Below are 288358 nucleotides of genomic sequence, written 5' to 3' on the forward strand. Positions count from 1 at the left end.
GGACTACTAGTCTCATTGTTAGCAATATACCCTGTCAGGTCGACCTCCACGTGGTCTTCCTTGAAAACCATAGTGTTGAATTTCAAGTGTATTTGTCACGATGGGCTAATTGACCTGCCCTTTCATTCTTACCTATCATTCCTTACTGGTGCCTTGCCAGCGTAAAGCGCAGGGTTACTGTTCCATTAAAATCTATTAAAAAAATATATGCTCTCATTACGCAGTTGTTTCTCGGATTTCATTGAAGAGTTGGAACTTTAAATTAACACAATGTTTTTGGTGTCGATTAGATTTCAATTCGTAATTTCAATTTTAGTATTATAATTTGTTTTCGCCTTTGTTTCTTGTAATTTTCTATGCAACACATCGAATTCTTAATACAGTTTCATATCAATGATTAATCGTCAATACCTCCTAATAATACAAATAAAATTTGCCAAGAGACAAAGAAAATATCCTAGTTCTGAAAATATATATTATTTTAAATACGAAAAAAAGTAAAGTATTTGTAAAAAAAAAAGAATATAGAGGAGATATATAAATAACAAAAAACGTTTACAACTATTTTATAAACGTCAGTTATTAAAATATATAAGCGAATACTCGTAATTTAAATTGTAATTAATAAGTAACTAATTCACTCATTATTCGGTGATGGCTTCCTTTTTATCCTCAATAGAATGTTGTTACAGATCTACAGTCGTAAATGTTAGGTGTTACTAATTGTTAATACCAAACGTGCAATACTTTGTGTTGCTATGGAGCTCTGTAATACAGTGGTTTAAATAGTACGATAGGATAAACGAGATTGCTAATACTAGTTCTGTACAGTATGTAAACAGCACAAAACATTAGCTGTTTCTGTGTAAGTATATTTATTTATTTAACATTTTATTCCAGCAAATATATGAGAAATAGCTATATGTAGGTTGAAATTGATAGTGTAAGCATCTTTGTAAGTAGCTCTATCAAATAAACTAAATATTTTCAACAAATGAACATGACTTGAAAAACGTCCATAATTTTGAGCCTCTCATTTGGCGTATCCGGCTGTTAAGTTAGTATGGAAAACTCAAATATTATTAACATAAGGCTAATATATAAGTCTTTAATTCCAGCCTGCAGATGTACTGTACCGTTATGCATTTAGTGACTTACATTTTTGCCTTTTATTATTTGGAAAACACTTGTTTAATTGAAATATAAACTACGTTGTTATCATAAAAATCATATTACAAATGGTGCGTCTTTTACGAGCACATTATGTTATTACCTAGCAATAATAAATTGAAGCGTATTTTATTAAGTTATTTTCATTGATCTTCTTAGAATAAGCTTCCTGATATTTATTTCGTATTAGGTTACAACATCTTTCCGAGTGCCGCCTTCAAATGTTGCCAATAATAACGATCGGCCTCGAACTCAAGAGAATATCTCGATATGGTTTACATCTTTAAGAGAATCGAGCTCTAAAGGTTAGGTAAGTACATTCAACCTGAAAATAAGAAGAATGTTCAGTTTATACTTTTTAATGCTTTCTCTGTAATCATCACAATAAAATTGTCTAGTTTACGAATTCAAGGAAATTTAATACAAACTTGTAAGTGCCTATAAATATAATTTTCCATACTCGTATTTCTATATTTTGTCTGCGTGCAGCTGGATGATAAATTGTGGCGAATTAGTTTGCCTATAATAAGTTATATTATTTTCACTATAATGGCAAAATTAGACAAATACTTCATCGTAAATCAGTCATACTCGTGAATGGATGCTGCTTGTGGGAACTGGTTTGCTTATGTTTGCTTGTTTAATTTCCATTAAATAATACATATAAATATAACTTAATTCTACTTATAGTTTCAATACACATGCAAATGTAAACTTATTTTGTAAATATAATTAGAAAAGATCAACTGTTGAATTTCTTACGGGTTCTTCAAAGCAGATAACAATAACCGAACCCAGTAGTACAATCATGAAAAATTTATGATTAAAAATTAATGATTTCTTTTTGAAAAAAGCTTATTTCTATTCTATTCCAAATCATAAGTAAATTTATTTTATTATTTTATTAATATTTAGATATTTTTTTTATTCAACTATCCTATATCCTTTATATACATGTCTTTTTATTTGATACCGTTATTACTCGTATTTTTCGGGAAATGGGAATTAGTGACTTTAATCCTAAGAACAAGGAATAAAATCTTTTAATCACCCCACTAGTGTCTTTTATAAGTCAAGTATTAAACAAACCTGGTTAAATGCAAGTTGAACGTATATACCGAGAGTTCTGCACATGAAATAATTTAGGCAGTATTAGAAAAAAATATAGGTATGTATGAGAAAAAATGATTGTATGTACAAATTTTATTATCATAGAAATCGAGTCGTAACTGTAAACATTGTTTTTGAAGGTTTTTGGTAATCGCTTGATAACTATAACATAGTTATAAATTCCTTTGAACTTCCTAGTAATGAGATTAACATTTTTTTAGCTGTTATTTCTATTGCAATATATGTGAGTTAACTGTATCTAACGATGTCTCAAAGAATACATACATACATAACATTATCTAGTAAGATGAACTCATAAGGGTTCCTTTATACTATTTTGGTATAGAATCCAAAAATGGACACCATAAAAGGACTAAATATTTAACATCATATAAAACTGATTATAAATACTATATTCTTGCGCCTTCATTGTAATGACGTTGAGGTCCCTGGACACCTTTTTTGTGTCAAATTTAATTTGTTCGCGAAATGGAAAATTAAAAATGTAATCTTTCATCTCGTAACGGATATAACTCTGTAAAGAAAATATTAGTTTTGGAGATACAAAAAAAAAAGAATAAGAAAAAATCTCAAGCCGATGAGTTTGCAACTGGCAATAAAAGAGAGAAGATGTTTAATTCAACTTTAAATCAACAATCTTTATAATTTTTTTTTTGAACTGAATAATAATATTTTTTTAATCAAAACTTTTTACTTTAACAATGGTTGTGTAATTCATTGATTGAAGACAGTTAATATTTGATATATATAGCGATCGTTAAGTACTATCATAAAATTTTTTTTTTACATTTAACATAAATGTATCGGAAAAAATCGGAAAAAAGTTCATTCAGAAAAATAATAATACTTGACTATTGTACTTTAAAAATTAGCAATTAATAAATCAACAATAACCCGGACAGTTGTACTAAATTTACTATTGTTATTTTAAAAGTGTGTTTGATTAGACAATTTGGAATTTGTGTACTTATTTACGCTTGGCTTTGAATGAAATGTAATATATAAAAGGTTTATGTATGTTATTATGTATAGCTAGCTAGCTTATTATATTTAAATATCATATCTTTTACCTGTGTTTATACTGAATTTACAAAAATTGAAGTTGTCGAGTAACATTTAAATTCTCTTCTAAATATTATTTCTATTTTAAAGTCAATTGTATTGTCTTTATTAAATTCGCTGCAATATAATTTACTTGTAAAGAAGCTCATTACTGCTTGCGCAATCTTTATTCTTCTGAAGTATCAAAATGTTCAACTTCATTGAGCAATATTGGATTAATAAAAAATACAATAAAAGCAATATCTACCACAGTATCCCCTTGAACTTTGAACAGTCGCGAAATGAGTTACTCCTTTGTTTCAAATTTCGATGTTAATTCTTAAATAACTTAGAAATACTGTTTAACTTTTCTAATAAATTGAAAAAGTTCGCAATGTTTTAGTTATTGCGGTATTTATAGAACCTATCATCGCATCAATTTTAGGCTCGTTTATTTATAAAATCGTTTACTCTGTTTTTATTAGCTGAATTCGATTTTAATTCGTATTTAAATTTCAAGGTAGAACTCAATTTTAACAGTTACAGGTATATAAATGATTATTATATGTACTCCCGCATCCTAATAGTAGTTCTTTATACTGCGCTAATAGCCTGTAATATAATTATGTACCTTATTAATCCTTGATTTTTATAAGCTATAACAATTTATTATTTTATAGGCTCTAGAGAGGTAATCATTTCATGTCACATGGCTATTACAAACTCTTTCAAAGTGAAAAACGAAGAAATTAGAAATAGCTTGTGAGTGATTTAGAAATTAACTTATGTATATAACACAATCATTTTCATGAACAAAAATAAAAATATATGTGTTATATTCACTAGTTAGTTAGTCTAGTGTTATATTGTTTTTGTAGATATAGGTATAGTCAGTGATTCGTAAAACTTACAATAGATAGAGAATAAACGCTGCGGTCCCAATAATTATGCTAAAGAGTAAAACTTTCTTGTATTTGTGTTTTATCTTTAAAAAATGACATATTCGTTAATGTCATGTCTGAAAACTAGTATTTATAGTATATATTTGATTTTACAAATTTCTCATAATAAGTTTATAAATATATTGTGAAAATGTTAATACCAACGTGTATAATTAAATTATCAGAATTGGTAAGTTTTAGCGTAGAAGTTGGCCATAAGTACCTATTAACATTATGCATAGACAACCACCGTATGGCTTGGCATAGAATAGGCCACCCCATCTATTTCCGTGGGTACCGTAAGAGGCGACTAAAGAAGGGCAAGGGATGGACAGCAGCATTTCTCTTAAAACAAAGCCTAAATGCAGTTGCCAATCTGTCTGCCAACTACCGATACCCCCCCCCCCCCCCCCAGCCCCCCCCCCCCCCCCCCCCCCCCCCCCCCCCCCCCCCAGGGAGAGACTTATGTTCAGCAGTGGACACTTAAAGGCTGATATGACGATGATGATAGACAACCTAGTAGATAAAAAAAAATTGTTCTTATCAGATTGGGAATATTACGACATCTATGTTTATCTGAGGGACAAAGCTTTTTATGCGTGATAATAGAATTGTGACCCAAACTGCGCTAACGGTGTATACTGGCGAAATACCAGAGAAGGACAATACGTAAGGATTAAAAGGCAGGTCGAGTTAGTCAATCGTGTAGAATTCACTTGGAATTCATGTGATGGTTTCCAGGGAACATGTGGAGGTTGATCCGACCTGTATATTTCTAGCAAATAATTGGTACTACCCCATTACTAACAATCTTTCGCTCCACTAAAGGCGATGGTTACCACTTACTATCTGGTGGGCCGTGGACAGTTTGTGTCATATCAATAAAAAGTCTGACTGAATGGCTGTGATTTGGCTATTGTTTAAGGACGATAAATATCTCTTCGTATCGAAATGATTTTCGTTAGAGAGTTTTAACAATCATATTAAAATATAGCCTTCTTACATGCTTAAATCTAAATTCTAATTTAATTTAAAGAGGGTATTTTTTTTTGTTTGTAATAGATAAACTCAAAAATACTTAATCGATTTTAAAAATAATTTACTTCTATATAATGCTACATTATCGGCAAGTGATATCTGTATTTTATCTTTTTAAAAAAACATATGAAGCCGGGAGTGATTGCTAGTATTTTATACATATAAAATGCATTCATTACAGATGCTAACAGTGGCGTGTCTCACGCTTCACCATTACAGTTACGATTTAACAGATGTACCCACAATGATGCTGTGTTCTGGTACTTACATTGGATTCATTGTTGTTCTTTCGGGAGAAATTGTCGGTGAGAATAATAAATGCAAATTTACATCAGTTTTGTTCATCATATTACATGTAATCTTATTATGTAAGTTTTGTAAAGTAAGCAATAATTGATGCGAGGATTTTTTTTTAAATACATAAAAACCTCATCAAATCCTAAGTCCCACACTAAGCAAAGCTTGCACTATAGATACTCCTATATTTATATATAGCAATATATATGACGATATTATTACATATATAGTCTTGGAGGTAATTGCATATTATAAAACTATCATGTTGCCTATTGCCATCGTTATTTTTTCAGTTAATTATTTATTATAAATAAAAAATAAGTTCAAAAATTAAAATCCGACTATTGAAAAATCATTCTCTAAAAGCACATTAAATGAAAACAAACATGAAACAAAAAAATATTATCATTTTATATTGTTATGTATAAACTATTTAACAATTATTGTCTTTAACATAATTTAACATTTATTCTATTTGATGAATAATTTACAAGAACTTTTCTATTTTGCTAAATTACTCATAGTTCTTATTTCGCGGAAATCTATATTAAACAAAATAATTCTAATCAACTAACCAGCGAAATAATTGTAGGAGAAATGATATTTTCACCACTCGACCTCGTTCAAGATATGTATTTTGGTATTCTTGGAACCGGGTTCTTTGCTGCAAGTGGCGGTCTAGTGCTGTCTTCGAGGGCTCGAGGGTCTAGCTACCCCAGAACGGGGGATCATACCGCGGCCCTTCTTTGCGGCTCGTTGGCAGTATTGAACGCAATTATCATGCTATTTGACTTGAGTCTGGCGTATTTAGACTCTGAGGAGTTCGATGAGGAGACCAGCGTATGATCTCCGAGGTAAATTGAATTTTTTGCCTTGAATTAACTAACATATTTTGAGTATAAGGTTATATGTTATATGTTGAATATAAGGTAATTAATATTAAGATTAATATTCTATTTATTGAATGCCATTTAGGGCGTTAATATTTTGTTGATATTTAGTACAGACATAAAAAGGTTACTTGATTAGTATTATTTTGTTTAATTCATCTACTATTTGTATGTATGGGACTATCAAGTTTTGGGGCAGAGTACAGAATACTGCTAATAAAGGCTTCATGACCTCCTCCATTAGGTACTGCCTGATCTCTTATACAAAAACAATTAATTACTCTAAACTTGGAATCCTAAGTGTTGACCAAATTGCATTTAAACTGTAATTATTTTTACGTATCGGTTTAATAATGGCTGAACGTGTGGGTTATAGTCTTTACTACACACGCATACTAATAATTGCGTAATGAGATGTAACTTCCATAACAATCCAATAAAGTTATGTTTAGTAGTAAATTACAACGTATACACACTACGTATATTACAGAATAATTTCACGTCTTCCAGAATACTTAAAAAGCAATTTTTTATAACCTGACATACATCACAAATATCTTATAGGACCATAACTCTCGTCTTGTAAAGTTCTAAACTTATCCTGGTTGAACTCATTCATAGCAATTTAGCTCTTTTGATAAATTGTGTTCTGTGGTTTCTTTTTGCTTAAATTGGGAATTGTATGAGGTCATTCTTATAACTCATATTTATTGTTTAACGACTTCTATATACAGTATATTAATTAACGTAACCCATTCCTTAGAACTGGTATTAGTATCTATTAATAGGACCTCAAAAATTCTCCTTTTCTAAGAAACAAATTTTATATTACCATAAAATAAAAAGATTTAATTTTCGAAAAAAAAAATAAAAGATGAATCTGTATCTACTATACAAGGTATGCACACAACTATTATTATGTAATACCACTGATATGGATACAAGTTGTTCTTTTATAGAGAAATTTGATTTTATTTATTATATGGCAATATAAATCTCCATATGCCAAATAAGTAACAAAAATTTGTGTGTGTTATGGTTGACTGCAAAGTATCCTGGAATGAACACATTAATTGGGGTAACTAAAAAGCTATGTTTTTCGTTTCAACCTTTTAAACAACTCCAATTGTAATAAACAATTAAGGCAAAGATTACTTCGGCTCAAGTCATACTGTTACCTCTTCTTAATTACGCTGATATACGCTATCTTGATACAACTGAAGAACTTTTAAATATATTAGAGAAACTACAAAATTATTTATGATCTAAACAAACACGACAATGTTTCTGCTTATATAACAAAATTAAAATGGCTATTAAGTTTTTTATATACTATCGTTTTATATTCTCTTCCGTACAACCCTTCTTTTTTGTCCTAACGGTGTGCTCTGTCGTTCGAGGAAGTCTCTTATTCTCAAAAGCCTTCCTCACCCGTCTACGCGCTTTATCATCCTCCCTGCTCGATTTTGGAACTCCCTAGCTTATCTGTGAGAGTCAATCCCTAAATATTTTTAAAAGCTGATTTAAAGAGCATCTTCTATCTTTATGAACATAAATATATGCATGCCTAAGTATATATGTATTAATGTGTAAATATATATTAATGTTCATTTGTATACATACAATTAAATATAATAACATACACAACCAATTATATGTATTATATTCAATTATGTATATATAAACTTAAGTTTATCTACCAGATGAAAAATTGACAAAATAAATTGATAAAAAATACTAGAGTACTATGTGGATAGACATAAGTATCGGGAGAGACTTAAACTACCTATTATGATCAGATAGGCCTATTCTATCAGAGGGAAGAGTTAACGGGTTTACACACCCACATTTTTATTAAATTCTATTGCGACAAACTATACACGTATGAGACGATGATGAAGTTGATGAAATGAAAGATGTATGTACGGGCAGTGTCTTTGGTTCTTCATTCGGTTGTCTCTGCTTAATCGACTTGGTATGAAGGTAGATAACTAATAATATTATTTCAATACAGGCGAGACGGTCTCGGCGGCAGCGGACGCGTACATCGACACATGGTGGTCTGCTTCAGGCAGCATATTATTTGGCACATGTGGCGCCTTCATCCTCCATGCATGGCATGACATACCACACTGCATCCGTCGCAATTACGCGCAAACCCTAGCAGTCTGTTCGCTCGCTTGTGCTGCGCTGTTAGCTTTGGACGCTTTATTAGCTGTTTGTTCTGCCCATAAAGATCAAGCTGATTCGTTGGCTAAAAATAAATCTTGTAATTAATAAATATAATTATTAAAAAGTACATTTTTTGCAACGTACAATAGTATAAAATCAGATGGATGAAAAGTGGTAACCGTAGAGATGAATATCACCATGTCAGCTGTTAACTGTCCACTGCTGAATATATAGGCCTATAAGGGAGATTTAGTTAGTCAGTCAGTAGTTGCCATGTTTGGCAGGCAGGTTGGCTCATTTTATGCTGAGACCACAGGCAACATATATGTACATAGATATCACAGAATGTGCTGTAATTGTCATGGTATCTGTAATGCGTTATCATATTAGAGGACTATAATGTTATATACTTAGTAATTTTACTGCCACATCTCACTTTTCATTAAGCATTTCAGCTATTATAGTTTTTTTTTCTTTAGTTCGTCTTCAGCATACGTCTCTCTTTAAAATTAAAATTTCAGTTTGATATTAAGACAAAATGATTATTCTATGAAATTCCTAAAGAGGGTTGACGTCAGGCATGCAGCCTGTCATAAAACTATAAGCCAAATATTTTTGTAATATGAATAAAAAAATATATTACGTTGACCCCAAATAATAATTGGGATAACGAAGATGAGGATGACCTCACCTTTCAACCACAGCTATTCAAACACAACTGCTTTATGGCGGAAACACTAGTAAGACAGTATTAAGTATTTTATTATTTAATTTTTGTCTAAGAATTTTGTTGTCATCCATAACATAGCCAATCAGCCAGTAGTCGGGTATCACGGCTCTGGGGATATATGGGGATATTATAAGGAATTGTTTGTAATGTAGACTACTAGTCCTATTGCTAGCAATATACCCTATCAGGTCGACCTCCACGTGATCCCCCCTAGAAACCATCGTACTTAATTCCAGATGTATTAATTATGGTAGGATAAGTGACCAGCTTCATTTTCATCTATAATTTTTCACTGATGCCCTGCAAGCGTATATTGTAAGCGCAGGCGGGTTTACGATTCCATTATCATTCATTAAAAAAAAACTAGGGAGTACATGCATTGCTTGTTTGATTACTCTAGATGCGTTTTCTTTGTCTGTGATGACCAGTATTATACTTCTAACACCACATGTCATAGTAGTAAACTTCACAAAATGGTATGTAGAAAACTAAATTATTTTTTTTATTAATTCTATTATGCATTATGATATTAAATAGAAGTAAATATCTCAGCGCATTTATCTTTGGCGTGTGAAAATGAATCCTAGATACAGCGCTAAATTAGATACTTTTTTAAAATAAATATTGGTATAGTCGAAGATTAGAATGAAACATTTTAGATAAATGATTTATAATTTTCAATCTGAGAGTACTCGTATAACAAATCTACAATTCGATTGTAAAGTAATTTTTTCACATCCTTTGCAAATAAGAAATCCATGTGATTAAATTTTTTAAAAGGTACCCTGTAAAACTTTACAATATTTGGTAGTTTGCGTACAAGTGTTTCAATATCAGTTCGAGTTGCAATTAAATCATTATCACTATACATGAGGGCAACCTTCGTTGTTATCCGTTCAACTGGATAATCTGGAGGTTGTATTGTGCCATATTTATTTAGATTTATTTTCGGTCCATAATCATATTGGCAAAATTTTCCAGATTGTATTTCTTGTAAGTAATGCAATAACTGTTTTATCGCTGCTCCTGATGGATAATGGGCATAAATTACCGGCAAGTTGGTAACGTTTATTTGAGCGTAGTCATATCCATAAAGAAAAAATAAAATATTGTTGCAAAACATTTTAGCAGTTGCAGGCGTGCCGCATGAAATTTTAATTATAGTATCTAAAAGTAGATTTCTTGGCAAAATTTCATAAAGTCCAAGCGCTTGAGAGAGCTCTTTCAAAATTGAAGTATAAGCTGACAATAATATATAGGAAGGACTTCTGATGTGAGATATCCATGCTGATGGAGCTAATGCTATCATCACTGAGATTTTTTCATTGTATTCAGGCCGCTCTGAGCAGAGAATAAAGACAGTTGTTGTACCTTGTGAATGACCGATATATTGTAAGTTATTTCTGCCAGTAATTTGCAACACGTAGTCTATCATGGCTGACAAATCGTAGCGACCAATTTCGTCAAAGCTGAAGTCCCAAAATTCCTTATTGTGTGGCGACAAGGTGATGTGGCGTTTAGAGTGTTTGTTGCTGCGATCATTACCCAGCCACACGTCGTATCCAGCGTCGGAAAGTAAATATGCCAGTCCACTGTCTGGCCCGGCTGTCAGGAAGTCATCGGAACTGCAGAGTAATCCATGCATAAGAAATACTGGAGGTCCTTTGCTTGGAATCCGAAACATAGTGACTATGTATCCATCACTTGTGATCACTTCGTGTTGTTCAACAGGATAGTTATATTTTATTAACAATTGTGTAATGTTTAAATGTACATCCTCATTAACATTTCTTAGTCCTTGGAAATTTTGTTTCGTAATTGTCTTAAAATTTGGAACAGTATTAGAGTTCAAAATAGGCAATTTATCCATTAGTAACTCAGGTAAGTAAGTTTCATTAATGGTTATAGTGTCACATATTCCTATTAAGTCTATAATAGCAATTAAATTAAAAATATTAGGATTTAACACCAGGTAACGTCTCATATTCGAGTGCTACACAGAAAATCACGCGCTTAATTACTAGGAAAATTGTGTTTACCGGTATACTTATACTATTCGTAAAGTCTGTAAGATGTACAGTAATTATACTCAATTGCAACTATATTTGGCATTAAATTAGCACGCAATTTTTTATAATTGTACAATACTTAAAACTCTATGTATAATATTAAATTACAGTTACAAACTGGTGTTTACTATGACCCATGTACACATGACACATGAGGTATACTCTATTTATATAGAAATAAATAATATACAAACAAATTAGTCATGAGGTAAGTTAGGATTTTTTAAACGGTAAGTAAATGTTTCAAGATTAATTCGTTTCTTGATCATATCGCTTTGGAAATTTTTCAAACAAATATAACGTTTTTATAACTTTGATTAATCTCCAATAGTATTTGTATAAATTTAAATAAAAAATAGAAGATTAGCAGAGGAAGGAGGATATGGAAAAGGTGGCACGAGAAAAAATCGATAAATGATTTTTTGGCACGACATTATACGATATTATTGTCACGGTATGATATGTATGAGACGTAGTGTGGAGGTAAAGTCGTATAATTTTGTACTGTGCTACTGTAACTCTGTTATGTCCATGGTTCTGTTCTTGTCTATAGGCTACGGTTACCATTTTTCATCAGGTGGGCTGTCAGCTTATTTGGTATTCTAAGCTGCATAAAAAATATGAAAAGGAATAATGCAAAAATACAAATATGTCATATAAAAAGATTGGCTAGCCGAACTGTCAGCAATAGAGATGTAGAATAAATACTCATGCAAATAATTGGTTCAGAATTTTATTACGGAGATTGATATAAATAATATTGAGACTTAATAATTACCATTCAGAGAATACTCGTACAACAAATGAATAATTCGACGGTAAAGTAATTTCTTCACGTCTCTTGCATATAAGAAATCCATATGGTTAAATTTTTTAAAAGGAACCCTGTATAATTCTACGACATTTGGTAATTTTTGTATAAGTATATCAATATCAGGTCGAGTTATAACTAAATCATTATCACCGTACATGATGGCAACTTTCGTTGTTATTCTCTCAACTGGGTAATCTGGAGGTTGTATTGTTCCATATTTATTTAGATTTATTTTAGGCCCATAATCATATGGGCAAAATTTTCCAGATTGTATTTCTTGTGCGAAATGTATAAACTGTCTCCATCCTGCTCCTGCTGGAAAATGTCGGAAAATTACCGGCAAGTTTGTAGCGTTTGTTTGAGCGTAATCAAACCCAAAAAGACTAAATAAAAGATTGTTGCAAAATATTTTAGCAGTAATAGGTGTGCCACATGAAACAGCAGTTATTGTATCTAAAAGACCATTTCTTGGCAAAATTTCATAAATATCCATCGTCTGAAGAATTTCTTTTACTACTGTCGTATAATCTGCGATTAGTCTAAAGAAAGGACTTCTCATGTGAGATATCCAGGCGGCTGGAGCCAGTGCTATCATAAATGAAATTTTTTCATTGTATTCAGGCTGCTCAGAACAGAGGATAAAAAAAATCGTTGTACCTTGTGAATGACCGATATATTGTAAGTTACTCCTGCCAGTAATTTGCAATACGTAGTCTATCATGGCTGGCAGATCATAGTGACCAATTTCGTCAAAGCTAAAGTCCCAAAATTCCTTACTGTGTGGCGACAAGGTGACGTGGCGTCTGGAGTGTTTGTTGCTGCGATCATTACCCAGCCACACGTCGTATCCAGCGTCGGAAAGTAAATATGCCAGTCCACTGTCTGGCCCGGCCATCAAGAAGTCATCAGAACTGCAGAGAAATCCATGCATAAGAAATATTGGAGGTCCTTTGCTTGGAATCCGAAACATAGTGACTATGTATCCATCTCTTGTGATTACGTCATGTTGTTCAACTGGATAGCCGTATTTTATTAATAATTGTGTAATATTCAGATGTACATCCTCATTAAAATATCTCATACCTTGGAAATTTTGTTTCAAAACGGTCCTAAAATTTGGAACGGTATTCAAGCTGCTTGTAAGCATTTTATCCATTAGTAATTCAGATAAGTATGTTTCATTAATGGTTACAGTGTCACATATACCTATCAAGATAACAATTAAATTAAAAGTGTTTGAATTGAACACCAGATAACGCCTCATATTCGTGTTCTATTCAGAAAATCACGGGTTTTATTAAATAATTATATTCTAGCTTATATATATACTAATTGTAAGATGTAAGATATCCTCTATTAAAAATGATTATATTTGTCGGTAAAATAGCACGCGACTGTATTATGTACTTACTTATTTATCTTTCCTGAAAATGATTTTTGAAATAAAGTTATTTCTGCAGTAGTATTTACCATAGTAAGGTAGAGGTAATAAATTCTACCTATTCTAAAAGAAACAGTCTATGAAACAGCGGGTCTACCATGAAATGAAATTCCGAATTTTCGGACTCAATTTCGTGTTTTTGTTTATACCAAAATCGGACCAATCAATGACATTTAACATTTCGTTCGTCATACATCCTATCATAAAAGCCCAAAGGAATAATATTTTAACATTTTTAATATTTCCCAACGGCATGTATTATGTAATTTTAACATCAAATTTCTGTTTCGTTTGGTTCCGAAATTTCGGAAAACATTTCATGGTAAGCCCTCAGGTCTCCGTGACAGAATGCGGATATTTTTGATGTATTAGAAGACTCCCTAAAATCTATTGTTAAAATATGGGCTTCACTTTAAATTGTGATTTGAACATAAACCTAAAAAGTGATAATGGTAAGCACAGATAGTTCGTTAGTTTCTATATGTTGTTGACATAAATTATATGATTAGAGAGCCCATTCACTTTGCAAATAAATATTAGTAGAATATGTGTATTTATCTAAGAATCTATCAGCGAAGAATGATTAGGCGAGGACGAAGTTTTTTATAATTAAAAGTTTTTTCGAGGGGAAGAGACTGTTGATGGTGTAACAGCTCCATTGCTGACAAAATCCTATCAGATCGAACTCCACACGGTTCCTACTAGAAATAATCTTGATTAATTCTTGTGGAATTCCTCATGATGGGTCAACGGACCTGTTTTCATTCTCACCTATCATCCCTCACTGGTGCCCCGCCAGCATATACCGATAGCGTAGATGGGGTTATTATTCCTTTATTACTCATTAAAAAAGTCGCAATTATCAAAAATTGATAATTTTTAATACCAATTGAATATTTTTTAATGTTTCTAATTAATTACTTAAGAAGTGCTCTGTTAGGGTATTAAAACATTAATCATGCAATAATATTTTTATTAAGCTGTCACTGAAAGTTTGGATTGTGATGGCGAAAATATATTTCAAAAATTCCGAAGTAAAATATGAAGTAAGTGCAAAGTTTAATGGCAGATTTGTATGCAATGTATTCAACGATTAATGTTTTAGTTCGCTTGCAGAGCACTTTTTAACTAATTAGAGAGATTGAGAAATGTTAAATTTGACAGAGAATTGCGAGGTTGCCATACTTTGGTAAGTAAAAGTTATGAACACTTAATATGAGTGAGATTGTGACAGGAATGTATCTAGATGATTGTACAACACTTTTTGTGACATAAATCAGTATTGATGATAGACTTAGTGTAACGTACTTAATATATTATGACAATACATTTGTTTATTATACAGTATAATGTGAAAGTTTATTTGTTTCCTCTTGACGCCTTAATGGCTCAGCTAATCGTCTCGAACCTTGGTATTAGCGTATCATGAGTATATGGGATAGAGAAGAACATTGTATTGTCATAATGTCACATGTAACATGTTTGTATTGTCATATATTTTTTCATATTAATCATCTGCTCTCGTTTACTTGATGTGTTAGTTTATTGTGGAAATTTCATAAATATGTTATGGCTATGTTTATTATTTATGTGTTTTAGGTATTGTATGTTTCCTTATTAAAGTAAAATAAAAGTAAAACAAAATAAAAATAAACACGCGTTTGTAACGGTTAATCGACAAAATTCGGTGACACGATAGAAGTCGCGTTGAATAGGTAATAAAAATATAAAGGTAGCGATGTAAATACATATATCCAATTACAAGATCTGGGTCGATTTCTACTCGTATTATTTGAATATAAACCGTTGTTATTCTTGTAATTAGGTGCGATTAGCTAAAATAAAATTTGCATTTATGAATATCTTATGCAGGATATAGTAATGATATAACTAACTAGAAGAGTCAGCAATCTGAAATTTAATCGGAGTTCAACTCGCAACGTTACATTATGGCTAATAGAGAGCAGGCAACACGGGTGTTATATTTTATAGTATATTATATTATAGGATAGTATTATATTTTAGCTCATCATTGAAACCCTAGGTTATGCCTAACTGAGAGCAGGCATACCTGTTGCTTGGTACTATTATTGTAGCTTGTCTTTCATTTAAATCAAGTTTCTAGAAAAAGTCTTATATCTGCAGAAGTCAACGGTGGGATTTTAGGCTTTACTGAAGGGTAAGAAACATACATTATGTTCATTGAAACATATGCAAATAATTCAAAAGTAACTAAGTGTCATAGTTAGCCGTGTGGTCTCGGTATAGAATAAGTCACTCCTTCCTTTCCCACGGGCGTCATAAAAGGCGACTGACGGAGGGCAAGGGATGGGTAGCAGCGTCCCTCTTAAAACAGCTCCAAAGACTAACTACGGTTGCCAATCCGTCTGCCAAACGTGGTAACTACTGATAAAACCCCCAAGGGGAAGGTTTATGTTCAGCAGTAGACAGTTAATAAAGGCTGACATGATGATGATGAACTAAGTGTCATATATTTTATTACATGAATTAAAATTAAATATTAGACATAGTTTATGTTTCTATAACATTATTTCTATGATATAGAAACATAAACTATGGTCTATGATATCATATTATTAATAATTATAGTATATTACTCTTTATTATACTATATTACTATTTATACCATTTATTATTGCGGAGTTATATTAACGCCATCTATTGAGTATATTTTGAATTAAGTCGGCTCCAAATTTTATGCTAGAAGAGCGAGAGAAATGAAAACTAGGGGATAGTTAGCACTTTGCATTTAGTAATAATAGTTAAATATTACAGATGGCGCTAATTATTTGAATAATAATAATAATAAAAAAACTATAATCATAAGTTATAAATAGACCGGATTTTTTTTTGATTGGTGAAAATGGTATGGTAACCCCGCCTGCGCTAACGGGATACGCTGGCGGAGCACCAGTGAAGGGTGAAAGATGAGAATGAAAATGAAAACAGACCAGTTAGCACATCATGATGAATTCATCAGGAATTAACCATGATAGTTTCCAGGGAGAACCGCGAGGAGGTCGACCTGGTTGGGTATATTGCTAGCAATAGGATTCTCAGTCTCCATTACTAACAATCCCTTTTCCCCCAATAGACCGGATTTATTATTATACAAAGAACCAATTCATCTAATGTTCATCTCTAAGGAACTGCAATGCCGCAGATAACCATCTTACACGAACTAGCTATGATACATAAGTTTAATTTAATAAATAATCCACTTCAATAATCCATACTATGTTGGCCAGGCGGTTTCGTATAGGATTTTATTTAAAATTTTGTTTCCTTACAATATTTGCATCAATATTATGTATCTTTACAATAAAATCGTTTAACTGGGGGGAATTAATTGTTTGAAATGCGTACTGTTAGTCCCATTGCTAGCAATTTACCCTATCAGGTCAACGTTCATGTGATTCTCCTTGGAAAGCATCATGCTGAGTTCCAAATGTATTCATCACAATGGGCTAACTTACCTACTTTTTCATTCTCACCTATCATCCATCACTGGTGCCCCGCCAGCGTATACAGTTAGCGTAGGCGGGCTCCCATTCCATTATCTTCCATTAAAAAAACCGTTTAATATAAAATTTTGGTTTACTCATTTATTCATTACTAGCTTTTATTCGCGACTTTGTTCGCGTGATCAGGATATGTTTATTGACCGGAATAATAAGTAGCCTATGTCCTACTTCACCTCATAAAGGATGCGTATACTAAATATCATAGTGATTGACTAAGCCATTAAGGTGCTATAATGTAACAAACAAATAAACTTAGTTTTACATTTATTATATTAGTAAAGATTTATTTATTATTATTATTTATTTATGTATTAATGTATTAAGTATGTGAAATACTTTTTATGATTAGGGTATTCAATTCGATTCAATTTATTTATTGCATTCTACAATATTATTATAAAAGATGTTATAAAAGATTTGAATATACAAAGTAAGTGATTTCTAAAAATAACCCAGAGATTATAAATATTCTTTCACTAATGCAAAGAATAATATGCTTGAGTGATAATAACATAGACATGTTTTCGTAGGTGGTCCCTATAGAAATATTAATGGAAATGGGACATATGGAGTTCCGCGTGGGCGAAGCTATGGAATTATCTTCTTCTGATATTTGTATTTCTTATTGTAGAACTTGAAATACTCTTTCTATTATTGTATCAGTCGTTCCGTTATTTTTGTCGACTGCTCAAAAGGGGCGTGTAATATTTAACAAGTTCATATATTAGGTAAGATCTATTTTATTTTTTATTTTCTCATTCATATAAACATCTGGATGAATTTTTATTAAGGAAGACTTCTTTAGTCTGCAAAGCTCAAATTAACTGCTCATGTAGCCGATGGTATTTTTTTAATAGATAATAATGGAATAATAACTCTGTCTGTGCTGTGGGTATGTATTGACGTAGTATCAGTGAGTAATTTCAAGTAATTTCAGGTGCGGATGACGCCACAAATTGTCACGATGAATTCCTTAGAAATTAACCACAATAGTTTCCAAGGGTGACTGAGTGGAGTGAACCTAATGGGGACCTATACGTCACCAATTATATAGTGTTGCAGTGGAGTTGCTACACTCTGTTACTGATAACCCTTGCCCAAGTATGGTCTTGTCGTGAAGTAGAATTATTAGTAAGACTGCTTGTTCTCGTTTCTAATAACTCCCTCACCTTTCCCTGCCCGAGCGTGTTTAGCTAATGAGCGCGGATCCTTGGATGACCTACTTTCTTCCAGCCTGTGATAACATCTAGCTTTCTGGATTTGTTTAACTTTGCTGGATTAACAGCAATCTTATGCACAATAGTTCAATTGCAAGGGTGTAGAAATTTCTGGATATATTAAATAAAATTATTATTATTAGAAATCCCATTTTAGAAAAACAGAATTAACTTTAATATAATAAAAATTACCCTATGACTCATCGTAAGGTGTCATATTGAAAAGACTCATTATAAGGACTTAAGGAAATGTAAGTAGGTGTGTAGTATTATTTATCTATGCTATTTATCTTTGGAAATGTAGCATTCGTTTTATGAATCAATTATATCGATTTGATGAATAATTAAACGGTTCAACAATGTAGACGTTGCTTAGGAATGGAGTCATCACTTAATGTTAATTAAGTGTTACGTGTTTGTTACCTACATGTTACTTGACTGATACTGTTTGTTGATAAGTACATACTTATACGGCGAAGGACAAATTTTTTAGTGAACTACGTAAGCTCTCTGAACTTATAATAGCAATATTTCTTGGACTCCTACGTCTATAATGTTACCGGATTTAGTATGATAACATCAGTTACTTGGATGATTATTTTAGATGACCTCCATAGTGTTGTGACACAGAAAATGTAATTGCTAGTGGTTTTGCCTAAAAAGTTTTATGGGTTAAATTATCGATTAGGCTAATTTAGGAAACAATTGTTAGAATTGGTTTGGCTCTTTTTTATGTAACTTGGAATGGTAATTGAGATGACAGCCCACGTGATTTTTTTTAATGCGTGAAAATGGAATGACCACCCCGCTTGCGCTATCGTTATACGCTGGAGAGATATCAGTGAAGGATGATAGGTGAGGATGAAAGCAGGTCAGTTAGCCTTTCGTAACGAATTCCATAAAATTTAACTACGATGGTTTTCAGGGGAAGGTGAAGGTCGACTAGATAGGGTGTACTGCTAGCAATGGGGCTGTTCGAAGCAACTACTAACAGTCCCTTTTCCCCAGCCCACGTGATAGAAAGTGATAACTGTTGATTACAAATATAAATAGTACCATGTGACACACATGGTACTCCTCATGTGTTGCCATTCCTGACGAAAATTTTATTCATATACAAGTTTGTTTAATTTGGTAATTTTAACAACAACAAGGTTAGAGACTCATCATTTAAGGATAATGCATGCTTATATTTCATAATAATTTTACAAGATTATATCTTCTAAGATTTACATATGCTGTCTTGGAATAAGCAGTTTTAATCGAATATAATGCTTCCATTTTCAAGATTTTTAGAATACCGATTCAAGAATTAGTTGTAAATATTGTATCAAAGCGAAATCCGGTATTAGTTTTTATCATCATACCAGTCGTTAACTGTCCACTGCACATCATAGGTCTCGCCTTGTCAGTAGTTGCCATGCTTGGCAGGTGGGTTGGCAATTGCAGTTAAGCTTTTGATAAGAATTAACTTCTTAGGAAGTTAATTCTTTTTAAAGTAAAAATAATATGTGAGTATTAATAAGGGTTCTCACTGGACACTGCAAACTAAACTAGAATATGGCCCAATTAGTCTTATGCCCAAAAAATGTTTGCAGACTTTGTCACAATGAGGAAGAAACGCCGTAGTACTTAAATTTTGGCTGTAGCCCACTCATACATAAACGATATCTCTTTTGGAAAATATACTTTATATCTTAAGGAGATAAAATACATCGCTAACAAAAATATCTTAAGATTCCTATCATTGATAGGAATTAGCAGCGAAAGTTTTAAACAAGGGCGAGAGCGAAAGGTCGCAGTATCACAGGAATTTCTGCCTGGAAAAAAGCTCGTTTTTCAATAATAATAATAGGCTTTCAATAAATTTTTAAAAGAGACGCTGCTGTCCATCCCTCGAGCATTAAAACCCATTAGTTGCCATTCAAGACACCCACGGGAAGGGAAGGGGTGGCCTATTCTATACCGGGATTACACGACTATACATGTAATAGTTCTTATACATTGTTCAAGCAGTATAGTCAAAATCTCTATTCTCAAAATGTTTTTATTTTTTATACGAATTCAATATTACGTGATTGTATAATAAAAAAGGGTAAAAAATATTTTTTTTTATATATTTTTATGGAACTTGGCCAATAAGCTGACGACTCACCACATAAGAAGTGATGAACATAGCCTGAATAGCACCATGGACATCACAAAATATACTGTAATATTCATGGTATGTTGTGTCTGTAACCTGTAGATTTATTGATGCCTTTTTTGTGTTGATATAGGTAATATCGGTACTGCCCTCATATTTATATAAAAGCTTCGCTGGACATTGATGCAGAAAAAAGATCACCATTTCGATCGAATTCTTCATTACGATATTGTATATTGGATAATCTTCACTTCATATATCCGATATGGATAACTAGACTATACAGATATTTCTTTATGGCTGTGTTTCGGTTTGAAGGGTGGGATATGGCGTGAATTTACTGGGTACAGAAGAATTATACCTGAGTCCTCAGTAATGGTAACGCATGGGGGGTATCACGGGCGAAACAGTATGTGTGTGTACTGTTATGTCCATAGTATTGCTCATGTCTATAGGCGACGGTTACCACGTTCCATCAGGTGGGCCGTCAGCTTGTTCGCCATTCTAAGTCTTATAATAAAAAAAAAATACTCATCTCTATTTTTGAGACAAGTCGCAGTTTCATGAATAATATGAATATTATTACTAAGTATGTTTTTTATATATCTAAACAATAATGTTGACCCTGTTTTTATTTTTTAATGGATGATAATGGAATGGTAGCCCTACCCGCGCTATCGGTATACACCGGTGGGGCACCAGTGAAGGATGATAGGTGAGGATGAAGTAGGTCAGTTAGCCCATTGTGATGAATTCAACAAGAATTGTTCACGATGGTTTCCAGGGGGAACCACGTGGAGGTCGACCTAATAAGGTATATTGCTAGCAATGGGGCTATCAAACTCTATTGCTAACAATCCCTTTCCCCACCATTGACCCTGTATTGAATCATTTGATTAAAGTGTTGTTATATTATGATAAAGTATTATTTGTCAAGCAATATTATAGCCAATAGTCATTACTCATTAATGATGTCATGACATTGGTGAGCGTCCCTTTTCGTCCTACGTATTTTGTATTGATGACGTCATACTATAATTATATAGCGTAATGTGTATAAGGCAGCAGTCAAAGGAAACGGAATGGAACTTAATATCTAAAATGTAAATATTAAACACAACCAATTTCCGCGTGTTTATAAACTGAAATGCTCCACAACCAAACCATACATTGTTGAAATATTAGTTGGTGGGGGCAAGGATTGTTAGTAATGGGGTGTTAGTCCCCATTACTATCAATATACCCTATCAGGTCCACCTCCACGCGGTTTCCCTTGGAAACTATTGTGACTAATTTATCGTTGAATTCGTCACGATGGGCTAACCGATCTGCCTTTTCATCCTCACCTATCACCTCTCACTGGTACCCCGAGAGTGTATACCGATAGCATAGGTGGGGATAACATGCCATTTTCACTCATTAAAAAAATTGTTGGTAGTTACACTGTTTTTTGTTTAGAACTAGTTGTATCTACGATTTAGCATGATCAAGATAAAAAGTAGCCTATATCATTCTCCGTAATAAATATTGCACGCCAAATTTCATGATGATTAGTCGAGTTGCTAAAGAGGTGATAAACAGTCATTCACATCTTCTATATTTATAATAAATCTGTAGAGAGGTAAATTCTGTACATGAAATATATTTCCAAAATAACCATCAGGGGGTGATTAGTGATCGATACTGATGCCAAAAACGCAATCAGTAAAATTTTTGTCTGTCTGTCTGTATGTTCTTTATAGAAACAAAAACTATTCAACATATTTTAACGAAACTTGGTACAATTATTCTTCATAATCCTGGGCAGGTTATAGTATACTTTTCATCACGCTATGATCAAAAGGAGCAGAGCAGTGAAGGCAAACGTGTCTGTTACATCAAAACCACTGAACCGTGAAGAGGGACATAGGCTAATTATTTGACGAAAAACGACGGAAACGCGGACGAAGTCGCGGGGAACAGCTAGTTTGTAATATAAGTAAGGATAAGGTTAATAGTATACGGGAACTTCTAGACAACGATATTACATAGCGTATCATTTTTATAACTGTAATATTTTATAGTAGCGGGATAAATCACAGGCGAGCGTTCAATATACAACACACTTTATTTTGTAACTGCCCTCCAATTATTAATAACAGTGCTACCCACTACAATAACAATTTTTAATTTTTCGACCGGTATGAATACACAACTCGCTGCGTGTGCCCCGGCATAGAATGGGCCGCCCATTCTTTACCCGTGGGTGTCGTAAGAGTCGACTAAGGGAGGGCGAGAGATGGGCAGCAGCATCACTCTTAAAACATCTCCAAAAGCCTAACTGCGGTTGCCAATCCGCCTGCCAAGTGTGGCAACTACTGGCAAAATTCCCTTTATGGGGAAGACGTTCAGCAGTGGACAGTTAACGGCTGAAATAATAATAAATAATAATGAATATACAACATATTAATAAATCTTTAATAACACGTATTGAACCTAATCTAAACTTGGACTGCCTTTCGAACTGACGTTTCCATTCTGAACGAACTGAAAATCAGAGAGAGATTATCGTCAACTGTTCGTATACAAATCTCAAGTATTTCGGCCATATCCGGAATGAAGATTGTATGGAACGTCTAATTGTCCAAGGAGCGGTACAAGGCAAACGTTCTCGGGGTAGATCGCCAACGCGATGGACTGATCTCATCAAAACGGCTACACAGCAGTCTATTGTGGAATTCACTAAGGAATGGAGGAAAAGTAGATGGAGACGTATTGCGAAGACCTCAATCGCGAAGGAGAGCCTCATCGACGATCCACTGTCATTGTGATAACCACGACCACTTTGTCAAGAGTGTACGACTAAAGAGAGATTGAACCTAAAATTAATAATTGAAAACATTGAGAGCGTTTTAGTTTTCTAATGATTGATATCATTAGAATCCTATTAAGAAAATATTTTATCTAGGAAACATCATATTTTCATTGAATGCATTGAAGAAGGACAAGAAATTTTGGACGTCTATAACCGGAGGTAGATAATAATTATCTATGTTTCTATATTAACGACGGGACGCGTCATTGAAGTATCAAATTTTCTGTTTTTGTCAGATTTTTTTCGCAACTTAGAATGACAAACAAACTGACGGCCCACCTGATGGTAAGTGGTAACCGTCGCCTATAGACATGAGCAGTACCAAGGACATAACAGAGTAGACTGTTTCGTCCATGACACCTGAGGACTCAGGTGTTATTCCATTGCACTTTGTAAATTCACTGCTATATCTCATTCTTCAAACTAAAATACAGCCATGCAAACACAACTGCTTCACTGTAGAAACACGAATGGGACAGAAGTGCCCAAGCAAACGACTTTTGTACAAAGTCGTCCTCTAGTAAGTCTCTCAGATACATGTTTCTATGGGAACACTTTTAAATTTTACTGGTAAAATAAGTGTCTTTATTTAATTCTGTTAAACCGTAATATGCCCCATTTAGCTTATGCCCTGAGCTACGTTCGTGTAAAATTTTCCATTACTTGTAACGAAGTATATACTTAATAGGTCTACATTATATTTATTTACTTACAGGTACATCAATTGTATTAATTAATTATAAAGCAAAGAGATTCAGAGCTTTCCTATTTCTACGTATTGCTGTTTATCTTCATTCTCATAGAGTTAACTATGAGAGTCTTGTAGATCACCTTTTTTATGTCTAAAATAGATAAATAATTTATAAGTTTACTGCTAGATCGACAATTGCTGTGGTCTTTTTGATACATTTTCTAATACATTCTTTAAACCTGTAGTTTTTACTATTTACAAGTCTGACACGATATTAGCTGTAGTATTTTACTGCAATAAACATTACAACAAGGTATGATCTCATCCTTCGTCATTTTCGTTTCGGCAGTTTGTTTGTGACTTGACTCGATCGACTATTTGATTCAACTCGGTTATCCACGCGCAGTCTCAGTGTGAACTTGGTGCCAAACGCCCGTTAAACGAGTGTGAACAAAACTTTGAAGAGCGTGTTCAAATTTTAAAATAAAACACAATGTCTATCAGCAGATTGTCTATCGTCAAATTTTTGGAGCTGGTAAGTTCAAATTTTCTTATTATATTAATATCTATAATGTAATATAAAAGCTTGATAGATTGTTTATCATTTCGTTTTCGTCCACGCCTTGTTTAGTTTGCTATTCAATGACAATATTTTGAAATGTAAAAAGATACTTTTTAAATATGAAATATTTTATCAAATATTTTTTTAATTAATAAATTGCTTTAATCTTATAACTTTCATGTAAAAAAAAACTGAAGCGTCGGTACCATGTTGCACGTTACCTGTGGGACGCGTTATAGCGGCAGGTGCGTCCTAACTAAACTTGACCCGACCCACCTTTTTTTTGAATCTTTAGAGGCAAAGAATTTGTAAATTTGAGATAACTTTAGAAAGACGCAATAGAGCTCAGTATTATTTTGAATGTTTTTACCTGCGTATTCTGTGTTTGTGTTAGGGTACTGGTGTGAAAATAAACTTACTTGGTTCAACGGTTGTTGTGGTTTTGCATTTTATATTCGGAAAGTTATTAATAATGAAACTAGTGAAGCGAAAACTAGGAACATGTAATAAGAAGTAGCATTTAAAGGATTGTCGTAATATTTATATCAAGCTGAAACGCAATGATAATGGTTTATGGGCCTGAATTACTTTTGCCAAAGATCTGAAATCTGAATTTTGATTATTTTATTGTGTAAATGAAAGGTTAATAATGATTTTTATATTTCTTCGAGTAAATTACTTAGTTACATGAACACTGCCACTTGATTTCTCTATGAGTAGTCTACATACCTACTATTTTAGAAGTGTGTGAGTGAGTCGCGTTGTTACAAGCGGGCTAGTATAATTTATGGGTTCTATTGTAAACAGAGGGACGAAGAATAAATTTTTTTTTTCCGGTCCGTAGGTATATTTACAATAAATATTTTTTATGTTTCGTCTTTAACTATCGTAAACAAATTATTTATAGGTATTCCAACGTTATAAGACGGACGTGAATGGTTTTGTGGCTGTGAATCCACCATAAAACGCGTGGTAAACGTTGCCTCTATCTATAAATTGCCTCCAAAAATAATTAACCTTTGATTAAGTGCTATGGGGCAGAACACCATCCGGTTGAAGACGAGTTTGTTCTATAAAACTTCACGATTGAATAGCGCAGTTTTCACTTTACTATAAATACATATCTACTTTACTGTACATAGTAGGTACTTATATATATACATGGTACGATTTTGGAGGGAAAATAATCGTACCATTGTTTTATTTAATCTTTACGTTGAATGAATTTTAATGAACGAGTCATAGACTAGATTGTTATGATCATAGATTAGGTATTTTATGTTATAATACTCGCAATTATTATTACGAACTATTTTCAATTAAATGAAATTAAAAGATGTCATCAACAAAAAAGAAGTCCATTATAATCGATGTTTTGCCTAGGAGCGCTATATCTAGTTTGTAGTAGAATTTTATGAAAGTAAACAAACAAATGAATAAGTGATCCGACCATAAGCCAGTTTGCTGATGTTTAATAGAAGTATAGACTAGATATAGATTAAAGTTTTGAATGTGTCAATTTGCTATTATTTTAATATAGAGAATCCGTGATAATTTCAACAAAACTTTATTAACTTCTCAGTTCTATAGAAATTGACTGCAATAAAGCTATGATTCAATTTGACCATCAGTACCATAGCGTCTAATTTGGTGTAGTAGTTTTTGAAGGATGTCGGAACATACAGACAGATGGACAAAATTTCGAAAAACTATTGTTTTGTCATTTATAATTATATTCTTATTGAGTCCATTTAAATTATTCCTAAATATCTTCCATGTACAGGTAAAAGCTACTTACAATTTTATATTAATACGAATACGGTAATACAAATAGTTATTGCATACCTTTCTTATCAGTGATATTGATAAATAAGGAAATTTATATTCATATTACACGTTTACGAAGTTATCTGTATTTACCCAAATTCGACGCGCGGAACGTCTATGATATAATTATAACATAAAATTGAATAAATGAAACTTTATGCCGTTGACAGAAGGTTATTATTTAATTACGTTCGATTGTCACGTTTGATTCAAGTTAAAATTTGCTTGATTCCAGTCGTTTGACCGTTTACGGACCAAAAAGTTGATAATATAAATATAAAGAAGAACACAAATGTTTTTGGTCATCATCGAACTTACTTATTATACAGTCATTAAGAGCTTTAGATTAGAAGCCTTTGCGTTAGAGTCGTGATACTCTGTGGTATGGACACAACCAAATTATATTACCGATCAAAATTTAAAAAAAAACTTAGTTATCTATTTATGTATTTCTAAAATTAATTAAATAATATCAATCATATAGTATAGTATACAGGCTGTTTCCCGCGACTTCGGTTGTATGATATCTCATGTTCTTGTGGGAATTTACGTTCGGAAATATCAAATAAAGAGGTCCTATTTTATAATAAATATAAATAGATACTCATATTAGTAGATAGGGTAATATTATTAATGAAGAAATTTATAGAAATGGTTCCGTATAGTTTCAGAAACTCATACAAACACAAATTTTACTTCTATAACTGTGACTAGGGAGCAATAACACCATGTATCTCAAGTATATATATTTTGGATGTACAAAAAAAGTGTTAAAAAAGTATATCAAATGGAATATCATCATCTTCCTACCCTTATCCTAATTATTATTTAAGGTCGGCGTAATATGCTTTTATCAATATTATAAAAATATTTGGCTTTTAGTTTAACGACCGGTCGCCTGCCTGATGTCAACCCTCTTTGCGGAAGGGGAGAAGGGGTTGTTAGCAGTGGGGATTACCAATCCCATTGCTAGCAATAAACTCCATCAGGTCGACCTCCTCGCGGTTCCCCCTGGAAACCATCTTGATTGGTTTATTGTTGAATTCGTCACGATGTGCTAACCGACCTGCTCACCCATCATTCCTTACTGGTGCCCCGCCGGTGTATACCGATAGCGCGGGCGGGGTCACCATTCCATTATCATCCATTAAAAATAAAGTCTCTTTGGGGAATGTCAAATAGAATATAAAAATACAAATATAATAAAAAGGCCGACTGGCAATAAGTCATTAGTAATAATAATATTAGAACATATAAGAAGAGATAAGGATTATTCCAGTCAGACCCACTCATTCATAATGATTCACTTCCGCGCCTGCATATCGTCATTTAGGTACTTACACTACAATCAGCTGTAGTTTTATACCTTACAGGAAATATTCAATATATAGGTCACTGCAGTTAATTATTGATTATGATTACCATTTAACACGGGGTTACAAATCTCTACTCGAGTGTTATATTCACATTGTTTCATGGTTCTTCAAAAGGGGGGTAAAGAGGTTTCTTCAGGGTCGGCAACGCACGCGTAATACCTCTGGTATTGCAGGTGTTCATAGGCTACGGTAACCACTTACCATCAGGTGGGCCGTATACTTGTTTGCCACCTCAGTGGTATAAAAAAAATTCTATTTTTTATTTTTGTTTATTCCAACTAACTTGCATTTTGTCGTTACTTATTTCTCTCTCTTTTTTTTTGAACTTTCTTTCATTATAAATTTTTTTTTATAAATTATGTTTTTATTTTCCGTGTTAATGTTTCTTATATTTTTCTATATTATTAATAGAAATAATAGAACGTATTATGTTTCCATGTTGTAAATATAATGTATCCTTAATTGCTTTTAGATTTGTTAGTTTGAATAATATTACTTCAACAAGACGGCCCACCTGATGGAAAGTGGTAACCGTCGCCTATAGACATGACCAGTACCAATGTCGCCCATGATACCCCCCATGCGTTGTCATTCCTGAGAACTTAGGTGTTATTCCTCTGTACCCAGTAAATTCACGCCAGTTCTTGTTGAAATAATATTATTCAAACTATGTATTTACAATTTAAATATTAAATCTTATTGTTTTCTTTGTAATAATATCCACTGGGAATAGTAAATAGTTTTGTTGTTGGGTTTTAGCATTTTATATAAAATATATTAATAACGAAATATTCGTTGTATAAAAAAGTTCGATGTGTCAAAAAAGTTGTATAAGATTAATTATTAGATAATAGAAAAAAGTTCTGACAATTGTGTATACATACAAAGGCGGCCGTATCGGGAGCGTAATACGACATCAAAGTGGTATTATTATTGTACTGGATTACATCATTGCCGTTCACGATGTAGGGGGAACTTAAACAGAGTTGGAATGAACTATAAAAATTAACTATTCTTAGAATATGGTCTGAAAATAAGCATTTCACACTATCTCTACTTTCGGGTTGGATAAACTTGAAAAGGATAACGGAAGTAACATAATTTGTATTATAAACTTATCTTTGCTAGTAACTTCTTCCGCGTGGATTTTGGAAATAGTAAAACTAATTATAAATAAAGAAATTGATCACTTGTAGATGGCAATATAAAATATATACCAGCAGGTCTACTCTTAAATCTAATATCAATATGAATCCAATGCCAATGCCAATTTTATACTGCACTCATGAAATAATAGTTAGGAATTAGATTATAATTGGGATCGGTTTACAATAGTTTGCATTGGCAAATTACATATAATATGCATTTATCAGAACAATATGGAACCATTATGTCGCTTGTATTGTTATTCGAGAGTGTGAAACGTCTCAATTTCGATATCCGATTATTGGATTTTATTTCAAGAGTAACCTTACAGATTTTAAATTAAATCTTTGGGGCATAATCGTGAAAACAGTATCCAATTTGGTATAGTAGTTTTTCAGACACAGACAGAGAGACAACTGAAAACAACTTGTTTTGGCTTCTATTGCTCCTGTTAAAGTTCCTCACATCATTTTTTTTTAATATTTGCTATATATAGACATCGTCTAGTTAGAATTTTATTATGTTAGTGAGATAAGGAAGATTATTATATTATATTAGGTAGTCCCAGAGGGAGATTTTGTACAAAAGTCGTTTGCTTGGATACCTCAGTCCGTCTGTGTCGTGTTTCTACTGTGAAGTAGTTTGTGTTAACATGACTGTTTGTACCATTTTCACCCATAAAAAAAAAAAAAAAAAACTATTTGGAGATATAATCCATGTCAGCTATGCCACGTAATTTTTATGTACTCGTATCACAACTTGTTATATTATTATGACAAACAAACGAAAGAAGTATCAACAAGTTAATAGTTTTGTTTCATAGCTAACATTTATATATAGGTACTAACGAGACTTAATGAGTGTAGATGAGATACTAAGTGGATCCACAACATACGCAGTACGCACGGGCATTCTAATAATTGAGACTGTTATACACTATCTATATAGGACAAATACTAAATCATTAGAGTTTTTTAAATGAATGTTTTGTAAGTGGAACTTAATATTTTCTTCAAAGAATTATGGATCGAAGAACAACAGAATATTTTGGAGTCTCCCATGTTTTTTTTTTCAATGAATGAAAATGGTATGGTAACCCCGCCTGCGCTAACGGGATACGCTGGCGGAGTACCAGTGAAGGGTGATCGATGAGAATGAAAACAGGCCAGTTAGCCCATCATGATGAATTCATTAGGAATTAACCATGATAGTTTCCAGGGAGAACCGCGAGGAGGTCGACCTGGTTGGGTATATTGCTAGCAATGGGATTCTCAGTCTCTATTACTAACAATCCCTTCCCCCCCCCCCCCGAGAGTCTCCCATGTTTAATAGTTAAGTTAGCATAATAAGCTCAAACTCAAAAAAATATCCGGATATAATATTCATAGATAAATAATATGTATCAATACTAAAAGAATAAACCATATCTTACTAAAAATGATATAAAGATAACTGGTCATCGCTTAAGTATGTTTAAATAGGCGAGATAATCTATATAAGTGTAGCGATAGTGTGGTATTTTATCTTATGTCCGGTATCAAAAGGGTCACGCCGAAAGTAATAATATAATAAATTATATATATATATATATATATATATATAGTTGAAATCTCAAAATTATGTACAAGCTATACAGTCACGTGATCTATATAGTATGAAATATAGATCACGTGACTGTATAGCTTGTACATAATTTTGAGATTTCAACTATGCCCTTCGATACAGCTGTTTATGTTTATGAATACTATCAGTGAATTTCAGCATAGTAATAAATATATATTGAGTGAAAGTGTCACTAATATGATTTCCTCTATGATTGCTACGATACTAGAATTATTTTTATGGTTTCATTTTGGTGCATTCATTACGAACAACCTTGTAATATGGCAGTATTAAATTATTTGATATCATAATCAATGAGCGCAATGCTATAGTTATCTACATACATAGATGTAAATTAATGACCTGTATTCAAATAAAATCGTAAACAAGTTAATCAATATGAGTCACTCAATAATTCGAATATAGAATATGATACAATGATTTTATATTAAAGTCATTACTTCATTTTTATTACTAACACTGACACAAATAATAACTTATAAAATAATGATCAGTTTATTTCCTTGTATATTATATGTCATAACACATTTTTAAACATAAAATTTTTAATTAATAAATAAATTAAACATTTATATAATAAATAATTGTGTTTAAATAAATAATTAACAACTATTTGGGTGTTGGTATTATTTAACAAAGACTATTGTTTAACTGTATTTCAGTTGTATTTATTATTGTTCAGAGTTGGCGCCAAAACTGTGAATTTAATTCTATATAATTTTTTTTTTAATTTTTGAAATGCAAAATAGAAACGAAATAATTAATAAATTAGACTTGCATATTATCCACTTAGATTCAATATAAATGAAACAATGTTACTAATCTGCATAATGTTCGTACGAGATAACACCTGTAACTACGTATGCGAAAAATATTTGATGATGTCACCCATGTCTGTCCGCATGAAGCTATTTTTGTGCCAATTTTCAATCCAATCGGAAGGTTGTTTAGGTTTACAGACGTAATGTCACAATGGGTACATAATAATTACTTGTCCTTATTTCCTTATTATATCTTTATCCATACCCCCTTATTCTTACTAATATTATAAATATGACAGTTTGTTTGTTTGTTTCTTACTTCTTAAGAGTTCTTAGGACTTAACTAAAAATTGAAACTTAAATACAAAACTTTTACTCGCCACTTCGTCTGCGTGACTGGGATAAAAAGGGATACTGAGATACTAGCCGGGACAAAAAGTTGTTTATATCCTTCTCTTAAGAACCGACAACCGATGCGGAAGAATGGTTCTGGAGTGGCGATCTCGTACGGGCAAATGCAGTGAAGGACGACCCCCCATTAGATGGAGTGACGAGCTCAAATGCATTTTCGGGTGTCAGTGGATACAGGTGGCTCAGGACCATTATGGCGATCTATGTGTGGACGGATAATGTCTGAAATGATGATGATATCCTTCTCTAGCCCATATAGTATATGTATACCAAATTTCATAATGATTAGTTGAGTCATTAAGGCGTTATAAAGTAACAAACAAACAAACTTACTTTCACATTCATAACATTAGTAAGGCTAGTCTTCAGAATAAAATCCAATGGTCCTCCGCAACTCCTCAGAGTTGAAATCAATAGTCTTCAGAGAACAGTCTAATAGAAGTGATGACATAATGCGCGAGGAAATAAAACATCATTACCCACTCGTATATGTCTCTAATGGATGGTGTGATATGAATTTAATTATGAGTGTTAACAACTCCGTGAGTTTAAATGGTTAGCAAAACAAAACAAAGAATATACAGTATTATCATGTTACTGTAAAACCACGCAGGTGACGCACGGTAGGTGAGGATGAAACCAGCGGGTCTACCATGAAATGAAATTCCGAAATTTCGGACTCAATTTCGTGTTTATGTTTATACCAAAATCGGACCAATAAATGGAGTTTAACATTTCGTTCGTCATATATCTTATCATAAAAGTCCAAAGAAATAATATTTTAACATTTTTAATATTTCCAAACGGTATGTATTATGTAATTTTAACATCAAATTTCTGTTTCGTTTGGCTCCGAAATTTCGGAAAACATTTCATGGTAGGCCCTCTGGACAGTAGGCCCATCGTGACAAATTATACAATAATTAACCACGATGCTTTCCAAAAGGAATTGCGTGAAGGTGTCGATCTGACAGGATATATTTTTTATTGAATAAAAATGGAACGGTGACCCCGATTGCGCTAACGGTATACATTGACGGGGCACCGGTAAGGGATGATAGCTGAGAACGAAAAGGCTGGTCAGTTAGCTTATCGCGATGAATATACTTGGAATTCAGCACGATGCTTTCCAGTGGGGTCTACGGGGAGTTAGATCTAATAGCGTATATTGCTAGCAATGGGACTGGTAGTCCGCTTTATCAACAGTCCCTTTTCACAATAGGGTTTATTGTTAGCAATGGGGCTGTTAGATTCCATTATTAACAATCTTTCCTCATTAGCCCACTGTTAACAAGCTGGGAACTTTGGTAAAGGGAATTTTATTTAATTCTTTTTCTTTTTACTGTTCCTTTTATTGTATTCTAATTTGTTTATTTAGTCGACTCTTACAACACTCGGGGATGAAACTTGGTAATGACATTTCGTATTTTTACTTTGTCACAAGTTCACCACAGATATCGAAATCACTTACAGAGCAGAAAGAGAGAATTGGATGGTCTTGTTAAATATTCTCTTGCTCTGCTTTTATAACTCGTTCCATGCATTTTGACAATTTTAAATCTCTTTTCAGATAGAACATTTCAACTAGTATTAATATATTAATGTTTAAAAAAAAAAAGAATATAAAAACGTTTCCATAAAAACACCGACAATTTGATAGTTTATCAGTTAAAGGTCAACCATTAATGAAACATGTATTTGTTGTTATCTGAAAGTTAAAATTAACACATTATGAACTTAAATTATTAAAAAATTCGTAAAATGAAATAGATTGTAGATAAAAAAAACTTTTATTCAAAAGTTTGTAATATAAAATTAGTATAGATTTATATACTTGTACAGAAACAAAATCGTGTGATATTATATAACTTTAATAAAAATTACATAATTACAGTTACATGAATAGACAAGGAAAACCTAATACGGATTACATTTTAGCTATTTATATATAGAAGACTTAACACCATAAGTTTAACTTTTTGTGGTAAGGCAGTAAATATTTTCTCTACTGTATTTAGTATTTTTTTTTGATGACGTTACTTTCAAAGATCTAATCGTCTAGATAAAGTCTCTCGAGGACAAATTCAATGCATAACAGCAGACGTGTGACCTTCTCAGCTGTGGCATACGACACTTCCTCTGGGCTTAGGTACTACTTTTTTAACACAACTTTCAATGCCACATGTTCTATGACGCCATTTAACCTTTAATGGTTATTTACTCGTATTTCTCAGGGTTCTCAGGCGAAAATTGAAAACTGTAAGCTGAAGTGAAACCTTTATAATTTCGTCATTCGTTTGTGTTTGAATATCTGTTTCGATGTTACTCCATTACAGATTTAAAATTTCAATTGTCACTAACAAAAACCCTGTATTTCTAATGTGATGTCGTTAAAAGTTCATTATTCAAAAATATTAATGATTACTTTATTATTTGAATTTGGGCTTCAATTAATCAATTATTTACTATACACATATTAGTGCTTTGTTTTTTAGTCCTTAAGATTTTTCATTATTTGTACCCGTGATTTCAATACGTTTTTTATTATTTAACTGATGAAAAACAATAATCTATGCTTGGGTAATTCACGCAGAAATTGGCAAGACTATGATATAGTTACTCAGCAAAGCGAACACGCTCAAACATGTAATGTCAGTAACATGTTACATTATCTATATAGTTAGCATGTTTCTGCACTGCAATATTGCGTTTTAATGTATTCATAGTTGAACATTTTTCGTGTCAGTGATTTAATTGTTTTTTATCATAACATAAGCATCCACCTAAGGGGATGTTGCCAGTAATTGCCACGTCTGACAGGTGGGTAGGCAACCGCAGTTAGGTATTGGATGCGTTTTAAGAGGGATACTACTGCCCATCACTCGTCCTCCTTTAGTCGTTTCTTACGACACCCATAGAAAAGGAAGGGGTGGCCTATTCTGTGCTAGGACAACACGGCCTTGTCATATACACATTTTTGTTTCATCAATTAAATAATAATATAAAATTGTCTTTTATATTATTATAATATATGGGTACTTGACAGCAAAAATTGGACAGGCTATGATAGGTGCAGGTATTTAGAGAAACGAACATGCTCGCGTAATGCAGGTAACATGTAATGTTACATTACATTACCACGTTCTGCCACTGCAAAGTATTGTATACATCTTAATATATTCATTGATGTAATGCTGATTTCTATTATATTATTATATCACGCGAATACATTTGGTGAATACTCATTCTAAGGTGAAACTGGTATAAATATATTACGAATACAGAAACAGAAGTCACAAACAAATATATATTTGTTTATGATTGTTTAAATCGCACTTAATGCCAATTGCCGTACAAGTAGTAACATTAAATAAACGGATATGTAGGTTTATGGAAATAGAATGTGATATCATACTAAAATTAATATAGTTACAGATCGATGAATGAATAATTAATTTTTTTTTGTATGATAAATATAGTAAGTATAAAAACTATGTATGGAATTTAAACAAAGTAACTACATCAAATGCAAGAAGAATTAGGTACTAAAGTAGTTCAGAATTGGCGAATATAACATGTAACATTTTATATATAAAATACAGGCGAATTATGTATCTCCTTATTTCTGAAATCTCTTAAAAAATACTTTTTCAGGTTCATAAACTTAAAATGATTTTCGGCAATACTTACTTGACACTCGTGGATGTCATATGCCATCGGACAATTGTAACCATTTTTTTTATATTATTTTTATATTTTAATGATAAGTTAGATACCAACGGGCAAATCGTATGCTTGAACATTATCTTTGTTATTTAAATAGTATTTAATAAAGACGAAAGTATAAAGGTTATTGGAATGAAATATAAAAATGTTTAAAAGCAAAAATATATAAATATATACTCGTATGTTGACCTAATTTTCTGCGAATTCATCCTCGTACAAGGTTCATTACTAAACGGCCTCGTGGCCTCGCCACGACTTGCATCTACATTATATTTATACGGTGGGTAGGTAGGCACCGAAAGATGACATCATCGTTCTCAAAACGTTCACAAATAACGTCACCCAACCAAATAAAATTGCTCCAGTGACGTCATTAAACTGATAGGGCTAGGGCTACACCTACTCACGACACATTTACAGAATGTTTTAACTATATTAATTAATAAAATTTCAAGATATTTAGAGCAAGTGATTGTTAACATTACTCTGACTTGGATCTAAGGATATTATCAAAGATCCGAACATGGGTACTTACATATTACTTCACCTTCTGTTTCATACTCGACCCTTACTATACCTTACCCATTCATTTATAGGTTTCCTTTCTTTAAATTGCTTCTCTGGGTTGAATAGATAGATATTCTTTATTATTATCTCCAAAAAATCACAGTATAGTAACTTTATCATAAACAAACATTTCCAAGAAAAGACCACAATGAATCTTTACATTAGACTGTCAACATTATTATAGAAACTTTCGAATTATGTTTAAAAGCAAGTGCACTTATAGGTCTACCAGGTTCGTGAGATATTATTCTTTTAATCTCTTATTCTACCTTGAATCACGAATACATTGATGAATTTGTTTGCCACCTGTTTGGGGTGCCTGTTTTTTTTTTCTGGACATTGGGTTTATAACGTAATATAGTCATAACATATAACATACGTATACATTCAATCTAAAAACATTAGATGCTTACCTTCCGTATGATTAGTAGGTTAAAATTGTAAGAGAATAAATGAATAGGAAAAAATATTGTGATTAAACACACGAGTATTATATAGCTTAAATAAATCTAACAGTCTAAATAGTGATCCATATATCGTCATAATATGAATATAATGGTGAGCTGCGTCACTGTTACATATGTGACGAACGCTATGTGATGAAGCCAAATATGATAAGAGATGCTACGACATTGTATGACCATGTGGATTAATTACGTAATTTTTTATTTAAATGAAGAGATATTCTTTGGCTTCTTAAAGTTCCAATAGTATCATGAATTGATTTATAGAACTTTATGTAATTAGTTCTGTGTAAAGATAAAAATAGATAATTATTAACTGTGCTAAGTGGAAATCATAGTTTTTATGCAATTATGTCAACCTTTCAGCTACATGATTTCGGAGAACACAATAGCACCGTACTTACCTATCTACATACCTCTTACTCGTGTAAGAATGATAGCCTCTGGTATCAAACGGTCTAGGCCGACTTTGTTTACGCATGAAGGTTTCTAACGTGACTTATTTTGATCGGTGATACGTGATGTCCAATGAACAAAGTGACAATGCTACTTAAATGATCCAAGGATGAATTAGAAAAAAATCTGCTGTTGAACAGCAGACTTTTTCTAATTAAATATTCATTAAAAACTATCCATTATTATGTATCGAGCTGGGGCTCGATAATTAATAATAGATAGTTTTTGATTTTTAATTTGACTATATTTTTATCCTAGATGTTATTTGAATGACATATTTATTAAAATATAAGCTGTTCATAAGGCACACATACCACTAAATTTCAGATAGAAAAATGTATAACTTACTTTGTTGTTAAATGGCAAACAAACTAACAGCTGGGCTGGCCAACAGATGGGCTGTTAGCTTGTTTGCCTTGTTTTTGTTTGTTGATGGAAAGTGACAACCGTGGTTAATAGAAATAACAGAGTACCCAGGCATCATAGACTACACTGCTTATGATATCCTTCATTTGTATTTAAATAGTTGTAGAGAAATAAATAGGACTAAGGTGTAAAGTATATATTTTTGTCCGCATCCAGTACTAATTGCAATATCCCACCTTTAAAACCGAAATACAGTCAAGAAAGCACAATATCAAAGATACTTAGTATCAGAATCACCAATGAGATCACAAGATTTCTACAGACAACTTTGTAAAAAGTTTTCCTCTGATTTGTTTGTCCAAAGAGTTAAATCTAAATAAATATACTAAAGGGAGAAAGGATCTATTTCTTTATCTCTAAAATAAATATATCAAAGAGGGGGGAAAGGAATTGTTAGTAATGGAGACTGAGAATCCCATTGCTAGCAATATACCCAACCAGGTCGATTTCCTCGCGGTTCTTCCTGGAAACTATCATGGTTAATTCTTGATGAATTCATCATGATGGGCTAACTGGCCTCTTTTCATTCTCATTTATCACCTTTCACTGGTGCTCCGCCAGCGTATCCCGTTAGCGTAGGCGGGGTTACCATACCATTTTCACCCATCAAAAAAAAATATCAAAGAGATAAATTCATTTATATGGGAGTTAAATCATGTTTTGATAGACATCACACGCCATATAGCAAAAAAAATTTACTGTCTTTTTTACAGCATACAGATTAATCTCTGCTTCAGAAGATACAAACAATAGTATAGTTAAGTAACTACTACAACATCCAGCACTAATAACAAGTATTGTGGTTCCAGGCGCTGACATGTTCGTGCGTGGCTCTTCACTACCACAGCTATAATTGGGAGGCTGACATCGGTATGCTGGTCACTGGCACGTTCGTCGGATACCTCATCATCTTTGCCGGTGCCGCTGCTGGTTAGTACTTTAATATTCACTAGGATATATCCCTGAATTACTTATTAATTTACAATCTGTTGTATAATAAAGTATAACATCAAAATATTTTATTAACATTGGTTGATTTTTTTTTATATTTATAAATATAGGGCACTGAAAATCTGCTAAAATAGAGACAAGTAGCAAACAAATCTATTAAGTAATTATGTATATACGAGATAGAACCAGACAGGAACATCCAGAGTCTTATTCTTTCTCAAGCGTGTGGTAAGGAAAACGTATTTACTAGATTCGTTTTCCTCTAGTCTAGGAGGGTCAAATATCTATGATTTTTCTGGGAAAAAACTCATAAAGCATGCACAGTACTCAATATAGACAATTTTGTTATATTATGTTGTATAATGTATTCGTAAATATTATTTCACAATTTAATGACAACTGGTTCAGCCATCAATAAGCCAAAATGTTCTTTTCCATTTTCCTATAGTAAACATTTTGGTCTTTGATTCTTAGGAAAAAATATTTCGTTTTGTGAATGTTCTTATTGGATTTCATACGACTTGATCATAACATCATCATCATATCAGCCGTTATCTTAGGTCTTACCTCATCCATAGATTCATCATAAAGAATGATTCTGAGTCACCTGACAATTCGATTTGACATAGCTTTTTAATAATTTAATCTTATATCTACATCAACAATTACGAGTTATTGACTATGCAGGCCAAATCCTATTAGCTAATCGCACATGATAAGATTTTTTTATTATCTGAATGATTATCAATGCTATGCAATTACGCTATTCCTTAATTTTATGACAGCTATTGATTATCATGCTAATCACGTTTCAGGCTACGTTATGCAGACACCATCACACAAACGGATCGACATATTCTATTCCTTGGTTGGAGTGGCCCTATTTGTCGCAAGTGGTGCTGTTATTATTGATAAGTAAGTATATAATATATTATACTTAACGTAGATTTTTTTCTATATTACATAAATATACATAACTGACACGGTAAATGTTGTTTTATCATATACCATATTCATATTTCTTATAGGAATACAAAGTATACTATCTCTCAAGTTAGAGCAAAAGATTTATTTATTATTATTGTTATAGAGGGTCAAACTATATATTTCCGCCATCTATCGACGAAGTTGTTACACAAAATACAAAAAAAAAAGCAATTGGGTTGAGAACCTTTTTCTTGAAGCCATACGGATTTGGATTGGTTTAATAAATGAAGTTTATTATTATTACAGATACCAGCATGCGTCGAAGAACGACATAACAAACAAGAATCTCGCCAAGGCGTCCCTCGCTATTATCAATGGGGCCATTTTACTCATTGATGCTGTATTGACACAGCGTGGTGGTTAAACACCTGAAAAATATTTTCTATTTAATAAAACATAGTAGCAAATAAAAAGTCTTTGGCTAATCACAATTCATTTTGAATTATGTGTTTTTAATTCTATGTAATAATTGAAATCATTTCTTATATTAGGAACGTGGCATGATACCGAAATAAGCAGATACAGGTATAAATGATTCCTTAAAATTGGGAAAAGAAAAGATTCTTCTAATGTGATGTCGAAGATTTTTTATTTGGCCTCATTTTTTTTTCTTCGTTTGCTTCTTATTAGACATACGATAATGTGTATAATAAACAAACATCCTTTAAAAATGTCATATTTTCGCTATTCATTTATACACAAATAATGGCTAACACGTTTTGTTCCATGTGGTAATGTTTAGAATGCTAGTTTGTAGTCAATCTCTTGATTTTCAGCATGTAAACGAAAAAGGGAACATAGTGCCTAAAACAAAGTATAAATATAACAATATAATAGTTATGTATATCTACCATGAAATGTCTATTAGATATATTTTTTCACACAGTGTGACTAGACTGAGGTATGATCGACAGAATGTCTCGATATCGTATCGATGTCATACAGACTGTTAAAAGAAATGTAAATGTTATTTGAATAATTAAAATAAATTGGAAAATCACTCAAAAGAATACTGAAAACATATTACTATTAACATGTTACAATAATTATTACGAAATTAAGTATAATGCGCAAATATATGTTTCTAATCTCTGTATTTACATTTACTGGAATTTATTTGAAATAAACTGTGCAGAAATGAATTTCCAACATTTTATTTTTGTTACTTTTATTTACTTACAATACTTATACTTTATCTAAATATTTTTTCTTTTACAACTCGGAAACCTCTAAGAGTACAAAAACTCAAATAAATATTTTTTTTAATGTGTAATTAGTGTAAGTTGAATGATCAAAGTCTTTTTATTTTCACTACTGTCACAGGTATGAATTAAAACCTGTCTTTTAATTGTTATTTTATAGATGTAGACTTTAAAAATAGAATTTTCATTCGAAATTAGATTGTAGTAAGTTGTACTAAATTGGATTATTTCTAATCCATGAGTAATTTGACTATAGACGAATGTTATCGTGTTGAACCATTATATTTTTAGACCAATTCATTGTAACACAATTCTGTTAAATTGGTTTTAAGTATAAATGGAAACTAGTATAACATATTGACAAGTACCTGTTTATAAAAATGTTCGTTCACATTAATATTATAACTTATTATCACGAGAACAGCTATCCCTACAGATTTCAAACTACATATATACGGCTTAATATAGATAAACTTGCAAGCATTCGCGCAACTTTTTATACTGACAAATATGCATCTGCTACGTATTGTCAAGAAAAGTGCCAAAAATCGAAAGAGCTTTGTAACTATTTGTGAGTGAACTGACAGCAGCTGCTTGTATATAGATTGGGCTCTGTAGGAACACTTACTCGTATAGTAATTACCTTGTTATTTTGTATGTCACCTGAAACGCTTTAAACGAATACCTAAGCTACTTAGTTACGTTCCATAAGTTATTACAAGTGTACTATTATATAGATATATACAAAAATGTGCTATTTAAACTAATTTTACCTAAAGATAATAGTTTCTATAACGTTCTTTTTCTATGTAAAACGTTATTAACGGGTTAGATTGTAAAATGTAAATTTTATAAGAACTTTTGCATTTTGTCGTCTGATTTATTCTATATACATGCAGTACAACTATTTAATACGATTAAATATTTAATAATTTCTATAAATTAGTTTTTCATTTTCCATTGTTTTGATTTAACTACGCAATAAGAAGTGTATTCAGTGATGTTCATGTTTAGTGTTCATGGTATTGTTATTAGACGATGGTTGCTCCTTACATTTGAACCATCAAGTGGACCGTCATCTTTGTTTGGCATTCCAAGGTGTATAAAAAGTTGAATAAATGAAAATAATATTATTTTAATTTATTGAATATTTAGAGTTGTTACTAAGTTAAAAAAAATTAAAGTGGGTACATATCTACTCTTCTATCTTATCTTTATGATATGAACATTACTTATTAGCGATTACAATCAAGTGGTGTATGTACTTAAGAATGTAGCTGTTTGTTTGTTTGACCGTCGATCTTCGGTCGGTTCAGATGATATATTGAATTTGCCGCTAGATTATATTACTACTAGCCATATCCCACGGATTTGCCTACGTAAATCAGTAAGTATATAAAGGATTACAAATTATAAAGGATATTAGGTGCACTAAATTTCATTAAAATGTATTCAGTAATTTTTCAATGAAAACGTAACAAACACCTATCCATCTATCATTATATATATATATATATATTTAAAAAGTATTTATTTATTGATAATTGATAATTCTTTATTTAATAACAATTTACACCTAGTTACATCGACTAGCCATCGAACTAGGCTGAGCCTGTATCTATTTGTATTCTAGTATTTATTTATAAATCTACACACGATACCATATTTATATTGCTTCAAAATATTTTTATATTATTATTAACTTTTACTGGTGGCTTAGTCCGCGTCAACAGGATATGTTTATTGACCAACAGGATATGTGACTGATAAAAAATCATTCTGCATCCTATATAGTACGTGTATACCAAATTTCATAGTGAGTACATAAGTCGTTAAGGTACTATAAGGTAACAAACAAGGATTATATATATATATATTTATATAATTTAAAAAACTTATTTCGAAACAAATTTTTTTCAGAATGAATACAGTGTTTACATCATAACGTTAAATTAGGTATCAAACTTAGGTTCATTACATTCCTCTCTTTAAATACCACTATAAAAAATTATATATATAAGTTTTATAAATAATAACTTAGAATCAATTCTAAAGATAGGGTCGTTAACACCACTACCTCATTAAGAGTTATCTGGTCTATATCTAATATCTACTATACTATATATCTACTATCACCAGGTTTCGAGATTGGTATCCACTTTCTGTCTAATATTTATATATATTTATTCTATAACGTCTTTTTTGGTCGATAGTTCACGGTCTGACTTTCTGCATTCACATTATAATTTATAAATAATATGAATATATTTATAAATAGTATCATTTTAAAATGTTTTAGTTTGACAAGTTTTTTTTATATAATAAGTGTAGTTAGGAATCTAATATATATATATGTAGTAATTTTAAATAAATAATATTCGGTATCACCAGAGGGAAACTGTGTACAAAAGTTGTTTGCTTGGGTACCTCTGTCCCATTCGTGTTTCTACCGTGAAGCAGTTGTGTACGGATGGCTGTTTCGGAAGAATTAATTTACAAGTTACAGAGATCCTTAGGAATGTTACGTTTGTTTGAATGTTTGCGGGGTCTTATGTGTGAAATAGTATACTCTGTTATGTTCATGATATTGTTCATGTCTATAGGCGACGGTTCCATCAGGTAGGCCGTCTGCTTGTTTGCTGTTCTAGTTTAATAAAAAAAGGTAAGGGTGGTAAGGGTAGAAAATGTAAGTAACAAGTTACTTATATTGAGGTACCTAGATTTCAGAATTAGGAATCACAGGATGCTAGAAAAAAATAACAATGGAATTTGAATAGATCATTTTAAAAAAGGAATGTTTACAGAAATTCATTCAACCATATTCTTGAGAGACAAGAATATAGTTAAATAATATATAAAATTGTATAATCAAGTAACTATTGACTCATTTAATAATTTAAGACTGCGTTCGACAAAAATGTTTTGATTTGGTAAATCAACTTAATTTGATTTAAAACCTAAACTATTGAGCCGATTTTGATAAAGTTAAGATTAAAATAAAAATAATTTTCAAATTCAGTTTATAATTGACGGAGTTATAAGGTAACAAACATAAAACGCGTAATACCTTCTTCCTTTTTTAAAGTCGGTTGAAAATTACGACATATTTTAACAGAATCAATCGTGGTAATAATAAGATACGGCATGTTGATTACCATTATGTACTACATATTCAATTATACATACATATATCTCACTAATATAATAAAATTGTAACTAGACGATGTCTGTATATAGAAGATATTTGTGATAAATTGATTTTTGGAAATTTTGTACGTTTGTCATTCTATTTGTTTGTCTATTCGTATATTTGTTCCGGCATCACGTAAAAGCTACTGTACCAAATTGGATGAAGTTTTTACTTATATTTCTGAAGGTGTAACTTAAAATCTGGTGTATATTTCATCTTGATACGTCATTTAAAATTAGTCTATTTCAGTGGCTTTTCTTACTTTTGAAATTCATAGATACGAAGTAGTAGGAAAAAAGCTAAACTAATACAAATATACAATTATTTAAATCTATATAATTAATGTATTTTTATGTTTGTTAGAACATCCTCAGAACTTTGTCACTTATAAATCAATTTGGCAAATTATATTTTTATAGGGAAGAATATGCTTTTAAATTGGTCTAATAAAAGGCTAAACGGTTAAATAAGCTAGTCAATAATATAGGTAACAATTCAGTATGTATATTAAAACAATAAATGATTGATTGATAGTAATGAATAATCTGCATTTCGATTCAATACCAACAATCAATTGGAAATTCAGAGGGCAGATATTAGACTTGAGCAAACATCGGGAACTGACTCCATTTGCCAATGAAATACAAACATGCAGGTAACTTATATTTGATTGGACGTTTCCACAGAATTCACGGGAATTAACCGCAACTGTGCATATTTAAAGTACCTACACAGAAGATAACTCACGTCTTTGTTTGCATTTATTTGAATTAGTTGACGGGATGGGTACCTCGTAATTTCATCCACACGAACCCGTTGCCTTCTATTTCTCGATAATCGAATATATAATTCTATTTCTCGATAATAGAATCGATTAATCGAAGATATAATCATCTTCCTATCTTTATCCCAATTATTATTTGGAGTCGGTGTAATATAGTTTTATTCATATCACTAAAGGATTTGGCTTCTAGTTTTACGACCGGCCGCTTGCCTGATTTGGAATGCATTAGTTGGTGGTTTCCGCCACCTACAGTTTGAAGGAAAGGATTGAGGAAAAAAGAAAGGGAACGTTGGAAATGCGTAAAGGAATTTAGTAAATAAGAGGAATAAGGGACTTATATGGGAAAGGAAAGGAAAGGGGGGCACTGCAGCGGCTCAGGAGGTCGCATACCCGTATTATTCTAGAATCGGACAGATTTCTAGAGAAGAACACCTCTGACGCAAGTCGGTTAATCGAAGCAATGCTCTGATTTATTATATGAATAGAGCGAATAGTGCTATCACGTGTTGGGCCACTCCCAGTACTCCCCACGTCTTTTACAGGTCTTTTAATAGATGATGAAGGATTGGTAACCCCGTCTGCGCTATCGGTATACACTAGCGGGGTACAGTGAGGGATGATAGGTGAGGATAAATTAGGTCAGTTAACCCACACGTGACGAATGTAACAATAAATCAGTCATGGTGGTTTCAGGAAATTGCTAGAAATTAATAAATTTTGTTATTAATGTATCTGCAATAATAATAATGTACAAATATTAATAGTCATTAAATTAAATATACACGTACTATTGGGAATAGTAAAAAGACATGGCCTACTATTTATCCTAGTCAATCTACATGTGCTGGTCATGCGATCGAAGTCACGGGTCAACGGTAGTAATATTATAAAATAGATAGATAGATACTCTTTATTGTTTCCTCCAAAAGCTTACAATAGTAAGCTTATTATAGATACTAACAATTATAAGAAATAATCACAATGAGAAAACAATGGGCGATCGCTAAAAGCGATCTCTTCCAGGTAACCTTTGGATGGAGAGGAGTAATTAATTATAAACAGTTTAATCGGAGGCACGATGATAATTCTATTATAAGTTGTCTCTTAACGTCTCGAGAAATCATAATATTTGGTGTACAGGTACTATTTGAAGGGTAAAGGCTACTTCTATTCTGGTTTATTAATGCATCTCGGTAAAACAAACGCAGTGGAAGGTAAAAACTAGTTTAGAATAAGCAATATCGAACAGATCGATTGTTGGAATATAGTCGACAAAGTGCTCATAAATCACTATACGGTGTTTGATTATTGGTACGATGATGAACACAAGATAAACGAACTTTGTTATTAATCTACTATTACCATATTGCTTATAGTGTATGATTTATTTTTGACTAGCTACGTTCTACGGTTTCACCCATGTGAAGCAATATACATGAAATACAATATACAATAAAGCATTCTATTTATTACGTTAGGAATTAGGATATAATCTACCTGTGTATCAAATTTAATTCAAATCCGTTCAGACATTTAAGCACGATTGAATAAGAGACATCTTTACAAACTTTCACATTTTAAATTCTAGCTGTATTCCGTTTCTTTGCTTGCGTGAATCAGTATACAAATTATCTTATGTTCTTACACGTGACATAATTTCATTGAAATCTGTTCAGTAATTTTTTATATGAAAGAGTAACAAATATCCATCCATTCGAATATTCTCTTCTTTTTTTCATTTAAGAGTTTCCTCTTGTCGGTGCAACTAATTCATGCATCTTCTTCCAGCCAGTTCTATCCCAGGTCCTTGACCTCCCTATACGACATGACATCTAGTGTTTCTTTTATCTGTCCCATGTAGTTATTCCTCGGTCTTCCTCTTCTTCTTTTGCCCTCTATTTTTTCTTCTACTATGCTCTTAAAAAAATCGTCATGTTGTATAATATGGCCCAACATTTTACCATTCTCATTAATACAATATTTCGGATTTATAATGGTACCTACTAGGATTACTCTGTCATTAAGTAAAATTATTATTATTAAACGGACAAGCCGTCTATAAAATTAATCGTCACATAATCTACACATCTACAAAATCCTTTTTATTCAGAATGAAATAATAAAATTGATCAACAAATAAAGAAAATTGTGGTACAATATACTGACGTTGACAATGATCTAGGTATGATTATAATGAAAAGTACAAATATTGATTCAGTAAATGCACATACGTCTACGTGGAAATGTATTAGGGTTACGTAGTCATATATTTCGGGGTTAATTCTCATATATTATCTCTAAATCGATACTTATCCAAAATTCTCTACATTCAGAAACAATAATAACAACCTAATAAAGATCTCCCCTCCCACTCCCATACTGTGTGGTCCTGGCATAAAATAGGCCACCCCTTCCTTTCCCGTGGGTGTCGTAGTAGGCGACTAAGGAAGGCTGAGGGATGGGCAGCAGCGTCCCTCTTCGAACACCTGATGCCTGATTGCGGTTGCAAATCCGCCTACTAAGCATGAAAACTACCGGCAAAACCCCCCAAGGAGAGCCTTATTTTCAGCAGTGGATAATTAAAGGCGGGTGTGGTGATGATGATGATGATGATCACAGTGGTAAATAGCTCATTTTCAGTAACAATAATTTTGTTTTGGACTAGTTTCATGGACAAATATGTTGAATGAAATGTAATTTTGTAAATCATTAATAAATGATCTGTATCTGCTCTAAATTACACTTATCTATTGAATCTTTTTTTATTTAACATAGAATAGTAAATGAGCTGGTATCCCGCCTGATGTTAGGTGGTATTCATTCCTTAAAGACATTTACATGATTGTGGCCATCATAGAATATATCTACTGTGTGCCAATAAAATCCCTCGTGGGTGGTCATTTTTGAGAACCATAGTATTATGCCTCTATTCCTTGTAATATCACTGTAATATTGAACAATAAAATATTGAAATCCAACAGAACTATACTAGCAAAGCTTCTTCAATACAGACAAAAGAAAGTTTCCCTCTGATAAAGTAATAGTATATCAAGCCAACTATTAAAATTTTAAAGATATTAGTTTTATGTTATGTCTAAAAAAGATATGTTATTTAGGCGAATAGATAGTACCAAAATTGATTTATATTATTTTGGTGTAAATTTGAAGAGATGATTTTCTCATACACTCTTGCTAATTAAGAAATAAGTAAAGAATTTACTAATAAAAGTATGAAATATTTTATATAGTAATAAAATATTGTATTAACGGATTTTTTTTTTAATATTAGTATCAGATTTTATAAAAGAAATGTTAGTGTCTCGTATAATGACAAGTATAATTCACCGCATAATTTCATTTCAATTACATGTGTAAGTACATATTATTCCATTTCACTACCTTTCGTATCGTCATATATAATATGAAATTCTAATTACTTTGCCTGACGATTTCTGTGGATATAGTCAAACAATAATAACATTCTAACACAACAAATCTTCGTACGAATAAGTTTGTATAATCTCAAAGACTAACATATGTTTTATTTTCGCAACTTAAACTATGGCTATCTTAAAAATATTATTTTTAATGAATTTTACATTACTAAGAGATACAAATGGAACGATTCTAGAAGACATGGCTATTAATGTTGCAAATACAATCTTCTATAATAACAGTGTTACAGCCGTGATGTGGTGCCAGAATTGCAGTGACGACGTAACAATCTTTTTATTAAAATTTCAAGGAGTTACATTTCGTGCATCATTAAAAACTGATGGCAATATACAAGAGATGAAAACGACACTTAATTATAAACAGTCTGTGCTCTTCATATCAAGAGTAGATGAATTTGAAACATACCTTAGATTGATTTATGAAGTCATGATTGAATCTATAAGGATTATATTAGTATTAACTAATGAAGAAACAAAGTTGATAGATATCACTAACACTGCTTGGAAGTATGACATCTCTGATATTTTTATATTGATTAGGAAAGGAAATAAAGGAAGAATATTCACATTTTTTCCTTATAGCAATGGAATTTGCGGAAATACTGCCCCTGTATTATTAAATAAAGTAACAGACATAAAAGAGGCTTTAACAAATAAATTTAAAAATTTTCAAGGTTGTCCTATCAGATTTACTGTAATCTATTACGAACCATATATTATATTTGACTATAACGAAGAAAACGAATCAATTGACTCTGTTTATGGTCTAGAAGCTGATATACCTTATCTTTTAAGTTATGCACTGAATTCTAGTTTGAAGTTTTTACCTACAAACTTACGTTTAACTGTAGGAATTAAATCTAGGCTCCAATTCTTTTCAAATATAATGTACAATAAAAGTGATATTGTTGTGCCTGCTGTTATATTTGACTTAAATGGATATCAAATAGCACAAACATCCTATGCATATAAAACATTAAAATTTTGTTGGATCGGACCACCACGAAGAAAAATTGAAACGTGGACTAAAATTTTACATTCATTCTTCAATAATTCGGTTAGCCAATTTTTTTGCGCAACATTTTTTATGTTTGTAGTCCTAACAAAATTTATCATAAAATGCAGTATTCTTAAGATCGAACGAAAGAAAAATATTCTAATTGACTCGTATTCGATTTTTATAGGACAAGAAGCTAAATTCGAAACTAAATCATCTTTAATTAATAGTCTTTTCATTATGTGGGTTTGGTTCTGTGTAATACTGCGCCTAGTTATACAAGGAGATTTGACGAGTGGCTTACAAAATACATTACTGGAGCCTCCTATGTCATCTATGGAAGATGCGATAAAACAAGTAGATGGTTATGGAGGAGGGGAGATATTTAAGAATATGTTTAAAGGTACTAGATTAGAAAAAGATTACAAAATAGTTAGTCTAGATGACACTTATATCTACCTTAATAATCTTGTGCAAGGACAAAGATTTATTTTACTAACTGACAAGGTAGCAGTTAATTTAGTAAACATAGGTACTGATTTTCAATTCATTGGTCCGACAAGTTTTAGTATAGTTGCTTGCTATTATATAAGACCGGGCTGGCCAGCTGCAAAAAGAATAAATAACCTCATTCAAAGGGTGATTGAAGTAGGATTTATTATAAAAGCCACTAGGGAGAACCAACATACTAACATGTTAAAATTAAATATTAGTAATAATGAAACTAAAGGTCCTCTACCATTAAGTCTAAATGATTTTAAAGGATTCATATATATACTACTAGTTTCAATGTGTTTGTGTACCATAATATTCATAACTGAATTATCATATTATAAAATATATAAAACTTATGTTAATTTGTAAGCTAAGTTGTAAGTTAATTACAGGGTACAGAGGAATAACACCTGAGTCCTCAGGAATGGTATCGGATGGGGGGTATCATTGGCGAAACAGTATACTCTGTCATGTCCATGGTGTTGCTCATATCTATAGGCGACGGTTACCACTTTCCATTAGGTGGGTCGTCAGTTATTTGCCATTCTAAGTTGCATAAAAGAAGAAAAAAATATTTGTATCTATTTTGAGTTTAATCATATTTTGACTCGAGAAAAAGTAAACTGTATGTAATAAAAAAACATAGGATTTATTAATAGTTGTAATTAAAAATAAATAAATCATATATTACATAAGTTATTATCGTACATTATAATTTATTTATATTTATATATAACATATTTATAAGAACAAAAAAATATATGTACTTATTTACGTATTACTCTATATGGTAGCTCTTGAAACTGGAACGCTTCATGATCCTCACATGATTAGTTGTAATAATTATTGATAAATATTTAATTATGATACAAGTAGAGATAAATTATATTTTATGCACAACCTGCAAAATTATTGGAGTAATAATCCTTACTATTAGTATAAATTTTAAAGTGAGTTTCAAAGTTACTTTATAGCGGCTTAACGGCTTAACCAATACAAAATTTGCTATAGATGTTACTATATGGGATGGAGAAGGAGATTGGCTACATTTTATTCCGGTCAGAAAAAATATCCCAATGATGCACACGTAGTTGCAACTAAAAGCTAGTGTGTAATGTAATGAATAAATAAATAAATTATTATTATTATAATGAATAAATTGTGTATGTACTAAAAATATTTTGAAATATTGTTAACTGTAGTAACTGTTGTGTCAAATTCTAAGCTTATATATATAACGTTATAACGTGAATTTTATATACTTAAAATGTTTGTTATTTCCGATAATTATTTCGACTTTAACCGGAAGTCTACTTCAGTAGGGGTATGGCGTTTTGCATCACAACATATCATACTGCAGGCTGTAGTTTGCAACTCGTAGAGCCTGTGAAGACGCTGGTGTTGGTGGGAGTGAGCGGAGATAGTGGTAATAATTGGGTGGATTTTGTTACGGGCCTGGGGAATTTGTTTTTAAACTTTACACAATATGAGAATAAGATTTTACACAAATTTAATCTCTCTCCTATTTTCATCTCTTGTGTTTCTTCCGTCTAGCAATTGTACTTGTATGGCATGTTATTTTATTTTTACTTGTATTTTTTTAATAAATGTTTCAGCAGCAAAAACTAATAAAGAATACTGGTTTAAATTTGATGTTCAATAAATCATGTAGTATAGAAAATTGCTATTTCATTAAAAATAGTTATAGTTCTCTTTAACCTACCTAAATTTTATTACTGATCTGTAAGCTGTGACAAAATAAAATGCAGGTAATGAGAAAGCTTTGCTTTATTTTAAGTTCTATTGTAGTTATAAGTTGCAATGTTTAATTTGTAATATTGTTTTACGTGTGTATAAATACAAGAGCGCGGGGGGGGGGAAGGTATTGTTAGTAATGGAGACTAAAAATCTCGTTGCTAGCAATATACCTAACCAGGTCGACCTCCACGCGGTTTCCCCTGGAAACTATCATGGTTAATTCCTGATGAATTCATCATGATGGGCAAACTGGCCTGTTTTCATTCTCATCGATCACCCTTCACTGGTGCTCCGCCAGCGTATCCCGTTAGCGCAGGCGGAGTTACCAATCCATTTTCATCCAACAAAAAAAAAATACAAGAACAGCTTATACACAAATTTCATTCATCATTATTATCATTTCAGTCGTTAATTTTTCATTGCTGAACATAAGTCAAGGCGGATTCCATTATTATAGTGACATTTTCTATATAATATTGCACAGGAACATATGATTTTGTTTTGAATTTTTTATTCATTTCATCATACAATGTTGTTATAATTATATACGTCGCTAGTGAATAATCGAAATTGAAGTTATATTGGACATTGCACTTCAATTATTTCTAGATATATTACTTGTATTTCCTAACAATTTTGTATATCACATATTACTTTCTTAATAAAGCTTTAGTGTAGTATCTATTGTGTTTATTTTATCAACTCAAAGATAGGATATCACTACTGAGTTCAAAAAAATAATACAAATATGTACATCTTCAAGATATTGATCATATTTGAAGTAATATTTGTGAAGGAAATAAATAGTACAGTTTTGACGGATATAGCTGTGAGTGTTGCACATTCGGTCTTCTACAATGACAGGATAACAGCCGTGATTTGGTGTCATAACAACTGCGATGATGTCACAATATTTTTATCAAAATTTCATGGAGTCACATATTGTGCATCATTTTGGAATATGACTGATGGAAATATACGTGAGATGAAAATTGTTCTTGATTATAGGCAAGTCGTGCTTTTCACATCAAAATCCAATGAATTTGAAGCTTACCTTAAATTAATTTATGAAGTTATGGTTGTGTCCATACGGATAATAGTAGTGGCCAATAAAGACGTAACAAACCTGAGGGAAATTATGAATATTGCTTGGAAGTACGATATCGCTGATATTTTTTTTCTAACTATGAAGGATAACAAAGGAAGAATATTTACATATTTTCCATATAGCAATGGAATTTGTGGAAATACGAATCCCGTATTATTAAACAAAATAACAGATGTAAAAGAGGCACTGACAAATAAATTTAAAAATTTTCAGGGCTGTTCTATCAAATTTACTTTAATATATTATGAACCATATATTCAATATGATGTAGTAAATGGAACAGCCGTGTCTATTACTGGTCTAGAAGCTCAAATACCTTTTTTCCTAGGTTATATACTGAATTCTAGTTTGGAGTTTACACATATGTCTTTAGATGTAAATATAGGATCTGTTACTAATACTAAATTTTTTCTAAATCTCTTACAAAAAAAAAGTGACATAGTAGTACCTCCTACTTTATTGAACCTAGAAAGATATAAAAAAGCACAAATATCCATAGTATACAAATATGTAGAGCTATCTTGGATGAGACCACCGCAAAGAAGAATTAAAACGTGGGTTAAGATTTTACATTCTTTTTTTAATAACTCAGTTATCCTATTTTTCTGTGTAACATTTTTTATATTTGTATCAGTAACAAAACTTATTACGAAATATAATACACTAAGGATTAAGTATAAGAGCGATATTTTGATCAACACTTATTCTATTTTTATAGGGCAAGAAACCAAATTTGAAACAAAAATAATTTTAGTTAATAGTCTATTCATTATGTGGGTTTGGTTCTGTATCATATTGCGCCTGGTCATACAAGGAGATTTAACAAGCGGCTTACAAAATATATATTTAGAACCTCCCTGGACATCGATGCATTATGCGATAAAAAATGTCGACGGTTATGGAGGGGGGCTAATGTTTAAAAATGTATTTGAGGGTACCGAACTAGAAAATGATTATAAGGTGGTTAATGCATACGACGCTGATATCAATGTAAGAAATGTTGCGAAAGGACAAAGGTTTATTTTATTAACAGATAAAACAGCAGTTAATTTGTTCTTGTTAGGAACAAATGTTCAGTACATTGGTCCACCAGTTATTACTATACCTTCCTGCATGTACATAAGGCCGGGTTGGCCAGCTGCTGAAAGAATTATAAATCTCATACAAAAAATGGTGGAAGTAGGATTTATTGCAAAAGCTTCCAAGGATATTTTACATACTAATATGATAAAGTTGAACAACAGTGATATTCTTCACAGCAACAATGATCCTCAGCCACTAAGTTTGGATGACTTTAGAGGATTCATATATATATTACTCTTTCTACTGTGTTTATGCTTCGTAATATTTATTATCGAAGTTTTATATTATAATATTCATGCAAAGCATGTTAATTTGTGAATTAGATTTCACACACGTTTAAAGAATTTGACATAACATGTAGTTAGGCACAAACTAATATCGGAACTCTGTTGATGAATTGTGCAGCAGTATGTGAGAAGGTGAGATGTATTATCGAAAAAAAAATTGTTGATAAGTCGACAGATAATCCCAAATTTTTTTAATCGCGTTAAATCCCGATTATGTATTTACAATATGTGTAAACAACGCGAAAACTTAAAATTAACGATCCCAAAATTGATTTCCACCTTTAAATTTTAATTATAAAATCCAGTTTAAAATATGTCCCAAAAATGAATGAGCTTAAAATATTGTATACAGTATATATGTTGTAAGGTAGTAATATTATGTTGATTGTATAATATAAATAATTTAATATATTTTGAAATATATTAATTGGAGATGATATAAAATATCTCGAAACTAGAGTGTATCTTAGTATTATCATTATATAATTAGTTATAACTATTGGTTTTGTTTTGAGCAGGTATATGTAACAATGAAAAACGATTAAATAATTTTAAAATACTTTGTTTTTATTTCATTACTGCATTTAATTTAGTGAATTATTTTAATATTTAATATAAAAAATTAAACTGTCAAAGATATAGAAATACATAGTATATACTATGCTATCTAGTAATATGTATTCCAAACAAATCTGCCATATAAGTTAACATATTGTTCAACGAAGGAAGGGAATATGGAAACGTTTTTCGTTTTGCTGTTGTAGTCGTATATATTCGATTGTATAATATTTTAGAATTTAGAGCTACTTACATATGAAGCGTATAATGAGTTCGATTCTGTGGCACTATTTCTCTAAACATATCTCTGATTTAAATTTAATATCACCACGAAATTTTTAATCCAAGTATCAATATGGACTAATCTTTTTAGATTTAAATAAAAAAATAATATAAACTTAATTTACAATGATCTACAAAAAGATAAGGATAGGGAAACGATACCTCAGAATCAACCCCAAAGCTGATGCTGTAAATAGAAAAGAAGAAAATTTACGTTATGTCATTGGATAGAACTAATATTTATTATTTTGGTAGGTAGATAGATATGATATTAATTGCTTAAAATGTCTTTTTGTCCGGCGTTTAGAATTGTTTAATGACTTTTAAATATAAGAAAATATGCAAAAAATCAGTGATAATAAAAATAATTGCTATATTTATATTTATAATATAATATAGTGTAATATAATGTATAATAAAGCGTGTTTTACGTATTAGGTTTTAACAAGTTGATGCTTTATTTAATGAAAAGTATTAATTGTCGCCCATAGATACGAACTTCTTCGACTTTGATTATATAGATAGAGTGTCTCCATACAAATGCTTCGAGAAAAGCGGGTCAATTTTTTCATTCAGTTTTGCGTGATAAATAGTTATGAGTGTTTCCTTTATAACTTCTATATTTATTTTGTTATATAATTTTTGCATGTTTTAATGCGTAAAAACTCATTTTATTTATTAAATAATTAAATATAGATTCGTCAAGATACATTATGTGCGTAAATATATAGAACAGTCATAAAAATCGAGTCAGCTAATTTGACAAATAGCTGAAAAACAGTTGACCCATTTTTGAGACATCGAGCCTCTATCTATGTAATTTAAGATAATAGTAAATAATATATATATATTTCCCCTACGCTAAGTATCATTTTTATTAGGTGGGATATAGATTAAGGACAGAGTCGGAACGTCTACTCATTTTCTTTTTTAAATTACATAAAAAAAGCAGAGATTAAAATCTGTCGAACCAGCTTGTGAGCCAGTAAGTACCTAGAAATTAAACACATTCCTATTTGTAATTTCTACCTACATAGTTGATTAAATATTAAGATAGATAGTCTGTACTCATAAATTCAATGAACTAGCAATGCAATTCTTTACCAGATTAGGAACCTACTTAATTTTATTTCACTATTATTATAAATACAGTACAGAAGTATGAAAATAATTATACTGAGGAATTAAATTTGAAGTGAACATAAAAATAATGTATGTGGCCGTTTGCTCCGGGCTCATCCGTTAGCTGCCAAGATATCTGCGACGCGACTTCGATAACCATAAATTGTGGAGTCCGGTAACCGAATGTGGATACTTTTGTCTAGATATTCGTTTCTGGCTTTTTAAACGAAAAGTTTGATTATATTATACCGACCTCTATTGATATATCTATATAATATATATATATATATATATATATATATATATATATATATATATATATATATATATATATATATATATATAATCGAAATTTCTTAAACTGAGAATATTTCAGTTATAATTTTTTTTTTTTAATAAAAATAGATTGAAGCGTTACAATTGTGTTATTGGTATTCGTTAGAGAAGTATCTTTTTTCTTATACAACTTACAATGGCAAACAAGCTGACGGCTCACCCGATGGAAAGTGGTAACCGTCGCCTATAGACATGAGCAGTACCATGGACATAACAGAGTATACTGGTTCGCCCATGATACCCCCCATGCGTTGCCATTCCTGAGGACTCAGATGTTATTCCTCTGTGCCCTGTAAATTTACACCATATCTCACCATTCAAACTGAAATACAACTGCTTCACGGTAGAAACACTAATGGGTCAGAGGTACCCAAGCAATCGACTTTTGTACAGTCTCCCTCTGGTGACATCTGTGAGAAATGATAGTAGAGAGTAAAGTCATAGTTGGCCCATCGTTATGAATTTTTCAGGAATTAACCACAATGATTTCCTGATAAGGGAACTGCATGGAGCTCAACCTAACAGTGTACTTTGCTAGCAGTGGAGTGTTAAATTTTATTACCAACAAATCTCTCCTATATATATTATATTTAAAAAAAAAAATATAAAGAATAAATTCCAGGTAAAATATATACAAGTTAGGCATTAACACAATAACTTAGCCTGTTCTGTTGAAGATCTTGGCTATATGGCGCCAAGGACGCTGACTGCGTTTCCATGCTGGATTACAATGGTATTGACCTAACAGGGTACATTGTGCTAGCAATATACCCAACCAGGTCGACCTCCTCGCGGTTCTCCCTGGAAACTATCATGGTTAATTCCTGATGAATTCATCATGATGGGCTAACTGGCCTGTTTTCATTCTCATCTATCACCTTACACTGGTGCTCCACCAGCGTATCTCGTTAGCGCAGGCGGGGTTACCATTTCATTATCATCCATAAAAAAAAAACAGGGTACATTGCTAGCAATGAGAACATAAGGCCTTTACTAACAAATTTCTCCTCCTCTCTTGTAGATAATATTACTCAATCATATTGAATTGGAACTAAACTAAACGAGATAAATTGATTTGATAACCGTTTGATATATATACCTTTATTCAAGCATGTATTTCGTAATAGACATAATATGATTTCGACGATCAGGGTACGCAAATTTCCATGTAAATGAATTTTGTAGCGGAACGTGGTATCTCGATTCATCTTTAATAACCATAAATCTACAATCGGGTCTACCAATTATTTATGGTGCAAAAGTAAAAAAAAATACCAACGACTGTACTATTTTAGTGGATGATTGAATTTTTCTTTTAAATCATTGTTTCGTAAACTTATTTCAAAATAGGTATATAGTATCTGCCCGTGACTTGGTTTGCGTGAAATTCAATTACATAATGTAAAACATGTCACAGATGTCGATTTACATGTTTACAAAGTATTTTATCTATAATATAATTTAACATTTGGATCATCTATCTACCATGTTTCATATAATTTGTTCAGCCATTTAAGCATCTTTTCATTTCAATTAACTTTCCACTGTTGAATATAACCGTTCCCCGTAAAGGGAGTTTTACCAGTAGTTGCTACCCTTGGCAGGCGGACTGGTAACCGTACTTAGGCTTTTAGAGATATTTTAAGAGCTGAGCTAAGACACTGCTGCCCATGCCGCTACCGAAAAGTTCTCTTAGTCGCCTCTTACGACACCCACGGGATAGGAAGGGGAGGTCTATTTTATGCTGGGACCACACAGCCATCTTTACCTCTTACTTACACTCATAATTTAATAAGAATATTCGATAAATTCTTCATAATATTTGTATGTCATGATACTTGTTATCATAATAAGTAAATTCAGGAGCAAGTTATCTTAATATTTGGTTTTTCAAGAAAAGTGCTTGATTTTTTTTATTATTTTCTATCTAATAGTTATTTTTTATTGTTACGGAAAGATATTTGTGTTTTTATAGAATTCGGATATTATTTTTATTTAAGTAAACCTGTAAAAAAATATTTTTACATGAACATTAAAATGGTATCAAATAATCTATATATAATAATATAAAAGCTTAAAAACCTTGTCTGTCTGTCTGTGTATTCGCGATGATCTCAAAAAATTGCGGTTGTCATTTATCGACAGAGTGATTCTTGAGAAAGGTATGATTCGTTAAGGTAAGTTAAAATATGACGATAATTATTGAATAAGTCTGAAATAATTAAAGATCCCAGTGTCCCAGAAAAAACCGACTTCACTTGTGACAAAACTTGTCGTTTGGTTTTAAAAACTAAACTAATAAACCGATTCTATAAGAATATCCTTTCAGGCAAAATAAAAATTCGAGTCGGTTTACAAATGGCGAAGTTATTAGATAACTAATATAATGCAATCAAATTGGGAACGTTCTTCTTTTTGAAGTCAGTTGAAAATCAAATCGTCTGAGCGAATGGAAAATCTTGTCTAATTTATTGACAAAAAAATTCGCAATGGCATATGTCTATTTTATAAGGATAGATTTGTCATATCAATTATGGTATTTGCAAAAGCTATTTAGAAGGATACAGTATTCATAGGAAGTAAAATACATTAAAAATACTTCAAGTAGTGTGGTATTATATTACATGTAAATCTAATTCACATTCGACGCAACAAGCTGATGCAAAAAATTTAAGTATATATCTTTACTACTCGTACGAAGCCAGGGCGGGTCGCTAGTTAATATATACATACATATAAAGTCAAGGAGTTTTATTCGTTTGTTTAAATGCTGGATTAAAATTATCTGGAACTATAATTCGAAAAATTAATTTTGCATTTGATATGTTAGATTAAGAAAGGTTTTTAATATCACAATACAACTACGGACAAAGTCGTGGGGTATAGCTATGTATATTATAATGTTACATTTATGTTCAATTTGAGGCTTCGTTTAAATTTACGTAGACAAATGTCTAAATTTGTCCCGGACTAGTAGTGGCGGGGTGTGGTCGATCGGCAATTAAAACGGCACGGGCAATCCCACGAGACCCGGGTCCCCGGGAACTAGCCCGGTCGAGATTATCTCACTACATTTGTCTTCTAATTGCTATTTAGTAGTAGCTGTATAAATATTACCTGGTAGGTAATATATATAATTATTCGTAAACCAAGTTTGTTTTCTCTTGCAAATGTCACGTTATGTTTTTTACTTTATTGAGACAGCAATAAATAAATGACCAGCCTCATGGCAAATAATTTCCGTAATCTATGGTCCGTCAATGGTATTACATGCGCGTAACTCTTTCTTTACATCTAAGAGTCTTCTCCTGTCGGTGCTACTAATTAATACATTTTCTTCCAGCCAGTTCTATTTCGAGCCATATCTTTAACTTCCCTATACGATATGACACCTAATGTTACCTAACTAGCGCATAACTAACCTCTAATAAAATGTATTAACGCTTTTTTTTTCAGAACTCCTTATTGTTTTGGGGGAAAATCATGGCAGGAATCTTATTCAGTAAAAATAATATTTTTAGGTTTTATTTATACATGTTAGTTGATTTAAATTTGAATTAATTAAATAGTTGATTTAAATAAATAAATTAACTTAATAAGGATCAACATTAGATGGATAACTACGAAAATTAATCATGGGATTTTGTTTAAAAGGTAGAGGCGAAAATATTATACAACGACCCTTTTTTTATTTGACTGAGAATGAATAGCTTTCAGGTAATCTTCATAATCAATTTAAGCTTTGATGCTATTATTATTGCGTGTCACATATAAATTGGTACATGGTAGTCACTAAGAACAATAGCTTACTGTACTGCCAATACTATGCATTGGACGCGTTGTGTCCAAGTGAATTGTTGTGCCGTCGACTCCTATGCTGTATGGTGATAAATCGTCCAAAAACAATAGCACAGTAGGCGCCCGCCTAACGTCCCACCATTGGATATTCATAAATCAGTCGGTTTACTAAAGCGGCCCATGTTGTATGGACAAGCGATGCCATGTATTCATTTTGCAAAGGCGATACAAAGTATAGTAACTATACAGTTAAATATAAGTAAATTTATATAAGCTAATTAATAAAGCTAAAAAAAAATAAGTGTATAAACAATAATTCTGTATAAGGTATAGGTAATTATATAAATTCCTGTTCTTATCTTATACTAGTATGGCATTTCAATAAAACTCTATAAAAGACATTTGAAAATTTTGTATAATTTTCACATTTATAATATTAGTAGAAACTATGATATTGCTCAGGAAAATCACTGCTGTCCATTAAAGATAGAATTTTAGAATGTGTTCTGTATGTAGTTTTTTCCAGAGTTTCTGACTTAGAGATTATCATACAAGAAATGTGTTCCTCATACAACAGCTAATTATGCAACGGCCACCCTGATCTCTCTATTTCAGCTTTCTGATACTCATATTAAGAATTACTATAATACTATAGAAATTAATATCGATATTCATGTTTGTAGCTTTATGTACAATAGTTTCAGTTCGCATAAGATGAATGTCTACTGTAATTGTAAATATAATTACAATATACAATTGTAAATACATGTGTAAATAGGAGATATTTAAAAAAAAAAAACACTGATAAAGTGAGATCATAATAAGAGCAAAAGAATCCAAAATAACATTTTTTAGAATGTTTACTATTTATATGTCTATTTCGATTTGATGCAAAAAATACTGTGCTAAATTGGATGCCGTTTCCACAGTTACATTCTTAAAGGTATAAATTAGAATCTATTTCCAAAATTCATGCGTACGAAATTACGGACAAAAGCCAGTAAAATATAAATTTTGTATTCAAATTTTGCAATTTTATCTCGGCTAAGAATATTCCCATATAGATTTATATTTAAGGCATATATTGTTGGAGAATCAGTTCCTAACTCTTTCAGTCAATACCAACAGTTTACAGTTCGACAACCTGCACTGCAACTCAGAGGCGTGTATCAGACAGACTGAAAACCATCTTCCCTTTCATTAAAACTTTATCATGCTGACTCGTCGATGTATATTTTTTTATTAACGTTGATTTCTAATAATTACTTTATTGATGCATACGATATTTCATTATTATTATTATTTTGTTATTTATGTTATTTATGTTATTAATATACCAAAGCGAACGTATTCTTGGTCTTTTCCAATTACTTAAATTTTTGTTTAGTTGCTCGGCTGCAGTTGTGAACAATTTTGCATGTTGTTCTTGTACTGTTCTTTTAGTCCTAGTATTCAAGTAGTTTTATATCAAAGTTTCTAAACATTATTTTTCCTTCCGACAATTTTGTCAATATATTATTTTTTTCTAGTGTTCCATCTTAATTTTACTTCATTTGTCACGAATTTAGAACAGCTATGTTTGTAATTATATTTAAATAATCATAATATCAGCCGTTTACTGTCAATTGCTGAACGTAGGCCCCCTCCAAAAGGGGAGTTTTGTCAATAGTTGCCACGCTAACAGGTGGGTTGGCAACCGCAGTTAGGCTTTCGTGATGTTTTAAGAGGGACAATGCTGCTTATCCCTCTCCTGTTAAGTTCCTTTAGTCATCGTACGATACCCACGGGAAAGGAAGGGATTTAAATAATAAGTTTCTCTAATTTTCTCTGAGTCTTCTACTACCACTGAAAGTCTCAACCGCATAATGCCTCTTAAAATACAATTTCTGTTTAATATCTAATTTAGTTCTATATAACTCTTGTTTATTTAGTTTAAGTTCGCTTTTTCATACCAGTAAACAAGGTATTAAGATACTGTATATTTGATTATACTTGTAAGTGTGGTAATAGCTCTTTCTAAATCTACTATAATAATCATATCAAAATTCTATGATGATATTAAAAACCTATTAATTGTACACTTGTACTATACTATTTATATGGGATTTGAATAAAATGAAAATGTAAAACTCTAAAAGTAAAAAGTAATTGACATTTTAAATGTACATAAATTTTTCTTGAACATACTCGTAATCGTCGTCTTTACTACTTATTAGTCACGTTCAAAGATTTGTTTCCATGAACGAATCCTTGCAACATTTCAATTTTATATAAGCTTGAATATTAAGAAGAAAGCATCATAAGTAATTATATCTGTATACCCTATAGAGAAAAGGTTGAGAAAGCCTACACTTGATGTGTAAATAGGTTATACAATATATAAGTACAAAATTATTTATTAAAGGTTTAAATTATATACTTTTAGGTGGAGCATCAAGTGCCAAAAATTTAATAATTTTTATAAAATAAAATTCGAAATTCTTTGGCGTGTGTTACAATATTTCGGTATTCCTATTCAATTTTTTAATACTAGAGGGAGACTTTGAATGAAAGTTTGCTTAGGCACCTCTGTCCCATTCGTGTTTCTAGCGTGATGTAGTTGTTTGCATGGCCGTGTTACGATTTGAAGGGTGGGATATAGTATTTAATTTACAGGGTGCAGAGGAATAATACCTGAATCCTCAGACTGAGACAACGCATGGGGAGTATCATGGGCGTAACAGTATACTCTGTTATGTCCATGGTACTGCTCATGGCTATAGGCGACGGTTACCACTTTCCATCAGGTCGGCGTTAGCTTGTTGTTGTTGTGCCATTCTAAGTTGAATAAATAAAAAGTATATACAATCGAATAGGGTAAATATACATGTAATCAACAAAAAAAAATAAGTTAATAATAAAAAAGCTTAGACTGTTTTGGAGAAGTGAATATAAAGAATACTGTATCTGATTATTGTTTTAGTTATAAGATTAATATGAAATTTGTTGAATTAATACAACGATACATATACTGAGTTGTGCTTCCATATATTTGGTACATATTGTCAGATTTCACAAAGCACAAGCATTCTGTATCTAGACAAGTGGACGACAATTCGATACCAAAGTACCTAAATGCTCTGAGTATGGTAACTTATTCATTTGACCCATGTTCTTTGACGATCGATAAGTCAATATCAGCATTTCAGATTTTGTTTCACGAGAAAAAATTACTCAGATGCAAGTTTTACTCGCACACAGTGGGTTCCGCATATACTTATATATGAGATAAAATGACCATTGTTCCACTCTTATACGAAACAGACAATAGTTATTATAATTGATACTGAAATTAGTAACTTTGCTATTTTCGGTCATAATTATGGTTAAAAACTGGACCGCAAAATTAAATTTGGTTTTGGAAATTATTTGAGAATCAAGTGGTTAATCAAAATCGTTTTATTTTTCTTGTAATATTTATGTAATTATACATTTAAAAACTGTTATGATTTCAGATTTATTCACTTTGTAAATTTTCTTAGCAATGTTTGTTCTGATTTCTTACATTTTCGAACGTAAGTAAAAAACTTCATAAAAATAAATTAGTTCCAAAATATATAAAAGAAGCCCTTTCATACGATACTTCACTTTGACTAGAAGACCCATTTTGAAATTTTCAGTACCTACTCTCTTTTGGATCAACTTGTGGGCAAATATTTTTTAATTATTTTTTTCATTGTGACACACATGTGTGATCTGTGAGCTCTAAATATTGCAAATTTCGAATTGATAGCACTAATAGTCGTCAAGATATTACGCTGTGACATATAAACGGACACACAAAAATGGGTGTACTTTGTGTAGAACACGGGAGTAAACTTCATTGACAACGAAGAGAATTAACAATTGAAAGGCAAAGATAGCGCTTAAAATGAATACTGACGAACTGAAATCTTTACCTTACACGAAAGTTGCATAAAAACATTTAATTAACATCGAAATAAAGATTTATACATCATCATCATCAACATTTCAGTAATAGGCCTCCCCCATAGACTGCCATAAGGAACGGTACTAAGCCACCTGCATCCACTAACTCCCTGCAATGCATGGAGTGACGATCAATGGAGTGACGATCAATGGAGTGATGACAATGGAGTGACGATCTTGAGATCATCACTCCATCTAGTGGGGAGTCGTTCAATACTACGTTAACATATATTTATAAAAAAATATAACGTATGATTTAGGCTTAGTTTGGACAAATGTTTATAATTATTTTATATTTTATTCTCAACGTTCAGAGTTCTTTACAGCACAAAAACCTTTTTTGCGTTAATGAAGTGTTTTATATTTCTTTTAATTTCACTCTGGTATTGTTCTTTCGAGGTAGGTACTTGACGAATTTCGATTAATACATATTTTAATGTAATGGCTATAACAAGGAAATTTAATTAATACGACTTCTCGACAATGGCCTTAGTGCCGTTTTAATTTTGTGTTCTTGGAGAATTTTTCTTTCTTATTATGTAAATTATTGTTGACAATTAATAAAAAATTAAATTAAAGGGCAGTTGTTATATGTTTAGTGGATATTTTCCAAATAATTTCAATTATATTTGTATAAACTAATATTATAAATAGAAAAGATCAGATTTTTTTGTTCGTAATTAGTAAACTCAAACAACACTTAACTGATTTAAAAAATTCTTTCACTTGTATATACAAAAAGCTATATTATCTGTAAATAAATTTATATTTAATATGTACGTCAAAAGTGAGTAGTATTTTATAATAAACTAGCTACTCGCTCCGGATTCGTGCACAAAGCCGGGGCGGGAGCAAATAATATATACAAAGCTACCATAAAAAATATCTAAATGAAAAAGAAACCCTTGTCAAAATCCGTTGCATAGTTTAGAAAAAGTAAGATGACAATCAGAGAGAAGTGGACGGTGATATTTTTTATAGTATTTTATAAATGAAAGAAGAATGAGTATACTTTATTTGCATTAAACAATATAGGAAATAAGCAAGACAATTTACAAACACAACGATACAATTATATAAGTACAGTAAGGCGGTCTTATTGCTAAGAGCAATCTTTTCAAGACAACCTTAAGGTAATGGACTAATTGTTGTACAAGTAGGTATGATAGTACTGTGTAATTACTATATATATATATATATATATATATATATATATATATATATATATATATATATATATATAATCATTAATCATACTACAATATATAATTCTATGCATATATGTTAAATCTGAATATTTGTTTATGGTGTACAAAGTTCTTTTAACATATCTTCTTTTAATAATATTAAAAGTAAACTTAAGATTGAGATTAGGAGTTTACTAATTGTAGGTGTAATTACTACACTGCAGGTACTCTTGCAACAGAGTTGAAATATTGGCGCGCTTAAAACGAATCGTGATAGGAACTCGTAAATTACGTATTACAATATTGGTTCTGGTAATAGAGACTGAGAATCCCATTGCTAGCAATATACCTAACCAGGTCGACCTCCACGAGGTTGTAAATTATCACGGTTAATTCCTGATGAATTTATCATGATGGGCTAACTGGCCTGTTTTCATTTTCATCGATGACCCTTCACTGGTGCCCCGCCAGCGTATATCATTAGCGCAGGCGGGGATACCATTCCATTTTCACCTATCAAAATAATATGGGTTCCTAAATTACAGCACTAAAATACAGAAGTGTGAAAATGCCACTGATTCTGTTGCATCATTCTGTATCTTCAAAACTAAATTGTCATTTTGATATTAAAGAGAAATTATTATTCTTTAAGAAAAGAGTATATTCCTTTCTAAGAGGCCGGCAACACCTGCAATTTCTATAATATTGCGGGTACTTCTGGACGGTGGTAATCACCATCAGATAAGCTGTACATTCGTTTGCCCCATATGTTATAAAAAAAAAATAAGGCCCATTATAAACCAACTCCTTCCTTTCCCGTGGGTGCCGTAAGAGGCGACTAAGGGAGCTTAATAGTCGAGGGATCGGTAGCAGCGTATCTCTTTAAACATCGCCAAAAGTAAATAAGGTTGTCTACCCGACGGACAAGCGTGGCAATTACTGGCAAAACCTCCCTTATGGAAGAGGCTTATGTTCAGCAGTGGATAGATAATGGCTGATAAACTATGATGATGATGATGATGATAAACTAAAATTTATAATAGAATGGAGTTAGAACTACTTTATCTTTTGTTCTCGATGTTTCGTAATACGAGTATAATAAAAAAAAAATCATATCTTTTTGTAATATGGATAAAATCATATTATGCTGACCCCAAATGATTGGGATAAGGGTAGGAAGATGATGTTTCGTAATATAATCTCTCTCTTCAGTCATACACTCTTAACAGTATGGTCATAATTTTCATAACGACTATAGTAAATTGTTTTGCTCTCTTTCGTTAAGGTAACATAATAGATACGTAATGTGATCAAATTGAAAATTGAATTTTTGAGAACATCACCTCAAAATCGACCACACCGTATAATTATATACAGTTCAATAATAACATGCAATTATTTCGTTCTTAGGGAATTGTCGTCTTTAATTAGATTGCAGCGTCACAGTCAAAGTGAAATAATTCCTCGTGATGTTAATGATTATGAATTTTGACAGTGTAATATCTTGAAACAAATTGTACATAACTGTCGACAACTGTCGTCGGGTTTCATGATAATTCCCTCTGGCTTAGTCCTAGCGACGGCTTTCAATAATTAAAATATTCCTTTTAATACAGCTCTTGCGTCTACAGAAATTCTTGGGACGATAATGTTGTTCTTAATTAGAAAATCAGATTTATTAAAAGAGAAAGGGTTTATTAAAACAAGCTCACAAAGAAAATTTGTAAATATAGAAGTATTTTTACTTCGTTCCATTGTTCGATCGATATAACGATGGAATTCACTTGTTACTCTTTTTTCATTACCATTCTGTATTATTTTCTTCTTTATTTTTTTGACCGTGCCGTATCAAAGTTAGAATACAATACCATTCTTTACATCTCCAAAGTATACTACTGAGTATATTACTGTAAGACACATTAGATAAAAGGAAAAAAGTCTCAAAATAAAACCACCTGGTCAATGTGATATTGCTAGGTCAGTATCTTCCTTCATAGAGATCCGTGCCCACTTTACGCAATTTTAAAAAATAAGTTATTAAGGATGTATAAAAATATAACAAAACTAGTTACTGATTAAACCTATTTGTATTTAATCGAAATAAGGTTCTATTCTAAAAGTAAATGGTTTTATTGTTAGTAAGAAATAAAGAAGTACAGTAATTTTTTTGCGTATCCGGATTTCATCTTTTATTATTCAGAGAATGAAGTGTTCATTGCTTGCTAGGGAAAATGTCGCCATGAATATACAATTTAGAAGATTATTACATACGACTTGAGAATGACAATATTATATACAGAATGTGTTATGTAAGACAGACGCGCTTCTAGTCACAAAGTTTTTTAAGGAAAAATCAAATACTCATATAAATATTTACTTCATTAAAAGAAACTAAGTATTTAAGTATTTGTTAGAATAAAAATGGCATGAAAGGGGCTAGGGTTCTAAGATAAATTCAAATAGTTAATGTACATTACTTCTTTGTTTTTGTCAGTCCTACTAAGAAATTATACCTACTATTGACAAAATGGATAGCATGTGAAATAAAATACTGAGGTAAGATCTATTTTTATTGTTTCTTGTGTTTCCATATGATTCTACTACTCAGCGTTATAAAAAAACTGTAAATCTCGCACAAATACTTTTTTCCACACGACAGCCATATTTTTTTTTTTCCGTCCGTCCGTCTCTATCTCCCGCCTTTTTTTGGGCTTTGACACCTTGTTTTTTTTGTTACTTTTTTTTTAATTATAACATATTCTATAAATTAAATTTATTGCTAATCTCTATAGAATTATGTCTACAAACGAATACCTAACACTTTCCATTATATGAGCCGTTAGCTCGTTTGCCAATCCAATGTACATAAAATAGATTAAATTGAAAATTTTTGCACTGCTACATTTCAAATTTTTAATTACTTATTACATAAGCTTTAGCTATTACTATATAGTAAATATTCTTAATTAAACACCTACTCTTTTACTAGTATAGTTACTGAATAAGAAAAATGCATTATAAACTCTAGTCTGCAGTCTTTGAAACAAATTCATAAGTAAACTAGAGTATTTACATATTTTATGACTCTATGTACTTAGTTAATTACTTATCATTTTTAAGATTTTTTTTCTATTTGTACAGACTGCTAAAAAGATATATTTCAATGTAAACTGACCTTATAATTCTGTTCATTTATTTGAAAAAAAAAAAACTGCTTTTATAATAATAATCCAGTGTGACCTTGTCAGAATGTTAAAGAATGTAACTTATTTATGTATATACTTACCTGTAAGTAAACGAAACATAACATGATTTCAAAGACTTTGTTTACAGATTCCTGACAATTTCAAACGTAAAATCAGCCTTAGTGAATTCTATATGGATTCTATTAGGTTTTTCACTAATATTGGTCTCCAAATTACAGTTACAGAATACGTAAAGTAAGGTATCAAACATGGAGCTTTATTCTGAATGCCCTAATTTTGCTGTTTTCTACAAAATTACTTTTACCAGACGATTATTGTGGATAATGTTTTATCTATATATTTTATACGAAGGTGGACAGTGTATGTAATCTGACATGCCCTAAGGACATGTATTATTTTATATTCCATAATTTATCTAATATTCTAAGTAGAAATATTATTAATTATTCTTTCATTATGTGCCCCTTACATTTGGTAATTATTATATTTATGAATGAAAATATTATTAGGTACGTGAAGACATAAAATTTTATTCTATCATCAAGATAATTGTATGGGACATCACACACGCGACACGAGGGATGCTTCTCACTAGAGATGCTCAACGTACAAAAATTACTGTTTGCTCGGTATTTAATAAACAACAAAAAGGCCGTAAAGCTATAAAACGTTATAGCGAATATCCGTACTATTCATATTCCACTTTTTATGGGGGACGGACATATCTTTGTGTTTCGTGGGTTTTATGTGACCTTTATATGTGACGTCGTCAACGAGAACAGTGACCCACGAAATTCGTTCTCTTTTACGTCTCCATAATTCGGTTTGTTTATTTTATATTTGGTTCCGATTTTGACGGCAAATTCTCATAATTTTGATATCCATGAGGTAAAAGTTGATGAAATTATCAAGTGGTTACATTTAGAAATAAGATTATTAATTTAGTTGCATTGCTTATGTTACCTGTAGGTATGTAAACTAGGCTCGGTCAATACTACCTTCAGTTCTATTCAAACTGCGATTGTAGTTGAACTCTGTGATGACCTCAGCCTTAATACTTGTGTCATTGAAAAATGTTTCAGTTGTCCTCCATTGATTTTAGAACTTCCATCCCATCAACTATAACAATATATTTCGAAAAAAAATAGATAATATTCTCCTTGTGAGATATTCATAAAGATATGAATGAATATAAACCTCATCTTTGCCAAAAAAAAATAATGAAAATTATATTATAACTGACAGAGATATCATGTAATATAAAAGTAGAAAATACATAGTATTTTTCTACTTATCAACAGAATATACTGCATGTTAATTAGAACAAAGAAGGCTAAAGTTTAAAGTATAAATTATCGTTCATACATACTGCGTAGTCACTTAATCGATTTGTCTATAAAAAGAAAAAATAGTTCGATCAATTACTAGTGATGTTTTTGCAACTTTGATCAATCAATTTGTCTATTTATAGCTTTAAGACCAGTCTCGAACTATGCACTGTGTGTATAATATATGTAACATTATACATTCCTTTATTTAGCTTATTTCTTTCTGAATGAGGATTTCAATAAAACACAAATAATATCCCTCGAATGTCATAACTTTAATTTTTAAACAATCAACAGAAAGTTTATATTTTGCAACATCACATCATACAACACTTTTTATTTTAAATTTGTAGGTACGTCTTTGGCAAGTCGACATCATACATTCACACTTCTCACATGAGCAATATTATAACTATAGGTATTTAAGTCCGAAAGGAAAGCATGTTTGACACTTTTAATTTTGTATATAAACAAAAAATATTACAAAAATTAACAACACAATATTTTTTCATAATAAAGATAAATAACTCATGCATGTATGTACTTTGATATACATAAAGAACCCAAGGTTCATAATCAGATACTAAAAAGTGGCACTGAAAAAAGAGCATATTCTGTAATATTGTACACTTTTTCAACCAACTAGTAACATCATACTAATTCAATCCAATCGTACCCATTATATAGGTGTATTTAAACATGATATCTTTTGTATGAAGTTTTAATATGTTGTTAATAAGTATGGATATAAACAAATAAACTAGAAGCCTACGACAATATTAATATTCTATAAATTGTATTTTATGTGGAATTACGAAATTTTATTAGGTTAAAAGAGAATTAATCTAAACCTGATAATGAAACTTAAAATAGGGTGAAAGGCCAAACATGCTTTACTGAGAGACACGGTTGAATCCGATCTACACGCACAATTAAATAATTATAAGAAACTAATTAGGTATAACTAGCATACTTTTGGACTCGACGCGGTACGCGGTCGTTTTTTTTTTTATTTTTACTATGAATATAATCAGAATCTTACAATGTTATAAATTTTTAACAAGTTATTAAATATGCCCCAACATATTAGACATATTTTATGAGCAATTAAATTATATGTCAATTATTCCTATTATGTACCACCTATTTTTTATGATTATTCCATATTTTATTATATTCGGTAAAGTTATTTCATACAAAAAAAAAACATAAAAAAGTAAAATTTAGTTATGTTTGGAAAAAAAACTTAAGTTCTTTTACCATTCTTTTTGGGTGGTACGATAATAATTGTTATTAAAACATTTATTTATTATATCGGATATTCGCGAAAATTCATAATATTTTACATTATAAACCACGAGTTTGCGACACTAACTGATTTATATCTCGATTACATTAAATTTACTTAAAATGTGGGATCTCTCTGGTATATAAGAACCTGATGATATTCATAACATCTAAATGTACACAGCTTACTAACCAATTTAAACTAACTAGGAAACCACACGTTACTCTACGTATAAATAACATAGATGTAAATAAAATCTATGCAAAAATATGTTTTTACTTTATTTTTATATTACAGAATTAGGTATACAATTATACGAAATAGTAATAACATAATTCACAAGTTTATTTCATCGAGATCATAATATTATATCATGTTAATAAATATAAAAACAAATAGCAAAAATTTAGAAAATCGTAGCCATTATCATTTGGTTACATGCACAAATATCGTTTTGATATTTCATAAAATATTTTTTAGAAAATAAATAAGTAGATAGATTATAAAATAATGCATGTATATACTTTTAGAATTATAGTTAAGTCTTATATCTCAAGCCTCCAAAAATGTTAAAAGCAAGATAAAACAAATTATAAACTATATCACATACTTACTAATAAACAACGGAATAACGATAAAGGTATCTTATGAGTTTCGAGTTATGGTAAAAGATATTACATGAAGAGATGAGCTCAACAGAAAATGAAAATTGTATAAGTATGCATTGTAATATTAAAATTATAAATGTCTTGAACCTTAAAACTATAGTCAAACTGCATTTCTAATTATGTACATAGATTGCATTAAACTTAATCACATTTCACCTTAACATTATATTTCATAATATACAAAATAATATTTAAAAAACTACCTACCTATATTGTTTTAGCGTTTTATCAATACTGATTCCAATTTATTATTTGCATCCTACATCATTAACAAATTTGAATGTCGAATTGTCTTAATCATTCATTTTTGGCATACAATGGCTCATCCGCGACAGTTTATTGGAATGATTAAATATTATGCTCAGTATCAGATAATCATTTGGACAATCTTTGGCACTATGAACTTATGTCTAAAAGTCTTGAAGACAGAACCAAAGTTGTGTCACACCTTGTATTGGACTAAGCCTTACGAACTAAGTTTTCCTTAGGTTATATGAGACACACGACTCGACTAGCTAGATATCCGCTGATTGCAACAACCCTTTGTGTTTATTCCTCATCTATTACATTTGTATCACTCTGCATGGAGACCTTTAGTCAATGATTGTTTAAAGATACGTTAAACGATCGGAAAACAACTAAAAAAATTTTCTAAATACAGCAACATAGGAAATACTCCACATTGAAAGTAATTTAAAAAGGATGGAGTGACAAAACGATAAGGATAAATACCGGTCAAAAAAGGCCAGTGTTTATCATACATGTGATAGAGTACGTAAATATTATAGTGGTGGTAATTAGCATCATCTCCAGAGTTCGTTTTCGGCGCGCTCATAACGTATCTACCTTTTTTCTTTTATTATATCATTGCCTTTAGTCCGGTTACATTCCGATATTGTCAGCGGTCATACGAAGTCGTTCACTTCATTTTGCAACGGGTTTTCGGATTTCTGTACACACTTTCTGATGGCGTCAAGGATTATGACGATTCTTCTGTCGAGTGCGGCGAGATGGGGCTCCCATAATATGGGAGAGACTGGATCTGACTGCATTGTTTCTCGTAGCACTTTTGAAAGTGGTATTCCGTTATGAAATCTAGAAACACAAAATATTAAAGTATATTATATTATGACAGTGTCTATATTTTATTCATACGTTTTATCTTTTATTTTAATACAGTTTAGCCTCAGTTTAGGGTAGCCCTATTCCTAATTCCTAATTTCCTTAATTCATAAAATATTTCGTAATAAAAAATATATTTTTCACTATTCAAAGACGAGACATACTAAAATTAGATGTATGACGTCTGTTGACCACTGAGCGTTTATTTTTTTATACAACTTAGAATGGCAAACAAGTTGGCGGCCCACCTGATGGAAAGTGGTAACTGTCGCCTATAAATATGAACAGTACCATGGACATAACAGAGATACTGTTTCACCAATATTGCCCCCATGTTTTTTTTATACAACTTAGAATGGCAAACAAGCTGACGGCCCACCTGATGGAAAGTGGCAACCGTCGCCTATAAACATGAGCAGCACCATAGAAATAACAGAGTATACTGTTTCGCCTATGATACCCCCCATGCGTTGCCATTCCTGAGGACTCAGGTGTTATTACTCTGTACCCAGTAAATTCACGCCATATCCCACCCTTCAAACCGAAACACAGCATTGCTTTGCCATTTATGAGGACTCAGGTGTTATTCCTCTGTACCCTGTAAATTCTCTGCTATATTTTACCCTTCAAACCGAAACACAGCCATGCAAACAACTACTTCACGGTAGAAACACGAATGGGACAGAAGTGCCCTAGCAAACGAATTTTGTACAAAATCTTCCTCTGGTAAATGTTCAGATATTTAAAGTATAAATGTTATTTATATTATTGTTATATACATGGTATTTTACTCTTATTGTTGATTATAGTTATAAAGTATATGTTATTGTACTGATGCTGTCCTGGGTGAGCGTATTGGGAAACTGTAAAACTTAGTCAGTTGATCAAATAAACAAATAAACAATATATAGATTATTTACTTGAGCAACACAGAGAGAGTGGTGTGTCGAACTATACAGCATTGAAGCAGTGGAGCCAAGATACTGAGCTCGTCGTGGAACGCTTTACCGAACGCTCGCCCTTGGTCCAAATGAAGGGTGAACGACTCGTTACCAAACATTCTGTAATTAAAAAAGTTATTGCTATATTTTTTTTATTTAATATTAAAATAAAAGTTTAAAATATATTAGACAGCATAAAATCATTAAAAAAGTTTTTGAAAGTTTATGGTCAGCGTGTTGATTTTATATCATCAACTTGATAGTTTAAGATCGGTATGTAAACTTAACTTGCCATGTAGTCCCGGCATAGTATGGACCACCTCTTTCTTTCCCATGGGTGTTGTAAGAGGCGACTAAAGAAATTTAATGGTCGAGAGATTAGCGGTAAAGTCCCTTTTAAAACATCACCAGAAGCCTAACTGTGGTTGCTAACCAACCTGCCAAGCATGCCAACTACTAGCAAACCTCTTATGGGTGAGGCCTATGTTCAGCAGTGGACAGTTAATAAGTGACAGTTAATCTGATGATAATGATGATGGCAACTTGACAATTTATAGCCGCCTTATTTATATTAGGTTATCATCATATAGTGCACAATTAAGACGAATTTATGCTCCCTTTATTTAGAATTTGTCATACACTGTTTAAACTCAACTTAGCACTAATAAGACCCAGATATATTCATGCATAATAAGGTCCTAACAAAAATCTGCATAAGTACATATACGAAAATTGTTTCTGTTCTTATTTTAAAAGTGAGATAAAAACATAATGTCTAATTCAAATTAAGAAGGAAAAGTCTTACTTGAAAGTCTCATAGTGATGCCTGTCCATGTTACCAGTGAGGAAGTCGAAAATGGACATATCCATCAAATCGAGTAACCGCCGTCCTGAGTCATAAGGGGGCGTGGTGCGAACCTACGCAAAATAAATTATACAGGTAAGTATATTCTTTTTTTTTTACCACACAGGGGGCAAATGAACATACAGCTCACCTGATGGTTACATAAACTATGTGGACGCTGGAATGGCAAAATGTATTGATGCGCTTAATTTAAATCTTTCAGTTTTTTTCTGCATCGGGATATAATGAATAAATTTATCAGAGCAGATGGTAGCGATTTAGCAGAGTTACAAAATGGCTAATCATACCTTTTCAGAGTCGTTACATTCCATCCATCAAATGCTTGTTCGTAATAATAAACAGCATTGTACTAAAGATTTGAAGCTTTTAGATAAACATATTTAATATTCAAGCCACGTATGCTTCTACCTTAAACTTTTACAAAAGTGTCTTAATTGTCAACATTGTTTTCACCTATCATTGGAATTATATGTATGTCTAGCTGTTCCTGTGACTTCGTGTTCGTGACCTTTACAAAAAGTAGTAAATTTTATAAGGGTTGGTTGAGTCGTTAAAATGTCAAGAAAATAAAAATAATCTTTCGCATTTGAAATATAAATAAGGATAATTATGTCTGGATATGATTTTTAATGTATAGCGGTAGATCTGGCTCTCTTATAATGAAATAATCGAAGGGTTATATGTTGAAAACTCTCAAATTTTATAAGGACACTTTTTTTTATGAAACAATGCCTAAATATATATATTTACCGTATCACAATAATCTGACTGCAGCTCCCATTGGGCTTTTCGTCTTTTATGGTACGATCTTCTCCACGGATGACGCCAAACCTGTTAAAAAATTATAATATACATTTCTATAAGAAATTGAAAAGTTTTTATTTATTGCTAGTATTGACTTAACATCGTCTTTGTGACCGGGATATGTTGATTTATCAAGATAATCTTTATGTAATTTAACAATGTATATACAATAATGTAATAACAACCGTTGTTTAGGTGGTAAAGAAGGGTTTATAAATATGACATTAGATAAAATGGACAGCATGAAACGCAAAAGTACCTGAATAAATATTAGACAGTTAAATAAAATCTCAAGTCTGACTGAAACTTGTTGATTTGTAGAACATTATGTAAACGGTAACTAGTTGTCCCATTGTTTTATATTTATTTCTCATGAAATCTTAATAGAAAAAAGAAAGTTGTTTGATTTTTCAATTAATTATTCCGATGTATGAAGTACTATGAACTGATATTTATTAGGCTTTACTCTTAGGTTAAACCCATATGCTACAACGATTTCTGAACATTGCACGAAAAAAGCACCGCCTAATAGCAGGCGGTGCTTTTTTTTCATAATTGTTTTCACAGACAATAAGATTTCTTCCAGTTTCCAGTATGGAATCACAATAATTATTTCGCTATATTAATTTCACCATAATAATGCCACCATTAAGGCCGCTATTTTTAGTAAAAATCTTAATTATTTGAAAAAAAAGTGTTTATATATTTATTTAGTACAGACTGTGAGTTACGAGTAATATTAAAAGAGAATAAAATATAAACTATTATAAAGTAATAAATTGAATGAAGTAAATATTAACAGAATACTATATTAATTCAAAATGACAGTATAATGAAATAAACAACTTATTCTGTCAAATCCTAAGTATGATATAGGTATTAAAAAATATAGACTAGATTTTTATTTCATTATGGACTAATTAATATTACATAATAATTTAATGTATTAAACGTCTATACGCTTTAATAAAGTACACAGATAATTTTAGAATTAAAATTTAAATTGTATTTTAATATAGGTAGGTAAGTATACATTATTTACTGTATGTATTTATTGTTACCTTAGAGTTTTCCTGCATCTACATCTTGAGTTTGTTATTTAGATTACTGGTATCTTATGCATAACAAAATTATTCATATGACAAATATAGATTGTGGCTGCATATTTTATATAACGATATCAACTATTGAAGTCGACTTCTATCGATAGATTTAGACCAAGTAAAGTTATTCAAATGGCAAAGGTCTCATGAGGTCCTTTCGATAAGAATGACAAAGTTGCGGTCAAGAATCGGTATTTTATATGTTACTAGCTATTTTTCTATGCAATTTGAGATGACAAATAAGCTGAATAACTGATGGAATGTGGTAACTGTCACCTACAGACATAAATAGCAATATGAATATCTTAAAATACACTGTGACTCCTCCAATTTATCAAGCATTGTTATTCCTGAAGACTGAGTTATGTATAAATAGATTCCGGATCTTGTAATTTCCATATTCTGCTCTTAAAACAGAACCACAGCCATGAAATCAGAGCTATTTAGTGAAATCACATCTATGAATTGTAACATTATCCGCATTAAATGGACTGGGATAAATAGTTATTTACTACTATTGTTTTTTATACAACTTCTAAACAAGCTGATAAAAATTGTTATAAAAAAGAAGAATACTAACCTTCCTTTCAGCTATGTCAGATGACGGGAGAAACGCAGCAAAACTCCCCTCCAACATATCGGGGTTCCCGCAAATAGCATGTCCAGTGTCGCAGTAATACGAACATTTTCCGTGAAAGCAGAAATTGTTCGCGGGCGACACGAAAAAGGTCTTCAGGATGTCTCCTTCGGTGACGTCATAAATCTCTGTGGTCATGTTCAGTACACGGCCCACGACCGGCATGGCGCGGCGGAAGCCCAATATCCTGGTTTTGAATTAGTCATTTCTATTATTCTTAATGGAACTCGATTGAAGGTAAACAAATGTCTATTACAAGTGAGGTGACCACGTAATTCTGCATACCTACACGATGCACTGACAAAGTAGGTAAATTTAAATAAATTACAACGTGCCCATACGAATGTGCTTATTATATTTAAAACAAAAATAAAACACCCGTAATTAAATATTAAAGTATGTAAAGTAGGTACCATAACGACTAGTCTTTTTCAATAGTATTTAATAAAAAGGTAACCAAGTTTTGTTGAAATTATCACGGAAACAGTGTCTAAATTAAATTAGTACAAATAGAAACATTCAATTAATTTATTGATTTTCATTTATACTCGTAGCAACCGACTGCCTTATGGTCGGGTCAATTGTTACATTTTCATTAAATCATATTAATAGAGATTATACGACTGAACCGTTACCGGACGCGGTATTCATAATTATAATTAACTATTTCTTTATTTCCATCAATATGACGTTTTTATTGTTTCAGGGCTAATTCCTTGCTGGGTTTTCATTTAAATAAATTAGAAAGTTTTTAATGGTATATACTATTTTTATTATTATACACAATATAACTATTTTTTTATAAGTGAAAATGGAATGGTGCCACCTGACGGGGCACCAGTGAGGATGAAAGCAGGTCATTCGACCGAGTTGACAGAAACAGAATGGTTGAACTTTTTGTTTTTTTTTTAGATCTATGCTTTTCATTTTAACTGATATAGAACAGTAAAACTGGTAGAAACCTCGTTAAAGGACACTAACGAGTTTAATCCTTATATAATAAACATACCTGTCCAAATGAAATGCCGCTATTTCAGCATTATGCCGTTCGTAATCCGAGAAGTAGAAATGATTCGGCAACGTCTGTACATCTCTGGGGAATCTGTTGACAAATGTATACATTATTAGAATTTTGATAAACTATAAAGGAAATAGCAAAACAAGGTAAACGACCCAATTAGATGGGTTGTCTTAAGTGCTAAATAAGCTACAAAATAAAAACTACTTAATATTAAATTTAATGTATATGGAATTGTTTTATAACTTTTTTTATTCAACTTAGAATGACAAACAAGTTGTTGGTTTACCTGATGGAAAGTGGTAACCATCGTCTATGCCTATACATTAAATTATTATTGAAATGTATTGCTGATATGACAATACAAAAGGTATTTTAAAAAAACAAGGAAATGTTCATATGTGGTATTTTGCCCATTGTAAACTAATTTTGATGTGTTTTTTCTTTTAATTAAAAGAGTTTTGTGGTCTAGTACCTACTGGGGTAGTAAATCGTAATACATCTATTTTAGAGTCATAATGCTTTTGAGTTCTATTTATCAGAAATCTTCATCTTTTTTGTGTCTAAATGGCAGATTAAAAATAATATTTACGTACACAATTAATAAATAATAAGAAAAAGATGTCTCAGTATTATAATTACGTGTATTATGACAGTTACTTAAGCTTACTAATTCTACAAATAATAATTATACTACTGCTTCATTAACTTTATCAAAAAGCACTTTAATCTAGATACTTTAATGTTTAAATTTGCATATTCTGCACGACTCGATATCCATGTAGAATGACAAGACGATTTTAGGAGATAAAACACGTACTTGGACTCGCTGTAGGCGAGTTCCGTTATAATTACCGTAGATTAAGTGGTTGATGGTTAATCGACGATTCTAATTTTAGATTTTGAAAACAGAACGATAATTAAAACTATTTATTTATTATTATTAAACATTTAACTTGGACATTATTATATTACACAATTTAGTATTATTATATTATATATTATATTATATATTAATATAGGAATTGTTATAAAACAACAATTCCTTGATGCTGAAAATAAAGGATTTACTGTTTTATAATTTTAAACTGGGAAAATTTAAGTTATGATAAATGGATTTCAGATACTGATAAAAATTAATGATAAATATATACAGCATGTAAAGGAGTATACTCCTTGTCTTGTTAATACTTGGCCAAATAATCCCACTAAATATCCAAATGTCCAAAGAAATTAACTAAAAAATTACTAAATCTTAGAAGCGTATGAAAAGATTGATGAAAAAAATTAAAGTGAAAGATGTCACAAAATGTACAAGACAGAAAATGACATTGGATTGGACATATGATAAAGAGCTAAAACGAGAAGTGTACTAAAGAAGTGACCGAATGGTGTCCACGCAATGGCAAAAAAACAGAGGGAGAAAAAACTGGATGGGAAGATGACTTGATGGAAGCGGCAGGACTAAAGTTGCGTCAAGCTACACATGACAGAGAGAAGTGTGAATCGTTGGAGAAGATATATATATATATATATATATATATATATATATATCATAAGACAAACCGATAGAAGATAATCAGACAATAAAAGCATGAACAGTTAAAATCTTGTATAATAATTAATTGTTATTGCATGAAAAAAATAATTTAATTTATGTATTTGTTAATAGTTGTAGAATGTATTGTTTATGTGAAATTGTATTATCAGTAATTAAAGAATGGGTTACCTTTTCCCGTGGTTGTAGTAAGAGGTGAAAAAAGGAGCATCCCTCGACCATTAAGGTCGACGGATGCTAATCGTGATAACTAATGCAAAACTCCCCTTATGGGGTAAGCCACAAATTTTTAGCACTGGAGGAATTTTTTTATTATATTAATAATAAAAAAATTATGAATAGATAATTTATTTTATAATTGTTACAGCTGTAAGCTTCTTTCAATACAAATAAAGAAATCATTTATATATATATTGTATATGTATTGCAATTCCTGAGGAGAATGGTCTTGAGATGTCTGTTTTATTGATACCATGCCAAGATATTTATTTACACTGTAAAATATCCATTGATGATAACACAAAATTACCTAAAATCTTCGTAAATGATAGGAAATTGTAATCTTGTTCCTAATTATTTTCTGGCAACTCTAAACGATAATGTAATGTCAAGGTAAACACAAAGTTGACGAAATAAAATTAGTAAAAAGGCATCTCACTCAGTCCACGTCAAGTATTAATGACGAAAATTGATACCAACTGGTATAAATCCATTAAAAAAGAATATCAGATATCAACTTTTGAACTGAAAACTCGTGTACCTTCACCTGAGCCTTGTACATAATTTATTAAAAAAAAAAAAACAAAAAAAAGGTTGAGATATTATAGGTATTGATATTTTATCTACCTTTTAGAGTTTCATTTTTTTAATTATTTTATGAAGATATCTCATCATTATTTCATATTTAAATATTCGAAACTGTAAATGCTCGTACTTGATGTAATTTGGATTTATTTAGTAAATTAGAATATTTGTATTCTTCTATAGGCAAAAAAAGTTGTGAATGTATGATTGTATGATTATATTCAGTCCGTATGCAAAATACTTTTCTATCACAAAGATTTAAAGCGCTTTTTACATAAAACACATTTTCAAACGGATTCAAAAAGGTACAGGTTCTCATTCGGTTGTATTTTTTTTATGTTTGTTACCCTATAACTCCATAAGTTGTAAACCAATTTAGAAAATTCTTAATTCATTTGAAATACTTACAAATTGTTGCCATAAAATGCAGTATTTTTTTTGTGGGTCACAATTTTATATTTTATACAGTTTTATAGGTTTGCGATAAATTAGATTAATTATCAACAGTTAGATTTTTATACTTAGTCTTTATTATTATATATATATATTATATTTATCGTATAATATAATTCTATAATTTGTAACGACCAGATAGAGGTCTACAGATAACAAGCTACTCAGATGAAGCACTTGATTCATGCACATTCAATTTCTTGGTAAGAAAACGATCGGAAAAAGCACTAAATTTCAGTTCTGGTAAGATGGGGAGGGATATTTGGGTAATATACCATACGGGCTCTACGATTTATTGACTGTGCTCACACTGCGCTCGCAAACTTTCATATGTTGTAATCTTTAAAATGTTCTATGTTTCATAGATTTGATAGTCGATATTTTAGACTTAATTTAAATTGATCTTAATATTTTATATATTAGTATTATTAAAGGTCGATGAATTACTATTTAATTGATTTGACCTTTTCTACTATGAAGCAACTACGCATACATTGATGTATTTTAATTTGATGAGTGTTTATACCTAAGTCAGGTGGATTTAATATTAACTTGTATTTTTATTATGTGTTTGTTAATGGTATGTATAATCAGTGACGGGAACTACCAATACCACGCGGGATAAGCCATGACGACTGCTTCTACTTGAATACAAAATCGATTTTTAAACACCATGATTTTAAGAATCATAATGTAAGATTTTGTTATACAAAAAATACAACTAGATAGGTACTTTAATCATGACAAAATTAGTATCGAACTAATACGGGAGGGAAACTGTCTCAATTGCAAGGGAAGTCATTAAATTCGATGAATTATTGGCAAAGCAAAAAAAAAAAATTAGCTTAACACACAAATACAAAAAAAAATGGATCGAATTAGGAACTGAGTTCTCCTTATTAAACTGGTTATTTGATTAGAATTATTCCCAAAGAGGGTTGACGTCAGGCAGGTGGCCGGTCGTAAAACTAAAAACCAAATCTTTTTGTAATATGGATAAAATCATATTACGCCGACCCCAAATGATTGGGATAAAGGTAGGAAGATGATGATTTGATTAGAATTATTTTGTTTAACGTTGGCAGTCGCAAGCATCCAACTGGTAATTAGGATGCTTGCGACTGCCAATACTACATACATATATATTAATGGTAGCGGAATTAAATTAAATAATTCTAATCAAATAAACAGTGATATGGACTTCGGCAAAATCAGTAAAATATCTCCTAATTAAAGTTGTCAATTAAAAAAAATATATTTTTTTACAAAATACTTTTATAATGTTAACTGGTAGACGATAAAACTAACACGTACAAGGTAGAGGGAAGGGTTATCGGCTGTCGCGAAATTTATCGCTCCCGAGCGGATTGTTCAAGATCCACGAGGGCTCTTGATATGTCGTCGGGATAACCCCCTGAGTCTATATTTTTTTAAGAAAAGTTACTTGGTGTACTCCGTGAGTTAGTGATGTGTTTCGATAGGTGGTAATAATTCTAAACGGGAATGTTGGTAGTGGGTACACTTTTTGTAGATAACAACGACCACATTGAAATAACTCGTAACTTGACCACCCATAAACAATTGTTCAGGTCAGTTCCGAAACATGGCGACCCTTCTCAATAAATAGAGTGATTTTATCAAATATATGAATTATCTGTCTGTATTACCACAAGGAACAGTCCCGATTCACCTACATTCTTAAATTCTCTACAATCACCACTGGGGGGGGGGGGGGGGGATATCGTCCTATACTGCGTTTCTCCGTACAGGGTACACTCAAGAACCTTTTTTTCTCGGTTATCAGCCACTTTGGTTTTTCTACGGATGGATATCCTCATTTCGGATTCTAACGCAAAACTATTAATAGAAGAAGTAAATATTATGTGCTCACTCTTCATCATATTAGCCGTTAATTGCCTACTGCTGAACATAGGCCTCCCTCAAATAGGGGTTTTGACAGTAGTTGCCATGGCTGTCAGGCGGGTTGGCAATCGTAATTTTTTTTGAGTGGTGACAATGGAATGGTAAGCCCGCCTGCGCTAACGGGATACACTGGCGGAGCACCAGTGAATGGTGATAGATGAGAATAAAAACAGGCCAGTTAGCCCATCATGATGAATTCATCAGGAATTAACCATGATAGTTTCCAGGGAAAACCACGAGGAGATCGACCTGGTTGGGTATATTGCTAGCAATGGGATTTTTAATCTCCATTACTAGCAATCCTTTTCCCCCCTGGTATAGTAAATAGGTTTTGGTGATATTGCTCACTATTACAACTCCTTGTTGAATAGACAGATATATTTGTCTTCTATTTATTATCGTCATGGAAAACGTGCCCGCTTTCTATCAATCATATTAGAATATAACGTAAAAGGAAGAAGGGATTAATAGTATTAACTCTCGTAACGGTCTCATTGCTAGCAATATACACAGTCAAGTCACCCTCCACATGGTCTCCCCTGGTTAATTCCTGGTGAATTCGTGACAATGAGCCAACTGGCCAGCTTTCATCCTTACATATTATTTCTCATTTACTCTACTAGCCTATATGAATAGTGCAGACGAAGTTGTCATTCTATTATCATCTAATGAAAAAATAGATAACGTAGAGGACGGACCTATTGTCGTTATTCAATCAAAAAAAAAATAAGGATTTCATTATTATTATGTTGTTGATTTATAGTAGTTATATGATTAACGTAAATAATATATTTATACATATTAATATTAAATTAACTATTATATATATAAAAAAAATCTTATATGTACTATTGCATATTATATCACCAGTGCTCGCTTTCTACGGCGAGCAGCCAACGAAAGTGTGAACTAAAATGACATCAAAGTAGCGAAGTGCTAAGACATCTGATATTGTATGCAAAGCTTCGGGGATGTTGCTGATATTCCCCGAGTAGATTTTTAGAACTTATTCTTTTGTCACGTTGAAAATCATATCTTGTCGCATTTGACAGTACTATTGGGTATGTATTGATGTAAATGGAATGAAAAATAAAATGTAATATTAAATAAATAATTTTAGCTAATATAATATTAGAAGCAACACAATAAGCAAAGAATCCTCAAAACCTTTAAAAAATAATGATACTATAACTGTAGAATATATATATATATATATATATATATATATATATATATATATATATATATATATATATATATTTCATATATATATATTTCTCGTATAATAATAAAAGTAACTAGACGATAGACTATGTATGTACATGGGAGATATTTAAGAAACATTGATACGAGGTGTCTAATAAAACCAATAAATGTCAAAACAATTTTTAGAAATCTTTATCTGTCTGTCTGTATATTTGTTCTAACCGTACGTAAAAACCACTAAACCAAATAAGATACGGTTTTTACAAATTTAATTTAAAATGTAGTGTACGAGTATATGTTATTTTGATACGCCATTTAGAAGTGGTCTCTTTCATTGGTTATTCTACCTTTGAAATTCACGCATGCGAAGTAGCGTCCAAAAATAGTAAATAAATAAACTCCTAGCTACGCTCCGAAATATTTTAATTGTTTGAACTAATAATCCACGAACCTAGAATATTGATTTGATTGAAATGAAAGTGTAATTGGAACCTTTAGCCTTGTGCTATTATTTTAAAATTTTAATTTTAGGTATTTATTCGTTATTATACTTAACAAACTAGTGCTTGCAAGTGTCTAGTTTCTAATTTGATAAATATCAACTAGTTCGTGACATTTACATAAATATCAGTGTCAAATAAACCAAAACACATCTATTATTACTAAATATTGCATTCATTTGAGATAAGCAATATAGTCCTATAGTTTTTACTATTTAAATGTTAAAAGCTTAAAAAATTACTTATGATAGATATGCATGCATACTTTACAATGGTGGAAATTGAAAAGAACACAAGCAGGACCCAACAATTGTACGAAAGTAACTGAAGTTAGTACGGCGACTCAATAGTTGTATGGTACTCTTAGTTCGGAACTAGTGGGCAAGCCGTTAAGCCGATCGTGTAAAAGAAACTTACCTAAGTTCTGAATAGGCGTACAACACTACAACACTCGAACAAGGTGACAAACAAGTTGGCAAGTGCTTCTAGCACGCAACTCATTCTACGTCTGAACTTGTTCAATACGAACTAAAAGTATGAGAGCTGTTCCAAGTTATCCTGAGATTTTTCCGTTATTGTACCAGTAACTATTATATTTTATCATGTGCTTATAAACTTTCCGAGAATGATAAATAATTTTGATAGCTAAGGGTGTTAAGTTTACCAAAGCTGATCTCTTAAGGAAAAGATTCGAAAAAAGTTTTTTAATTATTCCAACACTAGTCAACGGCATGAGTACCTACCTACCTAAACTACTTAATAAAATATGGAATATGTTCAAAATAATGCTCACAAATTCATATTAAATTAAGCGTTCAGATTAGTAAACATTGGTTTGAATGAAGTTTACATTAAAATTGGCATTTACTCATAAAATCGAGTAGGTGGAGTACATAATTGTTAGTTTCAATCCAAGTCATGGAATAAATCATAGTACACGTATCCTAGTATCCTAGTAGTCATGAGACTAAAATATAATTCATTTTCTTTTTAGTACAGATATAGTAAATTAATTCGCTTACCTCATAGGCTTGAAAAGCGCTTGAACACCATTTGGGTAATCAATGATTAACTTCAATTGAGTGCCGCCCTCCTTTTGCTCTGTCAAAATAATATAGAAAAATTAAAAAAAAAAACTTACGTTACTTACGTTAATACAATATAAAGATTCCAGACAAATTATCAAATTGAAGACTAGGCATGGTCTCCGACCTTAGCCTGTTTGACAACGGAACAAACGTATTTAAAAAAAAAAAACAATATAAACATAGGTTGGACTTCAAAAATTCTCTTTCGATTTGAAAGGTGATATTGAGGTATAGTAATGAATTTATTGCGTGTGGAATCAAAATATGGTAGACATTAGGAATGGCAACACATGAGGGCTAACATTGGTGGCACAGTGTTTAGAGTATAAGTATAATGTCCATGGTATTGTTTCTGTATATATATATTTCTGCACTTGTAAATTACATTGTTAATGGAGGTCTTATCTCTGACAGAGATTTCTTCTAGTTCTACTATATATATATATATATATATATATATATATATATATATATATATATATATATATATATATATATATATATATATATATATATATATATATATATATATATATGTAGTTAAATGACGATTTGTATAACCATTTTCTAACTTTATAACGCTTGTGTAATTTTTTGATAAATAATAACATGGATTTACAAAAACATAAAATTTTAACAAACCAAACACAATGGTAATGATTCATATCTTGATATAGGTATATAACAAATTGATTTGAAGCGATCTATAGTGAACTGAAAATAAATGTTGGAGCGTGCAATAAAGTTGGCTCTACAATGAAATCCAGTTAAGTGGCTTAAATATTTAAGTTCTATTGAAGTAAAGGGCGAAATTGTTGTGGCAGTGTAGTCCGCCGCGGCCGGACCTCTAGGCCGCAACTGATTGCGGGACCCACCTTCATTTAATATACATTCGCTACCTATTTTAGGTGATTCTGAAGACATATATATACTTATATAAAAGAATATATAATTTCAGTTTGTATTTAATTATATATTATAAAAACATATACGTAGGTATATTTCATAATATTATTTCAAGTCAGAGGTCCTTTATTGTTGCAATGTCCATACATTTTGTTAAGAAAAATACTATTAAACTTAAATGAAGGATGGTCTAAATTGATCTTTTGATGACGTTTTAGTAAATTACAATTGTATATGTAGTATTTTAGACAAAAATGTGTTAATGGATAGAATTTGATAATTTATAGGGAAGACCTATATGTAGCAGTAGGCAAATGATGACTGAAATGATCATTATAATGATGATATACACTTTATAGATTAAATAATCTAGAATGATTAAAAGTGTATAATAAAATCAACGCTAGATAAATAGAATAAGGAAGTGATTGTACATTTTATCCAAAATTAGAGTTGAAAAATCATTATAAATTAAGCGGGCTCACACACTATCGATAGGTGAGCAAACCGAAATATACTAGAGTGCCCTGATCTCAATTAACTGACCTGAAATGTGAATAAATAAAATATTCACTTTATCGTTGATTGGACCTAGAAAACCAATTACGTTTAGACAGTGGGACTAACAACTACCGTCCACATAATCAAGAGTAGGTATCTGCATAGTGAATTAATTTTACTGTCGATATATTTTACTAGAAATAAAAATTTTTATTTTACAAATTAGACTATATTACAATTACATCCATATTGAGCTACATATTACTTTTTTATATTTATACAATTTTTTTATATATATTTAAATAAATAGGAATATTGCGCTGCAAATAAACTAAATAATATTTTACAATATTATTATATATTAGGTTAACTTTCTTACTGCTAATACAACTAATATAATTAATAAATTACTAATTTAATTGTAATATGATTTCTATCATTATTTGTATGATATTTTTATTTAGATACATAATCATATAATAAGAGTACACATATTTTTGAATGTGTAAATGAAACACATTAATATAATGTGATAAAAAATATATAGATCACATAATAGGGATTTATGACAAAGAGTAAGTTCCCAATTTAGAAATTTTTTATGTGTTATACTCTCTCTTTTTCGCCAATATCGTGTAAATTTTAATATTTCCTGCAATTGTCAGGGTTCTCGTATTTAGCCCATATTAATTTTATCACGATTGAAGTAACGTTTTCTTATAACGAAATATCATCATATCTAGTGTAATATCATAAGAATAAATAATCAGCGAAATCTAAGAACATTAAATATTAATCCGAGTACTTTTTATTCTTATTATAATACCATATTATACTGTGCTACTAAATCATATGGTGTACAAAGTCTAGGTTCTATATTCTATCGTGAGCGCTTATGATCGAGGGTCCCGGATAGTATCGAAACTAATCGAGCATTGTCGACAAGAATTTTCACATTAGTTCATTCAATTGTTCTTACAGTTAAAATATAATATTATGTACTCACAAACTTTTAACAATAAAATTCTAGGTCTACATGATGAAACATGGAAACTATTGCTTTGACATGAACAAAATTATGGACATTGCATGATAAACCGTATCTCCCCTAGCAACCTTCATATATTGCTATATTTGAGAAATAAGGTATTACGCTTCGTGTTAAAGTTTATAATGATTATCTTACTTTATTATAGTAGAATCTCGATTACCCGAATCAAATAAAACCAGGGATATTCCGTATAATTGAAAATCCGGCTAATCGATTTCAAAGTCAAATCAAACGATAATTAAATTTTAATATTTTTTTATTTGTAAAGGGTTTTACGTACGTCATTTAGACAATATAATATAAAATAAATTACGAGATATAAAGATAATCGTAATTACATAATACCATTTCTAAATCGGTAATTGGAGCCGTGAAGAATATATCCGGATAATCGAATATTCGGATAATCGAGATTTTACTGTATTTATCTAGTCAGAAAAGAGAACTTACCAGCATGTAGGACAGGGGCAGTTGCCATATCTTTTAATACCGCATCCACTAACGGCTCGCCGTCTTCATACAATTCATGCTGAGCTATCTTCAATTGAAATCTCTCCAGATTCGATGCATTTATACTGTTAATAAAATATATAAATATTATTCAAATTAAATACCAATGTTATAAATGTGAAAGTTTGTAAAGGTATTTGAATTTCAGTTAAGCTTAAATAAGTAGATTAAATTCTAGCTTAACATATATAATATTTTATAAATCGATACACTCAAACAAAACCGTGGAAAAGAACTAGTAATAATAATACGAGCATCCTGGTTTTGAAATATAGAAATAATCAAATAATATTTGAATATCGCGTATATGGTTATACATGCGTATATGAGGGTACGAGACAGAAAGAACACTTGTGTCAAAATGAAAATGTTCCATTCATAAATTGATGCGAAACTATACGTAAGTATACGAGCAATATGTGTACGAATACCTAATGAATAAAATAAGGAAAACATCGATATACCTTCTCATGAAGTACCCACTTATAAAAATGTAGATTGAAATTAAATAATGTAAAACTAACATAGCTGTCTATAAGATTATTGATACATTTTAATAGTCAATCATTAAAAACATTCAGTATCATTGACGTGTCAAAGACAAATAAGCCATCTATTGTTCTAGCACGTGCTATGAATTCAAATAGTTTTGGTACATCCGCGTGAAGACGCAGCTGTGATTCTGTTTCTATCTATACCTCAACACGCCGAGATATTTAAAAGTTTTCACACACAATCTTAAACCCGGTCGTTAACGAGATTTACGTGGAAGATTTTCCGATGGTAGCGTGTTGGTTTTGGCTGCGTGGAACACATAAGTGGACGTGATTTGCCTACACCTGTAGGTGCGAGGTTCCAAGCGACAAGGTACGGGGTGGAACAGAATACTAAGGAGCCTACGTGTAGCGCTCTCGATTTGTGGCATGCTCCGATAACCTGCATTTAGAAATCAAGCCGCTAGCTACTATAAAATTTATTGACTCTTTTGTGAGTTGTTATTGTGAACTTAAAGATCCAATGTTCCGGCTTGATGGGACACACCGACAATTAGAATTCCAAATGATCGACGTGACACGACGCTTGTCAGAATACAAAATTTGGAGGCCGGTGCTGTTCTCAAAATTTATATTCATTGAGATTTGATAAATATATGTACCTATATATTTTAGTTACGGAATTTTTCATGTAACATTTTCTACAAAATATAATTTTGGAACAAGTTACTTATTTCAAAACGCTTATTTACCTAACAAGGAAAATTGTCTATAAGGGAGGAACAATGAGCGTTCCATTCTTTTCATAATGATGGCCAATTTTGAAAACAATATGCTGAAATTACCCATATATCAAAGCAACTTGCCATTGTATGATACATGAAGTTTTGTAGAAGAGGACCCATCATATCACGAGCAATGTTTTGAAGAAGCCATCATGCATTCATTCCATTTAGTTTTATTGTCAAAGACCCGCGCCTATCTCTGCGCGGCCCCGTAACTGGATTTTAAATAAGATTCTTTCATGGAGCTTGTGAAATTTGCCTTACAAGATAAAGAAAGGTCGCCTCGGATGTTTCATATTATTATAGAATCAGCCGTCTTAGAAGTATGATATGATCCTTTTTTTATAGGCCTGTATGAAACGTAATCCGTTCAAAATATAGCCAAGCGTGAACGACATGCGATACTCTTTTTATTCTTTTCACATCTCCTATGAGATTTGCTGCCTAGCCTAATATTTGCTGCGGTGAAATTACGTCAACTACACAAGAGACCTCCTACGGCCAACTTGTTTGATTTTGATGCATAGTTCAGTGTTGGAGGCTAGGATTTGACGGCAATGTAATGCGACACGTTATTATAATGCTCTGAATTTAGTAGACATATCATTATAATATTTATTATTTTTATGAACTCTCTTAAATTGTATTATGTTGTGAAAATAGTTGAACAGTTGCAACGCGATGGTCGTGTTATCCAAGTTTAATTGCTGCAATAACGTAGCAAGTAACAATTTAATTTGGAGACGCAGCGTGCTACATAAATCGTACTTATGGATGTCAGCTGTCCACAACTTTAAACAATTTTCCTTGTAATGTCTTTTTCAAGTCGTTTTTCGTGGAACAATTTTAATTACTCTTATTTAACTGGTGCAACATCCTACTTTATAATTTTCTAAGAAACTTGTGAAATATTAATTTTACAAGTGCTTATTATATTTAGTCATGGAAAAAGTACCAATTACTACTTGATGGCAAATTTTTAAGCGACTATCAAAAGAAAGGCGTTCTCAATTTATGTGAACTTTTTTGGAATTATATTACGCGATTACATCGCTTATTTTGAAACATTTTTCGTAACTCTTTTTAAAAACTGATTCAGATCAATAGAGTTCCGTTTCCATTATCTTTTTAATAGTACAATGCTTGGGTTTCAAATTATTTAAGTCGCTGTTTTGACGTGTAGAATCTTTTTAAAATCTAATAAATTAAAATAAAAACAAAAACAATAATATTAAGAAATATATCTATCTGCCATTGTGCCTTTCATTAAAAAAAGATCTTAAGAAAATTTTATAATGACAGATTTTTTCTGTATTTTGTAATTTAAAGTTTTACTATAGAACAAAATGTAGTTACGAACAAACAATATTTAACACTTGATTTGTTTATAAGATAAACATATAAAAATATAGAATATTTTTACTGTATAGACTCACCTTGGTTCTAAATCCTCCATCTCTCCAATGGTAGGGTTCTCTGGTCTTAAAACATTCAAGTCGCGGTGTGGGGGTACTACCACGGGATTGTTATCCGCCCTGCCCTGCAGTTGGTCGTGGAGGATCTTCAACAAGTCTTCGTACCGGTCTGCTGGTGGCGCTGGTGTTCGGGGCTCAGTGTCTGCCGCACTACCGCTCGTCTCACCCGGCGCCGATTGTTCATATTCTCGAGAACTGTTACCGACGTTGCTGCATAAAGAAAATATGAACATTACTAAAAATAGGTTTCTAGGTATATCTAATAAGGAGTTTATATATTGTTGATTGAGGATAGAAAGCGACGGATTAAATTATTATTACGTTTTCAAACAAGCCAAAGAGCAACAGGTTGGAATCGTACAAGGAATATATTAAGTATTATAATTTCTAACATTCAATCTTATTACAATTAATTATATTATTTTGGGTTGCAAGACAAAATTACGAAAAAAATATATTGCATAGTTTTAGACAAAAAAGTCAATATAATAGTCATTAATACCTTTGAATTTTTAATTTATTATTTAGTTTTATATAGGTAACTATTCTCTTTCTATTCTGTAAGTAATAGCAAACCAAATTACAACATAGAAGGATATTAAATAGAAATTGATTTGTTTTGAACAATTTTCTATGATTATCCAGTGTTTTAGCATTTGAAGCATAAGAATACAAAAAAAAAATATATATAAAATATTATTATTTCCTTATGTCATTTATTAACGCATCACACAGATTATTCTTTAATACGTATTCAACTTTATATACTGCCTACTATTTCAATATTCTACACACACAACCCTTTCACAAACAATGTTTGCGAAGATATATTCTCTCATCATTTTTATTCAGTTGTCGAAGAAAACGTAGCTTGTTTTCGACTCTACCTGTAGACAGGTGCGCGTATGTTGTAAAATATTGATAGTAAGTTTTATGGACGGCCCTAAAAATAAATATATTATTAATATTGTTTTAGTTAATTAGTTATTATTGTATTGGATGACTATCAATGCTGAAGATTGTTGATATTTTAGCAAAATTTTGAATTTATCCTTTATTTTAGATGAGAGTACTTCTAATAAGTATCAATGTGTTCTATAGATTTGACAATGACTTGATATAATAATATATAAAATTAAATACTCATAATAATATGCAGAAATAGTATAAACTTTCTTGCTTATAAAGATTTTTTTTATACTACTTAGAATGGCAAACAAGCTGACGGCCCACCTGATGGAAAGTGGTAACCGTCGCCTATAGACATGAGCAGTACCATGGACATAACAGAGTATACTGTTTTGCCCATGATATCCCGCATGGGTTGCCATTCCCGAGGACTCAGTTGTTATTCCTCTGTACCCTGTAAATTCATGCCATATCCCACCCTTCAAAGCGAAACACAGCCATGCAAACACAACTGCTTTACGGTTGAAACATGAATGGGACAGAGGTACCCAAGGAATTGACTTTTGTACAGAGTCTCTCTCTGGTACTGATATATTTTAATTCAGATACTGGTTATAATTTGATTGGTAATGTTTAAATGGTCAATAGGGTATGATTCGAAATTTAATTAACTATTATTATAAATTATTATGATTGATTACAAAACAATAGATATTGTAATAACATAATTTTTCATTATATAGTTTTTATAACGTCACTCTACCAGTTTTATTTTTATATGGGTCAATTAAATTATCGAGATAGAAGGGCAGAATTGAAAAAAAAAAAAATGTTACAAGCCTGAAACTTGGCATAGTTACTTATTAAGTTAAATTGACTTTGTAAAAAAAAGTTTGCCTCTGAACAAGGGTTTAAAGGACAGAATTCAGAGAATTTTTGATCAAATTAAAAAAATAGTTTTTGACAAAACAAACGATCATATGTTCGTTTTTTTTTACTTTATTTATAAGTTCAGCTATAATGTATTCTTTAAACATTTTTAAATTTATTTATTGAATAATTCGCAAAATACACTTCTTTTTTCTTTGAAATCCCATAAAATACCCATTTGACCCCACTTTCGAGAGAGACTTTTTTTACAAAGTTATCGTAACGTAATGAATTAATGAAAAAACTATGTCAAATTATAAGTTTGCAGTGACTTTTTCTACTTTCGTTTTATTTTTCCTATTCTAATACTTAGGAATAACAATTCACCTCCTAATTGTATTAAGTAATCGTAAGACTTGACTTTATTGTATATATAATACTAATAAATGATATTACAGTCTCAAGTAGATAATACATCGAGTAGACTTAAATAATTAATTAAATAATAAGAAACATTTGAGATTTACACAATAAGTTAATAGCCCAAAATCTTCATTGTTTCCTGATAAATGTAAAACGAAAAGCTTAGTCTCGTTTCAATTAATCATTTCAAGTGTTCAGAATTACGTGGAAGCTATGTTTGCGTTTAACAATAATTATAATACCAATAGGAATGTTTAACTTGATTGCCTTTCAACAGTTGGCTAATTGCCTTATGAATAAATAATATTTTATTTCATATAATATATTTTTTACCTGCGACTTTTCCTGCAAGACGAATTATTTTGACTAACCGGGATAAAAGCTGATGTAAGTCCCAAATACAATTTGTTACCAATGATTACGAGAATTTATTGAGGTGTTAAGATGTCAAGAGATAACAAACAAATACACTCATATACTTTATATTTATACAATTTTTTTTATACAACTTAGAATGGCAAACTAGCTGACGGCCCACCTGATGGAAAGTGGTAACCGTCGCCTATAGACATGAGCAGTACCATGGACATAACAGAGTATACTGTTTTGCCCATGATATCCCGCATGGGTTGCCATTCCCGAGGACTCAGTTGTTATTCCTCTGTACCCTGTAAATTCATGCCATATCCCACCCTTCAAAGCGAAACACAGCCATGCAAACACAACTGCTTTACGGTTGAAACATGAATGGGACAGAGGTACCCAAGGAATTGACTTTTGTACAGAGTCTCCCTCTGGTACTGATATATTTTAATTCAGATACTGGTTATAATTTGATTGGTAATGTTTAAATGGTCAATAGGGTATGATTCGAAATTTAATTAACTATTATTATAAATTATTATGATTGATTACAAAACAATAGATATTGTAATAACATAATTTTTCATTATATAGTTTTTATAACGTCACTCTACCAGTTTTATTTTTATATGGGTCAATTAAATTATCGAGATAGAAGGGCAGAATTGAAAAAAAAAAAAATGTTACAAGCCTGAAACTTGGCATAGTTACTTATTAAGTTAAATTGACTTTGTAAAAAAAAGTTTGCCTCTGAACAAGGGTTTAAAGGACAGAATTCAGAGAATTTTTGATCAAATTAAAAAAATAGTTTTTGACAAAACAAACGATCATATGTTCGTTTTTTTTTTACTTTATTTATAAGTTCAGCTATAATGTATTCTTTAAACATTTTTAAATTTATTTATTGAATAATTCGCAAAATACACTTCTTTTTTCTTTGAAATCCCATAAAATACCCATTTGACCCCACTTTCGAGAGAGACTTTTTTTACAAAGTTATCGTAACGTAATGAATTAATGAAAAAACTATGTCAAATTATAAGTTTGCAGTGACTTTTTCTACTTTCGTTTTATTTTTCCTATTCTAATACTTAGGAATAACAATTCACCTCCTAATTGTATTAAGTAATCGTAAGACTTGACTTTATTGTATATATAATACTAATAAATGATATTACAGTCTCAAGTAGATAATACATCGAGTAGACTTAAATAATTAATTAAATAATAAGAAACATTTGAGATTTACACAATAAGTTAATAGCCCAAAATCTTCATTGTTTCCTGATAAATGTAAAACGAAAAGCTTAGTCTCGTTTCAATTAATCATTTCAAGTGTTCAGAATTACGTGGAAGCTATGTTTGCGTTTAACAATAATTATAATACCAATAGGAATGTTTAACTTGATTGCCTTTTAACAGTTGGCTAATTGCCTTATGAATAAATAATATTTTATTTCATATAATATATTTTTTACCTGCGACTTTTCCTGCAAGACGAATTATTTTGACTAACCGGGATAAAAGCTGATGTAAGTCCCAAATACAATTTGTTACCAATGATTACGAGAATTTATTGAGGTGTTAAGATGTCAAGAGATAACAAACAAATACACTCATATACTTTATATTTATACAATTTTTTTTATACAACTTAGAATGGCAAACTAGCTGACGGCCCACCTGATGGAAAGTGGTAACCGTCGCCCATAGACATGCGCAGTACCATGGACATAACAGAGTATACTGTTTTGCCCATGATACCCCACATGGGTTGCCATTCCTGAGGACTCAAGTGTTATTCCTCTGTATCCTATAAATTCACGCCATATCCCACCCTTCAAACCGAAACACAGCCATGCAAACACAACTGCTTCACGGTTGAAACACGAGTGGGACAGAGGTCCCCAAGCAATCGACTTTTGTACAAAGTCTCCCTCTGGTAATAATAATTAGTAAGGATTAAGGTAATTCTATAATTTTTATGAGAAAACATTTAAGACATGCAAAATATTATTATTTCCATTATGCGGAGCTCATATTACTGTTCATATGTATAAGTGATGAGTACTGCTTTTTATCAGATGGACCGTCAGCTTGTTTGTCATTCCAAATTGGATAAAAAATATATTCGACGTTCCAAAGGTTACACCAACTGTGGTCACGAGCTGACTGATGCAGCGATAATTTCCGTCTCTTAAGAACCATAAATTATATAACACGACGTTTATAATACCCAACATACAGTGATGGTAACCGTCAACCGCAGCGATTGTGGTCCATAGATACATTTATAATACGAGAGTTATCACTCGTGTGTTCCTTCTATCGTGAAGATTTTAAGTACCCAATAATTACATTGTCATATTTCACGCTTCAAAACGGAACACAGCAAAGATTTTTATAGATGATATAGAGATTCTACTATTTGAAAAAGGTTTAGAACATTCGAATAATATTGTAAACTATTTGTACAAATTAAGTGCAACTCTCGGCACTATTCGTCAAAATGAAGGACTCGTACGTGGGGTAGCGTACTCATTTAATTAATCGAAGATAAGCTGCATGTTTACTACTCAATTAATATATTAGTTTAGATTTATAACGTAAACTATGTAATTGACGCACGCCCCAAATTAAAGCAGCAACGTGCGCGCAAAATATGCGTTGTAAGACTGTATATTGTTCTCAGATACATAAGGTTATGTTCCAGTTTGCAAAAGTTAGTATAAACTCTGATATGAAATGTAAAATGAATATATCATTTATTCATAATTGTATTTGCATTGTAGGAGGTCTGTTAATTGGCAGTAGTAAAAAAGAAATATAAATGTTATTGTGTTCGGATACATCATAGTTTGAAAATATACGAATTTTATGTACAAAATTAAAATAGCCACGAGAAAGGAAGTGGTAATAGTTAGTGTGGTATTAAGCAATCTAAAAAAATCGCAACCATAAGTACCTTAATACTTCTATTGTCCATACTTTTTATTAGGAGTAGAATGCTCACATTGTTCAGTGACATACGACCTTCGCGTACACCATAAAGCATAGACTATACCGTATTACCTAACCCTCTCTCAGCAATATTTTAATAGGTTTTAACGGTAGAATTAAATAGATTTTTAAGCTTTTTTGAGATACCAAGATCAATTTCTATACTTTACCTTAATATATACAATTTATTACTCATTCTGTGATATTATTAAAGTTAATTCAAGACAATTTTTTAAATTATTTAAAAAAACTGAATCGTTATTGTTGAGCAGAAGGTAAACCATAATAAAAATATATTAATATTAATTTATATAATATATCTTATAATATTTTACAGATATACAATTTGCTTGTGGAGGCAATGGTTCTTGGATTAGCCATAAACAGTAAAGACCCTACCTAAACAAAACAATTTCCAAAATTATCGAGCACTAATTCAAGAATTTTATCACTTATTTAAATGTGTATTTATCATAATTATAACAAAAGATAAAAGCAATGGCGGTGCACCACACTTTTTTATTATGTTTAAAATTTAGTTATCGATAATAGATAATCGAAAACGAGTTTGTTGTTTGTTTGTTGGCGGTCCTTTTGACAGCTTAACGGCTAAATGAATAGTCATGAAATTTCGCCCACCCGTAGATGTTGTTTGGCAAAAACGGAGATAGGAAAGGTTATGCTTTATCCCGGTTTATGAATAATATGTTCCGGTCATACTGACATAGTCGTGGGTAGGTAGGAATATTAGTATAAACACTAATAATAATAATAATAAATGACGTATGTAGACATCATTGTAAGAGTCGGATACATCACTTAAGATGGAAAAAATAAGAAAACCAGAAAACAAACTAACATCTGGAATAATTCGAAGTGCCCAGATTTGTACCAATTTAAAACACATCATTTCTTAAATTGGTCTAAACATGCAATGTATTCCAAATGCAATGTATCTCATGATTCATATATGTTTCATATATGATCTATCTGTGGTTTATAGAAAACTTTTTAACATATAGAAACATTCATTATATTTCCCTCATCTCCGAAATGTATATTTTTATAGTTTAGCAACTTAATCGCTGAAGTAATTGCCATGAAATTTGACGTACATGTAACGTAATAGTAGAATGAAGAAATAGGCTTTTTATTTCAGTCAATCAAAATAACCCGGTCGCGTGGATCAAGTAGTGAGTAAAAAGTTGTAAGTACATAATTTCATAGATAGGTATGACGGCTGATAGAGATCAGTGAAAGAGGAAAACATACTGATTCTGATAAAGGCAAGGCAATGATAAAGTATATAATGAGATAGTTAGTATTATTTAAAAGGAAGTATTTGTATTATCAGTATTAATTAGTATCAAATGTACGTCGTTGTAAATACCATCAACTAATATACTTTGAATGTGTAGCTAAAGATTTATTATTATTAATTGAAAGTACAGTTGTAATGTTCACCGAAATAAGATAGAAGTCGCACTTGCTTGCACTTGAAAATACGAGGTCTGTCCGGAAAGTTCGTATAAAAGTGTTCTGGAATGCGAGAAAGAGGAGTGGGGAGGCCAGGTAAGCGCAGGACCCCTTCCTTATGTCCCTAACAATGCTTCAGTTCTGGTCTGACCGCCGTGCGGTGCGAACTGGCTTGTCACGCCATCTGTGAAGTTACCTCTTAACGAAACCCCGTCGGCATGGAGCCCGCTTCCGTTGAAGAGCAGCGCGTCGTAATCAAGTTTCTCTCGAAACTCGGCAAGAATGGCCGTGAAAGCAAAGAGTGGAAGACATCCGGGGAACCACGAACAAAAAAATCAAGAAAATCCCGCTCAAATGTCAAGACAATGTTGATTGTTTTTTTCGATGTTCGGGGGATTGTCCATCAAGAATTCGTCCCTCCAGGCCAGACAGTTGATGGAAAATTCTACGTCGATGTGCTCAGACGCCTCAAAGCTCGTGTGGCACGAGTTCGTCCAGAATTGGCGCGAGAGGGGCGTTGGATTCTTCACCACGACAATGCCCCTGCCCACACCTCTCTTGTTGTCCGTGAGTTTTTGAGTAAAAATTCCATTACGGTGACCGAACACCCCCCCTATTCGCCGGATTTGGCCCCGTGTGACTTCTTCTTGTTCCCAAAAACCAAATTGGTACTTCGGGGGCGGCATTTGGGGGACATAAATGAGATAAAAAAAGCTACGACGGGGCAGCTGAGAAACCTACAACCAGAGGACTTTCAAGGAGCCTTCTCACAGTGGAAACGGCGTTGGCACAAGTGCATTATGTCACAGGGGGAGTACTTTGAAGGGGATAAAATTGATTTACCTGAATAATTGTAAAATAAAATTTTTAAAAAACTTTTATACGTACTTTCCGGACAAACCTCGTATCCAAATATGAAAACTTTTGAATATGATTTTATAATAATTATTAAGTGATTAAATTTTTTCGAAATAAATAAAAAGCTAATGATTGTAATCGTTGTATATATACTACACTGTTAAGAATAATCAGCTGTTAACTGTCCACTGCTGAACATAGACCTCCCTCATAAGGGGGCGTTTTAACAGTAATTGCCCACGCTTGGCACGCCTGTTGGTAACCGCAGTTAGGCTTTAGTGATGTTTTAAGAGGGATGCTTCTACCAATTCCTTGACCAATAAGTTCTCTTAGTCAGGAAAGGAAAGGGTTGCCTTTTCTATGCCGGGCCCACTCGGCAAGGCGTATAACTCCACTATATGCAGAGTTAAATTGTAATCGTTAGTCTTACGTAAAATTAATAATCAACATAAACGATTCAGAATTAATGTTTTTTTTATAGCCACGTAAGTAGCAAATAAGCATACAGCCCATTTGATGATACACGGTCACTGTAGCCTATGGACGCTTGTAACACTAGGGTAGTCACGTGCGCGTCGCCGCCCCTGAATAAATCTTAAAACATCCTTTTTAAAGAACCTCATAATGTAATTTCAAGGTAAAGCTTCGACAGGGACCTTTTTCTACAGCTTGATCGTTGGCGAGAGAAAACTTGTCTAAAATCGCACTGTACGCGATGAAGGTAATGTAATGTAATTAATATCTCGTATTATACCTATATAAAATATAACTTCTTGTTTTTATTTTTAAACTAAAACTAGGCTTTAAATATTTACAACGTTTTACTTTATATTAAATTTATGAAACTGAGTATTATAAGTGGCAATAAAATTACGGCCTATATACTGTAATATTACCTTTCAAACAAAAGAAACCAAATATTAGAAACTAAACGATTAATAATTGACAATGTTTTAATTACAAACCTACTGTGTATGTACGTATGTACATTGTACATATTTTACATTTTATTATTATACGCATACATTTATAATGTACCTGTATATAGCTAAACAAATAAGTACATAGTTACATCTGTTCAGTAAAATTATACACATATTCAACTCTTTTTCTCAGTACGTACATACTTATGGAATAATTTATAATTTGAAATTATGAAAATATTAACAAAACAGATTCTGGAAATTATTATATATTTTTGTATTGTTTCTAGAAAACAAGGCGACTCATGGCTAATGTAAATAGGTACATATGACAATAGCAAATATTTATACATAGTTGTTTAAATTTTTGAGATAAAACAGAATAAGGAAGTTGAGAACCAGTCACGCGAATATTGTAGTGTATTTTTTAGTTGAAAGTATTTACTTTCACATGTTTCGAATTAACATAAGTAATCTTTACTGATGTGGTAAACTAACTGCATCCCGTGGGTTTATCTACGTAAATTAGAATAAAAAGTAGTTTCAAGTATAACTTTTACATGCAATTGTTAATCTTGTGCCTTTTTATATATCAATGTATAAATATGAAACTTTATAAAAGTGCTTAGATCCTAATCTGTTACTCAATCACATTTAAATTGCTAAAGAGATTTCAATAAAATTGGTACATAGATAGACTGAGGTGTGTAAATTTGGTACACAGTCTTTTTACTACATTTTATACACAGTAACGATTGTTTGTGCAAGTTATTAATTAATGAACTATGTTAATACTTGTACAAAAACTCAATGTAAAGAATGATTTTTAACCAAATTTAATTATCGATAATAATAAATGTGTAAAAAATATTAATTTACATGAATAAATGAATGTATTTTTTACTAAAGTAACTTTAAATTAATTAATTTTAAGGATATAATTATTGAAGTGATACCTCTATTGTATCTTACAAGACGAAAGAAGTGCAAACAAAAACCTCAATTCCTTGTACTGCATTGTAAGACACGTTAGTTTTGTACGTATGCTAGTACAAAATGCATTATATCATAAAATTATAATATTTATACACATAAAAACAGAAAATTGAAAACTTAAAACCAAATAAATAAATTGTAAACACATCATTATCCCGATAGCGAAGTGTAATTGGCTCTCAATATTAAAGAAAACGATATTTCCTAGAAAAAAAAGTACAAAATGTATGTTAACGGTACATACTCAGTGTAGTATTATTGTAGATATATTGATAAAAGCATAATGTGATAAAATTAAGCTTCATTTATGATTAGATAGAACTCTAATAACTAATATTGAAGAACCAAAATTATCTCTTGGTAATGTAAATATAGACTCCGAAAATATCACATCTGAAATAATTAAATATTTTACTATATAAAAATCAACAATTTTGATATAACAAACATGAGATCAAAATGAAAATAAACCTTCTCGATAGCAAATAGAATTGTAAAAAGAAATAATTCGTGTAAAGATACAGAAGTGTTTTTTTTTTTTCTATGGGTGAAAATGGTATGGTAACCCCGCCTGCGCTAACGGGATACGCTGGCGAAGCACCAGTGAAGGGTGATAGATGAGAATAAAAACAGGCCAGTTAGGCCATCATGATGAATTCATCAGGAATTAACCATGATAGTTTCCAGGGGGAACCGCGAGGAGGTCGACCTGGTTGGGTATATTGCTAGCAATTGGATTCTCAGTCTCCATTACTAACAATCCCTTTCCCCCCTGATACAGAAGTATTAAAATTCTCCTTTTTTGTAAATCACTTAAAAATTAATTGTTAATTAAATAACCTATTTTTATATATCTTTATTTCTAGTGCTTTGTACTATGCGAATAAAAAAAAGCACGAAAGCCCTGTTAAAGCGAACTATGTAAAAAATAGCCACTTTCATTATTTATAAGATTCTAACGATGTCCTATATATACATCCAAATCTGTAAATCTGTTAAGGCAATAAATATACAAGTTATGATGAAATAAAAAAAATCATACATGAACACTGAGAACACTACACTCCCTATAATAAATATTTTACGCACATTTTTAAAGTCACTGTCAGAGTATTTGTTTTATTCTTAGCAACTGTACCGGTTTTACTATATTTATATGTCTTAAGGTAAACCAAATATTACAATCGTTTGCCTTATCTGTCCTGTTTGGAGGTCCGTTGTTATTTGTAATCTTTTTTTTATATTTTAACCTATTTTGGTGATGCGGAGACAAAGTCGACTGTATATCTTTACGTCATTTACGTGTCTCAGACTTTCATCTATCAAAGTCTAAAGAAACAAGAAGAATTCTCAATTGACTTGTATTTTTCGTGCATATTTTCACTAATTCTAAACCTATTCAGTACTGTATCAGTACAATAGTTATATATTTTAAAATATACCTACTTATTGACATAGAAACTCGAAATCTGAATACAGAGACCTTAAATCTGTGAGTGATTATAAAACAACAGTATATTTATTTCGTTATAAAATAACAGAATAGTGAGATTTCTCATCATTATATTAGCCGTTAATTGTCCACTGCTGTACATAGGCCTCTCCCTTGGAAGGTTTTGCCAGTAGTTGCCACGCTTTATAGGCGGGTTGACAACCGTAGTTAGCTTTTGGTAATGCTTTAAGAGAGATGCTGCTGTTCATTCCTCGTCTATTAAATTCCCTTACTCACGTCTTTTGATACCCGCAGGAAAGGAAGGGATGCCCCCATTCTATGCCGAGACCACACGACTAATAATCATATTATTTAATTATGAAACTAAGTTAAACCACTTTATTTCCATTCAGCCCCTTAATCCACTAATAAAATGTTAGTTAAAGTGTTATTATTATATATTCTCAGTCTCTGTTTTCATAGGACTCTCCTATACAGAACATCACTTAAGTTTGTTAGGTATTTTTTTAACTAACCACTGAGATACAGACTCAGCCTAGTTCGGTGGCTAGTAGATGTAACTAGGTGTAATTTGTTATTCAATAAAGACTATTATTATTATTATTTACCGTCACTGAAAAATTTTTAGAATCAATTTAAAATTGACAAATAAACTTTTGATAGCTATCGAACAAGATCAAAGACGAAACTTCATTCTTTTCATCAACAAACTACAAGGTCACATTAAAATATAACACTACATGCTGGACTGATACTTATAAAGTTCTCTGTTAAAACATCAACGTGCTATACGAATTATTTACATATTTTTTACCTAAACTATTCTGGAATAGTTTGGCCCTGAGAATTAATGGATAAACATTAGTTTTACAAAATATGTAGGTAATACATATCATGTTATAGGACCGAGCAAACTACGTTATCAGGCAAGACACTGTCAATGTAGCAAACACAGATAACGGGATTGATAATAGCAGACAGTATATTCTTAATAAATAAATCATAAAATGAGAATTTGTATAGTAAACTATTCTAGAAATTAACTACGGCTATACTCGTATCTATTTGCTAGAATATTGGGTAATCTTTACTGCAAACTGATTAAAGAACTTTTTGTTAATCGATTTAATAAAGGTGGGAGTTTACAATTTACGAGTAACTGTATTTTTTGTATTGGCAATATTTACATTAACTGTTTTTGATGAAAAACCATAATTTAATGAAAATATTTTCTCTATTGATGGCGGTTAAATATAAATTCGACAAGATTTCACTGTATTTATTTTTAGAAAAAATTTAGTTTTATTTATACTATTAAATAACGTTTCGATCACATCTTCGTCACTCCAGTCGTTTATTTTTTGTAAATTATTAAGATAGAACTGTAACGAGTTTAAACATATTTTGAGTTAATTAGTAAAGCGAATTAGTCATCACTGGCCATTAAGACATTAGGTAACATTAGCGCATCTTACAAGAAACAAGCTTGAATCCCAGTTTTGCTAATTTTAAGTCATATAAGTTTTTCTTGTTGTAGTTGTTACTATGTACTTATATTATCATGGCCGTAGTCAGAATTATTTTAAAGAGGTGCATCTGCATCAACACACTACACTATCTTACTAATTTAATATAATTTTTACTAGACAATGTTTATACATGGAAGATAATTAAAATAATTTATATTAAAATTCTTAATAAAATTAAAGAAAAGAAAATAAATAAGCAACGAAAACAATATTAACTAAAAAAAACTAATCAACCTAACTTACTAAACAACCTGTATATAAATTTTAAAACACACACAAATCTTTCTTGATAACAAAATTCCATAACTATACACTTACACAATCATAACCAATGGGTTTTGTCCAAAGAGAGTACCTATCTATGTAGTTTATTTAAAAATATTGACATGATGGTGAGCAATAATATTTTTATATGATATACACTCAACTATTCAGAAATACCTTTAATTAATGGTATTCTGTAACATATTTGTACCTATTGGCGAAGAGGAAGCATATAGAAAAACTTGTACATAAATTAAATATGTATGTATACTGTAAGAATATTGTTTTATAAGTATATATACAATAAACATAGATTATATAAGTCAAAATGATAATTTTTAGAAATTTTGTCTGTCTGTTTGTTTGTTCCGGCATCATACAAAATCTACAGCACCAAATTGAATACGGATTTCACCGTTGTATTCCTAAAGGTCTAACTTAAAATCAACGTTTCATTTATATACGCCATTTACAAATGGTCATTAGTTTTCTTATTTCACTCTTGTACTCCTAAAGTAGAAGGCAAAAAACTAATAAATGAATGAAATATAAATTATAGATGTATGTTTGTTTAACATATTCAGATTGAATCTAGGCGTCTTAAATTTTTATTTAAACAGTAACTTAAAAAAAAAAATAATTTCTTTTATGTATTTTCTTTCCTGACAGGGTAGTCCTAGTACACCCCTTTGCATCCTGCTGCCGTCGCGCATGTAGTAGTTAAATATTGAAATAGATACTTTCTAAATTGAATCAGTTTAGTATTTTTATAAAGGAAAAACATAACAACTCCAGTGGTATTTATTAATTTTAGGAATTTGACATTACCGATAGGATTGTTAAAAAATTACTAATATGTCCTGTTTCTTAACACAATAGGCCATGTTTATATCGCTGTCAATAGGTTAACACGTTTTAGATAAGATCTTTTAAGAAACAAATAGGTACGTAAAACAGATAAGACTTGATAAGTCAAGGATTCATTCATTTTAAGACAGTAAAAACATAATAAACAATCACGGCATTTTTAAAATGAAAACATATAAAATAAAATACATACCCTGTATTTAAACCAATAAGCGACCTCCACTATATTATACACAAATAAAAAAAAAAACACTCAACCGGAAACACAACACCAACCTTTTTTGTAGGAATCTCTTCCGAAACTCAATATAGGCTGATCGTCCTTTATCCGTGTCGTCTCCGATGCGGACGCGTCCGTGTAACGGCACTCTGTGTCCAGATATCCCATAATCCATTTGAATGTCCACGACAAGCATGAGGGTGAAAAAGACGAGGAGTGCGCTAATTGCGAGCGCTAGGCGCTCTTTTAGCTTCATATTGAGCATGGTGCGCGCGGTCTGACGGCGCGGCGGTATCGCACTGCGCGCATGTTCCTCGGGCGTCGGCGAGCGCTTACAGCGGCGCGCACACGCCGCGCTGCGTTGACGCCACCGCGTACGCGCCCACCCGCTGAAACTGAAACAAACGCTCCAGTTAGGGTGAAATTTCACATCAAGCATTTAATTTTTTTTAAAGGAAAACAAATGAAACGATACTTGGTAATGCGCTATTAGTATGCGCTGGGAAGACATCACTGAGAGTTGTTAAGTTAAAGTGTGGTAAGTAGCCCATCATGATTAAAGAACCATGTGGAGGTCAAACTGACACCCTGTCAGTTTGGCTTCCACGTATTACAGCTATTGCTAACGACGAGGCCGTTAGATCCTATTACTAACACTCCCTTTCCCCTTACGAGAGAAAGGTTAGATGTTTTAATACGGTTTCGTTGATATAAAAGCACTTCTGTCTCACTTGAGGTTCTACCACCAAGTACTTGTACTAGCATTGCTGTACGGCAATTAAAAAGGTGAAATATGGTAATGAAATTATATAGGTAGAGGCATAATAACACGTTATCACACAGAAATGATACTGCATAAGGGCAGCGGCAGCATAGGCATAGTAGTACACGGGCTACGGGCGAAAGTAACTCTTCTATCATTATCATTGCGAGCTTATTTGCCAAGTCGTACAAAAATACAAACCCCACTAAAGTCGGCTTGTTACCATAGTAAAACAGTGATTAATGAAATGGAAACATTTTATAAAATAATAGTAAAATTGTGTTTACTCCATAACCTATGTGTTACAAACTCATCACGTGGGTTATGAGATTTATTCCGCAATAGCAAAATACATATGTATGTAAGATGGAAATATTAATGAATTGATTATTTTCAATACAATTTCAGAATTGTGTTCGATTTTTTACTTGGATTGAAATATATAAAAAAAAATTCAGTAAGTCGAGTAATTTAGTAATGCATCACATGACCGACCCATAAACACTAGCTACCATTGCCAGCACGGGTCTTTTCCAACTATAGAAAAATATTAGTAACTAGTGTATGGTACTTTATTCCATTAGTTTTTTTATGATATAAAAAGGAGTTATGACACAAATTGTTTTTCTTTCACATACAGAAAAAAAATATTATAAAATTTTTTGTCCAATGGTGACATCAACAAAAAATTTAATTATTAATTCTCTTTATGTCTCTAATTTTGTTGCAAATTATATACACGTATTTGCATATTTGGGAAATAGTAATAAAATATAACGTAATAATAAGTACATACATATAAATCAATCAATCAGTACATGGTAGATACATAAGAAAAACTATTATAGAGGGGCTTTATGAACGCAATAGAACCCAAAACAATGGTTTTAGAATTTTGGTTTGTTTGTTTGTACTTTTGTGCACGCTAATCTCAGAAACGGCTTAACCGATCTGAATGCAATTTTTACTAAAGCGTTGCAGTTTGCTCCATTTAATACTGTTTGTTTTATTTCAATCAGTTCATAAATAAAAAAGTTATATCGATCTAAAAAAATATATATAAAATGTTATAAAATAACCAATCAGTTAAATTGGCTGAAATTTTTATGAAGGTATATTAGGTACGTAATTATCATTTAAGTAATTCAGTGGGGAGTGAGTGATTGCTTAGAAGACCTAGCGCTAATGCAAGTTAAGCAAATCTGACGTGGTTCCAACTAGGATAAGTGACCACAATCCGTACTATATGGGATGGACGCTACTTTTTATCGCGGTCAGTAAATATGTCTAGGCCACGCAGACGAAGTCGCGGTCGAAAGCTAGTATTATTATATAAATATATTATTTATATGTAGTTTTATTAAGTTATTTAATATACATATAACAAATATATATTTAGTACTACGACGACGACATAGAACTATTTCACGAGGCTGTCACCTTCTGATATCAAAAGTTTATTGGCCGTCGTTGCACACGAAAGCCTCTGACTTGGCTTGTCGTATCTTATATTATTTACGTACCCTCAGAAGCACGAAACAAGTGACAATCTTTTGTATATGATCGAAACATGAATTTGAAAATTCGGACGTTTAGGCTGCGAGTCGATCTTGGAATTATTGACCACAGTCAAGTGTTGTCCGATCGTGATAAGCTTTTATTTAACGTGCAATATATGTCAGTTACTTCGTTAAAGTCAAATTTTGTAAGCTAATTAGAACCACTTCTTGACATTTAACTGTACAGACATTTTTATTGCATCTTTAATTCTGGTGACAATACAATACGCAGTACTCAGCACTTATATAATAAATGAGAAAATTCATTTGTTTGTTTGTTTGGTCCCTTATTGCGTCTAACGGCTTAATTATTTCTATAAAAATTGCTATACATGTACTGTATAGGATGGAGAAAAATATAGGCTAATTTTAATCCCGGTCATTAAACATATCCTGGTCGTGCGGACGAAGTCGCAGGTAAAAGCCTGTGTTGTAGTATTTTACAAAATGGCCGCCATCGTAAAATGGTGGATTACGTTATAAAAACTTGGTTAAAAATATTTTTAAAGAGTCTAGTTTGATATAATAGGCATAATTATTCGAACAACTCGCTCATGAATTCTTTTATATACATTTTCGTTTCTTTGAAATTTTCTCTCAGATAATAATATTATATACAATTTGGTTGTCGTCATTTGATCGCGATCAATAGTATTGATAAATTTAAAAGAATATAAAGTACGAATTATTCTTTTGCTTATTACACATAAGAACTTACACCTATGTAAACAGAAGTCACTATTCCGTATATTAAGGGTACTTAGTAAGTATGGCAATTTGATGTTTACACTAACAATTAATTGTATGTAGGTTTAGTAGTTATGTTCATTAAACATTTTAAAAGAATAATATTTTAATATTTATGCTTAATACAGAAACTAAACGACAATTTGGTAACCTTGGTGATGTGGCGATATGACACGTACTTGCCTACTCGCATTACAATTATTGGTGGTTCGATTTACGTACAATACAAAAAATGTTTGTTTGGCTGAGTATAATTTATTCTATATGTCATAGAACTCCTATTTACAAAATGTATTTAAGCATATCTCTTAAGTATCTCGCCGGATCAGCGATTAATGCTCTACAAATCGCAAATTCGGCCCTACATTGAGTATTGCTGTAACTTATGGGCCGGAGCACCTAAATACCAGCTTGAACCTTTCGACTCGTTGCAACGACGAGCTATGAGAATTGTCGATGATCCCAGGCTCACAAGCGGTATCGAACCCTTAAGTCTTAAGAGAGATTTTGCCTCATTCTGCGTGTTCTACCGTCTGTATACCTGAGTCCTCAAGAATGGCAACGCATGGGGGGTACTATAGGCGAAACAGTATACTCTGTTATGTCTATAGTATTGCTCATGTCTATAGACGACGGTTACCACTTTCCATCAGGTGGGCCGTCAGCTTGTTTGCCATTCTAAGTTGTATAAAAAAAATCGTACGGCTCACCATCGACAGGGAGTTCATCCTCATGTCCTACAGCCTCAATGGTCCCGTTCTTCAAGGTCGGCAACGCACGCGTAATACCTCTGGTATTGCAGGTGTTCATAGGCTACGATAACCACTTACCATCGGGTGGGCCGTATGCTTGTTTGCCATCTCAGTGGTATAAAAAAAAAGTACTGTTGTCAAGTGTCCAGAGATGATTATTATTATATTTTTATCTGTTCTTAAAAATGACAAAAAACATTCTTGACAGTACAATGTTATGTTAATATCAAATATAATGAAATACAAGATAATGAAAGAACAGTAAGCACAAAGGTCTAGAACAAAAAAAAAGAGTTAGAACATAGAACCAGGTTTAGGTAAAGTCGTTACCTGAAAGAACAATGCACGAACAATATAGTAAATAGTGCACGAATACAGTTAAACAACAAAATACTCTTGAATAAAAGAATACTTTAGAATCTTAAGAGCATTTTAAAAGTATTCTAAGAAAGTAAAAGTATTATATTTTCACTAAACAAAATTGAAGGTATAGGGAAGAATGAGAATTTATTTCCTGAGTTCAACTACACCTTCGCCTAGTATAGAATAATATATTATCTGCGCCTTCGTATAACAACTCATTCCAATTTCAAACATAGATGGACTGAATACAAAAACTAATTTTCAATTAATTAGTAGGCACAGCTGATTTCTTTTATAAATGTATTTATCAATTGCGTTCTATAATATTGAAAAACAATTCGTCATCAAATTAACTTGTATACTTATTATATTTGTTACTAAAGTCAACATTATTAATATTGTTTTGCAATACCCTTGTTTTTGCAGGCGTCATATTCTACTTCGACATAGAATATTTTAGTAATACGACACCGTATACGTACGACAAATCAAGAAATGCATATTCGATGACATTTCAAACCTATTCTTGCGAAAGATTACAACAAAATATTAGTATGATGAAATATGATGCACTGTGTAAATTTTTTATGCAACTTGAAATGCTAAACTTGATTCTTACTTTTAATCAGGTCAATGATAATTGTCGTATAAAACATAAAAAGCACCATGGATATTACAAGATCCAATATGATGTTCATAATACGCCTTATGTTTTATTTTTAATATTTTTTCCGTTCTTTAGGACTAAGATCTAACAACAACGAGGAATTCTAAACCACTCATATTATAGAGCGCGTCCAGTCAGCTGATTGATTGTAGAAATATGTATAGGTAGATTAGAAATAAGTCAGTGGTAAGACCTAATTATGTAATAGAGAAAGAGACAAGGGATTGGTAGTAATGGGAATTAGAAAATGGCAATCCCATTGCTGATAATACACCCTATCAGGTCGACCTCCACGCGATTCCCCCTGGAAAACCATTGTGACTGATTTATTGTTGAAATAATTACGATGGGCTAAATGACCTGCTTCACTTATCATCCCTCACTGGTGCCCCGCCAGTATATACCGATAGCGTAGGCGGGATACTCTGTTCCATTATAATCCATTTAAAAATTAATGTAAGAAAACCTATTATTTCAGAGTATAAATATGGCGTCCATAAATGATGACGATGAGTAGGCACGGTGTCCATAAAGCGTAGTAATTGCTAATAAAATAATATAATTATGGCTTATTATTATATGGTTCTTTCGTTATATTTATTTTAATACTCGTAACCCACCGTGGCTTCTCACAGGTAACAGAGCATGTAATACTTATATCTTTTGCATCAGTTTGTTGCGTCGTACATGGATTCGATTTAAATGTAACATATTACGTCTTGAAGTATTTTATTTCCTATAAATACCGTATCCTTTTAGATAACTTTTGTAAATACCATAATAGGTTTGGTAATCTATCCTTTAAAGATAGACATATGTCATCGCGGACTTTTATGTAGACCTATAAAAGAGAAATAATCTCACCCATACGTTTTTTTTTTATACAATTTAAAATGGCAAACGCTGTTTTGTTCAAACGAATTAAATAACAAAATGAATTATATTATAACTGCATATCCATAAAGACTTTAATGCCATCATATCTTGTGTAAACGTTAAATTATACTTATTAATCATAATAACATATGTGGCTGTTACATAAACTACATATTTTTATGTAAATACCTACATACTTATATTTTTATTTCAATAAAAATATACAAATAACTTATCAAAGAAACACGTTATGTTTCATTTAGTTTTTTTAGTTAGTTTTTTTTTTATCAATTAAATACATGTTTATATTTATCCAATATTTCAATATAAATGGATAAATTATATTTATATTTCTTTAAACTACTAGTTGTATTCCGTGACTTTACTCCTGATAATTATTATATTATAATATTTACGCTATGTGTTGATTTAGGATACTGTTAGAGTACTACATTTTAATTAAAACTACTCAATAATTTAAACTTTATTGAGTAATAAACATCCAAACATTCGTATTTATAATATATGAATAGGATGTAACGGTTTTTAAGGTAGAGTTAGTAGATACCAACTAGGGGGGGGGGGGAAGGGATTGTTAGTAATCCGAACTATCAGTCTAGCAATATATCTTGTCAGGTCGATCTCTACATGGTCCCCCCTGGAAACCATCAAACTGAATTCCAGGTGTATTCATCATAATGGGCTAACTGACCTGTCCTTACATTCTCACCTATCATCGCTCATTGGTGTCCTGCCAGCGAATACCGTAAGCGCAGGCGGGTTATCATTTCATTATCAACCATTAAAAAAAAGTAGATAGCAATTTGGTTTAATAATCATTTTCATAAACCATGACATCTACGAGAAAACAAACTAAAAAAAAATTTTTTTGAGTAACCAATGTCATATAATAAATAATAATAAATAATTTTTATTCAAGTAAACAATAAAAATAATTTTTAAATAGTCTTCTTTTATAAAACTACTGCCTATGTGATCAATGTAAACATAATTTCTTATTACTGATATATTTCTAATATTAAGTTTATCAGAAAAATATCGGAGATAAGAATTGTGCATAGGTAATTATACAAAAATTAAAATAATTTATAAGACATATTGTGAATAAATACATTATGTACGATAGGTAGGTATATCTACGTCATGCCTGTCTTCCATTAGAAGATAAAAACAATGTAAAGTCAAACGAGCAATGTGTGTACTTTGGTTTAAATAAAATGAATATATGAGTTTATTACTCGTTTATTATTACAGTTATAGATTAGAATACCAGTTTGTTGCTAACTATGTACATATAACAGTAAACATTGCTTTGGACACTGCATCAGTAGCAACTGTTATGAATTTGGCAATACAATTAATAAAAAGTAAACAAAATTAAACGGTGACGACGAAGAAGATAAATCTGTGTAGTGATAATGGAATTATTAAAAGCCATTATTATTTTAACATACTGTACGTGAATTTACTGGGTACAGAGGAATAACATCTGAGTCCTCAGGAATGGCAACGCATGGGGGTATCATGGGCGAAACAGTATACTCTGTTATGTCCATAGTACTGCTCATGCCTATAGGCGACGGTTACCACTTTCCATCAGGTGGGCTGACAGCTTGTTTGCCATTCTAAGCTGTATAAAAAAAAAGATGTCAAAATTAACTGACACTACACATGTTGCATCGCAGTTCATAGGTTATTTTATACTTGTTACTTAATCACACACTAATCACTAAATCAGTTATATTAATACAATGTTCTAGTGGCCAAGATAACGTATGGAAATAAACTGGTATCTATGAGAAACGCGTGTAACATAATTGTTGATTACTGATATAAGTATTTTTAAAATCGATTGATCTATCGATAGAATCTGTTAGAAAGCATTTAAATTTATCAATTATAATATGGTAATCAATAATTATTACATACTACTGGAAGTATACGTATTTACAGTCGTATTTAATAATAGGTTCCACATGTCATAAAATAAATCATAAAGTAAGATCTAAATATTGCAGCCACAAAATTGCTAGTTATATATGTTGAGTAAATTACTATTGAGATAACTATACTCATATTGTTTAACCTATTCGATAAATAAATCACAAATCTCATTTATTATGATATATTATAAAGTGGACAGATTTAATTTTCTGTATATTTGTTTGTTTGTAATTAATAACTCAAAGACTTCTCAACCGATTTGAAAAATTCTTTCACCTATAAAAAGCTAAATTATCAGTGACTAATACGAACTATATTCTGTAATATTTTCAATTAGAGATAACTATGAAAATTAGGATAATGTAACCCAAATTCATTATTGTGAATATATTGGGAAACTGTAAATCTCATTCAGTATTTGATGAAATAAATAAATACTAATTTATGTTCTATCTACCCGTGCAAATCCTGGATGAATAGCTAGCAATATATAATACAAATAATCATTGTAATAAATATTTAATAATATAAGTCAAGAGACTTAAATGCTACGAGATACTTGGTAATAAGTCCGTCCCCGTGATCTTAAAACTAACGATAAGTGGAGAAAAGGAAGACATAATCTATCTATACCTATGTATGATAATGTATACTATTTGTGGTATCTACCACGGTGGCTATTAAATAACTTAATATCTTTTTAATACACTTAAGATCAGGTACATGAAACTAAAATAATTTCTAAATTACTGATGACGATTTTCAACGCTAATGTGTTATTTGATTGATAGGTACGAATGTATATGTATATAATTATTGTACTACATAATTATATAGGTAATAGTTCTAAAAGATTAAACCGTTGATGAATATAGTAGGTATTATTTTACGATCACATTTTAAAGACATACGTAATTGCCGTGGTAATAGCAATAGTTATACAATATTAATCAGAGTGCTGTGCGACCTATTTTCAGTTTTGCTCGTTACGGAAGACTCTAGAAATGTATTTACATGTACTATAACTACTGTGCTTTGTTTAATATCAATACTTATATTATTTGTATTACTAATCGTTTGATCGACTAGCAACTACAATGTTGTAAGATATTGTTCGGTTGTTTGGTTTCAATATAGCTGTTCAATATAGCGTACTAGCTATTTCCCGTCACTTTATTCTCGAGTACTAGTACCTATATGAAGTTTCCTATGTGTTAAGATGTATCCTAACTATGTACTAAATATTAATTCAGATTCCTTCAGCCATATGAGTGTGATTAAATAACAAACATACAAATACCTAAACATCTTTACAAATTTTCATACATCATACATACATATCTGTCACGCCCGTCTCCCATTAGGGTAGGCAGAAACAATGGAACGCCAAATGCTTCGATTCAAATTTTCACATTTATAATATGAGTAGGATTTTAATTCCTGATATAAGTACCTATATTAAATAATAAAATCATGTTTAATGAAGTCATAAATTCATACACAAAATATTTTATTTTATATTTGCTGACAAATACCAATTTCTTATACAACACACGGTACATAATAACAGTAGTTTTATTGCATCGTACCGAATGTATTTGTAGCTTTGTTTTTACAACTATTTCAAAACGTAAAATGAAATCTGAGTTTCAGCACAATTGAACTTTTAAACGGCTGGTACCAGATGTGAATAGAACAATATTATTCTGAATACGACATTGAAAATGTTAAAATGTTTACACGGCATTAACATAAATGGACGGATTTATAAAAAAAAAAATAGTTAATTTGATAATAAAAGAAAGGGGTATGGACTAGATATGGCTTATACTTTTATTTTGTAAGAGGCACTGTTCATCTTATTATTATAATTAATTACTAATACTACTTTAAGTAAAATGTACAAATTATTTCTTTAAACAATGTCGAAACTGCAAATGTCGAATCGAATTTAAAATTCTATAAATATACATATAGAATTATTTGTACAATTTTAAGCCGAAGCGTGTTTCTCAATATTTATTTTATATAATTTATTGCTTTAAAATTTCTCTTTCAAAATCAAGGCTTAAGAATATTCTCTTTCTACGTTCAAAATATAATATTTCCATAAGTGGCCACTCTAAGTAAAACTCGTTTGTCAAAATAGCACTATATCTATACTTCTTCGATAGAGACTAAAACCCAAATATAGCTAAAGAACATTAATATATTCACGTATAACAAATATGGTATGCTGCAAGAAACAATAAAATGTTTAATACAGACTCGGAGTTATTGAAACTTTATAGAAGTATAATCTAGATATTTGCAACTTATAAATACAGAGAGGAGAAGGAATTGTAATGGAACCATCCCATTTCTAGCAATATACCTTATCAGGTCGACCTCCACGCAGTTTCATCTGGAAACTATCGTGATTGATTTATTCTGAATTTGTCACGATGGGCAAACTAACCTGCTTCATCATCATCATCTATCATCCTTCACTAGTACCCAGCCAGTGTGTACCAATAGCGCAAGCGGGGCATTCCATTTTTATCCATTAAAAAAGTAACTTATAAGTACAAATTAGATATTTGAAACTATTAGGTAGTTACGAGATTTGCTTACTTCCTTGTGTAATTGTATAATAGAAATACTAGTATTAATGTAACATGCCTATAGTAAAAAATATGCAAGTTAGTATGAATCAGCATTACAACAACACCCCAAAGAAAAAAAAAAGCGAAAGGGTAAGATAATCTATCGAGCTGCCCACCTCCGACCAATGTTTTTATCTACTTTTATTGTACCTAAATGTGTTTTTGTGGAAATCGCTGATTGAATGAAAAAAATATTTTTTACTACATCCATCTACTCGCAAAGTGAATTATTACTACTGCGATAACAGGATGCAAAGTAGCTCATTATTGCCCTGTGGCGAATAGAATTATATTAAAATCCTTTATTTTCTTTGTCATTTAAGTTATTATCATTTTAGTATTGTGTATTATCGAGAAGCAATTGTAGAAACTTCATTCATTTTTCGTGAATGTCGTAAGAGGCGACTAAAGAAAGTTAATTCTCAAGGGGTGGGAAACAGCGTCTTTCTTAAAACATCACCAAATCTTTATGGAAGAGAGGCTTATGTTTAGCAGTGGACAGTTGGCGGCTGGTAATTGTAATTGTAAAAAATATTTATATGACCACAGATACTCAAAAGAACTGAAATACTGATGTCCTTTAACCTTCTTTTCTTCTAAATTACTTGTGGGTGGAATAATATAACTTTAATTTAAATAAAAACATGTAAAAGTTTACAAACATGAACTCTGTTATATTTTGACACCATATAATCTTATTATATTATATTATTTTTATATATTATTATATTATATATTAGAACACCTCACTGATGGACATAGCATCCGTAAAAAGAGGAAATGGGCTTAGTTAGACGGTTTGGTTAGGATTCCTATTTCGACTTTACCTTCTTATGCATTGGTGTAAAATGTTTTATTATCGGAAGGATAAAAATCACACATTGGATGGTAACACACTGAGTTCCTACATTGTTAACACGCGGTGAAATATAATAAATAATTTATAAATTAATTCAATTTAAAAATCTTTGTAATTGAATAGCCCAATCGACATAATAATAATTACACGGGTTTATCAAGTAGCATATACCTACGCGTCGAACAAAAAAGCTCCAATTATTCAACTTACGGATTGAATATTCATTCAATGCTGGGTACACTACTCGAACAATGTTAATTAAAATCATTGAAATAACAATACGTCACATGTCGATGCTGTAATTTTGCTGTATTGCGAACAACGCGGTTTTCTACAGTGGAATTTGGGGAGTTAAAAAATCTACCTTATACGAGTGATAATAGGAATTGCTGTGCATAACTGACATCTTACTATTATTATACTCGTAATTGATAAAGTTTCTGAAGATGTTTAGATGCTAGTATGTTTGTTATTAGATTCTGTTTAAACAGTTGAACGGAGTCGAATGAAATTTGATACATGTATAACAGGCAATAAAAATATATGCTTATTAAAATTAATTTGTTATTTAGTAATAATTTTGTATGTATGCACAGAAATATAATTATTTTATATTTTTGATAACAATAATCCACAATAATATAAACTTCGTACGCGTGGATTTCAAAAAATTTACTTCCAAATCCTAATTGGTTTTCCAATAAAATAGAGTACTTTTAGATGGGATATTAAGATAAAACATATATTAGATTTTAAGTTAGACCTTTAGGAATACAACTGCATTCAATTTGACACAGTAGTTTTAGCGTGAAACTGAAACAAATGTGCAAACAAAAAAATTTAAAAAATTACGGGTCTTGTTTTAGCTTCTATTGGTATTATTAAGACTCTCATAATATTTTTTCTTAAATATTTCCCATGTACAAACATCGCTTAGTTACAATTTTATTATATTAATAAGGTTAGTGAAAAATATAAGAGGTCATCGTGAGGAATTCTATTTTTGAATATAATGAAATAATTGATAAACTTCTATTACCTCATAATAAATACACAGATAGACTTCCAATAAACCTAAATGTATTCAATTAAGCATAGAATTATGTTATAAGAAGATGTTTATTTATTTACAATGACCCGATTGACCTAGTGATAACATTGGTAATTTATTTCAAGACACAATAAAAGATCTATACGTGTTTTGGAAGATACTTTACGCCTTTGGTTACGGTTGTTATCGTAAAATCGAGACGTCATTGTTACAAAAATAACCTCTTGTAATCAGTGAGCTCTTTGATTTACTAATATTCCGATGGCAACCCTGCATAGAGGGGGAAAGGGATTGTCAGTGATGGGGATCTAATAGCTCCATTGCTAGCAATATATTCTGTCAGGTCAACCTTCACGCGGTTCTCCCAGGAAACCATCTTGGTTTATTCTTATGAAATTTGTCACGATGGGCTAACTGACCTGCTTCCATCCTCAGCTATCATCCCTCACTGATGTCCTATCAGCGTATACCGACAGCGCAGGCGGGGTTACCATTCCATTCTCATCCTTTAAACCCTGCGTATATGCTATTCCTCTCTACTAACTACAGTATGTTTCAGTAGAATATAATGAAAAGCTAAACAAATGAATAACTAACCCGACCATAATGAGGGAAGGAGGGACAGGGATTGTTAGTAACAGGATTCTAAAATCACGTAGCTATATGTATAGTTAATAATGAAAGTGGAAGAGCCCTTTCGCGATGCACTTTCATTGTGTGAAAGGCCTACTATTAAATAGAAAAGTCTAGAATGCACTTTGCACAACGCGCGCATTATGCGACGTAAATACACAGGGCACGCATTACTGCATTTCTCGCTTGCCTGATTCTTTACCTAGATATTAGCTATTGTATTGACTAATCGCAATTATGAAACCTTAGCGATCTATTAAAACGACACACAGACGATAATTCCCGTATGTCTTATAATCATTGCCTTCTTCCTGTCCTTATATCATTTGGGGTCTGCGTAACATGTTTTTCTCTTCCATTCATCTCTATTTGCGATCAATCTGTTTCTACTCACATTCTCTTTTACATAATTCATCAATCTCTTTTTTTATATTACCTACTGAAAATGTATTCTTTACACGCTTAAGTAGTTTTTTAGACTGATTTTACGATGTCACATCAATTCTCAAAATACACAGCTATTGTTTGCTTTAAAAGAAAATGAGCAGCAAAACCTAAAATGCAATACGTAACGCAGACATAAAATTAGTCCTTTATCAAAAACAAATTTTAGTTTTACCTACTACATGGAAACAATAGATGAAGAAAAATATAATGTAAAGAGTAAAAGTAGGAAAACCATTAATAGATCGTGCAAACACAAACGGCACCCTCGAACAATGCATTACGCGAACACACGTAGAGCACGCAAATGAACAATTTAGTCATTCCGCGAGTAGATAAACAATGGCAGAAAACTACCTATTCCGCTGATAATATCTTGATCGCAGCCTCCATTATACCAATGTGTGTTCCGACAACGCTGTCATAATATATTGAAACGAATAAAGCCATAAAGCTTAGAAACATGTGCATAATGCGTGTATCCGTGCTCAACTGTCGGACGTCATCGCACAGGAAATTGGTTTAATAGTCGAGGACTTTTATTATACCGAGTACTAACTAACCGTTCTCATAGTAATAGTTTTTACATATTTTTATGTTGTTATACGAAGGTGACAAATAAGAATATTGTGACAACAAATATCGAAAAAAAAATACAAAAGACAATAATGTTGTACGAGCATTTACAATATTAATGTCTAAAGTTAATCATATCTACATAGCTGTTTATGCTGCCAAATAAATAGTAATAACAATAATTACGTTAGTGTGACAGTTTGAAGGGAACAGAAGTGAAATTATAAGGTTGAGTGCATTACACCTTTTCAAGATTGGTAACGCACGAGAGGTCAGCTTGTTTGTCGTTCCAAGTCTCATAAAAACTGACATTGAAATTCGGTCCCACAGGCTTCATACAATTTTAGATTAGTCAACCTACGTATAATATCCCATATAGTTTTTACTCTTGCTAGGAAATTGTTTAACTAATTCAATATTATATATCTGCTATTTTGTTTAGTGACGCGCAAACGTGAACAAAAATAAAAGAACATAAAATTACTTCCTTGTCTTTACTATATTTATAGCCAATAATTTTCAAGAAATATTTTCGAAGAATCTACAAACATTAACTTAAAATTTTTAAAATTGTTCCCAAAATAAATATTAGCCTATATTATTTCTAAGCTAAAAGATCAAAGCCTGTGTTAATATTTTTGTTGGACTGAAAAAGGTGAACAAATAATTTAAAAATAAATAAAACAAAATTATTTCTGGATTCCAGTAGTTTTTTATGGTTTCTTATTGATTTTACTTTTTTATATTATTTAAGGTCATTTACATAGATACACCATTGCATAATATCTCATTTTTTAACTTCAATTGATATTTGAAATTAAAAAGTTTAGGAACCTTAATCGGGGTTACAGATAATGCATTTTTACGATATCAATTAACTATCTATATTCTGTAATCACAACATTCTCAGCTGAATTAGACTGACGATCGTGTGCTAGTATAATTTGTAATTAGTTTCATAGACAACGCATATCGGCGAACAATAACGAGGAAAATCGTTGATGGGAATTGGGTCGGTTTTTTTTTTGTGAAACTTTACATTTAGATAGATGTAGCGTAAGAATAATGAGATAACAAGCCGATAAGGGTACACTTCATATGTTAAATTTAATAAATAAATACACAAAAATACATTCGTCGCCTATCATCTCTTTTTAATGTCTTTATGTAACTAGTAATAAGAAGGTAATTTACGTTAACGGTTAGTATATGTGTAATTATTTAATAGGTAATAAATAATAAATAAGAAGATAACAAACATTAGGTCTGGTTTAACATGACGCTTTAAATATAAGTAGCAAATTTATTAGTTACTTTTTATGTTTTTGTTATTATTATTATTGGGAATCCATTTATTCCTGAAGTAAAAATATATAGACTACGGTATATTATATTGCATTTTATTTAGGCAACAGGAAAAATAATAATATATGTTTGACGTCTCTAATTATTTCGCCAGCAGTTAACTTGCTGGCGAAATGATACTTGCAATATTGTTTTGTAATTTACTAATTATTGGTTTACATATAAATTTATGGCCGGGTACTTAATAGATTGATATAAAAGTATATTTGTAAGTTATTTTTCTTATACTGCAATAGTAGAGACTCTGGTGAATAAACCTTTTCACGATTTTATGATGAAATACTGAAGTCTTTCAGAGAAACCTCGCCACTGCAAAACTTGTGAATGAAAGTTTATATCAACTAGAAATACATACATATACCTATTTAGCTTTTTTTTGTTTGTAATTAAAATCGTACGGAAAAAAGTGAAAAAATGCATTAAAAGATCTCCATATAGACAACTGAGCGAGTGAGTAAATGTAAAAAATTACTATACATATATACAACTGTATCGTTACATTTATTAATTAACTTGCTTATTCCTCGCATTGTACAATACAAATAATATGTACTCATCCATTCAAGAATTGGTCTCATTTTTTTCATTAAAACACCCGTGCGTGTCGGGGCGGGCAACTAATTTAGAATAATATTGTAATGAACAATTTTTACTCTTATCCTTAATGTGTAATAGTAGCAGATAGAGTAGTTATAGATCAATATTGTATATGACGCATTTAAATTCTCAATCTACAATTATTATGTCATTAATGCTTTAATAATCTCAATTCTAAAGAATAATTATACAGGTCGAAATTGGTGTACCACTAGCTTAATATTAAAATATTGAATGGCAATAAATTTAATAACAAAATTGATGTTAGACATTTAAAGTTGAACATATAATATGAACCCTCTTACATTACAATAAGGGTTAAATGGTCAGACGCAGTAAATGTACGCAACTTTTGTTACTTCTAACCAGTTTTGTAAATTAAAGGATCGAATATTATAATACATTGTAATACATAATATAGTTATACTATTAAAATTGCCAATCGTTGAATTGTGGTGAATGTTATTCGACTGTCCAACCTTGAGAATAAACGTTTTACAGCTATACTTCATTTATGTTTAGAAGAATATCGATATTTGTTAGAGGAAGTTTAATTTGTTGATAATAATTAATATTATAAATTGGGAAATAAAAATTAAAAATGCTACTTATACAAGAATACAACGATTATAACACAATAACTATGTCTAAATTCTACTCTAGAAATGAACTCAGAAAGCACCTGTTTCTTTTTAAGTTATTTGGGTTGTTTTGAGCGTGTTATTTGTTTTTAGTTAAAACTTGTGTTAACCGTATATAGAACAAAAAATAAAGAAATGAATAAATGTTCAAGGTCTTCGCTGAAAATGCAGTTTATTACTTAAATTTCAGTACACTAACATATCGGCTGCAGCGGAACAATTTCTGTTATATAATTTTATTTTCTATGTATTTTATATAACTACGATCTACATATTGAATGAAAGTGAATCTAATTTCACACACAGCGTAAGTCAATCACACTGAAGGGTACCCCATCTATGGGAGAAAGCGTTTCCCTGTACCGTATGACATAGCAACTGAATTAAAACCTCGCTCTGCATTTAGAAGACTTGAGAAAAGTATTTAAATGAAATGTATTGAGAAAGTCGCTAGCGGAAATGAGATTCTTTCAGCCCGAGCTCATTCCCACTTTTGACTGACTGTTTTATAAGTCACTAGTTACTTTTTTAAATTTCTTTGGGTGCTGCCTTTAGTTCTGCATGTTTAGTGATTATGTAAAAAGAGTAGAATTATTTTATACTTAATCAAAATCAAATTTTAATAATAACCATAATCCTGATTCAGTTATTCGTAAACAAGCTGACCTCTAAAGAAAAATAATATTTTCATTTCGATTATATAATTTGCATAACTACGTGTAAATAATATGTAGCATAGTAGTAGTGAATTATGTCTACCTTTAGCTTACTTGTAATTTAACTTGAAGGTAATTTAATATTATATTGGACTTTTCTAACTGGAATAAAAGATTTTTTATGTTACATATGTTTGTATACATTTGATATCTTCGCATATTATTAACTAATTCTAATGATTGCACTTTTAGTCAATTTCCAGTCTGGTTTAAATTATTTTTTTTAGTAAAATGGAAGTAATATTTTTTAATAAAAATGTTAAATGTCGTAAATAATTCGACATGTACAAAAATTATAATTGCCTGTAGTGTGTTGGAATTTAATTATCAGTAAACTGCAGATAACAATAAATTAATTTATTAATGAAAATAATAAACAGTAATATAAAATCCGTATAGTGTATAAATCTAAAAACTAATATTATTTTGAGTATATTTGGCCTTATCATATTCATTGCATTTGTGGTAAGTATAAAAGTAGTAACAATCCATTTAATGGTTGACACTGATACACCAAATTTCACAATAGCCGATGCACAATGTAACATGACAATTGACTGTGACCCATAGTTGGACCAAAGTCACTTTTGTTAACATACTACAAACCTTCACATTATATTAAACTATTTAAAATGTTATATCTATATAAAGTCGTATCAAGGTTACAATTGTAAATATAGAGGTCAAAGTTTTAGAGTATTTAGACCTTCTCTTACATTGTGCGATCAGATATTTTTCCAATCTAAGTTCCTGTTAATATTATAAATGTTAAACCATGAAAGGTATTTAGATGTTTAAATACATATTTGTTACTCCATCACGCTCAAATTGCCAAAAGGATTGGAGTTGAATGCATAAAAATAGTCCTAAATTCCATATTTTAATAATACTTTTATTTAGTGTCATCATAATAATCAATCAATACGCCATACTATGTTGATAAAATGTCTATTTTTTTATGCTTTGTCCATAAGAAAGAAATCTAAAAACTTCTACAGAAATCTTAGATATCATAGCTTAGACTTCGTGATAATTGATAATTATATATATAATTAAGATATTTAGTATTTATATAATTACTACTGATAAATATACATTAATTACCTAAAACTTATACAAACAAATTCTACATTAGCTAATAATAAACATAAATTAGGTACCAATATAGTTAGAATGCAAATTGATTCAAGAAATCTAATCAAGCCGTTCACACTATTTCGTTTTCTTGATTTAGAGTTTAATTAAGAGTATTATCGACTAATTAAATGTTTGCTTGATTGAAGTTTTTAATGGAATATGACTGTACAGGGTGAAGTAGATGGAATATATAGAGATACAATTAATATACAAATTTATAAAGAGTGTCAAAGATATGAATAAATTAGAACAAAAATCAATAATTAAACAATATATGTACTTGAATTTGAGAATTCGTTTGTCTTTATAACTAACTATAATCTATTTTATAATAAATATTTATTATTTTACAACTATAACATAAAACTGATATTAAAAATGAAATAGAAAAATGTTATTGATAGTTATAAAAACAAATCGTAAGTATTATTGATCAATAATTATGTGCTACTAATATTAATTGAGAGTTTGGAAAAGTGTTTAAATGATTGGAAATTTTGAATCAAATACGATTAACAGCTGAACAAATTTGAGTAACATTTTGTTTACAAATAGCCCATATTGGATTCTTTTTATTGTAAAAGCAAAATGTAAATGGCAAAACCATAGTCTAGTAATAAATAAGTCGTAAATTCTAACATTAAACGTTATTTCATTTAAAACTTGTAACTACATACGTTTATATAAATGTCAGCATGTGGTTTCTGTTAGAATAGATTAAAGAGAATTGTTTAACGTGATTTAACCTTAAACTTTCTCTCTTCATACGAGTATTTTCATGGGCACTTTTTCTCAAAATATGTGATTCAAATGTAAAAGGATTTAACTGGAGTTTAACAAATTTTCAATTTTTTATTATTATAGAATTTCTATACAGGCAAACTTAGTGTAGAATGATTACCAAAAAATAGATTGAGGACCTGACGACGATGATGTATTGCAAGAAGTCATTGGATGCAGGTGGCTCAGGACCCTCTTTTATGATAATTTATGCATTATGAAGATAAACACAGATCACTTAGTATACACTCGTATTATTTAGTACATAGACCATCTGTTAAAGGAACGCCTAACTATGATAACTGGGGGGGAGAAGGGATTGTTAGTAATAGGGATTAATAGCCCCATTGCTAGCAATATACCCTGTCGGGTCGACCTCCTCATGGTTCCTCCTGGAAACCATCGTGAATGATTTATTGTTAGATTGGTCATGGTGGGCTAACTGACCTGCTTGATCCTCACCTATTATCCCTAACTGGTGCCCCGCCAGTGTATACCGATGGCACTGGCGGAGTTACCATTTCATTATCTTCCATTAAAAAAAAACCACGATGACTAAAACCAAATTTCAATATTGTTATTATCTTTAAAAGAATATGGCATATCCTTTTATAAGTTAACCTCATTTAAATGAATAAGGAAGAATGATATTTAAAAATTATCTAGACTATATACATATACCGAACACGAGTAACATATTACGAAGGAGATATTGAAATTGTATCCACTATCGTTTTCGTTTACGATCAAATTGCATGTATCGATATTTATAAGTATGTCAGTTTAATAAGGCATGCGACCGCTCCTCTGAGGGCTTGCACCGCATGCTAATGCTCATGCTGTCACTTGTGGCTTCACGGATGTGAGTATGTAAAACGTCGATTTTATCATTGTCACGGATACGGATTCGGGAGAAAACGCCCAAAACGAAATCGTGCCTTCAATTTGGACGTTTTTTGTATTTAAAGTGCAGATCTTGAGATTAGGTTAGGTAAATGACATTGGAAATCGTAATGGCTACTCCATTATTTTGTTCTACTCGTATATTTTATTTTAAATTTAAACGGTCTAATTCTAGCGTGTGAGCATGCCAAAATAAACAAAACAATACTCAACGTCCATCTCGTACAAGTTAATAGTTTTTACCCGCGACTTTGTCCGCGTGATCGGACTATATTGATTAAATAATCTAAAATGATAATTAAACCTTTATCCTTTTTCACCTTAAAGCATCATATCAGCCATTAATTGCCCACTGCTATATATACGCCTTCCCCGTAAGAGGGACTTTTGCCAATAGTTGTCACGCTTGGCAGATGGGTCGATGACCGCATTAGGTTTTGGTGATGTTTTAAGAGGGACGCTGCTGCCCATCCATTCATCCCTCGGCTATTAAGTTCCCTCAGTCACCTTTTACGACACCCACAGGAAAGGACGAGGTGGTCCATTCTATGCCGGGACCACACAACAAACTTCTTAGGTCATTAAGAGGCTACAAACAACCAAGCTCACTTTTAGATTATGTACAGGACCTATTAACCTAATACCTATAATACTATTACACCGGAGGGAAGGAATTGTTAATAATGGGGTCTAATAGCCCCATTGCTAGTAATATATTCAGTCAGGTCGACCTCCCCGCGGACCCCCTGGACACTATGGTGGTTAATTCACTAGAAAATAATCACGATGGGCTTTTTGAGATGTGTGATGGGGTGAAAATAAAATAGTAACCCCGCCCGCGCTATCGGTATACACCGACGAGGCACCAGTGAAAGATGATAGGTGAGAATAAATGCAGGTCAGTTGCCCCACCATGATGAATTCGACAAGAATTCATCATGGTGGGCCAACTGACCTGCAAATCATGATGGTTTCCAGGGGGAACCGCGTGGAGGTCGACCTGAGAAGTTTATTGCTAAGAATGGGACTATTAGACCCAATTACTAACAATCCCTTACCACTCAATCACGATGAACTGACTGATCCGCCTTCATCCTCATCGTTTCATCCTCCGTTGGTGCCTCGCCATTGTGTACCGTTAGCATAGACGGAGAGAGGGGGGCATCATTCCATTTTCAACTATTAAAAAAAAAAAACGATTAGACTATATATGTATAAGACCTACTAAATATTCAATAAAAACTATATTGACATATTGTAACCATTCAAAAATGGACTGGAATAGGTTATTGATCTAGACAGCATAATCCCGTTACCGTGGTTGTATATAGGGATTTACTTTTAAGGCATTCGAGAATTACATTAATATATCACCTCTTGTCATTCCATTCATGTTTATACTCGTAACTTTGCCGCATGTCATAAAAGGTAAACGGAGGAGAGCGCGGCGATGTTCATTCACGCTCTTTTCAATGGCGGCACGTGTCTGTGACTAATTGTCCATATTATTCTTATACAAAATGAATATAATGTGTAAAAAATACTATAATATATAAGAGTTGCAGATAAAGGTAAGGTCACACGAGTGCGTATGTGATGTTACGATGAGAAAAAGAGATTTCCAGTGGGGACCGCGTGGAAGTCAACCCGATAGTATATTACTAGCAATGGGGCTAAATTAGATTACCATTACTCTCAATCCCTTCCTCCCAAAAATGGTTTGCTTTGTGTTGCATATATTTCAGGATTTCCTCAGTGCTACTCGTAGTTTATAATAAAAAACATACCTACTGTTGTACACATACTCAGCGCTGTTTACTCCTCGGAGTAATGTTTTTCATAATCATGTCATAAAGAATTAAGATGCACTAAAACTATACCATGGAAAAGGCTTGATAATCTTTAACACATAAAGTCAACTTTGTCGTATAATTGACGATGCTTTAATGTGTTACGAAACTTATTATCAACTGTCTTCTCTTTTCATTTAAGAGTTTTCTTTTGTCGGTGCACATAATTCATGCATCCTCTTCCAGCCAGCTCTATCTCTGGCCATATCCTTGACCTCCCTATACGACATCCCTAGTATTTCTTTTATCTGTCCCATGTAGTTACTTCTCGCTCTTCCCCTTCCTCTTTTGCCTTCTATTTTTTTATCATCAACTATAATATAAACATTTTTTTTTATTATTTTCTCATCTAATCTTATATAAAAAGTAACTTGTCTTATTATAATTAAATTAGCTACAAAAACTTCAGTATGAACAATTCTTAAAAGCTACGTTGTGTCAACGTTGTCTTTTTATTGACGATGCTCTAATGGGTTACGAAACATGCCCAGCCGATGGGCGTCACTTTCCATTGTGGGTAAGTTTGTGTTTACTTTAGTACTTAAAATGCGTCATTTACGTCATTTATGTGTGTTGTTAGATTGTAGTTGTTGGTGTAGGTAGTTATTTCGTCAGGTTTTAGAGTCAGGTATCATTTACTTCGATCGGCCTTCGTTGTCGATAAATTAACAGCTACGTTCAAAAAGCCAATCTAGTTTTTAGGACATGTAGTATGTATAATCAAATATAATATCTTATAAGCCATTTTTATATAGTACTTATTATTTTTCTATGAGTTGAATTTAACTAGAGATTGTTAATAATAATATGGTGTAAATAGCTCCATAAACATAAATCCATGGATATTCCACAACGATGGACTGTAAAAAAATCCCAATTCCCATCTGGGAATGACAGTCCTATCCAGTACTAGTCTTAGTTGGGGGCCGGTCGGGCAGCACTGAGGGGCGCCGAGATCTAAGACGGGTTACCACAGAAACCCCGCGTCAGTGAAGGGTCGCATTAAATTCGACGCTAATTCTTTGGAGTGTATAGTGGGTCTCGAATACGTATTTCTTGCCTTCGTTTCGCCAATAATTTGCCCGATAGCAAGTTGGCAAATTTTTTTATGTATTATAGGGCAATTCTATTGGATGGGCCGTCAGTGTTTTTATAGAGCAATACAGCCTAGTCTAGCAATTTAGTCTGTTAAACTTCGCACTAAACTGTCATATAAAATGGGGTAGTCAAACATTGTATGTTTGACTTAGTTACCTTTATTGTATGTTTAAATAAGTCACTTTCATTTCTTATTTACTCGGTTTGAAATACATATTCGATTTATTTGATGATCCATCGTGAACATGACTATAGCATAACCACAAATTGTATTACATCTTGTATGCGTACAGAGAAATCGGGACAAAACGATAACGCAACAAGTTGCTAGAATATTCGAAATGTCGTGTACATTAGTGAAAATATAAAGCAAATCCACTGGAATAATATGGGAAAGCGTTCATCGTTTCTAAAAATACTTGTAGGGATCCCTACATAATACATAGGTTGAGCATTATACTAATTTGTTCTCTATTTTGTAAAAAAATCAATTTTGTGCATTTTGGTCGATACCTATTTCTTATTATAATCCGAAATCTAATACATTTATGTTTTGTTAGTTTTTCTTCTCCTTTATTGTCTTTCATTATCATTAAATCATTTTAATAATAGTGTTAAGGTAAACGACTCTGAAGGTTTTTTTTTGATGGGTGAAAATCCATCCAGTTAGCCCGTCATGATGAATTCATCAGGAATTAAGCATGATAGTTTTCAGGGAGAACCGCGAGGAGGTCGACCTGGTTGGGTATATTGCTAGCTATAGGATTCTCAGTCTCCATGACTAACAATCCCTTTCCCCTTGACTCTAAAGGTTAGAATTGGTTGCATAAAAGGAAGGAATAAAGGTGTACGAAATAATAAAATTTTATTAAATTGACGCGGCCCCGTGCGGTGGCCCTAAAACCATCGTAATTAAATGTCTGGTGAATGAGCAGACTGACTCGACTACATCCTCATCATCTTACCTCTCACTTTTACGCTGGGGTATATTGACCCCGCAGAGGGATATCTTCTCATTTTTATTTTTAAAATATCCTAAAAAATTTAAATCACATAATATCTAATATAATATAATTTACATATTTTAATTGTACTTCAAAAGTAATCTATTTATACTGACTACTAAACTAATTAATCTTGTAATATTTTATCTGAATATAACGTTTTATTTTGGACTTACATGTTTCGTTGTCCAAATTAATTAATCAGAATGTAATTCATACAGATTGACACGTGACAGGTTGTAGATAAACAATGAGATAGAAACTTCAAAACATTATAAAAATTCCTCATAATGGGTAATAAAAATATATTTACGATTGGTTCAAGGTCACCAAGAGTCAACAAGACATAAAACGAATTGCAAAATAAATTCTATGCGTCGCGCATCGTTGATGTGTTATTACAAAATGTTCGGGTAATATAAGGTTGTCCCTTTCTCATGTTTAACGCAAGAATGTGTTAAAAAGAGATAGATTTTGGATACAAGCCAGTGATCTTGATCACATAGTTCTTGACCCAGAGTTACATTTATAAAGAAAATTTCGTTCTATTGTTGATATTGCGTTTTACAATAGAAGACACAAATTTGCGCCAATTACTCACAATTGCTAAGTATATATACTTATCAAATACATTTTTTATACAATTTCCAAGATCTCTACCATGTTCATATCGTATCAAGCAAAAATAAGAAATTACTACAGAAATATCACTTTTATAAAGAGAAAACAAAAATCTTGAAATATACTCTTGCTGTCAAAGTCATGAGAAAAAAAAACACCAGTTTTACTTCTTTATATGAGTACTTATTTCTTACATTATATTCGAATACTTTGAACTGCCTTTATTAATAAGTGCATAGCACTTTAGTTCGTAAAAATAGGTAAAAAGTATTTAATTATTCTTCACGTAACTCATTATGTTTAAATTAAGTTTTCTTTTCGCTTTATAGTACTTATAAATTACTTAATTTTAGTTAAACAAAACATTATATGGGTAGGTATGTTTCATCAACTTAAATCAACTCAAATGATTACTAAGCCTTATAAAATTGCAAGTCCCTTCTAGATTACCTCGTGGACCCATAATTCCGCTAATACCTTCATTTAGAAGAACTGTTCTGGGTAGTAATTCTCCAATAGTAAGGTTCTGTAAAATTTTAAATAGCTGCAGTGACCAGGTCGATATTAATTTCGATACTCCAATTGCTTTTGTACGAAATATCTATAAATATATAAAATGAGTCGTGCTGCTGGATCTGCTTATGGATATGGTGGCTTTAATTGTTAGTTGTTAAGCATTTTAATAATAGTTGTAAGCTATATATATTTCTTACTGTACTTATTGTTATACATGTATCAATATATGCTGTGTTTGCCTATAAAAAATTGTTACACTTAGTTCTAAGCTCCATAATTGTATATATATTTACATTATTTTGTGGAAACAATTGTTGGTGTACCTCAATAAATAAATCAATTCAGGTAATGATAATAATTAACTATCTTTATAAGTGTCCTAAATATTTTTATAATTAGTAAATAGATTTTAAATAACTTTCATATATTTAGAGATATCTATTACAGAGCGACATAAAATAAATTAACATTTCTATCAAAAGTTATCCGACTGTCATTACAAATTCATTAGATCAACATGAATGAACTTACAATAATAAACAGTATATTTCCATAATGTTCAAGTAATATAACAAACACAGACTTTTTAAATAATTTATTATATGCATTAATTTATATTATATATATAACATTTACAACTCTTATATATGTTATAAGTTATTTTGTAAGACTTCATAAACATACACACATATTTAAAAATACAATCAAATAATTATATTACTTATATAGAATCACGCTATTTCTTTGTGAATGAGTATAATAAATAATTTGTAATAAATTATGTATATAATAGCTCTTAATAAGATCTTATATATATATTTGCAATAAATTATATATATAAGATCTATCATTGTTCCAAATTTAATTTGTATCCGTTTAGGTTCTTAAAAGTGTGATAATATTTCATCAAAATCGGAAACACACATACACAATGCCTCTAATAATAAAAGTGCCCGCTTGCACTACGGTAATCGCTTACCATTAAACAGAATTGATTTGTTTATTATATTGTTTACTTTAGTGAAACAAAAACTAAACTTCTCATATTTGCACCTTCATATTTATATATTAGTTATTGTGGCAATGAATTGTTCAATAAAAGACATATCCAAATCATACTTGATTTGGCACGCAATGCTACAGGTGTCTACGCGTCGCCGAGATAATTTCGTATGACGCGAGCACTCTGAGACAATTATCATTTCTGTCACACCCACATTTGTTTGTGATACACTGAATTCTGTATGTAGACAGATGACATGTAGTTCTAAAGCCGGAATTATTTTTACGAGCGTAGCAAATAACAAAATGTAAAGGAATTTATTAAAAAAAGCTGTAGTAGAAGGAAAATTTTGTTAAAAAGCTCCAGATAATTTTATTTTGAAACTTGTAATCGATATGCAAAATGTTAATTTGCATATTTAATTTTAAAATTTCGCGTTGTTGACACATATTTAAAAATAATAACAATAATTAACAATAAAAATTACTTGATTTTAGGCTCAGACTTGCGCGACGGGAAATCAGGATTGCGTTCTGAGAGTGTATTTAGTTTTTCGCATATTTATACGTAATATTCTATTCATTTTATACTAAAAGTATTAAAAAAAAAGGAAGGTTAGACTTAAAGGAAAGAATAAAAAAAATTAAAAAGTGTGAATCTAAATGTTATATTATTATGAATATACTTCATTCATTTCAATTAATTATTTATATACCTTTATACTTTAATAAAAGTAAATCACGGACTGATGTTTTGTATTTTCATTATATGATAAAAAAATGTATTTGGAACCGGTGATTCCTAATTTCCTCCATCGAAAACATTACTCAGTTAATCTCAATATTTATTGATAGACAATATTTTATAACTTGGCAACTGTTTAGTGTATTATTATATTTTATAGTTTCTAATAAAGTGTTAAAAGCAAACAAGCTGCCAAGACATAACGTGAACAACGATATCACAAAATAATACTGTGCCGCCTGTGACAACCTTCATGCGTTGCAATTCTTTAAGAATGATATTATGCATGATGCATCGGAAATTATGAATATACCTTATCGCTGTTATTTTCATTTCAAATGTTTGAGATTAAAATAACAATAACGTATCTGATCTATGCTAATAAAGGTTTGAAGGATATGACCAAAAAAAGTAGGTTCACAACTCATCCAAATATTTTTTACGACATTACTACATTAGGCGTCGCCTATATTTATAATTATTTTTGCGACCGATAGGATTTTTTGGTCTTCTATTAATTTTATGATGCAGTTACCTGCAGTCATAAAATTAAAAAAAAAATATTTGTTGCTAAGCAAAGAGCGGCTTGTTGCGAAACAAAATTCTATTTGTAAACACGTTATTCCGCGTTCTAAATTAAAATATTTACAGTATAAGGTATCTACGAGACCTCTCGTCGTTTATTAATGTATGTTATGATGTATGTATTCGCGGTTGAAGTGACTTTTTATGGAGTAAAATGTACTTACTAGTTTGCCAATATAACAAGCCTTATACGTATTGTCCGCTAATTCAATAATATATTGTACATAAAAACTTTGTTGGTATACATATCTACACATACTTTATGTATCTATATGAAATAGCAGTTTATACGGTACACAGAAAAGAAATAATACAGCAATATAATTTTGATTAGTTCCGATAAAACACCGTTCTTCCGATTTATGGGGCAAGTCAATAACTTTAGAGATTTACATGAATTTTTATGTTTTACGATACACAATAATATGAATCAAACATATCCATATATAAGTTTGACTTATATTAAATTATATATTATTATTATTTTAAATATTAAATTAACTATTCAATTTTCTGTCTAATATAATATTTTAAGAAGCTATAAAAGCAAAATAATGCTATGTATATAACAAAAAATAATCTTATTGTTATCTATTTGTTGACTAATTACAAATGAAAAGGAGGTTATATTTTAAGGTCCGTTTATTCCTGTTAATGAAACTCTCGACCTATACTCTAATTTTCGGCAAATCTCTATATTTCTTGATACGATAACAACTTTGTTCTTGCTACTTGATACAACTACACCTTGATCTTTCCACTCCATTCCTGCCTTCAATCTTACTTTCCATTTTAATTTTCATGAATTTATGTATTGTATCGAGCATTTCCACTTGTTTTCCCTTTTGTTTCCGATATAAAGTAAATGTGTATTAATATTTGATGAAACGTTAGTCTAAATTTATAGTCTCGACAATGTGAGAGTGAATCTCCTAGTTATTGGCTAATAACGTAAGTGTTCGTATGCTGTGATAATCATTTATTACAAATGATATTATAAATATTTAGTATTGTTTTGCATGCGGGGCCTGGCTTTTAAAAAAGATGCATATATATCCTTAAAAATGCCTTTGCGATATTTCACTTTTTAAATACGCCTGTGATTATAAGTGCAGTCTTAATTAAATTAACCGTTGCTATCTTATTGGGTTATTCACATAACAGAATATTCTCATTCAAAATTCATTACGCTAGAATAAATAAAGATGTTGTTATAATATATTCAGTTATATTTTTCGCACGCTTGTAAATGAACTCTTGCGCATATTCGGAAGCGGAACAACAACGATCACGCGATGTTATAACTACGAGTATATATATATAATACCCTTGTTTGTTGGACCAGTTATTTTTGTTGTCTCTAGCTACTGTAAATCTAAATAGTTCTTAATATTGTATGGATGTATCTTTCTGTCATATCCTTTTTAGGGTGAGCGGATAAAATAGAATGTTACTCTAATAATTTTTTTTGCTTTATTTATTCATTTGATCTAACGCCCAGTACTATCTAGTTTCAAACAAAGCAAAATTTATAATATGGATACTAGATCACTGATATGTCACAAAAAATGTACTTAGTCATGCATTAATACATTTTTTGTGAATACAAATATTTCTATTATACTAGGATCAAATCTCAACCATCGAATGAATGAAATTCAAGAACTTTGGTGATGTAACTACATCACATCATACATCACCAAAGTTCTTAAATATTATCTAATCTAAGCACGTACGTATGGTTTTCTCAAAATAATTGCATAGAAACACCACATATAAGTACATTTCAGGCGCGGTGACTGCACTATTTTTAAAAAGTCGGAAATACGGTTACCGTTTATCGACTGACGTGCTCCAAACTGTCCACCTATCTAATGATACTGAAGCGACATATAGTTCATTGTAATTCGTGACCACTGATATAGAACCGGTCACAAAATGCCCAGTTCTAAACAACCTGTCAATTAAGTCCAGGAAAGTTGACAATTTCACGTGTGACTGCACAGTGGCCGTTATTTTTTTTCCACGTCACTGCTAATGATAAATAGATACAGTTTCTAGTTAGAAAAAAATATGTGACATATTTTTTTTTCTAACTAAAAACTGTAAATATTCACACTTTATTCATCTATATTACTAGACGTTAATTGAAAACACTCACGCAAACTGATATTATACTAAAACTTATATTAATTAGATTAACAGAGTTTGAAACCGTATTATGTGAAAAATAATTTTGTTTTCATTGTGATGTATGAATTCATTTTATACTAAAACAAAAATATGTGTTATAAACTCACTCTAAACAGAAGTATAGTGCAGCTCCTAAGTTCCTGAAAAAAAAAACAATATAATTTTTAAATACATTTCCACAAAGACATCGTACGTTACGTTAGTACCTACATGAACGCTTATGGAGTGATTTCAGAGAAGTTAATTAGGAGAAGTAACATATAAGTTGTAAAATTAATATTTTATTGATATAATGTTTAAAGTCTGTATGTTGGAATTAATTACGAGTGAAAAGGGCATTTCTAGTATGTACCGTATCAATTAATGATAAGGTTTCTACGATCAGCAACAAGCACGTGACATATCTAGCGTAATACATTGTAGGCGTCTTTAAATAAAATGTGCTAGTATTCTTATACATTATCGTATAATCTATTGTGTGTATATTAACAAAGAAATTAATATATCTAATAACATACGGTAAGCTGTCTAAAAAATAGGAGTAAAATAGGTTTCTTATATAAAAATTTATCACTTTAGATAGAAAAAAATATAAAATTTAATAAATCTAATGTTATTTTATGAAAGTTCATATTACAGATTGATTAGCATAACATATATAATAACAACAACCTGAGATTTTATGATGAGATACTAAATTCTAGACAATACCAGCATAATCATGATATAAATTCGTAGTTTATTATTAATGATATTGGCTCTAACCCAAGGTTGGATCAAATTGATTTAATATTCCAACAATTCATCTATCTAATAATGTCCTATAATTATAGAAACACCTTCGTCACATGCATCCGATCTATTTCCAGCTATTATTAAAGATTAACCATGCAAATAGGTAATTAAAATCAATATGACGATATTAAAATATTACATACACTTGTAACAATAAATAGAATATAAGATTAATTATAATTTAAGGAGAAAAATAAATTAACATATAATTAAAGAAAAATAATATGATCCTATTTATATCTTTATTAGCTATAGTGAATTATTATGTAAAATATACTATATCTGTAAACTAAATTTTATTCAAATTTGTTTAGTAGTGTAGTAACGTGAAGCAATAACAAATATCTATCTATACGTAAATCCTCACAAACTTTTGCATTTATAATAGTAGTAGGATTATCATTTGACTTAATTCAAATGAATACAATAAAAATCGAAGATAATTGCAATTTACAATGTGCATAATTTAATCTATTCAATAGCTTGCTTTTTATCGAATTTGATCAATACGTATTAAATATTTAACGATGCAAGGCTAAACAGGGTGGATCTTAAACCACTAACCTCTTTGTTTAATTCCGTCAAATAAATTAAACTGAAGAACTCTTAAATCTTTGAGACGGGATAAAATTAAATTGCATATTGTTTCAAAAGCCCATTAATATATTTTTATTACTGATGATGGTTTAAATATAGATTAAGAAAAGATTAAACCAGAAATTAAAATAGCTACAAATAAAAACATTAATGTATTGTAAACTCTAAATCTTAAAATATAATAAATTGCTTTTATCGGTCACTAATGGAAGGACCTTTTTTTAAGTAAACAGAAAAGACGGATACTGATGGACAAAATAACGCCGTCGTTACTTCCACAGTTTAAAAATGAAGTTACATTCAATACATCATCAATATCAGAATACATACTATTCGAAACTATCAAAAGTTTAATTTATATTGTATTACATTTTACGATCATTTTAAAAGAATTTTGTTATTGACCTACTAATGCATCTCGCATAATATTATCAAAAACTTACTAAATATTTTTTATTGTTGCTTTTTTTGTTTTTCATTCTTTTGTCTCTTTTTACTGTGTATGGCTGTATTATGTGTATGTTTGAATTGTTATTTGTATGTTGTAAGTAATGCAAATAAATTATCTATTTTATTTTTAAACGATGTTGTTATTGATCGATTATTCTATATTGGTAGACCTTTTCATTTAGGCGATGATGAATTGCAATTTAAGCAAATTGGAGTAGAAGCGAGAATAAAATGAAACTGAATGCATAAATTTAATTCTTTTAAAGTATCTTCAGTAAAAATAATTAAATTAAAGAAAAAGATTTATCACGTTTACAGTTTGAAGAAATGAAAATATACAACATTATTTACAAATAAGATATTATTATATCAGCTGTTAACTGGCTACTGCTGAACATAGGCCTCTCCTTTGGGGGATTTATAAATAATAAATATGTATCCCTATAACTTATTTAAAGTTAATTTAAGGTCGACCTGATAGGATATATTGCTAGCAATGGGGCTGTTAAACCCTATTACTAACAATCCCTTTCTCCCATCCTTCACTATTGTCCCGCCATCGTATACCGTTAGCGCAGACGGAATTACCATTCCATTATCATTCATTAAAAAAAAAACTCATTTAAGGTACTGTGAAATAGCACTATTACTTATACTGTGTCTAAGATGCCTGTCAATATAAATGCACAGAATATTAAATAGTGATAGGTAGTGCAGCCAAACCTTATGTCATTTGCCTTGTAGCATAAATTAGAAAATAATGACTCTAACCGATTTCATTTCAATCTTAATGGATACAAATAGGTATAATGAACAGACTAGAACTGTTCTACAATTTACTTGTCACTAGCAATATGATAGACTAGAATTGTGTTCAATTGTACATTAATATATATTGCTCGATATGTAAAAAGCCAAAAACAGTGTAATATTTTAATTTTTCAACTCCCAAAAGAAAAAAAATTCTCAAATTGTCTTTATTTTTTCTTTTTGTGAATTATTGTGATTAGAGTAAAGCTTTTTGCAATCAAATTTATGTTCCCATATGAATTTTATGTCTGTGGAAAAAAACTAATTATGAATCTATGTATTGCTAATAAACGCTTTTACACTTTAAGCTTAAATATTTTCTAACTAATAATATGTCTACGAGACATCATATCAAATACTAAATGATTTTTCACAAATAATATTAAGGAAATGACTTCTTTTGCAATTTTGTTTCATTTTCAACATAAATGACTGCATTCGATCCAACACAATATAATAGAGAAGGATATTGCCTTTTATATCACAATCACTTTTTTGCAAACATTTCCGTATATCTCAAGTAATTTCGGCAAAATTTGCTTGTAGGTGGGTATGTAATATATGTAGATATGGGAATTAATATAAGTGATAGTGAAACCGTCGAAAATATTATTTATTTGGTTACATTATAAGTAGGTATAGTGTGTGTACAGTAAAAGTAAATCGTCATTACGGTATCCAATCACCAGCAATGTTATTAGGTACCTGCTAATGATCTCTATACTAACAAAGTTCGAAACTCCATTCAATTAAAAGCTAAATATTAAAATGGTTTCGGTTATAAATATTGATAGTAGCAGTAAAATGTCAATAAACAGCGAGCGATCGCCATTAGGATGGTTGGTGGAGTGACGGAAGTAGAATCAGTCATTAAGGGAAAAACATTACAAAATCAAACACAAACTTGTACACTGACAGAGCTGGAAACTTCGCCTAATTGCTGAGAAGTGCTCCTTTGAGCTACTTAAATACACCCGGCGAATAAAATGCGTAAATTACGAGCCGAAGGAAAATAAATGGCTTCGTTTTAGTATTTTAAATGTTGATTTTACAAGTAGATTAACAACAAAAAACAGCAACTTTAATCATTAAAAAAATATTGATACTAATAATCTTTGTATTCTTATTTTCACACTAATAAAACGCAAGGACAGACGACGAAATGAACGTGGAATCGTGTGTCTACATATAAAATTGTCAAAGTGGATTTGCCGCTTGCTCCAGCAAAGGAGTAAACACTGACGATTTTGAAAGAAAAATATCAGAATTATGGCAAAGATATCATGTAACATACACATAAAAAATACAAGCAAATAGGGAATATCCTCCTTTTTGATTCCTTTATAAAAATTGTATAAAATTGTCCTCTTACCTTAACAACCTTATAGTTGATGCTTACAACTTGGGTTCCTTTGATAAGTGAGGCTTACATATGTCGACCATTGACCCTTATTATATATTGTACTGGTATATAGCTTTGTGTTTATACATCCTTTTTTACAAGCTTTTAATGAACTTACTTTTATATGTAAATATTACCGATTAAAATTAATATTTAATTTTTGCTAGCATCCCATTCTTCTGAAATTTGGTATACTTTAGTAAGTTCGATGACAATACAATGCTATGGCACCATCGAGCTGTTCTAATGATATACACAAATGGTAGCCATTGAAATTCATTATAAATATTTTTGGATTTGTTTTAATTTATTTCGACAAAAACGACAGTCCTGTGTGGAGCTCAGAGTTGGATGATGCAGATTCTCTATAAGGGTTTGATTTAAAAAATATTTCTAAACACATTTTTTATTTTTTAAGGTATCCTGATTACAGACCTTGAATGCCATGCCATCCATTTTTATTTAAATATTTTGATTATAAAAGTTAAAGATTTGAAAACATCTTATTTACATAACTGCATAAAATTTTATTAAATATATTAGCAATATTAATGAATTAATACAGATAAATAAAACATTAATAATATACTATTAATGAATTAATACACATATAATTATAAATTTAATCTTTTATTTATCTATCACATTATACAAAATCAAGCCACTTACATTTCAATTAAAGAAATAGCAAACAGTGGCCTTTATATAATTCAGTCAATGAAAGAATTTCAAATTAATAAAATTTAAAATAACTTGATAGTGACATTGACCCCGTAGTAAGGCTAAGTTACAATCATATATTAATATTAAGCAGGAAAGTAATTAGTGTAATTATAATTAAATTTTTCAATAACGTATACAATGTCACAGGATCTTTTATACCGATAGCAGAAAAAAAATTGTATTAACATATTAAAGTTATAATCTTGATTTAATATGTTTTGTAGTTACAAGTCCATATAATCATGTGTTGTGTTTTAAGTCAAATAATAATAACCTTTCTATAATAAGAAACACTTGGTATAGTATTGTATTTCTTAAGTGATATGTATATTATAAACGGTATTAAGTTGTTATTTGACGCAATTTATATTATATAGCCTGTTTCAACAGAATAGAATTTATTAAAAATAAAAACATATTGACTCAATAATACGACAGTCTTTCACGTTGTTTACACATATTTAAATACACTATCAGGACTTAGCGCGATGAAAAATTTTGAGGGAAAATAGTATTTACATACCTGCTTCTTTCTTGCCGATGTTTCATCTTGAGTAAGCTACATAACCGGAAAGTTCTATCAACCGAGCATCACTATTATCCTCGTATAGTATATGAAGCAATTGAAATTAGGAAACATCCAAAAAAAATCAATAAAGAAGATGGATATAGGCTTTCAACAACAAGGAACCCAGTGATTCGTACATTGAAAATCCGTTATAATATGTCTAAACGCAGTATGAATACCGTGAGTGCGATGTGCAGGGTGGCTCTTGATAATAATGGTGATAATGTGAGGGTACCTGAAGAGACTGCGCGGACTGCCAGACGAAAACGCCGCTTACTTCAATTCTGTCATGACCACGATGTAGTGCAATCCAACTTTGAAACGTCGACAATAAAGAAAGTATATAGGTACTATTTACTTGCAACATTTTTCATCGATCCCGATAGTGTATTTAAATATACGATACCCTGCTGATTTATTTAATAATTAATTGAATATATTGATTTGCTACTAATTTCATTTAGAGAATATTTCTGTGATAATTTCAACAAAACTTGGATACCTAATCACATTATAATCACGAACATCATACGTGATTTCATCACAAGTTAATATGTTCTTATTATTATAGATAAGTATATTTTAAACCACAAAAGTATTGAAAAAAGAAGTTTTTTTTTTTTTTTTTTTTTTTTATACAACTTAGAATAGCAAACAAGCTGACGGCCCACCTGATGGAAAGTGGTAACCATCGCCTATAGACATGAGCAGTACCATGGACATAACAGAGGATACTGTTTCGCCCATGATACCCCCCCATGCGTTGCCATTCCTGAGGACTCAGGTGTTATTCCTCCGTACCCAGTAAATTCACGCTATATCCCACCCTTCAAACCGAAACACAGCCATGCAAACACAACTGCTTTACGGTTGAAACACGAATGGGACAGAGGTACCCAAGCAAGCGACTTTTGTACAAAGTCTCCCTCTGGTAAAGTGATTTTGATTAGATTGCTTCTAAAAATTATTTAATAAATCTAAATGAATAGTATCTGCAACAATGAATTAGAACTTTTTCTAATAATAAATTTTTTTTACTAACCATACCCACCTAGTATTTTTTATTGTGTGGTAATTTAGATTATTGTTTATCTGATTGAAAAAAAAAAGTACTATAATTATAATGATGCTTATCAAAGGAACATTCTACAATTTTAGTTGTGAAATAACACAATTGAATTAAAAATAATTAAGCAAGATCTTATTCTGCACCAGCTGATATGAGAATTGAAATGGGAAATATTTCTACGAGATTGTCTAGAATAGTAACTATTTTAATATAACAATTTTACATATAATATCATTAAATATACCATAGACAGGTTAAAAGAGATCTGGAAGTAAAGAGGCTTTTATTAAGTATTAATAACTGTTAGACATCTTAATTAAGCTATGAAGGTAAAACGGTATATGTATTTATAATTTTAAACTACTTAGAAACAATAATATTCTGGTTTATGTGTATAAATAGTACCAGTTACTTGCCGGTTACCGCTGCCAAGGTCGTAGACAGGTTTGTTATTCGCGTCACACTTGGTGACATTGCGAGAAACTGCATCCCAGACAAATTCATTACATTAGCAATGAAGGACCCTTTTTACAAATATGGCATGTTTATAAATTACTCGAGTCTGTTCCCCGACAAGTAGCGTTTTTATTTCACATTAATGACAAATAAGCCAAAGCCCACCTGTTGAAAAGTGATTAATGTCGCATAGAGACGCGAAAAGAACCATATGCGTAGCGTTGCAATTAACAGTTACTTATCAAATTGTCAAATTAAATTGTTAAATTGATAATTGTTAATTATCAAAACAATACTACCTACAATATGATTAATATAACATTTTTCTTATTTATTATTATTATTTCTAAACTGTTAACTGTCCGCTGCTAAACATAAGCCTTTGTTCCTAATGAAAGGAAGGTAGAAAAAAGAAGGAAGCCTTCTTTCCTTCCTTCCTTCATAAAGGGAGTTTTGCTAGTGATTGTTACGCTTGGCAGGCGAATTGGCAACCTCAATTAGACTTTTAGGGATGCTGCTGCCCATGTTTCACTCTCCCTTAGTCGCCTCTTACGACAGCCACGGGAAAGGAAAGGGAGGCCCATTCTATGCCGGGGCACACATTTTCTTATATATGACTTTTATTATACTAATTTTATAAAGAGGAATGTTTTTATTGTTTGTTTGTAATAGATTAACTCAGACACTACTCAACCGATTATTTTTCTATTTTATTATGGCAACAATTTTTAAAAAATTAAAATTAATATTATCATTATCAATGAGTAACATAGCCATATATAATTTTCGAAAATTCTATCTACACGTGCGAAACCGGGCCGGATTACTAGTCAATCATATATTGCATGTTCATGATGAATTTACGGTAATAGCTTTTATTTGCAACTTATAAGAGGTTACCATTTAAAAACCTATGTTGTTGTCGATTATTCAAGCTATTATGCTTGACCTATTGTTGCTTCAATTTATTTATACTTCAGAATATATCGATTACTTTGACTGTTCTGCCACATCAATACCCCAAGTATAAATTACGTACCCATTAAAAAGTAATAGCTAGTATAGTATTATATTATCTGTGGTTTTTTTGTGCAACTTAGAATAGCAAACAAACTGACGGCCCACCCATCAAGTGGTAACCGTCGCCTATAGACATGAGCAATACCATGGATATGTATGAGGACACTTTATTTAATAAAAAAGGATATTAATAAAATGATAAGTTGGAGTACGAAGTACAAGCGAAAGCTTGATGAGTTGTTTAAAAATAATATAATACAAAAAAAGAACAAGTATTGTTTTAAAATTATTATAATATAATACCTAACTGTAATGAATGGCAAAATACCCTAATATCGGGGTGAACGCCACAAAAAAAGAAAAAAAAAAAAAAAACTGTAATGAATGTATTTAACAAAGTTTTACTTAAAGGTATGCACGATAACCCGGAAACAATCGATCAGTTTCACCTTGGACTTTCTGGCATCAGCACATAATCGCACGTAGGTACATAAAATATGTGAAAGTCAAATATGTAGTTTAATCCTAATATGTATTTATATACAGTTACGTGCCTTTATTTGAATTCTAGCTATTTTATAGTTACATAATAACACTCATAATTAGTGTTTAGTTAATATCTGTGTGTTCATACTGAAGTCTAATAATGTTCGTATTATTTATTAAATTTCGAAATATTAGTGTTTTTTAAAATATCGGAATGAATATTTAAAAATAGTTTTTATTACGAAGTAACCATAAACGAAATCGCATATATTTTAGTTTTGAAGTTTCCAAATACTTTTTTTACTATCAAATACTAAAATTTCAACATTACAATGTATTAACATTGTATGATTAATATTTTAATTCGCTATAGGAGTATATATGAAATTTTAAAATTATTTATTTATTTTTTTTTTACAACACAGGGGGCAAACGAGCATGCGGCTCACCTGATGGTAAGTGACTACCGCCGCCCATGGTCACCCACAACACCAGCGGCTGATAAACTCTTAAAATAGAATTTGTGGAATAGATCGATGAATTATTATTATTATTATATTAGCTGTTAACTGTCCACTGCTAAACATAAACCTTCCCCATAAGGAAAATTTTGCCAGTAGTTGGTAACCGCAGTTAGGCTGTTAATGATACTTTAAGAGGGACGCTGCTGCCCATCCCTCAACCTTTAGGTTCCCTCAGTCGCCTCTTACGATACCCACGGGAAAGGAAGGGCTGGTCTATTTTATGCAGGGACCACAGGGCAAAACGATGAATGTAAAGTTTGAAATGGTACATTAATTGGTAAATACAAAAATATATGTATTTTTTACGCAACTTCAAAGTGCAAACAAGCTGAGGGCCCAACTAATTGAAAGTGGTAATCGTCACCTATAGACTTGAATAGTATTATGAACATAATAGAGTACTGTGTCGCCCATGAGTTGCCATTTCTGAGGACTAACTAATGTGTTAAACTTAACTTCAAACCAAAATACATTCATACAAACAGAATTGCTTTGCGGCAGAAACAGGGATGGTATAGAGATACTCAAGCAAACAATTTTTGTATAAAGTCTCCATTTGGTAAAAGCAATTTGATACAAGCATGTATATAAAATAGATTTAGTACTAAAGTAAAGGCGATTCTTACATTATTTTTCAATTTAAAATCTTTATCTCTTTCTAATATAAATTACTCCTATTTATTTTGGTTATGGTTTTTTTTCTCTTTAGACTCTATATATGTTTCTAGAGTTGGCTGTAGACTAAACTATCATCATCATATCAGCCTATAACTGTCTGACTGTCAGTACTGAACATAAGCCAATAGTTGTTACGCTTGGCAGGCGGATTTGCAACCGGAGTTAGGCTTTAGAGATGTTTAAAGAGATGCTGCTGCCCATCCCTTGCCCTTCCTTAGTAGTCTCTTACGACACCTACGGGAAAGGAAGGGGTGGCCTATTCTATGCCGGGACCACACCAACAATGGAAACTATGTCAACTTGAATTTCCGATCAACTTTCCGGTGATTCACTTGTAATTCCACTTTCAAGTCATTACGTTGCAGTAAGGAGAAGTCAAGAATTTTCGAATTTACTGACCGCAATAAAATTGTAATCCCAAATACACTTTACAGTATGTCGGTCTAACAGATTACAATGGAGGTTCCGCAATATTTCACTAGCTAATATTAATATTAAATTCTATAGACACTATATTAACCGTTACACGAAACAAATTCTTCTGAGAATTTTTTTTTAAAGTTAACACCGTCTTCATCATTAAATAGTACAAAATTCATGTTTATTCTCATTAAGAGAATGAACATGAATACAATACAGAATAATTATAAGAATGTAATAATAGGAAATAACAGGCAATCTCATAGTGCGGTTTAAAATTATTACACAAGATTCCATTTTCTCATAAACACAATAGTACAAAGTTTGTACAAGCCGCATAAAGTGTCGAATTAAGACAGAATAATGACATTAACTTAAAACGTTACAAGTATCATGTAAAGTTGAAATGTGAAAATCGTACAAAATATTGCAAAATATTAATATAAGAGTACTTTAACGTAAAATATCGAGTTCTCGATCTATTAATTGATTCTGTGGTAGGCAGGGAAACTGAGACAGTTTTGATATTAACAGAATAACACTTATATCTCCCTACTCTTCCACAAAACGGTATTAAAATATAATATCTACCCGGTTTCGCCATTTAAGCTATATTTTTTTTCTTTTAAAACGTGGCAGGACAGAAAAAGTAGAGTTAGTTACATACTTATAATATTTTCGTTCGCGACTTTATTCGACAATAAGGATAAAAATTAGGCTATATCCTTTTCAATTTTAAATACTATACATGTATTTCTACAGATGCCAAGAGATAAGAAGTAATAATATAATATATATACTGATTTGAACTCAAAGCCTTTTTACTGAGATTGACCCAATAGTGATATAATTAATGGGAAATATAACTATATTATTTAAACCCAATTCACATAAATTAAATGATCTCATTTATATTGAAATTATTTTATTGATTATAATTTAATAAAAGTATTTAGTCTGACAAAACCATAATAGTAATTTGACAAAAGATATTATTTTTTTATTTATTAAATTATATTATTTAAATACAATTTATAGAGTGTGGGTTGTAAACGACTTGGTAATTCTCCATCTTAATATTACTATTGTGAAAGTCTAATTGTTAGCATTACATCAAAAAACAATGATAGTTGTTCGTTATATAATTGTTATTCCGTTTATTACTCGTTCATTGAAGAATAACGAGTTACTATACAACTATGCGGAAATATGCTAACATCAAATTACTTAACGAATTAATTTATAAAACAGTATTTTTTATTAACTCTTTATTAATAAAAAAAATATATTTTCAAAACCTTAGAAAAGAAATATATATAATTAAGTAATTTAAATCACAATTATTATAAAGAGCGTCATACCCCAAATTATTAACACCAATAAGATTGTTGCCAATTTAAATATCCCACTAACTCTTCAGTGATGAAAAACACACCATTAATAAACCAAATTAATGCAAGCAACTAGCTCTGTGCCACGCTAGAAATTAAAAGTGCAAGACCCCGTGACGGCCAGACCTTTGTTATATTATAAAAGCTGATAGTTTCTGTATAACATTAGTGTATAACATTATGTCTGCTATAATAGCAACAAGCAACAGTGATACCTCTGACTCACATTAGGGATTATAGTCGTGAGCATATTCATTTTTATTATAATTACTAGCCTTCACCCGTACGTAAAAAAGTGTGTGGACAATATTACCGGGATATGTTAACTGACCGGGATAAAAAGTATCCTATGTCCTTCTCCGTCCCTTATAGTACAAGTACCTGCGTACCATAGTGCGATCATAGTGATTAGTAAAGTCGTTAAGGTGCTTTTTAGCACTTTTTGTAACAAACATACAAACTTTCACATTTATAATATTAATAAGAATTTTAATTGCTTATATCGAAATTGAAATTAGTCGGGCGATACTGAAGTTAAATGAGTAAATCCAATATAAACAATTATAATTCAGTATAGTTCACGATATCTAGTTATAGTTGAAGAATAAATAAATAACTGGCTGTTATAAAGTTGTAGTTAATAATTCAAGGCTTCTACTAGTGAGCAAATATAATAAACCATTCTAATTTGAGATTCATTTGGACATTGGAATCTCAAATTAGGATGGCTTCTATAGAAGTAAGTATAATTTGCTTTTGATTAGAATTATAATTTGAAATTATCTTCTACAATAAATATTTGTCTTCGGTCTTAATAAATTTATTAGTAGTCATTTAGTAACAAATGGAACTAATACTGGTACAAAACTTTTGAATAAATGAAATAAAAACATCATAATTAAATAAATGTTCATGTTCAAAGAGCGATAACTAGTTCCCAAATAAGCAGGTTTATATCCATTCAGAATTTTAGACAACTGGTAGAGTTTTTGTAAATACATTTTTTTTTTTTTTTTTTTTTAATATTTTAAGGGCTTTTACCTTCTTCAGGTATATCAGTCCTATTGTACCCTGAACTGATTTCTCCAACAAAACTTTATCTACCTTCCCTAGACGCGGAAAGAGAAAAATTAATGGGCATCAATAATTTACAGAGATGTTCAAAAATGTCTGGTTTAAGTTCAGCTAACATAGATTGAATAAGACCAACATTCAATTTATTTAAGTTAAAGTGGCGCATGAATTCTTCTCTTTCCTTCGTGTTAATACGACACTCTAATAGAATATGATGCACATCATCGATGGTACTACAAGTTTGACAATGGGGTGACAAGGACTTTCCCATCATATGTGCAAATTTTTTTGATGGATAATGACCAGAACGTAAACGAACAGCTAATTTAATACAGTACCTATTGATTTTAATTCCACAAAACCAAGGAATATGTGGTGGTTCAGCCTGAATAGTTTTGTACCAAATGCCTTTTTCTTTTGAAATTTCGTTAAAATATTCTTTCCAATCTTTTTGACATTGATTTTTGAATTTAGATATATAATCAGTAAAATGTGGTAATGACTGATGTTCCCTACCTTTCTCTATGCCCAGTTTAGCTAAACGATCTGCTTCTTCATTGCCCCGTAAACCAACGTGTGCTGGAATCCATTGCAGTATTAGATCAATTTTGCTTAGGTTTAATTTATGAATGAGTTCTAAAATTTTGTAAGCAATAGGAATTCCTCTTTTTCCAGATGCACAATAAATTAAGTGTTGTAATCCGCTCTTACAATCTGATAAAATTACACATTTCTTAACATTTATGACAGATGAGATATATATCAATGCTTCTAAAATTGCAATTAATTCCGCTGACATAATAGACATATTACAATTGATTTTAAAGCAACCGAAATGATTTTTACTTAAATCACAAAACGCTGCGCCTAACCCACCCGTAGACTTTGCTCCATCAGTGAATATTTTATGCCAATCATTGTATTTCACATTAATTTCTTTGACGACTTCATGTTTTAGCAAATTAGTATCATAAGAAGATTTAGCATTTGTGATGTATTCTACTTCTGTTCTAATTATATTATTAATCTGAATACCCGTAACCCAAATATCTAATGAAAACATTTGAAGAGGATGACAAGAATGAACATGAATTGGTTTGATTGTGTTGAAAGTTGATATTAATAAAGGTTCTTTTTTATGTGCCCAATTCCTTGTTTGGCAGAGTAAATTCAATTCACCTAACAATTTTGTAGACATGTTGTTTGATACAGAAAGAGCTTTGAGACAATATTTAAAAGCAAGATAGCGTCTCCTTATTTTAAGTGGAGGAATACTTATTTCACTCTCCATAGTATGAATAGGCGTAGATTTAATGAACCCGCCAATATACCTTAACACTTGATTTTGAATTTTGTCCAATTTCGCAATATTACTTTTAGCACTACTGTCATACAAAAAACAGCCATAGTCTATCCTACTTCTTATTAATGAAATATACAATCTTCGCAAATGAACTGGATGAACACCCCAAGTAGGCCCTGTTAAAACTCTCAATATACTTAAAAATTTTGTACATTTTTCTTGAACCTCACTTATGTGCTTGTTCCACAGCAACCTTTTATCTAACCATAGACCGAGATACTTAACACTATCTACAATATCGAGAGGAATATTATTAATAGTTATTTTAGTTTGATATTTTCTGCGTCCTCGACTAAAGACACAAATCTTAGATTTCACTTCAGATATATTTAAACCTAATTCTTCCAAAGCCATTATCATACAATTTAATGCATTTTGTATATTGTTTTCGCAATTTATAATCTTTTCATGACTAAAGTATAGCACAAAATCATCAGCATATTGTGAGATGACAACATGTTCAATGTGATGACAAATTTTATGCGTAACTAAGTTAAAAAGAAGCGGAGAAATCGGGTCTCCTTGAGCCAATCCCCTGTTTGTACATCCAGTAAGACTTGCTACTCCATGTTGGTTTTTAATTTTAAGATATCTTTCGCTTAAAAAGGACCAAAGGTATTGGCACATCTTTGTACCTACCTGTATTTCATCAAGAATTTTGACTGCTTTAGTCACAAGGACATTGTTGTATGCATTTTCAATATCTAAAAAACATGCTACAGTGGGATTGTTCTTTGACATACCTATTTGTATATATGATACCAAGCGAACAAGGCTATCTAAACAAGATTGTCCTTTTCTGAATCCTGTTGCATATGAAGGTAATATATTGTGTTTCTCGATATACCACTCTAGACGTTTTAATATCATAGAGTGAAATATTTTACATACGCATGACATAAGAGATAACGGCCTGAGTTTGACATCACTTTCAGAAGTGCTGCGAGCTTTAGGTATAGGTACTATTTCGATGTTACGCCAAGGGCTTGGTACTTGACCAGAATGATATATGGAATTATATAGGTCTTATAGAACCCGCTTTGCTATAAAAGGTAAGTTAAAAATCATAGAATATGTAACACAATCCTCACCGGGTGCTGTATCTTTTTTCTTTAAACAGTTATTCAGTTCCACCATCGTAAAGTCCGATTCTAAAAGTTTATTTTCAGAAGTAAGCATTGGTTTCGGATCTGATACAGTGTCTGGTGCTAAGTTATGTAATAGTTCCTCTTTTTTTTTATCCGAACCAAAAACCTTGACATGCTTATGACCTTTAATCCACTGCATACGATGCCATATACTAGAAGATGATGTTGATTCATTAATACTGTCACAAAATCGTTGCCAATGGAGTGATTTTGCTCGTTTAATTAAGGTTTGTGCTTCAGCGACTTTTTGTTCTAATTTACATAAATTTTCTGGTGTAGGATTACGCCTAAACGTACTTAATGCTAGTCTGCGTTGCGCAACTATTTGAGATAAAGTGGGATTCCAGTAAGCTTTAGATTTAAATTTGTTATTTGGATTTATACATATTTTATAAAAAGGAATGCTGTGGTCTGCCGCTTTAGTAATTTGGTCAATAAAATAGTTATATGTCTCTTCAATACTTCTTAACTGAGATGAGGCATCCGAAAATGAGGCTAAAAGATATTTTCGATATTTATCCCAATCTGCCAACTTGAAATTTCGTTTCTTAAAAATATTAATTTGATCGTGATATTTTAATGATACTTTAATTATAAGATGGTCACTGCCTAAACTTTCATTTGAGACTTGCCAATCAAATAAAGTTGCTATGTCTGAAGAAACAAAAGTAACGTCAGGGGAAGATTGCTGTATAATGCCATTAACTAGCTTTAATCTTGTAGGGTCTCTATTATTTAAGGAAATAAATGCATATTCTAAGGAAGAATCTAAGATTTGTGTCCCTCGGCTGTCAATTTTATTTGACCAATTCGTATGATGACCGTTAAAATCACCTGCAACTAATGTCTTTTTGCAAAATCGGGAGAATATTTGATCCCAATCAGATAAGGAAGTGTGGTGTAAATACATAGAAACCTATCATGAGAACAATACAAGCCGACATATATCAGACGCAGGACAAGAATATATGTTTGTATTGTGCGGGGATGGAGTCGAACTCGTAAATATGGATATAAATAATGGGGAAAGGAAATTACCATCATATCTATTGGTATATGCTAGCCGAGTAACAGTGAGGGATGATTACGCAAGGATTATTATTTTAGCCTTTAACTGTCCACTGCTGGACATAAGCATTCACCATAAGGGGAGTTTTGCCAATAGTTGCTATGCTTGGCAGGCAGGTTGACAACCGCAGTTAGGATTTTAGAGACGTTTTAAGAGGGACGCTGCTGCCCATCCCTCGCCCTGCCTTAGTCGCCTTTTTCTACACCCATTGAAAAGGTGGGGGCGGCCCATTCTATGCCGGAGCATACACGATGATTATGTAAGGATGAAATCAAGTAAATATACCTGATTTGACTTGAATAGTAACGCTTTATTGCAAGTTTTGTGAGTACCACTGGTTTTCAGTTTGGTATACTCATTATAACTAATTAAACCTATGTACTATTGTTTCGATATTTTTAAATTAGTTGAAAATTGTTCTACCCCTATAACTCTGTAGGTACTTAACAGTTATCAACATTCATAATATTACAGTCTCTTTTATGTTAACTTAATGCCATCCCGTATCTTAATTTGTCGTGACTGGTGTTACCTACGTCATTATACAGTTACGAAATAACCCGGTTAACTTTAACCTTGTATATAATAGTGGATAATCGTAACATGATAATACATTGACAAATATTATCACCCATTGAAGCCCCGCATTTATTCTAACAAATTTACGTCGCATGCCACCATCTGAATACTTAAGTACTTTTGGTAATTAAATTGTAGAAAATATGTTAATTTATCAATAAACTTGTTCATTATTATTTATTAGAGGGAGACTTTGTACTAGAGTTGTCCGTGTGGGTATCTCTGCCACACGTGTTTCTGCTACAAAACAGCTGTGCTTGTATAATAATTACCATACAATCACACACAACAATTGCCTGCTCCTCAAGCTAGGGTACTCGGTGTTATGAGGATTCAAGCAACGAAAATCTTAGGTCACAATCCTGAACAATCGGACACAAATCAATTCAGGAAAGTTCGCTTCTTAAATTGACACAAACTGGAATCGAACTAGGACTCTCATCTACGCAAGAAATGTGTCCACCATTGCGTTTGTCAACGTCCAACCTTGCATGGTGGGGGGAAAGGGATTGTTAGTAATGGAGACTGAGAATCCCATTGCTAGCAATATACTCAACCAGGTCGACCTCCTCGCGGTTCTGCCTGGAAACTATCATGGTTAATTCCTGTTGAATTCATCATGATGGGCTAACTGGCCTGTTTTAATTCTCATCGACCACCCTTCACTGGTGCTCCGCCAGCGTGTCCCGTTAGCGCAGGCGGGGTCACCATACCATTTTCACCCATAAAAAAAAACCTTGTTGTTTCAGTTTAAAAGGTGGAATATGGCAATGAACTGGCAGGTATGGAGATATCGGTTCTCAGTAATGATAATACGTTACCTTTTACGTGTTATCATTACATCTTACTAATATAGTAAAATTGGAACTAGACTATATCTGTACATAGGGAATATTTAAGAAAAACTGATATAAAGGGTCTCAATACAAACAATGTATTTTTGTTCCGTCTTCACGCAAAAACTACTGCAACAAATTAGATACGGTTTTCACATTTGCATTTCTGAAAGCCTTACTATTATCTAGAAGTAGTCTATTTCATTGCATATTTCTGAAATCTAATAGTATATAAAAATTTTACAGCAAGCTTTATTCAACCATACAAATATAACTGCTTTACAAGGTGCTTTGGAGAAGATCATCAGAGACTATCTTTGCGCTGAAACCAATTTTGCCTCTTTACCTTGCTTCTTGTATTGCTTTAATTTTCTACAAATTAAAAAAAAAGAATGTCCATTCATGAATTCATCTAACTTTACAATTCCTATCGGATTAGCAATTCATATCAGAGTAGCAAAACATAAAAATAAAATGCGTGTTTTTATTTCTTAAAAATATCTATCACTGCATCACTAACGTAACCGATAACAGTACCAATACCGAAAAATCATTTATATTCCATTTTATTCTTCATTTAAATTTTCTATTGTACAACGTATTTAAGTAAAGTAGGTATTTAAATACTTATCCAAATCACGAAACATACTTGGCATTTACTGTGTGATGTAAACGATTTTATAAAATTCATAATAATATCTGTAACATACCTACGAAAAAATATTGTCTAAATACAATTTTTATTATGTATCCAGTTATACAATAGCAAGAAACATCTGAAATTACCTGACCACATAACCGAAACACACGTGAAATTTTAATTATTCACATTAACACAGAAAATTAAATAAAAAAAAAAAAAATAACAATACCTATAAAGCAAAACCAGGCAAAACTGAAAGTACCTCATTATAGGAACACACACATTCACAGGTCAAAATCGGACGCACACATTTGAGCGAAAAACACCCGAAAAATACGCTCTAGTCGCCGGTCGGCGCCGCATAAAGCGATCCGGTGCTCGTCTTATGCGCGTGAGATGAGTGTTTTGAGCAATCCGCTGGTAGAGAAAGATCGTGCGCCTACGCACCGAGTTCTATTACGAGATCGAGTGTCGCCGGCCCTGCGAACAAGGTTACCTGGAGTTCGGAAATTTACGTCCTATTTTTTGAGCGACTTCAAAAAGAGCAGATTTCCAATTCGAAGGTAATTTGCAAATTAAAAAATATTTAAAAATACCATCAATGTAAAAGCGGGGTTAGCATTATTTTAATGCTTCTACAGTTTTTTTTGTATGTTAATAAGATATATCCACTAATTCTGTCCTAATTTTGATTATTCTCTTTTCACTAGATAGAGTGTAAGTCCATATTAATACAAATTTTGTCGTGGTTGAAATCGCTTTCGCTGTTACCTGTATCCTATTATATTTTTAATATCTAATTAATTTTACAACCACCGAAACTCTACTGCAAAAATTATGTTTTCTGAACTTTTAGCACCGAGCAATTCCATATTGTTCTGTGCTGAAATCCAAAAAATAAAATTGACGCAATAGAATTATATAATTTTATTATTATTGTTATTTTCAACATCTTGGTAGTTTAAAATTACGATTTTATCGCAAACTGCCGTTTGGTTTTGCAATAGAAAACCATAAAGTAACGTAATCATAAACAATTTTTGATTAGGTTCTTACCACGCTCGACGAACTCGACCCTTTTGATCCAAGTCATATTCGCAATCCGATTAAATCTAAACAGTACCTATAAAGTCTAAAGGTATGAGCTACATGCGAGTACTTCGATATGCGTAATATAATTCGTAATCATTAAATAAAGTTATATTTAGTATTATTGATTCCATATTATTACAGTCTATTATATTATTATCATATTCGTCTTTTTCATTTATAACTTTTCATATTTATTTCTAAAAACTGATATAAGTATTTATGATATAATGTCTTTATTAAAGCTACTTACTCTAATAACTTTCGTTCATTACAAATTCAAGATCTATGTACTTAATCTTTAATTACATAATTGACTACAAATCTAATCAAATTTCTAAATACAAATTTGAGGTAGGTATTATAGGTAAATATACTGTCAATTGGATTGACCCAGCGGCAAGAGGGACAAGGGTCGCGGGGTTATTATTCAATCAAGATCACTAAAACAGTTCATAAGATAGGTCTGCTTAGCACACGAGATACAGAGTCCCAATATCAACGTTTTATATAAAATACCAGCACCACAACATGGAGATCTTGATTTTTTTATACAACTTAGCGAACAAGCATACGGCCCGACAGCAATCGCAGTCTACATAGTACATAGGCGCTTGTAACGTTACAGGCAATAAATACCAGCGCTGCGATATACTACTATAAAACATTGTAGTTTCCTTCCCAATTGAATGAATTCCCTGATGAATTTGTCAACAGACAAACTGATGAACTGACCTAACTTTATCCTCGTCCTCTGTAAATAGCGGCTGCTAATCCCCATTACTGATAATCCCCTATCTAGTATTACTTATACTTTTCTATGGTAGCGAAAATATTTCGGTATATGTTTGTCCAGCTATGTAAAATTGTAGAATTAAAAGAAATATTTTAATTTATTTGCATGTACAGTTGGTATTATTTTTACTAATAATACATTTCCAATGAATATTTAATCCATTTATTTAATCAAAATCGTAGAATACACGTATAACTAGTTACACGAAAAATATAGTACAGCTGTGCTCTCAATGACTACTTAATATTATTTAAAATAAAATTTTCTCCGAATAAATTAATTAAAAACAAGGCCGAATGGATGTTTGCTAATAGTCATGCTGAAAGTGTCATCATCATAAAATCGCAGAAAAGTATCATTATAGTCAGATATTATGGAAAAAAAATTCGCAATATCGATGCCTGTCTCCATGCGCAGTGAACCTTATCTGAAATACTATTTAACATTTTTTTCTTATTTCATTGCTAATGATCTATAATGATAAAATTTATACAAAAATAAGTTTTTCCTCAACTTCTATGTGAATTTGTCTCAACTTTGGTTACTGTTCTTAGATTTCAAACTATGCGAGCAATATTTGCTTTATTACTCGACACAGAGGCATCTAGTAAATCTCTAAATACTGATACCGCATTGATTTTAAATTCTTGGATTAATTAAATTCTTAATAAATTAAATTCTTTTACTGAAATTCACAGAGAATAGAGATAAAGGATTCGTATTGGTGAAATTATTCTACTTGTTAAGTTGTAACACTAATTATAACTAAATTATACGTGTTTACCATTTATTAAGTTGGATGACATAATTTATAATGTCTACGGTGGATATCCAAACATCCTCACAAACTCACATTTAATAAATACTAAGTAGACTGAGTAACTCTGGTAACACAATGTTATTTCCAAATATACTTATTTATAAAAGTTTGACACTTGATTGTGAAGCTACTCGTAAGCGATGATTACGCCACCTCGGGTCAAACAACCTGCCTCCCTGTCATACATTACGCATCACGACACAAGATTGTAACCCATTGTGATGATTTGATCTTGCATATGAAGCTGTACTGTTATCAAACAGTGATGTAATAGTCCACTTGCATTATTGGGACGAGCCGCGAAAGTTGTTCGGTCGGTTCGCACTGTCGCGGATGAGCGGTGACCGCAGGGTTGACAAACTACACAATAAAAAATGTTAACTTTTAATCATTCGCGATGCATGTTTTATGGTATTATTTACCTTTTAGGTAAATCACAGTTTACCCAAGCGATCATGTTAATTCTCGTTTCTTGTAAAGTATGAAAAAATATGTGGCTTATATTTCTTATCTTATATTGATATGGGTTCATAAATAGATAATTTACTGAATTTCTATTGATTCACCTACTTTTGTCTAAATTATACATTTATTTTAAATTTTGAGTGTCTATATATAATATTTTTTAATATTTTATTTTGTTATACTTAAAAGTAGTACTCTCTGTATGGTGATTATGATATGAATTTTAACAAAAATTTCATATATAATGTTGTATAAATAAAAATATTATACACAATTACTTTTTAATTAATAAATTACTATCTAATCATCTAATAGTATATTCTGTATAATTGTATAATAAAAAATCAGATATTCAAAATCTTGAAATACAATTTATGTCTAAGATTGCAGAATCCGAGCTAACTTTAAAAAATTGTTTTACAACAATTTGTGGATTCTAATAGCGAATTGATCGAAGTTAGAGACAGAAATATTCAGATAAAGGGTAAAATAGCAAAAAAGTGACAGCCCTAGTTACGACGCACTTCCAACGACGTTAAATGGCCACTGACCACTGTGTCATCAGAGCAAGGCAAACTAGCCGCGAACAATTGCTAATTGCAATTACGTGAAAGAAAACTAGTTTTTCTTGCAGTGTCTGCTTATTTATGTGACGTGATTCTATTCAAAGAAATCTATGAACGTTGCTTTCTTTCGTGGATAAACGGCGGGTGCAATGTATGTCAGTAGATCGACAGGTCATGCACGGAGAATGAGTTTATAATTATGTATACTTGCAATGCACTGCACGGATCACTCTGCGTCATCAACAAGTTTATAAATCATGGCGACCGTATTGAAAAATAACTATAAAATATCTAAATGGTCAATTTTTGCCTTTATAACGACTATTAGTCTTATATAGTTATAGTTTACTATTTTTTGTTTATGTTTGTTACTTATAAATACCATATTATATAATTACGAATATTTTTTTATTAAGAGACCCATCGACCTTGTAAGTGCGTAGTAAATATTATATAATGAATTGTTAAGGTGTTGTAAAAAAGTTTCGTAACACATCAATTTTTGCTGTATCATTGCAAGTTCAGTACAGGTGCTATTCCTTCCCAACACACCAATATAATGAGTTCATTAAGTAAGCTTATTATCATAGTCTGTTATATCTTATCATAGTTATATAATAGTCTGAATAAGCCCTTACTTGTACTGTAACAATAAAAGCTATACTTTTATACATATACAAAATACTCTTCTAATAAATAAATCAAGCAAACAATATCCCTAGAGCTATGTACTCAATCCTGATAGTTTGTGTATTATTCTCTTTGATTACGAATATAACGATACAAACAGCATTATTTCCTATCTAAATATTATTATACCAACAGGGACTTGATGTTCTTTTTCAAATATATGACCACCATATATTTTTTATTGGTAGTTTGATATACGACTTAAATAAGGGTTATATGGTAGTTAATTTTACGAGGTACATATAATTTGCATGATATTTAAACCAACTATAGCGACTCGCAGATGCTGTGTTACAAAATGCAGGTCGTTTGGTTTCATACTACTTTTGTCTAATGTTTTGAATATATAATTTATTATTGAAACGCTTTCTTTATAGAATATAGTATATATTTTATAAGTATAATAAATATTGTATATTTTTCTTTAAGTAAACTTAAATTGCTTAATACAAGTTTACAGCCCACCTGACAGAAAATGGTAGCTGGTACCAATAGCACCATGGATATCACAAAATATACTTTAACGTCCATAGTACCCCTCAAACATGGCAAAGGTATATAGCGGGCTTTAGAAAACGACAAATAGCTGTTACAGCAAAAAGGTCACGCTTACCTACTGATACTAACCTATGTTAATGTTCTCTTCACCTTTCGAGCGAGATCGTAACTCGTGCGCATAGCTCCTTTTAAATATATATTTAGAACAAATTTAAAACGTATTTAAATGTTTTTCAAATACTCATTTAAGTATTGATACATACTGTATGCAGAGACGAGTTAAGAACGTGGATGAACATGAGATATATGTAAAGATAGAAATTATTGACACTTGGTTTTCTCTACTTATCCTACATTAATCCTAATCTTATCTATTTTTTTTAAATATAGATACGAGCTGCTTACTTTTTCTTCTTACCTTTTTAACATATCTATTTGAGGTCGGCGTAATAAGATACGAGCTAAGTTTACTATTTATTTATTTTTATTTTATCTTATTTACGTAGATAATCTGGAAAATTCTTAAGGCACACCTAGTCTCTAGATTATAAAAGGGGCATATTACTGTACTAAAATTGTAATGTACGAGTACTAATTCAAGTTATTAACTCTACGATTAAGCCTTGGCGTTGATACATCAACTGAGTTTCTCGGAGTGTCATGTTTAGTTTCACGAAGATTTGGTTTAATTGCATGATTATAGTCTTTTCATTTATAATTAAAAGATGTATATTCGTAAATATATCAAGAATTGCTCTAACCAACAGTCTATTTAAACTAATTCGTCTTTCAGTAATTTAAAATCAAACTATTCAAATACACCATTCTCTAAAAATTACGTCCCGAAATATAAAAACATCGAAAATAATATTAAATTGAAAATTAATGAAAGAAAGTATGCATACTTTTATGACATCTATATTATATTTAATTAACAATAGATGCATCATTATTATTTATTGTAATAGCATCGGTAAATACCGGTTCAAGACCTAGGTTCGACAACCTGGGTTCAACAACATGCCGTTTGCTCTTTTTTGACCCGGAGGTCGAGCGAAAAGTCTGTTGCGTATTTTTCGGACATAGATCGATTTGTAGCATGATCATTGAACTCTTCATCAGCGTAATAAAGAGGAAGGGGGAGAGAATTATACGTATCAGTAATGAGATCGGTCGTGCTACTAGAGGAAGGGGAGAATTCCTGGTAACCTCGTAATAAATCACCGTGATGGCCGAACTGATCTGACTACAACCTCGCCTATCATCCCTCGCTGCGCTTATGTATTACCAATAGCACAAGCGAGCTTACTATTTCTTTTTCATCTTTAAAGAAGGATGATAAATACGCCGGGTTCGTGAAATAGCATTAATACCACACACAAAAAGTAAAACCCGTTGAATAGGCGAACATAAATATGAAAATAATTGTAATTAGTAAATTTACAATAATCTGTTCTCTAAAATTATTTATTTATTGCCTACATTTTCAAAATATATTTTATACTATAAATTTAATTCAATTTTGATACTGTACTGATGAATATAAATAAAAGATTTTATGAAATAAAGTCAACTTAATAAGGCATTTCAAACAGCTGTCAAACTAAATGAACTTTATTTTAAACTTATAAGTTAAAAATCGTTTCTTTATTCGATTTTTAAATAATAATTTCAATAAATAGAATAATATAGTAGCAGTGGATAAAGCGATAGAGGTTGTGATGTCGATAAAGATTCTGCTAATATAAAGTTATCTAAACACAAATTTAACAAAATATCAAAAGTGACTACATTGTAAAAATATTTTTTTCTATACGTATTCAAATATTTATTCTCATAATCTACTTCTGTACATATTTAATTTTAAATACACTACGTCTTTTTTATCTACATAGCAATTAATTTGTAATGAAATATTAGCTCACTATACCTAATCGAAACTAATTTTTCCATTACGTATTAAATTTCAAGCATATCCATTTTTAATCAGTATTTCTAAATTACAGTTTTTTTTTTAGTTTTTTAAGCAATGGAACCTCTAACTAAAAATAAAGATTACTTCATGGACTTAGTTAATACGGTACTAGCTACTTTTATTCTCGATAGAGAAAAACAGTACTAGTGTGAGTTGCTTCCAGTAAATCGATATTTCAGCTGTGAGACCCAATTAGAGGACAGCAACATTAAGCTCTTATACGTACCAACCATATCCAACGGGATCTTTTGTGTCATTCTCTATCCCTCAATATCTCCTTGATCCTTATTCACGTCACTTTATTTAATATGTCATCCGTATCAATATGTCTTTATTTAGAACAATAAATGTGTATTCGTCTTTATTACTTTTCCAAAAAAAAACAGTTTATGAGTTTAAAGAACAAAATTCATATGGAATCAACACGGAATTAAATCTAATGAATATTAATTAATTATATTATGGAATAAACTCTCTTACTGCATACAAGAGAGTCCTTCTATTATGCCTTTCAAGAAAAAGTTAAAACTACATTTTCTTTCCCTCGACACCATCATAAAATCATTAATCTATATTTATATATTTCTTTAAACGTTTATTGTATAAGTAGGTAGGTAATAAAGAATAAATATTTTAAACAATATATTAAGGAAATATATAGACGAATTTAGAATCTCTTACTTATACAAATAGTTTAAAAATAAATTCTGTTGTCAGTGACAAGTGAATCACAATGAGGTAAGCACTGCGCGTCACGTTCCATGTTACATGTATCTAGTTTATTTATTTTTTATTACTACTTTACGTATCTAATAATTTAAAAAAACAACGTCACTTTTTCATCTCTTTATCACATTTTATACAAACATCAGCTATTAGCAGAGTCTACGCGGCTCGTGATATTACTTATAGCAAAACATGCTAAATATAAACATGTGAAACCCTTTTGATCATTTCACTCATACATATTTCATAGACCTCCCTAACAAGATGACATAAAGACTCTTTTTTGATAGATTATTTTACAAATATTATGCTATTAGAAATACAATTACAACGTTAATCTAAAGGCGAAGATACGTGTCTTCTAAACCGGAAAAAATATGAGACAATTTATTAATGTAGAATGAAGCAAAAGATGAATATAAGGATAAAGTGAATGTTATTTCAACTTCATGTATTTACATGATATCAATCTTCATAAAAATCCAGGTATATATTAAGATTTATAGTGTTTAAAAACTTTTTTTAAATAAATAAATAATATTCATTATAATTAATCATTCAGCAATTCGATTAATTGTAAATGGTTCGTTTTGAGATGTGCATCTACTGAGCATGTAAGAATTAGCCCCAATATAAGTTCAAATCCTTCAAATTTATTTCTATTATAATAATTATTAAAATATATTGTTTTAATTCATTCTTTAAATATAAATTATATTTTGATTTGATAATATTTTACAAATATTATAATAAACTTGTGATAAACCAGAATCTAATTTTAATTTTTTTCATATAATAATGTTTTAGATACTTAAAAACAAACTAAGTTCTCTAAAAAAATATATAAATATACACAAGTGCATACATGAGAATAGAGAAAACAATTTACTCCATACACTCTGGCGGTCGTATACCACCTGTCGCTGAAACAGAATTTGAAAGCTATTATTTATAATAGCACTTGTTTTATGGTTACAGTGGCTTATGTGAAGTTATTCCTATTTTGCACAGTAAAGAAGTTAAAATAATATAAATGTATGTTAATATCTTTCATTAAATATGAGAACGTCATTCTACGTCTATGGCTGATGAGTAAAATATGCTTGTATATTATTATAAATGAAGTGAGTCAAGATTTTTAAATGTTTCGTAATTAATTTACACTTAAACAGCTCAATGTCATCATACATTAGCCGTTATCTGTCCACTGCTGAAAGTAAGCCTCTCATTAAATTGCCATAAGGAACAGTCCTAGCCACCCGTACCCAATGATTCCCTGTTATGCGTTTGAGGTCGAAACTGGTAAAGGCTGAATATATTTAGATGAAATTTTTATGCATTGATAAACCATGTCTTTAATATTTCTATCTTAATTCACGCATAAGATTCACATGCACATTTAAAATATGATGTAATTGGAAAAAAAATGCATGAAATATACAATAAAAAAAGAAAGAAAAGAAAAAGAAAAGACCCTCGGATTTTTTGAAATCGTTTAAAACTAGATCTACAAAGAACTTTAAAAAAATATATTATGTTCACATAACTTAGTATATTATTTCGCCTTCTTTGAAATATTCTCTTATATAAAACCTATCTCTATAAACTTTTCTTATGATATATTTATAGAATTTCTCGAAATAGTACCGTTGTTGATCACAGCACCTTGTGTCTATTTGCAATGTCCAGTGACGTAAAGACACACCCAGTGACGTTAGTAATGTTATTTCGGTAATACGCAGTAGGCATTTGTGTATTCTTGTATAAACAAACAAATACAATAAAGAGTGTAATTTTTAACATTGCAGAGTTTTAATTAAAATCTCCGATTACAAACTAATTCACAGAACAAGTAATTACGACGTAAACTACTACAAAATATACATTGACAAAGGGTACGAGATTGTATATGCTGGCGGGGCACCAGTGAGGGATGATAGGTGAGAATGAAAAAGCAAGTCAGTTAGCTCATCGTGATGAACACATGTAGAATCTAGCACGATGGACTCTAATGGATGGGGAACCACGTAGAGGTGGACCTGACAGGGTATATTGCTAGCCATTGCTAGTAGTCCATATTACTAACAATCCCTTCCCCCCGGGACGAGAGTGTTAATAACGTAGACAATTATGATTTACTTCTCGTGATGATACTTATGATGGGCCAACTTATCTGGCTTTAATTTCACTTATCATTCCTCACTAATACTAATAGCGCTAGGGTAACCCAGAAGCGTCGGCGAGGTTACCATTTCATTTTCATCCATTAAAAAGTTTCACTTTATGACGCGTAGATCCCGTGAGAGAGAATATTCCCGTAATTTTATATAAGGGGTTTAGCGTGGACGAAGTCGAGACAAATGGCTAATTTTATTCATAAAGTGACTCAATAGTTTTTATATTCACTCCGTTAAATATAACAAGTCAACTATAAAAAAAAGAATTGTAGTAACATTTTAAATATCGAAATCAATCAATCTTTTTTTATGGTTTTAGAGGCATAAAATCTGCATCGTACTATAATGTATAGAATACCATAGAAAATAAAAACAAGCAATACGTAATATTATTTATTATATTATAGATAGTAAAGGCAGCTATATAATGCTGCAAGAAATGTAGGTGCCTCTACCTACATTACGTATTTAATGGTCAAAGGTGAGACAATGTCACGAAAGACAGAGACAAGTCATATTAGTACGTTCTTAAAACATAAATCATAAGAGTCACTATTGAAATAGCCAGTTTATACTTTCGAATATAATTTATTTGACCGTATAACATTTTATTTCTATGATTGCAAAATGCTACATTAAACGAGTTATAGATAATATACCATGGAACGTTAAAAGTTCATATACTAATTTCGAGTATATGGGCGTTTCCCTCTAGGTATATGTACATGTACAGAGGAATAAGACCTTAGTCCCCAGGAATGGCAACGCATAGAGGATATCATGGACGAAACAGTATACTCTATTATGTCCGTGGTACTGCTCATGTCTATAGACGACGGTTACCATTTTCCATCAGGCGGACCGTCAGCTTGTTTGACATTCTAAGTTGCATAAAAATAAAAAAACAAATAAAATAAAATGTATGATCCAAAAAGTGGTTTAAATCACTCAACTGCTTATTTAACTTAAAATATTTTTGTCATGCTAGTGTTAACTTTAAAAATATCATGTGAAAGTGAGTTTATTTAATACACCTTGGGTTTAAACACCTTCATACCAATCATCATGAAATTCAATAAAAAAAACGCGTTAGTATTTTTGATAGAAAAGAACATAAATTACTTTTTGCCACGGCCAAATTTATATATCCCAGTAATAAAGATAAAACCAGAGGGTAAATGCTAGTAATAAATACCTACATTAATTCAAACAAAACCGTGTAATATTATCAACTTGCATAATATAAGTCCACTTGCTAGCTAATACTAAATTAAGCTAATTTGTAAGATAGCACTATATTTAATACCGAGATTTTTTTATAAATATACTAAGTAACCTATAATTCATAGTAACCTATAATTCATAGTAACCTATAATTCATAGTATTTCATACAGTTCTTGAATGAAATATAAAATTACATAAATTGCAATTTAGTAGTGACTCGTCATGGTAAGTTGACGATAAGAAGCTTAGAATTCTACGTAATAAAGTTATGGTTGAAGTCTCCATTAATTGCGTTTTATTCTGAACAATCTAGCTGTTATAGCTAATGATATTACATTATAGCCCGATATATCATTAGTGGGTGTCATATTATAAATAATCAGATTTTTTTTTATAAGTGAAATTAATTTCAATTGTCTCGGATACAAAGCCACGGACAAAGTTGAAATCTTTACATAATTATAATAAAATATTAATGGAGTTAAGATTGTATAAATATATAGAAGTATATATGGTTACACGTACATTATTGATTTGTCTCTTTGTGTATTTTATTTCGAGTGTTTGACGTATAAATGACCGGACTAATTGTGATAAAATTTTCACAAATAAATTTAACTTAATGTAGGATAAAAGAAACTTACACTCGAGAACAGATGCCTCTAACTTATAACAGATAACGTAAAAAAAGGTGATATTAATACCAAAATATCATGCGCATTTTATTTGTTGTAAATAAGTCCCCAAAGCAGAAAAGCAAACCCCAATCTTTGCTTTATAATTGAAAGTGAATTTTATAATAATAAATGCGAACTAAGTCATAGGCAGAGCTAGTATAATAATAATATTATTCATAAATTTATTCATGCCAATATTATACTTTCAATCTTGCAAATATGACACTGGCGGGTTATTTGTAGCGTCTCGCTGAATCAATTTATTGTCTAAGAGAGTCTTAGAGTGACCCCAGCTGATAAGCTTGATTTCGCCGTCGCATGTCGACGTCTGGACATAGGTTATGTGTATTGCACGACACAACGTTGCATCAACTACAACGGCTTTATCATAACAAATAAACCTGCAGCTCTATAGATGGGTGCTTTAGTGAAAAATGGTAATTTTCTTATAGCTCTCTGGCTCTTACTATAAAACTATAGAAAATAAATTCTAAGAAAAGAAGAATAATTTTAGTCTGCGAAAAAGCTAATTAATCTAGCTAATTGTGAAATCAAAATAGGTAATATGAAAACGATACGGATATTAAACTCTAGAAATTGCAATAGTAATGATTAAGTAATGATTAGTCTAGGAAACTGGTGGAATTCGGAGAAGATATCGCACAAATATATTTACACAATAAAAATTAAGTACAGACAAATTAAGAACCTATTTCATTTTTTTTTATACAGCTTAGAATGGCAAACAAGCCGACGGCCCACCCGATGGAAAGTGGTAACCGTCGCCTATAGACATGAGTACCATGGACATAACAGAGTATACTGTTTCGCCCATGATACCTCCCATGAGTTGCCATTCCTGAGGACTCAGGTGTCATTCCTCTGTACCCAGTAAATTCACGCCATATCCCACCCTTCAAACCGAAACACAGCCATGCAAACAACTGCTTCAAAGATGAAACACGAATGGGACAGAGGTACCCAAGTAATCGACTTTTGTACAAAGTTTCCCTCTGGTGATATATGGAAATTATTTAGAAAATATTTTTAAAATATGAACTATATATAAATACGAAAATGTAATGTAAAATGTAGATTACAAGTCAAATACTAATCAGTCCGTGGGTGCATTGCTTTTATACCTACTCACATAACTATACATACCTATACCCAAATTTCCGCCTCCCTCCTCACATCTTAAGTTCATATTAATGGATGTCTTATAGACAACTGTACTAGTATAATCATCCTCAATAGGTATAGACTATTCACACGTGCATCCCACTTATTATTGTTAGTACACGTCTGTTGTAAATTAAATGTTTCCTTTTCCGTTTCAGATGAAGCAACTTGCGTTAACATAGTACTTACTAAAACCGAACTACTAGTAGTACTAAATACTATCTATCTATCAAATTTTCATGTTTACGTACTTAGCACTTATTTTATATTAAAGTATCAGTATTACATATGTACATATTTACTAAGTTTTATTATCAGTACTTATGGTAGAGTAGTAGTATATTTCGTTTTAATTGCTCGGAAACTCCATTATTATAAAAAAAATTACGCATTAATGCATGGCTGTTTTACCATAAACATAAAAGGCCAGTAATTCATAACCCAACACGATAGCAATGAAATTTCTTGGATAGTTTTTTAACATATTGTTCTTTGATATTTATACCCAATACATTAGTTATAGAAATCTATATAAATAAAAATTAAATGTTATTGGTTGGTATAGAATCAGTTGGTAGCTTAGCTATTAAGCATCAGGTAAGTATGGCTGGACTTCATGTTTTATTTAATGTTTGTTATAGCCCGATTAGTGTTGTTCAAATAGAAACAATTTTAATTTAGACAGTCAATCGAATTGAGTCAACTGTCAAAATTAAAAAAACAAGATTAAAAAATTGTCCACTTTTTCCTCGAGAGTTAAAGATATTATTATAACTTGACTTAAATTTAACACTTGGTATACGAGTAAGTTTTTTACATACTCTCGTACATTATACCGTTAACCAGTACTTAATAAGATTTTAAGAAATAGACCGTTGCTCCATTTAGGTTCATTATGCAACCACATTGTTCACAGCTAAGCCGCAAAACAAAAACGTGGGCGATAAAAAGTTTCGCATCTTATTTCACGATCACTATCGTATTTCGACACGGTCGTGAGAAAATAACAAAACAGATACACGCATTTAACTATTTGTATCTTTTTTTAAATTTTTAATGTAACTAGGTATTTAAAATAATAATAGCACGTTTTGCGTTGCGTCAATAGTTATTCAAGCGATTGATTACGCGCAATCATGACATGTAGATTACAATTTTGTATGTAATAAAAGAGGAATTATAAAAAAATATTTAGGACTATTCAACCTAATCTTAATTACTATAAATTTACACTATTATTTACATAATTATGTTCTGACGAAAATTTATTAATAAAAGTCCATGTGATACTTTATACATACTTTCAAAAACTTCAATTATTAAAAAAGGCAATCAGGCACAATAATTCATATAAAAAATTAGTAACTTAAATTAAAGTTGAAGATTAAAATTTTTATGCCGTGTGGTCCCGGTATAGAATGGGTCACCCTTTCCTGCTATCCTTCATTACAACAATATTTACTTCAAATTTCCACTCATTATTTGTACTACCTACAAAATGAGGAAAATTTCAGCGTTCAGGCTGCGGAATAAAATCCCTGACGACCTTTTTCCTAGAGACTATAGTATGGGGTTCTTAAAAAATGGTATTAAAGTTTATTTAAGGTCGACAACACGCATGTGACACCTCTAGTGTTACAAGCGTCCATAGGCTATAATGACAGTTTACCATCAGACTGTGTTTGTTTGCCATCCCTAATGGTATAAAAATAACAATCCCTTTCCCCCCAATAATTAAGTATTAAACCATGTAAATCTTGATTTTAATTATGTATGTTAATATTGGTACCTTTTCCATTGTAATTGATTTACTAATGACAAGGATAATCGTATATCATCACTAGTAATTATAGAAAATAATTTTGTTACTGATTGGTCTATAACCACCGACAGACTTCAATAAATGCCGCAACTAAACTAAGTTTGCGTGTAAATTTTTACCCTAAGGAAGCATAACACATAATAATTGAAAGATTAACATGGGCAAAATTTTAATATCTCATTTAGAATAATAAAATAACATGTTAATATAGGTAGTACCTACTTTTATTACGATTCTGATGTTTATAATAAGATATTATTAACTTATATATAGTACATAAATTTCATGGACAATAAATATTATAACAAAAATATAACCAAGTATATAATATAACAACACATGCAATGTATCGTGCAATATAAGTATGCAGTTATTTATTGAAGAGTCTCGGACGCTACCGGGTCAATAAATGTTTGCATATAAATTATTATATTAATTAAAATTTAATGAATGAATGAATGAAAATTTATTTCAATAATCAAATAATCAATGTATTTCAATAATCCACAACACTTAATTAAATTACTATCGTAATAAATGTAAACTATGTAAATAAAATAAAAAGATTCATTATTATTATTATGAATTAGACAAATTAAATATAAAATAATTCCTACATTTTGAAGTTGCTCTGTTATTTCTTGTTATTATGTAGTTTGTATTCAAATTTATAAAAATTATACATTACATGTTCCCAAATAAAACTAATATCCTGTATTTGATGACAATTGGCTCAGGCGTTGAAAACACCAAGAGGTAGTCATTTGAGATTTATAATTATTAACTCGGATACTATACTTATTTATTACAAATAATACGAGTAAAAATATGCATATTTGTTATGCATAACTACCTGTGTAATACATTAATATAAATCTAATTAAAATTCAATATTTTAAGGACTAAATAGAAACTAAAGTTTCAGTAAGTTAAATACATGTATTATTGAAAAATCTGAATAAGTACGTGTAAGTGAATAAGTTTTAATAGTACCAAAATGTAATACTAATATTTACCGCTACAATTTGTAATTTTTATTTTTGGACTTTTACGGACAACTATGAGAAGTTTATATAGCACATCATAGAAAATCATAATACACGTACCGTTCAGACTTTATGATTAAGAGTAGTTAAACAAATCGTAATAATTAGATAATTTTAAGATTTAACATAAATAGGGGTATTATAGCAATATAAAGCATAAATCTATGCTTTATATATATGAATTTATATATAGCGCATATATATATATATCCAGCATTGTGAGTTTATTGACACACTAACGAATAATACTGACATAGGCTTACAAATTATTATTGCTATAACAGCAATTTGACCGTGACCACAAACTTCGTGCCGAATTTGACCGAACGTAATAAACACTTTCTTTTTTTATATTTTACGCTAGAATTGTATAATAATGAAAGAATTTGTTTCATCAGATTAAATAATACTACTTATTAGTTAACGTAAAAGTTATTATATGTACCTTTGTATGTATTTCACTCATATCAAAATGTATCACTCAGTAACTTATTGACGATTTTTTGCTATTTATCCGAAAATTTAAAACATCCAAACCGAAGATCCAAAAAAAAAATGAATACTTATTTCTAACCAAAGAGTAACATTTGTTATAAAACATGCCGAAGAGTTTTTACAAATTTTGTACATAATATTCATATTCATGTTTTATGCAAACAAGTGTAATAGCTTATCTGATAGTAAACGCACCTGCAATGCTTAAAGGTGGTGTCATGTATGCATCACCGAGCCTAAAGAAAACTTATTACACTCTTTTTGAAAATCCCTACTATAGTTTGGTTAGTCTCGAAAGAAAAGCTTACCTATTAGTTTATTCCACAACCTGAGTGTTTGTGGCGGGAAAATCTGTCTTTTTCGCTGAAACCACGCTGTGCCTGATCAGCTAAGGTGTGAACAAGAATTTCCTGCAGCCGACGAACGATGACATGGTAAAAAGTAAATACAAATTTTAATTTCTATCTTTATTTTCAACCTAGCTTTTGACTAGGCTTATAACCAAGGTAAATTTCCTGATTTTCTTTTCCACTTGGTCTTGTGTACCTCCGACAAGGTACTGGCCCATATGTCTTTGGTCATGATGTAGATATGCCATAACTAAGATTTTGTGGGTCATGGACGAGGTGTAATACCACCTATTTTATTAAGTTTCGAAATCTGTTACCAATAGTAATCTAAAAAAAAATAGTATCTGCTCGAAGTTTAATATTTTCAGCAATATTTTTTTATAAATGCATAAATTATTATATTTATAATTATTTACCTCTATCTTATCCCTCAGATTACAACGTCCGTATTGCTGGTTGACAATGACGCGACACATTTACGGGTTCGCGTTCACCTTGGTAATACCTACTTATGTTCCTGTATTATGTATAATTTAGTATGATAAAATGTAAAAATTATAATAGGTGAGTACTATGATACCGAATATAGTATCATAGTACTCATCTAAATGTAAACAAATACGTTTTTCTCCACAAATTAAGAAAAAAAAAGAAAGGCGAAAAATGAACTATTTAAAAAAAATATATGGCATCGTGTAAATAAAGTGTTGGGATAACTTAGAACAAGTCATACTCACTGTAAAAACCAAAAAGGAACGAGGTTATATTATCTATGGTACAGTCAAATACAGTGATAACTGGCTTAATTGTCACAAACATGGGCTTGTAATGACTGTGAGGACTGGTTTATTTTATATTGGATTTGATTGTACATTAATATTTAGATTTCTGTTAATATTAAACACTTAACGAAATTTGAATTTAATTTTTATAATCAAGAAAACACTTCTTTTATTGCCACAGCTTTTTATTCTACACGTTATTCTGCTATTTAGGTTTAATATTGTCATAAAGTTATCATTGAACTTGTTTTTAACGTAACAATCAAGTGTTTGACATTTCTTCTAAGCTGAACCCATTTATCGTCGTATGGTCCCGGCATAGAATGGACCATCCTTACCTTTTACGTGAGTGTTGTATGAGGTAACTAAGAGAATTTAAGAGCCAAGGGATGTGCAACGGCGCCTCTCTCAAAACATCACCAAAGCCTAACTAAGGTTGCCAATCCACCTGCCAGGTGTGGCAACTATTGGCATAAATTTATGAGGAATCCTTTATTCAGTAGCAGACAGAAAATAGCTGATATGATGATGCTGATGAACATATTTTAATAACCAGCAATTTAATTATCTGAAGAATCTATAAGAGATCTACATGCACAGTTTTGATTCGCTTTGATTGATTATTGAAGAAAACGACATAGAAATCCTTGAACCGTAAACTCTTCCAGCACTAATAAAATCGAAAATAGTCATATGATCACATCAAGCTACATTCATAGTTATTACGAAGCAATTGGAATAAATAACAAGCATATAATTATAAACAACTCGTTTTCTTGTTATTTGCTAAATGCATAAATGATATCTGTGATACTGACCATGTCTAATTATGGTACGAACTCGACAATTTGCCAAGTGGAACAAAAAAAAAATACCTCGTCATCTACCTTACGTTGTTATTAGAGACACTAGGGTCTTTTTTTCTGTCGTGTAACAAAACGATTTCTTCACTTTCCACGTTAAACTTGAGCGATTCTGTAAGGGCCAAGTAATGTAGTAATACAGTTATTGTGCGATTAACTAACCGTTTCAATTTCTGTACAAAGAATTCGAGTGAAATATTAAAATTGTAGTGTATTACAAATAGGCACAATAGAAACACAGAAGCATAAAAATGTCTTTTTTTTTCATTTATTTTAATACCAGAAACAGTTATTTCATGTGTAAACTAATTAATTCATACGGTGTTAAGAATTTCAGTAAAATGTTCAAATTGTTGTTAATACTAGTAACAGTTAATTCATACGGTTACCAGTTACTGCATGTGGGGTTTACTCTTAAAATTTTACAGTATTTAGAACAAAGTTATTGAGTAAAAACACTATTAAATAAATACTATTAGATATGCTACACAACTTCATTTAATTTCAAACTAAAAAGAGCTTGTAATATAAGCTATGGGTATTTAGCAAGTGATTAATTTTTTTAAAAATACGTATATAATAATATATAGTAAACTTAAAAACCAATACTATACTATATTTATAAATAAAATATTTTTATTATGCGAAGATCGAACCAGCAACTATCGAAAGGTGAACCAGTGCATTAAACTACTGCACCACCAAGGTCAAACACCTTCACCAACTTTCATAATATTGTAATATTAATAAGAAGTAAAGTGACTAGTACATTTTGCTTCGCAAAAAAGCTACTTCAACTGGGATTCACATACATATATATTACATACGTATTGATAAATATTGAACATATTTTATTTAATTTAATTCGGCAATATAATCGTGTAATATAACCACAAAAACTGAGACGAATTGAAAATCTCCTTCTTTTAGAACGTTTACAAGAATCAAATCAATATAAATTTTTAATTTACGCACCGATTAGACACAGAGTGTGCCAAATTAATCGTATCATAGCTACTGAAAGTGTCCAACTAGTGGATATAATAGACACGTTTAAATAATTAACTGAAAGTGTAACCGCTTTCAAAAGATTTAGACGCGCTCGAGATTACGCCATGTACAAATAAATATTCGCACCTCGAAAATAGCTGTGATTATCAAGTCGAATAAACTTGTTTATTTAATCAAAATGCATACCAAACTTGGTGGCCGTCTAGACTTATGAATATGTTTATATATTTAGATATTTTATTTAACTTTAGTACATTCGTATAAGAATACAAGACATATATAACACTAAATCCATGTACGAGTGTACGAATAACAATATTATATAATGTTTACGATACTTATATTGTAAGAATACAGCTCTATATAGACTTTTTATATTGTGCGTATAATAAATAATATTTTATTTGGCAATATGCATATAAATAGAAGATACGTGTTTTAGTTATACATATATAAAAATGAAAATCTTCACATTGTAAATATTTTATTGTCGACTGGATGTGAGCCTTTTCTCTTTTAATGTACCTAATTATATTTGTGTATTGTTCTAGAAATATTTTCAAATAAACAAATAAAATGCGAGCTGACCAATCAAGCAGGTGGAAACATCCATGAATATCGGACATCCCTTTAGGTATAGGTACAAAATCAAATATGAAATCGTTATTATTTCGAAGTATTTGTCTACGTGTTATTTTTTAATATTACAAAGAAGTCGATGAAAGATTAAAAATATATGTCGTTTGTTATATCGACGTTTGTTTTAATGGATTGGACATGAAATAGTAATCCCGTCTGTGCTATCAACTACTGCTGGAGGGTTACCAGTGAATGAAGTGAGTTAGCCCATTCTTAGCCGTGACAGTTTCCAGAGAGGGACACGCACGAAGACACTTATTACTTACCAATCAGTATGTTGAGGAATGGTAGAATAGGTTTTACATTCCTTAAAGACATAATTATTCCTTAAGGATATAATCGAGAGAAGTTTATTTAACATAGCTCAAAAAGTTAAACGTAGATACCTTAATTTGTGTACTTTAATTAGGCATTTGTATAAAAAATAAATATTGAACTTCGGTCTTTCAGTCACTTTCATTGTAAACACAATTGTTGTCAATACTGTAATCATTACTGAATCATTCATAATTTACTGTTATTAATGTAAATTTTTATCTAGAAAAAACAAGTAGCTTTGTTAGCTGCCTAACTGTAAATATATTTAGTATTTTTATTGATTAAATGGAATGGTAACACCACGTATACTATTGGTTTACCCTGGAGCTCAAGTGAGGGACGATAGGTGAGGATGAAGTCAAGTCATTGGCCCATCGTGACGAATAATGGAGTCGTTAATCTGCATTACTGACAATGCAGTACCAATTTAAAAAGTAGTTTATTTGTTATATTTTATTGCATGAAATTTGGCATATGGATAATACAAATTTAAGATAAAGAACATAGGATATTTTTTCTGTCATACAAATGAAAGTGCTGGTACAGCTATATTATTAGACAGTTTTTTACGGATGATAATGGAATGATAACCCCATTTGTGCTATAGGTATATGCTGACAAGATACAGGTAAGGATGAAAGCAGCTCATTTAACCTATTAACCACATCATTTTTTAGAAAGAAGACATAAATAGGATAGAGATCGATCAGGATCAATCGCATAGGGTATTTTTTTGTTAGCAATTCCATTACAAACAATCTCTTCCCCCCTCTCCCGTATTAAATACTTTATTCCATTTATAGGTCTTTAAAATCATGAAAAATCTTCATTTAAAACAGTTTCGGTTATTATGATTGTTGTAGTTCTCATTGTGATTTTTTCTTTGTAAAAAACCAAGCATGTTGACGGTACTGATGATCCATTAGGAGGATAATGTAAATGTAGTAATCGCCGACTATAGGCTTATACAATACCATAGACTAAATATACTGTATCGTCCTTGGCACTCTTTGACGACAGCTTTGGCTGTGTCATTAGTTAGGCAGTTTTTCCTTTCATATAAACTACTAGTAGTTATAGATGCTGATATACCGAATTTACGTTTATTTTTTTCATGGAAATTAGACATTTTACTGCAGTAATAGATAACGTATACTCGTATGTCGTAAATAAAGCAAGTTGTCACCTTGTAGTACACATTTCATCAAAATTTATCTAGTATTTTTTGTTGATGTGTATACAGACACTGTCTAGTAATAGTTATTGGTATACCATCTATATATAGATACAGCGACATAAAAACAAAACAATAAAATAAATTACTCTATGAATAAGAAATGACTATTATATTATGTACAGGAAATTGCTTTAAATTACAGATTAAAAATAAGTGATAACATAACTAGTTGTTGATATTTCTAACATACGTAGGTAGGTACTTACAGTTTTTACGTTTGCTCACAGAAAAATAATAGTACAATTTAGTCCCCTACTTCCTATCTTTTGAAAGGTCGTGATTACAAGCAATGTTGACTGGAGCGCATAGGGGACCCCACATCGGGCTCTCGATTGTAGTGACCTATCGATATTGCTTTAGAGTAAACATTTGTCTTCTTAGGTATTGTTTCTAATAAAATTATTAATAACTAGCTATTCCCCATGGCTTCATTTGTTATTTCCAATCGCCCAAACAATTTCATTATTAATGGAAAAATTTTCTAGTGAAATTTTGATAGAGTAAAGAAACCTATTATATCTAAAAAATTTCCAACCCTCATATCTTGGCTGTGCATCGTTTTTAGTTAGTTATAAGTACATTTTATTAAACAAAGAAAAAACAACGACTTCAGACCTGATAAAACAGACCAATAAATAATTAAATGTTTTATAGATACATTACTTTTAGAATATTTGGATTGAGAAACTTGAAGCGTTCATCTACAAGCAAACGTCGCATCGTAACGAACAGGATTTTGCTTCGAAAAAAAACAGCGTCCTTAATATAAACAAAATAAATTATATCATCATGAAGATAAAAAAAATACAGGCGATTCAATAACCCCCTCGTTCTGGAGACGCTTAAAAAATGAAACAAAAGTTGTTGGATCTATAATTTAAGCTCGATAATACAGGCATCAATTGCAGCGAACAAAGAAAGAAAACTCTCAATATTAGAACAATAATATCGCGTTGAATGTTCATAAAATCGCCAGTAATGCAATAATTTGTAAACAGACCAGCGCTATGTTTATACCAGCACCTCTGCACCATTGTAACCAGTTTTATACTTTTGATTATGCAATGGCATGCGCTGAAACAAACCGAGCTATGTAACTTATAAAACAAATTCAATTATTCCTTACTAATAGTTTGAAATGTGGGCACTTTATTTTGCATGTTATTGGCAAAATTTTATCAAATATTTCTACATTTACCCTTATATTACAATACAACTAACTCTCTCCAATCTTTTTTCTTAAAATCTTGTGAGATTTCACGTAGTGACTAGTCTAGCATCCTTGGTTCAACATGATTTCTTACCATTTTTATAGCGCTATATTCCTATTCTATGACTTGTATTTTTTATTATGGATTTTTTTTCATCTTTATTAATTTTTATTTTATTAATATCTCGATGGACCATCTTGGAAATTATATAATTTTTTTCACTAATTTGCTTTAAAATATTTGCATTTTAATTAGCCTTGCTTTAATTCTTTCATTAGAAAAAAATAATATCTATATGATGTCTTTTTTGATAACACTTGTACTATAACGTAATAATTATTTGCCCTGTGACTTGTACACGATCGATTCATCACCATAATCGAAGATTTATAATTATTGTTTTCTTTATTTTATTTAAATTGTTTTCATCTTTGGAATGATATACCTATATCTAATAATCATTGTAATGTTGTAAAACCATTATAAATAATGATAATCGATAAAATAGATGATAAAACTTTGTAAAGAGTAAGTGTAAATATTTTTAATAACCTAACCAATCCTATCAAGTTGCTTCGAATCTGTGCTTGCTCAATAATATCTCGTCTTTTGGCACCTACCTAATTGTATGCTCCGAATTCCTTTCATGGTATCTAATCTATTATTAGTGTAAATAAAAACGTATAAACCATGTAACACTTCTCTTCTTTATTTTACTTCAGTACCTACGTTATTAAACTGTACTGTATTATAAATATTTAAGGACTTGCTTCTTACATTCATCGTTATATCAATACCCCATTTATATATTGCGTACAATGCTAACGATGTTCTTTTTAAGAAATATTATGTATTGTAATTATAATAAATTTCTAGACATATTTATAACTGTACCTAAATATCTAATTACATAAAATTTGTCCATATAAATTTTATTTTTCTATACACGATTTGCCTATTGAAAATTTATTTATTTTAAAAAAAAATATTTTAAAAAATCCAAACTAAACGTTCTGGGTTGTTAGTTAAGATCACTTATGTACTACTTGTATTACGAACATCAATAGGAAACTGTAATTTTTGCACCTAGTAGATAATAAGGTAACGTACGTAACGAATGTAGTTGTAAGTACGTAATTATGTATAGTGCATAACAAGCGACTTTATCGTTAGTCTCTACATTCACGCTAATTTCCGTATGGCATAGACAGAGAGAACGAAGTGCAGAAGTAAATAAATATCTATTTTTTATTGTACACAAAAGGTATTATATCAGAATAATAATTAAACATAATAGTTTTTTTATGCAACTTAGAATGCCAAACAAGCTGACGACCCACCTGATGGAAAGTGGTAACCATCGCCTATATACATGAGCAGTACCATGGACATAACAGAGTATCTTATTTCGCCCATGATGCCCCCTATGCGTTGCCATTCCTGAGAACTCAGGTGTTACTCCTTTGTACCCTGTAAATTCACAGTCACGTCCCACCCTTTAAACTGAAACACAGCTATGCAAACACAACTGCTTCACGGTAGAAACAGGAATGGGACAGAGGTACCCAAGCAAACGACTTTTGTACAAAATCTCTCTCTAGTGTGTGGTGTCTCTCAATAGTGCACAAGAGCGAGTACATCTCTAAAAGAGATTTCTTCCAGTAAACTCAATATGAGATAAACTGACAGTTTACTCGTAGTTACAAGCATACATGTGTACTAAACGAATCTCTGTTGCCAAAATTCATAAAAAAAATAGGTACATATATTTCTAAACATGTAACAATATAATTATTTTTTAAGGCTTTATTAACCTACATAATTTAATTATCATTGCTGTAAGTAATTGACCATTCTGTGTTGAATTATGTGCAGTGCATGACCCAATGACACATTGTTTCACAGACATAATTTCATAATAACATGCATCATCATAAATTCGAAATGAAGTAATTTATTAGGTAGTTATCTTAATAAATTAATTTCAACATTTAAAATTTATTATCCATATAGATACTTATGACAATTAGTATAATGTAAACAAGAAATAGATACTTAATGTTTGTTTAGGTGTCCTAAATTCTATATTACCCACGTAAATAGCTTACATTGAATTTCAGAACCTCGCAATTCGCAACTGTTAGGTATACCAAATGTTAGAATAATTAGAGTTATAACATTATAAATATAAAGTTTAAAGTTGATAATTGAGTTACTTTTCTATAACAACCAATATAATTCATTGTTTAAAATTCCATTGTTTTTCTAGAAGTGATGACGATATTCATTCACATATTTTTTATTTGACTCAATACTGTAGTAATTTTCCAAATAAATTAAAATTTCCATTCAATTTGAATGTCTGTGGCGCGAAACCACAACAATTTCCTCGTTTGCCAACGCCATACTTGAATTGCTAAATCATTAAAGCAATGTTGACGACCTCTGACTGAGCACGGAATTAAAGATATTTTATGTGTTTTTAGGACTAATAGTACATCATACCTGCAATGGATGACCGGCCGGCGACAAAACGACGTTTCCTAATCAAAACAAATATCAGCTGAGTGGAACGTCCGATTTAAGATCGTGGCAATAGACTCATCCTAAATGTCCCTGGGAAATGCAACGCACTTTCACAAAATATAAAAACAAACAGCAATATTGCAATGTTTTATATTTAAAAAGTTTTCAAAGTTAACGTAAACGTTTACGCGGCACGCGGGTGGAAAGGCGCGCAGTCTGAGTAGCCTCACTGTTATTACTGAATCGAAACGTAGTTTGCTTAGAGTTCCGTCTGACTTCGGACCACTACGTTCAACGTACACGTACCTATAACAAACAAATCTTAGTGGTTCCGTTGCATTAACCTCCCTCATGGAAATCCTGTTCAATTGCACTTTTTATGAATTAAGTAGTAGATGCATATTTATGGACGATGCTGGAACTTTGCCAAAGAAGTCTTTCAACTTTTATACCTAATACAGGATATTAGTAATAAAAAAAAATCGAATGGAAGAAAAACAAATGACATTCACTATTTATATGGAGATTACAATGAAATTTACGGTACGGAGGCATAGCACCTATATTCCTCAGGAACGGCAATTCATAAGGAATACAATAGTTGACACAGTATGATCTATGTTGTCCATGGGGTTGTTCGTGTTTCCATTAGATGAGCTATCAGATTGATTATCATTGTAAGATGTATAAATTAATTAATTATATAACCAGCGTAGGACTAGCCATAGATTCGAGGTGGCATTTTCTACCCGGGCCTCAACCTGCGTGGCCCCTCTGTGGGTCTAGCTTGCGGGGCTTGCAGTGCCGCTACCAACTGGTACAACTGCCATCATCTAGTCTTGGGCCCCGGACTGGTCTGCCACCCGGGACCTTCTGGCCTAATGTAACCCTGTACGAATATATAACAACCAGTGAGAAAATAAATTAAGTTACCTTGCAAAACGTGTCGATTATTTTAATTAAACTATACTCGTATAACACCACCAATTCGGGGGGAGGGATTGTTATACGAACTATCAGTCCATTGCTAGTAATATACCCTATCAGGTCGACCTCCACGTGGTTCCCCCTGGAAACCATCGTGCTGAATTTCTGATGTATTCTCATCACGATGAGCCAACCTACCTTTCCATTCTCATCTTCATCCCTCACTGGCGCCTCGCCAGCGTATACCGTTAGTGTAGTTGGGGTTACCATTCCATTATCATCCAGTAAAAAAAACCACCAATTGTATTGCCCCAAACGCCAAAAAAATTTTCTTACGGGAATAAAAAGTATTCTACTTCTCAAATTGGAGCTATCTGCATGAAAGAACATCGCCACACAAGAGTTTTATATATTATAGTAGGTAATAATTACGTGAATAATGAAAGAATAACTTTTACACGCTTAGTTTTATTATTATGCAACTTGGAATAGTTACGCGGACGGACAACCTAATGGAAAGCGGTAACCGTCGCCTATAGACATGAACAGTACCATGGACATAACAGAATATACTGTATCGCCTATGATAGCACACACTGGAAATCGAGAATCCCATTGCTAGCAAAATACCCAACCAGGTGGACCTCCTCGCGGTTCGGCCTGGAAACTACTATGGTTAATTCCTAATGAATTCATCATCATGGGTTAACTGGCCTGTTTTCATTCTCATCAATCACCCTTCATTGGTGCTCCGCCAACGTATCCCTTTAGCGCAGGCGGGTTACCATACCATTTTCACACATCAAAAAAAAATCCTCCAAACCAAATCATAGCCATATAAACACATTTGCTTCACGGCAGAAACGCGAATGGGACAAAGATATTTAATTTCTAAAAGTTGTATGCTTGCAGTAACGTAATTATTTTTAAATTACCTACTTTAAAAACGTGCAGGCTTTATATTCGTTTGTATTTTTCATGTCCCTTACACGTACCTTACTAGATATTTTCGCCAATTATAAACTGATTTTTAACGGACTCTGGAAAAGGAGGAGGTTCTATGTTCAACTTAATGTTCAACTGTACCAAGTACTGTGACTGTACTTTTATTTAAAGTTATTTTTACAATTAATAGAGTTTATTTCCGTGTTGATGCCATAATAAGTTATTTTATCTCAATTGAAATCGAAATTTCTTTGTTTAGTACAAAATTTTAATTATTTCATCTTAAGTCACTGATGTGTTATTCGACGTGTTATTTTTTCAAATAAATTTATTAGGAAATGGGTTTTTTTTTGTTACACTACAAAAGAACTTTTACGCTACTGCATTATACTCAATTTTACCATTTGTGGAATTTTTATTAACAAGACACAATTCAATAAAATACTAAACACATGAACACAATATTAAATAATCAGAAAACTGAACGCAATGTTAAAATTTCGTTATTAATTCCATGTTGGCTGCAATACCACAGATATTTATAAAATAGCGCCATCTATCAAGAATTCTTTAAACTAAAAATTTTCGAGAGAACTAACTAAAATATCGGTTACTACTCTTTTCGTGGCAGTTAATATAAAAAATATATAAAATTTAAATTTTATATTTATTTAATCTGTATTTTGTAAGATTACGATGATAATTATATTACAATTAACTACCTTGTGCACTGAGTGCTATGGTATTAGTGTTGGTAGAATTGATATCTGATCGTGACTAAACTTTCGTTCTTTCGTGTATGTGTGCAAAGAAATCAGTGTTTTCTATAGATTTTCACATTAGGTCAACATAAAAAGTATATTTTATACAAATAACAAAACTAATATCGTCTAAATTTGGTATTAAGATAGTTGTATATTAATGTGTTGTAAACAAAGGTACCACAGGAAAAATTCATGAATATGTTTTTGTGCGCTAAGTTTCATAATGGCGGCCCGTCGCGTCCCCCGCGCCTCCATTTCGATGACAGTCAAATTATGACAATGCCGATGCCTAAAATGTAAAAATGTGTTATTGTAAATATTTTAGTGAAAGTTGTTAACTTTTAATATTGTGGGGACTGACAATGAATCCAGAACATCATAATATCAATACGGGTGGTGGCCAACCTCCTGGAAGTTCAGAGGTTCGTGGAATCTTGAGAAATTATTTTTTGTTTATTTAAGTACACATTTAATATGCACTTTTTCATTGCAGTCTCAGAGTCAAAGAGTGCAAAATGCACAGCAGCAACAAGCAAGTAATATGCCTGCAACAACCTCTGCGACGGACTTGAGAGTGAATTCGGCGGCCGTAAACGTTGCTTTGTCTAGCGTCGCCAAATATTGGGTGTTTACAAATTTATTTCCGAGCCCCATCCCACAAGTTTCTGTTTACGGACTACCAACTGGAACACGAATAGAAAATGGAAAACCAGTTCAGGTAAAAATATAAGTTTTTCTAAAAAAAATATTAGTCATCATTTTTAGGAAGAAATTAGGTATACAATATGTCTGATAATGATAAGTCATGTTAGATCACTATGCATGTGTGAGAACTATGATACTAAACAAAACTAAAAATATAAGGCTGCTAGCCATTATTTGTACTGTGAAAATTAAAGCTGTCATAATATCTTTTTATTTTAAATTCTCTTGTATTAAATCATTGAAATTAATAAAGGCTCTAACAAATTCCTTAAACTACCAATTGTGATTATTGTATGTAAAATTTCTTATCTATATAATAAAAAAGAGGATTGTAAAAAATAGGAATTAAGATTTATTGGCAACAATGTTAATAGATATTTATACTCAGTATTGACTACAATATGGATAATAATTAAAGTTTATAGAAAATGGTTGAGTAACAATAGTAGTTATTAAAAAATACTGCAGTTAATAAGATTAACAGCTACAGCTAATAGGTATTGTGTAAGTTACAATTATATTAATAACTAAAAATTAAAACTGATAACAGTTCATAGAAATATATAAGAAATTTGTTGATATTTTCTATCTGATAAAAATAACACCATTATGAAATGTAGCGACTATTTTTATTGAACATGTAAATATAATTGTATCCTTTAACAATATGAGAACTAGCTATTTGCTGTAGTTATCAAAGATCTGTAACTACATTAGTGTATTGCATAAACAACATATGTCCTTTTATCCTTTATGTCCAAAAATATAGACAAATACTTTATTGTTTCTACCAAAAGATAAGACTAGTAAACTTATAGATAGATATAAACAATTACAAGAAATGTTCACAGTGAGAAAACAATAGGTGGCCTTATCGCTAAAAGCAGTCTCTTCCAGACAACTTTTGGATGAAGAAGAGTAGTTATAAACAGTTTGATCAGAGGCATGATAACAATTGTTATATTTAAATACATATAGAGATGAAATACATGCAATACTATAAATATATATATCCTTATTTTCTGTTAAATATATAATTACAAATATAAATGTGTACCCACCTACATAAAGAAATAATATGGCAGACATTGTATATTTAAATATAATTATTTCCATTTTTTTACTCCAGGATTTGGGACAGGCACATGCCAGTATACTTAATGGAGACCCCAACATCATCTTGGGCCATCATGCAGGTCAACCACAAGTCACTGTTTCTGCTGGGGCCCAACAAATTCCTGTGTCCCAAATTATTGCTACACAATCAGGACAAGCACATGGTATTTACATTTTACTTCTTTTTAAATAATGTATGAGTATGTATATAAAAAACATACATAAAAAGAGAATATAAACGTTATATGTTTATATTCTCTTTTTATGTATGTTTTTTTTTATACCACTTAGTATGGCAAACAACAATAACAGAGTATACTGTTTCGCCCATGATGATACCCTCCATGCATTGCCATTCCTAAGGACTCCGGTGTTATTCCTCTGTACCCAGTAAATTCACTCCATATCCCACCCTTCAAACCAAAACACAGCCATGCAAACAAACTTGCTTCACAGTTGAAACACGAATGGGACAGAGGTACCTTTGACTTTTGTACAAAGTCTCCCTCTGGTTGTGTCATGCATAATCTATTACTAATGCATTATTGATTTCTTTTTTATTCATTATATATGTGTTTACATTTGTATTAATCACATTCTATAAAAAATGAGTTGATTTTTTTCTTGTTAAACACCTTAAATTAACCTATATGTTCACAGAAAGTAACAATCTATATGAAGTATAAAAAAAGATTTAGGTGGTAACTCTGTATTTGATTAAATAGTTCAATATTAATAATAATTAAATAGTAGTAGGTTTAATAATTTAGGGCTGAAGTTTTTATACATAAGTAACATACACTATTCTGTGAAACTAAATGCAAATATTTTAAATATAATCTAAACTCCCTTCAGATGTCACATTACAGTGAATTATATCAAACTGTATCCTGCGGCATTACTCACATGAATCTGTACATATCTTATGTGTTAAGTTACTAGCATTTCCATGTACCAAATTTCATTCAAATCTATTCAGTAGTTTTTACAAAGAGTAACAAGCATTCTATCGATCATTACTAACTTTCACATTTTTTTTTATACAACTTAGAATGGCAAACAAGCTGACGGCACATGTGATGGAAAGTGGTAACCGTCGCCTATAGACATGAGCAATACCATGGACATAATACTGTTTCCCCCATGATACCCCCCATACATTGCCATTCCTGAGGGCTCAGGTGTTATTCCTCTGTACCCTGTAAATTCACGCCATATCCCATATTTATTATATTAATAGGATTAATTTGTTACAGAAGCACTGGTGGCACATAATCAACAGCAAGAGCTAGCACAGCAAGCCTCAAGTGCTGGAGCACAGGTCACTGTTACTCCAGGCCAACCCACTCATCAGCAGGTACCCAATAATCGGGTCGAGTTTGTACAACACCATAACATTGATATGGTAAATCATGTGGTAACTCATTCCGTTTATTAGCGGGAATGCTAAACATATGTTGCTGTTGTGTAGAGAATAGAATTTCATAATACCCTCAAGCTTGTGAGGTTGGTATCAGTTGGATGCATGAATGGACCTAACTATTGTTAAAAGTGATCTTGAAATCTATAGAAAGCTTCACTATTTTCTTATCTCAACCTTCTAGTAGACAGGAAATTATAAAAAGGAAAAAAGAAAATGTAACAATAATTTAATTATTATTTGCATGTAATATCTTCCTTCAATTGTTATGTGCATGTAAATCTTTAAAATATCTTGGATGATTAATGTTGTCATCCTAAAGTAATAATAAATGTGATTGATGTTCCTATAAAACACCGCAAATCATTGGCTTGAATTTATTAAATATAATGTGTTATAATATTGATTGAAATGTGTCTAAAACAAACTTTTATATGTTCAGGGGCATCATTCACAGCAGCATTTGATGCAACAACAACTGATGGCTAGTACTCGGCCAGAGCATACGAATCAACAGGTTTGTCTATTTTATTTATTTAATTTTTACAATTGAAACTTATATTGTAAGTTGCCCCCATACATTGTGCACTTGTAAAACAAATGTTCCTGTACTTCACGCTGCTTATTATTCCATCAATCAACAGGTCAGTGAGGTAAGATCATTAGGCATATATTACATTTTGTAGTTTTATTATTATTAGATTTTTACATTTATTTGTACTTCTAGACTTTGTGATTTTATTAATTGCAAATTATTATCGTAATGCCATCAAAATATTAAAATCGTTCCAAAGGATAAATGGCGTGTGTAGCGTGGATTCAAACCCCGCTCACTTTAAAATCTTTATGTTGGCAATAATTTTGAGTATATTTTTTTATATTTCTTTGATATGTCACTGACCTATTTGTAACTAGCATATGAGTATATAATATGTTGTATTGCTTTTTGTATCTATAAGTAACTTTACGACATTAAAGGCTATTGCTATACAAAACCATATCAATAGCTTTTAATGTCTTTATCCTTTAACACCCATTAATTTGTCTGCTTTCATCACTATATCACTATGCTATTATCATATATGATATATATAATTCCAATATTTTTAAATATAATATGAGCTGCATCTTCGTTTTATACGACTCTCCATGTAAGACCTAATACCTAAAGAGATTTGTTAAATACAGGTTGAAAAAATAATGAGATCTCACTACTAGATCATTTCTAAACTACACAACACAACTGTTGTAATCAATTCCTGATGATTTATCATATCAGCCGTTAACTGTTCACTGCTGATTATAGGCATTCCTCTTAGGAGATTTTCGAGTAGTTGCTACGCTTGGCATGTGGATTGGCAATAACTAAGCTTTAATGAGGTCTTAACTTGGTCTGTATACTATATTATAATAATTCTATAGATACAATAATATAATATACCACTTAAACAGCATGAAGATATTTAAAAAAGAGATTAAAAAAATATTAACTTGTAATAAAACTCAAATCTATCTCTTGAACTTAGGATCCACTGGATCTAATACTGTGTTTTTACTATACATATTGTGTATTAGGCATGTAAGATGCTTATAGACCATTCCTTTCAAGCTGTATAAATATTCGTAAATGTGTATAAAACATATTTTTTATTACTGTAAATGTCAGTAGAAAACATGTTGTATTTTAGTACAAATGGAGAGTTACAGATTATCAAATGACTTACGGTGATGAATTTTGTATATTTGTGGAATATATTTATATCCTATTTTCTTTTTATGTTCCGATTAAATTAGATTTTCATTCTTATTTATAACTTTTAGTTATAGAATTTTCATACTAAATTGTATTACAGATACAATTAACTGTCAGTGAAGATGGCATTGTAACAGTTGTGGAGCCAGGTGGAGGGAAGCTTGTGGATAAGGAGGAATTACACGAGGCAATCAAAATGCCCACAGACCACACACTCACAGTACATCAATTGCAGCAGATAGTTGGACAACAGGTACCGCAGTGACTAATCTTCAGTGTTAGCAATAATGGATAGTAGTGGAAAGCATTCTATACCTGTATTTGTTTAGACTAAGTTTTTTTTTATATTGTTGAGGTTTCAGGTAAATAAAAATAGTGTACAACCAAGATCTACAATTTATAAATAAAGTATGCTATAACAACAAAAATATGAACCATGAATTAATTATGAAAGTAATGGAATATGACTAGTTTTATGATAATACTTTTGTCAACAGATTAATCTGGAAACTTCTAATGTATGCATTAGTTTCATAAAACACATTCAATTAAAATAAGATGATTAAAGAAACCAGTGTCGTATGACACGTAAATTCACACCAGAAACTAGTCACCACCAGAACCAATATTTTAGATGATGTCACATAAGTAGTATTGCATATTCTATTGAATATAGTTTTCCATTTGAAAATTTTGCTTTATTGAACACACACATTTCAATTGCCAATATTTTTATAGGTATTGGACAGCGTGGTTCGTATAGAGCAGGCAACCGGTGAACCGGCCAATATTTTGGTGACGCATAACCCTGACGGAACCACTTCCATAGAAGCCAGCGCGGCTGACCCGTTGGCAATAGTCAAAGATGAAAAAAGCGCTAGCAAAATGGAGACAGCTCAGTTTGCTATACCTGCAGATATAAAGGACATTAAGGGTATTGATTTGAAAGTGAGTACTTAATGATTATATGTATGATTTAGTAAATATATTGCTAATCTTATCAATGTTAATGTATTATGCCTATTGCACCTACATTAAGCATGAGTTTGTTAAAGGTTGTGCCATATAAACTATACAGTGAATTGATAAGTTAATAAGTAATATTTCAAAAATTTGTAAGTAGTTGCTATTAATATATGAAACTTTTATTCCTGAAACATTAATATACACATTTCTTTAATTTCTATAAGAATAGCTCCATTTTTTTTTTTGTTGAAAACATTTAAAACATACACTTTTGAACAGAGTGTTGGTGCAATGGGTATGGAGGGTGCAGTGGTGAAGATTTCTGCAGGATCATCAGAGCATGATCTCCATGCTATGTACAAAGTAAATGTGGAAGATCTCTCCCAATTACTTGCTTACCATGAAGTGTTTGGCAAACTCAATGCTGAAGGACAACAGCAAACAAAGGTATGAGTAAAATAACAGTATAGTTTTATATTTGTGGTATGATCCCTGATTCCTAGTTGTAATCCATAGGGTTACATGATAAATAATATCCTATGTGTTAATCAGAGCTGTTTTATCAATCTACCAAATTCATTTAAATCTGTTCAGTGTAATTGAGTAACAAACAACTAAACTCATTTAATACCACTACATTTATAGTATAATTTTACTTTGCTTCATGGCTCCTTTTATTACAATATGACTAAGGAGGGCATATATAATAGGTTATATTTTATTGGCTATTGTTTGTGTTTACTGTACAATAATCTATTTGTAACTGTCTTCATTATTTTAAATTTAAAGTGCTAATTTGTTTATATAGGTAATAAATGAAGTGGAGGTAGAGCCAGGTACCAGTGGCACCCTGGCAGAATCCGAGTCCTCCCCGGGCCACCACTCCTGTGACATTTGCGGGAAGTCCTTCCAATTTCGCTACCAACTTATTGTTCACAGGTATTTAAATTTGTTAAGAAATCCAACATTAGGAATATATAATTATTATGATAAACTACTTGAAATATTGACACATAATAACTGTAACTGTTAAATTTCTAGCTTTGACTTCCACGAGACAGGCTTTGCCTAGTGTGGGGTCATAGTTGTATTTTACTACAAGCTAATTTTGTTTAGAGGAAATAAATAAAGTTATTATTATAATAACTATCTCAAAAAAGTTGCTAAACATGTAGTAACCATTGAAATAAAATTATTGATATTAATTAACTTGAACGAATTTTGCTCTCGTCTAACTAAAATCGGTGCTGTGGTGATAAATGTAACATTCGACAAGCCTACATTTCGCGTAACAAACCTTCGCATATTTTTTATACAACTTTGAATGGTAAACTATATGCTGGTGGAAGATACTATTAGTGACGTGTATATACTTTGACGTCTATGGTACCTCTAATGTGTGGCTATTCATGAAGATTAAAATGTTGACTTATACCCTATCATGTATATTAATAAATATTTTATTTCTATACATTACCTCTGATAATCTTTACCATTTCCCCATTGTGTAATTGTGGATAATGATTAGTGCTTTTTAATTGACAATGTATTGTATTGTACAGGCGATATCATGGCGAAAGCAAACCATACACGTGTCAAGTATGCGGTTCGGCGTTTGCTAATCCCGTCGAACTGTCACGACACGGAAAATGTCATCTTGGTATGTAAAATCATTAGTCATAAGTATATGACATTTATATGACAAGGTACTGTTAATTGGTAACATTAGTTGATAAAGAAATATATGTAAGATGATTCATATATTTATAATTTATTCAACTATATTTAACCTAATATTATAAATTTAATAGTTTCTAAAGATATTTTAATATTTATTACTCCAATTAGTCTAATGTATTAACGATTAAATTTAACGATTTTTACATAGGTTAACTATTTGTTTTGTTAATTATGTTTACCACTATTTTTGAGTTTGTTGGAAGTTTAAATTATTACAAACCGTTTTGTTTCCTCTCTATTACTTAACTGTGTATTATATAATGCTTGCAGTACAAGAGTATGATATGATATCAAATTAAAAGTTTTATTTTTCGTAACTGTGTTATTACACAAAATTAAGATAGTCCTGAGTTACGGTACTTCTATCTCCCTTTCTTTGCTTTTTTCTTTTTTTTATGATCAACCCTGACAACTTGTTTACTGAAAAAGAAAGAGATAGACGGATTGTGGATGGCTGTCAAAAAAAGGGTGGGTTGGAGGTCGATAATTTCTTGGCATCCATTTTTGTATTGTAATCACAATGGTCACAAAATTACTATACTATATGTTTGTCTGTCTGTGTGTTTTTTAATGGATGATAATGGAATAGTGACCCCGCCTCCAGTAAGAGGTGATAGGTGAGGATGAAAAGGTAGGTCAGTTAGCCCATCGTGACGAATTCAACGATAAATTAGTCACGATAGTTTCCAGGGGAAACCGCGTGGAGGTCGACCTGATAGGGTATATTACTAATGGGACATAGACTAACGGGAGTTTAGTTTATTTACTAACGATCTCTTCCCCCCTGTCTGTCTGTCTTAAGACAAATAAACCTAACTTACATTACGACACTAGTATAAAGTATCATACATGAAATTAATTTGAGATTTGTAAATAAAACTGGTCTTACAGTGAAAGGTGCCCAAATGATACCCGAAAACTATTTTCGTTCCACTATTTGTAGTTCTACTAGTTCTCAATGTAAATTAGATTGAAGGGACTTATTTATGTGCGTCTTAATTATTGGATTAAATTTCACTAGCAACTTAGATACAAAGAAATTGTTCATTTATTTCCTTGACTACAGAACTTACTGTAAAGTTAATATAAGACTATCATTATAGCTGGAGATCCAGCTGAGAGACATGCAAAGAGGTCAACTCAAGACAAACCGTATGCCTGCACCACTTGCCACAAAACATTTTCTCGGAAAGAGCATCTCGACAACCATGTCCGCAGCCATACTGGAGAGACTCCATATAGGTATTAAGCTATTTTTATTGTATTTCTAATTGGAAAAGTGTATACATAAATTCCTAATTTTGCTTTTCATGTGTGATGACCTATCAATTTGTTTGGCATTTTATGTTCAATAAATGTATTAAAACTATTTCTCAGAAAATAATAATGACATCAACTATATTCATTCTTGACCTTCACATTTTATCTGCAAATTTTTTTTCAACCGTCTAGAGGTGAAAATGTAACGTACAAATAAGCTGACTGATTTATAAAACATGCACTACTTTTTATTTATTGGAATAAATTATAGGCTATTTGCTGTACACATTTTGTGGTACCAAATATCCACACTTCCGATTTTATTTCACAAAATAATGGATTTCAATGTTAACAAAATTAGTACGAGACCATTAACGACAGTAAGTAAACCTTATCGATCACAAAATGACTCACCACTGTCGATATAGAATATGCGAAGGTAAGATGCAAGATTTACCGTCAAATAAAGAACGTCTTTTTTTTTAATTTTTTAAATAAACTATAATAATAAAATGAACTTAATATATTAATCTATTATTAAATCGCAGTCGATATAAATTGTGTTATATTTCTATAGACATTACATTTAATAAATCGAAATTGTCAATACAGATGTGAATATTGCTCGAAAACATTCACGCGTAAGGAGCATATGGTAAACCATGTGCGAAAACATACGGGCGAGACGCCGCATCGCTGCGAGATATGCAAGAAGAGCTTCACTAGGAAGGAGCACTTCATGAACCACGTTATGTGGCACACTGGTATGTCTCATAGTGGTCCGGTTTATCTCTTATTCTATCATTAGGGTTGCCATCTAAAAATTTTTTGAGATAATTTAAGGTGGAAGACAAACACAAAGTAGCCCGTTGCGCTATACGCATTGTGTGGATACATTGTAATGTCTCCTGTCAAAAAAGTTAAAAACTGCAATTATTATATTTTAATCATTAAATTACAATTACAGATTTATATATTATACTATATCTTATTAAATATGAAGTTTGGCAGCCCTGATGAATTTGAAATATTCCATTTTTTTTTAACAAAGCAACATTTTAAACATCTAAAGAATATTGATTCTAAAATATAAATAGCTTTATTTGATCATATCACTTTGTACAAAAGTTTTTAATCAAATGGAATATTAATATGTATTATTTTGTATTATATTATTATTAAGCATATTGTAGGAAACTTATTATTATTATAATATTTTTTTTACAAATTTTTTCAACATTCGGTAGTTAAATAATATGTATGTAGTTTTTTTTTATTATTTACGCAAATTATTATTTATCAATGCGCATATTATATTTCTTATAAATCACCTTTATTTTAATGATGCAATACTTTTTTAATCTAATCACATAATGTTAGTTGCATGTTAGTAAAAAGAGTATGTGCATACATTCTATGTAGGTGTAGTTATTTTTATTTTGAATACAAATTAATAAAGAAATTTAAATATATTCGTGTTTTGATAATAGATAATTAATTTCCTGTTAGCTTATATGGAACACCCAAGCCTGCACCAGATTATGGGCTCTTACCAGTGGTGCAGAAAGTAGAAAAGTTATTGAATGATTCAACTATTTTTAGCTTTAACAATATAACATAAGTAAATAAGTGGACTCGCATATATTGCTAAACCACTAACACTCACACGAAACGGGAACAATAACATGGATACGAGCCGCGAGAGATATAGTTGCATCATTGAATGTTAACATTTTATTTTCTGCCCACCCAAATAGGTGAAACGCCGCATCATTGTCAAATTTGCGACAAGAAGTTCACTAGGAACGAGCATTTAGTGAACCATATGAGATCGCATACAAACGATACTCCGTTCCGATGCGAACTGTGTGGCAAGTCTTTTACAAGAAAAGAACACTTCACCAATCACATTATGTGGCACACGGGTTAGTATAGTTTTTATTTCGCGCTGTACATTGGTAATGACACACGGAGAACGGTGGCACGTCATTAGCACTGTCGGCGGCAACACCCATTGTACTGTGCTCCTGGTGTAAGGCTTGGATTTTCCGATGTTACACTTATAACAAACAAATATGTTCTATATCTGTTAGTGTTTGGGAACGAATGCTCTGTAAATATTAACATATGCATGTGTATGCACGATATATCTATTGGTGTAAATCAATTATTTAATCATTTTTATTTCATTATTATTATTTTTTTAAATTATTCCTACTATATGTATAATGTTTAATATCATAATTACGTCATAAAGCCTAAAAACATAAAATATGGTATAAAGATTCTTTATATGATAAGACTTTTAGGCAACTCTCACAAGAATCAATGAAAATAAAATTTTCTCTCATTCCCACAGAACTTTTTCATATTCTTTCGAAACTTCTATAATGCAATAGTTTTAAACGAAAATCTACTTTGACTAATCACAGTATTTCCTGAAATATAAAACCTAGAAACATAATTCTACACTAACGTACTTCATACATTATAACGTCTACTATTGTTAGCGATTTTCTCCTAAAACAGCCAAAAACGAAACTTAAGTATATTTTTGTTTTTTTCTTTTTCGTTTCCTAATTTCTTTTAACTGCATTAATGTTTGTTTCTAATAAACAGGTGAAACACCTCATAGATGCGACTTTTGCTCTAAAACATTTACTCGTAAAGAGCATCTGTTGAATCATGTCCGCCAACATACGGGCGAATCGCCACATCGCTGCAACTTCTGTTCCAAATCGTTCACGCGCCGTGAGCATCTCGTGAACCACGTCCGACAACACACTGGAGAGACACCCTTTCAGTGTGGATATTGTCCCAAAGCATTCACCAGGAAAGACCACCTAGGTAATATTTTATGCAGACTGTTATTATATTTTATGAATATTTGCTCTTATTTTAATTAAATAAACAAATGACAAATTCATGTTCAGACAAATAAGTAATTTATTTGCCACTAGTGCTTACAATAATGGTTATCGTCATTTTATGTTGCTGGGTCAGTTAAAACTATGGCCATTACAGAAAATATTATATTACAACTACCTATGGCACCCCTTTTACTTTTCAATATCTGAAAACTAAAGTGGTATGCTTCTTGTGACAGATTCTATTGGCTGTCTTACAATGACCCAAATATTATTGCCAGACTATAGAAATAGACAATATGCTTGACGGTATCAACAACCTATTTAGAGTATTCATATAAAAATGCCACCAGTAATTATACAAAATGTATTAAATTATAAATATAAATTTGCAGTGAACCATGTCCGTCAGCACACGGGCGAATCACCACATAAGTGTTCTTTCTGCACTAAATCGTTCACGCGGAAGGAGCATTTGACGAATCACGTGCGCCAACATACCGGAGAGTCGCCCCATCGTTGTTCTTTCTGCGCTAAGTCGTTCACAAGGAAAGAACATCTTACAAACCATATCAGGTAAGAGGAACGCTATCTAAACTATGGTGCTTTCTAGTAAAATTATAGAAATTCAATAACCAATTTAATGTTAAGGGTTAAACGTCATCTATCATTATTAGAAGGTGCCATATTACTTTCTAATGTTCACATATTTATTATACGTTTTCGTTCATATTAGAAGTAGAATCGAAAACAATGCTGTGCTACAAGCTGCTGTAAATGTTTACGGTTGTGTCAAAACTTACCGTCTAGTAGATTAACCCTAGTATCCAAAGCATGTTTCCTTTAGTATGCATGTTATAGCATGACTCTTTCCATTCATAAATCATCTCAAGGTAAGATCATAATAAGAATTGTATTAGTTAATTCATAATCGGACCCTCGTAACCTGCGCGGTAAACTGTTACTCCCAGACGGCATTTGTGTGAAGTTTTAAAGTAAGCAGTAGCACAGCATTGTGCATTCCGATTTGGCTCCTTCAGTGAGCTTCGGCAGCATTTAATTCTAACATCTTTTTTATAATTACACAAAATGGTATTCATAATATTTCGGTACAAAATAAAAAAAAAAATAAAAAAAACATTTGTGTTATTATATATATTTGTTATTTTGTATGGTTCGAATTATACATATATAGTTTATGTTAGAATTTATGCAGCTGAATTTTTTAGCCCATTTTGGTAATCCTTAAGAGTTTGTAAAATTGAATCATTTAGTTAGAGGCGTGCAATAGATAGTATTTTAATCAAATCGGAATGTGCTCTGTTGTGCAGACAGCATACGGGCGAAACGCCACACAAGTGCACGTACTGCCCGCGCGCGTTCTCCCGCAAGGAACACCTCAACAACCACATTCGCCAGCACACCGGCGACATGCCGCACTCTTGCACCTACTGCAACAAGAGTTTCACGAGAAAAGAGCATCTCGTTAATCATATCAGGTAATATGTCGTTATTTACAGTCAACAGAATAAAATACTGCGGAAATATTGCAATTTTTTCAACTGTAAGGATGTAAAAGTGCTAAATAGTGCATTAGTTACTTTAAACGTGGTTTGTAAGTGACTTATTTCTTTTTGTTTTCATAAATATATCTAAAGAACATGTTATTATTTATTTACAAAAAATGAAAAAAAAACACTGAATCAATTTCCAGAAAATTATCATTGTTGTGTTAGCTGTTCAGATAAGTGGTGTTTTTCAATCACGAAGGTCTGGTCGTCCTCGTTGTGCTAGTCAGTGAATAAAACGCAAAGTTGAAAAAATCTAATATATTGTTATTTTTTTATGTAGATTATCTACTGTTAGCCAGTGAAATAAATATTTAGAAACATACGTATTGAATTTAGATAGATATTTCTTAAACATCGATTAAGTTAACGAATACATACTTTAAATCCTTCACATACAGTTTATCCCAGCATTTTCGCCCAGCCTCGCGATTGCGTTAGAATCTGCGGGTCTACCATGAAATGAAATTCCGAAATTTCGGATCATAAAAGTCCAAAGGAACAATATTTTAACATTTTAAATATATCCAAACGGCAAGTATTATGTAATTTTAACATCAAATTTATGTTTCGTTTGGCTCCGAAATTTCGGAAAACATTTCATGGTAGGCCCTCTGGTTAGTCTAAACAACCTTTCTTTCGCTCATATTCGCACAAGTATAGTTGTACAAATAGCTACGTGCGTATAGAGATAAAACTCGTGTGTCACCTAGCCATTAAAAAGATTTAGTTTCAATGTGGAATATATATTGCGAAACCAAATAATTTCTTGAGGCAGTTTATTCCATTCAGATCTAACTAACTCATTCGGTACTTAGTTGCGTAGGTAATTAGGTCCTAATCAGAATGTATTGCCGCAGACAACATACCGGAGAGACACCGTTCAAGTGTACATATTGCACGAAATCCTTTTCACGGAAGGAGCACCTAACGAACCATGTGCACCTCCATACTGGCGAAACACCGCACAAGTGCCCGTTCTGTACTAAGACATTCTCTCGGAAGGAGCATTTGACCAACCATGTCAGGTTAGTGTGAATAAATTTTCATTTTAATTAATGTTTTGTTAATAGTTTGTTGGTGTGTGTTGATATGAATGAAATTAAAATTACTAATCCATGGAAGTATTTAAATAATGTAAACAAAGTATAAAGAATTGAAAAACGACAAAAAGTTTTCAGCCTCCCATATTAACCTTCAACAGTCTAGATAATAAGCGAGAATCGAAATTCTTTCTTTCTTTTCTGTAGATATTTAACGTTTGCCTAGTCGTACTGTACGCGTATTTTTCTAGAATTCACTTAGTATATCCATAATCATCTCGTACTACGTACTCGTATAATCTTTGATTACGATTACACTACGACTGTTATGTAAGTTTACTAATTTAGTTAATTATTAAACCAAACAAAAAGTTAAGTTAATCCAAACTAACTTTGGTTAGCAATTGTGCTAAAAATACAAACATATATTTAAAAGGATTAATTTAAAGTATACGACACTCGGTTAATTCTAAATTTGAAAATTTCATTTATAGATTTTTTATCTTCATTACTTACTATCTAGTTATTATTGTATTTACAGGATCCACACGGGCGAGTCTCCGCACCGGTGCGAATTTTGCCAGAAAACATTCACTCGTAAGGAGCATCTCACCAACCACTTGAAGCAGCATACTGGCGACACACCGCACGCCTGCAAAATCTGCGCCAAACCCTTTACCAGAAAAGAACACCTTGTTACTCATATGAGGTATGGAATTTCTTATGTACTAATTTTAGAATCTGTATAACAGCAAAATGTTGTTATACACAGATAAAACTGTTTAGCATTATTTCCCTGTATAAATTATTATTTATTACCAATCTGCCTCTGTTTCATATGAATAAATATTGTACATATAAATGTTATGTAGAGCCGTGTGGTCCCGGCATGGAATAGGCCACCACTTCCTTTCCCGTGGGTGTCGTAAGAGACGACTAAAGGAGGGCGAGGGATGGGCAACAGTGTTCCTCTTAAAACATTTCTGAAGCCTAACTGCGGTTGCTGATCCGCCTTCCGAGCATGACAACTACTGGCAAAACTCCATAATAATATGATATTGAAACTTTCTGTAAAAAATTAATAAATGACAGTGAAAACAGAAAAATAGACGCGAACAACGATTTTGTTTTGATTCTTTAATTTAAAGATATTAACAGGACCTGATTAGACTTGCCATAACACGGGTATTTCAAAAACCTGTTAAATTATACAGAATTCATCCAGAAGTCTTAACAGCATTATTTTTAAGACTTCCAGATGCAGTCGAAAAGATAAACAATCTTTTACTACACAACATATTAACTCTCTTAATCATAAAAACTTTTAAGTCTCTCATAAACCTATTTTGGCTATTGATCTGCTGTCTCTTTCCTTTGTGCTAAAGTTTCAGTTTGAATGAATGGGAGAAAACAGTGTAATACTTAAAACAGGTTTTTAGGTTTTTGTTTTCATAAATAAGGGGGTAAATTTATAAAATTCCCGTTACATATAGATCTTTAGCGTCATACAAATTTTATTCTCACAGATCGCACAGTTGCGGCGAACGCCCATTCAGTTGTAACGAGTGCGGTAAATCATTCCCGTTGAAAGGCAACCTACTATTCCACGAACGGTCACATAACAAGGGCAATGGCGGTGCGAGGCCCTTCAGGTGCGATGTCTGTTCGAAGGACTTCCTGTGTAAAGGTCAGTAAATGTATTACAACTTAAAAATAACTACATATAATTGTTATATTAATTTTATAAATTTGTAAGATATATTAAAAAAAGAAGATGGATATAGTTGAATTGTAATTATAATTGGTATAAGAGTAGACTGCTTTAATGATTTAACAAATTTGTGTTGTGAAATTTTAACTAATTTTTCTTTTTACTGTTTAGAGTTCTCAACTATTATCATCTCATCATCTATAACTCATCATCATCATATTAAGACCATCAATGACTGAATTTGTTCATGGCAGGACACCTGGTATCTCACCGTCGCACGCACGCGGAAGCGGGAGGTGCCGCAGGCGGGGCAGCGGGCGGAGCACCCACTGCGGCGGAATGCGGCTGCGACACGGCGCCCGATGCTGAGTGCACTAAGTGCGACAAGGGAGACGTCGAGCGGCCGGAGAGAAAACACGACATTAGGTAAATTAATTCTACTAATATTATTACTTTGAATGTTTGTAATAACTTTTTTGAAACTGTTAAACCGGTTTAAATAAAATTTAGTACAAAAATGGACTAAACACTGGATAAACATATCAGGGTACTATTTATAATAATTATTTATTCTTTATTGCACCACTTAAAGAATAATACAAAAATATACATTTTTATATATTACACATATGAAAGATCTTATTGCTAAAGCAACCTCTTTCAGACAACCTTTGAATAAAGGAGAGAAAAGATGATTTTTTTTATTAACCTTTGCTTTATATTCCCATTGATCGACTCAAAATATTGTGTGAGCACTTTTGAGGACCTCCGCTCTTTCATAATGTTGTAGGTACCATTGTACCTTATACCATTTAATACATCTTTATTATTAATCATATTTTAAATGAGATTTAAAGTTTTAAACTTTTTTTTTGCAGCCGGACAACAACAGAAAACAGACCTGCTGAAAGTAGTATCACACAAAACCCCCAGAATAGCACAACTGTGATGCAAATAACAAATCAAGTAAGTAAATAATTCATTGCCATTATCAAACCTCAAAACTTATAAAATACTGTGATCTTCATTGTGATAAAATTTGTATCATATTCATATGTTTGCGAAGCAAAAAATTACATATATGTGACAAATAATCATAAATTACTAATTACTGTTTGTAGTCACGTAATAAGAATATTCCTCTTGCCACTCCATTACCGTAGGTGATGATAGAAATAGAATGTGATTTATGAATGATGAGCCATAATCACTTATTACCACATTGTAAGATCTAGAAATAGCACTCACTTTCTCCACGATATACATGGTAACACAGCGATAATCACTCATACCAAATCGTCGCAATCACTCATAGCAAGACAATGTCACTTTCATCCCACTAAAAAAGGGCGAGACAATAAAGTCGATTCTGACGCGTTATTTCTCTAAACTTATCCCTAATATTAAAATTTCCATTTGATGTTAAATTTTTATTCTAAGGATTCTAAATATAAACTACATTTTAAGAGATTTAAATCAAAATTATTATAAATCGAGTTTATGATGGCCCATAAAACAGTAATTTTGACGAAACTATTCCAAAAGAATCCTCATTTAGAAGTGAAACGTCTCGCAAAATATGCGGCGACAAAATGGCTGTCGGAGATTGATGGTTAATATGGAAGTTTGTGCAATTTCTGATAGTAATAGTAGTGATCAATCTTTGAGTATTAACAGTCATACACTAATGGTAGCGGAATTTAACAAAATAATTCTAATCAAATAACCAGTGATATGGACTTCTGCAAGATAGCACTTAGTTCAGTAGAACATTTTCATAATAATTTTTTAAACTCAATAATTATGCACATATAAATGTATTTTGGCTTCTGTTAATTATTGCCATATATCTAAAACAGCAAGTTCGCGCGGGCGTCGCGACGAGCGGTTCCGATGTAGCGGGTGTGACAGGCGTGGCGAGCGTGTCGGGCGTGGCGAATGTGGCTGCTAGCGGTACGTTCGCGCATCCCGCCGCCGCCACACACCACGCCGGCGCCGCTATACACCACCCCGTCACTGTGAACTACTAGCACCACGCCATGTCGACTGCGCCGCAAGCCTGCCACCAGCTACTGTGAGCCGCGACGATCGACACACGACACGCGTAGCCGCGACGAGTGTGACTACCACGCCCCGTCGCCTACGCCCCTATCCTGCCACTGTATACTGTGAGGAACAATCGAGTACACGATAATCGACATGAGAACGTGTTTCCACCCTACATAATGTATTTCATGTTTCATTTTATCTCTTTTTTCATAACACATAACATCTTCTCTAATTCTAATAATTTAATTCTTTTTTTCATAACATCTGATTTTAGTTATTTAATGTTTTGTGGTTAAATCTTAATTTGAAAGAGACAAATCACTAATAATTAATAGCCGGTGCTATTTTTATTTTTAACCGACTTCTAAAAGTAGGAGCTTCACAGTTTTTTTTTTTCATGTTTGTTGCCTCATAACTCTGTGATTTATAAATCTATTTGGAAAATTGTGTTTTTTTTTATCTAAACAATATACTTTCAGATTGGTCACACAGAAATTTTATCGAAATGGGCTCAGTGGTTTAGTTTTTAAATCAAAATAACTGGTTTTTGTACAACTGAAGTTGTTTTATTTTTATAAAACACGATCTTAATTATGATCGCATATGACTTTAAAATTTTACATTTACAGTTTTTTTTTTTTTTTTTGCATTTTACAGTTTACTACTAATTAGATTTTTTATGGATTGAAACAGTGAACTTTCAATATTCAACTTTTCTCTAGTTGATTCAAACAATGTACAGTCCAATTGGTAACAGCTAAACAACTGAAATTTTTATCAATCATAGATAACATGAATACGCAAGTGTATTTTCAGTCTAAAAACAAGACTCCTGTGAACAAAATGGCAAACACCCAAATAAAACCCATTAATTTCAAAAAGAATCATCAAAAGTGAAATACAAAAGATGCCCGAATTATGAATCTCATGATTTTGGCAATCGGTTGAAAAAAAAATTTTTTTGATTCCGTATATAAAAGATAAAAAGAATTCTTTATAAGATCACTTTATTTTCTGTCTGTTTATCTACTAAGACCCATCAAGGGATTTGCCAGGAATCAATATTTTATAACACAAGTAAGGGAAAAAAATCCGTAATCCGCAAATTTGTGGTTACATTACAAAAAATATTCTTCTATAAAAAATATAGTCTGACTTGTACGTGACAGGTTCTTGTTTATTTTAATAAGACTTTATTTAAAGTGTTTATATTTTATATGTGGTACGTTTAGTTAACACTTTTGGCATGTCTTTTTATTGAAATAACAGCACATAAAACATACATATAGCCAAAATAAAAATGATTTTGTGTTAATCGATTATGTATTATCTAACTTTAAAGTTCTTATTTTTGAATGACTAATTTAAAAAAAAGACATACCAAGATCGCTTCCTAATAAAAGAAAAAGATATTAATTATCTACATTTCCATGGGAATATCATATATATTTTCCTATCTTAGTGGATATTTATGTAAGACGAGAAAACTATACCTAACTCAAAGCGGAGCTAGAAAAAAACGCTATAGCCAGATATGTGTAATATAATGAGATTACTACGTGTAGATATTACATCGTAATGCGAACTCATAATGTCGGTTTTTACGTGAACACTGCTTGTTGTACTCATTCACAATCTTTGTATGACATTACATTACAAATTACCCAAATTTGGACATGGATTAAGGTACCACTTATTTCTATTGTATAAAATCCAATTCACTCGATACATTTTGAGTCGAGATTGAATAGGTCTGGGATGTAACTTATTTGTAAATATATACACTTAATTTTTAGTCGGAATTCGAATATGTCCTTAGCAAGATAGTTATAACTATTTTTTTTTCTCAGAGCAATATGATTTTGTTTATTAATGATAAATGGTTATGTACTGTCACCAATACGCTATATTCGTTAATTGTAATACAAACTAAGAAATTCAAATCTTCCTCGTTTTATCGCTGAACTGCTTTTTATGTAATAAATAGTATAATGTAAATAAAACTGATAAATAGTATGTAAAAAGGTGATTGTTGCTTTTGTGATTTACTTGATATTTATGAATATAAAGCATCAAATATAGACAGTAAAGGTGTTTGATTCAGTTTAATTACCAATCAATAAGTAATATCCATAATTCATTAGTTTTACTGTTAATATCCACACATTTATAGTTTAATTACGGTTACCAGATTAACACTTAATTTTTCACTATGTACACACCAGTAAATTGATTTTAGGTTTTATTTTAGATATTTTTTACAGATTTGCTTATAATGACAAATCATGCTACATATAAAACATTCCTGAAAAAAAATTGGTGTAGTAACCGAGAAAAATATTTATTATTTTATTGTAATTTGCAGTGGAACTATATCCTTATTTATGGTCAAAGTTCCTTTATCTTGGTTTTTAATTATTTTGGGTATACAAAAGTATCAACATATTTTATGCGATATTAAGGCTTAGGTGGAAATATTAAATCATATTTTTATTTACTTAATCTTAAAAAGGGACCATAGGCGCGAGAGGTGATTAAAATAAATTCTCTTGCAATTTCCCAAGGAATTAACAAAATTCATATGATCAAACCAATTGTATATTTAGAGTAAAACAGATAAAAATACCCTAATAATACTATGGTATGGTCCAGCTTAGGTAATAACTATTCTTTGCCATGTATGTATAGTACAAGTGTGATAAAATCAATAAATGTAATGTTTTTTATGAAAAAATGTATAGAAGTAAAATGGAAGGCTGTGTTGCTTAGCTTACATCGTTTGACTACAAAGGGGATGACAATAAACAAAATGTCAGAAAATATCCTTAAAATGTATGTTGAGAATGAGCTAGTAGTGCATAACTTAATTTTACCTGACTCTTTTATGAATGGAGATCTTATCCCATATTGTAGTAGATCGATGATAGCATGGCATAATCGCCAGTCAGTACACGAAGTGGTGTTATAATCACTTTTGTTTACTGTAACAGCTTGTAAAACTATCAATTAGCTTGTATCTATTTGTACATAGTCTATTATAACCTATTAGTTTATCCTGTAGCGTAATTAAGTGTAATAAAATTATATCATTTATGTTAATAATGGCTGGATTGTGGTATAAATATTGTTAAACTGAGATGGGATAAAACGATTAAAAATCGTCCGGTTTTAGTAATTTCTTTTTTATAGGTGCAGAAAATCATGGAGATAATTTTTATCACAGCCAAATGATATCTTATCTTCAATGGTGCCACGCTAATTTATATTTTATAGTAATCATAAACTTAGAAACAATAGTCTATACTAAAAATTAATTTATGTTCAGTAATTTGATATGGATGAGATTAAAAATTTTAAAGAAAGTAGTTTTTTTTTTTCATTTCTATTACCACCATTTTTTTAGTGTCTGGTTATAATAAATGAAGTATAAAGTGTAATTATCGACATTCATGAAAAATATAGAATGAATATATTTGCCAAAATCCTCTAATAAAATATAAAAAATATTTTCTTGATTGTATTTCTCAATAGGGTAGTGCCTCTGGCTTCCACTACAATCTTTGTGGTAAACAAAATTTGACATGCTCACATTGTTTTTAGTAATGGATTGGTAAATCCACCTACGCCGACAGAGCATAACAACACTAACCTATCATGGTTATGATAAAAAACATGTCTATTACCGCATAGTTATGAATTCATTTGGAATTAAGGATGATGGTTTCCCCTTCTAACTGGTTATTTGATTTGATTTAATTCTGCTACCATTAGTATGTAAACGTCTGTCAACACAACCTTCCATATTAGTCATCAATTTCCGACTACCATTTCGTCCATGTCATTTTGCGACGTGTATCACCTCTAAATGAGCCATTTTCAGGCATTTTAATAGATCGCTGTCGAACCTACTATTAATCATTCAAAAGGCACCCGAATTACAAATAACTCATTTTTGGCTGTGTTGTCATATTTATACCTTTATAGTTGAGGATTAGGGTGATTATTGTCTTGTAATGAATCGTTACAAGAAAATAATTCTGATTCAATAATCTAACATTTGGAATTTCACAAAGTAATATATAGTTCAGTAAAATAGAAAAGGTCTAAAATGTAAACGGATCCAGTATATTGCTCAACTAATTTTGTTAATCTCAAATTTTTTTTTTCTGCAAATTAGAATAACAAACAGGCTGACAGACCATCTGATGGAAAAAGGTAACCGTTGCCTATAGACATGAGCAGTACCATGGACATAACAGAGTATACTGTTTTGCCCACGATACTCCCCATGTATTGTCATTCCTGAGAATTCAGGTGTTATTCCTCTGTACCCTGTAATTTCACTGCCATATCACACCTTTCAAATTGAAACACAGCCATGAAAAATAACTGCTTCAAGGTAGAAACATGAATGGGACAAAAGAGCCCAAGTAAACAACTTTTGAACAGTCTCCTTTTCTCATGTTTTCTAGTAATTAGAAAACACACGAGAATTAGCAATTAAATTGATGTAGTTTTTGGGCTTGGACAAATACTAACAAAAGATTAACTTTTTTGGTCTATAAATCAAGTTTATGGACCATGGTAATTTACTAAAAATGCAGAAAAATCAATTGTCATTGTAACAAAATTATATTACTTCTTGTTTTCTATTCATGTTATCAACATGTACAAAGACACTGCAATTTTCATACAGCATAACACAAATTTGTAATAAATAATAATATGCAGCTGTGCAGACTGGTAGAACACAGGACTTTTGTGTGCATGTATGTGCCCTATTGTTTTAATACAATTAGATGCATGGAAGGTAAAAATAAAATTTTGATCTAAAAATATTATACTTATATTATAAATCTGTACAATTATGAAATATATATTTATAATAAATTAAGCCTCCATAGCTATTTTGCTAGGGCTCTCTTTGGCTTTCCGGGGTTTTTCTGCAACTTTTTCTTCAGTTTCTGGCAGCTTATCTGTAGGCACATCAGGCAATTGATCACCAACATCAAGAATTGCTTCAAGCTCAGCTTCCACAGCCTCTTCATCTTCTTGTGTTAGTTCACCAGATATAAGTTCATCTATCTCTCTTTGCTTTTCTATACCCTCTCTTGTTTCATCCATTATTTTTTCTATTTCATCTATACTTAACACATCATGAACCTTCTTCAATGCTGCATTACCAGTTTTCAAGCCATCAAGCACCTGTAATGTAGATATCATCACAAAAAAGTTAAAACATTTTATTTAACAAAAAAACAACATTGTTTAATGTGAATGAAGTTTTTTTTTTTATAATTTGCCCAAGCATTCTTCATAAACAGACTTTGAAAACAAAATAACATTATATGAATCATAAATATTATTGAACTACAGTAATAGTGGATTATTATATGATTGTTTATAATGATGATGCATGATTCATATAAATCAATCTTTCAGGTTTAAACATTGTAGATTGCCTGACAATGTCTAAGATTTAAATAACAGGTTTATTGATGTCAACAATTTGAAAATCTAACAATTGGTATTGAAACAGTAATTTGGCAGGTTTCAGGTTCAACATGAAAATAAATGAACAACATCAAAATAAAAAATAGAAACCAAGCTGTACCTGTAATTCGATTTGTGCAAACTCAATATCATGAGTAAGTTGTTCTAATTTTTCCAACTGCGCCTCTGTGTTCTGTAGCAATTGTTCTTGATATTTCTTTTTCCTTAAGGCGAATTTGGCTTTATCTCTTTTGCCTTCGCTAAGCAATTTCTTAACTAACTGTATATCTTTCTCAAAATTCAATTCTATTCGCTTTTGATATTGTTTTAATTTGTCTCTTTGTTGTTTTAATTGTAATATAGCTTTATCTTGTTCAGTTACTCGGCTCACGGTTTTTTTCTGTTTCCCGAATAATGCACCCATTTCTAAAAGTCATAGAATATATAACAAAAACACATGGAAATTGAGATTGTTTATCTAACTAAAGAATAATTTATTCTTTCCTATTTTATTTGATATTAATTAAAAAAAAATCCATGAATTTGTTAAAAAAACCTTCAAATATAATACAACCACAGATTAGAGACTATGTCTAATAAAATACGACCATAGAGCCAGTAATTACTACTTTATAAAAATTAGAATTACTTTTTTAAAATAACAACAGGATTAAAAATATTAAAAAAAGAATAAATGAATATCCACAGCGTTGTATTAATATGTATTTATTACAAATATAATAAAAGAGCAAAGTTAGCATGAGGGACTAAAACGCAAGCGCAACAGCGACGAAGTTAGAGTAAATGATAACATTAATAAGCAAATTTTTTAAGAACGTTCATAACTTTAACTTGACTAAATGTGACAGCGTGGCAAATGGTATATAATATCTACTCATACTTTCAACTTTTTGTTTAATTCATTATTATATATCTGTGGTAATCATCATCACATATGACTAATCATCCAAAGTCGTAAAACGATCTTAAAAAAAAAGCGTTGTTGTCTCTTAGGTTGTCTTCTAATTGTTTCCATAATTTCTCTAATCTGTGGTGTACTTTTACTATTCATTCCTATTTTTTGCTCGCTTTTCGTTTTCTTATAGATTGGTCAAAATACCTAATTTAAATTATCGGTAAAATTTACTATACGTATGTTATAAAGAAAAAAGATTGTAGAATCGTCGTTGTGTAACCATTTCTAAGACTGTGAATATTAATAAGGTGAACCAGGTTATCATTAGGGTAAAAAAATGGCAGTTCTTGCTGCTGCTCAATTGTTAGATGAATTGATGGGTCGACATCGCAATACAAATCCAAACGATAAAGTTAAGAAGCCAAATTGGGAGGATCCAGAAGTAAGTGCCATGATCTTGCTTAATATTTGCTATATGGATAAATATATATAACCTATCATATTTTACAAACGTGTTTATGTGTACAGGAAAGAGATTTAGGAGTTCATGTTTAAATAGATTACGATTTTGTAGTGATTGATTTTCAACTTAAATGAAATTCTATAAACATGTTGCTATGGATATAATAGTAACATAAGTAGACCAGCGATTTTATTATTACAGCAAAAATTTTATTATTTGCTGCTCAAAAATGAAGTCTGGAACTATTTTTATTTTCAACCAAATTGAGCATTTGGAATACTATACAAGTAATATGTTTATGAGTAGGTTATTTTTTTATGGATGATAATAGAATGGTAACCCTAATAGCGCAGGGGGAAAGGGATTGTTAGTAATGGAGACTGAGAATACCATTGCTAGCAATATACTCAACCAGGTCGACCTCCTCATGGTTCTCCCTGGAAACTATCAGGGTTAATTCCTGATGAATTCATCATGATGGGCTAACTGACCTGTTTTAATTCTCATTTGTCATCCTTCACTGTTGCTTCGCCAGCATATCTTATTAGCGCAGGCGGGGTTGCCATACCATTTTCACCCATCAAAAAATCCCAGTAGCGCAGGTGCTATTGGTATACGCTGGTAGGGCACCAGTAAAGGATGATAAGTGATGATAAAAGCAGGTCAGTTAGTCCATTGTGAAGAATTCCATTAGAATTAACCATGATGGTTTCCAGGAGTAACTGAACTGAACCAGTGAGGTGTGGTCGATGAAGAAGAAAGCATGTCTGATCTGTCATTACAAATTCATTATCAACTCACCACGATGTATCTAGTATTCGGTTTATTTTATTACTTTATTGTAGAGGGGACAGTGTGGTGATCAATATATTATTAGGAATTGTGGGGATATTTTAAGACAATAAATGACTACCTATAATTAGAATTATAATTATTATTAAGGTAAAATCACCAGTAAGGTAAAACATCTGCCAAAAGGTAAAGGATACAATTTCAGATCTTTTCTTCTCTCAGATATCTGCAGATATAAATATGGATACAAATATCTGGCATATGTTATAAATCTTTACCATTGTTTAAGCTTGTTATAGTCAGCTCCTAGATATTGTATTAATGTTTATAACATAATAATTAATGGTTTTAATTGGTGCTGTAATGTGTCAAATTAACAAATATATAATTTTTTATCATTTTAGTACTGCAAATACTACATGGTCAAATTCTGCCCTCATGATTTATTTGTGAATACCAAAGCTGATCTTGGTGTGTGCCCTAAAGTACATGATGATGAAGTTAAAAATTTATTTGAGAAGACAGAGATGTCCTACAAAAAAGCTCAGTATGTAGAAGAATTCTTACGATTCTGCAGGCACATGATCAATGAGGTTGAGAGTGAGTATTTAAATAAATTTTAACAAATATCAGAATCGAAAAAATGACTATCTAACTCAGCATTTTCTAACTTTTTTTATAAGACTCAACTCATTTGAGTTATCAAGCTTTATGTTTGGTCTCCATTTGAAATGTTTAATATTTACTAATCCCTAAAATAAAAATACATGATTTCAAGACAGATACTCTTTATTGTTTACTCCAAAAGATAAATAATTACTTCAATGTATATTCTTTCATGAAAATCATATAAAAATTACTATTTCATTATATTATTGATTCTAATAAGTATAAATTGATGTTGGTATATATTCTTTTAGATTTACTTTATTATTATAGATTCACTAATAGAAAGAAAAATTCAGACCTAATAGTAGTATTTAATGGATCAGAATGAAGAAATAAAGATAATATAATTATTTTTTAATTTTATAGGAAAAATACAAAAAGGCAAGCAAAGGTTGGAGTTAATGAATTCTAAACCTGAAGGTCCACCAATGACACAGGCACAGACAGAAAAAAATCAGGAACAGGTATTAGTTACATTATGTTTTTTAATATAATTATTATAATGGTATCAATTCACTTATCATGTCATGTATTTTTTTTTTATTTTATTTAGTCTGTTCATGTTTTGAATAGATTACTTCTATTAAATACTTGTACTCATATATATGTGTGGTGTGTATATAAGATTGAGGGATGGGCAGCAGAGTCCCTCTTAAACATCACCAAAAGCCTAATTGTGGTTATCAACCATCCTGCCAAGTGTGGCAACTAATATATATATATATATATACCGGGACTGGTGTTAAACTACAATAACTGTTTTTAATAAGTGTGTTATTGGATATGAACGAAGTATACTGATGGGTTTTAACTGTAATTGTAATTTTTTTTTGAGATTTTTTTTTAATTAGTAAAAATGGACAGATGAAGTTACCTATCTGCGCTGTCTGTATACTCTGGCAGGGCACCAGTAAGGGACGATCGGATGTGTGTAGGTCAATTTGCCCATCATGATAAATTCTAAAATAATTAACCACGACGGTTTTCAGGAGGAATCACGTGGAGATCGACCCAATATCATATCTTGCTAACAATAAAGCAGTTAGACCTCATTACTAATAGTCACTTTCCCATCTTTTGTGACAGGTTTCATTGCTCTCGGATAAGATTGCAGCCCTTATGCAAGAGGCAGAGGAAGCTGGTACGCGCGGCGATGTCGAACAAGCCCAGGGATTAATGAAACTGTGCGATAGACTCAAAGAGGAAAAAGAACAGCTTCTCAAGCAACAGGAAAATAGGTAATAATGTAGTTTTTAGCATATAAAATATGAAAGTAACACAGATTGTTTTGTGTGTGTCCCAGGAACACGTAATTTAAGATTTTTTTATGCAGCTTTGAATGGCAAACAAGCCATCGGCCCATTTGATGGAAAGTGGTAACTGTCGCCTATAGACATGAGCAGTTTCGCCCATGATAGTCCCATGCATTGCTATTCCTGTGGACTATTGTGTTTCATAAAAAAAAAAAACTGACTTAAATCCTGGTAAAACCAGTTATTTTTATTTAAGAACTAAAACTACTGAACTGATTATATTGAAATATCTCTGGGACCATTCTCCATTCTTTCAGATAAAAAAATATTTTTTCAAATCAGTTTATAAACTAAGGAGCTATGAGATCAAGCTCGGGTTTGCGTTCAGCCGCTCAAGACTAATGGTTCTGAATGGTCCCGAAACTAGTTGAGTTTCCTTAACCAAATTACACATAAGTTAAATGAAGTTATTACATTAAAATATAATGTATACTTACGAAATAAAAGAAAGAGGTTCTCAATTTGGTTGTAATTTTTTTGTTTGTTACCTTAGTTCTAAACCGATTTCGAAAACTTTTTTTTATCTAAAGATTTTGTCCCATAGAAATTTTATCAAAATCGGTTCAGTAGTTTAGTTTTATATCAAATAACTGGTTTTGTCGTGATTGAAGTAACTTTTTTGTGGGACACAATTTTTAATTATGGTAATTATTTTTAAATAACAAATTATGAATTTCGAATAATATACATATCTTTTTATTAGCCACTGGTCCATGACTGCTGAGTTAGCGGCCGCACAAGAGAAACAAATGGAGGTGTGTCCAGTCTGCGGTGCGTTTCTGATTGTGGGAGACGCGCAACAGAGAATTGACGATCATTTGTCGGGAAAACAACATGTCGGGTATGTAATTTTAAATATTTTTCTATCAATAACATAATAAAATATTAACTTGAAAATGTAACTTTTTTATTGACATTCGAAAATTTCTAGCAGTAAATGGCGCTTATACGCCACGCTTATTAATATTCCAAAATAGAGATTAAAAACAATTAAAAATTTCCTTTTTAAACTCTTTTGAACATAAATAAACTCAATCATTGATATAATACAAAGGCACAAGTAATATAATTTGCGCTCTATGTATACGTATTTTATTTATCTACGTATATGTTACAGGCAACTTTGAAATTAAATAGTAAATATTTTTGATCAAATTCCTAAATTGACATTACATTGTCGTCATAACAATTTTGCCAATCCAAAACTTAGGAATAGAAGTACTTGCTTTCCATCAATGTGGGATATCAGTAATATTTTAATAAAGATTTCAATGATAGAATTTGTTAACATTTTACAATGAAACCACAATTTTTGACGGGCAATAATGACAATATATTTTAATGTATACTTAAAGATTTATAATTTTTTTTAGATACTTTAAACTTCGCCAAGCATACGAGGAGATGAATGAAGCTCGTGAGAAAGAACAACAAGAGAAGGAGAGGAGACGTCGTGAGGAGAGGGAGAGAGAGCGTAGCGCTCGCGGCGGCGGCCTTGGATCGGACAGGCGCGATAGAGAGCGCATGGAGCGAGATCGCGAAAGGGATAACGACCGAGGGGACCGCGGCAGGGACCGTAGTGAGCGGGGGGACAGGAGCGAACGGGAGAAAGATAGAGAACGTCATCGGTAAGTAATAATTAAAATAAAGTTATTTAAACATTCATTTTATTAATAATAAATAGGTCATCACCTTGTTTGCCATTCTAAATTGCACAAAATATATATATTTATTTAGGATTTAATTTAAAGGGTATGTACGAGCACAAAGCAATCGCGTAATTTAGATGAACAAAGATAGATAATAACCTTAATGTAACACACAATCAACAATTTACCATTTTTACCGCTAACAAAATATGTCTATGTATGTCCCTTACACCACAGGGTGTATACAATACAATATATACAAATATATATTGTGATATATACTATGAAATACCTAAGAAAAACAGTAATGTAATATTGTTATTAAAATCCCACCGCAACGCGCGAAATTAGCTGTGTAAGGTCAATGCCACAAACGTACAAAAACCACGAAGAAGCACTATTGATCACGGCGCTGTAGTTATCTCGCGTTGTATGGATTATAAAATTTCAAATATATAATACATTGCGCAGCGTCAGAACTAAAAATCGTTAATTATATGCTTGTGGTGCATTTCCCGTGGAAAAATAATCTGCCATCTGATTCCGATCATCTAAGTCAGCTGTTTTCGTTTTGGCGAACCTATTTCTTCCACCCTGTGTATGCAGCTGCGATTCCTAATATGAACTTCTGTATAACAGGTCAAGTCGCGAAGAGAAGAGTTCACGTCACGAGGATCGCGACCGCGACAGGGAGCGCGATCGTGACAAGGAACGCGAGCGCGATCGCGACCGCAAACATCGCAAGGAAAGAAGTTAGTAAATATTTTATTGAACTAGGTGTTATCTTGCAGAACACCATATCACTGGTTATTTGATTAGATTTTGTTTATTCTAATTATTAATTATAATGGTAACAGAATTAAACAAAATAATTTTAATCAAATAAGCAAAATGTAATTCATTCTATCAGGAGAATGGTACACAGATAAAAATAAACTTATGCTAAGTAGTAACTATTCCCCCTTAATTGGGGGAGGCCTATATTCAGCAGTGGACATTTAACGGCTGATATGCGATGATGATGATGATGAATATAATAAAAAAAGTTGCTACATTTTGTAAATTATCTCTATAAACAACGTCATCATTTTCAAGTTTTACTCATATGATATAAAATAGGTTCAGGTGATATTTATTCATCATCATCATCATTATAATCTATCCACTGTCTATTCTTAGACCTCTGTCTCTCTCATATTATACTACAAAGTACCACCCGAAATGACGTTGATTATTAAAATCCAATCTTATCGGTACTACAAATACGGAAGTTTGTAAAAAATATTGAATATTTGTTAGATGATTAAACAAACATTTCACTCAATTATCCTGAAGTGGCTAAACAGATTTAAATTGAATTTAGTATATGCATAAGTTGTATTTTAACTTAACATATAATATAATAAAATAATAATGATAATCTACCTAAAGGTTGTCTGGAAGAGATTGCTTGGCGTTAAGGCCACCTTTTGTGTCACTTCTCATTAAAATTTACTGGATTTATTATTTTTATAAATGATAAAATAAAGTGTAATTAAATAAATATACAAATAAATTATTCATGCGGGCAAAACCGCGGAAACACCTAGTATATAATATATTGTTGTACGCTTACCCTTTTTAATATTGACAGATGTCAATATTAAAATGTGGGGTCAGCTAAGCTGTTGCACGTTGAACCATCGGCATCTTTTGTGCTTCCCCCTGCCTTATACCATCATTTCCTAGATCCTATGTGTTACCTTAACGATATCCCGCGGTTTAAGATATCTGTAGTCCCTTGGCTCTGGATAAGCCGTTCCCAGTAGACTCATACGCATGCTTGCCAACGAATCGCAGTTGCACATCAAGTGTTTCAGGGAATCCGATTTCTCCCCGCACAGTCTGCACAGTGTGTCTGAAGATAGACCCACCTTGTATAGTATATGCCTTATTAGCATATGTCCAGTTACCCATAATGAGTCTTGCCTGTTGTCTGCCACCACTGTAGATGAGTTTTAGAATGTCTAAGACCCTTCAAAGTCCTCTATTCCTTTTGCTGTTTTGCAAAGGGAATTTTTTAATGTTGACAGATATAAAGCTACCTGCTTTAAACTTATATAAAGATATATTTATTTACAAAACTACTTTACAATTTAAATTAGGCCCTGTGTCCCGAACTGTACTTTGAGAGTATTTGTATTATTGTTTTAGGATCTTCCCACGAGCGGTCACGTCGGCGATCTCGCGACCGCCATTAGCAACTGACTGAGGTATCACAAAAGCGCCTGAAACCGGTAAGTATATGTTGACATGATTATATCGTACATTGCGAATCAGCCCTTGAAAGTATAATACGACCTTCCCCAATCTAACGTCCCTCCCCACCTCACCACACCAATTTCTTTAACACATTTTTTTTTATTATTCCAAAAACCGCATATTCCAAAAAAATATTGACATGTTGACAAGTAATAAAGTGAACACTATTGTTTTACAGCTTAATGTAGCATACCAAAATAAAACTTCGGTATATGGCAAACATAATGGGGAGTAGTTGATCCCCATTGCACTCTCGATTCGGTAGTTGTCGTCACACCGACGGACTTGGCAGGTATTTGATTGGTATTTTGAATAGTTGCCACGCGCCGACAATGGGAAGGTTATTGGGCGATCGCTATACAGATTTTATAACTTCAGTGTTGGCCACACTGGCGTTTTAAAATTGGTGGCTTTGGTCACAGTAAATTCTTCAGACGAGCCCCCGACGTCGTTTCGAGGTATTTCCACATGTTTGTTTTGATTCGTCGTCGTGTTGACAGTCGACTGGTGGCGATCGCGTGTAAGCGATGTCAGGTATTCTTAGGTTACCTATAAAAAATTATAGGACACACATTATTGTTACTTGCATTTACAAATCTGTGTACTTTTGACAACAGCAACTACCAACAACAGTTATGTGTGCCTGGGTTTTTGTTGTGCATATAAAATAAGTCGCCAGTAATATTCTCTAATATTTGGAAAAAAAAAAATAACTCGTTTTATAGAAGGATAAGGAAATAGGTCGTTTTAAATATGTTAGAAAGTTACTCACGTCCCATACCATTGCAATTTGCATTAATTTAACGACAATAGATAAAAACTAGTTATGATTATTGCGCTCGTTTTTCATATAAATAATGATTGCTACATATGATATTTTATTAGTATTCGTGACTGCTTTGGCTATATTTACTATATATATAAATATAAACTAAGATAAATAAACGTAGTCTATGTAATTTTTTTTTATTGGCTTTTATCGTTAATTTTTGTTTGTCTCAGAAAAAGAAGTTATTATTCTTAGATAAAATGTGGCTTACTGTTCTCCACATATTCTTTTTTGTATATAAAAATAGAACGAGGGCTTTGACGCGAGAGAAAAAATATACATGGTTTTGCATTTATAATATTACTTATGGTTCTTAAAATATTTAATGTACAAACTGAAGGCATTCTTATTTATTTATTAATAGAATAAAATATATCGAGATCATATTGAAAGTATATTACTTCCATCACAACGTTATTTATGCAAAATCGATTTATTTATAAAATAAAGTGCACTGTGTACATGATTTACGAAAGAGATCTTATTTATATGTCCGTACATTCGAGCATCGTACAATTATTATTTATTACCTGTAAATGAAATAAAAGATATATTTTATTTTTTCCCAGACCTCAAAGAATTCTTGTGAAAGATAGATATTACATTACGAAAATATATTGACTGAGGCGCGTAGGCGAAGACGTCGACGCTCATTATACAAATAATTTTATAAGAATATATTTCGTAAAATTACATACTACTATTATTCAAATGAAATTCCAAATTTGGAATGAGAAGTATGCGTCAATTTCTTGTATTTACATAATGATTATTTGTCTTACAATAACTAATAGGTTTAGGACATGTAAACAGAATTCATCTCATATACCAAGTAGCTTATTTAATTATTTTTTAATAGACTTGTTAAAAAAAAATTCGTAGCCGTCGCGTATGTATACAACAACAACATCAAATACAGTTTTTCAATAATATATAATGTTATAATCGTTATAAGTTCTATCAAGAAGTCACTACACAAACATTGAGTTATGGAAGTATTTGTTAATTTAAATCCCAGGCACAAAATCAATATAATCAGCTCAATTATTTTCTTTGCAAATATAAAAACGAAGATATTGTAGGATATATCAATCTCCCTAAATTCATTTCCTAATGAAATGTATATTTCTTACGACAACGCAGTTTCAAGATTTCGTACAATTCTTATATTATGACTTAACCGTTATTGTATATTCAATGATAGTTTAGAAGTTTTATTTGTCGTTACACTGTCATCGCATACTATGCCATGATTTGGAGATGTGAGAGGAGCACATACGGTTTGCTCCTAATATCACAATAACGGATGCTGTTAGCACATCATCTACCATGTACTTCCAGGTACCAAACTTTGTAATGTATGACATCAAGTTTCCATTAATTTCGTATCATAAATTATACTCACAGAATTAATAATAACAAAATAATGACGATATTAGAAACTTGATGTCATTTTCTAAATTAACCAAATACCCTGCAAACCCGGAATGGTGCAAGCAATGATTTATCTTTAACAATCGGCCATGAAAAGTTATCACAATCCGACTGTTGGATTTTAAAATTAATAACATTTTCACGAATATTTGACTGTTAATGTTTACTATTTTTTTTTATGCTATAGTCACACAATTGAGACTAAAGACACCGTATTTATATAAAAAAATCTTTAGTCGGGTAAAATATTTCAAATTCTTATACTAATATTTATATTAAATATATTAAAAAATAATTGCAAATATTAATAACTATTGTTTGAATATTCACATGAATCATTGTTTGCAGTCCATTCAAACTGTTATATAGCACAAATTCTCCTTACTAGCTTACTCGATGGACTTTTCAGTTGCCAATCCGTTGAAGAACACTGGCCTACGCTGCGACATAGAGGTACTTATGAAATTAAGGTGCTGAAGACGGCAAAGCTAGCGACTCCACATCCACGGTTTCGAGGTGACATAGAATAGTCACATATGTCTATAAGATAATATCAATGTTAGATATTGATTCCAATATTATACGTTATTAAGAATGCATGTAGTCCGATTAGGACTTTTTATTTCCATTTAGACAATTAATGTTTGTAATGTGTAAACTACCTCTTAAGTCTTTGATCCCTAGGGAGGTCACTTATTGTATACCAGATCCCACTGTGGAGACATTCAGGTATTTATCAAATTATTTTTATTTAATTTAATTACAATGTTAATGTGATTTATTTTGTCACGTATTCATTGAAAGTGTGAACTCATAGGGAGTATTTTCGAAAAATAAAAATAATTATTAATAATCTCGTTTCATTTATGAGACCTAACTAAGAATGGCTGAGATAGAGAAGTATAGTCGAAGACAAGTATGAAAGTAGAAAAAGTAAGAGGTGTGGTGTGGTTATAGCTAGGCATATGGAGTACAGGCACCCTCAATATGTAAAATATTGTCTGTGATTCCGCAGATTGGGTACATGTTTATACTACAATGAATAATTACAAAATTATTAATTAGATGGATATGTGAAAATCTCTGGATAGGTGTGGAAAAATAAAAAAATAAGAATATATTTGGTATCACTGTCTATATATGTGTTAACGGCAAATGTTATGAACTTTCCATGTTAGTCGTTTCCGACGATTGTTTCGACTTCATCCGGAAGTCTTCAGGGGGGTGTACGGTGCTTTGCGCTACAGCATCTCGCCTTACACTGCGAGACATATAGATACGTATCGTCATAGTCGTAGAATACTGACGGATCTGACAAATATTAAATATATAGATCCGTCAGTATTGTACGACTATGACGATGTATATCGACATAGTTAAAAAAAACTTAACTTTTAAAATTATATTTAGTTTCAGTTACATTTAATTTTATTAATTTTCATTTATATATTTTAGTTAATATTTAATAAGTACGTATAAAGTATTATAGTAATAAAGTACAAAAGGCGAACTTAGCGCTAATGCAATTTGTTCCAGACAAGGTTTGGGCAGAGATTTTTATTGATATTTATTAATATACAAAAAAGTTAAACAAATTAATTAGCAGTAAAAGGTTTCACAATATATAGTTGAGAAATAATTAAGTCTGATCCCTCATGGTGTTACAATGTGATAACAAAACTGAGAAGACTCATCCGGCAAAGAAAATGACATTCGAAGGCATTTCTTATATTACACATTTGTGTCACCTTGATACCTTTGTTTTCACGGAATGTACTTCATTTGTCACATTCTAGTGTACAACGAAAGCCCTTTGAGCCGGCAAAAACAACGAATAAACACGAAAAAACACATTGCGGGAACGTGCGTGGAACTTTGGACCGCTGTTTGTTCCTGCGATAAAGGTTTTCCTTATTTACTTTTGTCGTTTCTTATTCGGCGCATTGTTCAATTGAGCCGAAATTCGATAAGCTTGAGCTCGATTCGATTCTCAATATTTCGGGTACCTACCACATAAATTGGGTTACTTCTATTTGGTAATTTTATTATATGTTAATAGTTTAAAAGGTTGTAAAAATAAAAATGGTGCATCTTCCTTTACAATAGTATACAACAGCCAACGAGAGATGATAGAAGAGGATGAAGTTAGTTCAGTTTTTGTTTAATGGGTGATGGATGGAATGGTGACCCTGCCCGCGCCATCGGTATACACTGGTAGGGCACCAGTGAGTGATGATAGGTGAGGATGAAAAGACAAGTCAGTTAGCCCACCGTGATGAATATACTTGGAATTCAGTACGATGGTATCCAGGGGAGACCACGTGGAGGTCGACCTGGTTGGGTATATTGCTAGCAAGGGGACCCTTAGTCTCTATTAGCAATCCTCTCAGTTAGGTCAGTTAGCCCGCATCACAAAGAATTTGTCATGTGTTATTAATTACTACAATGGTTTTCAAGATGGGTTGTGTGGAGGTCGACCTGATATTATATTGTTAACAGTGGGGACCTTAATCCATATTATTAATAATTGTTTAAAAACAGGTTTTTACAGATGGATCTTATCTGTCTTTTTTTAATGAGTGATAATGGAATGGTAAATCCGTCTGTATATGCTGGCGGTACACCACTGAGTGACAATTAGTGAGGATGGCAGTAGGTCAGTTAGCCTATAGTCTCGAATTCCACAATTAACAAAGATGATTTCCGGGAGGAATCGCGTGGAGGTCGTCCTAATGTACCCTACATAACAAGCAATATTCCATTGCAATCTCTCCCCCCTAACCTTTTGGGTTAACTATACTACAATACTAATGTTATAAATGTGAAAGTGAGTTTATTTATTTGTTTCTTCTTGACGTCTTTACGCTGTACATTTTGGTATACTTTTTTTATGCAACTTAGAATGGCAAATAAGCTAACGGCCCACCTGATGTGAAAGTGTTAACCGTCGCCTATAGATATGAGCAGTACTATGGACATAACAGTGTATACTGTTTCGCTAATGATACCTCCCATGCATTACCATTCCTGAGGACCCAGGTGTTATTCCTCTGTACCCTGTAAATTCACTGCCATATCTTTTAATTATTTTTTTAATAAAAAGAATTTTTATTTCGGCGACTTTATATTCCGGTCAATGAATATACTCCGGTAACGTAATACAGCGAAGCATTACTTCACGCCGGATCAGCGATTAATGCTCAACAAATCGCAAATCCGGCCCCACATGGTGTATTGCTGTCACTTATGGGCCGGAGCACCTAAATACCAGCTTGAACCTTTCGACTCGTTGCAACGACAAGCTATGAGAATTGTCGATGTCCAGGCTCACAAGCGGTATCGAACCCTTAAGTCTTAGGAGAGATTTTTGCCTCACTGCGTGTTCTACCGCCTGTACAATGAATTGTGCTCAGAGGAATTGTTCAATATGATGCCCACAGCCACTTTCTACTATCGTACGGCTCGCCATCGACTGAGAGTTCATCCTCATATCCTACAGCCTCAATGGTCGCGTACTGCGCGGTTTCAGAGATGTTTCCTTCCACGAACACTCAGGTTGTGGAATGAGCTCCCTGCTGAGGTTTTCCCAAGAGACTACAGCATGGAGTTCTTCAAAAGGTGGGTAAAGAGGTTTTTTCAGGGTCGGCAACGCACGTTTAATACCTCTGGTATTGCAGGTGCTCATAGGCTACGGTAACCACTTATCATCAGGTGGGCCATATGCTTGTTTACCATCTTAGTGGTATAAAAATAAAGGCAGACAGAGTTGGGTGTAAAAACTAGTTATTAATACAAGTATTACTGTTATGAGTACATGAACACAGGTGGATTAATTGATTATAGGATGTGAATAGTAAAAGTTGGATAGCATGTGATGACTATTCTCAAAGGTTTATACCCTTGAGATCAGTCACAGAGGCCATGTCAAATTTGCCATGTAACTAGCAGCTATTGTTCGGGGTATCTCACGGGGTCGATAGTTTTAGATAGTAAGTTGTATAACAAAAGTCCCTATCTATACACATATCCTATTAATATTATAAATGTGAGAGTTTGTAATTATGTATGTAGGTTTGTTACTCTTTCACACAAAAACTACTGAAAGGATTTTAATGAAATTTGTTACGGGTACGAGTAGGTTATATCCTAACTTAGCACATACAGCTACTAATATAATAAATACATTCTGTTTCACAAAAAAGAAATGCCGACTTTGATTCTTGTTAAAATTTCTTGTGGACCGATCTGAAAGTCCATATATCCTTTCAGATATAAAATATTTTTTCAAATCGTTTTATAAATGATGGAGTTCTGATGCAATAAACGAAAATACAAATTGAGAATCTCTTTTTTTAAGTCGATTGAAAATTGTAATTGAACGACGTCTGTACTCAGAACAGTTTTGAGAAAAAATAATATGGTGTCTTATTAACTCCACCTGTGCCATGGGTATATGCTGGCATAGTAGTAACTAAGTGACGATAGGTGACAATGAAATCAAGTCAGTTAGCCCATCGTGTCATTTTCATTAGAAATAATCCACGTTGGTTTCCAGGAAGAACGATGTGGAGATCGACCTGATAGGATATATTGCTAGCAATGGAGCTGCAATTAAACTCCATTGCTAATAATCCCTTTCCCCTCACACTTCGGTATTTTTTTTTAATGCATGATAATAGAATGGTAACCACGTCTGCTCTAACGGTATACGCGGGCGGGGCACCAGTGAGGGATGACAGGTGAGAATGGAAAGGCAGGTCAGTTAGCCCATAATGATGAATATACCTGGAATTCAGCACAATGGTTTCCAAGAGGAACCACGTGGAGGTCGACCTGACAGAGTATATTGCCAGTAATGGGACTGGTAGTCCGCATTACTTACAATCCCTTTCTCCTCCACACTTCGGTATTTTTTTAATGGATAATGAAATAGTAACCCCGCACGTGCTATTGGTATACACTGGCGGGGCACCAGTGAGGGTTGATTGGTGAGGATGAAAAGACAAGTCAGTTAGCCCATCATGAAAATTAAATTATAACGGAACGGAAAATCCTAACGCAAAAATTAGTCACGATAGTTTCCAGGGGAAACCGCGTGGAGGTCGACCCAATAGGTTATATTGATAGCAATAGGGACTAACTTCCCCATTACTAATCCCTTCCCCCCACGCTTCGATATTGCACTTGTTCTGAAATGCATTGCAGGGAGTGAGTGGATGCAGGTGGACAGGACCGTTCTTTATGGCAGTCTAGGGTTATGTCCAGCAGTGGATGGTTAATGATTAGAATGATGATGATCATGAAACATGCTCTATGCCTTGAATAAATGTATATAGTTCATATTATATGATATATGCCTTATTTTATAGGGTTTCTCTAAGGAATTTAGACGTGTTAGTAATACTCATATCCTTAGTATAACGTATTATACTTTATAAATTTAGCACTACTGTAAGGAGAGCTATTTATATGGTCTTTACGTATATTGTATCCTTAATCTATGTTTTTCATTATATATAAGACGTTTTGATATTTGACATATGTAATGTCAATGTGACAGTGACAGATATTGTTTTCAGGATATCGGGCAATTTAAATTTGTTTATTTGTGTTTATAGATATATAATTAAATTTAAATAAAATAAGGATTAGAAAAAGAAAACGAATAAAAGAAATACATTCAAGATTAAGTTATATAAGTAACTCTACATTCGAAAAGTATTTTTGTAAATTTGTTTTCGTAAAAGTAAACTCTTGTCTACTGTTTAATTTACTGTTAACATTTTAACGATTCACGATTATCTAGAGCTGAATAAAGGCTTACTCTGGCTAGATTAGATATAAGATGCCACCTGAAACTGACATGGGTGATGAAACAAAAGCAAAAGAACAAAAAGCGAGAGCTGAACTGAGGGAAGGATTTCTGAGGGAAATGAATGAGTTATCCGGTAAGTTGCATACATACCGTTTGGCCGGAAAAGCTTCTGTGATACAATATATTGATAATTATACAATAAGCAAATGCAAATGTAGCTATTGTTAACAGGCGTTTGTACTCATCGGAAGCTCTTTAGTCTTAACCATACTAAATGAGTTAAGATAGATAAATTTAACTTTTAAAGTAAAAAAAAATATATTTCTAAATTAAGCAATTCTAGAATTAGTTTTTAAACATGCGCATTATTGTTGATATGAAAGAAAAGAGTGTTAAAAAAAAACAAGCTATTTAAAAAAGTTATAGTTTTACTCGGGATAATAAAAGGATTTAATATATTAATACTCTAATACATACAAATCTGTTCCAAAATTTAGAAATTATAGTGGAATAAACTCACATGAACCCTAGACACATTACACTCCTGTGTGATTTATAAAAGACAATAATTAATGTGGTCATTTAGGTAAATTAAGATAATTTACCTGAGTTATCTAAATATTTCGACAAGCTTGCACCAGCTGTGGTCATTTACTTAAATATCTATTTAATTCCCCTCTCTTATAAACTATGTAATTTAAAGGTATAAAAGTTAGTATAACACTATATTTTGGGCAATTGTATAATAAAATGTGTGCTGCACTTGAATATGGGTATATTTATCACTTGTATAATCACTATGATTATTTGTACAATCTAGTGTTAAATTTGTTTGCAATAAAGTAACATAACAAGCATGGCTCCCATATCATTACTAATATTATAAATGTGAAAGTGTGTGCTTGTTACCTATTAGCTCTTTAAGGGCTTTACTAATAATTTTAGAAATTTAGTATATACATACTATGTAGGACGGAGAAGGATATTTAGGTTACTTTTAATCCCACTCAAACAACATATTGCAGTCATGCAAATGAAGATGCAGGTAAAAGCTAGTAAGTAATTTATAACACAGATGGAGCTGTTCCTTTTTTTTTATCAAATACTAGTATGTAATAAATGTAGGACTTAAGTATTTAAAATATGTAAATATCCAGTGAAAAATTTCCTGTCAAAAAGTTTGGTGAATGACAATGAATGAATGATAGAGTATTTATTTGTAATGTTTATTATTATAATAATTAAATGTATTCTGTTTTTAGGTGCATCATGCAAAATTCTAACATATGAGCAATCAACTCTCCATGCAACTTTCTCAGCTTGGAAACCAGATGGTTCTGACATTCTTGTTCACAATATGCAGACACCAGCCAGTATTAAAATGCCATCAGCGCTAATAAGGACATCAGATATATTAGCAGTACAATTTGAAAAGCCAATTCAGTTATAGTGATTACGGTAGAAAAGTATTTGGGGACTTTAAAAGTAAAATATGAAATCTTAGTATAAAATGTTAAATAGTTTAATGTAAAATAACTAGTTAAATACCAAAATTTTTACTGAGAGATATAAATGCTATTTGTTCTATGACTAATGTTTTATTTTAATTGTAAGTTACTTTTTAAATTTTATACTACATGGATAGATAGGGTTTGCATAACAAAATAATAAATTTTGATTTGATTGATAGTATAATTATTATTAACTAGCTTTTTGCCTGCTACCTTGTATGCATGGATTTTAAAAGTAGGAAAGCTTATTTCTAGATGGTATATCAAGGTAAAATATATATTAGACTTTAAGTTAGACGTTAAGGAAGATAACTGTGAAAACTGCATCCGATTTGATGCAGTAGTTTTAGTGTGATGCGGGAACAAGCATACAGACAGAGAGATAGACAGATGTGAATGTGTAACAAAGAAACTCACTTTTGCATTTATAATATTAGCTAGGATATGGGAGCCATGTTTGTTATGTTACTTTATTGTAAACAAATTTAACACTAGATTGTACAAATAATCATAGTGATTATACAAGTGATAAATATACCCATGTTCAAGTGCAGCACACATTTTATTATACAATTGGCCAAAAAAGGAGTGTTATACTAACTAAAGTTTAAAAATTAAGAATGATTATTGAGCACATATCAATGCTGAGATTTACTTTGAATGAAGCAATATTTTATTTTTACTAATATTTAATATTTTAAATGTAAAAGTGACTTTATTTCTTTTTTACCTCTAGCCATCTAAACAGTCTTACCAATCCATCCATGAAATTTGATATGCACATATTATTTGGGATGGAGAAGGATCCTTTTCATTCCTTTTTATTCCTTTTTATAGAGTTCATTAAACATGTCCCATTCACTCGAACGAAGTCGCGCGTAAACTAGTTATTGTATAAATGTAAGTTCTAAAGTAAATATGGAATTTTTACTTTTATTATTTGTAAAGTAAATATTGGTTTTATTTAAGATATTTAATTGTATTCAGTATGATGATATGAATTTAATGAAGAATAAATAATCCGCAGGTATTGACCTTAATCTATGCAATTAATAGAGAAATGGTGGTAATATTACAGTAAATAATTAGACGCACCTTTACTTGTCTTTATGAGTCTAATTACGTAAATTGGAGGAAGGGGTTGTTAATAAAGGAGAAGTTAGTCCCCATTGTTATCAATATACCCGATCAGATCGACCTCCACGCGGTTTATCCTGGAAACCATCGTCAGAAATTTATCGTTGAATTCGTCACGATGGGCTAAGTGACTTGCTTTATCATCGCTCACTGGTGCCCTGCCAGTGTATACTATTGGCGCAGGCGGTGTTACCATTTTATTATCATCCATTAAAAAAAAATGTAAATTAGATGCCTACTTATAAAATTACTAATATATAATAAGTGCTATACAATCACACTAATTGTCCGAATATAGGATACCTTGTGTTATTATTATGTAATCGGGTATATTTGAAGGCACAACTCTGAACACTCAGACTAGAGTCAATTCAGAAAAGTTCATTTTCTAAATTGGTCCGACCAGGAATCGAACCCGGAAACTCATTTGCGTAAAGCAAAGTGTTTACTACTGCAGCACAGAGATCGTCAGTCTTTATTGAATCAAAGATTAACTGAGATTTAGAAAATTGAACATGCATGTAACTATTTTCATATTGTAAGTACCATGTCTCTAGGCATCTAAAGAGAGTATTCTACAATCGTAATCCCATTAAAGATATTCACACACGTGAAATTGGGAAGGTAAGTAGATGATCCTGATTTATCCGACGTGTGAGATCGTCCCCTCTAATTGAATTTTTTCTGCTCAATCAATTCAACCGCTGGAAAAAGTAGGAAATGTACGGATTGGTGTCTCGGGAATGAAGGTTTATAGGAATAGATTGTAGCGATTTGTTGTATGTAATTAAGGTTTTTGTTAAAGCGGAAATAAATAATTTCGGTGCGGTCAACACCAAAAGTCAATATTGTTTCAATTATGCTCGAAAAAATATTCATAGAATTTTTACAATTTAAACACTACTGCTTAACACGGACAAATAGCTTGGGTCAGAAATGAAAGAACATCGTAAAAATTTAAATTAGCTCAATATATATTTTTTAATTTATTATTTCTAAATACAGTAGTTACATCCTAATGGGTTATGCCACATAATACGCGACAATTTATGCCCGTAGGTGAAATATTGTGTTTTAGAAAACGGAATTTTTTAAAATTTTCGGTTCTGGTATCGATTGCGTTTTTGAGCTTATTTCATAGTTAGGTATAGTACCTATTATCCTCTCTATGACTACCTATCTTCTTATACAACTATGGTGGCTATTAAGCATACCGACTGTCTGATGGTAAACGGGGTAACCGTAGCCTATGGACGACTGACACGCGCGCGTTTCCGACCCTTAAGAAACTTTAATACGTCCTTTTTGAAGAAACTTATACTGATGTTTCTAGGGAAAGCCTTGGCAGGAAGATCTGATTTGGTAATATTTCATCTTTGTTTCATATTTATCAAGTACTTTATTGCACTCTGTATTAACTAATAATCTACTCATAGAACATTGAAAACATTAATATATAGCCGAATCGTTATTTAAATTGGCAATAGCAGGTTTTTCATATAAGTAAAATCCTTACTAACTATATCTGTATATCGTATGTATTTATAAATGTGAAAATGAGTTTGTTGTTTGTTAAATACTTGTAACGCCTTAATAAATAATTATGAAATTTGATTATACTCGTATCTACTATATGGGATGAAGGACATATGCTAATTTTTATTTCAGTTAGTGATCATATCAGTCACGCGGACACAGGCGCAGGTAAAAGCTAGTTTTATATGATTTATCTATTAAAAGCTCAGAAATTTATCTACCTTCATGACAATGCTTCGAGTTGCCACGTAGATATTGAATTTTTTTCATAAAATTCGTATTACCAAAAGGGTTTCAAGTTTAATAGCAATAAATTAAGATGAAATTTTATATTTTACGTTGTTACGGGTAAAATTTGTGGCGACGAGTCTGTTGAGGGGTCACGATCCAGTGACCCCCGCGCTATTTATCCGAGTCGTGACACCAGTGACCCGTAGGTAGTAGGTATACAGAGACCTGTTGCTCAATCGATTCGTCCGAGCCGCCGCTTTGTATGGCGCATGAAGTTCCCGAGTCGGCTTTTTATAAGTATCGTCGATTGCTTGGCCTTTATTTTGGTATAAAATGACAATAAAATATATGTTCACGATTGTAATCCCTGATGGGGTAGTCAGCGGTTCTATTTAATTATTTATTTTGCACCACTTAAAGTATAATACAAAACAGTATATATATTATCCCTACATATGAAATTAGCGTTTTGTCGTACTAACCACTTTGATCTGAAATAAATTATCTTCTCTTTGGTTAAGAATTCCAAATTCAAATTTATAAATTCATTTAGCTGGTAGCTGGATAGAGGAAAAAAGAATTGGAAAAAAATATTTGACAATAAATATATCTAATATTGGTGTGTGGTCCGGCATAGAATAGGCCATTCCTTCTTTTCTCGTGGGTGTCGTAAGAGTCAACTAAGCGAGGGCGAGCAGGATGGATAGCAGTGTCCCTCTTAAAACATCTCTAAAAGCCTAACTGCGGTTGTCAACCTGCCTGTCAAGCGTGGCAACTACTGGCAACACTTTCCTTATGGGAAAGGCTTATGTTCAGCAGTGGACAGTTAACAGCTGAAATTAAAATAATAATATCTAATATTATTCAAACAAACTACTTATGTTAAAAAAGAATATGCAAATAATTATATGAATACCATACATAGACGTAAACATTTATAATAATAGGTATATATTACTTAAATAAATATATAAAATACATAACATATATTAAGATATATACATATTGTAACATTATTCATATAGCCGCATGCTCGTTTGCCTCCTGTGTTGTAAAAAAAATATTTTAATCTTATATATAATTATTTCATATACAATAACGAAACAAGTAGGTGCGGAAGATAAAAACAAGACAAGAGAAAAAGAAAAACAAATTATAATGACGGGTAGTAGGATTTAATTAGGTTTTTTTTATAGGTGATATACCGCGTTATCGGTATACGCTGATAGGGCACCAGTAAAGGATGATAGATAAGGATGAATTGTTCACGTTGGTTTCCAGGAGGAACCACGCGGAGGTTGACCTGATAGGGCATATTACTAGCAATGGGGCTGTCAAACTCCATTGTTAACAATCCCTTTCCCCTATTTAATTAGGTTCTTGAAGGTGGCTAATGTAGTGAGTTCCATAGTCGTACTGCGTGCACAAAGGAGGATTTAGAATAAAACGAAGAGCTATGAGACTTCTGCATTCTACACATCACTGATAAATAGTTTTGTTGGATATTACTGGTATGCTGATATAATGTACATATAGTACTGTATAGGTTACATATGACATGGTTATATGTCATGGAGCAAAAATAAAATCCATCCAAGTGGCGAGCTTACTGCTACCGTTATTCGGATTATTATTAGGAGTACAAATAAGTTTCCGCCGTTTTTTAACACAAATTAAATATTTATTATAGAAGAACGGTAATATAGATTTATATAAAATATTGCCCATCACTTGCAACCACTTTTTCCCATCTCTCAGGCAGCATTCGAATTCCACGTCTGAAGAACTCCTTGTCTTTTGAGGCTATCCACGAATCAACCCAATTTTTGGTATCCTCATAAGATGTAAACCGCTGCGTCGTCAGAGCATGTGCCATGGACCGAAACAGGTGATAATCGGACGGTGCAATGTCTGGTGAATACGGCGGGTGGGGTAACACTTCCCAATCAAGTGTTTCCAAGTACTTTTTTACGGGAGCCGCAACATGTGGACGAGCATTGTCATGCAGAAGAATAATTTTTTCGTGTCTAGAATAGTATTGAGGGCGTTTTTCTTTCAGAGCTCGGCTCAATCTCATCAATTGTGTTCGATAGAGGGCTCCAGTAATTGTTTCGCTCGGATTAAGCAACTCATAATACACTACACCTAGCTGATCCCACCAAATACACAGCATAAGTTTTTTTCCGTGAATATTCGGTTTTGCTGTTGATGTTGACGCGTGGCCAGGTAATCCCCATGATTTTTTTCTTTTTGGATTGTCATAATGTATCCACTTCTCATCACCAGTTACGATACGATGTAAAAAACCCTTTTTTTATGTCTAGCTAGCAGCATTTCACTTAAGCATAATCGGCGTTCAATATCTCTCGGCTTTAATTCGTACGGAACCCAATTTCCTTGTTTATGAATCATTCCTAATGATTTTAAACGATGTGAGACTGCTTGCTGAGTGACTTCTAATGTTAGAGCAAGTTCTTTTTGTGTTTGAGATGAATCCTCCTCCAATAATTCCTCCAATTCTGCATCCTCGTAAATTTTTGGCCTTCCACTGCGATCTTTGTCTTCTACGTCGAAATCACCGTTTTTAAACTTTTGAAACCACTCTCGACACGTTCTCTCACTCAAAGCACCCTCACCATATGCTTCTACGAGCAATTGATGCGCCTTAGCAGCAGATTTCTTTAAATTAAAGAAGTAAATTAATATTTCCCGCAAATGACGCTTATTTGGCTCAAATTTTGACATTTTCAAGTTATAAAAATTATATTTTACCAATATCAAATCAATAATATTAATAGGTTATGTTGGTCTTGAATGTCGAAACTATTTTTTAAGCCGGTTATCATCTGCGAAAGCTAACCGAAACTCCGTGCCGCGCCATCCACAATAAAACGGCGGAAACTTATTTGTACTCCTAATATGATATTAGGTATGTACCTATTAAATGAAAGACTTTTTGCGCATTAGATATTTGTTGTTATATAAACTTTTCTTAATGTTTCTCTATTTTTTAATCACGAGAACAAGGCTAAATTACTAAGTATTATTACTAAGTATGAATTAAAAAATTATGTATGCTTTACCAGAAGTAAATCAGTCAAGTAAATGTAGATACCCAGTGTTGGAGAATTTCATCTATTATTTTAGTATCAATATATTAATTTAATTGCATAAATTGCGCGCTTCAACATTGAGCAACAAGCTAACAACACATTGGTTTTGAGAATGAATTAGCACTCCGAAAACGCGGCAATCCTATTCAATTTATAACACTAGATAGTAGAGTCGATTCTGAAGCGTCATTTCTCTAAAAATATTTCTAATAGTAGGTATGCTAAAATTTTATATCATATCGAAAACCTTAAAGTGATCCTTTATAAACTAAGTTTCTAATAGATTTAAGTCAAAATTATTATAAATTATTATTAATTTAAGCTTATAATGTTATTTAGTTCATAAAACAATAACTTTGCACAATTATTAAAAATATTAAATTAAGAGCTTCAGACTCGACCCCTGTGTTGAAAAATAAGCTATTTAAATTGTAATTATTTTGTATTGCATTACACTGTTCAGTGTTCGTTAATGGAAAAAAATAACTATAAAAGTTAAATATAAATACCTAGGCACTTCATTAAAAGTTATGGAGCGTGAACGATTACGTATGTATATGTAGCACATAGAAAACGTGATCGGGTAAGCTTCACGCCGGCGCGCCTGTACTTGCATTAGCATAATCTATGCTTCGACTTTATTGATTTGATATTTATTGATATTGAGGTTTCGGATGTGTGTTGATGAACAATCAATTTTGACTACGTAATATTTTTATGCTTCAATATTTTTACTGTTACTTCACTATATTTAGATACAAATAATAAACTGTACATATCTCCTATTTGCAAATCACGTGTTGTTAAGGAATATATTTAAGTACCTAGTGTAGTTTTTTATGCAAGGTGCAATCATGAAATAGACATACCTATCTATGGTGCATTGGTAAACGAATTGATGGCTCAGATGATAGAAAATGGTAACCATCGCTGTATACAGGAATATTATGGACATCATAGAATATATCTTCACTGAAGTGAGCGCGTTCGCAATCTTTCTCTTCTCAAATGCTATTAATATGTACCGCTTTTTTTAAAGGGATAATGGCTCAGAGAAATGAAATTGATGGATTATAGATATACAATATAATAGTAACAACTGGTAATAACTATAGAAGTACAGAGTATAATTATAACGGGCAATTGATACTCTATACATTTCTATATATATATATATATATATATATATATATATATATATTTATTTATGCAACTTAGACACCGTCGCCTATAGACATGAGCAGTACTGTGGACATAACAGACTATACTTTTCGCCCATGATACCCCCCATGCGTTGCCATTGCCATTCCTAAGGACTCAGGTGTTATTCCTCTGTACCCAGTAAATTCACGCCATATCCCACCCTTCAAACCGAAACACAGCCATGCAAACACGAATGCTTCACGGTCGAAACACGAATGGAACAGAGGTACCCAAGCAATCGACTTTTGTACAAAGTCTCCCTCTGGTGTAAAATATAATATATATATATATATATATATATATATATATATATATATATATATATATATATATATATATATATATATATAGTCTAGCAGATAGAGATAGTATTATTATTTACATTAAAAATATAAATGCGTCACAACGACGATAGTAAAATATAATTCGAATATTGTTTCTTTTTGTTTTTATAGATGTCGTAAAATTTTATTTAATAAACGATGGTACAGAAATAATTGTTTTATTGTCTGGTACGATAAAATCACAGGTTATGAGCCCAGCACGGTTCCACAGTGCAAAATTCTAATTTCAATAAAAAATCAATCTTATTTTCTGAAATTGCAGTGTATCCAGATAGCTAAACTAATTTCTAGTAAAGAGGATGTACCTTTTTCATTATGCATAGTTTTTAGCGTGATCGCAAACATAATAATGATAATGTTGAAATTTTGCATACTATTCTTAGAAACTGTGTTAAAACTTAGAACGTAATATCTATTAAGTGATATAGATATATCACTTAACTTCCTACTTGGGTGATTATACATTATCCACATGAGTAAGTTACCTCTTGGTTACTCTTGATGTCTTAAAGACTCAGCCAATCGTTACGAAATATACAGTAGAACAAAATTGAATAGCTAATATAATTAATTAAATTAATTAATCTCGTATGTGGCAGTTGCTGAGTCAAATGAAACAAATATCGATTATCGAATTATGTATTCAAATGTACACAAGTTTTACAATTGCAGATTCTACATCAAAGAGTACTCTGTACTGCGAACATAGTTTAACATCATAGTTACCTGCCGGCTTTTGCCGTAAGTTATTTAGATAAATTGTATACTTCTCTTTCTCGACTTTATATATCATCATCGTATCAGCCTTTAACTGTCCACTGTTGAACATAAGCCTCCCCCTTTGGGGGTTTTGCCAGTAGTTGCCACGCTTGGCAGGCGGATTGGCAACTGCAGTTAGGCCTTGGAGATGATTTAAGAGGGACGTTTCTGTCCATCCCTAGCGTCTTTTAGTCGCCTCTTAAGACACCCACGGGAGTAAAAGGGGTCGCCTATTCTATGCCGAGATCGCACGGTACCCATTTGTAATATACCTACTTATATACAAGTAAAATTTAATACTGAGTAAGAGAGTAAGATTGAATATTCTTTCGTATGATATGGTTCCATTTGTGTTCGAATGCGTTTAGCAGTTTACTATTGAGTAATAAATGGGTTTCCAAACATTCGTACCAACTATAGTTACCTAGGATATCAGGAATTTATTAAAATACTAGCGGTCTGTCCTGGCGTCGCACGGGTGGACATTTTTACAGTTTAAAAAGTGGCCATTAAGGCTGCACATGCTACGGAAGCTTAAAAATGGAGTAATTTCTCCCGTTTTCCCAACATTTCCCTTCATTGCTCTGCTTCTATTGACCGTAGCGTGATCAAAAGTATACTATAACCTGCCCAGGAGTATGAAGAATAATTGTACTAAGTTTCGTTAAAATCCGTCGAGTAGTTCTTGTTTCTATAACGAACATACAAACAGACAGACAAAAATTTTACTGATTGCATTTTTGGCATCAGTATCGATCAGTAATCAACCCTTGATAGTTATTTTGAAAATATATTTCATGTACAGAATTGACCTCTTTACAGATTTATTATAAGTATAGATGTAAGGTTAAAAGTTTTCTCCTCTAACAGCTTGATCTGATGGGATCGAACCTATATCTCAGTTATCAGCACCGGGTTCGTTTTCAATTTCACTAGAGAAAAAATACTATCAGAGGGCAAATATTTTCATGGATTTAATAATGAAATTTTTCATAAAATAAATTACTTGGAATTTGTTTGACGAAATGTAACAAGTTAATAAGAGGAGTGACACGCCATCTTAGACAACTCGTCGGAATATTTCAATGAGACGACGCCAGTGGATAATTACTTACAAAAGTTCTTAACCGGATTAACAACTTTACTTTTGCCGGCTTCTCTTTTGGGGAGGCGGGAATATATTCGCGAGATAGTTAGAGTTTGTACTTATGGTTAAGTACGAGTGTTAAGTTATTACAGGTGTTGTATTCCTACCTATGGGTCTTTATAGTCTTTTCAGAGACAATCTACAGTAGACTGTCAGCTAACATCAAAAGAAGGATTTCAATTCGGTTGTATCTTTTTATGTTTGTTTACAGTTTTAAACGGATTTAGACAATTATTATATTTTGTTTTTTTTAATGGATGATAATGAAATAGTAACCCCTCCTGCGCTAACGGTGTACACTGGCGGGGCACCAGTGAGGAATGATAGGTGAGGATGAAGAAGGAAGCCCATCGTGACGAATCTAACAATAAATCAATCACGTTGGTTTCCAGGGGGAACCACGAGGAGGTCGACCTGACAGGGTATATTGCTAGCAATGGGGCTACTAATGCCCATTACTAAGAATCCCATCTCCCCCCCCCCCCCCCCTTATATATTGGTTAGAAATTTTATCATTATGAATGGAACATGACCTTTCATTATTTATATATCCGTCAGTTTGTCCTTATAGCTTCCTTACTAATATTATAACTGTGAAAATAAGTTTGTTTGTTACTTTATTGTGCTAACTTAACCAATCACTATGAAATTTAGTATATGCATAAGCATAGAGAAGGATACGGGCTACTTTTTATCACAATCTGTAAACATATCTCGATAACATGGACAAAGTTGCGGGTATAAGCTTGTAGCTTATAAATAAAATTAATTGGTAAAAAGGCTCACGACTATAATATGTAATAGGATACTCAGAGGCATTTGTCAACTAGGTATTGTCAGTATAATTAATTTAACGCCCCATTTGCTTATATTTCGTTATGTATATTAGAATCTAACATGACAATGAGTGATTTAATTGATTTATTATCGGTGTTTCTTATAACTTAAATTATAAAAATGACATAAAGGCTTATAAATGGGAATAGTTATAATATGGAGATCTGATGTTGTCAAAATTACGATGAATTAAAATTTTAAATGTAACCTTCTGGTTTTTGTATTTATTATGTAAACTTGACAAACTTAGTAAATATTCTTTTGAAATTGGTAAAGTAAAAATAATATAGTAAAAAAAAAAATTACATTAGATAAAAATACATTATCAATTAACACCGAAATTTTCTATGCGATTTGGAATGACAATTTTATACCCGCAGATATCTATTTTCTTATTACTTTATCTATTACCTTTTCTACGGAAAATAGCATGTGTATTTTTTTTTATTAAATTTAATTATCTTCCTGCTTAAAAAAATAAAAAATAAAATAAAAACATAAGTAAGTAGGTATAAATCGTTACCGATGGCATTATCTATTTAATCTTGTTATAATGAAGACAGAATTTTCTTATTAAAAACTGTTTTATTTTTAAATTTCTTTACTTCCTTGTATCTAATATATTTTACTATATATTTCACTGCTTTTTATGGGGAAAAGTAGGTCACAACTTTAAAAAAAGCGGGATAAGAGAAAAGATAATGAAGCCCATTCTGAGGTGTTATTTTCTAAAATAAATATTTCTATTTAACATAAATACTTATTTATTTAGATATTTACTTTTTAATGAAATATCTAAATAAATAAGATTTTAAAAAATAGATTTAAAAGAGTTTTGCCCGTAGTTGCTATGCTTGGCAGACGGGTTGGCAACCGCAATTAGCTTTTTACAGATGTTTTAAGAGGGCTGCTGCCCATCCCTCCTTCATAGGGTCCTTTAGTCGTCTCTTACGACATCCACGGGAAAGGAAGGTGTGGTCCATTCTGTGCCGGGATGTACACGGCAATAATGTAATCCGTTTAGCCGTTTAAGCGTGATTGAGTAACAAACATCTAAATGGTTAATTTTCAACAAATACGACCCCTGTCCAATTTCGGTGGACCTTTCAACTGTGCTTGCAACTACAAGCTCTCGGAGTAGCCGATGTCTCCGAAATATAGTTGGAATATTTTATAAAATACTTTCTGGAGACGTCTATTTTTCTGAAAACTCAAAATCAAAAAGTTCATCGACATTAGACAGTAGTCTCACTTTATGAAAATCTCCAAATATGATTACAAATTTTCACATTGTAATACTCTTAGATTATATAGATAGAGTATTTCCATACAAATGATTTGAGAATAGCTGGTCAGGTTTTACCAGAGGGAGACTTTGTACAAAAGTCGATTGCTTGGGTACCTCTGTCCCATTCGTGTTTCTACCGTGAAGCAGTTGTGTTTGCATGACTGTGTTTCGGTTTGAAGGGTGGGATATGGCGTGAATTTACAGGGTATAGAGGAATAACACCTGAGTCCTCAGAAATGGCAACGAATGGGGGGTATCATGGGCGAAACAGTATACTCTGTTATGTCCATGGCACTGCTCATGTCTATAGGCGACGGTTACCATTTTCCAATAGGTGGGTCGTCGGCTTGTTTGCCATTCTAAGTTGTATAAAAAAAATCTTTATATACACTTTGCGTAATATATAGATATGAGTGTTTCAATGATAATCAAATATAGATATGTCAAGGTACATTGTGTGTGTGAGTATATAGAGCATTGATAAAAAAAAGAGTCTGCTAGTTTGACAATTAGTTGATAAAAAGTTGATCAGTATTTGAGGCTCGATGCTCCATCTATATAATCTAAGGTAATACTCGTATAATTGGGATTCCAAACCGTAATAGTCATGCAATCGTAGTAGTATGTTGGCAGAGAAACGAGTGTGACAGCAGCAGGTACACATGTAGATGCCTTTGTACTGGTATGTCTAGTAATTTTAGGTTAAATTAAATAACTTAGCTTTAGAATTTAATTATACATAGCACGGTAATTCAAGTATACATGATCTTCATACATTCTCGTGTTTTAGTAATAGGTATATGCAAAATAACCTTTTAGTGACATATTTTCACGAGAGTTTTAGTTTATAAAATATTTTATGCGAGAAATATTTTATAACCAAATAAAACTAGCACTTTATAATGTTTTGTGGGAAATGAGCAACCCTATAGTAACTATCTATATATTTAGGTATTATATTTCAAGTATCTAGGTAAAGTTAATTTAAATTACATTCTATTATAAAACTTAATGACAGTAAGTTTTTTTTTAAAGCAGTGTAAACATTTATGAATACTAGTGACTATGTCTCTATATATAAGAGATATCGAATAGATTAACTTTATTTTCGTATTTAAAAAATTAATAGACATAAATAGGTACATATTTTTTTTTATTAGGCTTAGTACTTATTAATATATTACAATAATAAAGGTACTTAACATTTATTTGAACATATAGGAAATATTTTTTATAATAAAATTATTATACACATAAGAATAATTAAGTAAATTAGTGATTGGCTATTATATCATTGGGTCCTGATGTAGTTGGCGATTGAAAGACTTGACGGTTCAGGTATTTATTATACAGAATTAAATATATCAGGGAAATAGAGCATACATTGTTATTACATATATCAGGGGAATAGTACCTTAAGTGTTACTGCTTCGTTTTTAATATATGTATTTTGTGTCATTATGCCGTACATGGAAGAGTACATGGAAGTACGTACTGCTTACCCTAAAATACAGAATTTACCTATTATCATTATTATTATAATAAAATATACTTGTACATATATCCAAAATTGTCTTCATAATTCTTATAGTATAAGATAAGGTATAAGTATAAGGCATATAGTCTAGCTGCGACCATTCAACAGAGAGTCTGTTTTAAAATTTTTATATTATCTAAATAAATTTATACGTAATTTGTAACTGAAATTATCAAAAGGACGTCAAGCTGAAAATTATTTCAAAATTCATAGTATTTACCTACACGTATATTATCGAGCATAATTATTAAGAATGTTTAGAAAAGATCGTGTTTTATCTAAAGCGCTGTAATAATTTCGCCTAGAGGTTTATATGCTTCATTAATTCGTTAATGGATGCTACAGGTGAGGATCATGTTAGATACGTGGTTTGAATATTTCAATCTTTACCCAAAGTATATTATAGAGTAGGTATGATATGTTAGAAAGGAGATTATCTTTTATACTTATGTAATATGTTCATCATCTGAACATCTTTATAAACGTGAAAGTTTGTACTAATTTAAATGTTTGTTACCTACTAAATGCACATTTAGGTGTTCATGAATAGTGGAAAGGATTTGCTTCAAATTTGGTAATATTTGGTGATTTTAAAAATATTTTTTTAATAGATAAAATGAATTAAAGGGTTAATACAACTACGGTTATTTATTATTTAGAGGTTGTTTATTATGGATTTATTGACATTTGCGTGTAGCTTTTTTTTAATGGTTGAAAATGGAACCTGCCTATGTCTACGGTATACAAAAGTGGGGCACCAGTGGAGACTGAAATGATTAAGGCATGCCAGTTAGACCCTCGTAAATTCATAACAAATTAACCATTATGGTTTTTAAGGCGACCACGTGAAGGTTGACCTAACAAGGTATATTGCTTGTAATGGGGATGTTAGTCCCCATAATAATCATTTCTTGCCCCCATAATAATCATTTCTTGCAATCAATCTATTCTAAATCCTTTACTGTTCAGGCAGTTCGTCTATGGAACTCACTACCTACCTCTATTCGGTGCGCTCAAACTCTTACTAGCTTCAAAACCTCTGTTCTCAATGTCCTCTACCCAAAGGTTGTCTGGAAGAGATTGCTTAGCGATAAGGCCGCCTTTTGTATCACTTCTCATTAATATTTACTGTATTTGTTATTTCTCTTTTTATTTGGTGCAATAAAGTGTAAATAAATAAATAAATAAATAAATAAAATAATAGGATAATGTGGTCGTGTGGTCCCGGCAGAGAATTGGCCACCCCTTCTTTTCCCGTGGGTGTCGTAGAAGGCGACTAAGGAGGGAGAGGAATCGACAGCAGCGTCCCTCTTAAAACAACTCCAAAATTTTACTGCAGATGACAATCCGCCTGCCAAGCGTGGCAACTACTGGCAAAACCCCCCAAGGGGAGGTTTATGTTCAGCAGTAGACAGTTAAAGGCTGATATGATGAGGATTAAGGAATGATATTTTAAAAATAGGTGTACCCTTTTAACCATGTATTTTACAACGATGGATGTGGAGGTGGCTTGATATTTATTTTTCTTGATACCTATTTGTTTTCCCTTTCGCATTAGTGTATGTTTTATTCTTTTAGTTTATTTTACGACATACTAAGATTGAAATTGACTCGTGATACAGGTTCATATTGTATTCTTATACAATTTGAATCTGTGTCACAGCAGGCTTTTAATTATTTCGAGTCAATAATTTAAGAAGGACTTTATATTTGAAGATAATTTATAGCTCTATACTGTACTAATTACTTTTTAATTAGAGAACAAGGTGAACATAATTTTATTGTTACCTATGTGTTTAATTTGAAAGTTTATTTTAAGAAATAATATCAAAGGAGAATATTAAGTTTCGTTGTCAATCAACTAATTCATTTTAATTAATTTTGAAAGATATATGCAATTAAATATTGTAAATTATATATTGAAAGATATGTTTGATATGACAAAACATATCTTACAATGTATATCCCATACATAATGATCAGACCCATACAAAACGGCGTTAATGTGCATCTCCACAAATAATATAATATTATAATTACATATTTGGGTAGAATCGAACCCACAACCAACGGAAGGCGAGGCAGTGTGTTAAACAGCTATACTATCAAGGTTCGAAATATTTTCGGTGTTTAATACATATGTTGTCATGGATAGCACTGCAGCAGTTTTAAGTGTGCCCATGGGGCAGTATAAACTTTACTACATTCTCGCGTCAGCTGGTGTTACAAATAAATTACTGCAAATAGTTGAAACAGTGTAATGCTCCTTTCGTTATTTTGTAACATGATTTCCGTTACAAAATAACGTATTAGGAGACTATATATATGAGTATTTAGTATATATTACAATAAGTAAAATATACAGTTTCTGTTAATACTAAGCAGATTAGCAGAAATAGTTGATGTTGAAAATAGAAGAGGATATACGAGTGTATAATTTGTTGCATATATTATTTCGAGTTTAATCTATCGTCAAAAAGAAGGAGTTTCTGAAATCGTCTGTCTCTTTCGTGTGTTATACGATAAATATGTCAATTTTGAATTGATGTATGATTCTTTTTAAGGCAAAGTAATGGGGCTGCCATATTAGTCCTATACTAATATTGTCAAGATTGATGTATTTTTTTTATGATACAGCGGCATCAAAATTATTAATTATTTTGCAAAAAATTTTACAAAATTGTTGATATTTTTTTTAACGAATGACAATCGTCAATCGCCACTACAGATCATTCACTGATGTTTAGTCACGATGGTTTCCAGAGTAGACCGCGTAGAGGTCAACTTGACCATTACTAGTTACTTAATACTCCCCAGGGATTATTAGTAATGGAGATCTAATAGTCGCATCGCTAGCAACATACCCTACTAGGTTGACTTCCGTATGGTTCCCCCTGGAGACCATCTTGTTTAATTCTTGTGGAATTTGTCAGGATGGGGTAATAGGCTTGTTTTCATTCTAAACTATCATCTTTTACTGGTGCCTCGCCAGCATATGCCAGTAACGCAGGCGAGGTTACCATTACATATTCACAAAAAGACCGATCCCTATCTTTCCACAAAATATTTATATTTTTTTATGCAACTTAGAATGGCAAACAAGATGACGGCCAACCTAATGGAAAGCGGTAACCGTCGCCTATATACATGAGCACTACCATGGACATAACAAAGTATACTGTTTCGCCCATGATACCTATAATGCGTTTCCATTTCTGAGGACTCAGGTGTTATTCCTTTGTACTCTGTAAATTCACTGCCATATCCCACCTTTCAAACCGAAACACAACCATGCAAACACAACTGCTTCACGGTAGAAACATGAATGAGACAGAGGCGCCTAAGGCGAACTAACGACTTTTTTTACAAAATCTTCAGATTACCAGAGGGTAAATATATATATATATATATATATATATATATATATATATATATATATATATATATATATATACTAGCTGACCCCGTAAACGTTGTTTTACCACTTATTGCGAAATATAAAAATCGCGATTTAAATACAGGGGTTGATCGTAAAACGATGAAAATTTGATGTTGTATGTATTTTTCAACGCCAAATTATAATAAAATAAAATAAAAAAAAAATTGTCAAAAAAATAAAAAAAAATTTTGGGGTGGGTCACCCTTACCATTGACGGGTATGAAAAATAGATGTTGGCCGATTCTCAAACCTACACAATATGCACACAAAATTTCATAAATATCGGTATAGCCGTTTCGGAGGAGTTTGGTTACAAACACCGTGACACGAGAATTTTATATATATATATATATATATATATATATATATATATATATATATATATATATATATATATATATATATATATTAATTGTACTCTGTTTTTGTATGAGGTATCCCGGGATTAGTATCTATTAGTAAAGTAATATTATGTTGTATATAACTTGCCTGTCAACAAAGTAATAAAATATTTTAAGCATAAAATAGCTATTATCTGACGTATGTACCTACTGAGATTTTATGTACGTTTTAGTGCAGCTAGAGGCGGGGCGATAAATTTTTCCGGCGGCGACGCCGTTTACCTCAGCATAAGGGTTTTATATTTGATAATAAAGCTACAAATGACATCTCGATATGTGGGTTTGAAGGTTATGTACTAAGTTTGGAATTTCAATCTACTGCAGATGGATACAGTATGTGGAACGGAGTAACAATACTTACTACAATTTATTACAAAGATATTAAAGTTGCGATAGGTAGGTGTTCAGTCATGTTTAGATGTCTTACTATACTAACATCTGTTTATGTCTAAACAAAAAAAAAAAAACTTACGTTGTTAAAAATAATAGGTGTTTAAAGCAATAAATAATATTATAATTATCTACAAATTTTGGTATATAAATTTACAAATAAACATTATTACACTAATTAAACAATATTTAATCACTTAAATTTAAATAACAATTTAGTATAGTTCTTTACTTATATATTCTTATTCAAAGATAGAAAGAGAATGCAGGTCTGGTATTATTCTTAATCTAGGAATGGAGATCTACCTGATTCTGAATAGATATTACAGTAGATCTCAAATTCAAATAAAAATCTTAAGATTAAGTACTAGTTTCTTACCTAATCTTAGCTACAGACTGCAAAACGTTTGATTATTTTCGCATTGCCATTTACTATATCGAGCACGAACTCTATTTCACTTAACTAAATGTTATTCGATTCGTACATGACAACACTTCGCCAAAAGTCAGGTAATTTCGCCAACAGATATTGTATTAACAGACACATGTTATGAATCTAAATGTGACAACCCTACCGTAATTATTTGGACGTGCGAACATTGGGCACGTTCCACTTATTATTATTTTGCCCCGATTCGTTAGTGATTTTGCAAATTAATACTTGTAGGGTTGTCATCGTGTGTAATCATGGGTAATATTTTTTTCTAGTTTCAATACGTTTTTGAAAATTGTTGTATCGGCCTTTTTAGATATATACATAGGTAATTAATTAAAGAGTAGTAATAGCAGTAAAAAAGTGTCAAATTAGCTTTAATTATTTTAATATCTATTTTAATATATATATTTAATATGGCAATGATGTAGGATATTCCTGTATTATCAAGATTACACAATTACTAATAATATAAATAATAATAATTATTGGAGAAGTCAGAATTAATTAATTTAATACATATTTCTGTTGCTGTGTTCTTGTAATGAACCACCTTTTTTCACGCGGGTATAGTAAGAGGCGACCAAGGGAACTTAATGGTCGAGGAATGGACAGCAGCATTCCTCTTAAAACATCACCAAAGAACCGAAGAATTGTTCGGATTGATACCTGCTGCAGATTTTCACCATCGTACAACCCGCCATAAACTAAAATTTCATCCCAACCATCTGGACGAGTGGCGGTCCTCCACCGTGCGTTTTTCAAGGCACTTTCTCCCACGCACAACCACTCTTTGGAATCAACTTCCAGCAGCAGTATTTCCGAACCGATACGACAACATAACCTTCAAGAAAAGAGCATATTCCTTTTTAAAAGGCCGGCAGCACACCTGTAATGCCGTAGGTGTTGTGGGTGACCATGGGCGGCGGTAGTCACTTACCATCAGGTGAGCCGCATGCTCGTTTGCCCCCTGTGTTGTAAAAAAAAAAAAAAAAAAAAACATCACCAAAGCTTAACTATGGTTGCCAACCCGCCTGCCAAGAGTGACAACTAGCAAAACCCCTCTTATGGGGCGGTCTATGTTCAGCAATGGACAGTTAACGGCTGATATAATAATATATATATTTCTAAAAATTATACAGTAGCTATAGGGCAGAATAATAGACAGTACTAGCAAAGAGTTTATGAGATTTCCTTGGGAGGCTGTATAAGGATTATAGGTAGGATACGATGAATAATCACCTTTTAACATTTATTAATTAGTCTCTATACATAAAAATGTATATTAAACCTCTATTAGGTCTTTTGTGACTTGCAAATAATCATAAATATACGGTACTGAATTAAAATCTGTATTTGTACCTAAAGCAAACTTAATGACAGTCATTTAATAGGGTTGCTATAATCTTGCCTTTTTATCTTTATAACGACGGTCGTTACCGGCCAGGAGCCTTAATTTCATTTTTTAATAGAATTATGTTGGTTCCTAAATCGTTAATGAGATAGAAAATTTTCATTCCTTTAAAAATTGTTGTATTCTAAATAAAACATTTATAAAATATGAATGAAGGCATAAAAATACATTATTTGTATTATATACAATAGGTAATAAAAAACATATTAACTATGTATAGGTATATTTGACTAATGAGGCTAATGTAATATAATACCTTTATCTATTTATCTAGTATATTATTATATTATCTGTGATCTAGTCTAGACAGATACAATACATTGGGTTTATTGTATATAAATGAGGAATATATATATATGTATACTAATAGCTAATAGTATTCAAAACGAATCAATGAACTTGATAATATTGTAATATTCAGGTTGGTACGAGTATAATATGTTTTTTTTTCACATTTAAAATAATTACAAAGATTTCGTTTTTAGAATAATTAGTAAATCATCCCAGATTTTTTTTTAATTGAAATAATAGGGTACCTATAAAGTACAAACAAATAGGTAGAAAAAGTTTTTGTATAGTGACATATTGTTATTTTATGTATAAAATATAAAATGAAAATATATAATCACTTTTTGCTATTCTATTTTTAAATTAATAATTTCTCAACTTTGATATTGGAAGAAATCTAATGTAGCATTGATCAGGTGATCAGTTGCCGCAGTTTTCTCTTGGACTATTTAGGTTTGTTAACAGTGGTTACAATAACCATTACCATCCAACTGGTTGGAAATTTAAATGAGCACATCACTTTTCTGCGTCGACAGATTCGATCTCACAATCACCTGAAGCGTTTGAATTGGGACGTTAATTAAATGGAAATAGTGCATTACTTTTGCATCTAAATAAATTATTATATATGATGCTTCAAGATCACTATTATATTTTTATTAAACCTATTGTTATACTATTAATATGATAATAAATGCGAAAATTTGTAATGATGGATAGGTGGTTGGCTCTTTTATACAAAAATTACTGAATAGTATTGAATGAAATTTGGTACACGAATAGATTATATTCTGACATACGAGTAATACATAGAATACTTTATATACGGATTCACGTGAGTGGAGCAGTAGGCTGTAGCTAGTAAGGTACTAATTAGGACATGAAATGTAATCGATACTGTAATTCTTATGTAAGTTACTATTGTGCCTTATGCAAGCATCTGTATTTCGATTTGAAGGGTAGAATACGACAGCGTACCATAGGTCTCCTAGTGTATTCAGTGAAGTCAATGATATCGTTTCTGTCTATGGTAAACCATAGGGAGACTTTGTACAAAAGTCGATTGCTTGGGTACCTCTGTCCCATTCGTGTTTCAACCGTGAAGCAGTTGTGTTTGCATGGTTGTGTTTCGGTTTGAAGGGTGGGATATGGCGTGAATTTACAGGTTACAGAGGAATAACACCTGAGTCCTCAGGAATGGCATTGCATGGGGGGGTATCATGGGCGAAACAGTATACTCATGTCCATGGTACTGTTCATGTCTATAGGCGACGGTTACCACTTTCCATCAGGTGGGCCGTCGGCTTGTTTGCCATTCTAAGTTGTATAAAAAAAAAACTGTCAGATTGTTTTCCATTGTAAGTTGCTTAAAAAATCCAAACTTCTAAATATACATATGTAGCTATACATCTCTAAATTTTTATTAAATTTATAATAGGTCCTACAAGAATCGATGAAAATTAATTTTATTGTGCCAAGAATTTCCACAAAGCGTGAGATATCTCATCTGTAATTTTATATACATTTTTAATCAAATAACCATTGTATCTTTCCATATAAGGGATCTCCAACATTATTTTACGCGACTTCGCAATTCAAAATATCTAAAATATTGTCTTTATAGTAGTTCAAAAGCATCGTATTAGGATTCTCTTGCCATGAAATGATAATATTTGCGTAGTCTCGACCCCAGGCACTTCGGTGCATGAAATTGACGAAGTTGCCTCATCACATTTGACAAAGTTGAGCGCCCATTATTTAATTTCCCGTCTCATTTCACCAGGAGCTGTACGTCATTTTATCCTATATTCCTTGTGGAAATTCGGAAATGGATGAGATATTCTGTTTTCATTAAAACTTTATATATTAAGTAGGTATTTAGATAATCGACCGGCGCCAATCTTTCATTAGTAATTATTAGTATTGACAAAGTGTTTAATAAGTTCATGACAGCTTTTAATTTCAGTATTATACATAAGTATATTGTGAGGTAGATAATAATAAAGAAATGCCTTGGTCTTTTATTGTTATCATAAATCAGGGGTTCCCAAACTTATTTTGTCTACTGCCCACTTTGAGAATCATCACTCAATCAACATATCATTCCCCGCCTCTACACAACTCCCTCATTTTTTTCTGGGTATTTTATCGTCCCCTTTAGGTCTGCAACGTCCACAAGGGGGCGTTATCGCCCACTTTGGGGAAGGCTGTCATAAACAAATAAATTATTTAAATTTTTTATATTATTTGTATTTTTTAATGTTTTAGATGTACCTTTACTGAGATCTTTTTGTTCGTTTCTTTTAATGAAGTGGTTTTACTGATTAAATGGTGTTTTTTTAATGGGTGATAATGGAATGGTAGCCCCATCCGCGCTATCGGTATACACCGGCAGGGCACTAGTGAAGGATGATAGGTGAGGAAGAAGCAGATCAGTTTACCCATCGTGACGAATTCAACAAGAATTGTTCTCGATAGTTTCCGGGGGAAACCACGTGGAGATCGATCTAATAATAATATTGTAGAATGCAATAAATTGAATTGAATTGAATTGAATTGAATTAATAGGGAATACTGCTAGCAACGGGCTGTCAAATACCATTGCTTACCATTCCCCCCGATATAATGGTGTTTAGTATAGTACATACATGGTTTAATGTTTGGTTTAATGGTTTCATGGCATGTCAAACTTTCGTTAAGCACAACTGTATTCTAATTTTAAAACTTTAATAAAATTCGTTGGAAAACACAAAACGTAGCCAAAAATGAAACATGAAATGAATTTTCGTTGCCGTCGAATAAAAATACTATCGAATGAAAGTGCACCGAACAGTTCAATAAGTAAAAGATATTGGCAGCTGCATGCAACCAATATACATGACAATATCCCTGTGCAAATTCCCTATATCTGGTATCTCTTTCTAATAGAGTATCCTGTATACTGTATGAAATTTTTTGATTACTTATTGCTTCATTCATATCTTATATATATATATTATTTAGAAAACAATGATTTTTCGTTGGATCAGTTTTAGTGAGTAAACACTCCTTTGAAAGGATTTCAAAGGAGTGTTTGTTTAGTAAAACTAATAATTTTTGTCAAAGAAACATGGGTCGAATAACTACAAAAACTTTTGAGCCTCCTATACTTACTAACTTAACAGTTGGATAGGTCGTATCAACAAACAGGACAGCTCAAGCTTTTTTTATCGTTACTTACGGGTCTTTGGGAAAATAATTTTGTTTTTTTTTAGAAATAATAATGTAGACATCACTCAGTATAGCGTGTAATTTAAATGAGTGTACGAGTAGGTATCCGTTATAAATTCATACTACTTAAAATATTAGCATGTTTGATGCCTGCTGAATAATTATGAGATTAAGCATGCTTAATTAATTTTGTATTCAATTATCTTAAAATGTAGGTAAATAATTCTAAGTTTTTATAAAATAACAGAAGCGTAAACCCATCTATTCTGAACATTATAAAAATAGCCTTTTCTGCGATTGAAACATTTTTTCAGCCGATCTCGTTAGCGACCAAGCGTGCAGATTAAAATTTATCCTTGTCCGTTTCAAATGATTTCAATTTAAACATAAGAAGTATGCTGTTTATACTCGTATTTTAAAAATGATCAAATTTGTTTCAAGTATTCAATTTTCTTTTTTATCCATTTTTTTTGCAGGTTTATTAGTTTTACTGTATTATGAAGTTTCATATGACTACGAACGATTGGAGAGTAGCAAGGTTCTGTTATAATATTGGATAGATAGATAGATAGATAAATATTTTATTTGAGCCATTTATGACACACGTAAATTTACAAATGAGTTTATACAATCGGATTGTTTACATTTTTTCAAATATAAAACAAAAGATGAAGTATGGAAATATGTTTTCACCAAGTGTGTCGCAGTGACCCAAATAGGCATATTGGTATACGTACTTGTATTTGTCTATTTTCACGCGTAGATAAATATGTTAGATTTTATTACTATATTTTACTATTCGACAATAGGAAGCACCGATTGAAACATCTCAAAGTATTATTTTATATGAATATTTCATGACAGTGATCCTTGGTCAGACATGATAAAATAGAACTATTGTTTTTATTTATAGTTTTATTATTTGTTCATGGAATAAAAACATTTTGTTCCAGTTTTACTTCACCATAAATGAAGATAATAATGATAAGAATGATAAAAATAAGTGACCTGATAAATGAATGAAAATTTGGCTTAATATCATTTTGTGTTGTCTCTTAACGAAATTCAATGCTTATTTCCATTTTTAACGAGGGTTAAATTAAACTAGAAAATCGCAGTTTTGCAAAACGAATCGTTTAATCAGTTGAACCGTCTCGTTAGCGAGTCGTTGGTTAACTTTGAAACGAGTGTGAGTAAATTATATAGTACTGGAAGCTCTTGTATTTAAAGTCATTAACTTCAGCACTTTTATACAGTAAGGTAAGCCCATTATCTTTATCGAGCTTTTTGTAAGCAGATTAGACAAGCGGTTTATGTACTCCGCTATCTCTACAGCTTTGGCTTTATTAAATTAAAGGAGTAATAGATAATTGAATATTAAAAAAAAAAAAAAAAAAAAAAAACAGAAAAGCAATTAGATTTACGTAGAATTGGATTAACGGTTACAACAAGAGTCAGGCTAAAAAATAATATTTGACATATTATTCTTTTTTTGAAAAATATTAATAATTGAGTTAGGTACCGATATTTGAGAGGGAAATAAAATTATCTTTATTGTTATTAAAATTGAAGCGAAACTTATACATAATATTTTTTTTTATACAACTTAGAATGGCAATCAAGCTGACGGCCCACCTGATGGAAAGTGGTAACCGTCGCCTATAGACATGAGCAGTACCATGAACATAACAGAGTATACTGTTTCGCCCATGATACCCCCCAAGCGTTGCCATTCCTGAGAACTCAGGTGTTATTCCTCTGTACCCTGTAAATTCACGCCATATCCCACCCTTCAAACCGAAACACAGCAATGCAAACACAACTGCTTCACGGTAGAAACTCGAATGGGACAGAGGTACCCAAGCAATCGACTTTTGTACAAAGTCTCCCTCTGGTAAAGTTGGCAAATTGATTTATGTGTAAATTGTTACAGAAGTATAATGTCACAAATTCATCTGTGGTCGCCCGCTATAAACCGACGGCGGTATGGGTCGACCTGAAAACTTTAAATGAGCATTGTACAAATTCCATTAATTAATTTCATGTTTTACTATACAACTATTAAAATTAATTTATAAATATTTACAACGGAGGCACCTGCCGCGACTTTAATTATTGAATTTTACTGCATCTAATTATAAATTTTATGTTAAAAATGTAACTATTTGACTTTTAAAACTTATGTATGATGAAAGCAAAAGTTTTTGTAAAAAGACCTAATTAGAATATTTCTGTGTACGTCTAAATTGCAATAAATTTATAATGATTTGTCTGCCACATTTTGTGCTTTTTTTTATTTTTAAACAAAAGGTGTAAACAAGCATGTGAGATGCTTATTTGTTGATAGTTAGTAATTACCATCGACTATGAGTATCCGCACTATAGGAGGAATTATTGATATGTCACCGGCGTTTAAATAAAGAATATATTATTTACTTGAAGGTTTCAATATTGTATCTACTTAGAAATATTATATAGGCGACTGCTGGATGTTGGTTTTACAGTGCGATCGTGCGTGAAAAGAAATGTCAAGAAAAACACAAGTTGAAAGCCATAAGTTGAACATTTACTTATTTAGATGATCAGGTTGAAGATTTAGTATATGGTGGATTCTATGTCGATGAAATTCAGCAGCTGGTATCAATCCGAATAATTTCCATGATATAAAGGATAGAAATAAAATATAAATATTATATAATTAGTTATGTATAAACTTAAGTCTAGTTCTTTGTTTGTAAATTGTCACAGTATTGTACACTGCTCTACCCGCTGACATTGATGTTCTTTTCCATTTCGGGTTTGCTGTAAGAGAACTCTTTTAGAGTTAAGTTCGCCTTTGTACATTTACTTACTTCTGTCATATTTTTATATTTTATCAGTTTGTACAATAAAGTATAAATAAATGAATAAAATTAAAAAAAAAATAATAGAAAACATAAACAGATGCAACGTGTAGGCAACGCCAGTGTATTTATAAAGTCATCAAATTTATCAAGAAATATTACGTAGTATGCTATTTTGTAGAAATTATCTTGTAAATATTTTCTATCAGGTGACATACGATCACAATAAATTATTATTATTACCCTGTTTTTTATATATATATAACCAGGATTTATGTTAAATGTTATTTATTATTATTATTGCTAGCAATATTTTTAGTTACAGTAATACTTTTATAACAAAGTTCGTTGTACATATCCAAAATGGCTGTCTGAACTTTATTAACGGGAACGAAAACAAACTTATTTTAATTAGCGAGCTTGTCTGATGGCTGATTAGATTAAGTAGGAAATTTTGGCGTAAGTTTAAGTAAATTTTTTGCAATTGAGGTATGAAATGAATATATAATTTAATGTTACATTTTCTTACATTATGAATAAATTAATTGTGTTCCACAAAAAAGAACTGACTTTAATTGTGGCAAGACCAGTTATTATGAATTAAAAAGTAAACTATTTAAACGATTTTATAAAATTTCTATGAAACTAATCTGTAAGTATATCCTCTCAGATAAAAAAAAAGTTTTCCAAATGAGTTTACAACTGATGGAGTTATAAAATAACAAACTTTAAAACACCATACAATCGAATTGAAAACTTTCTTCTTTTTGAAGTCGGTCAAAAATATAAGATCATAGTACATAGACATTTAACAACTAACTAATATGTATTGGCTATCACATTACCTATATATGGCATTTCGTATATCAAAACCTGAAGTTTTTATAAACTCAACATATTTTAGAGGTATTTATATAGCATCTATTAGCTTTTTACGGGTTTGTTTCATTAAAATTCATTGTGCCGTTTAAGTGTCATTGAATAATAAATATCAAAATCTTTCACAAACTTTGACATTTGGAATATTATTAGTTTTTATCCGCAGCTTCGATCGCGTGTCCGAGATTAACGTATAATGTTAAGAGGATACTGTTTATTCCAATTTATCAGGTTACGAAAGAAATTTGTCTACGTTCTTCAATGCATATCGAATTTTAAGGTTGAGCCTTTAAAGTGCCAAAAAGTAATTGACAAACATGTTTTATAATATTAGGAAATTGGTAGACTAGTAGAATTACTTTTATGTATTCAGTAGTATCATAGCCACACATTAGTGTTTTGTTGTACAGATGTACTGCTCGTTAGTGCCTCGCACGACATGATTTATTACCTGTCCTCTGGATCTATGCAAACAAAATGTGACTCTATTAAAATTCTGTTAATGAAACATTGCTTTTTAAGGTAAATTTACATTGGGTCAGTTTTAGGCATCAGTGTCGGAACAAAAATTTCCGTACTGTTTACATGGAGCTAGAGCGGAATATCTTTAAAAATATCCAAGGAATTTCAGAGTGAGTGTAGATACGATAGTGTTGCGTTAATTTGAAAACAATAGTGGTAGTAATATAGTGTCCGTTCTTGTTCAACGTTGGCATGTTATTAGCTTGATAGAGGCTAAGCTATTTATACAATATTGGACGTGGCTGTTTAATTTTAATTTTCTCTAATCGCTAATGTGTTTGCTATATTTTGGAGAATTATTAAATATTGGATATTTGCGTTGTATTAGTGCGTAATTTCCAAGAAAAGATATATTATTTATATAGATATTTTCGTAAAAAAAATGAACAAAAACTATTCGAATTTATATAATGGAATTATCTGTCTGTGTCTTAGAATTTATTCTATTGATTTTGTTAAAAAATATACATATCTACTACTCGGTAATAAAATTTCATTGAATTTTAAACAACAACAACCTGTTAACAAGGGTAGGTTTATCTCTAAAAGAGATATTTTCCAGCCAACCTAATGCAGTTAGAGAGAAAATAATTAGCGGGTAATCTAGTGCAGCAAAGGTAAAAGTATAAATAATACAAATAAAATAATAATACACAAATTGTAAATAAATAAATATATACATGTACATAAATATAATAAATAATGCTATACATATACATACATACTACATATACAACACATATAATAGTAAGTGCATAGTATTATCATTTTTATTCATTATTAGTTAAAAGGTGAGATTTCAATCTTTTCTTGAAGGAAGTATTGGAGGGACTATCCTGTGTGTTAGAAGAACCCATTATTTTTAATTTCCTTCTGATTTAGTACTGCGCGACTGTGGAACAACAACGAAATCAGAAGGAAATTAAAAATAATGGGTTTTACAATTAGGGAGTTTTCAATGTATTAGAACTCCATTCTAATACATTGGACTGGACCAGGTAAGCACGCCTGGGACATGAGGGAGGGGGTAGGATTCGAAACGATATGGAGACTTGGGATCATTAAGATGATTTTATTATAATGATATAACAAATAGATAAAAAAAAATATTAATTCTCGAAGTAACTGTTTTTAAGTTACAATATAATAAAAAAAGAATCATTGTATTATCTCTTTTAAGTTAGTATGAAGCAAGTAGTTTAATTTATAAACAGATTCTGTAGTTAGAGTTTGTAGCATTTCCAGCTTCATACTACATTTACGTTAGTCCTTTAGCAGTTAAACACTATATTAACTGCACGCCCTAGAGTTTTTATATCATGAAGCACATCGATCAACAGGACCATCTAGATGTTCTGTTAAAAGCCTAAAAAAGAGAACCAAGAGATGAACGACATACTTTTAAAGTGAGTACCTATTTTTAACAGTTTAGAACTGCGTTTTCTTACTTGGATTTAGGTTTTTAGTTACACATCAAAATAATTATACGTTTAAATTCATTCTGAAATTAATATTCAGGTAAACGATGACTATGTTCTTGATATATTACAGCCCGTGAGATACTATTTAGAAATAACTCATTTGTTAGTTAGGCTTTATCTACATAGGTACTTTGTATTACTGATCTAAGTGAAAATGGTTTTAAATTATTTACTTAAATTAAAAATTAAATTATATACTTTCACGTGGTCCATGGGGAACCACCGCAGTTGGTTTTTGGTGACTTCGTTACCATAGGCTGACTGACCTGACTTTATATTTACAGTAAATAATAATTAAAGAGTAATTATTAATTACTGTCACTCCACCAGCGTAAACCAACCAATTAATCGCGTAGGCGAGGTTACAATTTAAATTTTATACTGTCAAAAAAAAAAATTGGTCAGCTTTTCAAAGGAACGGTGTGTTCCGTAAAGATGAGACGACCTATTAATTTGATTAGTTTTGAAAGTTTTAAGCAGTCCACGTCTTTTGGAAGTGACATAAAGGCATCAGATTTAAGTTAATGGCGTCGTTACATTTCTTTGGCAAAAGTGCCGGTCACGATTTGACCGTAAAAATCGTAAACCCGTCGAAGTCCTGCCATTACTTTAATAATCTGTATATCTCTATATACGCATATAGAGGCAATAGATAGATACTTTTAATAATACCAAAAGGATATATTTAGTAGAAAATTTAGCAGAAATAATAACTAATAACTGTACCCTAAAAAAAAACAACTTCAATTCTGACAAATCCAGTTACTTTGATCTAAAAGCTAAACTACTAAACCGATTGTAATGTAAAATTTCTATGAAACAAATCAGTACGTATATACTTTAAGAGACGAAAAAGAATATTCCAAATTGGTTTAGTACTAACGGAGTTATGACAAACGGTAACAAATATAAAAATGAAAATATTGATGAGGTATTAAAATTAAAGCTAAACATTCCATGTTAACATGACAGACTTATAATTTTTTGTCGTTTTAAATTCACGTTCTGTATGTAGTTTCGAAAATATTAAGTACCAATCTAGAATAGTTTATATTGCAATGAGTTTTTTTGGAAAACAAACTTAGAATCAATAAAAGAACTTGCTCGTAGTAGTTAGTATACAGCTATGTCGCTAAAAGGTGTTCAAGTAAATATTGTTCTCATATTATTTATTTATTAATGAAGATAAGTGCATATTGTGTTGTCTATGTTATAGTAATGTCAACTTTGACAGTGTTGTCAAAGTTGACTTAGGCAGAAGATGTCGACAATTATATATTACACATTTCGAAAGAAAATTAAAATTAATGCGTGACTTAAAATACAGTTTAATAATATTGAAAAAATATATATACGGAGGATATAATACGAAGTATTTATTTGTTAATTTTCACATTTTATATCATAAATTTGTTTTAGACTTTGATTTTTCATAGTATTATTGAAAATTGGCTGTGAATAATATATTATAATAATTATATCAGCGAAATGGAAATCATCTACTCAGCTAGACATACTCGAAATATTATCGATTATTTGTATCATAATTTAATATTCATTTTGTGATATTAAATTAAGTGTACAAGGATTTTTACTGTTAAACTAAAATCTTGTGAAAGGGAAACTGTGAAGCAATAATAATCATAATAAATATTTAATGGTATTTTCAAAATTGTGAAATGTTTTATTTACTATGAAAGTAACTGATGTTAATGTGTCTTATACATAATCAAGGAAAAATAAATGAAATTTGATAATAATTATATTCGCATTGGACAAAAAATAATGAGGATGATAATGACAAGAGACAAAAATCTTGAAATAACAAAGATTTCTATGGTAATAGTAGACCTGATAGCAGAATATAGCTTTTACTATATGGAATGGTATCGTCCAATATTAAACATATATCATTGCATAAGTGTATATCTGCCTATATTTTAACTGAAAGGAACATTTTTAAAAACAATATCTTGTTAAATATAATATTGGTGTCTATCTAACCAGTTACAGTACGTAGTATGTAGTAATTTAACGATACAGGGGTCAGCAATCTCGAAGTAATCAATTGTCATCGTCAAAATGATCTTAAGACGGCACTTTAACAAATGAGGTTCCATCGGATTTAACTAAATGGAAAAGTTTTGCAGTACAATGTTATTTCACGAAAATATGGTCGGGGACTGATAAGCGGAGACTCGATTCAGAAAATAAACTTTACAAATTGTCTTCAGTCTGTTTTTCTATTTGGTTAAACCTCCATACTCAAAATGATAGTAAAGTCTATTACGTAGATATAATGTGTACTCATAAAGAGTTCCTGGTAAGAGTTCGTTATTTCCTATACATTCGTCGAATATCGTGATTTTTATAAATTCAATGGCTTTGCCATTGATAGATTGTCAAGATGCGAAATCACTATGACTAGAGCAAATCTAACCAACAAAAGTAACTAAAAGATATCATTTACCCAAACATTGTGGTCCATCGCATTGGATGCGACCTTACCCTCGCTCAACTTATGCTATTTACTTATACAGTATTTCATCATAGTAATTTATCTGAGTTATAGATAGATAGATAGTTCCTTGATAAACATTATTGAAATATATGTACGAGTATGTAATAATTTAAGTGAGATTGAAACCAGAGAGTGTGCTGAATTCAAATATTTTGAAATTCGAAATCATCTTATTTCCCTATATATATTAGAAAACATTTGAATTTATATAATATAATTTGATATTTTTCTCCCATTATGTATTAGGTACGATTTACAATGAAAATCATACCTTAGATTCACTATAAAGAATACAAAATCAGAATAATATTATCAATTAGTAACAATACCAGTAAAATCATTCTAAAGTTACTTCCTATAGCAGTTTTCAATTTGTAAACAATCACAATCCGACTAGCACATTTAGCAGATGTAGACTCGTTTGCTAACAATGCCATAGAATTGTATAGCCGCTTTGTGGCGTTAATACGACTTTACTGCTTTTTTTACGGCGGTAGGGCAGTAGCTATTCCCGTATACGACTATAAGGTAAAGGTCCAACTAGCTTTGCACCAGTGTCTTTAATGTTCAGAATCGCCCATGTGATTAATTGCATTATTTAAGCTGATGTAGCACCTAGAATAGAATTGTGTGTTGCATTTTTAATACAAAAAATATAGGTATGTCGATACCGTAAAATGTCACCACTCTTTTGGGTGCTCAGGGTGTTGTAAGAAATAACTAAGGATTAAGAGAATGTGATAGATCGAGGGTTACTTTTATTGGGTGATTTCTAGGTATAAGGAGACCAAAGTGTTCTTCGGGCACATATAGATAAGGAGTGAGAAGCTACCATCCTCCCAATATAACGGTCTTTTTAATGGATGATAATGGAATGATAATCCCTCCTGGGCTATTGGTAATGCTGGCGAGGCACCAAGGAGCAACGATAGGTGAGGGGTATATTATCTCAGTTGAATTATCGTGATGGGCATTAAGAAATAATAATGATTTCTTCCAGGGCCTTTAGTTCTCATTACTTATAATTCTTTCTGCGTTAATTCTGATAAAGTTACCGTTATAAAATTAAATATTCACTAGCTGTTGACTTTTTTAAATTTTTAAGCTATAAATTCACCAATATTAAAATTTTGGTTATTATAATAGCTTTTAAATATATTTATTTTATTTATTTATTTAATACTTTATCGTACACACTTACTGTACATAAAAATATGACAGAGATAATCAATTGTGCAAAGCCGAGCTTAACTCTAAAAGATTTCTCTTCCAGTAAACCCAAAGTGGAAAGGAGCATCAATGTTAGCGGGTAGAGCGGTGTACAATATTGTGAAAATTTTCAAACATTAGAACTAGACAAAATTTATTTATATTACTTATATTGATATTTGTTAATTTAATAAACCATTTTCCTGTCAATATTGTTGATTTAATGGAAAAGTATCTTGAGAGTGACATTAAGATATTTTTACGGGCAGCTTTAATTAGCCCGCTCCATTAGATCTAATTAATGAGAATCCAATTAATTTCTTCTAGAATTTAATATTCCTTGCTGATTAATTATTTACAGAGATACAAAGTACTTTACATCTTTGTTTTTACTGGGCGTATTTGGTAAACGATAAAGATCTTGATTTTTTATTAAAACAAATAGCCAAAAGAAAACAAAATATGTATGTTAAACTGAAACATTTTTGTGTTTATTGATTTATTCTATACAGAAATGATTATTTATAATATATATTTACTGTTTTATTTTTAAATATCTAAATTTAGATATTAAGGTATGCCAAATTTATTTTTCTCAAACATGCTTGGAAATGTGAGTATTATTTTGACAATCTTCTTCGAGATAAATCAAAATTGCCGTACAGGCCAGATGCATGCGGGCAGCGGCCGGCAAAAGTTGTATGAAAATCCATATCTGTCGTGTTTTGCGACCAGATAAATTACTATGTAAACTCATATCTGTCCTGTAATTTAAAAATGGAATGACCTTTTACTCCGAAACATGTCTACCAAGGAGGTAACTAATAAAAGGTTTTATTTAAATTTCGAACTGGCTTACAAATAGAAAGCTGTTTATTGAAAAAAAAAAACAAAGGAACATTATGGCGCGTGAAAAATTATTATTGTTCGTTATTCGTCATTGAAATTAAAAAGTAAAATTGTGTTTTTGATTTCCGCGCATTGTTTGAGAAAAGTACTATACAAGCCTTAGCCACAACTAGGCATTGATGGACTCACGTATGTGTTCCTCGGCTACGCCTCGGCCCACATTTGCACGTTCGTTCATCAATGCTTCAGTTGCTGGCCGCTGCAGTAATGTACTAATATTCAATTGGTCAAGTAAGAAAAATCAGATTGTAGTAAGAGGTCTTGAAGTAAAATTTATTCCCAGATTCAAATTGCTCTACTTATTATACATACGAACTGAAAGATGTTTCTTCAACTTCTGAGTTCTTAAAACCGAATGCGAACTTGTTAATAAAGGAGTGGAAATGGGAAGTTTCTGGGTTCATTTTCATAATGGACAAGTTACGAATTTACATCAGGGCGAGGCTCAAGTTATGTATGTAGGTAAGTATTAGGATTTTAACATTTTAACTGTTTGCAGATGAAATTTATATGGGTTTATTAACTTTTACCAGCGGTTTTGTTCCTTTATTTTGCACTTATTAGCTGTAAATTATTATTTGATTTGAAAAAAAAAAGCCTATGAAATGGAAATCAAGTTTAAAGGTCATTTTTATATTTATAGGCAAAAATAAGTATTGATTTATTATAAATTTAAAATTAGTATGTTAATTAGTAACCTATGAGGTAATGTAATGACAACTGGGCGTGTGTTAGGTAGGTATATAGGGAGTTTTGTTCATTGTTAGGATTTTGTACTTTAAATAGCTAAAATGGAATACCTTTGACTTTGTTTGATCGTAGATTCTATTTACAGCTACATATTATAGAGTTTTTTCTTCTAATCTTCTTGAAACTTTGTAAGTTGATCCGACAGACATTATTTTGCTCCCTAAAGGTTATTTCTTAGGATAGAAACCACCCCATTACTCAAATTACAACATAATACATATTTACAATATTTAATTAAAGTCGTTTGACCGGTTTCGGAGATTACTGTCAATGAATATTATGTCACGGAATTTTTACATATCCTTACTAATATTATAATTGTTAGAGTTTTTTTATGCAACTTAGAATAGCAAACAAGCTGACGGTCCACCTGATGGACAGTGATATGAGCAGTACCATGGACATAACAGAGTATACTGTTTCGTCTATGATACTTCATATGCGTTGCCATTCCTGAGGAGTCAGATGTTATTCCTCTGTACACTGTAAGATCACTACCATATTCCATCCTTCAAATCAATCCACAGCTATGTAAACACAACTGCTTCACGGTAGAAATACGAATGGGACAGAGGTACCCAAGCAAACGACTTTTGAACAAAATCAAAAATAGAATTTGTTTGTTACTGTCTTAGCAAGCCGCTAGATCGTTCGTCGATCGCAACCAGTCGTTATGAAATGACATACATGTACTATAAGGAATGGAGAAAAACACAAACTACTTTTTATCTCGGTCGGTGAACACGACACTAGTTACATGGACAAAGCCGCAGGTAAATGGTAGTTAAGATATAAAATAGCAGACTTCATAAAAAGGTAGTATAGAACCGACTTTTATTTTAAAATTCCATAAACGTCCCACTTTTGGGCATGGGTGTCTCTTTGTAATAGAAGAATATATATATTCTGTTGGCCATACTGCTTAGTATAAGGTTGTTGCATCGCCTCGATTTATTTTATCTTGTGTATTTAGGTACTTTTTATAATATATTGAAGATAAAAAATAATGGTATTATTGAAACATTTGTAAGAAATTTCTTTTTCATCGGATAAAGTAACGTCAAAATAACCTTTTTCGTAACTAGGCATTTACTGGTTTTTATAACGTAGATATATAGCTATATATATGTATAATATGTAGCTTATTATGATATTACAATTAAGTCATCATTGAATTCCATTGAATTGTCGTGTATTAATGATTAAATTAATTTAGATTGTTTATACACATAACTCATAGATTGTTTCCACGTATTCAGTATAGATACTCTTTAGTATTTAAAAATTCTGCCCGATAGGTACATTTACACTTCTAGCGATATTTCGCAAAACGTGTATGCTGATCCTCCAACCCGTGGCCTGTTTACAAAGGTCCCCGAAGTTATAGGCCGTGAATCAATATTTGTTTGTGCCCTCTTCGCCTTTTAAATCCGACCCTATGCCGAGTTTAGTTTACTCTTTAATGCTCCCTAATAAATTGTGGATAATACTGTCTATCTAACTTTGGCCTTAAAGGAGGCGCGGGGTGTCTTTTACATATTTATACGTAATCTCCCAATTACCTCTAAAAATAGGCTTGTGTTGTTCCTTCAAAGAATACGTGTTTTGACGGTATTAATTAATTATGAAATTTTATGTCAAGAGTTTTCATAGCCCTCCACGTTACAAAGGAGGCGTATAGGTATGTGGATAAGCAAGAGATGTATGTCATACTCGGTTTTCACTAACCATTACCGTGTTAGGAACTTACTAGCAAGATAGGAGTTGAAAAAAAATGTTGATAGATAGGTTTTTTACTGTAAGCTTGAATATTTATATGTTTTTAATAATTTAGTCCATTAAACGAGTATAGGTAGGTTTTCCTTACTATCAATAAGAAACGGTCCTAAGTCACCTGCACATTATTTCCCTGCAACATATTTGCTTCAATTAATGGGGAGTTATTATAAACAGAGTTTGCCTGTACGGGCTTGGCACTTGAAAATTTGTTTGCCCCATCGAATGTTTGTTCTTGGAGCTATATAGCCGGCTTTTTATACTTCAGCCTGCTTATCTTTTGGGATATATCGGTTACTTTGATTCTTATGCAGATATCGTCATTTAGGATTTTGTCACTTATCTCTCCATAGCTTGCTGATTTTGTATAGGTATATAGCAGAAGTGTCGGCTTTGTTTCGGTTCTCTAAGTCATGAAGAAACCTTTGTATTTAAAGGTTTAGGTATTTATTCATAACTAAATATCGTGATTACGAATAAAACCAGAATGGAAGTGTCGGGTGCTAAATGTGGTGGCGGAAAGCATAACAGTACCAGACTACATAAACTTTTTGTATATCTGTTTACCTGTTGAGCGATCAACCTCGGACACAGATTAAATAGTAGTAACTCGACTTTAGTTTGTCGAACGTGTTGTGTAACTAACCGCTTCGAATACAGAATCGTATAGTTAGCTAGTTAGCTACATAATATTATTTCAAGCTTTTAATGAACTATTTGTTTAAGACCCACAGTTTGTACAATTGTTTAACCTTTGTGCAGGCTTCTATAGATTTTTAAGCAAGGGTACGATAGAAATTTAGTAATCTATAATTGATCGATCGTCGAAAGGGCGAGCAAAGGATGATCGAGATTGTTCCACCAATGGCCGACCACTCCCTTCTTCCAGTAACAGTCTTAGGTCATCTATCTTACTTTCTGTGTCCTTACTTGCACTCTACTTCCAAATATGTATACACAATGCACCAATATCGCAGGCCACCCGTATCAAAGAGCGAGGATGGGATGCCTGAACAAATGCATCTCTAACTAAAAAACAAACAAAGGTTTGTATTTTGATTAACCAAAAAATTTTAATGTAAGTTTGTGAAAGACGTGTAATATCGAGTCCTGTTATATAATTTTATCGTTGAAAGCCCCAATGACCACGATTCTGTTACTTATTATAAATTAAAATTTTATAGGTTAGAAAATTCTTGAATATGGAAGTATCATAGATTTTACTTATTTTGACCGATTTCGTCGTATCTAGGCGTTGTTAAAATATAAGATAAAAGTAATTTCAGATAGTAATACATAATTATTATTTAATGATAAATATAACTAACTAATATTATTTTTTTCATTTCAATAAATTTTATTATCGTCCGGAAATTGATAGCGCCCTAACAACTTTTGGTATTTTCAGAAAGAATTTTTATATTATTCGTAAAAATTTGATTTTAGCCAAAAGCTTAGTCGACAAATTTCTAATTTGTACTAAAGTACTGTTTACCTAATTAATAAAGCAGGGTCATTGGAGCTTTAGTGAATTTTAAACGACGCCCTTCCACCATGGTAAGCGCCTTACCTAATTATATGAAATAATTTGTGGAGTTTAGTTTACAGATTTTCCTTTGCCTGTTTAAATAAAAGTAAACAGATGAGGCACCTTTTTGTTTGAGCTAATTTAAATTTAAATTTCGATTCAGAAAAGGTATAAGAGCTGCCACCTTTAATTTTGTTGTAAAATCGTGAATTATTAAATTTAATAGTGTAATTCGCTAGCCGTCTCCTGCGGCTATGTCTATAGGAATTAAATTGAAATGTAACCTGTTTTGATCTTTATGGACTATTTACATGCCGAATCTAATTCAAACCCATTCATCTGTTTAAATCGATTCAGTTCAAAATTTTTTGCATTGGTATTTTGTACTTAGATTCTATAATAGACAATTTGGGGATTAAAAGAAGTAATAATGATAAATGTAAGAAGATAGGTATTTTATTATTTTTATTTAAAATTCTTATAAAAATGAACATTTATGAAACTTTAAAAAACAACATAATGTAACATTCTGGTAGTTTATACAGACCTCTATGTACGTAATATCAGCGTTGTGCGACCTTATTTTAATAATATTGCAGCCAGTTATTACTTTAAATAGGTGCTCAGAAACAGCGGTGTCAAGTGATTTATGGGCGCGGCCGCGAGCTCGGGGACGACTAAATAAAATGACTTCTGTTTTTCTACCAAAATAAGATGTCCTGAGTTTTCATGCGCGATGAGGAGGAACTTTGTTTGTGGTTTGTGTAAAATTAATTTATTAAAACGTACTGAGAGTGTTGCGGTCTAGTGGGACATGATTCTCAGTCATTGGAACTGAATAGTCGTGAATTCGAATCCGGTTGATACTAAAAAAAATATTTATAAATTTACGCAATTTGATAATGTATAATTAAAGTATTTTAAATCTGAAAATCCTAATTACATTAATTATTGAGTAGTTGCTAAATTTCGAAGAGGACAGGATTTGAACCCGCACCATCTCCGTTATACCGAGGCCAGTGCTCTCACTAGTTACGCTACTGCTTCATTGTACACCCATCTATAATTTTTCAATCGCCTAATAGTTATTGGAGTATGTTTTACATATTTTAATAATATTTATATATTCGTATCAATTTGTAAATTGCTAAGTGTCTAAATTTATTTTTTATTTTACTAATTTAAAATTGTAATTAGACGGTGTCTGTACATGGGAGATATTTAAGAAAAAATTACATGAGTGTCTTAATAAGACTAATAGATGCTAAAACAATAATTTTTGGAAATTTTGTGTTTCTGTTTGTTTGTTTCGGCATCACGAAAAATTTACTGCACCAATTTAGATGCGGTTCATACCTGTAGGTCAAACTGAATCAAAATTTGTATATGTTTAATTTTAATATGCTATCAAGAATTGGTCTATTAGGTAATAGAAGAAGTATTGGGTAAAAATCTAGTCTTAAATAAATATTTATGTATTATAATATTAATATACTTGCAACACCGAATAATGGTACGCTTTGTGTGGTTTTAAAGAAAATTATGTGGCTTACTGTTTATTTGGAACGTTTTTTGATGCCTACTCTATCTAGAAGTATATGATTTAGTCCACAATCGACAGAACTTATTACTTACCACTATATTATTGTGAATGAAAACCTAAATGTAATATCGAATTAACTCGGGTAGCTGCGTCAGATTATTGGGATGAAATTAGGTGGCTCCGGTAGAACGCAAACGCACGATTATCCGATATCAACGTCACTGTCGGCGACATAATCGCTTTCTGATATCTATATCGGTATAAGTCGACGCGTAACGGCAAAATCTTATTCAATCGATCACGATTTTTAATCGAGTAGAAGGTAAGACACCTCGTAGATTTTGATATATTCATATTCAAATATATTTATTTTCAGATAAAAGGATTCGATTTCTTAGTAACAGAGGATCTGTCATGAAATTAAATTTTGAAATTACTGACCGAATTTCACGTTTTTGTTTGCGTCCCATTAAATAAAGTTTAACGTTTCATTTTTTTATATCACTGAGAGGGCAAACAAGCTTACGGTCCACCTGATGGTAAGCGGTTAAACAGTACATAAGGATTCGTAACGATGCTTATTTTTATTGATTACTTACATTCAAGTGTTGACTTATAATCTACTTTTCATTTTAAAATCATTGAAGATTGATTTAAAACATTAAGCCCTCATTTTACTGCATATTGTATATTATTTTTTGTAACTAACACTTACATATTTATTCTTAAAACCAGAGATATAAATATAAATTTAATAAATAGACTTGGTTGGGAAATGTTTAATTAAAGTACTTACACCACTGAAAAAAATAGCGCGTTTTATTTTGATTTAAAGTATGTATGTATATGTAAGTATGTATATGAATATCATAATTAGCTCAGGCAAATATTAATATAGCTGACTAAATGATAATCTGTTTTTGACACTCTATGCTCTATCTATATAATCTAAAAGCAAATCTTATTGATTGCAAGCAGGCTTATTTAAAATCGCTTCAGAATTGGTCACTGTAGAATAACTGAGAACGTCTTCGTTTCAGAAGTCACTTAAAAATGCAACAAAACTTTTATTATACTATACTATGACTTAAAAAGATCCATTATTAAAATCTGATATCTCCGACGTAGCCGATGTTAAGTCGTAATCATCTTTAATATTTTTTAATAAAATAGGAAAGAGGCTATTGATAGTTTTGAGAGCTTACATCCACATCAAATTTTGTGTTATTTAAAATTTAAAATTATTGTAAATTATTACAAGAAATAAATAAATATAAGAAAAGCAACATAGACTGTTTCGTGTTTGTTCTCAAGGAAAACGTAATTTAAAATCGTGTTCATGAAAAAAAAACCGACTTCATTTGTGGCAAAACCAGTTATTATGATTTAAAAACCAAACTATTGGATCGATTTTGATAAAATGTCTATGAGGTTTATTTGAAAGTATATCCTTTTAGATAAAACATGATCTTTCCAGTGTAGGCAATATAAAAGTATAAATAGTATATTAGTATATATATATATATATATATATATAGTATTATTGCTTATCCAAGAAATTTATTATTTTTTTATCTCCTTAATATCCGCTTACAATTTTATATATTCCTGATTCTTGAAATAGTATTAGCTGTATATCAGAAATCAATATCTTCCTATTTACATAAATTAATTTTTAACTGATATAAAAAACTTAAAATTAATAACAAATTATGAAACTGAGCGTGTTTTATAAAAAAGTCTTTCTTTACACTTCTTTATAGAGAATGCTTCAAGGCTTTGTTAAAGTAGTTCTCGATCAGTCATTACAGTGGTTAAATTGAGCAGCGTAATAGCAATACGCAGATATCCACGCCCATTCATTACCTCACGCTCTTGGTTGTATCACTAATACGTGTGCAAATTGTTATAAGTACCTAGCGAGAACGCTTTACCCACAACCATTTCTCTAGTTACCACATTATCATTATCACCTAGAGCAAATGTAAAGCAATTCTTATTCTGATCTAGGGTTGTGACGTTAGAAAAATATGTTTTGTACAGAACAATTATTTTAATTTTATATGATTATTTTGTTTTGCCGTATGGTTGCGATTCTATGCCTGGTAACACGGCAAAAGAGACCGCCTCTTCCTTTCCCGTTGGTGTCGTAAGAGGCGAATAAGGTAACTTAATAGTCGAAGAATGGGCAGCAGCCTCCATTTTTAAGTATTATCAAGGTCTACCTGTGATTATCAATCCGCCTGCCAAGCATGGCAAGTACTGGCAAAACCCCCTAATGACAAAGGCAGTATATGGGGGAGGCCTATGTTGATATTTTCAACAGTGACCTGATGAAAATGAAACTCATCAAATTAAAATAAATATATATTTTTAAAACCTCAATATGAATATTTAAAAAATGACAAATCAGTTTAGCTGATTGCAAGTTTTCCGAGGAAGTGATTAATCATAACAATTTACGTTCTAATGATTATATATGTCGCCAGATAAGTAATTATGAAAAATGCGAGAAAGTGTTTTAAATATCAAATTATAAAACAACGTAACGTAAAAAACACGTACAATTTTTGCATAGCATAGCTGCAGTTGTCCAGCATTTTAACATGCCTCAAACGAATACATATTCGAGACAGGTTGCTCTATTTATTTATTTATTTATTTATTCATTAGTACAAATATGTGTACATGGCGGACTTAATGCTAAAAACATTCTCTCCCAGTCAACCATAGGGAAGTGTCAGAATACTCGAATGCGGTACTACTAATTATTGATATACATACATACTAAAATTACATATATAAACGAATAAATATATATAAATAACAAATATACTTACACATGAAGCAGTTGTGTTTGCATGGCTGCGTTTCGGTTTGAAGGGTGGGATATGGCGTGAATTTACTGGGTACAGAGGAATAACACCTGAGTCCTCAGGAATGGCAACGCATGGGGGGTATCATGGGCGAAACAGTATACTCTGTTATGTCCATGGTACTGCTCATGTCTATAGGCGACGGTTACCACTTTCCATCAGGTGGGCCGTCAGCTTGTTTGCCATTCTAAGTTCTATAAAAAAAAAAAAAAAAAAAAAAAAAAAAAAAAAAAAAAAAAAAAAAAAAAAAACATATATGACATATACTATATTATACACGAAATTGAGAATATTATAAAGTACTTACTGCTCGGATAAAAATAAAAAGTGTGCGTTAACGCTTTTTTTGAAAGACGGTTTAGTCGGTAGTCTCTTAATGGCATCAGGAAGCGCGTTCCAGAGTCGTGAAGAATGTAGGAGAAAAGAGTTTGAAGCGTAACCAGTACGATGAGAGGGGAAGGATAATTGGAACGAAGGTTACGTTCGTGAGTTTCAAAAAGATAATGGAATTTACTCCTTAAGTAGTTAGGAGACTGGGGGTTTCGAAGAAGAGTGTAGAGGGTACAAAGAGTTCTAACGTTTCTGCGTTGACGAATGGAAAGCCACTTGAGCTGAGACCGATATAAAGAAATGTGATCGAATTTGCGGAGGTTGAAGATAAAGCGTATGGCTTGGTTGAGGAGACGGTCCAGCTTATCGAGAAGATCTTCATTAAGATCTGGATAACACACATCAGCATAATCAATAATCGGAATAATAAGTGCGTGAACAAGATTAATTTTTGTAGCGATAGGCAAAAAGTTTTTAAAGCGATATAAGGAGCGTAGCGTAGCAACAACTGAGCGACTTACCTCCGCAACTTGATGTGACCAACTGAGTGATGAGTCTATGTAAAGGCCAAGATCTTTAACACAAGTTTTTAATTTTATAACTAAATTGTCTATCTCTATCTATGTGTGTTCATTGGACGACCAATGGAAAAACATTATGTAGACTGTAGTTAAGTCATAACTCAGTAAAGTATATTCATCATCATCATCTCAATCATTATCTGTTCACTGCTGAACATAGGCCTCCCCATAGACTGCCATAAGGAATGGTCCTGAGTTACCCTGATATATTATTATTATTTTTGTTCAGAGTGTTTTCATATATAACTACATAAGCCTATTTTTCACCTGTAATAAAATTTATAAATAAATAAATGATAATAAATTTACATTTTTTAATTTAGAACGCCCTTGTACTGCTATTTATATTTAGATATTATGTAATTTTCCTTATTTTTTCTGTTTACATAATAATATTTCATAATATGGATGTTCTGTTAAAACTGTCCAAGAATTATAGAAATTTCGAAATAAAAAACAACTGATGCAGTGTTTAGAGTAAGTAAGGGTTTACAATATGCTTTAGTAATTATTAACTTCTCTCATAATAATATTGTAAAATGCAATAAATAAATTGAATTGAGTTGAATAAATAATGTTTTATTCTTTTTAAAATAAATCCACTTATTATAATGTATGAGATTAAATGTACTAAATTTGTAGGTATATTAAAATTCATTAATATCATTGAAATTGTTATTATTAATTCATAAAAAAGCTTTTAAGTATGTTATTAGTTGTCTAATATTTATAATACGAGTTCTGCTTAGTTGAAGACTACTAGATGGCGCTTTGTAATATGTTCTGTCCAGTCACAGATAATATAATGTTAAATATACTATTGACAAAAGAACAAAGAATTTAAAATATCTATTTCTTTTTAAATAAAAATTTAGCAATTTTTTTAGGTAGATAACAAGCTGGCAATTCACCTGGTGAATGGCCAGATAAAGGGTTCGAATTCTTTATTTATTCTTTTGTTTAAAGTAAAAGAAAAACTCAAGTAAGTACATATATGTTGTTATAATGTTTCTCAGAACCAATTCTAGATGTCATTGCATTAGTATTTCAGTTACGTTCCATTACAAGGTACGGGTCGTCTCTGTATCACGTACGTACTAATGTCTAGCAATCTTCATCACAAATTACAAGTTCCGTAACTCAACACATTTATTTGTAAATAGCCAATGCATTTGATGCTAACGACTGTGTTTTTATATTAGACTTGCTGTGTGCTTTTTTCTTCCAAGCGTAAAAGCGTAAACTTTCTCTTGACGTAACGTCTTATTTGTGTGAGTCAAGCAGACGACTTTTGTATAAAATTTCCTTCTAGTGAAAGATTAAATTCTCTTTTAGGAGTCTGTGTATTCTGAGATATTATGTCACATTATTATGTCCATAAATTATTTATGTTATTGATAAATAGATGATTTTGAAGGTTTAGTTTTAATTAAGGAATTTATTTTCTATATATTGGTCTCATATCTGCTTATTTTGTCCAAATTTCATTCAGGCTTTCTATGACATCAAATTATCAGTTTTATTAACCAGAGATAATATCGATAACCTATTATCATCATCATCATCATCATCATCATATCAGGCCTTAACTGTCCACTGCTGAACATAAGTCTCCTCCTTTTGGAGTTTTGCCCGTAGTCGTCATGCTTGGTAGGCGGATTGGTAACCGCAGTTAGGCTTTAGAGATGTTTTAAGTCGTGTGGTCCCGGCATAGAATAGACCACCCCTTTCTTTCGCGTGGGTGTCGTAAGAGGCGACTAAGGAGAGCGAAGAACGGGCAGCAGCGATAAATATGTTCATTAAAATTTGTTTCTTTGTTCAAAATAAAACTGTCATATTTCATTTTGAGTTTCTGTAACACAATAATATTATATAAAACCATCTCTATATCAATAAAGGAAATTTTATTATAAATAATTTAAAAGTAAAAAATCTAAGTTTTAAACCACTTGAGAGTTAGCCTAGACAATACGAATTTCGTAGCATGACTAGTTCAACACGAGTTACGAAGGCAAGAGAATATTATATTAGACATTTGAAGTGTCAGTTGTACAACGTAGTGTTATAATAAAAACATCAGGTTGTCACGATTTGTCATGCATGTGTAACAACTGGAATTTTATGTAGTCGCCTGGTGGACCAAAAATTTGGACGAGTTTGTACGCGACGTGACAAGACTGATTAAAGTTTGGCGAAAAATAAAGTATTCGCATCACAGAATACGGTATTTTTGTATTTTTAATGTGTTCATTGGAAAATATAGAGTGACATTCAAATATTGGGTACAAATTATGATTTTCTCTATTATTTAATATGTATTTTCGGTTAAAAATTTATTTCATTAATATGTTGATAGATATTATTGTGTGTATAGAAGCTTGATTAAACTATGTATGTATTTTTTATAAAGGTGTATGAATAAATAGATAAAGCATGCTTTTAAATAGTATTAAAATATTATTACAAAAGGTAATAATATTACATAAGAAGAATCAAATACGTTCTAGGCTTATTTTCTCATATAAAAAGTTATTATTTGTCAAAGCACTTTCAAGGAGCTAAATGTATTGGATTCATAAGGGAATTTATTTCGTTGTAATTTACATTCAATAATCCAATAAGTAATTCTACGTAAGTAATAACGATATTCAGAGATACTCGTAAATAGAGTTTTCCTTAGAGAACGTCTAACTCTCATCATTATTTAAATATTCACATTACATTAACCTTAACATATAAGATGTAAATACATCTTATATAGTAAATACAAAATATTAAATTAATTTGTATAATTCAAGTAATCTAAATAGGACCCGCCAAATTGTTGTCACTCAGTTGTGATAAATTTTTGAAAAGCATTTTCTAGTATTATGTTCATGTTACGTAAATAATCACTTAATGATCTCTTAACGACCCACAGCTGCGCATGGGACCTTTCCTAAGAGGAGGATGCTAGCTTACTATTATCTTATTAAATAGACAGTTTGGTATACGATTTTAATTCAAATTTTCGTTCTCTTGTATTGTGCTTTGTTCTTTTATTGTTGTACCTATTGCAATTATTTATGTTAAACGAAACGAATTTTTTTTACTAGACAGTTATTAGAGGCGCGACGAAAGAATCAAGCGTGTTGAATTTTAAAATATTGTCAGATCGAACAATAACATAATACGTAGAACATTGTGATAAAACTTGATGAGATTTTTAATAACTGTGCGTTATTGACGAAAATGTAGATAGTGAAATACGTCAAAGGAAAAATAAAGTGGGTTTATAACATCAAATCAAAATGGCAGTGCATTGGAGAGTATCACACATTAATAAGTATATGCATTTCATGAATTAAGTATGCAATGATGTAATTTTTTACACAGATTTTATTATATTTTGTTATATATATATATCAATTTCATGGAAAAGATGAAGGAGGAGTCGGCGTGTATGCATAAGATGAGTTATGAAATTGCTGGAAGCAACGGATGTATGTTATGTAAGGAAAAAGGCTTTTGGCACACGCTTGTTTCTGTCTATCTTATAAGGGACTCGGCGTGAGCATAAATAGATTGTTTAATAAATAACCCTGGATATAAACACAGAATCATTTAGTCCTAAACTAATATTGACTTTAGTGATGTGTAATAGATAATAAAAATTAGGTTTTTTTTTTGTTTTTTTCTTTCATTATGAATAAACAATTTCATAATAAGTTCACTGTTCTTAAGTTTATGTAAAAAACAGATCAATTATTGTAAAATTTAAAATATAGGAGTAGAAAGATGATCGGTTATATTATAGCTACTCAGTCACATTCCTAAGATTATTTACGTGGTCTCTTTGAAGAGGAATTTATAGATTTCCTTTGCCTGTTCGGTTGGTAAATTTTGTTCACAAAATACGTTTATCCGAGGCAATCTGTCGTTAACATTTTCCTTGAGCCTTTTTGGGATTTACAGCATACCGAAACTCTGTGCCAATAATTGGGCAAACTATAGCCCGGCTCGTTGCAAACATCGTTAGATACAGGTCGTATTCTGAATGGATTACAATGCAAAAATATATAATTTGCATTTCTTCGATTAGTCAAGTCATACTATTATGGCTTGTTTACCAAAGTCCGATGGTAAGAAGATAAATTGCTATCAGATGTGTTTGTTTTTACTATAAGTACACACTTTTCTGATTTCATCTACAGATATTTTATTTACGTATGTACGTATTTTCTTTACAAAATATTAGCTGTACCCGTAGGACTGCCTACCATTTTTCAATATAACGATTATCAGTACCATAACTGCATTCACACACACACACACACACACACATACAAACATTTTATTTAATTTTCGTGCTTATATTATATATATATATATATATATATATATATATATATATATATATATATATATATATATATATATATATATATATATAAATAATAAATCGTCATAGTCGTAGAATACTGACGGATCTATATATTTAATATTTGTCAGATCCGTCAGTATTCTACGACTATGACGAAATGTTTCACTATTTACGGCGGTATTGTTTGATGTTAATTATGTACTTTCCTGACTGCGTTGTAGTTGAGTAGGTGGTATTACAGGAAAGTGTCCTCTCTTTACATTATAGTGACTCTTGGGTTTAATGATACGACTGGAGCCACTCAACTCTGCATAATTTCTCGTTATGTAATCCTGCCATCCCTTAAGGCTTAGTATTGTGCGTAATAATAAACATGCTGGCCTTTTACGACATCTCTATAATAATTGAAGATTTTATTCAAGATGGAAATAAACGTAAAAAAGGATCAAAATAATCCTATTAATATAATGAATGCGCAAGTTTATTACGATAGATGGATGTTTAATTTGTCATTCATGCAAGAACTACTGAATGAATTTGAATAAAATTTGGTATATGTATATTTATTTATTTAAAGGAACACCAACAGCATATTGCATTATAACATATATAACAAACATTAAATACAATACAATATTAATGCACATGCCTTTTATAGGTATTCACAGCATTTACTTTAAAATAGTTATACAGTGCGAGAAAATGAAGTAACAATTATAATGAATTAAATAATACTAGATTATAAATATTTTAAAAGTTGCGTTATTAGTTATAGAAATAAACATGTAACCTAAGTTGTAAGCTATATCAGAAAATACGATTATAAATGAATAGATTAGTTATGTCTTAACTTAGCACATAGAAAATACTTTTTATATTTATTGATGCACTCGAGAAAAAACGCAGGATACAGCTAGTATTAAAATATACATAAAAATAATTTGATCCATAAAAATCGATAAGTTTTGTAGACGGGTTAGATGGAAAACATTAGAATTAAACACGTGGAATTATGTTTATCTACATGTTACTTACCTACTACAATTTTCTTACTAATATTAGAAATGTGAAAGTGAATTTGTTTGTTTGTTTATTATCTTATAGCGCCTTAACAGCTTAACCAAATATTATAAAATTTTGTATATACGTACTATATGGGATGGAGAAGGTTATAAACTATTATTTTTTAGGTTTATTATTTTTAGGTTATATTTTTTATTCTAGTTTGTGCGCATATAAATCGGTCACGCATACGAAGTCGCGGGCAAAAGCTAGTAATGTATATAAAATAACATTTCCAATTATGGAATCAGTATCTAAACCTTATGAAAAAAGAATTATCTCAGAATTGTTGGTAATGTAGTTGTGTAACATGAATAAATTTAAACAAATTGGTAACATCCCTGTTTTGGCTCCTTGTTGCTTTTCTAAGCTATTTATTAATACTGTATTTCTATACAGGTGAAAACTTCATTACCAATAATATTAGCAGTAGTGTGTACGTTCTTTAGAAACCGAGTTCTTATATTATATTTCCCTATAGTAAGTGAATAAGGTCAATAAATCGTAGATTAGTATTATTAGCATTTATTGAGTCTGATGATACTAGCCATCTGACATAATAAGTTCTAATTATACGAAATTCCTTAACTATCAGTTATCCAAATGTTTAATTAAATCCAATACACGGTCGGTCAGATTCCAGTAGTCTGGGAATTTAGTATTTCTGTAATCTGGTAGGTATACCTTATTAGGTTTACCTACCAGATTGCAGAAATACTAATTATATTATCTTTTTCATTTATTATAACTATATAATCTTGTTTATTTTACTATTTACTCTTTTATTTTAATTATTTCCTTTAATTTATTTTTAAATCAGTAAGGATCAAGCGCAAAACGCCATGTATTGTTTCTTAGTAGAACGTTAATTTGTTTATACAACTCGGAATTCTATTTGATGAATATTGGTAACCGTAACCTGTAGACATGAATGGCATCATAAACTTCACATGACATCATCATTCTTATATTAAATAAGTACAGTATTAGCTGCACTAATATTTAGAATCTGAATGTGTTTGTAATATAGAGTAATATACACTGATATAAATGAAACCTGTATTAATTATGTAATATTTCTTTTATTTTTTATTTATTTAAAATTTTTCGTACACAAAAATTACATTATTATAATTTATTTTGAATAAGGTTGTGCAACAGGCGAGTTTAACTCTGTAAGAGTTCTCTTCCAGAAAACTTGAATGGAAAGGAGCAATAATTACCAGCAAGCAGTGTGCTTGTGCTTAAATAAGAAGAGGAAACAGTATGGTTGTTTCTACTAAGGAATAACAAATATGCTTACCTAGATATAAACTAACAATATATATATATATATATATAATTTTAATAATATAAAGTCTAATATCATAATTTTAAAACAAAAATTCTTTTTGTGTTTTACAACTTATTATAGTATTTTGTAACATATTTCAACCTCATATATTTTGACAATACAAACTTGACATAATTTTAACATTCGTAATGAATATATGACAGTTTTATAACAATTAATTTCATTACTTTTTATAATAATAATAATAAATGTAAAATATGTAACTTTAATTGAATTATATAAAGAATAATAATAGATTAATTCAAATATGTATTTGCATGTCTGTAAAGACTAAAAGTGAGATCTATATAACATAAATAACCATACCATCTATTATGTACTACTTTTACAACAAATAAATAAATTTCATTTCATTTCATTTCATTTCATAAGATTATTTTTCAAAATCATGAAAATAGTGTTCAGCACAAAAGCTAGTGGTTAGTACTACAATTTATCAATCGCATCAACTAACTTTACCTAACGGTTGGTATATTAAGCGACTATCTAGTATCTATCGCTTAATGCCCTGTGAAGTACAGATAGGCTTACCTGTTATAGTCAGCCGATTTAAAGGACGATTGCACTTAATCTCGATAAACATTACCGACCAACAAGTTGAATTAAGCGTTATTGTTATTGCAATAGGATTGTGTTTTATTGTTTTATAATTATAAAAGATAACATTCGCAATTATTGTTTGCCTAGTTAATAGCGCACATGAGTTTGTTTTTTCATTTAAGAGTTTCCTTTTGTCGGTGTCCAATTCATTAATTTTCTTCCAGCTAGCTATGTCCCACGCCATATCCTTGACCTCCCTGAACGACATGATACTTAGTGTTTCCTTTATCTGTTCCATGTAGTTATTCCTCGGTCTTTCCGTTCCTCTTTTGCTCTCTATTTTTCCTACTACTATGCTATTTAAAAAATCGTCATGTCATATAACACCTTATACCTTAGGCCACCGCCCAGCATTTTGTCTCTTCTATTTTATATTATTTTCATTATTGTTCTTGTATCATTCACAGTTACTTTCTCTGTCCAGCTTATCCTTTTCATTCTTTTCCATGTACATATTTCTAATGCCTCAAGCATCTTTCTTTTTACGTCATTGCCCACGTTTCACATCCATATAATGCTTTGCTCCAAATGTAAGTTTTTATACATTTATTACGGATTATTTTTGATATAAATATATGTTTATTGTTATCATAGGCCTGTTTTACGATTAATATTCGAAACGCGCATGATAAGTATTGTTATTTTCTTTTTCATGGGTGAAAACGAAATGCTAACTCCGCTTGCGTTATCTGTATACGCTGGCGGGGCACCAATTAGTGATGATAGGTGAATATGTAAGCATATCAATTGGCCCAGGGGAACAGTTGTTCCAGGGGAACCGTATTGAAAGCAACCTGTCAATGGAGCTGTTAGATTCCAATACTAACAATCCCTTTCTCCCCTAAGTGTTGATATTGCCAAGTTGAAAGAAAATCATTTAATGAAGTTAAAATATAGGTTACGTTTATAATATTAAGTTACTTACTTAAAAATAAATACAAAATACTTAAAAATAAATATACTTTGGAATACCTATATAACTAGATGAAAGCTATGAGACTATCATAATAAATGTAATAAAAATATAATATAATAAATGTAATAAAAATTCTCTAAAATAGACAAATAAAAATTATATAGATACGTTGATATAATTTTTTTTTTTTGATGGGTGAAAACGGCATGGCAACCCCGCCTGCGCTAACGGGATACGCTGGCGGAGCACTAGTGAAGGGTGATAGATGAGAATGAAAACAGGCGAGTTAGCCCATCATGATGAATTCATCAGGAATTAACCATGATAATTTCCAAGGGGAACCGCGAGGAGGTCGACCTGGTTGGGTATATTGCTAGCAATCGGATTCTCAGTCTCCATTACTAACAATCCCTTCCCCCCTACGTTGATATAATTGATTTTCATATACCATAATCTAAGCATTTACTTAATGTTATTTATAAATGTTACTTGACTTAAGTAGCTTAAGCTATATTTAGCTAATGTAAGTAGCATGTGAGATCAAAAATGTAGTGCACTTATCTAAAATATATATGAGTATACCTGTTATGATTAAAATAATAAGTACGTAATACGCGCAAAGTAAATAAAATAATGTTGCTAAAAATTATAAAGAGATGTTATGCTGTTCGAAGATATATTTTAGCAATTGTTTTCAAAATTCATTTTTTGTTCAATGAATCTGTAGACTGCATTAAGCTTCAAGATATTTTTTCTCCCAAAGGAGTCCCTTTGGAGTCATCAGAGTAGATGCTTTATTCAATTTATGTCAACATTTATTAAATAACGTTTAGCTTTGGGGAGATGGAAACGTTGTTTAGGTTAATTGTTATTGATTGTATCCAAACTTTTTGCATAACAAAATGTTTTCTTTTTTCTTCGCTTTTTTAATCCCAATGCAAATTAAATCTTCTGGGTTTTTATTATATTTTCTGTTTGTGACATTGTAGCTCTCAAATGAACGTTTATTTTTAATTTGACAGCTGTTAAACTGTTTGAAGACCTTCAATTCTTTTCCTGTTGATGTAGAAATAACATCAGCTATGTAATGGTAATGTAATGTAATACTACAATGGTATTACATTTACTAGCTTTTATTAGTGACTTCGTTCCCGTGATCGGGGTATGTTTACTGATCGGGATTTATCCCAATGTTAGTATGTATATACCAAATTTCATAGTGATTGGTTCAGCTGTTAAGACGTTAAGAGGTAACAAACAAACAAACAAACAAAAAAATAAGAAATAAACAAATAATAGTTTTCATTCATTCAAACTCACTTTTATAATTACAATATTAGTAAGGATATGTTCAATCTATAATGGTTACTAGTATTATCCAGTGACTTTACCCGTGTAAATTAGTACATAAAATATCCTATATATTAATTTAGGATGTGACCTACTCATGTTTTGAAATTCATTTACATTCGTTCAGTAGTTCGTTTTATGTCCAATAGTAACAAATATCCATCCATTCATTTATCATTACAAAATTTTGCAATTATAATGTTATTATCTCACAACTGATTTGAAAATTATAGGAAAAATAAATATTAATTTAGTTCCACTACAATAACTATACTACACTATGTATATTCAAAACTGTTTTTGATAATATTGATCTGATTAAGGCGACCACGACAATCAGTAAAGTGTTCAACCTCTTGCCAACTTTCGGTAATTCCTACTCTACTGTTCTTATACTGCGTTTGGGTTCATTAAATTTGTCTGAGGAGGAATTGGATTACGGTGGTAACGAGGGTTTAATGATGGAGTAGGTAGGTAGTGCAATTATAGATCATCTTACTTCCAAATCGTGAGTCGGGAATTTTTAAATGTTAATATATAAAAATCTCATGTTATGGTGTTCATTCGCGTAAATCTCCGAAACTGCTCAACCGATTTTAATGAAATTTTGTTAATGTGTACTTTTGCTCTAATTTGAGAGATACTATAGTTTTTATCTCGATAAGAAAATGTGGTTCTGGTAGATGGTGGTAGAGGAACTTTGTCGAGTCATTTAGTCTTATAATAAATTCTACTAGATTTTAAACTTTTCAATAATTTTCTTTTATTACGCAATATTTTCATCGATTAAAAAATATTTTATATACAAATAAATAATATGTAATACAAATAAAAATTAGATGAATCCAATTTGAATTAGATTGAAGAATGAAAAATTGGACTAAACCAAACAATGATATTTTCTTATACAGACATTGTTGTATTTTTTATTAGACTTAGTGTACGGCGATAGGGCACTACTGGTGGAAGGGTAGGTCGTTACATACATTTTGAATAAGCCCCTCTCTTTCGTAGCGAAATGAGTTGAATAAGTTATAATGCGAATAAATAAATCTGTTTATCAAGAAAGATTCGTATTCAGTCCGTGTAAGCTGTAACCATATTGATTATGGTTATGAATTCGGAATAGGTTAATAAGCAAATAACAAATGAAATTCGACTGAATAAAAAGGCTATTTAAGTTTATTATCGTATGTATAGAGTAATAATGTTATAAAAAATCAGTGTAAAACTTGTTTTATTGCATTATAAATCGTGTGAAAATAATAAGAGATATTACTATTAGATATCTCTCTATTAGATACTTAAAAGCTAATTTCGTTTATGCGTTAATCATCATACTCTAACACTTGTTTAGTATCTTTCGTCAACAGATGGCATAACGAATCACGTCATGATGTACCTAATCAGGTTAGTACTTGATAGAAGGCTAGTTTCTTAATGTATGGTCTTATATTATCATTAGAGATATACAAATTTGAGACAATTGAGTGATGCTCAGAAAGTATTGAAGTATGGATGCGAACCCCGTCCGTTTTCATTATTATCAATCACAAAGAATAGGATGAATATGATCATACTTTATCAGATATAATCACAAAATAGCTCGTAATTGAGTTTATTAATGCATTCGTAAAGTGTAATTTAATATTTTATAGGTTACAAAGGCATAATCCTTAGGAGTTAAAGCACATTAAGGATATCATGGGCGATACAGTATATCTTGTTGTCTATGGTACTGTTTATGTCTATAGCCGATGATTACCACTTTCCATCAGATGGGTCGTCAGCTTGTTTGCCACTCTAAGTTGTATAAAGAAACATTCATATTTACAGAGAATACAGAATGTTATTTTGCTTTCTTGTAACAAGGTAACTGTTCACTTTGTTAGTGCAACGAAAAATTATTATTCACTAGTATTTGTAAAATTGTAGACATCTTTATTTGCGTGCCGCTCCTGTGAACGTTTTGCAATCCGGTGCCTCGGTGTTAAGCATACCTTGAGGGAGTTACGAGTTATAATTTCCGGATCGAGAGGCGCGATCGGTAATGGATTCCGCTGGAACATCTGATACTCGGCCGAATCTCCCAATTTGCATCCCGGCCGACTTAATGAGATTCCCCACGCTACCTTATTAGGTACATGGCGAATGTTATGGTAAAAAGTCTTCCGCGTAAAATGTCTTGAACTCTTTGTGAATGGATTCACCATTTCACTTCCATCGTGCACACATATAACAAAACCCTTTTCACATTTTCGTATAAAAGTCTGAACCCCAAAAGTGTTCAGAATTAGAATTAAAAGAAATAAAGAGCTATCATAGAACAGGGCATGAGTGGAGTTGATTATTTAGTAGTACAATAAATATGAAATTTCGTATCTGGGCAAAATTATTTAGTATTGTGATAAAATAAAAAAATATATATTAGTCAAGTTTGGTTACATATGAGCGCATAATTTGTCTGAAATTTGGTTGAATGCGCTTTATTTTTAGTGACGTTTTTAGACTCCAATTATGCATCTAGGGCTTTTTACATCAAAGCCAGCATGGTAAGTTTTATTTTCACACTTCATATCTTTCTTTTACTTTAATTTATGTACAATAAATTAAACGTCAGTAACAGCAAATTATTTGGTCAATGTGTACATAAATTAGTAATATTAAAATAAAGAAAAAAAAACTTAAATTATGAAGTTCATGGTACGTAATACTAATTTTTAAGAAAAAAAAAAATATATAGCAATCATGGATTGGAAATATAAGATTGGATCTGGCTCAGTCAAATCATATTCTGTGCAAGTCTGGTCGCATTCATACTTAGCGGTTTGAAAGTTTATCAGTACCGACGTCAAACTCCCACCGACAAAGTCTTGACTGCATCCAAGTTTTCCTTGATCAATAAATAGGTAGAATAGTTGTTTGTATTTTATTAAGTATACATACTTGCTATCCTTACTAATATTATAAATGTGAAAATGACTTTGTTTGGTCGTTTTGAAGTTTTAACATCGTCATAAAACATTTTGTATATAGTCAATATTAGGATAGAGTCTTTAGCCTAATGTTATGCAGTTTATCCTAATAGTTAATATTTATATGTGAAAGAGAGTTTGTTTGTTTCTGGTGCATATTCAAAATGTAATGGAAATCATTGATTAACATAGAAATTGAAGATTTTTCTGCCTTTATTAACTTAAGAAGATGGTCACAATTTCGAACAGTTGATAATAAATGGTAACTACATCAGTAATTGACTCATAAGAGTGTATAGAGCAAAATGATGCTATGACCATATCAGCTCACTTATATGTAACTAGACATACTTATACATGCATTAGAGGGAAACTTTGTACTGAAGTCGTCTGCATGGATATCTCTGTCCCATTCTATTTTTGGCATAATAACTTCATGCACGAATGACTACATGGTTTTGACCATTTTGTTCGAATTTCATAACAGATGTGTTGACATTTCCAGGTATTAATTTATTTCCATGTAATTCTTGGAAGACATGAGTTGTGCTTTCCGCTCGGCTCGGCTTAATGGTGATCGACGTTTTATGCCGTTTTAACTGAACCTTACTCACCGTAAGCCACGGCGACAAATAGTCAGCTTCGGCTTCTATATTGTCTGAAGGGAGAATAGTGGTACCAATATAAATAGGATACTGATAAATTCAATGAGAAACCTAGAATACTACACCCACGTAACAATATATGCCATATATTTTTATATAAAATAATTTATTTTCCATTTGTATTGCTGTACTTTATCATAGGAGTAATTCCTTTTGATAAAAAGTGCGATGTGTGCGAGGAACATCATTATGTATTCCGCCTCAATTTAAAGTGTACGTAACTTGAAAGCCTAATTTATTGTTTATTCTAGCCGTGTCTTTAATTAACTACAAATGTAATACCAAAATAAGTACGTCTTTCTTTCTTTGTCTTTTTATTGGACCGTAAGAAGTAGATTCATACGGTTGGTTCTAATTTGAGGTAATGGAGAGGTTGTATAGCAGTGTGAAAATTCTGTATGCAGCTAATCTCATCGAATGGATAGTTCGTAATTGGTTTAACCCGACTAGATTAGAAGAGCCGTAATCACTACCACTATTATCTGATCTTATCACTAAAGTGCCTCAGCTCGACCTTTATAAAATAAGTTATATTTTTCCAACCCGTAAGTTAGCGAGGACGCCGCGTGCTAAGAATAAATAATGGCTCTCTTTCACTTGACGGTCTTTTTAATTTCCTAAAAATGTTTAGAGATAAAATGTGTAGACGCTTAAGAAGTTTCATTCAGAGTTGAGACGCTGGCAATAGTTTTTTTATAATAGACATATCTACTTGCTTATTTAGTTAAGATCTTATAGAATTTATTATTTACTCATATTCGGATTAAAAAATAGATACTAAGTGGTTTAAATTGTACGTAGTTGATATTGATTAACTATTTTCAATTTATATTTTATTACAGTCAATTTTGAGGCACTACAAGGCTCTGTTACTTAAAACTTTTTCTTTCGATTACATAACATATCTAATAATTGAGTACAATAGATATCGTGGAAATATTTTTAATTTTATTAAATGTTTATGCAGAATTGTAACTAACTTATTTTAATGGAAAATGTATAGGTACGTAAATGAAAAATCAGTAAAGATATTATTATATATTATAAATAAAGATATTTCACAGGATAAAGTTATTTAGCTACATGAATGAGTCACGTCAGCCATAGTAGGGTATTTAGCTACGAACCGTTTATAAATGCACAGTGTAAACAATAGCTCGGCCGAGCCTAGAGGGAAAAACGTCTGCAAAATTCAAGCAAGTCGTGATATTTAATTCTGTGAAACGCTCAACATAGACGTACAACGTCAACGAAATACGATACCACTTATTTTAAAGGTTTTCAATAAACTCAGTTCGTTATAACTACCTCCGGTTGAATTTTATCTCATTTCTTTCTGGCCTCGAGAGGTCAAACATAATAATGAATTTTGTTGCGAATGCCAAGGGCCCTCATTTTACTTTTTTATTTGAGTTTTGTAATTAAATCTACCTTTCATGGGCTTTAATAGCAATTTAGCGAAAGACTGGTTAGTTTTAGGTGAGCCGTTTCAGATTGTAAATAAGAAATATTATTAATAGTAATTCGAATTAAATTCCGATTATACTGACTTACCTGCATAAAAAATGCGGTTAATATAACTGGATCATAATACATAGATAACATTTTTATATACTCTAAGCGATATAATGTATAAACTTAGCTATAGCGACCTGAATGTTACCTGTTCACTGCTAGGCTTCCCCCATAGACTGCCATAAAGAACGGTATCGAGCTACCTGCATCTACTGACTCTCTGCAATGGATTTGAAGTCGTCATTTCGTCTAGTGAGGGGTCGTACTACACTACATTTGTCTGTAAAGGGTGTCACCACTCAAGAATCTTTCTTCCCCATCGATTGCCAGTTCTTCGAGCTTGTGACCAGCTCATTGCCACTTTAGCTTGTTTATCCTTCGTACCAAAGTAACAGACATACCCATGTCTGTTACTTTGGTTCTTCTTCTTCTTCGGATATCCTTATTTCGGTTTCTATGACACAAGAAAACTTCGAGCATAGCCTTTTCCATAGGTGATTAAGTAATTTAAAGCTTTTGCATATGGGCAATTATATAGTATGTAAATTAAATATCTCCTTATAATATAAGACCAATGAAATCATCACAATGTCAATGTTTTAGTATAAGTTCTATTTAAAAATTTAAAAAAATTACCAAAGTTGACGAAAATGTAAGTATTGATTAGTTTCTTTCAAAGTTATATATTTTTTTTTTACAACGCAGGGGACAAACGAGCTTGCGGCTCACCTGATGGTTAGTGACTACCGCCGCCCATAATCACCCACAACACTAGCGGCATTGCAGGTGTGCTGCCGGCCTTTTAAAAAGGAATATACTTTTTTCTTGAAGGTTATGTTGTCGTAGCGGTTCGGAAATACTGCTGCTGGAAGTTGATTCCAAATAATGGTTGTGCGTGGCAGAAAGTGCCTTGAAAAACGCACGGTGGAAGACCGCCACTCGTCCAGATGATTGGGATGATCGTCTCAGTTAGATGAGAGAATGGCTGTCTATCTTATTATTTTCATTAGTAACTAAGTACTTTATTATATAAGTAGGTTTAATGACCTAAACATATTTTGTGGTATATTGTTATGTTGGTATAGGTTTAATGAACTTTTTCATTAAAAAGAGAAACATAGACGTAGTATAAAGTATACTTTACAATCTAATGGTAATAATAATAGCTTCCTTTACAAGAAGTTTTCCATGAAATTAATGTCGAATTTAATTTGATATACTTCTGTTATGTTTGTCTTCCATTAGTTAATAGAGACCTGGGATTATATAAACAACAAAGTTATATATATACGGAAAGGGTTCAGTAGGTCCTTTTGGTCAGGGACTTGTTACCTATTCATAATTCACTAGTGAAACGGGGATTACTGAGCCTGCGTATCTGTCTGTCATGAGGCTTTTATTCAAGAAATAGCTAACTGATTTCTTTACCTTATTACATTTAGGACTTGATAGAGTAACTAAGTAACAGGCTAAAAGCGGGATTAAAGCTAGGCCAAAAAAGGAAAAGTAAGTAAGGAAAGAAGGAAAGGGAAACTAAGTAAAAAAGTTGCCAAACAAATAACGGAAACAGATAAGCTGATAAACCATGATAAAATAGAGTGTCACAAAAATCTATATTATATCTTATACCTTTCTATTTTTAAACGACAACATTAAGAACAAGTTTGTAAAGTCTGTAATATGCAGATAAGGTAAACTAATTTTGATAATCAGCTTAGAGTAAATAGCATTCACTTCTATGTTGGTCGCATTTTTTATTATTTTATTAGTAGCTGTTATTTTTTTTTATCGAACATTTCAAATTACGAATACAGTTACTTAAAAGACATCTGAAACTGTACGAGGATGTCTCAGATACTTCGTATAAATTTTATTTTTTCTCTCCTTTTTCATATATATTTTTGAGGTCCATTGACATAAAAACAAAAAATGAGAGCTGAAAATGACAAATTGCCCAAAATTAATAAAACCAATCTTGGGTTTACAGATTTTTTCCTGGATATTTTGATAAAAAACATAAGCTTCTTAGCTTAGTGATTTGTCTGCTGGCGGTGCTTATGTTTTTATGAACGGGATGTGGCGTATTTGCAGTGGGACATGTAAAATAAAATAAATCAGGCCCATGCGAATAAATCCTTTCTATTTTCATAGTCATGACTTGATTCCAATCTGTTTCTGTCCAATACCTAGTACATTGTTCCAAAAATAGTTTTTATCCTAAGCTTTTATCTTTTTTTGAAGTTTTTATTTGGATTTCAGAGAGGCATAGGTATGAGTTTATATTGATTAGCTAATATTTTAACAAAATCCATTTCCAATAATAAATTGAAAGCATCCGTGTGGGATTAATTTAAAGTACGGGCCTTGATTGAATTTCTCCATCAATTAATTTACCTAAAGCCTTCTTCATAACATGATTAAATGGTGAAACTTTTAATGTTGTTTGTATTCAATTGATAAAATACATTTACATTAAAATTTTGTTGTTTTGTTGATATTTTTAATTAAGCAGTAGCCGTGTGGTCCCGGCTTACCCTTTCCTTTCCCGTGGGTGTCGTAAGAGGCGACTAAGGGAATATAAAGGTCGAGGGATGAGAAAACATTTTTATAAGCCAAACTGCGGTTATCAATCTGCTTGCTAATCGTGGCGACTACTGGCAAAATCTCCTCAATCGTAAATTGCTATAAGGAACGAGAGCATTTCTCTATTTTATTTTATAGGAGCAGCTCATAAAACATCACTAAAAGCCTAACTGCGATTGCTAACCCGCCTGCTAAGCGTGGCAACTATTAGCAAAACTTCTTCTTATGAGAAAGAAGTATATTCAGTAGTGGACAGTACACGGCTGCGACGGTGATGATGATGATGATGATGATACGAGTAGTAGAATACCTATGTCGTAAAATTGGTAGATTACTTTTGCTCGACTTTGAGTCATTAAGTTCCATTTTTCAAAATAAAAATATTATAGTAATAATATGACTCTTATTTTTAAGTTTAATTATCTGTTTTATTTCACCTTCCACAATTATTAAATCGGGTAGGTATTTAAAATAATATCAAAAATTTGTGACCTGTATCCAGGTACCTAATCGTTAGATTTGTAAGGTATGTATTGTACGCAATTCAGTATAATTTTGTACAGTACGTACCTAGAGTAAAGGGTTCTTTGATAAACATATTCTCTGTCAACCTTGATTAAATATTATTACGTTTATAACCTTCGTCAAGCAAAATAAAGAGAACATAATCTGAAAATGGTTTGTTTTTATTATTTTATTATGTGGCTCCTTATTAAATGCGGCGAATAAAATATTTTATGAGTACAAAACTTCGTTTGTTTAATTTTTTACATTCATTTTAGGAGCTTATTTGTTATAGTACTTGTAATTTATTTTTGTTTTAATGTTATGAAATTTTATTCGCGTGTTGAGTTTTGATAAATACTTATATTTGAATCTTTGAGATGTATAATAGATTAATTATTATTTTCAATGTTATAGATAATCACAGATTTTTTTATGAATCTTTATAGAGAACAAAATGTTATTCAGTCTTTGTATTTGTTCTTTCCCTCCTTTATCCATTATGATTTATAAATTTGCCACTCAAATACATTTTGTCTTTATTTATTATAAAGCATTTACTTCATGGTATAAAGTTATTAAAATTAATACTTCATGGTACCTATAGCATTGATAATAGTATAGATATAGATAACAATAGATAATAAAAACGTAACCAATTATTTTTTTGCTGTCTAGGCCTTTAAATTAGACTTCTAAATTATTATTTGCTAACTGGAAAACGATGATTATATTTATTATAGTCTAAGAGCTTGAAGGCCTAGTATTGAATTTAGTTTAAGCACATACTGAGGGTCTTGATCAGAACTAATTTGTGTGATAAACAAACCGATTTTAGTCGAAGTAAATTGATTAGAGGCGAAATTGAGTAACCGTTTACGGTTAAATAGGCTAACGAGGACTCGTTGATATCGATAAGACAATTTGTTAATTTTATTATAAGCTCCTGTATTTACCCGATCGATGAAGTAAGATAATGTTTATGTAATCCAAATGTGTCATCATAGAAACTATGTAACGTCCATAAGAACAACCTTAAATTATGCTACAGGGTTTCCACTCAGTACCGTATTATAGCAATGTTTCGCCTGATGCTTGAAGAGGAACGTTATTTTTTTTATTTTTATTAACAAATGTAATTTAATAATAATAATAATATATATTGTTATTATCATATTAGTAATGTTAAAATTATTATATATATTATTATAAATTATTATGTTTATATATATTTTTATAAAACACGTTATTGTATCAGGCGACATTATGTTTTATAAATAAATCACAGTAATCTATCGCATCCTTTCACTTTTTGTTTTTATTAATATTTTTTTTTTATTTTATGTATATCCGTACACTATTCGTATTTAACTATTATTTGAATATAGATATGAGATATAGCATTTAACAGCTATGTTTTAAAACGCTAGAGTCGAATAAATCTGAACTATTAGACATTGAAACTTCAAACGTGCCGTAACTTCGCCAAAAACATATTGTGCGGTGTCTTTCAAATAAAGTTTGATGAACATGGGAAACATTTTATCCCTAACTATATTGAGTTCACTATGTCTTATATTTTCTTGTTGTCATGTCTTATGATATTTTAGACAAACACATATATTCTATTTTTATAAAATAGTACATCGGTTATAGCTGAGTTGCACAACGTTTGATTCCGGTCCAGAGTCCCAAGATCGAATATTAATCCTAACTATTCCATAAAGTTTTTCAAGTCCTTATTTGGATTATTTAAAAATAAAACACGTGCACTTCATGCTTCGGAGTGCACGTAAAGTCTTCATTCGGAAAGTCACGTTCAAAATCGTAAGTATAATAGGGTGGTAGAAAAAATGCCACGGGCTTGAGGGACCCCTGCTTTGAGAGGTCATGAGTACAGGAAAAATATAATACTTATTTATTACAAAAAGTACTAAATTTATTATCATATTAACTGTTAACTACTGAACATAGGCCAGTAGTTGCCGCGCTTGACAAGCGGGTTGGCAACCGTAGTTAGGCTTTGGTGATGTTTCAAGAGGCACGCTCCGGCCTATTCCATGACCATTAAGCTCCCTTAGTTATCTCTTAGGACACTCACTGGAAAGGAAAGGTTGGCGCATTCTATACCGAGATTACATGGAAATTTACTTATTACATTATTTAGTAAATTAAAAATATTAGATGACTTTAAGAATTAGAGTAGCATATTGTATAATTACGCCGACGATCACGTCAAAGGATGTGTGTGTAACGACAGTGTTCTAGAAACTTGTCATTCGAGGCAATCCATATTATCTCTACATCAGTAGTAGTTAGCAGTTATATTTTTCATTGAAGATATTTCAAATTCCATTCATGTTTATAAAAAAGTAGTTACACTAGTAACTACTTTAGTGTTACTAAACAGTCAGACAGCTGTCGAAACAACAATAGATATCTATAATTTACGGAACCAGAAAAAAAAGAAAAACAATCATTGATAAAAACATGTATTATGCTAATTTGTATTGCCGTAGCTTACAAAGGGAGCGGGAATAAAAAACAAAACTTATTTGTGCAGAGTAAAAGTAGAACGCGTTTATTGCCAACAGTGTTTGTAAAATTAAACAGTTTGTTTGGTATTCATTAAGAGAAGCTTCTCTATTCTTATATGGGTCATTGCAACTTTGTGTTTTGTTCCTCTAAATAATTGTGAATAGGATGGATTATTCTAAGATTTTTTTTTGTATTAGGTGTTAGAAACTAACAATAATTTAATTTTTCTTCTGGTAATTTGAAATGTAAATAATAAAATATTTTAATATTGCAACAAAAAAAGAAAACAGTCTGCTTGATAACGCGTCTCTTTGTAAACTGTTTTCTTGCTAGCAACTAAATTATTTATTTTATTTATTGATGTAACTCTTTATTGCACCATAATTAAAAATATACAATGACAAGTGAATAATTCAAGTGAAATACAGTAACATAAATACAGATTGAAATATACACATAAAGGTACAAAAGGCGATCTTATCGCTAGGGCAATCTCTTACAGACAACCTTTGGTTAAAGGAGAACAGATAGAAATTATTATTCATTCCATGCTTTCAATTTCATCACGTCAAATCTATTATCACTAGTGACTCTCCACCACCTACCGGTATAAGAGTCATATAATAGGTTGTATTTTTAGTGTAAGTACTTGAAATGATAGGCGACAGTTTAATTATACGAGTATTTTAATAGAATATTATGGATTTTGCATTTAGCTGCTTGTATAAAGAAATGTGTATTAGTGTCCAAGGGTTTTGGACTAATTAATGTTATGACATTAATTTTATTTTGGCTGTAACGTTTTTTATAGTGAGGGATAGGTGAGAATTAAAAGGATTAAAACATCTAGCACGATATCAATTCATAGCATAGCAATTCAGCACGATAGTTTCCAAGAGGACCACGCGGAGGTCGACCTAACAGGGTATATTGCTAGCAATTGGACTGATAGTCCACATTACTAACAATCCCTTCTCTTCCGGCTGCAGATTTTGTTCACTATGAGCATTTTTCAATAATTCTGACGAATTATTTTTTTGTATCTCTATTTTCATAAATAAAGTTTTAATTTGAAATGCAATGTCATATCATCAGAACTAAAACACTATAGTTTTTATGTCATTTTCATTCTTTATTATAATTATATAAATTACATTTTTCACCTACAACATTACAACACCTCTCATACTCATGTACACACACACATGAGAGATGCAATTAACGACATTGTACCTGTATTTTGTATTATCTAACAGTATAATTATCTCTGTCATTATTCAATAAGCAAAAATTGTGCACAACAAAAAATAGATTTCAGTTGTGACAACACCAAATATATTGATCTAAAAATTAAACTACTGATCCGATTTTAATATATTTTTTAAAACCAATCTGTAAGTATGTCTCTTTAGATAAAAAAAGAACTTTCACAATAGGTTTAAAACTGATGGAATTATGAGGTAACAAATACAAAAAAAAACCTAATTGAGAAGCTTCTTCTTTTTTAAAAATCGTTCTTTGGTATTTATTAATGAAGACCAGACCACAGCTTCTTTTTTGACATGTACTTAAGTGGATTAGTTAAAAAAACCATTGTATAGGTTTTCCTTTTAGTACCTACCTACATATTATTTATAGGGTAAAACAATCTTTGTTCATTCATAAACTTTTCAGCTAAAGAGAACGAGAGCCATTTATAATTAGGCAGTGGTACATAATGATTTATTAATTTCCCGTTTCATTATATAAGTAAACGAAAAGGAAAAACTTCAGTAATATTTGATCGCATTAAATTATGTTTATTCTACTCTCAGAATTATCAACTAATTGGAGTTTTAAGGTCGGACTGGCTCCGGATAGGCGGCACATAAAAGTTTCGACAAATCTGTTATGAGGAGCATTTTCTTGAATGGTAGATAAAAATGGAAGAAAACAACGGTTTATGATTATTTACATAGAAAATTATTCATGAAGGCAAGGAAAGAAATAATTGACACAAATTATGTCGTTAGCATATTTATATTATTTAAAAGTATGTAGATAATGGGGAAACAAGGAGACAGGTCGCATAGAATCAAGTAGCCATAACTAAATAAGTAAGTAAGTGTATAATTTATATAGGACTAGAGAGATATACAAATCAGTGTAAGTTTGAGGGAAAGGCACGCCAAGTTGTTAAGCAGGGAATGCATGTCGTTTTGAATAATTCAACGATTTGTTCCCTTTTTGCAAATTCACAGTTTGTACCTTGTTTTGTTTTAGAACATTTCCTAGTAAAATAACTAAGTAGAAGGGGAAATTCAAATTGGTAAGTTTTGTTAAAGGCACAATAAACTAGAGTTTGAATCCACTGGATTAGCTATAATAAGTAGTTAGTAAATACATAAACAAAACTCGATGATGGAGCAGGAAGAAAAAAAAACAGAAGGATGTTGTCATAAATTAAGAATAATACCTTGTTATAATAACTTTGAAGTGTCTGTGTCTGTCTTTGACATCATTGTTCAGACCAACTAACTTTAGAAATATTTTTTCTTTGAACTTTGGGAAATCGGAATACTTTGTAAAATGTAATAACTGCGCTAAGGATTTTTGAATTAAAATTGAATTAAAATTAAGAAAAAAACCCGGTATTTTTTTTTTATTTACTTATATTGCTTTTGAAGAGATATTGTAGATTGAAAAATATATTTTTTAGAACTACGCTGCAAAGAACGTGAATTCAATTTACACTTAGCCGGTTTTATATTGGTGATAAGATTGGATACATCATAATCCTGGAATAGCATCCTGCGACAAACATGTTAGAAAGTAAATCCTTTCTATTTAACCAAACTCCTCTTTACCTTTTTGTGTAAAGGGCATTATGTTGTTGAACACGATAAAGAACCCATTAAAATTCGTTTCGAGGAATTATGCAAATAAGATTGTAAGCGCCCGCTAACAAGATAGGACGCTCGCAAAGATTGTTGCTAAATTCAATTCAGTTCGCCTGTTGCTCGCCTTTGTATTCCTTCCTACCTGTAAAGGCAAATTGTATGAAGGTCCATTGG

At 31.3% G+C, this 288358-nt stretch overlaps 11 protein-coding genes across 20 annotated transcripts; 7 read left to right on the forward strand and 4 right to left on the reverse strand.

The window, feature by feature from the left end:
* Window positions 1–4349: 4349 nt before the first annotated feature.
* LOC113514272 (uncharacterized) lies at window positions 4350–8609 on the forward strand. Its single transcript, XM_026898314.3, has 4 exons — window positions 4350–4473; window positions 5503–5626; window positions 6211–6472; window positions 8523–8609. Exons 1-3 carry the CDS (start codon window positions 4435–4437, stop codon window positions 6462–6464), a joined length of 417 nt encoding a protein of 138 aa, XP_026754115.1. The 5' UTR covers window positions 4350–4434; the 3' UTR covers window positions 6465–6472; window positions 8523–8609.
* A 1456-nt stretch (window positions 8610–10065) lies between these two features.
* Window positions 10066–11394, reverse strand: LOC113513728 (lipase 3-like). Its single transcript, XM_026897713.1, has one exon. It carries the CDS (start codon window positions 11392–11394, stop codon window positions 10066–10068), a length of 1329 nt encoding a protein of 442 aa, XP_026753514.1.
* An 852-nt stretch (window positions 11395–12246) lies between these two features.
* On the reverse strand, window positions 12247–13440 carry LOC113513737 (lipase 1-like). Its single transcript, XM_026897721.2, has one exon. It carries the CDS (start codon window positions 13438–13440, stop codon window positions 12247–12249), a length of 1194 nt encoding a protein of 397 aa, XP_026753522.2.
* An 11122-nt stretch (window positions 13441–24562) lies between these two features.
* On the forward strand, window positions 24563–41614 carry LOC113512796 (uncharacterized). The gene is made up of 4 exons (XM_026896716.3): window positions 24563–24722; window positions 38342–38462; window positions 39299–39398; window positions 39717–41614. The coding sequence occupies exons 1-4, from the start codon at window positions 24681–24683 to the stop codon at window positions 39832–39834; spliced, it is 381 nt and encodes a 126-aa protein (XP_026752517.1). The 5' UTR covers window positions 24563–24680; the 3' UTR covers window positions 39835–41614.
* A 6914-nt stretch (window positions 41615–48528) lies between these two features.
* Window positions 48529–50443, forward strand: LOC113513747 (uncharacterized). Its single transcript, XM_026897732.1, has 3 exons — window positions 48529–48608; window positions 49227–49810; window positions 50388–50443. The coding sequence occupies exons 1-3, from the start codon at window positions 48529–48531 to the stop codon at window positions 50441–50443; spliced, it is 720 nt and encodes a 239-aa protein (XP_026753533.1).
* A 1633-nt stretch (window positions 50444–52076) lies between these two features.
* On the forward strand, window positions 52077–54086 carry LOC113513756 (uncharacterized). Its single transcript, XM_026897743.3, has one exon. It carries the CDS (start codon window positions 52100–52102, stop codon window positions 53858–53860), a length of 1761 nt encoding a protein of 586 aa, XP_026753544.2. The 5' UTR covers window positions 52077–52099; the 3' UTR covers window positions 53861–54086.
* Window positions 54087–69869: 15783 nt separating this feature from the next.
* On the reverse strand, window positions 69870–178645 carry LOC113511563 (extracellular serine/threonine protein CG31145). 4 transcript variants are annotated; one of them, XM_026895220.3, is made up of 12 exons: window positions 178386–178645; window positions 135227–135259; window positions 105523–105861; window positions 91277–91525; window positions 88502–88626; window positions 85528–85606; window positions 78053–78145; window positions 76987–77230; window positions 75250–75330; window positions 74440–74552; window positions 73614–73754; window positions 69870–72666 (listed from the first exon to the last, which is right to left on the reverse strand). In XM_026895220.3, exons 3-12 carry the CDS (start codon window positions 105729–105731, stop codon window positions 72477–72479), a joined length of 1524 nt encoding a protein of 507 aa, XP_026751021.2. In that variant the 5' UTR covers window positions 105732–105861; window positions 135227–135259; window positions 178386–178645; the 3' UTR covers window positions 69870–72476. The 4 variants fall into 4 exon arrangements, with proteins under 4 accessions (XP_026751021.2, XP_026750996.2, XP_052759272.1 ...); XM_026895195.3 differs by lacking the exon at window positions 178386–178645 and adding an exon at window positions 153450–153618; XM_052903312.1 differs by lacking the exon at window positions 178386–178645 and adding an exon at window positions 153483–153502.
* Window positions 178646–180878: 2233 nt separating this feature from the next.
* LOC113510719 (zinc finger protein 84-like) lies at window positions 180879–202605 on the forward strand. Of its 7 annotated transcripts, none has more exons than XM_031909283.2 (22): window positions 180879–181464; window positions 181536–181760; window positions 182877–183027; window positions 184123–184280; window positions 184726–184800; window positions 186137–186289; window positions 186775–186984; window positions 187282–187449; window positions 187811–187941; window positions 188565–188662; window positions 189846–189984; window positions 190615–190766; window positions 191760–191927; window positions 192622–192849; window positions 193265–193445; window positions 194201–194368; window positions 195298–195465; window positions 196022–196189; window positions 197007–197167; window positions 197446–197617; window positions 198070–198157; window positions 199051–202605. In XM_031909283.2, the coding sequence occupies exons 1-22, from the start codon at window positions 181405–181407 to the stop codon at window positions 199219–199221; spliced, it is 3393 nt and encodes a 1130-aa protein (XP_031765143.1). In that variant the 5' UTR covers window positions 180879–181404; the 3' UTR covers window positions 199222–202605. The 7 variants fall into 7 exon arrangements, with proteins under 7 accessions (XP_031765143.1, XP_026750048.1, XP_031765145.1 ...); XM_026894247.3 differs by having other exon boundaries at window positions 180880–181464; window positions 184120–184280; XM_031909285.2 differs by having other exon boundaries at window positions 180880–181464; window positions 184123–184220.
* Window positions 202606–204070: 1465 nt separating this feature from the next.
* Window positions 204071–205325, reverse strand: LOC113512309 (charged multivesicular body protein 6). Its single transcript, XM_026896111.3, has 2 exons — window positions 204855–205325; window positions 204071–204445 (listed from the first exon to the last, which is right to left on the reverse strand). Exons 1-2 carry the CDS (start codon window positions 205155–205157, stop codon window positions 204131–204133), a joined length of 618 nt encoding a protein of 205 aa, XP_026751912.1. The 5' UTR covers window positions 205158–205325; the 3' UTR covers window positions 204071–204130.
* A 426-nt stretch (window positions 205326–205751) lies between these two features.
* Window positions 205752–215952, forward strand: LOC113511963 (luc7-like protein 3). Its single transcript, XM_026895711.3, has 9 exons — window positions 205752–206091; window positions 207309–207504; window positions 207940–208037; window positions 208660–208811; window positions 209590–209727; window positions 210260–210514; window positions 211175–211287; window positions 212729–212811; window positions 215509–215952. The coding sequence occupies exons 1-8, from the start codon at window positions 205987–205989 to the stop codon at window positions 212773–212775; spliced, it is 1104 nt and encodes a 367-aa protein (XP_026751512.1). The 5' UTR covers window positions 205752–205986; the 3' UTR covers window positions 212776–212811; window positions 215509–215952.
* A 4712-nt stretch (window positions 215953–220664) lies between these two features.
* On the forward strand, window positions 220665–222501 carry LOC113512846 (uncharacterized). Its single transcript, XM_026896790.3, has 2 exons — window positions 220665–221047; window positions 222177–222501. Exons 1-2 carry the CDS (start codon window positions 220945–220947, stop codon window positions 222362–222364), a joined length of 291 nt encoding a protein of 96 aa, XP_026752591.1. The 5' UTR covers window positions 220665–220944; the 3' UTR covers window positions 222365–222501.
* Window positions 222502–288358: the final 65857 nt, after the last annotated feature.

Source organism: Galleria mellonella, unplaced genomic scaffold (genome assembly GCF_026898425.1).
Source record: "Galleria mellonella isolate WM207_F2 unplaced genomic scaffold, CSIRO_AGI_GalMel_v1 utg139, whole genome shotgun sequence".
Lineage (NCBI taxonomy): Eukaryota > Metazoa > Arthropoda > Insecta > Lepidoptera > Pyralidae > Galleria > Galleria mellonella.

What these genes read in the sequence shown, in the direction of transcription:
- LOC113514272 (XM_026898314.3), top strand. Translation starts at nt 4,435, where the DNA reads ATGTTAATACCAACGTGTATAATTAAATTATCAGAATTG. An exon ending in TAATTAAATTATCAGAATTG is followed by an intron (nt 4,474 to 5,502) that starts GTAAGTTTTAGC and finishes CATTCATTACAG; the next exon opens with ATGCTAACAGTGGCGTGTCT. An exon ending in TCTTTCGGGAGAAATTGTCG is followed by an intron (nt 5,627 to 6,210) that starts GTGAGAATAATA and finishes AAATAATTGTAG; the next exon opens with GAGAAATGATATTTTCACCA.
- LOC113512309 (XM_026896111.3), bottom strand. Translation starts at nt 205,157, where the DNA reads ATGGGTGCATTATTCGGGAAACAGAAAAAAACCGTGAGCCGAGTAACT. An exon ending in TTGCACAAATCGAATTACAG is followed by an intron (nt 204,446 to 204,854) that starts GTACAGCTTGGT and finishes TCTACATTACAG; the next exon opens with GTGCTTGATGGCTTGAAAAC.
- LOC113511963 (XM_026895711.3), top strand. Translation starts at nt 205,987, where the DNA reads ATGGCAGTTCTTGCTGCTGCTCAATTGTTAGATGAATTGATGGGTCGA. An exon ending in CAAATTGGGAGGATCCAGAA is followed by an intron (nt 206,092 to 207,308) that starts GTAAGTGCCATG and finishes TTATCATTTTAG; the next exon opens with TACTGCAAATACTACATGGT. An exon ending in AAAGATAGAGAACGTCATCG is followed by an intron (nt 210,515 to 211,174) that starts GTAAGTAATAAT and finishes TCTGTATAACAG; the next exon opens with GTCAAGTCGCGAAGAGAAGA.
- LOC113510719 (XM_026894247.3), top strand. Translation starts at nt 181,405, where the DNA reads ATGAATCCAGAACATCATAATATCAATACGGGTGGTGGCCAACCTCCT. An exon ending in ACTGGAGAGACTCCATATAG is followed by an intron (nt 189,985 to 190,614) that starts GTATTAAGCTAT and finishes TTGTCAATACAG; the next exon opens with ATGTGAATATTGCTCGAAAA. An exon ending in CATTTGACCAACCATGTCAG is followed by an intron (nt 195,466 to 196,021) that starts GTTAGTGTGAAT and finishes TTGTATTTACAG; the next exon opens with GATCCACACGGGCGAGTCTC.
- LOC113513728 (XM_026897713.1), bottom strand. Translation starts at nt 11,394, where the DNA reads ATGAGACGTTACCTGGTGTTAAATCCTAATATTTTTAATTTAATTGCT.
- LOC113513747 (XM_026897732.1), top strand. Translation starts at nt 48,529, where the DNA reads ATGATTGAATCTATAAGGATTATATTAGTATTAACTAATGAAGAAACA. An exon ending in ATCACTAACACTGCTTGGAA is followed by an intron (nt 48,609 to 49,226) that starts GTATGACATCTC and finishes CATAAAATGCAG; the next exon opens with TATTCTTAAGATCGAACGAA. An exon ending in CATGTTAAAATTAAATATTA is followed by an intron (nt 49,811 to 50,387) that starts GTAATAATGAAA and finishes TCTATATGGTAG; the next exon opens with CTCTTGAAACTGGAACGCTT.
- LOC113513756 (XM_026897743.3), top strand. Translation starts at nt 52,100, where the DNA reads ATGTACATCTTCAAGATATTGATCATATTTGAAGTAATATTTGTGAAG.
- LOC113511563 (XM_026895195.3), bottom strand. Translation starts at nt 153,487, where the DNA reads ATGAGGTACTTTCAGTTTTGCCTGGTTTTGCTTTATAG. An exon ending in TGCCTGGTTTTGCTTTATAG is followed by an intron (nt 135,260 to 153,449) that starts GTATTGTTATTT and finishes TTTTTTTTTCAG; the next exon opens with GAACTTAGGAGCTGCACTAT. An exon ending in ATGGAGGATTTAGAACCAAG is followed by an intron (nt 88,627 to 91,276) that starts GTGAGTCTATAC and finishes TTTTATTAACAG; the next exon opens with TATAAATGCATCGAATCTGG.
- LOC113512796 (XM_026896716.3), top strand. Translation starts at nt 24,681, where the DNA reads ATGTCTATCAGCAGATTGTCTATCGTCAAATTTTTGGAGCTG. An exon ending in TCGTCAAATTTTTGGAGCTG is followed by an intron (nt 24,723 to 38,341) that starts GTAAGTTCAAAT and finishes TTGTGGTTCCAG; the next exon opens with GCGCTGACATGTTCGTGCGT. An exon ending in CTTTGCCGGTGCCGCTGCTG is followed by an intron (nt 38,463 to 39,298) that starts GTTAGTACTTTA and finishes ATCACGTTTCAG; the next exon opens with GCTACGTTATGCAGACACCA.
- LOC113512846 (XM_026896790.3), top strand. Translation starts at nt 220,945, where the DNA reads ATGCCACCTGAAACTGACATGGGTGATGAAACAAAAGCAAAAGAACAA. An exon ending in GGAAATGAATGAGTTATCCG is followed by an intron (nt 221,048 to 222,176) that starts GTAAGTTGCATA and finishes TTCTGTTTTTAG; the next exon opens with GTGCATCATGCAAAATTCTA.
- LOC113513737 (XM_026897721.2), bottom strand. Translation starts at nt 13,440, where the DNA reads ATGCTTACAAGCAGCTTGAATACCGTTCCAAATTTTAGGACCGTTTTG.